The 288,358-nt window shown below is 39.9% G+C and overlaps 11 protein-coding genes and 3 long non-coding RNA genes across 28 annotated transcripts in view; 7 read left to right on the top strand and 7 right to left on the bottom strand.

Moving 5' to 3' along the window:
• The window catches only part of LOC147654788 (uncharacterized), a 7,195-nt gene extending 815 nt beyond the window's left edge, over nt 1-6,380 (top strand). The window contains exons 2-5 of the long non-coding RNA XR_015282537.1: nt 302-463; nt 4,361-4,471; nt 4,955-5,075; nt 6,216-6,380. This is a non-coding gene — a long non-coding RNA (uncharacterized LOC147654788). The remainder of the gene's footprint in view (nt 1-301; nt 464-4,360; nt 4,472-4,954; nt 5,076-6,215) is intronic.
• Nucleotides 6,381-24,368: 17,988 nt separating this feature from the next.
• On the top strand, nt 24,369-33,044 carry LOC111927292 (uncharacterized). The gene is made up of 3 exons (XR_002863497.1): nt 24,369-24,577; nt 32,540-32,678; nt 32,810-33,044. It is a non-coding gene; the product is annotated as an uncharacterized LOC111927292 (long non-coding RNA).
• A 61,314-nt stretch (nt 33,045-94,358) lies between these two features.
• RFX6 (regulatory factor X6) lies at nt 94,359-130,735 on the bottom strand. Its single transcript, XM_086875208.1, has 21 exons — nt 130,611-130,735; nt 130,090-130,226; nt 128,906-129,670; nt 128,533-128,692; nt 126,824-126,947; nt 125,448-125,509; nt 118,557-118,634; nt 115,958-115,985; nt 112,363-112,470; nt 109,990-110,067; nt 109,783-109,896; nt 107,744-107,793; nt 107,171-107,330; nt 105,586-105,730; nt 104,248-104,357; nt 102,692-102,809; nt 101,491-101,613; nt 99,936-100,145; nt 98,910-99,419; nt 97,743-97,961; nt 94,359-96,987 (listed from the first exon to the last, which is right to left on the bottom strand). The coding sequence occupies exons 1-21, from the start codon at nt 130,733-130,735 to the stop codon at nt 96,821-96,823; spliced, it is 3,591 nt and encodes a 1,196-aa protein (XP_086731334.1). The 3' UTR covers nt 94,359-96,820.
• A 14,096-nt stretch (nt 130,736-144,831) lies between these two features.
• On the top strand, nt 144,832-158,051 carry GPRC6A (G protein-coupled receptor class C group 6 member A). Of its 2 annotated transcripts, XM_023923987.2 has the most exons (7): nt 145,380-145,850; nt 146,777-147,080; nt 147,953-147,991; nt 148,887-149,714; nt 152,117-152,329; nt 153,741-153,864; nt 155,206-158,051. In XM_023923987.2, exons 1-7 carry the CDS (start codon nt 145,657-145,659, stop codon nt 156,324-156,326), a joined length of 2,823 nt encoding a protein of 940 aa, XP_023779755.2. In that variant the 5' UTR covers nt 145,380-145,656; the 3' UTR covers nt 156,327-158,051. The 2 variants fall into 2 exon arrangements, with proteins under 2 accessions (XP_023779756.2, XP_023779755.2); XM_023923988.2 differs by lacking the exon at nt 147,953-147,991 and having other exon boundaries at nt 144,832-145,850.
• A 2,724-nt stretch (nt 158,052-160,775) lies between these two features.
• On the top strand, nt 160,776-170,675 carry FAM162B (family with sequence similarity 162 member B). 3 transcript variants are annotated; one of them, XM_086876871.1, is made up of 5 exons: nt 160,786-160,895; nt 161,003-161,148; nt 161,591-161,702; nt 164,600-164,708; nt 164,927-170,675. In XM_086876871.1, exons 2-5 carry the CDS (start codon nt 161,031-161,033, stop codon nt 165,023-165,025), a joined length of 438 nt encoding a protein of 145 aa, XP_086732997.1. In that variant the 5' UTR covers nt 160,786-160,895; nt 161,003-161,030; the 3' UTR covers nt 165,026-170,675. The 3 variants fall into 3 exon arrangements, with proteins under 3 accessions (XP_086732999.1, XP_086732997.1, XP_086732998.1); XM_086876872.1 differs by having other exon boundaries at nt 160,875-160,937; XM_086876873.1 differs by having other exon boundaries at nt 160,776-161,148.
• Nucleotides 168,928-185,819, bottom strand: KPNA5 (karyopherin subunit alpha 5). Of its 2 annotated transcripts, none has more exons than XM_023923984.2 (14): nt 185,596-185,819; nt 183,403-183,536; nt 181,061-181,162; nt 180,878-180,977; nt 180,028-180,122; nt 179,085-179,216; nt 178,728-178,816; nt 177,506-177,605; nt 175,776-175,939; nt 174,647-174,725; nt 173,541-173,666; nt 172,562-172,689; nt 170,754-170,932; nt 168,928-169,148 (listed from the first exon to the last, which is right to left on the bottom strand). In XM_023923984.2, the coding sequence occupies exons 1-14, from the start codon at nt 185,597-185,599 to the stop codon at nt 168,961-168,963; spliced, it is 1,620 nt and encodes a 539-aa protein (XP_023779752.1). In that variant the 5' UTR covers nt 185,600-185,819; the 3' UTR covers nt 168,928-168,960. The 2 variants fall into 2 exon arrangements, with proteins under 2 accessions (XP_023779752.1, XP_023779753.1); XM_023923985.2 differs by lacking the exon at nt 185,596-185,819 and adding an exon at nt 183,968-184,240.
• An 83-nt stretch (nt 185,820-185,902) lies between these two features.
• On the top strand, nt 185,903-195,057 carry ZUP1 (zinc finger containing ubiquitin peptidase 1). The gene is made up of 9 exons (XM_086876870.1): nt 185,903-186,197; nt 187,707-187,823; nt 188,796-188,905; nt 189,605-189,773; nt 191,328-191,516; nt 191,822-191,990; nt 192,637-192,788; nt 193,126-193,343; nt 194,345-195,057. The coding sequence occupies exons 1-9, from the start codon at nt 185,903-185,905 to the stop codon at nt 194,390-194,392; spliced, it is 1,467 nt and encodes a 488-aa protein (XP_086732996.1). The 3' UTR covers nt 194,393-195,057.
• Nucleotides 195,058-196,955: 1,898 nt separating this feature from the next.
• RWDD1 (RWD domain containing 1) lies at nt 196,956-207,840 on the bottom strand. The gene is made up of 7 exons (XM_086876867.1): nt 207,680-207,840; nt 205,964-206,029; nt 204,620-204,750; nt 203,464-203,607; nt 202,352-202,484; nt 201,171-201,233; nt 196,956-199,381 (listed from the first exon to the last, which is right to left on the bottom strand). Exons 1-7 carry the CDS (start codon nt 207,750-207,752, stop codon nt 199,269-199,271), a joined length of 723 nt encoding a protein of 240 aa, XP_086732993.1. The 5' UTR covers nt 207,753-207,840; the 3' UTR covers nt 196,956-199,268.
• On the top strand, nt 207,801-210,300 carry LOC111927177 (uncharacterized). The gene is made up of 2 exons (XR_002863422.2): nt 207,801-208,146; nt 209,385-210,300. It is a non-coding gene; the product is annotated as an uncharacterized LOC111927177 (long non-coding RNA).
• A 414-nt stretch (nt 210,301-210,714) lies between these two features.
• Nucleotides 210,715-213,443, bottom strand: CALHM4 (calcium homeostasis modulator family member 4). The gene is made up of 2 exons (XM_023923976.2): nt 212,799-213,443; nt 210,715-212,025 (listed from the first exon to the last, which is right to left on the bottom strand). Exons 1-2 carry the CDS (start codon nt 213,354-213,356, stop codon nt 211,621-211,623), a joined length of 963 nt encoding a protein of 320 aa, XP_023779744.1. The 5' UTR covers nt 213,357-213,443; the 3' UTR covers nt 210,715-211,620.
• Nucleotides 213,444-215,622: 2,179 nt separating this feature from the next.
• On the bottom strand, nt 215,623-233,849 carry CALHM5 (calcium homeostasis modulator family member 5). 6 transcript variants are annotated; one of them, XR_015283125.1, is made up of 5 exons: nt 232,982-233,611; nt 230,528-230,922; nt 218,279-218,329; nt 216,475-216,623; nt 215,623-215,740 (listed from the first exon to the last, which is right to left on the bottom strand). XR_015283125.1 is itself a non-coding variant. In XM_023923979.2 (3 exons), exons 1-2 carry the CDS (start codon nt 233,519-233,521, stop codon nt 218,318-218,320), a joined length of 552 nt encoding a protein of 183 aa, XP_023779747.1. In that variant the 5' UTR covers nt 233,522-233,613; the 3' UTR covers nt 216,475-216,623; nt 218,279-218,317. The 6 variants fall into 6 exon arrangements, 3 of the variants coding, with proteins under 3 accessions (XP_023779747.1, XP_086732992.1, XP_023779745.2); XR_015283127.1 differs by lacking the exon at nt 215,623-215,740 and having other exon boundaries at nt 232,982-233,402; nt 233,535-233,633; XM_023923979.2 differs by lacking the exons at nt 215,623-215,740; nt 230,528-230,922 and having other exon boundaries at nt 232,982-233,613.
• TRAPPC3L (trafficking protein particle complex subunit 3L) lies at nt 219,379-236,403 on the top strand. Its single transcript, XM_086876868.1, has 5 exons — nt 219,379-219,623; nt 221,370-221,467; nt 224,276-224,375; nt 234,211-234,396; nt 235,464-236,403. The coding sequence occupies exons 1-5, from the start codon at nt 219,582-219,584 to the stop codon at nt 235,581-235,583; spliced, it is 546 nt and encodes a 181-aa protein (XP_086732994.1). The 5' UTR covers nt 219,379-219,581; the 3' UTR covers nt 235,584-236,403.
• Nucleotides 236,404-238,331: 1,928 nt separating this feature from the next.
• LOC111927172 (calcium homeostasis modulator protein 6) lies at nt 238,332-246,568 on the bottom strand. 3 transcript variants are annotated; one of them, XM_086876865.1, is made up of 5 exons: nt 246,248-246,568; nt 245,247-245,413; nt 242,151-242,275; nt 241,705-242,003; nt 238,332-239,504 (listed from the first exon to the last, which is right to left on the bottom strand). In XM_086876865.1, the coding sequence occupies exons 3-5, from the start codon at nt 242,236-242,238 to the stop codon at nt 239,118-239,120; spliced, it is 774 nt and encodes a 257-aa protein (XP_086732991.1). In that variant the 5' UTR covers nt 242,239-242,275; nt 245,247-245,413; nt 246,248-246,568; the 3' UTR covers nt 238,332-239,117. The 3 variants fall into 3 exon arrangements, with proteins under 3 accessions (XP_086732991.1, XP_086732990.1, XP_023779743.2); XM_086876864.1 differs by lacking the exons at nt 245,247-245,413; nt 246,248-246,568 and having other exon boundaries at nt 242,151-242,404; XM_023923975.2 differs by lacking the exons at nt 245,247-245,413; nt 246,248-246,568 and having other exon boundaries at nt 241,705-242,404.
• A 6,794-nt stretch (nt 246,569-253,362) lies between these two features.
• On the bottom strand, nt 253,363-288,035 carry DSE (dermatan sulfate epimerase). 4 transcript variants are annotated; one of them, XM_086876860.1, is made up of 7 exons: nt 287,868-288,035; nt 287,406-287,475; nt 275,283-275,751; nt 263,372-263,625; nt 259,273-259,512; nt 258,071-258,278; nt 253,363-256,399 (listed from the first exon to the last, which is right to left on the bottom strand). In XM_086876860.1, the coding sequence occupies exons 3-7, from the start codon at nt 275,696-275,698 to the stop codon at nt 254,644-254,646; spliced, it is 2,874 nt and encodes a 957-aa protein (XP_086732986.1). In that variant the 5' UTR covers nt 275,699-275,751; nt 287,406-287,475; nt 287,868-288,035; the 3' UTR covers nt 253,363-254,643. The 4 variants fall into 4 exon arrangements, with proteins under 4 accessions (XP_086732986.1, XP_086732988.1, XP_086732987.1 ...); XM_086876862.1 differs by having other exon boundaries at nt 258,101-258,278; XM_086876861.1 differs by having other exon boundaries at nt 287,693-287,880.
• Between the last annotated feature and the right edge of the window lie 323 nt (nt 288,036-288,358).

Below are 288,358 nucleotides of genomic sequence, written 5' to 3'. Positions count from 1 at the left end.
TTCACCAAAATCATATTTCAGTGCCTGATGAGCATATTTCAATGTTTTCTGCACCAGGTGCAAGGTTTAAAATTAATATTAAACAAATTTCTTTCTCCCTGTTCTAGTTTGGGAAATTAGTTTTCCATACTGCAGTGCAGTCTGAAACACTGTGGCTGTGGGTTCTGCCTCAGTGTTGCTCCTTCTCCCATCAGAGTCAATTTTGTGTAGGTGGACAAGAAAATGAGGGATGACCTCTGGGTATTAGGCTTTAAAATAAGAAATATAATTTGTATTCTATAATTTTATTTCTCCTGAACAGTAAGCAAATGGTCACAGTAGAGGGAAGGACTCACTCTGTGGCTGGTGTCCAAATTAAAGCAGTCAGCTAACGAATAGCCCTTCCCTCCTCACATCGAGAGACTGAGGAATCTCACTCGGGACATTGGGATCTCACTTCTCCTCTGTGTCCTGCTTGTGAGAGGTAGGGAGCTTCCCCAGCACACACAGACCCGTGCCTGTTTCACAGGTAAGAATGTGCTGGGCAAGGTACCAAAAAAAAGCCCATTTCTCAGAGGGTAAGTCCAATTAACACCTGCTCCAAAGACACAGCATGCCTTCCTGCTCTTTGGAGCAGCCCTTCACCAGGACTCTGTGCCATAGCAAAGGTAGGACCTGACACTGGCCAAGGCTCAGCATTCACTTGTGTGGAAAAACCCAAAGTGCAACAGCAGCGTGTGTGACTGGGTGCTGTGATGTGGCAGAGGGTCTAGCTTGTGTGTACCCTGCAGAACCTCTCCTTGAGGGCTGACTTCAGGGGTTTTACCTCACTCCCAGGTATATGCTAGGGGAATCAGGTCTGATGTGGCTTGCAATGAATTAGATCTCTTTTACAGACAGTTACTTGACTGTAAAACCGTGCAGTGTAAGACACAAGTAAACTTCAGTATCTTAATGCAGAGCAATACAAACATTCATGCAAAAATGCTGGAAGTATTTTGCCTCTTTGGTGCATCTGTGAAATTAGTCCTGGTATAGGAAATGATCCTGGAAACCAAGGGTCAGAAACTATACTCACTAATGATCTCACTGTGTATTTACAATTATAAAAAAACAGTCTTCCGTGGTCCTAACTAAAGAATTTTAGGTGGGTTGAATCACATAAGGAATTACAAAAACTTGGAAAGAAACAGCTGTGTTACCTCAGAGAGAAAATTATGACAGCAGTAAAGGAAGCACAGTTTTAGAAAGGACATGGGTTAAGAGCTGAATGTGTACCATTGCAGCACTGGCATGGGCCTGCTCCTAAACCACACACTGGTAAATATTTCACAGCAGTAATATGAAAAGAAAATCTTGTTAGGAATAAAGATTGGTTCTGATAAACAGCAAGATGCAGAAAGTTACAACTTGCCTCAGCAAACATTCCTATAAAACAAGTAAGTGTTATCTTCTAACTAAGCTGGAACTTTTCACAAAACAAGAATTGGGTACTACTTCAGAGGGTTTACCAGACAAGCAACCAGATCATGAAACAAAACACCAGCTTTCAAGAAGACTGTGACAAAAACATGGTAGCACTGACCACATTTGTTGCTCACCTTCCCTACATCCTGCATCCTGTGCTAGCCTGCCAGCCCCTGGTGTGTGAAGGTTTGAGCACTGAGTATTACGTTCAATTAAAGGATTAGGTATTTATCACCCAGACGGGGCATTTCTGGGTTTTCAACCCTACCACAATATAACTTTCTTGCTGTGCACAATATACTTCTCAGGCACACCTTCAGTTTCCAGTAAGGCTTGCTTTTCCAAACAAACAAAGGTGGGTGGAGAATACCGCCCTCTGCAGCCGTTTGCCACGCTGCTTAGCAGCCTTCATTGTTTTTCTCTTCCAGCTTGGGCTGGCTTGGCTTCAGCCTCCAGCTATTGGTTCCTGTAATGCCTTAGTTCACTTATCTAAACAGTCCTTTTGTATGTATTATTTCCTCTTATGAAATTGATTTTATTCCATATAATATTTTTTGCTACCAAAATAGATGGAGCTCCTTAACTTTCCTCTGCAATTCTTCTAATCGTTTTTGTACCATTTATTTGCAACCAATGCAATTTTTAAACTCTGTTTTAAAAATATTGAGGCAAGAATTTGTTATTTTTCCAACATTGCTCTTTCTGAAGGTATAAACGAAGTAAAATACCTTCTTTGCAACTGATGCTTAAAACTGTTGCCATAACACAATTTTAATGTTGTTATGTGATGTGATGACCACTGTATTTTCAGTTTTGGTACTACAAGTACATGAAAAACATGGACTATTTGGTGGTTAAGAGACAACAGTATTGGGAGCCTCCTGGAATTTCTTCTAAACTCTCAGATATCTGACTGAGATTGCATGTAACTTGGCTGAAAAATGTGATGATCCCATGTGAGCCTATGACACCTGCTCACAATGCCTTGTACAATTATCCTTTCTAAGACATTTTCCATCACTTATCTTCCTTGGTCATAGATGTGCAACTCTTCAAACAGGTCCATTCATGTGCTGTTCATGAGAATGACACAAGACTCAGCAATAGGCTCAGGTGCTGCCAAAAGTCACAAGTCTCACTTTACTCACCAGTCTTCTTGTTACTATGTTACCTGCTAAATTTATTGGTGTGATTTCATATCAACTTTCAAGCTACAGATGATCATCTTGCACAGTCCACAAATATTCCTATACAGTGTTCATATACTGTACTCCTATGTGGTAGTATTCGTTTTTCTAAATGCAGGAAGATTGTTTGTTGACTTGTTTCTTGTATTTTTTTGTCTATTTGCTGTGTGTGCCACTTATATTGTGCAGTGCCTCCTCCAAGAGATGATAAATTCAGTTTCACTGGTCTTCTATTCCTGCTCTCTACGTTACTCTCTAATGTCTCAATCTGCCTGTAGGACTCAGCACACACTCAACTTTTAGCTGAATGCACTACTTGTGAGTTTACATGGGTCAAATTTGGCTGGAATGAATTAAGATGGATAATGATGTTCCTCTTTCTTGTCAGTCTTTGTGATCCACATCCCTAAAAGCTTTTTTTTTTTTTTTAGGGCTTGGCAACAGTTACCATGGTGTTCTCAGGGATGTTTTTGAGGTCCAGCCTCTGGGTCTGTTTTAATGCAGAAGACTTCAGGCTCAAGAGCTTCTGGCTTGGTAGTTTTTGTGGATTCTGAATTAACTGACATTAAAGATAAAAATCAGTATTATAAATATAGTAAAACACAAAGTAAAAATCAAGGGACACATGACACAAATCACTGACTCCACTGTCTCCTTCACCGTCCTGAAAAACCTGTGTTTCAGCCTCAGAGAGCTTGTATAGTTAATTCTGATCTTCCTTTGAAGGTATGACTTTTCCTCCCCTTCTCCTTTCTTTCCCCTGCACCTCCAAGAGCTGGCTGTTAGCTGCTAATTAACCACACACAGGGACAGTGTTTGGTGCACATTTGTCCATGTGACATGCTGTGCAGCAGCTGGAATGTACGTGGTGATTTTTGCTCCATGATGTATTTCCAGGGGAGCCGCGGCCCAGCTCAGGGTGCAGCATCTGGCGCGTGTCACTCACCCGTCCTGCCCAGCCCTGCCGGGCCAGAGGCATCACCTGTCTCTCCTCTACTGATGGCGGCAGATGAAGAGATCATTATGCAGGGCTGGAAGGGAAACCCAGAGCTGTCATGAGGGAATACATTCACACGCCTGAGAACACACCGAATGCATTGAATTTAGGGCTTGATTTTGCAACAGGAAAGTTCATGGAAGTTTTTTCTCAAGTCAGGATAGGAGCAGACTCAGTTTTGCCCTCAGAGGCAGAGGCAGCAGGTTTTCTGATGCAGGTGTTTTGGCACATTCAGATCTGAGCTGAGTCAGTGTGCACCTCTTTCCCCCTCAGCACTGAGCCACCAGAAGATGAATCTGGCTTGTTCTGAGATTCATTCACCAAAATATGTATTTTTTGTATTTGTATATAACACCTACAATACATATTTCTTCTGTGCTTTGAGCAGGAAGGTAATTTCAGTGAAAATTTTCATAAAAATCACCTCCATGCACAAAATAGGGGGGATTTATGTTTTACTTTTTTTTAAGGTTGCTTTCATGTGAAAACAGAAAAAGGCTGTGTCTGCACTCTTTTGAAGTTTCTTAAGCACCAGCCCTATTAATACAAGCACTAAACTCTTGATGTAATTATGATATATAGATCCTCTGCAATGTCCAGTCTCAACGGTTTCGATTGTACTGTCGTATTTTTGCATGTTTTGTTTTGAAAAAGAAAGTGTCTTTATACAAAGGCTTTAATTCCTGCAAGTGTTTTCATTTTAGAAGCATCTTTCTTTTCTCTCTTCCAGATAATATTTCAGACAGAGGAGGTAGGTGGCAGAGGAAGACTGCAGCTTGAGAGAGTAAGTGTCTCGATGCAAGGAAACCAGAAAATCATATTTTCAGCAGAGCACAAACAGGTAAGGGATGTGGTTTTTAATGCCTGTACAGACTTCAGTGTACTAACAACAATATGAAGCTGGGATGAGGAAAAGAAAAGCTCTCATTTACTTCCATGACTAAGTCTTCCTCAAGTGGAAACTTTAATTGCTCAGAGTGGGCAATGTTATACCATACAGGAGGGTCTCACTGCTTCACTTCTGTTTTATTCAGTGTGTATTTGTCTAAGCTTTGAGAGAATGCCACTAGAAAATGGTAACAGAGTATATTTTAAGTGACAAAATGGCAAAATAAAATAAAAAGAAAATTCATAGCAAAATACTGGAGGTGGAGCCATGCTACAGGGAATTGTGTTCTGATTGCCTGGTATTGCCCCAAATAATGTAGCTCCTGGGTTAAGTGTAAATAGTGGTGATTTCAGGGCCTGGAAAATATCCTGACTTTATGAAACTGAACAGAGTCTACGTTTAATTTCTTTTTCTTTTAATGGTTATATTTAATAGAGAACTTAGTCCTCACAGCTGCAAAATCCAACTCCATCTTCAGAAATGAGGCTGGAAAAACAAACAAGAAGGAGAGAGGAAAACAATAAGAAAGGAATGAACAAACATACTAACACCACAGGTATGCACAGTGCGAGGAAGAGGGGGACAAAAGAATATATAATTTAATTTTCATAATATCTATATATTGCAGTCCAGCCCATGAAAAACAGTGTATACGTAGTCATATTGTAGCCCAGATGGGAATTCTGACTTCGTTTCATATTGGTATCTGTGTAAATTTACCTCTTTTAATATGGAAAGATAAGATATTAGTAGGCAGATGACTTATTTGTAATAAATAAGAATGCTCTAGACTCTACTGAGGACATGTAGCTTGTGCCCCATGCCCTTGCTTCTACAACAGTATGAGAATAAGGATGAATGAAATGAAATCCCATGCAAAAAGCACATCCTCAAAGACAAATCATAATGCTCATATCAGGGCTCATGTGCTGGGATCTTCATGCTGGATGGTTGTACTTTTTAAGAAGAATCTCTTCTCATGCTGAAGGTGGGCACATCCCTGCAGAGCAAAGTGTTTTTCCTGTACCTATGAATCAGTCCGTGAGCTGGCACAGGAAGTAAGAGTCATGAGCTTAGAGAAAGTCAGCCATTCTCATACCTCTGCTGAAGAAGGCTTGTGTGCAGTAAAGAACCTCTTGTCTACTAAGTTAAATTGATGGAGATACTATTCTAAAAAAACAAGTTTTTGAAATGCAGATCAAATTTTTATAGCAAGGTAGCAGAATGCAATTTTCATTTCAGAAAGACAATCCAATTGAAGAAAACATTAAAAATTACCTTTCCATGTTTTTATATATATTGCTGGTAAGAGCCAAACACATAGTTTGGCACATACTTGGAGCTGCTGCTTCACAAGAAATTAATAGACAGGACTCATTTAGCCTCAGAATTTGGGATAATTTCTGAATGACATTTTTCAGAAATTGATACAGACAGTTCTCTGGTGAGATGGGAGCATAGCTCATTGTAAAGGAGAGTATGAAAGCTGAAGAGCTGGCCCAATGCAGAGGGCAACAGGAAGGTAGCTCAAAGCCATTTCTGTGTCTGTCTGTCGAAATAATACAACAGCTGCATTAAATAAACTGGCTTGTTCACCATTAAGGCACCAATTTTTGTTATACTGCCTATTGCTGATCACAGGGACAATTTTACCGGTCTGTGTGTCTCTTGTCCTGATTTGCTCCTTTACTTCCAGCTGGGGAATTGGCTGGGACCTGGCTTTACTGGTTTTGCTGTGCAGAGATGCTGCTGCCTTCGGGAGCCCTTGTGCACGTTCCTGGGGTAAGCAGGTAGCTGCTTGCCAGGCAGCTGAAGCAGGGGCTGAGGGTGATTTCCAGGGAAATCAGAAACACTCAAGAAAAAGCTGTCAGGGAAAGCCTGCCATCGGCTCCATGCTCCAGATCTCCAGAGGAAGACCAGGATACTCAGGAACCCCTTACAGCTCTTTTCTCTCTATATATTATATATAATAATATATATTTATGCTGTGTGCCCTGTCCCAGCCCCCTGCCCTCCCAAGGACAGAAGTTTGTCTTTCAGCATGTCCCTCCAGCTGGCATGTGGCAAGCCATGTTTCAGTTTCTTGCCTTCCAGCACCAGGCAAACTCCACAGTCCTCACATTCCTGCCGCATGGAACACCCCACTCCTGCCTCTTCCCACATGGAGCACAGCCTGCTGCCATGCTCAGGGGGAAATACACACCAGGGGGAAAACACAATGCTGTGCTCTTTCCCAGGTGAGTGTGTTCTCACCGTGGAGGACAAATTTTATCATTCAGTAAAACACACCAGGTGTCAAGCTCCAATGACCTGCAAGTGCAGTTACAGTGTTTGAAGCCAGTGTCAGAAAAAATGTCATATAACCTATTTTCTCCTGTGTTCTCTCTTGCCTGTATTCTGCATGTGCAGAATTATGGTTACACGGCTTTTTTTCTGCTTGCAGCCAGGTTGGGGTGTGTGTCCTGCTCTTCACTGGAGCTTCAGAAGCTGGTTGCAAGTTCTCTCGTGTTACTTTTGTGCATTGCCCTAGCATAGTGTCAAAAGTCAGTTGCCCCAGAGAAACAGGGTCCATCAGTCTAGCATTCTCCAGTTTGCCCTGCTCAGAGATCCTTCCATCAGGATCCTAAAAGCAACTGCCTTGTGGCAGTCTTCTGTATGCTCCTCTTATTTGAGAAAAGCAAGATGACTCCTACTCCATGAATTGTATGTGTTAATCTCCTAAATCAGTAATGGTGCCTGACAGCTTTTGCATAGATGAGAGAAAGCTGGCACAAGGGTAAAATGAATTTTCCAAAGGGTATCCAGGGCATCCTGACACTGCATGTTTTTATCCAACTAGTTATATGTGCTCTAGCCAGAACTATGTTTTCTTCTGCATCTCAGAGAGCACATGCTAAAGCAGTGATTTCACACATACATGAAACACTAAGCAGAAAAAATTACCATCCTCACTGACTTAGAAAAAGGTAATTATCTCTCTTCCAACACAGTTGTTTCTTCAACTACACAGGGCAGTTTTTTCTTCAGCTGTGTTCTTCTGTACCCACAATTTGTCTAAAATGCAAATCAGTTATGAGTTCTTTATCAGCAGAGTCAATACTTTTAAGAAATAAAAAGTATTTAAAGTATGTGTGAGAATATGCCCAAAATATATACAGTGTTTTTCAACTGAAGAGCTCCAAATGCTATGAAAGGTGTAGTTTATGTGTCTGCTAGACTATTCCTACCAAGATTATTTATCCATTTAATATCTACCTATCCACCTACTAGCCTATCATACAAATTTCTCAAAATTATCAAATACCTAAGCAGAGACAATTTGAGAGTGATATCACGGAAAGAGAAGTCTGAGCAAATAATAACTATAAGCCAAACCTTCAGTTCTAAGGGATAAGATAGGGGAACTTCTAATCCAAGGACTGGAAAGAGCACTTTGTCTTTTGGGGGAGTTGGGTAGCCTGATAATTAATATGCAGCAGTTTCATGGACAAAATTCACCTCCAGTGTCCTTGAGGGACTCATGTTTCCAGGTTACTGTTGTCTTTTGTAGAAACACTTGATCCAAACCTAAAACACTGATTTCCCACAATCCTACTGAGTTAATATTTTCTCTCATATTTAAGAAATTCATTTTCAAGAAGGACTGGAGATCTACCTGTATTTGGAACTTTTGGAATACCTTTAAAAATCCCTATCACATGTTAAGTGCTATAAGTGCTATAACTGATCACTGTTTAGTTCTGTTGTATTTGATAGCTTTGACAGAGATCTCCCTGATGCAGTTGCTTTTTGGTGATGATTCTTCTGTCACAGGGGGAGCTTTAAGCTTATGCCTCCCTTCTCTGCCAGAGTCCTCCTTTCCACCCTTTTAACTGGAGCCAAGTGGCAATTCCAGTGTGGCTCCTTCAGTTTCTGTGGTGAGACTTCACTCTGCGTGTGCCTTCAGCAGATGTCCTCCACTTCTGCAAGGCCCAGTTTGGATTTGGACATTTTCCTAGGAAGCTGCACCCTCAACTCAGCCCTGCATAAGCAGCATTCCTGGTGTGGACAGCCAGCTGGCTGTTACAACCTTTTTTCACACCATGCTATGTAAAACTACACAGGGCAGGTCTTGTTGATGTGTGAAAAACGCTTCTAACAGTCTGCCCCCATGTGCACTGAGGTGTCCAGCTTCAGAGACTCGCTGACCCCCAGTGAGGAACAGTGCTGGAAACAAGGAAATGACTTTCTATTGGCAGGGAAGGGAGAAGAAAATGAGTTGAGGAATAGGCTTGGTTTTCAGAAGAGCAAAAGTTTCCAGAAGCATGCTGATTGAGGGTTGGCACTGTGGGCCAACAGCAAGTGCAGTAAGAATGAGCCTAAAGAAACACTTGTTACATGCACAGCTCTTTTAAAAGACTGGTTTACTGATTATTTTACATGTATTGACTACTTTCCACTGGTCAGTTTGCGTATAATACATGTACATTTGGCTTTTCTGGGTAAATGGGGCTTGTGACTGCTCAGAATGGCACACCACTGGTGTATCAGGCACACAGGACTTAAAGCCAGATAAACATATTCTGACATGTTGTCACAAATGGACAGCTCGTTATAAAGGAGGCAGTCAAAGTGGTTAAAAAGTGCATACATATTCATGTATTCAAATATTCATGCACACACATACATGTATATAAACATAATAGATAGACACCCAAACAAAACTTTAAAAAAAATATTTTTGTTTATAAAAACCAAAAATATTATTTTTCTTTCTTTGAAAAACATAACGAAAGTCTGACGATGAAGATTTTCAGAAACTATGTAATTATTATTTACAAAAAATTGGGAAAGAGGTGCTTTTCTTAAAAAGCTGTAAAACATAACATCCAGTTGAGGAACTGCCTCAACATGGAGAGTGTGGCCAGGCCAGCAGCTGACACTTCTCTGAAACCAGAAGATGCCAGAAGCAGGTCTTTCTTTCTCTCCTAGAGAGTAGGAAAGTAGGTGTTCTGTGGAAAGTAGGTGTTCCCAGAAAGCTCCTTCAAGGGAACACTTCCAATCCCCTCAGACTGCAGCTGCTCCTGCACCACATACTATGGGATGATTAGAAACTTTGGTCAAAACCTGTGTGTAAAAACCCAAAAGCACTGCTCATGTTCATGTGGCAATGTCTGGTAGAAGTGTAAGAGTGGCACACACTTTGGAGGAAACCTAGTCTCTGTCTAAATCAAATCAGATGTCTATGCTGTGAAAAATTCACTCATAAAATCTAATTTTTGTTATTACAAAATCCAAGACAACTGGAGCTAGAAATATTTGCATCTGTTCATGAATATTCTGGACTTTAAAATGTTATTAATCTGTTGTGATAATTTTTTGTTTCTTTTTCTTTAGTTTTTTCTTACCTCTAGAGCAGCTTTGAATTCTTCATTTTTTTTCCTGGGCCAGATTTTTGAACAAATAGGAAAATACTGAGCAAATATGGATATGTTGTGGAAAAAAAAAACATTCCACTCTCATTTCACCTCTGGAAAACTCTTCCACTGATCAGTCTCACCTGTGCTAGAAGATTATATCTGTTAGTGTGTGAAGTTTTTGGAAATAAACTCTCAGTGCATATGGCATAACATCGATCTAAAAATGAACTGTTAATTGAGACAGTCACAGGGTTGGGTTAGAAAAGAAATGGGATTCATTGGGAAAGGGATCATTTTTAATGTAGTATAAGGTCATCCAGCTATAAAAATAGTTTTTATTCACTTCTTTCTATATTTTTCTGAACCTGCCTGTTTGCCTCTGGTGTGGTGTGAGTGTGGTATGAACAGATCTCTGGATGCAAAATAGAGTAATTGGGCAATTGGTCATGGCACAGGACAGCCCCCAGGGAACTGTTCCTCTGGCTAAGCTTGTTGGAGATAATATATTTGGATGACAACCTCTCATGGTTTATGGTAGCACTCTTGATTTGATCTCAGCTGCTTCTCATGGTGGGAAAACCACCAGAGCCAAAGAAGAGCTATGTTTTTGCAAACCCCCAGGTCCAGAGGAGGCTGTGGTAGGGTAAAGGATCTACTCCAGGCATCTAGCATGGCATCCCCAAATACTCATGTGTCAGCTGGAAACTGTGGAACATGATCCTGTTACATTTGGATATGAAATGCAGACAGACCTATCAAGGACTGATAGGGAGTACACTCTATGGGCCATAACTGTACCTTACACCAGGCTTTTAAAAAAATTATGATGAGAGGAGTTTTTGTTTCATTACTAGTTTGGAGGTGTTGTGAATAAAATCGTTTTGTCTCTTTGCTCTGCTTTTTCCATTGGGGCAAAATCAGGAGCAAAGAGAAAAAAAATTAATCTAGATGTACTTTAATTCTAGATACCATCCCATGGTTTATGAAGTCCTGGTCCTAGAAGCCTGGGTGCAGACATGACTTGGAAAGCAATCCTGTAGGCCTGGATTTACCCCCAGTGAGCAGTCTCATCCACTGACTCCTCAAAGGCTATTTTAGAAAGAAATGCTTGAAGCAAGATATAGAGATGGGGATCTCTGTAAAATACACTCTTAAAGATGGTGTTGTATACATTGGTTTCATGTTATATAATGGCATGTCAGACATGGTCTGTCCCAGTCTGAGGTCTGAGCCCTGTTCACTCAGCACACACAGTCTTGGGCTGGTAACAACTCCATGCTTTGCATGGATGACATATTTTAGAAGACAGTGAGAGGCTGGACTCAGAACTAATATAGAGAAAATAAGAGAGACACAACATGTAAAAGAGTATTTCACGCACATCCAAATTATGCCTGTAAAAAAATATTCTTGTGAGAAAAATAGCACAGTGCAGGGAGAAAGGAGAGTGCAGTGTGGTGGTGTGGACAAAGAGACAGCTCAGGCAAGCCTGACTGAACAGCAGTTACTATGCTGTAGAAAATGGACATGGCAAATGTACTGCATTTGCTAAAGGCTCCATGAAACTCCAGGGAAAACAGAGCGTTCACAGGGTGGCTCTACCGACAGCAAGAAAGTTTCATTATTATTAGTCATATGCTGAGGATGTCAAGGAATTTTAAAGCCGCACTCTTTGCATTTTTAGAGGTTATTAATGAAATAGCATAGCAAGGTGAATTACATTAAAATATTTTTCTAACCATTCCAGAAATCTTGGTCCAAGTTGGCATAGGGGGCTGGCAAGTGGTGAACTTTTGACCTAAGCTCAGATTGCTGGGAGACACATCCTCCTTGTTAGTTTCGGGTGACAGTTCACTGTACTAGAGGGATCCACTTGTGTGTAAAGAGGCGAGTGGGGGAGGAAGATTTAGCACTGCATTTTCACAGTGGCAAGAAATTCCATCCAGCTCAAATGTGTTTTGGCCCACTGCCCGGCTCCTTGTCAGACATATGACCATCACTCGGCTTCCTATTTCTGGCCCAGGATAAGCAAGCCTCACTAGTGGTTAAGATTAGGCAACTGACCTGTGACAGCACATGTTGACTCTCCAATAGAGGGTAGACATATTTAAAAACCAGAAAAGAGCTAGACACACCAAGATTTAATGTCAGCGCCATGTGTAATTCATCAGTTTGGGCTACTATAATTCAGATAGCAGCTGATCTACTTCATGGAGAAGACTTAGCAGGATTTTCTGGCTTCCTTCTGACCAAAGACTTCCTATAATGTTCGCTAAAGAGAAGATTATGCCATTATTTTTTTCATGGTAGAAATCCATAACCCTGTCTCCTCACCCTGTCATGATGTATTTGTATGGTGGAAAATTTTTGAGAATAACAAACCAGGACATCTGGTTTACACAGAGCTATACTTTTGTTGGGAAAGTTTATTTCCAATTGAAACAGCAACAGACTAGGTGGTTAACAAGGAGGCATTTTCCATTTGTCAAAAACAGGTCAGTCAAAATGTTTGTGCACATTTGGATGACTTCCTTGAGTGCAGTACACTTATAGCCATTATACTTGTTTCTGCTGTTATCACACCTACCTTCATCTGCTTGGTCAATGACACTGGTCATGGCAGCCTGTCTGTCAAGATCTCTTACAGTTGTCTGGGCTTTATTGTACTTCCCTAGAGCCTGAGATATTCTCCATGAATCCATGGATCCATGAATCCATGAATCCATTGGCTGTCCTTGAAATCCTTTCCTAAGCCCGTTCTACACATTGAGGTATAACCAAGAAATCAGCCAGGGAATGGTAGGCTGGGTGAGCAGGCTATGGTAGTGGTTGATGTCTTAATGATTGTGGAGAGCTTAAGAAGTGAACATGCATTTTCACAAAGGCACTGTAGCCTTCCTTCATCAATCTGTGTTGCTCAATAAGAACACTGAACCAAGGAGTCTGATGGTGATATCCTGCAAACTGATCCCCTCTGTCGTGTAATGGGGCCTTGCATTGCACAACTAACCAATCAAGTCAGCCTTTTAAATCTTTTAATAGGTCAATTTAACACGTCTGTCTCTCCTCCTCTCCTCTCCTCTCCTCTCCTCTCCTCTCCTCTCCTCTCCTCTCCTCTCCTCTCCTCTCCTCTCCTCTCCTCTCCTCTCCTCTCCTCTCCTCTCCTCTCCTCTCCTCTCCTCTCCTCTCCTCTCCTCTCCTCTCCTCTCCTCTCCTCTCCTCTCCTCTCCTCTCCTCTCCTCTCCTCTCCTCTCCTCTCCTCTCCTCTCCTCTCCTCTCCTCTCCTCTCCTCTCCTCTCCTCTCCTCTCCTCTCCTCTCCTCTCCTCTCCTCCCCGAACCTCTCCTCTCCAAACCTCTATAAACTGCTCAAGCAGAAATTTCAAGTTCAGTTATTAACTTCAGTTATAGCACAAAGCAAGATACTTGAAATTTATAAGAAATACACTTAGTATACAACAGAGCAGTGACAAAATGTACTTTTGCAAATGTCTGTTGCTATTAAGAGTCTGGTATTTCAAATTATTCCAGTCTAACAAAAGCTTTGAAGCCACAGAAGTGCATCTGTCACTCATAAGCTGCTTATTCTTTTTGGACATAAGTGACGTTGCAGGGGCAGAGAGACTCCAGGTGCCAGCTCAGGTATGACAATGTGTACTGCCCTTTGGGAAGGAGGATGCTGAGGCTGATCTATGTCAGACATTTCAGCACAGTGTTCCCAGCCCTATCTTGGGCTCAGGGCATAGTGAGGTGCAAATGACTCCAGGTCTACACCCAATGTGTTTCTCATGCTAACTAAGCCCAGATAGAGCCAGATGGAAGGGTCTGGGGACTAAAGCACTAGCCACAACCCCGAGGAAGTAATTTAGACTTTTTGATTATCTGGGATATTCCTGCTTTCTACTTGGCACCATGGAGAAGTGGCTGTGACTTGACACCTGAATTTACTTATTGTTGAGTGTAAGCACAGGTGTGAGTGTTTTATCACCTTGCCACTGCAGTCAGGTGCATCAGTATGGTCCAGACAGAAAATGGCTCATGGGTTGGTTACTATTTGGACAGAAAATAAAGCAATAAACCTTCAAGGTCTGGTGGAAATCTTCCTCCCTTTTCTTTCTCCTTACAATGTTCTTCACTCTCAGTTAGCAGGATCTCACCTGGCTTTTCTGCTCTTCTCCATCATCTTCTCTTTCTGACCCACAATACGCCAGCAAATTCCCGTGCTTGCAGGGTGCCAACAGCTGTCACTCAGGAGAGAAGATCAAGAAAATGCCAGGCAAGGTAGAAGCAACTTGTCCGGTTGACAAAGGGACTAGGGACTGTGACCAAATGGAGCAGGGTTCAAGGACTGACAGACCTGGTTTGTGATTATAAGTATATCCGCACTGGTGAGATGTTAAATATTGTGATTTAAATATTTTTCTCTGTGTGTTTCAGTCAACTCATACAAAATGTTTTAATAGAATAGAATTTAATAGAATATAGAGTTTCAAAAAGTGTGTACAAATGGATATTGTTGGAAGGGACCACAATGATCACGTGGTCCAACCTTCCTGCTCAAGCAGGTTAATCCTAGAGCACACGCAACAGGATTCTGTCCGGGTGATGCTTGAATATATCCAATAAGAAAGACTCCATAACCTCTCTGGGCAACTTGTTCAGATGCACAATCACCTGCACAGTAGAGAAGTTCTTCATCACATTCACATGGAACTTCCTGTGCATCAGTTTCTGTCCATTGTCTCTTGTCCTGTTGCTGGGCACCACCCAGCAGAGCCCGGCTCCATGGTGCCTCTTGGAACCCCCTTCAGGTATTGACAGACATTGATGAGGTCTCCTCTAACTCATCTCTTCTAGAGAATCAACAGACCCAATTCTCTCAGCCTTCCCTCATAAAAGAGATGTTCTAGTCCCTTTTGTAGTTCTCTGTTGGACTAGGCCCTGGAGCTCCATGTCCCTCTCTCATACTAAGGAGGCAAGAACTGGACACAGCACTCCAGATGTGGTGTCACCAGGGGTAAACAGAGGGGCAGGTTCACCAACCTTGACCTGCTAGGAGTGCTCTTCATAATGCAGGATGCCATAGTCCTTCTTGGCCACAAGGACACACTGCTGGCTCATGAACAACTTGTTGTCCACTGGGATCCCCAGGTCCTTCTCCTCAGAGCTGCTTTCCAGCAGGTCACCCCCAGCCTGCACTGGTACATGGAGTTATTCCTCCCCAGGTCCAGGACCCTGCATTTGTCTTTGCTGAGTTTCAGACAGTTCCTGTTTTCCCATTTCTCCAAGCTGTTGAGGTCCTGCTGAAGGGCTGCACAGCACCCTGGAGTATCAGCCATTCCAGGTTTGTGTCTTCAGAGAACTTGCTGAGGACACATCTGCACCTCCATCCAAGTAATTGATGGATAAGTTGAACAATTCCAGGCCCAGTACCAACCCCTGGGGGACACCACCAGTGACAGGCTGCCAACCAGACCCTGTGTCACTGACTGTGACCCTCTGGGATCTGCTGCTCAGCCAGTTCTCACCTCACTGCCCACTCATCCAGGCCACACTTCCTGAGTTTGCCCACAAGAATGTTGTGAGAGTGTCGAAAGCCTTGCTAAACTCGAGGTACACAATACCCACTGCTCTGCCCTCATCCATCCAGGCAGCTGCCACATCACAGAAGGCAATCAGGTTGGTCAAGCAGGATTTACCTTTAGTGAGCCAATGCTGACTACTCTTGATCAAATTCTTGTCATCCATATGGATAGAGATGGCCTCTAGGATGAGGTTCTCCATCACCTTGCCAGGGATTGAGGTGAGGCTGATGAGTCAGTAGTTCTCTGGGTCATCCTCCTTGTCCTTTCTGAAGGCTAGGATTACATTTTCTTTCTTCCACTCCTCAGGCACCTCTCCTGAACTCTGTGACTCTTCAAAGATGATTGTGAATGGCCTGGCTATAGTCTGCCAGCTCTCAGCACTTGTGGATGCATCCCATCATGTCCCATGGACTTGTGGATATAAAGTTTGCCTAAATGTTCTCCAAACCAATCCTTCTTGACCAAGGGAAAATCTTCCTTCACACATTCCTTTACTCTGGTTTCCCGAGTCGGTGATGCCTGAGGGCTGGTCTTGCCAGTGAAGATCAATGCATAGAAGGAATCAGTAACTGCTACTCAGCATCCTTTTTACCAGACTCTCCCCTCCATTTATCTCACATTATCCTTTTTTTCCCAACTAAGATTAATTCTTCTTTAAATATATATAATATATATATAAAGCCTCTATGTTAAGTACTTGATTTGCGATGCTAGATAATTTCATACATATAGGGTTTAATTGAGTAGGAGAGCTTTGTAAATTTTTTTTTCATCCTTTCTTGTTGCTTTTGGGTGTCACTTTTCCCACTTTCTTTTACCAGTTGACCTGAGCAGTGTTGGCCCAGCTGCTATTTCCTGATGACTCTGAGTTGTTTCCTACTTTCTTTTGTCCTTCCTATTGCAAGAGTTTAATGTTGACTGAGTCTGCTCAGTGAATTAAGCAGCACACTGGTTGTGGCTTCCTGGAATATTTAAAAATGTCTACCAGTGTAGACAAAGGCCAAACTGTCACTAAGGTGCTCCTATGCAGACATGAAGATCCTGCTCACACACAGCTATTCATCTCAGTCTCCACAGTAGTAACAAATGTCATCTATATACAGAAGCTACTCACATATCTCTTTTGGCTGACATTATTGATGCTTGTCTTTCTGGATACATATATTGACTAATTGCAACTGCCAGTGTTTTAAGAGTCAGATCAAATAATAAAAGTTGATGGTGGCCAAGTGATACTCTGAACTCCCAGGGCCACTTTGAAATATGGGAAAATTATTTCCATTGGTACATTCTATCATGTTCTACCCATTGGAACAGTGTATTATACTTACCATAGAGTCAGTGTTTTAAAATTGTGCTAATTTTCTACATTTGTTCCTGCAAACATGCCATCAAGTGAACCCTTTCCTGAAAAAAGCCCTTCCCTGCATAATTCCTGCAAAAGGGAGCTGGTGAAATGGAGGAAAGTAAAGCAATTTTAATACAGCACCTGCAATCTGCTGTGAATCATTATCACAGTTCTATTCTTGCTTAAATCTTGTGCAGAGTGGAGATCCTTAATCAATTTTTCACCTTGCCAACTTCTCAAGGAACTGTTCCCAAGAGATGACAAGTTTAGGTTGACCAGAGGAACTTCTTCATGTTCAGATGCTGATGAACCTTTCTGGGACTTTCACTACTCTGTAGCCCTGAAATGTAAATGTGATTTTTCTGGTTCTTGAGCTCTTCCAAAAACAAATTAATGGATAGGTAGCTAAATAGTATTTTCAAATGGATTAATTAAATCTTAGAATCACAGAATCCTAAAGGTTGGAAAATACCTCTAAGATCATTAGTCAAACCAAATTGGGATCAGCTGCCTTCCCTTTTAGAACATTTCTTTCGGAAAACAAGAACCAATTGTATGGTGAGAGGTGTTGCTTATCCATGAGCTTACCATGGTAGTGAAGGCTTTTTGAAGGAATATTAGAGCATTAACTCTTTGGTGTTAGAGAACAGGTAAAGATGAATGAAGAAACAATACAATTCTAATGAACAGGAAGGTGAGCCCACGAGGATGAGGTGATCATGCCCTTGGCTGTATTTTGCCTTAGGGGAGACATGGTGTTTTACCACCCATCTTTCTTTAGACTGCACTCACACACTACATTTTACATCAGCTTTGCCTTTTGATAAGTTTTCTTCTATTACAGAAGTCATTCAAGTCGATAGTCTGGCTACATTGATTTCCTGTTCTGCAGCTGACCTTATTTTCAGCTCTTGCTGCAACAGAGTGTACCTGATGAGATCTTTGGGAAGGCACTAGGTTGAGCAACCCTTGTCTTTCTGTGTTCCCCAGACTACAACTACAACTGACAGCAAGGCAGTTGTTTGTCAGGCAGGCACAGAAATGGGTCCACTATCACTGTGACATGACTTTCCTTGCCTCTACATCAGTTTTGATCCACAGGATGGCATTCTGTGAAAGGCAAGGTCTTGGTCTCTGCTTATCAATACAGACTTTTTGTTGGCAGAAAAGAGAGATGGTGTGATCTCATTCTCCCTCCAATTAATCTGCAACAGTAGCTCATTAGTGTTACTTTTAAATTTCAGAGTAGTAAACATGGAGAGACTTAATTCATTTTTTAACCCCTTCTTTCTTTTCTCTGACCACAACACTGGCAGTACTTGCATTGCTCTTCCAGAATGAGTGGAGTAGGAAATAGAAGAAAACAGGAGACATGGATGAGGGGAAGAGGCATTGTCTCTACCCTCATCTGTTTCTGGAGCTCTTCCTGGTCCACTTTGGCTATACCTCCAGGCAGCACTCTCCTTTCTAGCCTGCAGTCCAGGGAGTTCATACTTTATTCCAAGTTGAACCTATTTAAGTAGGGGTCTCCATCTCCCTCTTCACAATGAATTTGTCTTTTCCTAAAGCAGACAGTCTTGATCCTGAGCTTATCTTCCACACATTGCCACTGAGGAATCACCACCAAAATTCAAATATCATCTTCAGATTTGAGGGTCTTTATGGAAAAGTATTCTTTCCTCATCTATCTGGTAAACTAAATTATTAAAATCACAAGTACTTTTTATTTTCCCTGCCCTTTCATTAGACATCATGTAGGCTCTTCACAGCACCAAGGATTCCACCAAGAGGTGAAACTGCAGTGTAGTTTTGTGCAAATAACTCTGGGCTTACTCTAACAAAACCTTTGTTTTTCAAAAGTGCTCTCTAAGTTGGCAGATGCTATTTGTTTACTTTCCATCAAGCACCTGACTCAGGCTTGCAGACTGGAAAATGAAACCTCATGTTAGCCTTTGTGGATTGCCTAAAAAGCTGATATTCCTAAACTCCTTCTGCAACCAAGTCATGAGATGTCATGGTGGTGACATGCATTTATTGTCATATAAAAAGGGAACACAAAATAAGAATTAAAAACTGCCAAGGAGGCTATACTTCTGAGACATGAAAGAGAAGCTAAGGAATGGCAGAGTGTCTGTCCTCCCATAAAGATTACAGAGGACTCTTCTCTCCCATTCATCATGACATAACTTTCCTGCGAGGATTATAGCATTTGTTGATGAGGAAATGTAATAGTAGGAAATTATCTGATGCATTTTGATATGTCTAAGTGATATCTAGCAGGTGGATACATGAACAAAAGCCTCCATGTACAAAAACAGAAGTCCCATGCTTGTCTTCTGTTGACAGCATTTTATTATTTATATTCTGCAAGGACAACATGTAGAAATGTCAATTCTAGACCAGGGCTGAGAAAGCCAATTCATGCAGCTGGACAAAGGAAGGACAGAATACATTAGCAATCAAAGATGGGGAATAGGAGTAATGTGTTGGGGAAAGTTTTCAAGCAAAATGAGAAGGAAGAGAAACAGATCATGAGATATATCAGGAAAGGAAGGTAAATATACTGTTCTGTCCTGGAAAAGACAAAGATGATGACCCTCAGTGAATTTAGGGAGCGTGTAAGCTGCCTGCTTCATCAAAGTGAAATTACACCTACATTCACAGTTCAAAGGTCTTTCATGAAGGACTGTGGCACAGCACCTCTCATACTTAGCACGTCCACTACCAAGACGCAATAGACAGCAGTTAGGTTCTAATGCCCTTCTCAGCATTCTTTTTTTGCTTTCAGATTCTGACTAAAGTTAGGACAGGATGTAGAACACACGAACAGGTGTTTCCAGGTCTGGAAGCAGATGACTATGGGACCTTGTTTTTGGTTACAACAGAATCAATGGTGACATCTACAGCACACTTTGCATCTGAGCAGCGTGTTTATTGCTCACAGCATCGAGCACTGACATATCAGTGAAGACCAGATGAGATAGGACCACCTTTTGTTAGACATGTTGGCACATAATGACTTGCATCTTTCCCTGTTTAACCTCATAAGTGGCATTGTCACTGTACATTGTCTTGCCTTGTAAAATGCAAATGACAAAATTCGTTTTCATTCTAAACCTGTCTGAACACAAGGGACATGTGAGGTCTGCTGAAATCTGCGTAACTCAGCTACATCTTTTTGCTCAAAATCCAGGAGGAATACTGGATGATTCAGGTGAATCTAGAAAAGTAATCAATGACATCTTTATTATAGGAGGAGTGCTTCATCTTTAACAGTCCTGAAATCCTGCTGTTACATACCTTGCTCAGCTTCTGTTTTCATAAAAACAGGGCTTACCCGTGCTGAAGACTATGACAAAGTGGTCTTTGATATGTGCATTAAAGTCATAAAGGTTGGTGCTGGCAGCTTCTGTACTACAACATAACAAGCTCAGTTATTTCAGGACCATTTTCAAAGAAGATCATGTAGGTTCTTCTAATACTTCATGTTCAGGCATAATTGTAACCTGTCGCTACAGAATGAGTAATTTTTTGCCCAGATTTGAGCTTTATTTCACATTAAAACTTCAACATTATAACTTTTTATTGAATCAGTCTTGAAGATGAATTTGATTAGGCAAAAAGAATTTGAGCATGTGAAATAGCAGGCTTCTCCACAAGGAATGACATCACTGACTATGCATGATATAGCGGTATGATGTCAATCCCCCACCCTCCAGACTCACAGTAATAGAGGAAAGCTCTTTCCACTGCAGTAGGTGGGTGTCAGCTGACTTCCTGAAAGCAATCTGTCACTTGGTTTCCAGCAAAGAACTTTCCAGTACTCAGTAACGTTGATGTGCAACACAAAACCACCCTGGGAAAAGCTGGCATCAAGCAGGGGCTATACCTGGTATTAGGGAAACTGCCTGTACCTTCAAAAATACAGGAAAGGCAAGAATCCCTTGTGAGAGATGGTTTGGTTTGCTTCTGCCTCAGGATTCCCATTAATGTTCCCACAGTAGTCAAGATCTCAGGTATTCCCCCACATCAAGTGGCCACTGTTCAATTCTGTCTGTAAATTTGGGACTGTTGCACGGTTTCACATTTAGACAGGTGGTTCCACCCTGAATCACACCATAGCATTTGCTCTTCTGGTCATCAGGCTAATTCTCCCTTTTTAAAAATTTTGACCAAACCTGTAAATGTTTTCCCCAAATTAAAAAAAAATTGTACAAACATCCCAGGCTTTGCAAACACATGAATTGTTCTTGTCTAACAGCAAACAGCATTGGGGTGTATCCAGCATAGAACTTCTCCTATAAATACAATCGTATAGGTTGAAACTACATAACTAGAGATTATAACCCCAGTTCTTCAGAGGGATTGGCTTTCTCTCTGCAGACTCTGACTGTATGTCCTGGCGTCGCATCACAATTTATTCACCCTGTTCATCGTGTTTAAAATGCATAAAATCCTAAGCATATCTTTCCTCAAGTATGTGCATAAACCAAACCACGATTCGTCTGGCACCGCTCACACAAGAAGAGGCATCTCTTTGTGCTTCCAGTGTGCACTCAATATACTATGGGTGTATGTTTCACTGTGAAAGTGAAACTAGACAGAATGCCATTTAAAGAATAAAGTGAGGTGACATCACTCCATTTGCTTACTTGAATTAGAAGATTACTCACTGCATCTTCAAATCTCAGCTGACTCGATTTGGATTTTAACCAACAAGTAAACAAGCCCTATTAACAACACTATTCAACACTACTTCTAGCAAGATGCCAATAGGTTTATAGTTAAACAGTATTTCAGACCATCAGCACCCGGTCACTAATTTAAAAACTGACCTTTTGAATTCACCACGTGGATGAGCCTGGGAAGTCAAAGGACAAGGAAAAATCTTATAAAAAAGAAGAAAGACAGCTGCCAAGGGTGCAATTGGATCAACTTCAGAGTAAGTCTGTAGAACAGAGTGGCATTTGCAGAGGCACTGAAGAGCTCTCATGGCATCAGGCTGGTGGTGGTGACAGAGCCATCTGTCCTGTCTTTTTTGCCCTTTCCTGTCTGCCATTAATTTTCCACAAAGGCTCCAAGCGACAGTCCCCTCATAGTGACCATACTTGGAAACAAGGTGTATGACAGGCAGGGGGAGAATGGCAATAATCTCCAAGAGCCCCCGTGTTACGGCTTGGGAAAAAATAGCTGAGAGTTTGCAAAGTAGCAAAGAAGAAGTGAAAACCGAGAAGATCTGCTGACAGGAGGATTGGGCAGGCACGCACCCCCTCGTTACACGCGGCGCAGGAGCGGAGGCGTGCGCTCTTTGTGCGCGCACTGCCGGCAGTAAACAAGGGAGTATTTCTGGAGCAGCTGCCTGTGTAAGAGGAGATGTGCCTGTTGCTGTCCTGCAAAGTAACACTTTTATAGTAGTATGTATCTCACGCTCCTGAAACTCTCTCATTTCTGGCACTAATCATGCCAGGCTTTCAATCAGCAAACTGTTTCTTGGGGTTGAAGCCCATGCTTAAAGATAAGACATTTTGCTGAGCTGGATCTGTAAAACATGAGATTACGTGCCACGCTTTGGCTTTTAAAATGAATAACTATCAATCTGGTCTCTACCACAATATGTGAAGAAATTAATATTGCTTGCTTTATGTTCATATTGGTGCTGGTTTTAGCAGCAGGCAAGTCTAGACATGTTTTACAGAGTTTAATTACACAAAGTCCAGTTTAGAGGTTTTATGCTAAAAATCATTCCTACTCCCAATATATTCAGATAATCTGTTCATCATTAGACTCTTACAGTATTGCTACATGCAATGCAGTCAACACAGCCCACATCCACTCTCTCATCTTTTTCTCCAGAAGGATATGTGCATTTGAAGGGTTTTGTTTTGATATCTTAGAAACAATATGCGTGCACACGTGCATGTACACACTGCACATAACTGAGTGTGTATGAAGTGAGCTGCGTACTCAGAGCAGAGACTATTCCATTTAGTGTTGGTGGGCAGCTACTGAGGGAGGTTGTGCACTCTGCCTTCTGTGGAAGATCTCACTCCTGCTATTGCTTAGGCTCTTCCCATATCCAAAGACTGACTCCTGCAGTTTCTGCCATTGGGCTTTCTCCAAACTGGTTTTAAGACAGGCATACCTTACTGACTCTTGAAGATTTTAACCCCATGACTTATTGTGTGTGACTTATCCATGGAGGGGGTGAGAACTGAGGGTTTAATAAGACTGTGACTGTACCAAATAATGGGTTCTTCCCCAGCCCTTACTCCTTTTCCAAGGTACTGTTCTCAGGACCCAGTAGGATAACTGAGCTCACGTGATGAGCTCACTTTTTTATTTTACATTATTTCTGTTACATGCAATTTGGCAGAACACAGTGACCTGCCTCCAAGTGATTTGTGTAGATATTCCTGAGAACAGATAAGCCCTAGTGTTTCTTGGAATCAGTGACTTAAGTCTTGTTTTCTTCCTTTCTATCAAGAAATGGAGGGAGATTTCTAAGTTCTATTATCCTGGCAATGGCTGTTTTTCTTACAGAACAGGAATCTTTGATTCCTCTTTCATTTCAACTTCTCAGATAGCTCCTACTTAATAAAATAGGACATTATCTCCCTCTTATATACATGGTTAAACCAAGAGGTCAAATCAGCTTATTTGTTCATCAGCTTATTAAATGTATTTTTTGATGTCCTGGGTAACTTCTACTGGCTTCTAGTTAGAGCTGGAGGCACAAAGTTTCTGTAAGTTTTGAAGCTCCAGGAAGTAGCATGCCTCCACGAAGTTTTTCAGGTTTTCTTGCAGCTACTTATTTTCTAATAACTGAAGGCTGAAATATCAATATGGGCTACTTACTAGTTACCAAAATAAATTTTTCTTAACTTTGAGAGTGTGAATTATACTGTTTAGACAGAAGAAAAAGTCTATGTTTCTATGGGAAGTAGTGGAAATACAAGTGCTTAATTCTGGCTGGTTTAAGAATACAAGAGATTAAAGTTTTGCAAGAATAGTAATCTCTTTTATGTGCTTGTCTAACTACATCACCCCTTCCTAAGAACTTTGTGTTTGTGTATGTGTTCTTTGGGTTTAAATAATGAAAATCGACCTAATACCCAATACTCAGCTTTACTCCATGAACATATATGTGGAAATGTTTTTGTATTGCTAACACTATACAATAATAGCCATTTGACCCATGGAATAGAGGAATTTTAATAACTCAAAGCTGCAAGATTTTCAGAGGAGTAATGTCACATGGAAGGCTTAATTTTTTAGACAGATTATTGATTGTTTGATGTTCAGCAGCTACATCCTTTAAGAAAAAGGCACTAGAGGTTCTTTTACTGTTTCTTCCAAGAGAAATTACCTTTCCTATGTGGAAAATGTTTCCTTTGAATTTTTTCAAAGCTTTCCATTATCTTTTCACAGACACAGAAAAAAAAAAAAAGGTAAACAAAATTATTTTTTTGCCCTGTAGTTTTCAGGTTTTCTCACAGACCTTCTAACCTATAAGCAGCCTACAGGGGCCCAGCAGTTGTGCCATACATCTGTGAAGTTATTGGCAGAGAGGATGTCACTGGATGGAACATGTGGCAGCTGTAAGAGAAGGAAAAAAACAATGGTGTGGCCTTGCCTCTTCTCATTCACTCATGGGAAAGCTGCTGTGGAATACTCCTGCACCCTGAAGAAATTGTGACTGTGCTTCTCTAATGTTCAGGATTCACTCAGGTGAGAGTTTTTTTGCATGATCTTTATGCTTGTGGACCTGCTCAAAGTTTAGATCTGAAATCAAGCTTTGGGAATGTTGAGATGTGCCATTTTCTTTACAGCTGATGTCTGGGGATGCCAGGGACTGGACAGCTTTGTAAGTAGCCTCCAATGGAAATAATTAAATTGCAGATGACTGCTCTGCCTGTGCTAAGGTAGACTGTGCTTTGAACCTTCTAACTTTTATACAGACATGTGAGAGAAGTTCAGGGTAGAATCAGATACAAGTAATGTAAGGATGATCTCTGGAGAGCATAGTACTTGGATTTACTCTTCACCAAAACAGCTCACTGAAATCAAAGACATGGAGAGTTCACAGAGTTCCTGCTGCAGAACTCCTCACATGACTTGTGCCAAACTGAGAATTTTGGACTGTTTTGATCCAAAGAGCATTTAAAAAATTAATTTCTTAAATATTTTGACTCGGATAGATATGTGTAAGGAAACCCTTGTTCTTGATTGTAATCTCTAGGGCTCTATTTCTTTTGGCAGAATTAGAGCAGCAGTTTAGCCTAAGGATGGTGGAAGTGCACGGTGAGAGGGTGAAGCTGTATTTGCATAAAATGAAAGCAAACTTCTGGTCAAGGCTATCCATGCTCATGCCATGTTCACTTCCTGAGCTGGCCATTCAGTCAGAGGCAGCTTGAAGCACCTGCATGGTTTGAGACACCCAGAAATTGTGTTGTGTGGTGGGTTTAACACATGCAGGATCATAGCCCGGTAACTCTCACGTACAAGTGAACTGAAAGGAGATTTAGATATCCCAGGTGGATACAGTGGCATCACAAATAGAAGCTCATGAACACATTGCTTCATGGCTATGTAATGGAATTGGTAGCTGTCTATAATTGTTCAGCTGGACTGCTTAAATGAGCTGAATAACTAATTGACCCTATCTTGTGTTATAAACTTTTTTCATCTGGATTTTTTTTTTCTATTACATCCCTGTAATATCATTGTGGCCAATTTTAGCTGCCATTTTCTCCTTGAAGATATTTACCAACACAGTGCTCTCAGCCTCTTGTAGTACAGGAAGTTGGCACTGCAGGATATCTCTCCAGCCTGAATGCTTCCCTGTCAATGATATCAAATTATAAGTAGCTGCACTAATATGTTTATCATCAGAAATAGCCAAAGAAAAATGCACAAATGTAAACATAAAAGGGAACTCTCATCATTTACATACTTGTCATAGTTCACCATAAATCAGTGTAAATGCCAGAGGGCTTGTTCTTTTTGACACAACCTGGAGGCTAGTTTTGCCTGTTGACATCTTATCTTCTCACAAGATACCATTTATTAGCAAAGTTAATTGACTAATCATTTTCCTCACTGGAAGTGTAAGTAAATAATTCCATCTATTTCTACCTAGGCTTCTGTTTACGGTCCGAGGGTGCCAAGCATTCAGACTAAATGAAAAGATACCCTCTCGTAACCATGCACGGCATCCCCCATAACAAGCTGCAGAAACTCTCTGAAGCATTGCTGTTATGTTGTGGGGAATCCTGAGAATCTTAGGCTTAACTCACCATGCTGGCCAGCCTCCTGCAGGGGCAGCCAGGCGGAGGCTGGGACAGCAGAGGGATGGATCTGGGCAGACCTGTGCTAGACCACCGTCATCTGTCATTTTTAGGGAAAGGAGGCAGGTCTGAAAGTAGTTAGTTATTGGTGGCAGAGAATGTGCATGAGATGATGTGGGAATACGTGCTTCAGCCAGAGGAGAGGAGCTGGAGGGTTATCCAATAGCTGGTGGTTTAACTTTTTTGACTATCCCTGCATAATCAGCCATAACTATTTTGTTTCTTTCTCATAAAAGAAACCAGTTTCCCTTCTCCCTGGGTGAGGAAACGAGAAGTGGAGTGGTGGGGAAAGGAAATTTTCTGCTGCTTCTTCTTTCTATATCTTTGTTATCTGGTGAATTAAAGAAAAATTGACTGTGAGTTATCTTTTGCAGTACTTGTGCATTTGGTGACAAGACTTCAGTGGGGATGCAAGTTAGCAGTCTTGAACTTTTGCTTTAATTTGTGATGAAGTTTCTTTAGGGACAAGTTATTAAGTCACTAGCTCCCCATCTGTCCCACAGGAACACAGGACCATTTTTTTTCTTCTTGCAACTTTACCTCAGAATTAGTTAGAGAATGCTTAATATTTCCAGAGTGCCCATGTAGTGTGCTGTGTTCTGTTTCTGCCCTTGTACAAAATTTAACTTTGTCTAGAGAAGTGTCTCACATTTTCTTTGGGCATTATGTATCTAAAAAATACAGACTGGACACTGTCACTGATTCCTATCCTGCTAACTCATTTATATGACTTGCTACAGAAACTTTTCCCTTTACTCCTCTCCCTCCTGTTTAGAGGAGAGTGGGATCCTGCACTGGCCTATGTGTTTTCCTACTTCTGCACAAAATGAGCATGTATTTTAAATTTAAAAAGCTGAATGGCAGTTTGGAAAAGGACCTAACCATATGCTTAATTGTCACTATATTCAAGTGCATTTAAGGAAGGGCTCTTGAATAGGTACTGACCTAAACAATTAAATGCTTCTGGTAGTGAAGATTGTAGTGCACAGAGCCAGGGAATGTGCAACCTTGTGCCTTTATTTAAATGGTGCAAAACATTTTAAATGTTTAAAATATATTTCACCAAATAAAAAAGCCACTTACACTTTTATTTAAAAAATAATTGCTTCCATATATGTTATTTCACATCTATAGCTGTCCCTATTTCCAAAAAGCTGTCATATTAATTCCCCAAATGAAGTTTTATTAACATTTTTTGTGTTTACCTTATGGATGGTACTCATTTGTGAGACCTTCACCACTGGTCTTCTCATTGAAACATGCAAACATCGTTTTATGTGGCCATGTCAAAACACAGTCTTGTATGCAAGTCATATTTGTTTCAGATCAAGTTGTCCTCTGAGGAGTAATGTGACATAAAAGGTACAAGGGAGGGAGTTAAATGGAACAGTTATAGGGAGTTAAATGTAACTCTTGATAGGAACTAATCTAGCAACTGGAACTAATGCGGACAGGGCTGTGAAATATGAGCCTACAAGATGTCCACTGAGAGGTATCCACTCTACTTCATCCTCCCAAGCCTTACTTCCCAGAGATGTATGCTTATTTTTTTTCTTTTTCCAATTAATTCACATGTTTATGAGAAGAAGCAGTACCACAGTGATTTCTTTTTAAAGGTATTTCTTGAAATCCCAGATATCTTTCCAAGTAGAGTTTCTGACAGCATTTTAGGCTGCTAACTTTCTGAGGAAACATGTTTTCTTTTTGCTACCCAATGCAGTGAATGGATCTCTAACCTTGATTTGATTCCCACAGAAAACAAAACAACTTTTGCTTATGTTTCCTCAATGAAAAGAATTTTAACAATAGAAGTTTGTTGCATTAGAATTGGTAATAGTTTACATAATCCTTACGAATATAGGAAGTAAGTGTTCAAGAGTAACAGCACCCCTGACAAAGCTTTCTGTAAAAGAACAGTGTGGATTACTGTAGTTAATGAAGGAGAGGATATTTTAATGAAGAAAATATCTGCAGATGAGCATGTACTGCAAGTTTCTAGTTCTGACCATCTGAACTAATTCTGTATTGGACACTGAACCCTGTACCATATTTGTGGTACCACTTCGAACATCTGAACTTTATATATTGGGGATATCAGGTAGAAACACTTCCGTATGTTCTTCCTGGTCAAAATTCAAATTTTGAGATTGGTGTAATCAGCCACCTCTAACAATTGAAAATAAGATTTTTTACTTTGTTAGTACAGTGTAATTTTTTGTCAAGCTTATTATGATCACCCACTGCAACACTGCCAGCCTAATTCAGGTTACTGAGCACTCTGCAGCTCCAGTCACAGAGAACCCTGAATCTACTGAAAGGGAAAAAGTAGCTTCAGAAAGCAGACAGGACAAAGAAATTCCCTGGGCTGGCAAAAAGAAAATAATTTTACTTCAGAGTGCTGGAGAAAAAGGGAAGAGTAGGAAAAATAAAAAGATAGTCCATTGATGCAGCCACGAAAAACTGCAAACATTTATGAGTGAAAACTATGGAGAAAAGCAGTTTCCTGGGATGTCATGAGGATTTTGTGAATCCCACACTCACTTGTGAGTAATGAGGCATTCCAGGCCATCTGCTTTGCATGGATAGATTTATTATTTTCTTGGCCACCTAGCTGTCTGGAAGATGTCTGTCATGGTATTGAGAAATCTTCTGGACCTGGTATGGTGAACAGCACCTTTGATATTTATGTTGTATCCTTCTCCTCATAATAATCTGAGCTGAAAATATCCCTGATTGCAATGGTAAGGGGAAAAAAAGGAAAGAGAATGGAAAAAAATATGATAGGCCAGCAAAGGAATTTTCACTATGAAAAGCACTTCCATAAAATTCTTCCTTAGTGACTAGGTTGCTTCAGTGACTACAGGAGCAACCAGGGAACCAGAATGGGAAGACTTAAATGCAAACTGGGAGCATTTCTAGGGAACCTGGAGTTGTGGTTCCAAGCAGAACACTTTCAGCCTGTACTGGGTTCAAACCCAATATTACTGTTTCATTGGCTGAATTCATAGCAAGGAAAGATGTTTAAGAACAAGCTGGGAAATTTCCTTTAAATCAATAGCACTGTTCTCATCTGTCCACTGATGTTGCCAGTCAATGAGACATGGAAGGGAAAAATAAGCATGGACTACTGTAAGTTTTCACTTTTGTACAGCAGGTTTTAATCAACATACCCACAGCATATAAACATTATGTCAGCATACAGTTAGAAAATGGAAGATGTGTAAAATAATTTGGATGCTCTTCTGCCTGACACAGCTTGGAAGTGTTTCCACCAAACAGCATCTTACTTCTATGATCATCTTTGCTTTGGAATACCATGCCCTTCCAAAATGAAATCTCATGCTCTTTGAGTAGCGAATGTATATTATCGATAAAAATAGAAAGAGATGGATTCCTTCCTTTCATGTAAATTTTGGTATAATCTTAACAAGTGTGTCAGGATCATGGCAACAGCTTTTCTGTGACTGCCACAATACATGTGCTGCATAGAATTAACTATCAAGAAGTGAGCTGTGTGGGTGATTTCAGCCTGGAAATAGCTAATCAAGATGTCTGCTGGTAGGTTGCCTTTGAACATGTAACCTACTTAACCTGTAACATAATGAGAATAACTATGAAGCATCAAGTGGCTACCCAGCAACTCTGGCTATTGTTTGGAGATTATTTATGTTTAGGTAGTCTGGTACAAATCTCCAACATGCAATGCTTCCACCTGCCTGGATGGTTTACTGTTGACTCACAGCTGTGATCAAGTTTAGCAAAAATCAGCTATTATTTGTATGCTTCTTCAGTGAATTTGCCCAGAAATAATTTCTGGACATTTAAGAAAGCAGTCCAAAAAAATTTCACAACCCTGCCATCCTTTTCCCTGGACATGAGATAAAGAAGGGCTCACTGAGTACTGGAAACACTGAATTCAGTCCTTCTCTACTTAAGAACTTAGGTAAATAGTGGAGTTGTGCCTGGAGAGACTCTGTGTCCCTACTCTCCTAGGGTTGCTTTCCTGGCTATGGATCAGTATTGTGAGAACTACTTAACTGACCCCTCCTTTGTGCATTTTTAATAAAATTATTTTGAAAACATTTCCCTACTCCCAAAATTCTAAATAGTTAATTTCACCTTTTGCTAAGCAATTTAGAAGCACAAGTCTAGAGAGGTTCAGGGATACTTGTTATTCTACTTTTACTAAGAATATAGAACCTGTTAGGTGCACATACATGGGAAAACTACGCAGCCAAATGTAAGCCAAAGATTGGAATTTAAAAAAACACATTGATACTGGTTTTTATCCAATATTTGGAAAGCTAATACCAAACCAAGTGGCATGTCAGATGGATATTATCTAGAGAAGTAATTTATTTACTCTCATGAAGCCTTGGACTAATGGTTATTAAGTACAAGATTTGATCTTCCTGTTCCTAGACTGTCATCACCACCAAATGTGTCAGTAACTTGAAGAGTCAAGACTTTAATGCACTATGTATGTCTTGTTTAATTGCTTCTTGCTGCAGGGTCAAAAACACTTACCGGGGTTATTTCAGTTGAGCTATCAAAGCCCAGTTTAATTTTATTTCTCTGAATGTAACATATGCAAGCCAAGCAACTAAAAGATCATTTGAAAAATATATCTTTCTGAGACAGATACTATGAGAAGTATCTACTGATATGGCTAAACTGGCAAATCACAGCTATCTCCGAGTTTACATTGCCTCCACCTTGTAGACTCTACTGTTACTCTGTGGCAGTCTACAACAGCTCTCTGACATGCCTAGGAATGCCATTTATATAGGGTCATTTTTTTCCCCAATTACTTGTCCAGAAATTACAATCACTTGGCTAGTCAGCATAATTCTCAGCTGTGCTGCAACAGGGAAAACACCAAAGAGGTTTGCCCCAACTTAGAACAACAGCACCATGGCTTTGTCAAATCTCATCCACAGTACACTGATAAAGAAAGGATCTGTTATATTGGAAAGGTGTTTACAGTCAAAATGAATGAAACAGGACATGGATAATTGGGAGGGCCACATTACTGGAAAAGAAACATGGAACAAGCTCCTAATTCCATTTGAAGCTAATTAGGTGGCCTGTCACTTTAATAAGATGTTTGGGCTCACAGAATCTGCTTTGTTGAGGGTATTTCTTCTTAATTTGGCCTGTCAATTACAATTTGTCATGAAATGCTGCAAACTCCTTAGGGCCTGTTTTCAGTCTGCCTTATAAAATGGGGGCCAGAGAAGATTAAAAAAAAAAAAATAGTTAAAATACATACTGGTTGTTATTCCCCAGATTAATTTTAAATATTTTTTGCTATTCACTTCAATGCTTTCAGGGCTCAGCTACAGAAGTCTTCCACAACTGAAAAGATAGGAGTTATGCTCGTTGTGCAAGTTGCAATGGAAATATTAGATTTAAATTGAACATGGCACAGGGGACACAGTGCTGCCCTTTGTGATGAGCTGACAATGCTAAAGCTGAATTAGCAAAGCAGCAGAATAGGTGTCTTACAGAAAAAAGATATTTTTGATATTTTTAAGCCTAAATTGCAAAACTGAAAATTAACAAGTTGCTTTTTAGAAGGAGCATGTAAATAATCAAGCATGAAATAGCAATCTATTGACCTCTGGTAACACGATGTCTTGATTTAGAAAACTGCCTTACAAGCTGGACAAACAACTTAATGCCGACGATACTGGACTTTTTATGGTAGTTAGCTAGTTACCCAGATGAGGAATGGTCACCATGTGACAAACCTTTAACAGCTGACTCAAAGGCATGCTTGGTCAAAGCAAAAGCAAGCATTTTCCATGTTGTAATTATTTGTTTCTCTTCTCCTGGCTGAGAAAAACAGTTTGGCTGAATACACGGGTGCTGTAAGCTCTTGCTGAGGAGCTGTTTTCCTTTAGGAAGCAAAGACTGAGAAGAGTTTGCTGTCAACTTATACTGTTGACAAAAGCAATATTGTTAACCAGTACATGAATTTAATTTTTGTGCTCCTGAGCATGTGGTGACTGTATTCTCACAGAGCTGCAGTAGGAAGTATCTAGTCTCTGTTCTTGTCTTCTCCCTCTGCACTGTTCAGGTGGTATGAAAGACTTACTGTAAAACATTTTCTACGAGAAAATTACACTTTCTCTCTAGTGACAGACAGAGCTGAAGAGGGCAGGAGCAGCAGTAAGCATTCTTCAACTGTGTGTGGAATTAAATGGGTGCCAGAAATCCAGGAATAGGCGATTGTGGATGGAGATGTCAAAAGCTAAGTCATTATTGGCCTCGTAACTCTCATAATTACTGGAACTATTTGAGGTTTCTGTCTAAGCCAAATCTTGTTCTTTCCTCTTAGGAATTGCAGCGAAATGCCCTGATCGTAGGAGGTGTGAAGTGTGTTTTGCAAACCAGCATTTGTCTGAAAGCACTCAGCCCCACCTCAAATCTGAATGGAGAACAGTCTGCTTTAAGATTTTTTCCAAAGCTTGGATTAGGTAAAGAAATAGTAATTTCCTCTCTGGATTTCCTCTCCTTTTTTCTAAGGCCAAGTTCTATTAACACATATTCACTGACTTTCCTCTGCAACAAAATGTTTATTTGTTTGTGACCTTTGCTTCATTTTTAGACTGGAATAGTTCAGCTGGAAGAGTCCTATGAGGATTATCTAGTCCAACTGTCCATTTCAGATTTTTGCTTTGACTTGGATCTGAAGTGGCTGCAGCCACAAGGCAGAGCAGTGACCACTCTACAACCACAGCTGCCCCGGTGTCTGTGCTGTCACCACTCATGGACCTTGAAAGCTTGCCTTATTCTGATGCTATGTCTAGTGGTGCCTCAGCACTCGATTTGGGTAGGAGAATTAAAACAGCTAAATAAAATAATGACTCAAAATGGTACTCATTTGTTCGACCCCTTGAATAGCTGTTTGCACTCCTACTTTTACTATAAATTGGTACCTCATGGCTTCTTTGTATAAGACGTGGAGCTAGTCTAGCGGGATGACCCAGTTATTTTTAAAGCCCGCTTATGTCAATACTCTCTGTCCTGTGACCATGTTGGCCACCATTATTTCAGGGTGAGGTCAGTCTTTTTCTTTGCTCGGGCCCCCTGCCAATTTCTCAACACCTGCCTTGAAAGTGACAGCTCTATGGGTGTCCTCATAAATTAAAAATCATGTGCCTCTGCCCTGATGCCTTGGGACAGGCACAAAGTTAGAAACTGTCCTGTAACCCAAGCCCTGGGGCTGCTGCACGGGACAGCTGAGCAGCAGGCAGCGAGCCCCAGCAGCGGGGGGCCGGCTGCACAGCAGACCTAGGGCAGCGCCCAGCCTGGTGCCAGCGGGCATGTGGCTGTGCCAGTGAGAGCCAGGGATGGCCCCCAGGTAGAGATCTTCCCCCATGGGAAAGGTGGAGAAACCAATGTGCTGACAAGGGGCTGCTCTGGGTTCTGTGCAGCACCTTTGCCTTTGCGTGCCCGGGATGGACTGAGCTGGCAGAGACAAGATGGGGAGTGAGGAGTGGGGAGCAGGATCTCTACAATGAATGGGCAATCCTGCGCACTGTTGCCACCTCCCACCTCCACCATTACAGCTCTGGCACATAACTGACCACAGCACTAATTCAGCATGTATTTTCCTCCTTCCAGTGTGCACTGTAGACATTCAGACAGCATACATGTTCTCCATAGGCTGACAGAGTCCTAAAGCTTCAATTCAGCAAAGCACTTAGGTGCCCTCCTTTCCCCCAAACCTGGCTTCTCAGTCTGCACCTCTCACCACTCCCATCATGAAGGGAAACCCTTAGACAAATCAGAGAAGCTGCAACACCCCACTGTGCTAATCTGTCTGCTCCTGCCCCAGGTGTGTGTTGTGTGTGTTTCAGAATCCATGCCTGGTAGTGCCCAGGGTCTGGGGAGCTGCACCTGCAGTATCACACCACCGCAGTCACCTCTCAGCTCCATAACTGTGGGTGCTGGACACGAGTGCTAATGTGACCCTGGCTATGGAGTGAGGTCTGGGCAGGACAGCTCTCAGCATAAAGCACAAAAATAGCAGTGAATGGAGTAGAAGCTGATCCAGCATCCTTTTCAAACCACCTGGATGCTGCCTTCAGAGGCACAAGCAAAATCTGTTACCTGTTGGCATAGGCTCCTTAGATGGATGACTAAATTACAGTGAAGTAGAACTCTCAATCCTTTTTTAAATGATCCATGACTTGTGTTTTAACAGAGACTGCTTTTTGTCTTTCTTCGAGTCTTCTGGTGGGTATCTTTTAAGTTCCTTCTCACAAATGGGTATTGTATGGTTGATGCTCTTTCCCATTCATCAGTAAAAGGCTGCAGATGGGTGCTGCTCCCTGTTTGTACAACACAAACCGAGCACTTTAATTATAAGATCACAGTCCCATTTAATGCTTCCCATCTATCTCAAAATAAATGCATAAGCATCCACTGGAGTGCTACTGGTGGTGATGTATCCTGTATTTTGGCAAGCCTCTTGGTATGTGTTTTCCTTGCCTTCCTTTCAGGTATTCTTCGAGTTCTTTTCCTCTCGCAGCCCTGTTGGCAACTGACGGTATTGAGGGCTCAATGTCCCTTTCTTCAGCTGGTAGCAGCAGAAGGAGTGGTAAGGCTATGGGCACACATGCTTTGAGGCCTTCTGCCTTAAATGCATCTATCATCCCATCCCCACATCTGATGGCATTTTATAGGTAGATAGGACACTCCAGACAAAATTGTCTCTGGGGGAGGCTGCCCTGCTGCTGGCACAGTGAGGCGCCAGCTCCTGCCTCTGTGACATCCCAGTTGCCCCACCTGGTGAAGAGCTGGGCAGTGTGCCGAGCAGGGAACATACCTCCTTTCCTGTGGGTCTGGTGGTGACAGCAGCTCCTGGCCCCTGGCCAGGGTGGCTGGGGCCTGGGAGGAGGCTTTCAGAGGTCTGAGAGGCATCTGCTGGCCCAACAGCTGCTGCCAGCAGGCAGGAGGGGACTGGGACAGAGCATTGGAGCATGGCCTCATGGAGGGGAGGGGAAATTGTAGGGCTGCAGGAGAGATCAGTGGGGGCTGGGATATGATGATACTAGGGAAAAAGAAATGGGAGCAAGCCCATTAGCAATGAGAATAAGTAAAGGTAACTCTTTATCACAGGACATAAGTTTATCTTGCCATGTCACAGCTTTGCTTTCTTCTTGTCTTTTCTCACAAACCAGTTCTGTCAATAAACTCTGGAAAAATATCACCTTACATCTTTTCAAATCTTGAAGCGATGAAGCCATTGCCAAGGTGATCATCTATTTGTCATCCATGAGTGATGCTAACAAATATTTTAAACCAAAGCAAGGCATCACCCCAGTGACAGAAGAGCAACAAGAACTCCCCATGCCTTTGTTGGACTAAAGTGTTGGATATGTCAGCAAAGGTTGGTCTCAGATTGTCTTGGGGAAAATAAGGCAGTCCTAGTTTATGGATCTATTAGCACATACAGCTGCCTTGTCAGATTAGCACTGACATGGAAACATGGAATATGGAAATAAAGAGCCATCCACTGGAGTAAATTTTTCAGGGAAAAAAAGTTATGACCGTTGTCAAAGAAGGTAGAGATTATGGTAGTTCTGCAGGTGAGATGACACAATTGATATAAAACATGGGGCTCAACGAGTTAATACTTGAGATTTTGCCTTTATGCATAACTTTTGGACTGAGTCAACATTGTTCTGAAATCAATAGGCAATAAACTATCAAAATAATGATGCTCTAAGATTGTACTTGCCTCCTAAAGTCAAAGCTTTGTCAAATTAGAGTGTGACATCAGGTGACAGCTAATTTTATTTTTGCTCTGTGACACGCCTATGCTTCCAGACACCTGCATATCCTTAAAAAAGTAATTTAAACTTCCAGAGTCTTTTATTCCTTTCTCTGTGTTCCCTTTTCTCATCAGCTTCAGCCTCCATTTACTGGGTATGAGGCCTCTGTCTCAGTGTGAGCTTCTCACTCCTCTGGTGTTATGGGGACATAAATAAAAGCAGTTCTGTGTGAAAACACAGAACAGTTCAGTATTGAGCAACTTGTGATGCTGAATTAATTAGACAGAAGAAAAATGCTAATTGTGGGAATCATGGTGACTGCACAAAACTGATTTGTCTGCTGAAACCTTTCCTAGCTGTTCTTCACTGGCTGCAGAGTGTGGTTATGTTTGAATTTCTGCTGTTGGTAATGCAGCTAGGGCTGAACACAAAATAAAAGGAAGCCTGTTTTTCTCCCAAAGGATTGAAGGTCCTGAGAGTGGCAACACACATGAGCAGGTTTTATTTCATGAACATAAGTCATAGAGACTTACTTGAGTGTATATATATATCTACTTTTCAACTACAGCTACTCTGTCAAGAAAGGTCTTGGCAAAAAGTTTCTACCTATTGGGATAATTTTTATTTTTTACTCATTTTACTATCCACCAATATTAGGTTACTTGATTTGATTTTTGTGGGACAGTTCTGTGAGACAACAAAATAGCTTGAGAATCAAAAAAAGTCTTGGTAGGATCTGGGATGTTGAACATTGTGGCTTTGCTTCATCTTGTGAGTAGCTTTCATCACTTCCATGTTTAGCCCACAATGTATTTAAGAATTCAACGCAGACTGTAACTCTAGGAGATAAACATTTTGTTTAATCAGGGTCTCACATATTTTCTTGGCTGTGTTCATCAGGGGAAAACTTCTGAACAAAAACTTGCAAAAAGTTAAAGAGTTACCTTCTAATTTCATTATATACTCAGGTTTTCATGAAGAAAAATTAAGTAGAAAGCACACCAGTGTTTCCAGGTCAATTTCATAATGTCAACACTTTTAAAAGCAACAATTACTAATTAGTTTTACACTGTGACAGAGAAGAGAAATAGTTTGTGTTGTAGGGATCCTTGCTCAGAAGAAAGGAAAAACTCAAGAGCTGATTTTTTTGCCCACCTATGTACAGATGGGAGACTATGTGAAAGAGAAATGTTCATGGCTGTGCCCACAACGTGCCAGTGGGTGGCTATTGATGATGAACCATGAATCTTCACAGCATTTGTTTTATATTTGTTTTATATATTAAACAAATATATTTGTTTAATATATTTGAAGAGATGCACAACTGTCACCGGCAACAAAACATCTCCTGATCATTGATCTCCCATCAAAACTCTAGGACTTTTCTATTACAATCCAACAAACAGGACTGGACAATAAAAAGGATTCCAGAATGTGTAAAAAATACTTCTGCTTGTTAAATCACTGCACACTCTTTGCAGCATTCAGAGAGTTTGGTATTCAGGTCTTGCCTGAAGCTAATGACAGAAACACCTCTCACCCTTATGAAAGCTGAAGGCCTGCTTTAAGTGCTGTGGAAACAAGTTCAGCACCTCTTGATGTCAATTTGATTATACATACATGGATCTGCTTACACTTAATACATACAATGCCTTAATACCCTCCAAGGCCGAGAGAATTCAAAAAACGGCACTTGCTGAAAGGTTGCTTTCCTACAGCTTACTCCTCTGAACTCAGCACCTCCTTGGGAAGCCTGACAGCAAGATTTCTGTGCTAGCCATATCAATAAGGCACAATATATCAAGATGAACTGGAGGCTATCCAGTACTCCCTGTTCTTGATGTCTTTATCCCAGGACAAATTTAATACCTATTTGATTTCACATGCTGCATTTTGCCTGATTTGTGCAATGAGATGGTTGGCATATTCATTCACTGTTCTCACATATGTGTTGCCTAAACACTGTGCTGAGAATAGCAAAACATTTGGGGGACTTCTCCTGCCCTCGTTCTGCCCTGGAAAATACTTGCTGTTGAAATGCACAACATCTTAGGGGTAAGAATAAATAAAAGGAAGGATATCTCGTTGATATGCAGATTTCTGTCGGCAAGCTATGCTAGAGCCACTTCATCTTTTTCAGTGGAATTAGTCTAGACTTCTCCAAAGGTTAGTATTCTCACATTTGGCTAAGGAAAAATAAGAATATGTTTTCTGTTTGCCTCTGAGAGCAGCTTCCAGACTGACATCTCCATGGAGGAGTGAGTATCCACAACAGAGGCAGGCTGCATGCTGTGTTTTGCATGCTCCAGCTGCACAGGAGCCATTAGGGCCCCATGTAACAGGGTGCACTGGTCTAGCTTCTTTCTCCCTTTGGAGAATCAGATTTTCTAAGTGCTTAATGGTAGTGAAGTTCTCCTGGTGACCAGGCTGGTATTGCCTTCCTTACACGGACTGTTAAAGCGCACTAGCTATTATTCGCCTACTCAATTAATTGCCAAGGAGACAGAGGAAATATGTACCCAGAGGAGAAAATGAAGCCATTTTTATTTGCTGGCTAATCAAAATCCAATGGCTTTTGAAGACAGTGTGGAAATGATCATTAATTAGGAGGGATACCTAAATCTGAAGTTGAAAGAACCTTGTACAAGCCAAGGAAACAAGGCCTAGAAGACAGAAATTGTTCATCCACTGGGAAATGGTGGCTACTCATGGAAGTGCATGAGTCTCATGACCTGTGGAGCAGGACCTGCCTAGCTGCATAAACTTTTCATGCTTTCTTGTTAAACTTTATCCCAGAAGGGAGATGGTCAATGATTTCTACCAGCACAAATCCTATTCCTCCATGTAATGTTAGTTGCTTGTCCGGCCAGTGTCTTGGGCACGGCATCTCTGAGTCTCTGTGGTGGCCTGAGCATAGCCACTGATAAACCAGGTGGGATGTACCTAGAAGGTACTTAAGAGTATATGGCAGTAAAATAAAATTCATTTCCAAACTAAGATAAATCTAGAAGTTTGAAAGTCTCCCAATAGTCAGTGCTCTTCTATTGCAATAGACCTTTGTTATGTTTCCACTCAAAAAAATTCCTGATACCAAAATTTACTGCCAATTGTGCGCAGAGGAGAAGATCTAGGATTCCTATATTGCTTTTGAAAAGGATGTATATTCAAAATATTTCACCTGAAGGTATTAGAGAAGATACTCTGCAAATACATAGGAAAAATAAAATATCTAATAATGCCAAGGCCACAGGTTTGATTCCCATATGGGCTGTTCACTTACTAGCTGTACTTAATGATCCTTGAGGGTCCCTTCCAACTCCAGAATATTCCATCATTCTTGTCTGTTTTTTTCAAAACAGTATCCCTGAAATTCTTTGTGAGTGAAAACCTGTCTTCAGACTCTAGTCAGAGTTGGACTGTGGTTTTGAGAAGAACTTTTGCCAGCATTGTGCCCATTTATTAAAATAATTATGAGGTAACCCCAGCCGGCTATATAGAATCCTGAGGATAATAGAACAGAGCAAAACTAGAGAAATTTAGAAAATAAAATACAATTTTCCCAAAGTCAAGAGGCTGGGCTATTTCTCTCTCCTGGGAAATAAATACTTTAATATGCGTAGATTGACCCTAACCACTATCTTACAGATTAGCCTGAAAGACTGTGCTCTGGAAGGGCATGCAAAGAACTCCATGTGATAATTTCCTGGAATTTCTGGATTGAAACAGATAAGAGCTGCATGTTGACATCTGTGAATTGATGTAACCTTTTGTTTGCAAGATGATCAGACTGTGATCAACAAAGAAACATGATCAAAAGCTTTAGATAAAGGATTCAATGAGTTAAATTTGGGAAAAAGAAGTTTAAAAAAATTCTGACTTAAGTTAGACTTAATAGTGACTTAGGTTCCACATACATTGAAGTGGTATTTACAGGCTCCTTTACAGAGGGGCTGCTTCCTGGTTAAATTTACTGTCTTATTTCTAAATGCTAAATCATATTAAAATATGTATACTGGTCAGAAATATTCAAGAAAGAAGTATATGTGGTCCCAAAAAGTGCAGACATGTGAAAAAAAATAGGATCATTTACAAATATGTCATATTGGCACTTTCTCCTTGCAAATGAGGAAAATGAGGCAATATGGACATGATAAAAAAAATTTAAATCCTATGATTTTGAATACTATACTAACCAAAGTTATATTATCAGTACTCTTCATAGAGAAAATTGGAACAGATCTTCAAGAATAAGTACTTCCTCTGAATTTATAAAATCTAGGTATTTTCATTGGGGTGATCCTTTGCAACAATAGTTATACATGGAAGTTTGTGAACAAGGTCAGAAATGATGTTTAGACAAAAAGTGGAATTTTGACATGGATTTTAATACAGTCAGATTCAGGCTTTACTGTGTCTTCTTTCCAGTACCATGCTACTTGCCTGTGACAGTCACAAGCCCTAACACCAACCTGCATCCGATGTAGTTCAGTGTGAATAAAGACAAAATATTTATGGGAGAAAAACTACCTAGACCTGTTATTTAACTATTTAGGTAAATAACTATTTAGACCTGGAAAATTATTTTCAGGCCTGTATGGAGAAACTTTTGTGAGCTAGTAGAGAAGCATTGAGCAAGCATGTGGCCAAAAGCTGAAGGCTTAAAGTTCATGCAAAGCACAGTGAATTCAAAACACATTGCTATGCAAAAAAAACAAAAAAACACTTCCTCTCAAATGACTCTCAAGATTTGTCACTAAACACGCATGTGGACAGCTTCCCCAAAATTTATCAAGCTAAATTTTTCAAGGATGGAGGTTAACCAGCTTTTCTGGACAAGGGTGTCAGTGCTTGTCATAAAAGATATTTTCCTCAAGTCCACCCACTAGTTCTGTTGCTACGACTTCTGACTGCTGCCTCTTGTCCTTTCATTTTTATCTCTGCCTCTATCATCTCCATAGCCCCCTGTAGATAAACTGCTAGGAGGCTGCTGTTAGATTCACCTTCTTGCTTTGTCTTCTCCAGGCCAGAAGAACACATCTCCCTCAGTTTTTCCTTTTCTCTTGGATGCTCCATACACCTAACTGTTCTGCTAATCCTTTGCTGGAGTATTTTTAGAATGGCTGCACCCAACCATTCCACACTCTGCTTCTGGCTGGGGCTGTGGAACAACTCTGGCTCCCAGGTCCTTCCCTGTCACCCTAGGAGAGCGCTTGCTGCTCCTGGTCCCAGAGGAGGTCCCTGACAATTCCATGTGTGCACTCACATGAGCAGAGGAGAAGGGAATAGTTCCTTCCCTCAGGCCACTACTTAAACTCCTACTATCCACCATGACCACTGGTGTCCAGTGGTTAATCCTCTGAGCCACTTCTCCGGCCTTCTTTTAGGAGACAGCTCTAACTACCTTTACAAAGCCTCCCTGGTGAAATGGTTGTCATACTGGGGCCCACTTTCCATCATTTCTGTACAATGACAATTGCAAGGTATATTTTGGGACACAACATACTTTATCTTCCTGTTTCTAATTACCAAGATGCTAAAAAGAATGTGTAAATTGCTCGATAATAACATGTGTGTTAAAAACTGGCTGGAGCATTTATTAGAAGAGCATTTCTTTGTTCTTTAGCATGTCAATGTATACAGGGAGGATGTTTTTCCTGTTCCTTTTAAAAAGAAAAATGTTAGGCTTTGATTCTCTGGTTTCTTTTCATCTTCATCTAGCATAAAAAGCTTCAGGGAAGGAATACAAAAAGACAGAATAGCAAAGAAATCACAAAAGGAAGATATCAATAAGAAGCACCACTGACTATTCTCTAAGCAGTTTCCAAGCAACTTTTAATGGAAGGTCAGGCACAAGCAAGATAGAGGGAGGAAAACCCAAGACATTATTTCATACAATAAAGTGACTGTGAATGCTGCCAGTTACAGAGGAAATAGATTGGCCAGCCTGAGCACTTATTTATGTTATTCTGTGAATACAAATGAAAATCCTCTACAAAGGGTACTATCAAATTTGAGCGGGAGTGTTAATTCCAGCAATAGGTTTGCAATACTCCTCGGAGAGGCTTTCATCACTGAATATGTGATGTTGACTTTGTGGTGATAATAATGATCCTGCTGGACTCCCTCAGCTCCTTCTGCCTGAAGATCTGTAATGCTTTTATTAATTAATTAATCACGCCTTACACTTGTAGCTCCCAGAATATTTGACATGAGTTATGTGGATGGGGCAATCGAGAGATAGAGACAAGGAGAGACTTTACCAAAATTGCTGTAGCTGTCTACAGACATCCTAACACAGACAGTGGAATGGCCAGAGATGTGCCTCCAGTCAAGGAGAGACAGACAATCCTATGTGCAGACAAACCTCTCCCCCAGCACTGTGGGCTGGCTACCACAGTTACTGGTGGGAAGAGACAGAGGTTGTTACCTGAATGTATAACTCATGTGAGACATTTATTTCTTTCTTCATCCAACATCTGGCAGCTTTAGACAGTTAACAGTGGAAATAGTCCTTTTGAACCTGAGTGCTATAACAGGCAGTCTGAATGTATCACTTTGGTCCCAAAATCATAGAGCACAAAGCATCCCTCTGTGTTCTGTGGCTTGTTATCATAGCCAAGAAGCAAAACTCAGTGTGTCCATGTCAAGAAAAGCCTTAGGAAGGGTCCCAGGGGTTGATTTGGAGGTCTGAAATTGAAGAAGTCAAATTATTAGTTACTTTGGGAATGCTGGCCCACTGAGTAGTAATAGCAAGTGCAAAACAAAACTTTTCTCTTTTAGGTTCAGCCTGGGAGTAAAATGTTTAGCTGACAAGCCAATAAAGTTTGGTTTCATAAAACTTTCCTTCTCATGGCTGGATGTTCTGATGTCAACACCAGGATGATAATACAGCCTGTCTCTTTACGTGGCACTTCTCCTTCCCCATCCAGCCTATCTTCAGGTTAAAGAAAAAGAAAAAAGAAAAAGGTAATGGAAACAAAAGTCTGAATTTGAATTTTTAACCACAGAAAAAACTTTTGCCAGGAGTTACTGAGGATAAGGTTCTGATTCAGTATCCTATATGCTCAGGAGCCTGAACAAGAGAATGAAGAATCCTTTACACTGGGAGATCCTCAGCCTCAATCCTGTGTTTAATCTGAGAGTCCCATGTAGCTACCTTGGATACCCCTGAGACATGCCAGATTCATGTACCACCTCCATCTAGACACTGTTAGATCAGAGATTTAATATTGTGGGGCTGCAAAGATTTTTTGCTGTATGGGAATAAGGGTCACACATACACAGACGAGAGAGGCTGTGAGGAATTGTTGCAGCTGAACATGAGGCTCTGGGGAGCACCTCTCTGCACACACACTTATGTGTGCTTCCTGCAGCAGAGGGGTGATGCTGAGGCCACTTGTCTTGCTCCAGGTCTTTGCTTGCCAGGCACAGCTGCTTCATAATCCAGTCCACTGGGACCCTAAAGTGGAAAGATGTGGCATTATGCCCTTGAAATACATGAGAGCTAGTGGCCAGATAGTCCAGTATTTAAAGACTGAGATTTGAGTGTGTGGTGGTTTAGGTTAAAACCAACACAGAATACAAGCTTACAACTGTGATGCCAGTACTATATTTTGTTTGGAGAAATTGATTACAGATTTTAAAGCGAACAGACTAGCTTCTTAACATGATTTCAGCTACTGAAATCTGCTCAGCTTTTACTTTCAATTTCAGGCATGTAGATAAGAAGACTTTCCAGAGGGCACAAGAAACAATCCCAGAATTTATTCTGCAGCATGAATGGGTTAGTTATAGTGCATTTTCCTTATCCTAAAAATAGACTGAGTGAAGGTTTGAAGGTCAGTTTTTGATAAACAGATCTGTTTCTGTGTTCTTAAAATGTGTTATGAATAAGACTGCTCTTTCGGATAATCAAGGGTAGCTCATGAACCAGGGTACAGATGTCTGACAAGATACACTTTTGGAAGAAACTGTTACAGTTCAGAAGAACCTTGTCTGTAAAATGCACTCAGATGTACCCAAAAAAATGCTGTGAAAATCTCATTATTCTTACTGTCCTCCTATTAGAAATTATTTTTTATTTATTATTTAAATCACAACCCTTTCCAAATTGCATGTAAACCACATGCATCCCAAGTTTCTTCCTGCAAAGAGAGACACCAGTAAGGGCTAATTACATCCTTACTGAATGTGCTGAATTTGACCTGAAGCAGAGGACAGATTTTTCACAAGACACGCTCAGCAGTGGGCATGGCAACTAATTATCAGGGGTGCAATAACATTTTAGGGCTGATGCAACTGGTCTACAGAAAGCTGAAATGAGACCTTGTACAGTGTGATTTATGCTACATATAGACTGATACAGGACCAACAGTTGAGCTTCCCTCTATTGTCTTCTTCAGCTTCTCTAGACCAGCTTTCTGCTCTAGACGCACTTGGCTGAGGTCACATCCTGGGCTGAAGTCAGTCATGCAGCTGCCAAGTCTAGGTCAGAAGAGGGTTGTGAGAGAAGATTTCTACCTCAAAATAGGTTGATACTGGCTTTTTCTGGGCTGCCCTGCTGTCCTCTCAGAAGTGTGGTCAGCTCTGAGTGTGTGGGTTATGCTGTGAGTAGCTGGCTGAGAAGCGCTTTGGCAGGGCAGCAGCACATGTCTCTGTCAGAGGTTTGTGGCTGGTGTCTCTTCTAAGACAAAAGGTTAATAGAATTCCAGTATTTTACTTAGAAAGCCATTGTTTTCTATGTTTGCTTTTAATTTAGCATTGTGAAAACTTCTTCAGACATGATGGGAAGATAACATCTTGAAGCCCATGCAATTGCAATAACGTTAATTTAAACTTGTTTATGTGTGTTATTTATCATGCTTCAGTTTTGGACTATATGAGACAGCATTCCTCATGTTTGCTCACTACACTTCTTCCGCCCCTTATTATCTAATTTCTTCTTTACTTACTTTTAGGTTTGGAGGGCTACTTTGAGAATCACTCAAGATTTTTTCAGAGTAACAATCTACACAGTAGCCAGCAGCTGGGCTTCTCAGTGGGACCACAGTGTATGTATGTTCCACAGAACTACTTGTTTCCTTGTTTCTGAGACAAATTTAAAGCTCTCAGTCTCCATGAGATATCTTATGAGTATTTTAGAAACTATCTCAGCTGGAGCAGTTTCTTTTAAGCCAACAAAGCTAATGGTACCTAATAAAACTCCTTGTAGCTAAGGGAAAAGCATGACTGGATGAAATCTCTGAGTGGAATTAACTACCAGAAGGAATGAGTTTAAACCCAATTTAAGCTGTTTTTGGAGCAGCTGAAAACATTTTAAAAAATGGCCTTCTTGCAAAAAACAAAGAGCGGAAATGATAGTAATAATAACAGGAAATTTGGGACTTTCAATTCATTCTCCATAATAGGCTTTAAAGAAAACGTTACTAATGGGATGTAGTAAGGTAATATTATGGTTATAAAGACAAGGGACTGCAAGTAGGAGCTAAGAAATCCATCTAACTGTTGCTTTCACAGCAGTGACATCTTAAACAATAACATATATCTCTACCTTTTAATTCCCAACCTGTCTCCTGCCCAGATCAAATCTTGTCTTCTCTCTCCTATAGTATCTAATGGATGTTTAGTCACTGCTTCAGGATTTATCTAGCTAAAAATGACCCTTTTGCTTTCTGTATATTTTTCTAACACCGTTCCAACATATTGTCCTGTGGTCAGTACCATTCTCAGCCTCCCATTCTCCCAGCTTTTGGCAGAGGAGTGAATGCAAGATGACACACCCAGAGTCTCCTGGTAGCTGCTGTGTCCATCCTGATGCCAGTCCCATGTCCTTCTTCCCTCTCTTACTCTGTTCATGCTTGGTGCAATGTGCCAGGCACTTCAATGAGTTATGCTGCTTACAAAAACTGATGTCTTTGTAAGATTTGGTTTTCAGCTGTGCTGGTTCCCTGAAAAACCGCAGTGTGAGGTTTCACAGACTGAAGTGTCAACCTGTGGGGAGAGAGCATCAGGACTTCAGCTGGGTTAGGATGCTACAGAGGGAAGCCTTAGCTGATGGCATTTTGCTGTGTGATTTATCAAAAATGTACCCTTTCCCTCTCACAATGCAACTTTCATTACTGCAAAATTTTCTCACCTGGTGTCGTGGTTTAGGAATGGTGCTCCCCAGTTTAGTGCTCCCACTGAACCGCTCCGAGCCATGCACTACTCGCTCATCCCCCTCTCCCACTGTGGCTGGGGAGGAATATTGGAGGCACAAAGGGTAAAGATCAGGGGTTGAGATAAGAACGATTTACTGGAAACAGCAAATGAAAAGGTAAATGAGCAGTAACAGTAACAATCCTAACAAGAGACTGTAGAAGGAAAAATCCAGTGAGGATTCACACGTGATTGCTCACATCCCAAGGAAAACACCCGACAATAGCTGACTACTTCCTCTGCCGTGCTGTGACTCTTCTCCAATCCCCTGGAAATGACTGCACTACAGAGTAACCTGTGTGTCCTGGCCATGCCCCTCCTGCCTACTGCAAAAAGTGAACCTGGTCCTGGCCAGAACCAGGACAGCTGGTCTTGAAGAACCATCCTGGTTCATCAGTGCTACTGTAATGACCTTTCCTTATCATGCCGAGTTCCCTGGACAACACTTCCCTACGAAGCCTCCAACAATTCCCCATGTTTTCTGCTGCATTAAGTGCCTTAGACTCAGAGCTCTTCCTGGACATTTTTATCCTGCCTCAACAGATCTTAATCACTCTCTAAGTTCTAGCTTCCTGCTCCATCTGCGCCCTGCTGCCATCACATGCTCAGTTTCAAGATATTCTTGACCACAGAGTTACCCACGTTAGGGAAACTTCTACATATCCCTCCTATTATCTTCCCCGAGACCCTCTCTTAACATTCCTTTATTCTGTGGTACCTACAAGAGGAAAAAAAAGAGAAAGGACAAATTGCTGGTGTGCTCAGTGAGTAGATTGCTGTGTCAGCTAGCATTGCTGTACATCCTCTCATGCTAATATCTTTTCAATGCTTGATTTATGTTGATGCAATATCTTAGAGCAGCACTTTGGTCCAGATTTCTTACTTGGAGGTAAGGAAGGAGGTTACTGCTCCATTTTTATGGACTGCTCCATCTTTACTAGGTGAGCGAGTTGCTAGTATGTCGATCCATCCAGCCCAAAATTCAAACCAGAAGGCAATATGCAGATAAAAATTATCTGAACAGCTTATTCATGTTGCTAGACTCGTGTGTAGAAGCACTATCTGGAGTAATATCAGCAAAGAATTGTCGTTTGAATTTGTTTGGGAGTTTCACAAACTAAGAAGAGCTTTAAAAAATTATGTAATCAGGATTAAACTAAGTAAAATAAAAGTTTTGGTAGGACTCTGCAGCTTGGCAGACTTCAATGCAGGCTGAAGAGACCCATTTCTCTGCACCAACGTTTGTTTTTATGAAGACATTTTGTATATAATGATGTGGTGATATGTTACCCTGGATGTAGCACTAAATATAGCGTGAGAATATGCGTGCTATTCGAGGAGATCATGCAAGGGTGTGTAGTGGGGGCTGCATTTGCTGTATGTGCAGTACCCTATTTATAACAGACATATAGGATGGATTTAGTGTACTAGAAGTGAGCACATGAACTGAAGACTTGTAAGGACATACTGGTAGAGCTCAACAAACCAGAGTACCTAATGTGTCAATAAGAACACTGAATTCTTGAAATGCACTAAAACTCAAAAGGCACACTGCTTTTTGCTATACTAACAAAAAACATCTCTGTCTTGGTTTCATTTTACACCTAAACTTAGAAGTCAATAATAAATATGACCTTGATCTTGCTATTTTTGGTGAGTGGGGGTTTTTTTGCATCCACACAAGTCAAGTGTAATCAAGTAGATCTCCAGTGCATAAGCTGTGTTTGTGTGGCAAATTACAAAATTATGTACAAGTGATGGTACATGCCACTAGGAGCCATGGCAACTAGGCCTGGTCTCTGTTTTCTGGAATGAAAAGATGTTTTTCTAGGGACTACTTCTTTCTTCCTTCTGAATGCTTGAACACACTTTGCTACAGTTTTGATAAATTTCCTTGACCTTGCAACTTCCATTAACCAGATCAGAGTAGCTGAGCATCCACATTCTCACCCATGACTGAAGAGTAATTTCTTTTTCCCCTGGCTTTTGCACAGGTTATACTGCTATACTGCACTTTTCTTTGACATTATCTCCAGTGCTAACATCCCTGAGGCATAGCCTTCCTTCACAGAGAATTTAAATTTGTCCATAGGCTGTTGGTTTTGAATACTTAACCTCTTTGAAGTAGGCATATGACTTGCAGATTGATCCTGGAGACCGACAAAGGATGTTTTGAGGAATTTTATTGCCCCACAGAAGTAAAAGGAAACTAATTGGTAGACTTGTCTCAAGTTAAAAATTCTTGACTTAGTTATAGGAAGCTGTAACATCTCAAAATCAGAAAATGAAAGGTATACACAATTCTGACTTATTCATCTGTGTTTCCCAAACAAATCATTATATTGTAATTGTGAACACAACTTGAGAAACTTGAAATTCTAATCATCAACTATATAGTTAAAATATTTTGAGAGATCAGCTGCATGTGTACAAATGCAGAATTTTTCTCTTACTTGAATCATTCCTTCAAAAATCATGAGGATTTTTTTTGGCATCCAGGAATAGCAAAGATAACACAGGGATGTACCCTCTGCCCTATGCAAAGAAATCTCAATCCAGCTTATTTTCTAAAGTCAGAAGCTTCTGATTCCAGCTTCTCTGATTCCTAAAGGAGCTGGTTGATATCTATCTACCATCTTCTCCTGTTGTTCTGGTGGGAGAGATGCCTGTTGCCATCCTGCCCTTTAGGATTTAAGCCAAACTCCCTCAGCTGCAGAATGCAGTAGCTGCCTCTGGGTCTGACACATCCACTGCAGCAAGGTGGGGATGATGCCTTTGGGAGCACATGGAGACCCTTGCAGAGCACCTCTCTCTCCCCAGTGAGCCTCACAGTGCAAGGTCTATCATGAAAGGCGAGCTCAGCATTTAGGAGCCCTGGTCTGAGCTAAAGTCTCCTGCTGTGATGCTTGAAGCCTGACCCTGACCTAGGGACACTGCTTGTAAAGGCTGGTACTCACTTAACTCTAAGTTTTTTTGTTTCTATCTCTCATTTACGTCACACAGGTGCCCATTAATACAGGTGAACAGTCATTATGCATGTGTTTAGAGATCCCTCTTGTCACAGCCTTATGCCCTTAAGGAAAATCTCTGCAAGAATTCAGGAGAACTAAGGAGTTTCCCTGAGTTCCTCATTGCCTGGCTCATGACTCCCTTTTACTGACTCCAGGATGAGAACACAGATCTGCTACAGCTGCCAGAGACTGTCAACATACAGTGACTGAGGGAAACATATATGCTCATCCTCATTACAGTGATGTAGGGTGTTTTTAGCTGAAGGCTCATGACCTTTGGGGAAAGTCATGCAATGAAATGCAGACCATGGCAAGGACTGTGAAACGCTTTCACCCTCTGGCCCTATGGCTGCACCTGCACAGCCAGCAACACTGCAGCATCTCTTCCTGCATAAATAAGGAGGAATAATTTCTTTGTTTTCATTACATTGGTCTTTTATACACCATTGCTTTATAGAAGACATCAGCACTGTAGGAAATCTAGAGCCTATACACTCTGTTTCTGTTACAATTCCAGCTTTCCTGAAAACAGAAGTCATGAGAGCCCAAAGACTATTTTCAAGAGAAGTATATTCACAAATAGGGTTTATAAGGCTAGATTGTGTGTAAGAAGAACTGAACATACCTTTGGAATCCTGGGCCCAAATGTGCCAAACAAATTGTACCAAGTCTCAGAGCTCTTCTGAAAGCATTCAGACCTCACAGGAAACTTGAGGCAAAGGTTGGAGTGGAACCCAGGACTGGCTTCCAAGTTTCTCTGGTCCAAGATGAACATTCCTGTTTACTCAGGAGAGAATGCCATGTTAAGCTCCAAGTGTAAAGGAAAATTTGGTCAGTGCAAAGTTACCAAGACTATATTTTGGCAATGATGCTGGATTAAAATACCAACTCTTCACAAGGGATTTAATGAGTGCCAGTAGTCAAAGTGAGGCCTGTTTGAAGCTATTTTCAAAAGAATTTTATTTTGTCAAGCCGAAGCATTTTCACCAAGAAGATAAAGAACTTTTTGAACAAGAAATGGAAATTTATTTTCTAATACAGGAAAAGGAACATACCTGTCCCTAATGCTTGGGTCACATACATGGTCTGCCAGAAAACAACATCCCCTTAGACATAACCATAAAAGTTTCTGACAACTTTTCTTTCCTGCAGAGGGTTTTGATTCTGGTCTATGGGGCACAGAGGCAGCCATGTACAAGCCAGGGGTAGCGGGGAACAATGCCTGGAAGAGACCATGATGAGTCTTCTCACCATGGGCTCAGCCTAACCAAACCCAGGCACAAGTGTATGGTGAGAGCTGCTCCAAAGCTGGACAATCTTGAACAGAAATACTCCTGTGGCATTTTCAGAGTTTGAAAGGTTTTGTCTAGCTCTGATAATAGTCTCTGTACTAGAAAGAGTGTGAGGACAACTGTCTGCCTGTGTCATCCAGATAATGGGGTGATTGTCTGCAGCTCTGTTCTCTAACCAGCCTTCACATGCTGGATATCACTCAGCTTCATGCAACTGGGCTTGCACGGGGATTTTTCCATCCTCTGGGACACAGGTTTTCCCAAACACTGTCACAGAATTAGTTTTTGGCTTATTGCATGGATGGGCCTCTTGACATGTCTGATTGTGAAGGAGGGGTGGCAGGTCTGGTTTGTTTGGGTTTTTAAAAAAATTATTAGTAGTAGATGTTTTGACCTCTTTGGCCTGGTGTCTCCTGCAGCAGAGAGGAGAGCAGTACCTAAGCAATGAATGGAACCCTGAATAGAAAACACTATTGTTTCAATTTTTAAAAAAGTATATTACAAAGGCTAATTGCATGATTTAACATTTGAAAACTTTGCATTCCTTCTCTGCTTTGGAAAGTAAAAGGGCCTATTATCATTTCCAGGCCAGATGTTTCAGTTTATTGAGCCTGTTTGATCCCTGCACCTGTCTAAGACCAGCAGTTGCTGGATTAGTGGAAGGAGCTGAATTAAAAAATCTGGACAACTGTTACTGAACAAGTGAATGGTGTGAAAAAGAACAGACTTTCGGTATAAAGGATTTACTGTTTGTTACACAAGGCAGCACACATCATTTATGGTGCAAAATGAGCATGTAGCCTTCATTCTGCATGTCCATGTGCTGGAATATACATTACAAAGTGACAATTACAGAAACTTCCAGTGAGGGAAAGAAAGGAAGGGAGAGAAGGAAGGGACATATTACACCATCCATCTGTGAGACAGCCGTTCAGTTACAAGGAATTATATATTATTTCTGGTGGATTATGCTGATTATAAAAAGAGGAATTTGGTTCCTGCCTCTACAGCAAACATTACTGTGCATCCTGAAGGAAGCAATGGCTTTTCACTTGCCCCTTTCCTGTCCTCTGTCTCTTTCCCTTCTTCCTTGCTCCCCATAATATAACCGCTGGATACATTTTCTCTGTTCCTGGGGTTTTTCTCTTTTGACTAAATGTACTGTGCCATGTGACTTACAGAAGTTGCTTCATTTCTCAAGTCTTTTCAGGTAAGTTGCAAGTGTGGCCAGCCCTAGTATGCCAGAGCCCAAGATCCCTCGTGCCTAGTAGCCCATCTCTGACAAGCAAGAATAAGTGGATGCTGGATGGCAGGTATTCATAGGTCTTACAGCTTACAACCCCTCAAAATAAATATGTGTCAAATGCACACTCTAGGGGATGAACTGCAAGAGGTGGCACCATAGAAAGCTGTTTCACAAACTGCCATTGACTTTTGCTAGAGAAGGTTAAATATTACTGGTTCAGATTACCCCCAATTTACTGCTTGTACATAGCAGAGCCTAAAGAAAGGGAGAGACAGGTGTGAAAGTGAGTTAAGTGAAGATAAATGGTTTCCCCTGCTGTGTGAGATGTGTCTTGATCATTTCCCAGCCCCACCTACTACATTTTCCACCTCTTCCACTTGGAAAAAGTCAAGTGTACTTGAAAAATGCTCAGCACAACAATTTTCCTGTGTCTGCAAAGATCATGCCTAAAGTTGATTGGGTTGAAGATCATGGATGTTGCTTCTGATTCACAGGTAGATGCATTGCAAAATAAAGTCACTCATCCAATATCAATCAGCTCAGTCTATGATAAGAAATGAAACCAAACAACCTCTGTCACAGTTCAGAGGTTTTACCACAAGCTCTTAAGCTCTCCAGCCTTTCCAATAACATCTTCAGTGTTTTGCTTACCTGTAAGCACTGACCCTGGTTTTGTGCAAATAAGCTGACCTAAGTACTATGACTTGAGCAAGGACAGTTTTATGTGTCCAAGTGCAAAGATAGACTTGGACCATGTTCATCAGGAATTGTTCTTATTCCCAGAGAGAAGGCAGCTTGTGAAGCTGATGTGGAGACTGGTATGACAGAGACAAGCCTTGCATCTTCCCAGAACTTTCCTGGATGTTATTGCAAAGGGACTGACCCAGTGCACAGGCAGGTTACTGAGCACAGACCCTGATGTTCTGGCTGTGCAGATGTTCTCTGCATTTGGAAGACGCTGTGTGGAGAAAACTTAGAAATCAATTAGTTCCAGATTTCAAAACATATGTTTGTGTGCACTCTCTGTCATTGCCATATTGTACTGATGTAGGTTCCTAAACTCCAGGACTTCCAGAGGACTAGTGCCTAACAACCTGTAAAACTCTGGCTTCTGGTCAATTATGAGAATTAGAAAGCAAGAACAGCACATACCAAAATGTCCTATGTTGATGCAGCTGGACAACTGCAGTTCAGTTCTACTTATTGTTGTAATACTTCGCACGCAGACAGGCAGTAAAATGACAAAAGCTTAACATCAGACACTGATTCATCATCTTCATATAAAGTGTTTGAGGAATAAGGAAAAAATACTGATTTTTCACTCACATTCCAGGCAGTGGACCATATTACTTACTTGTTAATGTGCTTATCAATGACTGCTTTTAGTAGGAACATAATGAAGAATTTTAGTTAAAAAATGGAGAAATTACAATTTTTGTGCAGTTTTTAATATGATTTTCTTTATAAATATCTGTTGTTTTTAAAGTCTCTAATTTATTCAAATATGCACACAAATACATGTATATAGCAGTACCTCTGGCATATTGATTTGTAATGACCAAGCTGGGAGCTTTTCTATCACCAGGAGGCTGTGTACAGCTGTCCCAGCACAAGAGATACAGCAAACACTTGGCTAATCTGGTACTTCCACAGTCATTTCTGAGCTCCTCAAAACAATTTGCCAGCAGTGTTCTCTGTTTCTGAACTCACCCAGAGTATATCACTGGCACAAAAAACGCTTTAGTGTTTTGGCACCAACTTGCAGACCTGACAGTGAGTTGGCATGTCTCTCAGACATGAGACAGTTTAATTACTCCATAACAGCTTTAATTGTTATCACTCTCATGCAGTGCAGCCACTCTGAGGCCTGGGAAATGACATATATCCCCCTTGCTTTATCAAGCCCTTGTCCTCTGTCCACTCTGTGAAGAAGCTGCTAAACACCTGCAATGAGGACACTTGCTAATAAAAATATTTGGGGGTATTGTAATGTCCCATTTTATTTATATGAGAACACAAGAGGTGGAAAGCTCCATACAATGCAGAGAAGACATGGGAACTCGTGGCTGACTCCTGTGGGTCATGGTGGCTGTCAAGTGGTGTTTGCTGCTGTATCAGCTGATGTTGTCCCAGGTAAGCACAAGATGCAGTAGGGGAAAATGGTTCCCAACTATGGTTATGAGCTTCTGAGATGAAAAATTACTAGAACTTGGACACAGCAAAGCTGCTGAGAGTTCAGTTTGAGTTGGACTCTTCCTTGAAAAGGGCTATGTAAGTCTGAAATTCTCACATACTCTGACAGAGGAGAGGGGGATTTGAGGTTGTTGTGAAATGTGTTCTTTGTCAATGTGACCTTATTTTAACTTAAAACTACTTACAGACCTTTAGAACATCCGAGTGAGGGATGGCTGAGTGACACTGTGCCTTTGAAGATACAGTGGCATCAATAGACAAAACATTAAACTCACCTAGCCTGTCTTGTATGTCACCCAACCCTGTTTTAGGCACCCAAGCTTGGAGAAAATCCACTGCTTTTGTTTGTCCGTGGCTAATCCAGGCAGAGAAGGATGGGGAGATGCAGAAAAACCATTTCTCTTGTCTGAGAAGGCTTAGAGGTGACAATTTTGACATTCTGCATATTCTTAAAATTCTTGTGCTGCCTGTGAGTAAAAAAAAAAAAAATAGGAAAAAGAAAACAAAAACAAACCCAAGGGACTGCATTGTGTGTGCTGAGCCTGAGTTACAGGCTGAAACTGTGAGCCAGAGACCCATTTTGTCACTTTGCACTTGCAGTTCATTTTCACACTAATCCTTCCAGTGTAGGGCTGAGTAAGAAAAAAGCAAACAGGCTAATGCCAAAATCCCCCTTGTGTATAAGATTACTCAGTGGTAAGAAAATGGCTTGGATACCTGGGCTGGGGAAGAAGGGGACCCCCACTCGAAGGAGAAATGGTGGAGAAAAAAAGTAAAAAATCACAACTCTACCACCTCCCAAGTCTATCTAAGCAATATTCATCAGGAATGCATACACACACACCTCCCTCAGTGGCATAGTTGATGCAGCCTGTTACTTTTTCCAAAAGTAATCTAAAGACTGTTTTGATGACTTGACCCACTATTGCTTCAGAAAAGGATCTGTAGCTCCTGTGCCTGCCAGCCTCAGACATTTTTCTCCAGCACCTTCAGGAATCTCAAAGCAGCACCAGGCAGTTATGGTTAGGCAAACTATGCCTCATCACAGATGCTCAGGTTTTGGGTCAGCATTGAGCTTTGGCTATCCATAGAGCTGACAATTCTTTCCTTCTTTTCTGAAGCAACTGAGTGTGAGGCAAGACACACTTCAAAGCCTTTACTATCAAATAATCATATCAAATTACAAACTCAGTGTGAAACAGTTCTTCACATGCTGATGGAAGCTTAATAATTAAAGAATCACAACAAAGTTCAAAGAGAGCTCAAACAGAAAGAGTTTCCACCATCAGAGTGCAAATTCTTGGACACTTCTGTTAATGAACTATATAACTGAATATGGAAATAATGGTCTCCCCTGGGCCACAGAAATAGACAGTAGATCTAGGGGGTAGATAGTGACACGGTGGATGTTTTTTATCTAATTTATGTAGTGTTACCCATCAGGGAACTTACATTGGCAAGTGGTTTTTTCACAGTTTATTAAACAACTTGTGTGTTTAATAAAATGAGACTGAAATTCACTTTACCACTATTTTATTAAGCTCTTGGAATGCACTTTTGCTTTTAGATGAGTGAATTACAGATTTGCTGAGCTCTCTGAAGCAATCTGACTAATCTGAAACTGAAATCACCTTTGAAATTTCTTGCTGATGCTGACTTAAGCCTGACAAGAATCAGAATCATCGCTTGTGGTGACAGATGTAAAATCAAAGCATGAAAATTCTATTTCATATTGGGTTTTGTGTAGTCATCAGCGTTTAGTTCATGCAAAATGCATCTTAAACCTGCAATTGTCAAAGGTACTGACACATAGAAGGCCTAAAGTAAGGTCTCCTACAGTCAAAAGATAGTTCTCCAGTCCTGCTATGCCTTTGCATCTGAGGAGAGAAAACACATGAAAAAAAAAAGTGGTTTTTCTTCACAAAAATTACTGCAAGGTAATGAGTAATTTACAACGATGTTGATTAAAATTTCTGTGGAGTATAACTAGGGTTTAGTAGTCACTGGCAGATTAATTAACAGTGGGAAATAACTTCCCTTCTACCTGCCTGTAACTGATCCTAGCCTTTGTTACTCTGCATCTAATAAAACTTCAAATAAATTATTCTATATAATTTTCATAATTCAGAATAATTATTAATCATGTATAGAAATTAACTGAAACAGGTGGACATAGATATTCACTGTAGGATGCTCCTACTCAGAAAACCTAGCAGAATCAGTCTGGTGACCAAAACATATATTTTAGAGTAGAAGGAACAACAAACAGTCATGGTCTTAACAGAGCAGGTGCCATTAACTAAAAAAGCAACATTGAAAGCACTTTTGACTTTCACTTGCTAAATGTAATCTAAGATTTACCCACCACAAGCCAGAGGTCAATGTCTCTTCCCTTCTAGCAAATGCTGGCTGTGGAGGAAAACTGAGCAGTGTTCTTCCTTTGAACAGTGCTTCCATTAGCAAGAGTACTGCTGTTTCTAAGTGGCTTTGCTGTTGAAGCAGATGCCACTGTACTTGAGAGTTTTAGATCTTTCAAAGCAACAATGACAACAATAACTCCTTTTAAGTAAAAAATCTTCTTAAACATTTTAAACAGAAACTTTCCAAAAAAGTTTGTGGCATCACTAAATGATGGGATTTTGCCTTTTAAACTTTAGGTTGGGGAAGAAAAACACTTTTTTTCCCTTCCTCTGGGCTTATATTCACTTTACAATAGAGTATCCATTCTTCACTTACATATCAGACTAAAGTAGGGAACCTACTCACTGATATGGGCTCTATCTGTTGTTAGTAAGTGGATGGTTTCATTTTTTTTTGAAAATCCAGCAGAATACCCACCTTCTGTTTTCTTGCCAGCCCTTTAGTCTGCTTTCTGGTTTTTCACAGAATGAGTAAAGTTGAAAGGCACCACAGTGGGTCATCTGGTCCAACCTCACTGCTCAAGCAGGGTCATCTCAGAGCCACAGGAGGTGCAAGGTACACACCACAGGATGGTGCCTCACAAGTTCTCGAGTATCTCCAATGAGGGAGACTCCACAGCCTCTCTGGGCAACCTGTTCCTGTGCATGGCCACCTGCACAGTAAAGAAGTTCTGACTCATGTTCAGGTGGAACTTCCTGTGCATCAGTTTCTGCCCATTGCCTCTTGTCCTATTGTTGGGCACCACTGAGCACAGCCTGGATCCATTGTCTTGACACTCCCCTTCAGATACTGGTAGACATTGATGAGGTCCCCTCTCAGCTGTCTCTTCTCAAGGCTGAACAGGCCCAGCTCCCTCAGCCTTTCCTCTTAAAAGAGATGCTCCAGTCCCTTAATCACCTTTGTAGCCGTGTGCTGAACTTGCTCCAGAAGTTCCACATCTCTCTTGTACTGAAGAGGAAAAAAAATGAACACTGTACTCCAGATGCACCCTCACTTGGCTCCAGCAGGATCCAGAGTAACAGGATCACATCTTTTTTGGGAAATAAGGAGACTCTTGTGCATCACAGAGCTGAATTAGCAATGCCTGTGCTCCACCTTCTTCATCCTCAGCAAAGGTTTGCTACAACCACTGAGCCAGGCTTTCCATTAGTCTACTGGATTGAAGTAGACTTCAAACTAAACACAAGAAATATTAAGTGCTAACAAATCAATGGTAATATTTTGCATAACCCTTGCAGCAAATGATGAAATTCTCCTTGAGTAAAACGACAAGTATATGTGTTACTTGGAGCATGTGTTTGCATCCCTGACAAATTTCCACCCTTGAAAATTTCTCCTAAGGCTGTATTTTGTTACTTGATGTACAATTTGATAAGGTTGCATGTGGCTTCTATAAAAAGTGCAATATTATCTCCCCCTTATTTTCCATTGTTTTGGTTAAGATTGGACACTCAAGACTGTTTTTGTCACTGAACTGTGGAATTAAGTCTTCTTTTCCTGAATAATTCTTGAAAAATTATTATCAAGGATTAATTATATTTACTTTTGTTCATGCACATATTTTTTGAAAGTATTAGCTGACAAAAGTATGAACACACAGTTAAGATACTCTAAGTCTGAAAAATGGCACGTATTATATTTCATGGAAAACACCATATTCTATTCAGAAGAATTAGTGTGTAAATGTGCCCTTCACACAGTTCACAGAAGCCCTTCCTCAGTATAATAAGGTGCATATTTATGACAAACACACTGTAGCAGAAATCAGAGTGATTCTAAGCCAAGGTAAAGGTACTTCTTAGTCTGTAAATAGCTGTATTAGAAGATATATCACTATAGTTGTACTTTGATTCAGTCTTTCCTTTGAGAAGAAATCCTATTCATGTTTTAGTGTTTTGATATAGTCAGCCTCATTTGGAGGTATTCAGTGGTTTTTGTTTGGGAAACCATCTAACAGGCGCTACTCAGCTCTTTATGAATAGAAACTCAATTTCTTAAGTATAATAGAGCTGTTCATTGGCTCTGTCCTTGTGTTGAAATTCAAAATATATGTTCATAAATAAAAAGTGACATTATTCAGTCCCATCCAAAAGGATAGAAACCTAAACATTTCTTTATGAAGGTAAAATGAGGTGACGTGCAACAAAAAGGAGAGGCTTTTTTGTAGCATAGTGTAGCTGGATACAACAAACAATGTGGTGTCTATAATATAACAGCTCTAAGAGATACATTACAGACTGTGATGACAGTCTTCTCTGGAATATTCTCCATATGGTTCTGAATATCTGAGCAAGGCTGTCAACCTCAGACCAGCTAAACAGTATTTTTTGTTCTGAAAAGAGTGAGTGAGACTAAAGAATGGTTTGTAAATCTGGTCGGTGTTTATTTATGTTTTTAAGTCAGGGTAATTCTTAATTGGCTGCTTGCAAAGGTGGTCTTGGTCAGCCTAAGGAGTTTTTTCACTCTCTTCAGAGAAAGATTATTTGCTAGGACAACAAATGTTTACCAGTGTAAAATAAAAGTAATCTTTTACTCTAAGTCCCTTGTTTTCAGTGAAGGTGAACGTAATTGCAAAACTGGGTTAATTATAAAATTCCTGTGGAGGGTAAGATCCCACCAATTTTTTCCTGAGGAGAAGGTTCAGTGTTTGGCTTTAGAAACAGAATTACAATCACAGAAAAATGGGGGAAATGTCAGTCTGCTGCTTGTTGTCCCTTTTCCCCTGGTGTCTGAGTCTCCCTGTGTCTGTTTTTCTCACAGTAGACTCAAGTGCCACCAGGGAGCTTCTCCTGGGCTCCATAGAGATTTCAGGGTGTACTGCACCCCAAGGCTCCCTGCACCAGTAACCTGCATCCATGGCACCATCCATCCCTCCCTCACACAGCCTCTGTGTGGTTGGATGGACGTATCACCAGGGTGGAAAAGTGGGGAAACATTTCCTAAGGCAAGATGAGCTGGGGGAAGGACTGGTCTGCTGGGACATGCAGGAACAGCAGCTGATCATTACCAGGCCCCATTCAAAGTCTCTTTTTGCCTCTCTGAATGGGGTACACTGAGGAGGTACAAGGTGCATAGAATCATCATAGAATGGTTTGGATTGGAAGTGACCTTAAAGATCATTTAATTCCAGCCCCCTGTCATGGGCAAGGACATCTTGCACTAGATCAGGCTGCTCAAAGTCTTGTCCAACCTGGCCTTGAATACTGCCAGGGATCAGGAAGCCACAGCCTTTCTGGGCAATCTGTTCTGGTCCCTCACCACCCTCAAAATGAAGAATTTCTTTCTAATACCTAATTTAAATCTACCTCTTTCAGGCTGAAGCCATTTGCCCTTGTCCTGTTACTACACACCCTTGTAAAAAGATAATGATATGTGGTTTTCTGAGAAGCATGCTTGTAAGAATTTTGCTCAAACCTCAGCAACCAATAATGCCATAAACCTGAGGATGGAGCTTCAAGAAGCTTTTTCCATATTAAAATACACTGCAGAATCTTGAGGACAGCAAGGTTTAAGCATTTAATTGCCCAGTGGGGCCTACACCCTGAACTCCTACTCACTGGGTGTGTTGGGCTCTTGGCAAACTGGCAGCTCTGTTTGAAGAACCCTGTCTGAAATTATGAATAGAAGTGTTCCTGAGAGCTGACAGAAGTTGAATTCACAAAAACTTTTAGAAAAAAAAAAACTTTGACACTTAATAATTAAATTTTTCTCACTAAATTCAATATGATAATTGTTTAATTTGCTATTTTAATTAAAGCATAACATTTTTTAAAGTTATATCCTTTCTTTTAAAGTTCTTTCTTCTTGTATTCTTTCTTCTTGTATTTCAAAAGATTAGTTCAGTAAGAAAAAGGGGGAGATTTTGTTACTCTTTTCCTTTACCTTCTTTTTAATGATCTTTTTCTTTTTTTTTTTTTCTCAGCTGTCTTGTGACAGAGACCTGGTTTGCTCATTCGTTCTGTTCTCACAGTGCAACTTGAGCTGTGTTCAGTGTTATGTTACTTCCTTCCTGCATCGAGAAACCTCTATCATGCCCAATTTACCCTCTTTGCTTTCACTGCAGATCGTGTCAGCATTCCAGACTGCAGTTAGTGGTGATTAAATAAGATAGAAATGCCTGAAATCTACTGGTGATCCTGCCTGAAGCACAGGAGCCAAAAATTCTGCTACTTGTTCTGTGCAAGTTCAACTTGCTTGTACTTTTTGCTCAAATGCAAAGGTTGGATTTTTTAAATACAAGAAAAATCTGAAACAATTAATAACCTGGAAAAATGCTCTTAATTTGGTTTAATAATTTTTAAAATTTCTTTGACATATGACCACAGTGTTTTCCCTTCCACTGGCATAATATCACTGAGGTGTTCAATTGAGTTCCATTGCCTCAAATCACCTAAAACTTGCTTAAAAAAAAAAAAAAAGGCTGAATCAATATGAAAATAAGTAGTTAAGTAGTCAAAATTTAAGGTTGAGTGAGACCTTTCCCCAAAGCTATATTCCAGCTTTTCATGAAACTTACTAGATTTCAAGTGCGACCTGTTTTGCTAAAAAGTAGGATTTCTGTAAGCAAGCTCTGCCTGAGTCAGTGTATGTGGCTCTTTGCATGCTACTGTCCATTTCAAAAACATCTGAATGAAGAACAGAGGCTGCCATGATATTGGACTCCTGTCTTAAGAAATCCACATGAAACTGTACTCCTAAATCTTGAGAAAGCTACCAGATAAACCACCGTGGGAGTCACACCAACATGAGTACTTTCCCTGAATTGCAAATGCTGCAATTTGAGCATAAAATCAACCAGATTACGAGGGAGCAGAAAATCCATGCAGGGCAGCACAGAAAACCTCTCTGCATGGCTTCTGCTGCCCATGGGATTATTCACTCACACTCCTGTTCCTCCTCTGCTCCTGATGGTGAGGTTGGGTTGGCCATCTCCTCCAGCCTCCACTGGAGGTGTTGGTTTCTAACTCCTTCCTTTCCTCTCCCCCACCCCCTGGGACGCTCACAGAAGGGTTCCTCTGGCTGCAGTTATGAATGCACAGCTGATTGAAGAGGAAGAGAGGGCTCAAACCTATGGATTGGTGCTCCCAAACATGTCTGTCAGGACTGCCTAGCCTGTGGTATCCTTCTAATTAATTTATTTCATCATTATGAAAACCCGCCTCAACTTCTACCCCCCTGCCTTACTGAAGTCTGTCATCCATCAGCCAGTGCAGGTGTAAGGTTCCTCCCCTTAAGAGTATGGCTTCAAACCCAGAAATTGTCCTGGGCTGGGCTGGGATATTGTTTGGATTGAGGCTCTGCTGCAGCAAATCTGGATTTTAGCTTGCTTGCTGTAAACTGACCACTCCCCAAGTGAGCAAACACGGAGATGAGGCAGATAGATAATGGGTGCTTGCTTTGGAAGGGTCTTTGGATGCCACAGGGGTGTGGAGAGGAGGATGGGTGTTCTCCTGCAGAGCGTGATGCCGGTGGAAGTTTTCAAGGCAGGATCGCTGTGACAGGACTTCCCCCTCTGATCGGAAACGAGATAAGAGTGAAACTCTAACTAGAGGGCCTCTTCTCAAAAGTAAGATTTAATGGCTTCTAAATGATTGTGTATCTATCTAATGGATTTAGCCTGTGGCAGGAAAAAAGGAAAAAGAAAGGGTTAGGAAATCCAGGACTGATGTTAAAGTTACTATGAAGCAAATCTCAGCAAAATAAATGAATATTGGTTCATTCTCTCAAAAAACATTCAGGGACAACAATAGAATTGGAAAGCAGTTTATGATTAACACATTTACAAAATAACTAGAAAACCCACCTGATCTGGGAAGAACTGAATAAAGACCAGGACTAGGGTTTCTATTTTTGCTTACCCTTTAAGTATTTTCTCAAGACAGTAGTAAATCACAGATAAGCACTGAGCATGTAGTGACTGATAACAGCACATAGTTCAGGCAAGTGAAACGTGTGCCTTGTCACAATATTGATGTGCTTTATTAAGGAATGTTCAGACACTGCCTTTGCAACAGTGTAAACATGACCATTAACCAGATTGAAGAGGACAGGACACATGGCAGGCACAAATAGACAGATCATCTGCATCACCTGACAAAAAAATACACCTTTCCAGCACTGAAAAACATCAGTGGTGTAAACAGAAAACTTGAGATAAGTGGACAGAAGACAAAGCAAATATGACCAGTGACATTTGCTGGCTGTAAGTTCAGATATGTGCACTTTGGGGTAGTTGGCAACATTGGCATGTGTCTTGTGAGGTGCTTCATTGTCATCTGCCTGCAGTCTTCATGAAATGTATTTATTTTCATTGATTCTTAAATGTGCATACTATCAGGTACCCAGGCTCTAAGAAAGGAGGATGTGAGGCAGGGGATAAAGTGGGCTCATGTATATTTGCACTGACTCCAACACAATCCCACTTCAGTGGTTTTTCCCCTTCAGTGGCAGGACAACCAGTCCCAGACGGAACAGATCAAATGCAAACCCTTTTCCTCACTTCAAGCTTTTGACCAGCCCCCACTGAAGATGCTGTGAATGATGGGCTCCTGTTCTGTCTTGTATAGATTGGAGCAAGGTGTTTGTTTACGTGCCTCGCAAAATTGGGAGCAGGAAAGAGGGAAATGTAAATAAATACATATGAACCTTTAAGACATGTGAGCAGTTCTTTCCTCTCTCCTCTCCAAGGCTTGCTCAGCCCACAGCACAGGACAGTTTCACGTGAGCATGCTTTCAGAGACTGGACTTCTAGATCCATTCTGGGCAAATGGAGAACAACTGGCACAATTTAGAACAATATTATTAGCTCAAGAGCTCGTACCACAAGACTGTAGCCCACACACTGCAGAAAACCAAAGGCCAAACCTGCCAGGAGGTGCTGATCTCACACTGTCCCCTCAGTTCATCCCTTCCCCCCTTTCAGTTTCTTAGACGCTTCAAATAATGATTCTGTCATTGCTGCAGGTTAGTGAGCACAGCTCCACTTCTCCTCTCATCATTAGGTCTTTCATGTCTTATTATCGAGGTGTCTAATCTTCCTGCCCTTTGTTGAGCATTGCAAGCCTCGTTGCAGCTGTTCTGTATGAATTTAATGTAACTCACTAGATAGATGTGTGGATGAGACTCTCCAAATGCTTGTGTTCTGCTTAGATGTTATCATGAAAACATAGCAGCCTTGACCTTTCACATAACTTCGCCAGCCATGAATGGTGGCAAGCCCTGTCCCCCAGCCACTAAATTTCATGCCTGTTCATCAGCTGCTGTTATGCAGAAGAGCATTTTGTCTCCCTTACTTTTGACATCTTAATTTGGTTGCAGGGCTTTCCTAGAAGCTATTCTTTGTATATTTTCATCCACAGCTTTTGCCTGCTGGAAGGTATTAGACAACAAAGTGCTGCCTGGACACTTTCATTTGTAGAACATGAGCTAATTAGCACTTTTAATGGGTTTAATGGATTTCACCAGAGTCTTACAGAAACAATGCTTCTTATCTAGCTAGCAATAATTGGGAACACAAATGAGTAGATCCCATTCTTCCTTGTAATTGCATTAAATCAGCTGATGTCTGAGCTGGAGCAGTACCAATGTGAATCCATCTATGAAAGCTGCTGCATCTTCCACTTTATTTTGTCTCTGTGTTCATATATATGCTTGTACTTGTTTCAGTGAGACTACCCACATGTTCTCTTTCTACTAGTGTGCAGTTCCCATTACATTTTGGTACCATTTACTGTTCGTAATGAGATCCTACGAGATGACACAGCTTTATGATGAAGAGCTACCTTCTATTTCTTAATCCCTTGTTATGCAGTGTTACATGTATTAGATGGTTTACATATTAGATGTTAATTAAAGGGGAGCAGATGGAATCTGTCAGCATCAGAAAGGCTATGTGTTTGAGTTTGTGAGCCAGCAGAAGCAATCCACTGGTTTGTCAGGAAGCAGCCCACTGAATAAAACTGTCATGTGTGAATGGACAATCAGAACTGCAATTTCTTTGACATTTATCTGCAATGTGATGGATTAATAATAAAGCAATTATAAAGCAGTTAAGGGAAACAGACTTGCTCAGCAGCAGCTGCTGCTTATGTAAGTATATCCTTGATGGAAAAATAGCTTTGATGCCGAACATGAAGCGCTGTGCAAAAATGCAGCACTTTTGCTTTTATTCACTACTCTCTTCCCACCTTCCTGCAAACAGATTTATTTCTGTGTAGTAAAAAAATACCTGCGTAATATTTTTTCTACTGTTGGCACTTCAAAATTTCTCTATATCTCTCACAGACAAATGAACGTCTCAGTTTTTCAGTGTGGCGAATAAATTGAAGGATGGGCTCTGAAACTGCTAATATACACAACAGCTTTTGGTGGCTAGTGATGGCAAGTGGTGGCAAGTGGCTATGCCTCCAGGCTCAGCCTTTCCCTCACCAAGTCCCATCTTTACTCAGAAACATCCTTAAGCATGGAAGCAGAGAATTTGGTTCCTATGGTGGTGATTGTCACTGACCAGTGAACTGAAAAATTATTTATTTTCTCTCTGTGTCTTCTGGTGGTACACTTGGTGATACTGCTGCAAAAAGGATGCTCAATGACAACTGTGGTGGTACATGTAATGAAACAAACATTTGGCCCCTTAAAAATTAGGTCATGGATCAACTTTTTTTTACAGAAGGCCCTAAGTAGTCTTCAGATAATTCTGTGTGGGGATGAGCTGTGGAAAGATCAGAAGCAAATGAAAATAACGACTGGATATGGGAAAGAAGGAAAGGAGAAGTAGAGGAAACTAATGGATAAATATCAACACTTATGGGTATTTATCAAACTCACAGTTTTGACTTTCAACATGTCCTAGTGCTGTTTCCTCCCCAGGTCTGGAGCCTTGGTTAACCTAAACCATATTTTTATATCAGCTTAGGACCTGACAGGGAGACATGAAGTTAATCTGCAGTGTGAGAGAATGAAAGGAAGGAAAGGGGAAAGGAGGCTGTCAAGTGGGCAATATGTCAAGCTTGTCCACAGAGCCCTTTGGTGGTTTCCGGCTTTTCATGCAAAGCAGCAGTCTTCTGAAGGCAGGAAGCAGCCGTGGGAGTGAGTGTGGCTGTGTGTTTGGTAAACGCTGAGGTGAACTCTGAGAAGACCAGAAATTCTAGTGCATGACTGAGCTTCACTTCTCCAAAACAAAGAGATGCAGAAGCAGCACCACAGCTTAGAGAATGACAGTCATGCCCAGTAAATGTGTTCATGTTGGTGGGACTCATATCTGGAATGAAATTTTCTCAGCTGGAGATAATTGGTTATGAAATAAATGAAAATATATTTTCTGTGATCTGATGACATTGCAGAATTGAGGTATTCCACACTGTGAGGAATGCCTTTTTGTGTTAAAAGGAAGGACCAGATCTTGATTCTTCTGGAAAATCTTTTTTAAAAAAGACTGTACCTTCTCAGGGGTGAATGAGCAAGACTGAGAAAGATGTAAGCAGCTTTCAAGACACTATATATGTTAACTCCTGTTTTGCATTATGGTAGTGGCCAGGCTTCCCAACCCGTTAAACAGGAGCTGGCAAACAGAACAGGTCCCTGGTCCAGAGTGAACTGGGGGTTTAAAATCAGCGTGGCATTTAGTGCTGCATCAGATGCCTGGGGTAAATCTAAGTTATATTAACAGAATAAGAACACTAACAGAACTAAGTTGTACTATCAGAAAATAGTTGCATTTATTGACCTAATTAGTGTGACATTAGTCCTTTTTTATGTTTAAGAAGACTAATGTTCCAGAAAACATGCTGATTACCTTTAACCTTATTTTTGTAGCTTATAGTGTCTTAGTCTTGGTCATCTTGAACATAATTTTGTCTTGGTAGTCTTGACTAGACTTTCATTGTTTTGCTTTCATTGTTTGCATTTATAACTACTATAAAATCAATTGTTTTAAAGGTGGCACAGCAGCCTCTCCTAAACCTCTCAATTTTTGCTGAATCTCATTTGTAATTATAACATCTGTTTCTATATTAACCTGATAACCTGATGCCTAACATGGATTTATCTATTGCATAATTTTTTTAATGCCTTATATTTAGTTTTAATTAAGTGGCTACTGATTTTTTATATTACTTTAATTTCTCTGAATGAAAACTGTATATTGCTTTTTATTGCCAAAGTGTTTCTTTTTCTTCCCTTCTTATAATGGTTGCAGTTAAAAAATACCAATCAAATGTTCATATCCATATTCTTTCAACTAGGAAAACATTGTCTAAGCAATTATTTCTTTTATATCTGAGGAATTGTATCTATTGCTTATCCATTCCTCAAGCAACTCATACTTAAAACTGATTTCCAATTTTTGTTAGGAACCACTAAAAGTGTTTTGAAGTTTCAAGTTTCTGGTATGCCAGTCTGCTGCGGTCTGTCCACACCACACAGAAGAGCATTAGATCACGATATTCTCAACCTGCCAAATGTGTTTTCTTTATTTTTGAGTCAGTGATTTTTTGCCATCAGACAGAGGCCATATGCTGAATTAAGATGCAAGGAATGATATGGTAAGAAAACCACTTCCATCTTACATGTAATCACTTAAAACATTAAATCATAAAGTGCCCTGCATTTATGATGTCATTGTAAGAGGCTGAAATGTCCTCTTGCAGTACACCTTTCCTCAGTTCTAACAGACAAAATTAGTTTTTTCTCATAATTTCAACATTCAGGGTGCAATCTGTGCTACCAGTAAGTACCACTTTTCTTCTGTGAGTTTATCCAGTTCACAGAGGGATTTTATGTCAAGTGCCCTTTAAGCTTCAATGCATGAGTGACACAGTAAATCTGGATCTGATATTGGGCAGACAAAGAACAGCAGAAGCTTACTGAGCACAAGAGGGCTCACTGAGGAGGGTCTGTCCATTTATTGACTGCATGGCTGTGGTTCTGAACCACAGGGGCTGAAGCTGGAGGAAGTTGTTCCATTGACTTGATCTCAGGACATGGGCCCAGAGCGGTTGCTGAGGATGTGACACCGGCTAGAAGTTCCTTGCTGAAATATTTTACTTTAATTTCTTAGCAAGAGTTCCACATTAATTTTTATGTGCTGCACAGCTACATTAGAAAAATGTGTTTTCCTCCTGAGATTAATGTATAATGACATCTATCCAAAGAATGCTTAAGTATTCACACTTCAGAGAAACTGACCTTTAAGCCACACTTAGTGAAAGTAAGCTAAAATCAGTATTGCATTCTTGTTACCAAGGACACTTATAATAATCTTCTTAATTGTCCTTGACAATCTTATCATTAAAGATCTTGGCATTAATTAACTATATAATGTCTCTTGGTTGATAAAATCAGCCTTGCTGTCACAATAGGCATTGTATTTCCAGGCATTCTTCCCAGGACTGTATCTATAGCAGGGGTCATTCATGCTACCAGTGTTGCCTGGATGACACACAAACATTTGGAGCACTTAATTGTCTGAGAAGTGAGTTGAATGAAGGCAGTGGTGTCACTGTAAAATATGTTCTTACTCAGTGTTCCTTAAGGGAGCTTTTATGCCAAGATTAGTATCAGTGTTTAATTGACAGCCTCTTCACTTAGTTAATTACTTGGGCTATTGTAGCAGAAAGAGAGAAATGGACAAAGGCATTTGTGATATGAATCACTACCAATACAGAAACAAATATGTGAGTCCTGTGAAGACCTACAGGAAAAATACTGAGTCTCATCTTTCTCCTGCTGGAGCATGATCTTCTTTCAGCATTTTCAAAGGAAAACCTGAATCACCACAATAGTATTGGTGGTCCAAAGGTGTCTGGGTTCAATACTTTTATAATTTTCAGATGAGTGTTAGGAAAGATTGAAAGCTGAAGGCTGAAAGTTCAACCTGTGAGCTCTACCTCAAAGCACAATCAGACAGAAATTGCATGTAATTCCATATCTGCTCACACATCACAAAAACTTTTACTTTTTTTTTTTTTCCCCCCAGTATGTTTTTTTACAAAATGCAGCCTAGAATTTCAAGTGTGGTTTGTAAATCTCTCATATATTAATGCACTGACTGTGGTTATACTTAAAATGTGAGTGTGCACAAGGTCTTTCAAATGCAAACGTGGGAATACAGCAGTCTTGTTGAGAATGCTTTCCAGAAGGCACAGTCAGTCAGCTCAGTGTCTCTGCCTGACCTCGGGTGTGCACACAGTACCCACCTCCAGCTGTGCCACCAGCAAGCACCAGCCAAAAGCACACAGCTGCTGAAGGAAAACAGTTTCTACCGCGGTCCTGTGCTAATTCCGCTGGGAACAGCAAATTTATCCTTCTGTCCAAATTTATCCTCCTGCCCATAAACAGAGGGAGACAACAAACTTTTCAGTTTTGGCAGCTGGAACTTGGAGGGCTGTGTGGCTTCCTACCAATGATCATGAAATCTTTGGAACTGCCAGTGAAGAAATCCCTGTCCTCCCCTCTAAGCAGAGCTATTGGAACCAAGAGGCAAGACTAGAAACACTCCTTACATAGCAGGATGACAGAGTCATCTTTTTGGGCTTTTGTTTCTGTGGTGTTACATAACACTTTTACTGCCCAGTTGTGCATCAGCACAAACACCCATAGGACTTAAACAATGAAGTGGGAAGGACTATGAAACCTCTTCCTGTTGCTAGTGCCACTGTCCCTCCACAGTGAACAATCAGGGCATGAGGAAGCTGAGCTTGAACTCTAAGATCCCTATGGACTATCCTCAAAAGACTGGGGATCCAGGCAGGCCCACCAAAGTAAAAAATATTTTTAACTAAGTACTTAGCACCAGCAATCATCTAATTCAGACCAAAAACAATGATCACTTGCAATTTTAGAAGACTTTGCCATGAACATCACTGCTGTGAGCAACAGCTCAGCCTCATTAAGAGTCTTCTATTTCCAAGTGCAGACTCATCAGCTCCCCATATCACTTTATAACAGGTTATTTCTGGGGTGCAGTTTCACTGCCAATTAACACTGTGAGGCACTGATGGAGAAAGAGACCAGCTCTCCTCCTCTCTTGTCCAGGCTATGTGTCCTCTCTCAGGTTCCCGCTACCCAGCTGCTGAATGGCCAGGCTGAGCCACCCCTGCTGGCTGCTCTGGCTGAAAGCTGGCAGTGAAGAGCAAAGCAATTGATGGATGAAGTGTCCTTCTAGGGGAGAGCCAGCATGTAGATTTGGCTCAGCATATCATGGAGCCATCTATTTGTGATGTACATGACCTGTCTGAAGGCACCCAGTAGTTCACATAGTGGCTCAATTAGAAGAATTGTTAATTTTAGTGGAGATCTTCTGGCTCGATCTGCCAGGCAGACTGTATTTGTCTTTTAGCACTTTTGCCATCAAGCTTCCTTAGACACAGCTTTTGATATGGAGATCATATTGCTTATGAAAAGGAGCAGACCTGTATTGCACACTGTCTCCCTTGGTGATCCTTCCAGAAAGAATTCTCCACTAAGCAAATAGGTAGCAGGTACTGGGCAAAGGGAGACTGATCCACATAACTGCAGCCATTGGGTCTGAGCTGGATGAAGACATCTGTGAATCTCTGAAATGCTTGTGCCAAGTAAAGCATCAGGGCATGCAATTTTTCCATATAGAGCACTCATTTTCTTTTTGCTTCCCTGATGAAATAAATCAGATTCCCAGGTTCAAGTAAATGCTTTCTTACATGATTCCGATTTTATTTCACATGTTTCTTTGCTTTTCCTTGTGATTGTATTTCATATTTTGCTATCCATTTTGCAGAACAGGTTTCACAAAGCCTCGCATATTCTAAGGCAAAGAAAAAAGAATTGCCAAAGTTTGGGTTCCTGAGCACTCTCCTACAGGAGAGGGCTAAAGTTAATGCAAGACTTTACTCTCTCATTTCCATTTTCCACAAGAGAAATATGAATGCTAGTGACTGTGTTGGGGAAAGCCCACAGCTGAACAGAAGGGAAGATATAGGTGCCAGTGAAATTTAAGAGTAGAGTAAAAAGATCACTCCAAAGCTTCTGTGTTTGGATCTGAAGAAGGTCTGAACAGAGGTTTTGAAGGCCACTGATGCTTGAACTGTGACTTGCTGTAGACTGAAATATGTCTTCCAGTTTATTCAGGGGCAGGGCTATATTTCATGGCTTTGGATACAGCTCACAAGCTTCCATCACCATCACCCTCAGCTCCTGCCAGATTTACAACTGAGGCCAGCTTCCTGTTATTTCAGGTCACTGTCATTTCATCTGCCTTTAGACACTATTTTTTCATAACTTTGAGGAATGAATGCTACATTCACTATCTCAACAGCTAAGTTTTCACCCTGACTGCTCACTTTGAAAGTCATCATATGTATCATAAAAGTGTATCAAACAAAAAGTGTATCAAAGACTGGTCTTTAAATGATCTGTAGGAGTTAAGAACACCTTGTTCTGCGTGAAGTTCACCCAGGTGGTTTGTGATATTGCAGTATATAAACCAACCTTTTCTGTGCCTGTCCTCATACTACTGTATTAGAACTGCAAAAGTTCAATGGCTCAAAAATGAACAAAGTACTTTGAAGCTACATGTGCCTAGGGAAGATATAAACTTTGAAAGAATGAGTTTGAGATAATAATAAACAAATTTCTGGGACTTGTGTTCAGGGAAACAAGTCACAATGAGATCAATGAGATCCAATTCTTGGCTACTTGTCCCTGTAGAGATAGCCCCTGGTAGGGCAGAGTGGTGATTTTTGTCAAAAAATTTGACTTGGTAGATAACTGCAGCTGTGTGTTGGTTTCCTTGATGCCCACTGGCACAGGGAAACCCTTGTATGAAATCATCTCATTGCTCTGTGAGTCAAACTATCCTAGGCCTTCTGCTTGTTCTCACTGTTGAGGTAAACAAAGTGAAGCTGTAGGAAGAAAACAACTTGTTTTCAAACAGAAAAAAGGTGACAGAACAATAAGTGGGGCACACTTGGCTGCTGTTTTCACCAAAAAGTCTTTCCTTTACCTTCTGCTACAAGCTTTCTCTCTGTTTTTTTGCTAGTTCTCCATTCTCCATCTTGCAGAACTTCTGATGTTATTTTCTCTGGCAGGTTGCTAGAGCCTTGAAGTAACAAAAAAGAAATTACTACAGGGGAAAGACTAGACTGGAAAAAATAATCTGTATGGAAAAGAGCATCTGTTAGTCTCTGGAACAGTCTTCACAAGCAGACTCCGCAAAGAGTGTATTTCAAACAGAACCAGTCACTGGTCAAGAACAGAAATGGTTGGAAGGAGATAAATAATTTTAAGACATTTTGTTTTCATCTTGTCTAGCCCTGCTTACAGGTAATGCCACCTGAGACAGTTGCAATGTCAGTCACCATTACACTGCTGCCACTTGGATCTCAGAGTTAGTTTCCTGTAAGACTAGTCACTTGGAACTTGTATTTTTGGCTTGCTGGCTGTATTTTAAACAAATCAACACTGATATGTGCTTAGAAAAATGTTTTCTGAAGCCATAAATCTAGATTTTTTTATGTATAAATGGCTTAATATGACAAAATCTCCAAGAGTATTTGGATTATCTTCTCTATATTATTTAAATGCCCTTCCATAAAATGCTGAAGGCATTAGTTTAAATTATCAATCATTACTAGGTAAAACATGCATAACATCCTTATTTTAGTTTTAGATTTTGTGTGTTGCAATATTATTGAACAGTTTGATCAATGACAGATCTTTGGGTAGCAACTGCTGCAAGATGAGACTTGGTTACAATAACAAATGTTAAAAACATATTTGGGATTAAAAAGTTAAACCATAATTTATCATTGGTACATTTAAAGTCACAGCAGGTACGATACTGCTTTTCCAATGAGACAAGCCACGCTTGCATGCTTGTTTGACTTTGCAAAGAGCTAAGCTGTTGCAGGCCAGAAGAAGTTGGGATACCATCTAACTATGTCAACATGCTGTTGGGCATGGTCTAATAAGCTCTGTTGAGAGGTAGCATCTGTTGACTCAGTCTCAGCTTGGCACTAACAGGAATTTTTCTGCTGTCTTTTATCTGGCTGGCTTGGTCCCTGAGATGTATTATTCTCAATGTCTGACTGTTTACACCTTGAAGGAGAATTTTTTTTCTAGTGCAAAATAACATTATTAATTCTCTTCTAAGGTATGAGGTTGTCTCTCTCATTTTTAGGAAAATAAAAAGTAATTTAGAAAACACTTATAATGGGAAAAAGATTTCCATTCCATCTGATGCTCTGCAGAACCTGTAGACCTCTTCATTTATCCCATGATACTTTCTATAAGGATGGAAAGTGCTCAGGCCTCAAACCTAGCAGCTTCACACTGGACCCATATACATTAACAGGGACCACTCACTACCTTCTGAAGGCTAAACATTTACAAAGGATTGCTGTAAGTGGATGTCATCTACTCCAAGGCAAGATGAAAGCTTGAACAATTGCCAAAGATGAGCCAAGCCAAGGGACATGACTTGGCTCTCCCTGCCAGAGTCTTGACAGGGCCAAAGGAACTTGCTGCACACATATGGCAAAGCGTATAAATTAAATGGTTTTTGACAGTGGCCACCAGAAAACAGTGTCAGCATCCTGTCACTGGGCTCTGCCCTAGCCTGGCTGCAGCGAGCAGCTCAGGGTCAAGGACACAGAGAGCCAGATTACACCTGAATCCACCCATGCATGCTGCTGGTCATGAGTCCCCTTTGGCATGGCAAGGAGTAGGAATGGAAAAAGCCTCCAGTTCTCAGTCCAGGCTTTTATTTTGCCAACTACTGGCATCCAACCATGGAAGAAAACACCGTGGCTTTTTTCACTTGTTTTGTTTCCAGTGCAATTTTTTTGCAGTTTCCAGTGCAATGGACAGTGTGTGAGGGCAAGAAAAATGAGGTACCAGCATTGGCCTTTGTGAAAAAGTAGTCACCAACAGCACTGTTTAGCATTTCACATCACAAATCTGTTTGAATCGGATACAAACATAAATCCCATGGAACAGGAGGCATGATCTTCCTGGGATTAGTGAGCACACTCTGTTAATATATATCCTAACTTTTGGAATCTGTAGCTTTAATGATATTTATATGTAAAAAAAAATAAAAAGAGAAAAGAAAAATATAAATGGCACTGCTAATTCAGAATTGATGGCAACTGAATGTACCATAATTTATCTCTAAGTTATGGCTAAGCATAAGATTTACAGTGCCAAAAATGCAGAGAGATTTTCCAGATATTTCCCACCAATGAAAGAAATGCCTGTAATGCCTGATGGTGGAATTGGCTTACACCACTCCAGCACCCACAGCACTGCTCAGGTTGGGAGGCATGTGCTGGAGTCCAGGGTTTATGATACAGCACCTGACATATAGATCACAGCACACTTTCTCTACTGAATCACCTGGCTTTAGCTCATATTGCTTGGTGAATAGATTAGGTAAAGGATGAGTACGTGAAATAAAGCAATGCTATTTGCTTCTGTGTGTAAAAGATAATTTAGTGAAATGGCAAAACATTGCATAAACATTTTAATGCCATTGCTAACAGACAATGTTGATAACCCTGTGTAATGCAAAGCCAACACGTACTGTAACACAGAAATATGAAGAACAGGCCTGTTATACATGCAAAGAATGAAACTGACAGTAAAAGAAAGTCTGCAACTGTGAACTTCCAGGCTAACTGAAAGGATAGGATCCATGCTTGTATTGACACATGGGCAGCTGAGTCATGCACAGCTTGAGAGGGGTATCCTAAAAAGGACAGTCAGTCTGCTGCAGGCTGAGCTAAACCTTGGGGACAAGTCTGTTGGCTGAAAGGACAGAACATTTTTTACTGAAGAAGAAAGCTATGGCAAGTGATCCAGGTTTGAAAAATGATGGCAAGAACTAGTATTCAGAAGACATCTCTGCATAATTTCATCAGCTCTCTTGTTAAAGCCTGATATCTACTTTACACCCACTTACATTTTAAATTAACCTAATAACTTTTTAGGTTGCCTTAAACTCTCACTAATTTTCAGAAGACTTTGTTTCTTTAGACAAGGAATTTGGAATTTTTTTTTAAAAAAAATTGATCATCCTAGATCATGTTAGTGTTTGATCTGAAGCTGAGGGTTCAACCATTTCACATGAAACACAACTGTCTAAATCAAGAGACACATCTCATGCTGAGTGGTTGTCTAAAATAAGTTGGATGAATCACCCTCTGGAGAAAGGAATACAGAATGCCTACAGAGGTTACATAATGAGGGCTTATCACTTTTGAAGTTAATGAGATGAATCCTGTGCTGGAGAAGTGTAATTTTGCAGTGTACAATGAAAAAGGCCATGCATTGAAGGCTATGTACAAGACTGAGTATTTTAAATGCCCCTTCATCATCCCATCAGAATCACACCCTGGGCTGGGGTTGAAGCAGCACGTGGGGATGTACTCCAAGGCTATGCCACAGTGTGTATGCCCAATAAAGCACAGTTAAGATTGTTCAGGCAATTTTGTTTTAATTGATAACACAAAGTAATTGGCTTACTTTGGATTTCCCCCAGTATTGCTTAGACTGCAGAAGAACTTAAATTATCTTTTAATGAACTCCATCTTAGCTGGTAACCTGGTAAGATGGTTTGCAGGGTACAAACTGGTGTTATTAACATGCTCAACACAGCTGCTATTTTCACCAATATTTCATGAAGTCACTGTAAAAGAAAAGGTCACCTCAGAGGAACAATTCACTTACAAAAACATTTTCTCAATTAATCTACAAAATACTTTTTTCTTCAAGATTTTGTGCACTGAATATATAGTTAAAAGAAAACTCTTTCTGGTTTCTCTTCTTCCACCCTTCAGTTCCAGGTAGAAACCTTTCCCTAAATTTTCCCTAAATTGCTGGTGAAGTTGTTCCCAGATGCCCCATTTCCTTCACAGGTGATAATGTTCTTCTGGAAGTGACAGCTAGCCCCAGTTGTTGAAACACTGTGAGAACTGAATGTACAGATGAAGAGTTGCTTCAAGTGATGAAACTCCAACCAGTAGTCCAACTACAGGATTACTTCTTGTCCCTTTGTTTTGAGAACAGCTTCACTTATTACCTCATCACTTTATGCATTAGTGGGATTTTCTCCTGGGGGTGTCAGTTTGGTAGATCATTTGCAGGAGGGATAGTTTTGTAAGCTGAAAGCAGTGGTGAAGCCTGAAGGGATCAGCGGTAGCTGTTGCTGCATGATGAAGATCCACAAACATTAAGGCATTGCACAGAAAAACCAGTCTGTAATAAAGCCTTCATTGCCAAATAAAAGGGAAAGGAGACCCCAGAATCTGATATTTCCCTCTTGGTTTCCTTGTGTGAGCCTCTGATTTCTCTGCCTTTTCTGACTTACAGCACAGAGAGAAAATTACTTTTGGGGAACCTGAAAATCCTTTATACAAGTAAAATGTTTAGAAACGTTTACAAATACTGTATATGTCTACTCATCCTGGGTTTTTTTTGTTGGTTTTTTTTTGTATGAAACACTGTGGTTATTCACCACATTTGGAATAAAATAATATTGGAGGATAGTGTGTCTAGAAAACTAGTGTAAAGGTGGACTGTGTAGCACATAAAGCAGATACTATATTTTTTCCTATATCATCCCAATCCTTAACAAGACCTTAAGGCTCTATGGATAAGGAAAATAGTGACCCAAGAGCATATAAAGATTTATTTTAACTCTTTTTTTCATGGACAAAAATAAAAGGAAATGCATCCACTGAGGTCTCAGTCCTGGGAGCTTGTTGCTTCCCAGAACTGAGACTTTTGTAATTGCAAATATATTTTCAATAAATTACAATTATATAGCACCAAAGTTTTGACACAAGGAAATATTTTTTTTAGGGAAAACAGCGCTTTGATAAGAATTTATGTGTGAAAGAAGAGTGTGCAAATATCACAGTTGCACAGAATAAAAAGCTTAATTATCAGGCCTTAGCCAGCATGCCCTGAGAGCAGCTACCTGCTGCTATCCCTGGGTTGTCCTCACAGGGTGCAGCGAATCCTTTGCAATCCAGAAGGTCTTGAGGGCAAATGGGAATCTGGGCGGGCTGAAGGACACAAGGATGGAAAGGGAGGCCCTGCTGCTGCACGGGGATGCTCAGTGCCAAGGGCCATGTGGGATGTTTGTTGGAGGACAAGAGGAGTGTCCTTCTGCAGGGAGGGATGGAGCGAGCAGGGCAGCTGGGAGGAGGAAGGGCTCCGAGTGGGGGGAGATGAAAGGAGGAGAAACTGAACACAAGTATGCACGCCTCCAGGTCTCCAAAGGCTAAAGCTGTTAAACTTTGGAACCACACTAGCTCCAGGAAATAGCTGAAGTTCACATCCTATCCTCACAGTCTGCATTTAGCTGCACATTTACTCTTAAGTTTATTTTTAATTTTATGGCCCATCCACATGCCACTCGTTGGCCTATGCTCCTGGCCCCACCATATTACTTGAGAGTTTCAAAGAATACTTTTCTTTTTATTTCTGGTAGTACAATGCTAAATGACATTCGTAAACTTGTACATTCTCCAACTTTCCTTAACTGTTTGTGGCAATTTTTTTCACATTTCTATAGTAAATTTTATTTCAGGCATACACAAGAAGACAATGCATAGAAGGTGGTTAAGAAGTTAATTAAGTTATTGAATTATAATAACCCAGAAATTTGTTACTTTATTAACAAAATTAAGAGCTTTAAATCATAATGACTCTAGGAACAGAGGAAATAAACCCTTGACTAAGTCCCAGCACTTCCTAAAACTGGAACCTCAGCTGGCACATCTGAATCCTGCACAGAGTGGAATCTGGTCTGAGGAAGCCAGCACTGAGTCTTTACCATCTCCCTCTGTAGGGGCAGATGGAGGAAATGGATGGGCAAGAATGTGTCCAAGATCTCCAGCCTCTTGGAATTGCACTTCAGCAGGAGGATGAGGAGCAAAGGGAATCCCATCAGGGGATGTTCCCTTAGGTTTTCCTGACCCATTACGGGACTAGAGGAGAAAATCCATCATCCAAAGGAACAGCTTTAGCAGATGGATTTTCCCCACAAACACCGGAAGAATCTGAAAACCCACAGTAGCTGCAATGATGGCAGCTTTGACAATAATATTCATCTTGGCTGAGGTCAGGAACACACTTCTCTGAATGTGGAACATTCACAGGGAGTTAGTCATATAAACCCAGACAGCAAAGCCAGCCACAGCACGGAAGATTTTACTGTGTATCAGGGTTGGAGCTACAGTGAACTCATAGCACATTGAAAAGATAATGTGCTTAGAGCATCTCAGTACTCACATACTGCTCAAAGCCTTCTCACAGTTGTCAGATGCTTTTTTTTAAAAAAAAACAATGCTTTGTTTGCAGGAACACGTTTAAATTGATGTCACATTTCCATTGGGCAGAAAATTTTATGATAGTTGGATGGGATTTCAGAGGCAATTTTCAAATAAATGTCCTAGTTCAACTCCTTAAATAAGCCCATATTAAAGCATAGGAAATGCACCTCTGCTGTTAGGGCTAACAGCTCTCACCAAATTCCTGCAAACAGTGCCCTTGTTCATGCGAAATCAGCAGTGACAATTTCTGCTGGGTTTTGTTAAGTTCACAAGTACGTGGTAGAAACCTGGCAGACACTGGGAAAAAATGAAGGTTTAACTGGCACCACAATGGTGTTAAAATGGGGATTAGTATTAGCATGTGCTTTGAATTCAGAGTAATAGAAATAAAACCAGACGCGTTTTGCTTGGCATGTATTTCATGTCCCAGTGAAACTGGCATACCACCATTTGATCAGGCACAAAGCCATCCCAACAGATGGTCCCCAGCAGCAGCAGCCAAAAGACCATGTATGAACATCAAATGTGTTTGAGAAGGGCAGGACTCCAGGCTGCCAATGTCAAAATTGTTTTCCATTCCCAGCTTCCGTGCCGATGGCTAGTGGTGCTACGCGGCCCCTCCGCTGCACTGGGGGCAAATCCAGCATTGTGGGAAGGATTTGTGGTCAGGAGAATTGTCAGACCTTTTGTGCCCACCTTCATCTGGCCTCTTGCAGCAGGCCTTCATCATATCAGTTTAAATATGCTCCTGGACCCATAATTTGTGTTTAAATAAAAAGAAGGAGAAAGAGCAGGCTTCTGCTGCAAGATATTCTCATGGTCTTGGTGCATCACCAAGTGATGGGTGCACCAGAGAGGCAGACACATTTCTTTAAGGGCCAAATGAAATGAGCACAGACAAACACTTTCTATGCCAGTGCCAGTCACTACACATTGTAAGGAGAGATATTTTTCAGCCTGCAATTAGACGGCTGCTGAGCAAATGTGCCTATCATGTTCCTGGGCTGTAGCCTGCAGGAGTTGTGAGCTTGGTTTGCACAGGTTTAGTTAATCCACTGTGGATCTGAATAAGCCCCAGCTCTTCCCTGTCCCAGTCTTCACATCTTTATGTACAGCAGTGCCATTCAGGCCCTATTGAGCCCTCTGCTTTCCTGTGTTACACTTGTGCAGGGATGTGCCTTCATTCCCAAGGAGCACTGAGATTACAGCCAAAATCTCTGCTCTTCCCTCCCGTTTCCAGTCTTACTCCAAAACAGAAGATGTTTATACTGCCAGGCCAAACACTCCCCCCTTATCATATGGCAAGAGAAAGGAGGAGGCAAGTGAGTCTAAAACCTCAGAACGCCTATGAACAGCAGATGGGCATGGTGCCACCTGTGCCCAGCAGGGACACGGAGCAAGAGTGGTGACAGGAGCTGCCTGCAGCCAGCTCCTCATGGTCACATCTCTTGCTGGTGCTCTGTGCAAAGACAGGAGCACCCTGAGGCCACTAAGGCTTGATCCCCACACCACACGGCACACAGGGATCACTGGCTATGAAGAGGGGTTTTCACCTTTTCTGCTTCATCTTCTGCATGGTTTTCCAGTCTACAGGACGTTGTAGCCTTCTGAATTACAAAAGTATCCTACAGTTTCTTTTGGAGCTCAGAAAGCTGAGGATCAGCCTTTTTACTCAGGTTCATGGCTTGATTGCCTTCCACTGTATATCATGGTGTTGTCCATCAGTGAGCTTCCTGGAGCTTAACGAGCCAGACATGTAAGCTTCACAAGCATGCAAACATAGACATATGTATTCCAAATAACTTCTCTCATTGCTGAAGCGCAGCCATCCCGCCATGAATTGTGGCAATTTTTCAACAATGTGCAGCTGCATTACCAAACTGTGCAGGATAGGAAGCAAAGGATACCTTATTTCAAGGAAACTCAGGAGGAACACGAGGTTGACGCTGTAGAATTAATCCCACGTGAATTTGTCTCCTGATCAGGTTAAATAGCTGGCAAGTGGGAGGGAAAGGAGAATATTTTTCATTAATACTGGGGCTTTAATTTGCTTATATTTCAACCCTTTTTTGTGTATGAAGCTTGAAAATAGCTTGTGATTCAACATCAAATGCTTTTGTGCAATTGTCCTGCCAAGTGAAACTTGTTTGAGCTTCACTGATGTTCCAATACCAACAGTTGATACAATCTGGCTAAACTTTAAATTTCCATTTGTTACGTTCCTTGAATGTTTCCAATACTTAATAAAGTGTCAAAAATTGTATGGATCCATGACTATGTTGGATTGCAGAAAGAGGGGTTACATGCACTGATTTGTGTATTCAGTGAATACCAGAAGGTCTTGAATCTGGAAAGGGTGAAAGAGATGTTGCCAAACTAACTCAAATCCTCTTTTTCAATAGCATCTCCCCTCGTAAGGCCTCAGGTAGAGCAGCTCTAGAAAATGCTGACACAGTCAACATGATGGCACTTCCAGCAAAGACTTTCAGCACCACCTAATGAATTACAAATCTTTTTCCTGGCAACACCTGCAGGTCTGTGGGAATTCCTCAATCACAGATTGAGCAAGCCTAGAGTCTGGGGCAAGAGAGAGGCAGAATAATGGTTTGATATTATTACCTTTGCCTGCACCTTCTGAATGAAAGCTCATCTAGGAATAAGTCAGAAACAGTTCACTTGCAGCGATTTCAGTTTTTCTCAGGTTTATTTGACTTTACAGCTACTCCATGTTTTCTACAGGTTTGGTTCTGAGTTTGCATCAAGTAGCAGATTCCTTGTGGGTCTGACATAAAGCCCTGCTTATCACGCTAACAAATTTTTAAACCATCTTTTTTACCCATTTAAGGCTTTATGCTGGAAAACAGGACAGAGGCATTTCAGAAGTGTGGTGTTGGTGACACGTGGACACTTCCATATAAACTCTTAAAAGAACTGAAACAATTAAGTCTCCAGTGGTACCTTTGCCACTTCATCTCCAGGGATGGTTTGTTGCTTTTTTTTTCTCTTGTGAAAGTTTGCAACATTTTGGAGTGAGATGTGTGCCTCATCATGCTTAAGTACTCTGATGCACACCATCAGCCTTGGTTTAGATCTTTAGCTGGGTTCTCAGCATCTCAGTTCAAATATTTAATGAACATATACATGGGCTTCTCTTTTAAATTCTTCTTCCAGGGAGCAGAAGGGTTCTTTGCTTCCCTGAGTCCTGAGGTTTTGCTAACAGAAATAGTTGACGGGGAAGCTTTCGAGCTTTCAAGAGCTGTGCTGCCATCTCCCGATCAAACGTGAGACTTCCCCTAATGAAAACCTACTGGGACAAAGGCTAGCAACATTTTCCCTTCTCTTTCCGGAAAGGACAGTAGAATAAGAGAATCATTTAGGCTGAAAAAACTTCTGATATCATTGAGTCCAACTCTGAACTCAGCACCACCGGATTCACCTCTAAACCACTAAACTTGTGCTATTTCTTGTTACTTGGGAGAAGACACCCACACCTACCTCGTTGCAACCTCATTTTAGGAAGTTGTGGAGAGACATAAGGTCACCTCAAGCCTTCTTTTCTCCAGGATAAATAACTCCAGCTCCCTCGGCCACTCTGTGCAGGGCTTGTGCTCTGCAAGGACCCTCATCCCCTTCCTCACAGCTGCTCTGTTTGCCGTGAGCGCTTGTGCAGAGGACACCCTGGGGCAGTGGCACTGAGGCTGGGTTCAGAGGAGGACCAGAGGTGCCGGGAGCTGCTCTTGAGAAGGGTTCTCCCCAGTCTGCCGAGCAGAGGCTGCACCGGCCTCCTTCCTTCCTGCCACTCGTGCCCCTCTTTTCCTCCTGTGGGGTGGCTGCCTTGCTGTGTCCCCTCTAACCGTGAGACCAAGGGCACTTTTGGGGTTTCCCCTGCCGCACAAACGCTGGGTGGTCCCCCCGGGCAGACGATAGCTGGCATCTGGGGGCAGCTGACGCTCCCCGGCAAGCGGGGCACGCTTCTCACCTGCATTTAGAAACAGTGCCCCCGGCCTTGAGCCGCACTCCAAACCTCCTCAAGAACTACGGCCTTGCGAGCTCCGCGCTCCTCCCGCATCCCGCCCACTCTCACTGCACACCGCATCCCGCCCATCTCTCACTGCACACCTCATCCTGCATCCCGCCCATCTCTCACTGCACACCGCATCCCACCCATCTCTCACTGCACACCGCATCCCGCCCATCTCTCACTGTACACCGCATCCCGCATCCTGCATCCCACCCATCTCTCACTGCACACCTCATCCTGCATCCCACCCATCTCTCACTGCACACCTCATCCCGCATCCCACCCATCTCTCACTGCACACCTCATCCTGCATCCCACCCATCTCTCACTGCACACCGCATCCCGCATCCTGCATCCCGCCCATCTCTCACTGCACACCGCATCCTGCATCCCACCCATCTCTCACTGCACACCTCATCCTGCATCCCACCCATCTCTCACTGCACACCTCATCCCGCATCCCACCCATCTCTCACTGCACACCTCATCCCGCATCCTGCATCCCACCCATCTCTCACTGCACACCGCATCCCGCATCCTGCATCCCGCCCATTTCTCACTGCACACTGCATCCCGCACCGCGCCCTTCTCTCACTCCTCACGACGTCCAGCACCGCACCCCATACTCTGCTCCGCACCGCATCCCGCCCCACGCTCCGCACATCCCCCTGCCCATCCCACACCCCGCACATCCCCCTGCCCACCCCACACTCCACACATCCCCCTGCCCATCCCACACCCCGCACATCCCCCCCCATCCCACACCCCGCACATCCCCCTGCCCGCCCCACACTCCGCACATCCCCCTGCCCATCCCACACCCCGCACATCCCCCTGCCCATCCCACACCCCGCACATCCCCCTGCCCACCCCACACTCCACACATCCCCCTGCCCATCTCACACTCCGCACATCCCCCTGCCCATCCCACACCCCGCACATCCCCCTGCCCATCCCACACCCCGCACATCCCCCTGCCCACCCCACACCCCGCACATCCCCCTGCCCATCCCACACCCCGCACATCCCCCTGCCCATCCCACACTCCGCACATCCCCCTGCCCACCCCACACTCCGCACATCCCCCTGCCCACCCCACACTCCGCACATCCCTCTGTCCATCCCACACCCCGCACATCCCCCTGCCCACCCCACACTCCGCACATCCCCCTGCCCACCCCACACTCCGCACATTCCCCTGCCCACCCCACACTCCGCACATCCCTCTGTCCATCCCACACCCCGCACATCCCCCTGCCCACCCCACACTCCGCACCCTGCGGGGGCCGGCAGCGCCGCCTGTGCCCGCCAGGGGGCACCCCAAGGCTGAGGCGGGGTCGTCTGCGATGTCAGCGCTCATTTACCTTCTCTTTATTTCATTCATTTCACTTTATCGTAATTTTATTTTATTATTAGGGCTTTTTATTTTCTTTCTATTTTTTTTTTGTTTTGCTTTTGAGTGGGTTTGATTGGGTTTTTAAAATAGTGTCCTTTTTTTGTTCTACCCGAAGGCAAGAAGCCGTGCATGTGGTGGGTCCAAGAGCACCCTTAGCAGTGATGCTCTAAGGGTCACGCTTGCTGGCTTGAAAGGAACAAGTAAATTAGTTGCCCCGCTGAACATTTGTAATGGTAAAGGGTTTCCTTCTCAGATATTCAGAGACTCTTTTGCATCCAAACTCAAAGTGGTATTTATTCTTTAGCCTCTGCTCTACTCATTATTTGAGTTTATTTATAAATAAAAGTATATGGCTCAATAAGTGAACTGTTATTGAAAATGCTTTTTAGCAATAAGGTATGAATTTGCTGCTATGTTCCTTCCGACACAAGAGTAAAGATTTAATGGTAGCACACCTCCTCTCTTACAGTATGATTTCTGTAACTAAAGTAATGGCAAGTGGAATAAGAGACAGGTGGTGGTATCTATAAACTCTGCTAATGGCCCCATCAACATATGTTTAATGTATTTTAAACTATACTTCACATCCTACTGTTGCCAGTACATTTCCTCTGGCACCTCTTCTCAACAAAGAAATTTGGAGAGGAAAGGAAACATTAATAAATCCAAAGTGTTTAATTTGAAAGCAGATATAAAGCTTAACACTCCCATAAGAAGGCTTATTTGACAAGTGATCAGCTCATTACAGACCTCAATAATTTTGTTGCTAGCATTAGTGAAAGGCTTTGACAAAGCAAAGGCTTTTTAGATATAGTTATGGCCTTTCTGCTGTGTTTGGTGTTTGATCATGTCACGCAACAGCATCACCTTCTAATGGATTACAAAAGTTGACCAGTCATGAGACAACCCTGGGTAAATGTTTGTTGGGAGGAAAAAAGGTCAGTCTACAACAACAGGATTCCTCCTGCTCAGTTTTTTAAAGTGTGTCTTCCTCTATGTACTGCACAGATGATTTCAGGCTTCAGGCACTGCCATTTCACCTCCAGACTTTCAGAGGGCAAGCTTTGGGTGGTGACAACTTGTCTTTCTCCTCCTCCTCCTCCTCCTGGTCCCTGTGCCCCAGGTGCTGCCAGAACAGCAGGGCTGTAACCCGCAGCAGCATCGCCAAGCGCTTTGAGAGCATCGATAGCAGTGATGACAGCACTGATAGCTCCTGTGCCAGCACTTTGTATCCAAAGTCTTGCCAACAAATCTGGAGTAAAATCAGCTGTCTTGGGAGTGCAGAGATCCCATAAACAATGGAAATCTACAGGTTTAGTCTCATGTGAGTGTGTGGAGTCAAGTCTCTGGTCATTAGGACTGAATTCTGCTGGATTTACTCATGAAATTCCTACTGAAACCAACATTTAATGTGACATATCCTGCATGTGCATTGTGTGAAACAGCTACCATTGGACAGCCTGGTTTAGTTGCACTGTTATAATCCATCACCAGACACACTTTCTCCCAAAGAGTTGTGTTTCTTGAAACACATCATAACTGTGATGTTGGCATGCTTTTCCTGGGGCTGTGCTTGTCTAGCAATGATGACAGCCAAAATTCCCAGCAGAACTGCAGAATTCACAGCATGCCTCTGATTAACAGTACCTATGCTGAAATCACTCAAAATGACCTATTTTCTTGTGCCCTCCTCAGGATACAAAGCCCTTTCCAAAAAGTGGATATTTGGTGTGATACTGGGCCAAAGAAACAGTGCCAGTTGTAAAATGTCACTGCAGGAGAGATGAGGAGCCCGTAGGTACCAAACCCCAGCTGGACTTTTGGTATCCCAACTCCTATGTATTTTTATCTGTGGTGTCTACATAATGTACACCTGTAGGAATCAGCTCCTCACTGAAGACAGCCTCCATCCCTTGCTCCTGTTGGGGTTCAGGACGAGACAGAGGAGATGATTTCACTTCACAGCTTTTCCCTCAAGTAATCTTGAGGGAATCTTGTTCAGGAAAGAGTGCCCAAGATGTACTTTATCTCCTTACAGAGAAGAGTCCTGCTCCCAGAAATGGGCACTGAGCATCAGTCCCTGTGGTTCTGGGTGAGAGCAATCATGAAAGAGCTACTGGCTTAAACACAGAATTATCTTCAGAGCAGTCATGGCAACTGCATCAAGACTCACTATGGGGAGAGGCTGAGATCAGATACAAACTCATGGGTTCTGCTCCAAGCTAAGATTTTTTAAAAAATCTCTAAAATAAGGCTGTGACCATGCCTCATTTATTTGGATTGATTTCCTCATTACAAGTACCTGCTTAGGGTAAAAAAAGGAGGCAAGCCTGAGAATTAAAGAAATTACTAGATTTTCTCAAGTCCTCTACAATATACTTTAAAGTACTATTTGCTTTTTATAGCAAATTACAAAACCATTTGTTATCCTATTCTAGCAAAAAATACAAGTATTTTCTATTCACATATAAAAATAATTCAAGCTGTTTTTGTGTTGACAGTGCTATGCCATTCATGCTGTGATTTCCTCCAGAACATTAGTTTATGGGGCTTTTTTCTGTTATTAAAGAGGATTGTTTCCACTCTAATGAAATGAAGCACTTCAACATGCACTTAGTCTTAATTGAAAGTCAATGAATCTACTCATATATGTAAAGTTAACTTACTAAAAGCTGGACTGGAATATACAGCAACCTGAAGGATCAGGTCCTAGGAATGTTTCCTCTTTCCTCTTAATCATTAAAGAGGATCTTCCATTGGATGCAGCAGTGTGTCCTTTCCCCTCACTGTAGCCAGTGCAGCTCTCTGACCCAAATGCTGTTACTTATGAAGAACCCCAGAGAAACAAATCAGCCACTAGAAGCTCATACTTGGCTTTGCAGTTATGATCCCAAACACCCAAAGTTAGACTTTATCTCTCAAACCCTGCAATAAAAATTATAAAGGGGGATCACAGTTATGAAATCTTGTGTTGTAGCATCACTTTTGGAGCCCATTTTCCTTCTTGCTTTACTTTTTGATTTTGCTCAGGGGTCAGTGGTAAGAAAAAGTGTTGAAGATGATTTCCCACTTGTCTGTTTTGGCTTTTTCTTTCACGGCTGTGTATCTCTTGTCACCAGCTTGCCCAGTCCCTGATTTACCCACCCCAACACGGGGGTGAGCAGTGCCTCACAGCGCTTCATGCCCAGCGGGGGTGGTGGACACCTCGTGCTGTGTCATGATGGAGGCAGATGGGACTGGATTTAAGCATATTGATGGCAAAGTGGAGCCAGACTTCCTCTGACTCTCTCAGCTCTGTGTTTGACTGGGTGTTTATAAGGGACACAGGCCAGTGGAGGGAGGGTTTGTCGCTGTTAAAAATTATGTAGCATATGCACACACTGGGCTAGGACCAGCACCAGGGCTCTCAGCTGCAGGAGCACAGCTTAGTGAGATTTCCCTACAGCTTGCTCTATAGAACTGCTGCTTTCCCTCCATGTGAAAGATAAAGTCTGCGCTATTTGAGATCATCCCCGGCTTTTTCTTTCCCTGTGCCTTCCCATGCCTTGTTATTTTTTTTCTATAAAGTCCAGCAGATAAAATACTTATTTCACTGAATTTTATTCTCATTTTATGTATAAACATCTCTACCTGCTCATCTTTTTTACCTCTGTATTCATTCCTGCCAAGGTGCTAATAATTCTCTCAGGTACCCTTGAAACACTGGGCTTTACATACGACCCTGCTGAGCCTGTGTGTGCAGTATAGTATTGCAGTTTATTTCCTTCGGGTTGTTTGTGGCTCTCTCAGAGCTGCCCATTGATACTGAGGCAGAGATGGTTAACAAATACAGGCTGGGAAAATCAGTTGATCTTCCGTTTGCTGAAGGCCTGATGGAGAGCTGTACTGCAGTAGCTAATGCAAAGTTCTGGTTAAATATTGTCCTACCGTTTGCACTATACCGTCTGTTGTTTTTACACTAGGGGCTTAGCAGAGGTTGGAGGCAGTATTGACTTTGTAATTAAACTATTTTAACTTCAGGATTTTGTAATCACCGCACTTAAACCATCTGTTATGGTACATGGGTAATTTCCCCACCCCCCACTCCACCCCTCCTCTCTGGGTACAAAACGCCATCATGCTTTTAATTGCAAAGCCCCCCTTAGGATGGGGATAGAAATGAGCATGATTCCCTTTTTCTAAGACAACTTGCAAAAGGTTATGGAATTTGCTGTCCTTTAAAGAGGAGGTGCATGTAGGACTGCCACTCCTGGCTCCCCCTGTCCCAGGAGCAAAGCAGAGGACTTTGGAGTGGGCACCTCCCTTTTCTGACTGCTCAGCCCTCACCAGGAGCTTCCACTGGGAGAAGTAAGAGAAGAGGATGGAGCCCCAGGTCAACCAGGGCAGAGCCTGGCAAGAGAGGTTGCTCCTGTGAAGAACAACTAAGGTCTTTGTGCTTAAGGAAAGAAAAAAAGAAGAAAAGGTTAAGGCAAAAGAGGGAGAAGCAGATTTAGAGAAGCCATTTGTGTCTGTTGGCCTACCTGAGCATGTCCCTTGCTGACGAGGAAATCCAACTTGTAGCTGAAGTTGTCAATGCTGCTCAAACAGTAACACAGTATAATTTTTCACAAATCCCCCAGGATTACCACTCCTGCAAGTAGCATTAATCAGCATGGAGTAAGCCATAGGAAATTACTCCAGGAGTAAAATGATCTGGTAGTCCCATCAAAATGGGCATCAGCTCTTGGCAAACTTGAATTCTGGGCCTTCACCAGTGTAATGAAGTCGTTGCAAAGAAGATGATCTTAGTTGAAATAGTTATAACAGTAATAATGACAGATATTAAAACCTGGGCTATCTTTCTCTGCCTTGATAAAACAACTTCCTTTCCCCCAGCTGTGTGGGATTCTTTTGTTTCCATGAGTTGTTTTGGTCTGCAGTTTCAGCAGATCCAAATGCATGCTGAGTATGTACTGAGATTCTGCTGGATTCCTGCTTCCTGCTTTGCTGCTCTCAATTTAAATCACTAGGTCAGTCATTTCTGTGCACCCCTTGGTTAAATACGTCTTTTAGTTTTGTTTAATCTTGCCCTAGTTTTGTGTATTCAATCACATTCTGTTACTGGCAGTCAGTGTAGCAGAGATCTTTCGACCAACATGTGAGAGAGACAAACTCACTCTCACATCTTGTTACATAAACCTGAGTTATTGAAAAGAGGAAAAGAGAGGGAATTGGAAGGGAATCTTCCCAGCTGCATTCATCAAAATTCACTGCTTTTTTCCTATTGTTCTAGTTTGCCAAAGAACCATTTTCTTTCAGGACAGATCAAAGTGCTAAATCAGACATCAAAAGTTCAATATACCTAGTATACCAAATCTCTGATCCAAATGTTCTCCCATGTATCATGTCCATCACACAGGTTGCATAGACCTTTGTGCTTTGATCTCAGCCTAATTTTATTTGGCACTACAGCTTTTGAAGCTCTTCCTGAGGGACAGTAGATAAAACAGAGCTTGAGAGAGGTAGATTGTTGCTGTTTAAGGAGTGTCAGCACTCCAGGACTCCTGAAGCTGACAGAGGGCTGGCCACCCTTTGGTGTGTCTCAAACTGCCTGTCCCACTGACTCACTTCACGAACCTCTCACAGAGAAATAACTAATTCACCAAAATTCCTGAAGGCTGATAGAAAACTGGTCAATGCAGTGTGATTGTAAGTAGCTGATGAATCCCATATAATTCAACCCCATCTGACAGCAGTAACAATTGTTATCAATTACGCTGGATTTCACTATTTGCAACTCCACTCTGACAATTTCTTTTCCTAAGCCAGTACCCATGTGCCATGCTGTAGCTGAGGAAAAGTGTAGCTTCTGGCCCACTGCTGTCATAGGCCAGTGACACGAAGTGAGAGCAGTGCCCACCCCCACCCACCCCCACTCAGTGAGTTATGTTTTTACCTCTGTGGCTCTCCAGCATGCACTTTCCTGGTAAAGCCATGTCATTAAAGCCAGGAACTGCTGAGTGTGCAATGCTTTAGAAGAACTGTTTGCTTACTTGAGAAACTGAATGCAGACATGGAAGCCTTGTCTTACCTTTAGAACTGTCGAGAAGATGAAAGAACAGAGGATAGCATTTTCAAATGTGAGACCAGCAGTCTCAGGGGGGCTTTACATATTTTCAAATTTTACATATTTTCATGTGTTTTTCTGCTTAGTACTGTAAGATCAGTTTCTTTAAAGATAGATAAGTTTTGCTACAGAAGCAAATCTATAAATTAAATAAATTTATAGAAATATATAAAATTATATATATATAATATACATTATATATAAATTAGATATAAAATATATTAAAATTATATAAAAATATATATAAAATTATATTTATATATTAAATGTCTGGATATTTTTAAAAGCTATTTTCTGTTACATACAGGATTAAGGACTGGATTCCTCATATGTATCAAAAGCTATCTGCACCCATCGGTGTTAACAAAGCTGAACTCCAAATGCTACTCAAAAATGCCCAAACACTTGTCAGCTTTTCTCTCTGCTCACCTCTCAGCTTACCCACAAGGACATACAACACGTAGCCAGATATTGATTAAACACATCTTTTCCACTGCACACTCTCTGAAACATCTAGTTTCATCCTGCAGGCTGTGTGATGTCCAGTTCAGTCTGCTCTGCCATGTGACCAGCATTTCTTGGAGGTCAGAGTTAGCTCTTACATTTGCAGGGCTGCAGCCAGCCTGGGCTGGGGCTCACCAAGCAGACGGACAAACATCTCAGTCTGACATCGCAGACTCCAAGCAAGACTTTCCAGGGTCACAGAAAGCCAGCCAAGAAGGGGCTTAAAGCTTGCTGTGTACTGACTGCATGACAATTACATGACCTGTTGCCAACCAGACATCTCAGCACCAGCTGAAATGCCCAAGGTTCCCACAGGATACAAATAGAAGCTCATGGAAATCACCTGAGCCACATTTCTAAGAATCTCTAGGTGCTTCAAGAGCTGAAGAAAGAGATTTGCTGAGCTAAAGCATTCCTTAGGGACAGCGACTTGCTAAACACTATTTTGCCTGGAGATAGATGAGAAAGGGACGAAGTTCTAGGCCTAAATAGTACTGTTTTGCTTGCATCTCAGGGGCATATCAGATCATGTCTTGACTGCTGGCAGTAGAAATAGTCAAGTAGTGTGAACCTCATTCCCAGCATTTTGGATGGAGCAGGAGGGCTGAGAGGCTCCTCCTGAAAGACTGCGAAGGGATGGAGGTCACACTGATGATCTAAGGTAGATGTAGACCCTGCAGTGGACAAAATATTGCTTTTTTCACTATTTTTTGCAAAGGGAACAGCTTGGCTAAAGGCTGGAGCCTGAACATACTGTAGAGGATTGACTGTACAGTCAGGAGATAAAGACTACTCTGCAAATGGAGGAGAAAACCAAGCTGACTATATAGATATGTTTTTAGTTTCTTCCAATAGCACCATTCCACTACATGCAAACTTTGGAGCAGGATCAGAGATCTGATTTTCTTCCAAATGACCAAACACCATGATCAGCTGTAATAGCTTAATATTAAACTTAATCTATGGCTTAATTAGTATTTATTTATATAGATGAAGTCTTATCTCCCCGGTACAATGGGGTGAATCCATTTCAATTTCAACCTCAATATTTCACTCTCTTAAAAATTAATTTCTCAGGAATTATGCACATACCTTTTACTTATTTTTCAATTCTAGAAGGAACTTAGTAGTAGGAAAATTTTTATATTCTCTTCAAGAATTCCTTAGACATTGCCCATACTATCAATCATACAATGACAAGGATTTTGGTAGTTTCAGAAGTGGAACTGAAAGAGAACTGTTGCATCCAGGTCACTGAAAGTGTTTCATCAGATCTTTCTCAGGAGCCAGAAGTTGGGTAACTGCTATCTGAAGCATGCCTGGAGGTTGGCCATGTGAGCTCTAAAATGCAAGTGCTCACCAAGAACGGAAGGTTGGGGACTGTCAGAAAATCACATCTGCTGTGGATTGGGTGTGGAGGAGCACAGATCCAGCAGGTCAGTCATTGGATGGCACACCTACATGGGAAAAAAACACTTAGAGACAAGGGACTGATGCTTTTAGAAGATTACATACACCTGGCCAAGTGTTTGAAGGTGATCATACTTTGAAGATGAAGCTTGGTAAAAACCATAATAGAAAGAGAGGAAGGCCCATTACTGTATTACACACAGTTGGTATTTTTACTGTAATGGAGATTTTCAAAAACATGTGATTTTTGTTAAACTTAGAGGGATCTTTATGTATTTTGATGCAAAATGGGTGAATAATAAATAAAATCTGAACAAACCTGAATTTTATGGGAAAATTAAACTTGACATAAATCAAAAAAGCATATAGTACTCTAAATGTACAATTTCACTGTATGTCTTTTTTTTTACTGTAGCAACCAGGGCACAAGGGCAGTACGAACATGTGGTCCTTTATTTGATGAGGGATAATAATCAACTAAGCCAAAAGGAAGGGAAGTAGATTTTCCTAGTTCAGCTGCTAATATAATCTTTTATGTGTTCCCAGTTGTGTAACCATTGCTCCGTGCAGCATTGTAACATGCAACCATTGTTAAATGGTAAAAAACTAAGCAAATATCAGAGAATCCAAATGTAGAGAAATGGCATTTGATGTCACTCTCATTATGCAACAGGTACGATATTTCAGATCCCAGCCCTGCTTTCCTCCTTTGCTGCCTGCTTATGCCTTCATTGGCCTAAGAAGCCCTCATGTCCTTGTAAGAAGGGATTCTGCTGAGACTTGTAGTTGCTGCAAATATCTGGTGACCATGGAAGCAACATAGCTTGTGGTGGGATATCCTGCTTTGCTGGTCTTTCACCATCCCAGTAGTGTTGGATACTTGAGGTCTAACCATTAGGAGTGTTGCAGTATCTCTCTTGAGACTACAGGTGCTCCAGTCCTTCCATTGAGGAGACCATTCTCATTTTAGGCTGTGAAAGGTACATCTCCTTTCCTTCAAAGAAGTTTCAGCTAATGACTACTTAGACATGAACTGATCCTGCATTACACAATTACTGACCTACTTCAACTCTTATCTAGGATTCTTATTCTTATCTAGAATTAATGACTCTTATTATTGTCAATAATAACCATAAATCCATGAAGGTCTTAAATCCATAATTAGTTCAGATTCATTGCTTCATGTTGGCCTGAGTCCCAACCATAACTTCAGATTTCACAAAGCCAGACTCAGAAATATGACTGATAATGTGCTCTCCATCACCTAAAACTCCAAATTAGTCTCACTTATTTCTTCTAGATCTGGCTTTATCCTAAACGTCTTATCTTTTTTCATTTCCAAAAGTAAATCTCAAATCAATTCTAAGTCTAGTCTTAAGGCTAGACCTTGAAGGAATTATAACTAGATCATCTGGTCTGACAGAAAGCTTTGTGTAAGATCAACAGCCCTCTCTAAATATGCATAAACATGCATAAACACCTCACTTTTAACTGTTCTAAATAAATCATAATTATAGTTCTGAGTACAGTAGCAACCTATATTGTTCTCTCTACATTCTGTTTTTTTCTAGAACTAAGCATAATTTGTGGGTCCCTCTAAGCAGCAGGATTAAGTCAAGCTTGATGGCCACTTCTAAATCCAATATTACCTTGTGGTCTCAGCTTCATGTTGACCCAATCTCTGAAGTTAACCTTCATGCTAAAGATAAGTCAGTACATCACTAGGAAGAAAACGTCAGATGTTCATTAATTAACTATAGTTAAGTAAGTTAAACACATCATGCAAACCTTTATGGCAAAAGCCACAAGCCAAGTTCAGGCGTTATGCAGGCTCATGCAACATCATAGCCTGAATCCAAGCCCATAAACCCAGCCAGAGCTATTCCCAAATCCTGCAGAGTTCATCATAAAAACTAAACCTGCAATCTGTTTCAGACCGGCAATTTAGCATAGCTTTACCAGACCTTATTTGCAACAGTCCTAAGGCCCATACCAATGAGCCCATCCTTGCCCAGACTACATCTCTTGGCTAATACCAAATTTAATCCAAACTTTAAAGTTAAGTTAGTGATTCCAGTTAAACCATAGCCCAAAACTATTCATACAAAAGCCTGTTACTTACAACCTGGAGCATATCAAACCTAAAACTAATTCTAATCTGTCCTCAGGTTTTGGAAGCATGTTCGGCCTCCTGAATTACACTGATCTAATCACTAGCAGGCAGCCTCAACCCTTTTAAGTTTAGCTTGATGACCAGTTTTACTTTTAGCACAGTCATGTTGGTTGCTGTGGGATGCCCAGCCTGTAGCAGTACACCTCTGTCCAGAGGTATGACATTAATGACCTGTATTGCTTCTTTAGTGTCAAATATCTGCTTTTCTAAGACTGGTAACATCTCTACAGGTTTTCTCCAAGTTCTCTAAGAGTGGGGATTTTTTTTTTGTACCACTGTTTCTTGCTCCATAAGTCTAAAGTCCACTCAGTCCTGACCCCACACTGGGAAAAAGTTCTGTGCTGCATCATACAAAACATCTGTTCCTACTCCTGTGTATCTGTGACCTTCTAATAGTCTGTACCAGGCATGAGATTCTGTTAAATGGCTCTGCACTGAAGACTCCCTTCCTCTCAGTGACCAACAATCACTTATGTACAAGATGGAGTCAGGATGATGATCTGACCGGTGATTTGGCATGTAGTATGACAGAACAATATGCGGGTTTATTTTTGACAAGTTATTTCACTGTGATTTCACTACACAGTTACACTTCCTCACTAATTTTGAGTTTTGAGCAATATTCCCATGGTCCTAAATTACCTTCAGGGTCAAAGAACTGCACCCCTCTTCCAGCACAAATTCTGCACAGCTAGGCATGGGCTCATGGCACACAAGACAAATGGTTCTTCTCCAATATTGCTTCATTTTGGTTAATATAATTTGTATTAGAATCACTTTTACTTTTTGAAGAGGGAGCAAATTTGATTCATTCACCTACCCACCTCTTTTGCCTTTCCTAGCCCTAGTTCAGAGTTATTGATACTGACAAATCCAAAGGATGAAAAGGATTTATTTTTTCATGTTTCTTTCTCAGGAAAAAAAAGCCTTTTTTTTTCCTTTAGGCAAGGAAAAAAACTTGACACTGATTGTACTCAATAAGTACAATTTTTAGCACAGATTTCCAGGCATGTATATATTAAAATGTATTAATGCATCCACAGAAATGCAACTGAACTGACTAATAGAAAACCACCAAAGAGCAACTCCATTAATTCTTCATATAATTTACTGTAATGTTGTTACAACACAAAAGATAAAAATCTTCCCACAGGCAATTCACAAAAGCTATGAGTTATTTCATTTTATACAGACAAAATGTACTGAATTCATCAAACCATTTATCTGGTTGAACTAATGGGTCATAAAGTGGAAATTTCTCATTTGGTTTTGCTAGTCACAGTTATGATGGGTTTGTTTTGTTCTGCAACACTATAACAGAATTCTCTCAACTGGCTATTTGAATATTAGAATATTTTTATTGCTCTTTGCTCTTGACAATGAACTGCAATTTCCAAGTGTGATACTTCATGACACTTTGTGTTCTGCAGCCTTCTGGAGAATCTGCACATTTAATGATATACGATCATATCTTAGCTCAGATAATGTGCAGTGTAATTTATGGGGGGGGGGGGAAACCCAAGAAAACCCCAACAAACCCTGGTGCAAAATGGTTCACATAACAACAACAAAACTACTGGAAATGGTGCATATGGGTCCCATATCCCTTAAGAGAAATTATGTACACAGTTCTTTTTATGTAGAGCCTAATAGATTAAGACCCTGTCTGCTATAGATTGCCACCTTTCTCTAAATTCTACATATTTCCCTCACATACATTCAACAATATGGAAGTTTTGACCTAAATTAACTATTTGTACCATGTCATGTGTTAGCTGATGGAGCCAAGGATTTCAGGATAGTGGCACATCCCCTGCTATAGTGGCATATCCCTTACCTTTGTACTCCCCATCTTTACTCCTTGGAACAGGAGGTATCTCCTGTCACTGACTATAGAAGTGACCTGCATACATAGGGAGGGAATCTGACTTTTATAGGACTAATTTAAGGATAAAATATATCCTAAACTGTCATGAAGAAAGAACTCATTTTCAGTACTTCATTTACTACAAAGCTTTGTCCAATAACCACTGAACAATCTGTGTTACATCTCATTGTGAATTTGTATAGAAATCAAAGCTTTCTTGCACCATTATGGTACTTCTGGTCACAGCTCAAGTCTTCATCCTGAATTACAGGGCAATTGAACTGAAGTCTTCCACTTCTCAATTACTGAACTATGGTCTCTTTTTTCCTACATCAATTGTGTCATATCCAGAATTCTTGATGACCTAGTCCTAGTCAATGTTTTTGATTGCATTTCTGCAGCCAGACATCTCATGATAGAGAGACACTAAAGGAAGTTATACAGCATCAGAAAGAAAAGTTTCATTCAGGTAGCATCCATTTCCTCCACCAAAAAATGTACTTTTCTTCAATTCCACAATATTCAGCATATATTTAATGGGTTGAATTGGAGTGGATTTAAATCCAAACCTGAATCTGGTGTTGGGACAGTCTGATTATAAAATAACACCTGCTATTTCATGAATGCTTAGCAAGAAGCTTGTTTTGTGTGTTCTCTTCACCTCTGTAACACCACTAGTGAATATTCTTGGCTTTTCCAGAAGCACAAATAAAAGTGTATTTGTGAAAAGATTATCATGGCACTTGTAAAACACTTTTTAAAATTAAAATAGCTATCTGAAGGCTTGCAATATTTTTAAATAATCTTTATTACTTTTGGTCTCAGGTTACACAATGAGATGTGCACTAAACAAATGAAAGTTGATTAATGTATTTTAATGGATTTCCATTAAAGAAACTTTGAGCTCATACCACAGGTAATTCTGAAATCCCACGAGATTTAGTGGCATAGCTTCATTTCCTTCAGTTATCCAGCTACAGCAGCAGGCTACTGCAGTCAGTTAGCTTATGATAATTTGCATGTTTTGTTGGTTTTATTTTAAGAGGAAGAGAAATAAAATTCCATAATATGTTTTATTTATTTCCTGAGGAATTTCACTTACACAAGTAGGCACTAAACATTTGAAATTTACTTTCCAGAGCACAACAGTAAAAAACTTAAGAGTTTGGCTTAGTTTCATTTAAAACAGTAAAAACTGACCCTGTAAACATTTCCATAGGAGGTAGGATACATACATTTGACAATTTGTCAAATATGAGAAAGTAAACAGTTACTCTGTGGTCCTAATAAATAATGAGCAACACAGGCATTAAATAAACATTTTTTTATATATATATAAAAAAAGATATAAGTGAAAGATTAAAATAGCATTTTTAATAAATTAGGAATAGATGTAATAATTTCTTTACAACTTATTCTTGCATGCAAGAATCACTGGTTCTTTCTGCTTACCCTGAATTTCTGACTAAAAAGCTGTAATGGTAAGAACAATCCTGAGAGATTCACAAGCAAGACCCAACCTAAATATAGCTATTTTTTGTGTGTGAAGGGCTGATAACATTGCTAAAATGGGTCCTTTAATATATAATACTTTTATCTTCCACCAGCTTGGAAGGGGATTATCATCATAGCCTTAATGTCAGGGGCTGGAAAGTAAGCTTAGGGCACAGACAGGCCTCTCCCAGTTAGGTTCCTCCAGCAGCTGCTCCCATGAAGACAGTGTTGATTGGTGGTAAAGATGGCACCATATCTCTGCTTGCTGAGGCATGGACCTCCAGATTTTCCTGGGAAGGGAACTGACCAGATGTTCCGTACATACACTGTGAAGAAGATGTGGTTTGCAAGCTTGAAGCTGTGGGAAAAAAAGTTACCATCATCACAAGTTTTCAATTTACTGAATTTAAAAGAAATCACAATCCAGTTTAATTTGATGGAAACTCCTGTCTACCAGGCACATCATCTGAAGAACAGAAATGTCTGATCTTCTGTGCAAGATTAGTGTGCAAGCAGTAGGAAGATGTAATCTTGTGTAGAAATAAAGTGTCCTAGTTTATATCTTCCATGTAACCCTTCTTGAAATGTGAGACCAAACTGAGATGCTATTTGTTTAAAGCATATAGCAAAACAAGCCCTTTGGGATTGGGTATTTCTGCCTGAAATTCACTGTCAGTGGGAGCTTTGCCTAATACACACAGTTGTTGAAGCATAGGATGGGAGACCAGAGCACAGGAAGTATATACTGAGACACCCCTGACCCAGGACTCATTTGATCTGTTTGACAGTGAGGATGCCCAAGAGACCCTAGAAAAACCCAGTCTTCTATTAGTTTACTTAATAATTAGAAAGTGTTTCCTAATACATATTTTTATGCAACTCAGGACAATCATTCCAGTCCTTTTGGACAATGGCTCATAGACCTCCTTATGGAAGAAAATTTATTAAACTCAGTTTTAAGGAAAACATATCTTATGATACATCCTAAGTACCAAGCTGTTTCATCTCTATGTTGCATTTCATATATTGTGTGTGTGAGCTACAATTTAATACTCAGCATTTGTTAGGATGCAAAAAATTCATAGCTGCTCCTCAGTTATTGGCTATACTTACCCATGGGAGTCCGGCAGACAATTGAAGGTGAGGACTCTGTGTAGTATGAGCCTGTTTGTTTTCTTCTGCTGTCATCCAAGATATTCAGTGGATCATGTATATCACTGTAGGATGGCAGTGGCCGAATGCTGCTGACACTGCTGATTACAGAAACATGTTGGTCCACCATTGTTCCAAGTCTGTGAGATTCTGAATAATTTATGCTGTTTCCATAATATCCTAATTGAAGATTGAAAAAAAGAAAAGATGAATGAAACTACTGGCTAGCGTATGAGCCAGTGATAACCTTGGAAAAGCAGTACTTTTTACTGGATGAAGATTACTTATGCACACCCACAGCCTAGGAAAATAAACAGCATATGTAAGGACTGACCCAAAAGAGAGGAGGTAACAAGGAAACCAAAAGATGGTAAGGGTTCAGTCATGCCTTCATTACAGAAAATTGCTCTTTCCTTCCAAGTTCAGAATCAAACATAGCCTGCAATCAGTGGCCTTAAGAGACACCTTTGGGGAGTCCTATCCACAAAGTTCAGTGCTTCCTTCTGAAGCTTACAACCAAGGAAAGCATACATGGGAAGAAAATCTGCAGGGTAGTATGTATTCGCTGCATAGAAAAATCCAGATAAAAGAAACATTTCCACTGTGTCTTTCCTCCAGAAGAGGGAGGTGTTTTGCTGACTGTACCTCTGAAGCAGTGATTTTACATTTGAATTATGAGAAATGAAAGGGACAAAGTCCCAAACTATTGCTAATGCATGTTTTTATAGTTCTTTTCACCCCATCACTAGAATGGTCCATTATGCTGGTTGCAGGGGTAAGCTATCTTGTGTCTGCTCTGTTTCACAGCAAATGTTTTGGGGGCTTTTCAAGAGACTGTTAAACCACAAGGTCATTCTGGTTTTGCCTCCTTTGTGCAAGATACGGTGATGATACCAAAGGAAGATTAGCATAGGGCAGCAGATACATTTGAGGTCACCAGAGGAAAATAAGCCTTTAAGTAGCTTACTAAGTTGCTTTACAATCTCTATGTGTTATCAGATAAGTGGAAAACAGGAATGTATAAATAAAAGCTGAAATACATCTTCCAGAGAAAAAATGGCAGAGAAAAAGTGTTTTCCTCCAGCAATGAAAGAGAAACAAATGGAAAAAGAAAATATATAATAATACCATTGGAAGCATTAGCAGGATAAGCTGTTCCTGGACATGTAGACACTGAGTTGTTCAAGAAATTGAAACTCCCGGTATTCAGAAACTGCATATTGTGTGTGTCCTGAGACATGCCAGACGGACCATAGCTGGAAGGGGATCTGGCATTGTAGGGAGACACAGCACAACTGTTGCTGAAGTAGTCTCTGGAGAACTGCTGTTCACTCAAGGCATTGAATCGGCTGGGCTCTGCTCTGTGGTCGTAGACTCCTGAAGTGGAATGGGCCTGTGTCCTGAACATAGTCTGGTAATTGGAATTGTTTCCATAATAATTCTGATTAGTCTGTGACAAAGTCTGGTAAAGGGGTTCTGAGTAGGAAGAGCACTGTGAATGTGTTGATAACATGGGACCTATGCTGGGAGGTCTCACAGCCATTGGCCCCTGGTTGATAACACTTCCTCGGCTGACCATGGCTGGTGAAATGGGTGGAGTCATGAGGTGACCAGTGCTTTGAGACAGCTCCATTTGATCTGGAATAAATAAACATTAGCCATGATTAGTGTCCATACCTCAGTACTGCTGTTAAGACACAAGCCCTCCAATGAAGTGCAGATTAACATTTGAAACTTTTACAAAAGATATGCACTGGCCTCCACCTATATAATTCACAGCTCCTATTTCATGGCTTCAGGCTATAAATCTTCCTCCTTTCATTCTCCAGCTTCGAGGTGCCACATTCAGTGGGAATTTCCAACAGTTACAATCCTTATGTGCTCCAGGTTTACTGTTCATTTTCTTCTCACGAGAACCTCACCAAGCCCAGAGTTCTAAGATTTTACTGTTTTACTGTTTTTCCAAGGGGAACTATTACTGGCAGGGTAATTACAACTGCTGACTTCTGTAAATCACCACAGAAGATGAGCTCATGAAATGTTTACTAGAGGTCTTCATAAATGCGTGTGGTCATTGCTCCTCCTACAGCAACATGTTACCTCAAACTCAAAGACCAACAGGCAGATTAGGGAAGGAGAAGAGTTGATACACACCTGTCAGCTGCATACTCTCCCCATCTCCTGTGGTGAAGGGGTTCAGCCCAGAAGATGCACTGCTGGGCTGGCCAGCTGACAAGGACACATAGGTTTGCTCTCCAAGGCACTCATTTTTGACTGAAGTGTCACTGGGCAGAGGAGCGGCTTTGTTGCGATTTGCTAGGAAGCAAGAGCTTGGTGATGCAGTGAAGGTGGCTTTGCTTGCATCTGGAAGGGCAAATGAAAACCCTTGTTGGCTGTTATGTATCCTCACCACACATAAATTCTGTATGTATCATTTTTCCTGACCACAGATCCACATCACGCAGTATCAGCTCCTTACTGAAGCTATCATAGTGAAGGTATGAATCAGATTTATTCCCTTGAAGTAAATGTCAGCAATGAAGTCAAGTAAAGAGAATTAAGAGTGAATCAGGATCGACATTTCATCCTAAAGAATTAACAACGCTAACTTTAGAATGCTTGAACTCTCTTTTCATATTGATTACTAAAGAAAAGCATTTGCAATGCTCCAGAGCTCTTCAGCTTTTTGCAGACTATTGATAAAGTCAGTTTTGCTGTTCTTCAGAGGAAACCATGATTTTACAATTTTCAAGTTTCAAGTACTTCACATCAACACATAAGGATAAGGCAATTGTCACACAGGCCAAGTTTTTCTCCTTTTTCAGCCTCTCTCCCCTGGAGGCTGAATTGAAAGTGCAGCATCTACTGTCAGAGAAATTCTATGCACATTTCTTGCAGCAAAGTGCAGATTTACAGTAACAACAACCAAAAAGTTAAGGATTGACTGCCAGTGTTAATGCTAATGCAAAACAGTTCTGCAAGTTTCTGAAGTTTCAATGGATTTTTAAGGATTTGCTGGGACCATAACTTGATCCGAATCAAACTTCATTCTTTTTATAGCGAAGGACCTGGAACATATAATTTCAATCCGTCTAACTTTGAAGAAGCCTGGTAGATGCAAAATGTTAAGGATATTGTTTTCAAATAATTTTATTTCTCTTCCATAATACTAATATTCATTATATAATTATATATATCACACTATATATTATATATCACATTATCATAATACTAATATTTAATAATACTTCAGACACATGGTAAACAGGGTTCCAAACTTGTGTTCCAACACTGAAGGGATATTTGCACTTTGGTAACATTTAATAGATTCCTACTTCAAGCTGTTATTACATATTTAAGATGTAGGGAGAAACTGAATTAGGAATTCCTGCCCTTTCTGCTGCTTATACCTCTTTTCACACCTCAGTTCATAGCACTTCAGATCTACCTACAAGTCTTTGCTGCATCCAAGATAATTTCAGTGATCCTTAGTATTGACATTCCAACAAAATGTTATGAAGTGAACTGTGGTAGGAAGGTGGGAATGAATTGATGAGTGACTGGTCACAAACTTTACAGATTAATTTGTTTCAGACAATGTTGCACATAACCACACCTTCAGGAGAACGCAGTAAACTTGCTTCAGCTTAAACAAATACATAAATTTTGAAACATACCAGTACCTGCAAAAGAACCAAGCTCTAGTTACCTAAATTCTTCATGTATTTGTCCAGTAGATTCTGGAGTTCTTGTTCTTTGTCATTGTTGAACTGTGTCTCCATTGCAAGCAGGATGTACTCATCTAGTAACATGCGGATCAAATGAAAAGAACCTTTTGGAGGAGAAAGAGAGAGAGAGAGAGTAGCTGAGTTATCTCTGTGACCATCTCTCACCACTCCATAAGAAGCCAGTGAAACAAACAAATAATTGTGGACTTTAAATGACCTGGTAAGACCAACAAGGAATAGTGCCTAACTTCTAGCTCTAATCTCTCTTTGCACTGGCCCACCTAGCTCAATTGTTTACTGTCCTGTAGGCTATTTGACCACTAATTACATCAAAGAAAAATACTGATGAAAGTGAGACATGCTTTATACTTGAAGAGGGCACACAGTGGAACTAGATAAGGCTGAAATTTGCTAGAATGCCTCTGCTCTATTTCTGTTTGCCTTGTGCTAAATAACCAGACAATAACTGGTAAAGTCTTTGACCTTATTTCAAGGATATATCACATTAAAAAATGTGTCCCTATAGCCATTTCAAATATCTTTTGAATTTCAGATAACAAAGTACCTATCACTAAACATATGAAATTACATACTAGAGTTTCTTTCACTCATTCTGCTATCTTCTCTCTTATATAAGGTTCTGAGTGTTCCCAAAAATGTAAACATTCCCAAAGATGCATGTGTGAGCTTTAATTTTTAAAAGCCACAAACACTTTTAAATTGATCATCTTCTGATTCCAGAATTGTGTGGTGACTGCCAAATTCCTTTTGTTTTTATTAAAATATACCATGAACAAGAACTTATATACAACAGTATTTTTTTTACCAAACTGATCCACAGGTAAAACCAGTAATTTTAACATTTTGTCTCTTATACTGAGATGTGCAGTCATTGCCATATTAGAACAAAGTTTCTAGCACTTAAATGTCAAAGCAGTATCAAAATAGCAATTCAAAAGAAAAATACCTTTTAAAAATAAACCTGGGACACAGATGACCAGCAAAATATTACTAGCATTTACTGTGAAATATTAGTTTGAAAAATACATCACACAGTATTTGTGGCTTTCACCAAAGAATTTTTAGATTAGGATGGGTTCCTCAGCACAGGAAATGGTGGAAAACTGGTAAATGCTTAACTTATATGTAGAAAATATGAATGGTTTTATAAAGCTCAGGTACCAAAACTTGATGCGTTGTTTAGAGTTAGGTTATGCATCACTCGAGCACCGAAAAAGCTCCATTTCAGAAGGAAGTCTTGAGCTCTCTTCTTTAAAGACCTCCCATTTTGCTTGCTTGCCTGAAAGAGAACAGTAAAGTACTGTTAAGTATGTTCACTTGCTTTCTGCCAACAGGCGAGATGAACTGAATATCCTTGAGAGTTCAAGGAGTCTTTGACTCAGGCTGATGTGACAGAGTGAACCAAGCTGCCTGATTCAAACTTTCTTCTTTGCTGTGTGACCTAACTTGGTAAATGAGAGCAGCCTTCACTCTTTTCAGTGCAATCATAGAATGTTATCTGTCAATGCTGGGTGAAGCAAACTGCTTACTGCTTGGGCCCTGATGATAAATGACTCCATATTCTAGTATTAAATGTGCCAAGGAAGGAAGGAAGGAAGGAAAGAAGGAAGATCCCACCCTCTTGCACTGCTATTCCATAAAAACAGGGAATATAAATTAGTCTTTGTACTTAAATTTAATCTGTATAATAGTCGTCAGAATTTCCCTTATTGGTATGTTACTATCATGATGATCAAAGTGATGCTTTTAATACTGCATATTTCATACAGTCACTTTGCTCTGGCAGTGATTTGTTTGTGTGGTAACATATGCCCTGTTAGTTTCTCAAACAGCAAGCAGAAAGAAGCTGTTGTGTGGGTTTGACAGTAGCCACACTTTAGCATGACCTGAATGCAGACAGCAGTGGAAGGATTACATGTTCTGTAAATGATTAGCTTCTGCTCAAGTTGACCTAGCTTCATATCAAAACTTGTTGGTACTTCTTCCATTAAGTATAGGAAAACAATGCTAGGAACATCTTGTTCTAATAGTTTACAGTAAATAGAGTCACAAATTGGGTAAATATCTTTTACTTACCTATAAGTAAAAATCCTTTCTTTTGTTCTGAGCTGTAGTTTATTAATCCCTACACAACTACATGCTTATAAAATACTTGTGATGAAAATGCATCTTGGTAATTGGAGGTGAGCAATTTGATGGTGGAATCCCATCAAAACCATCAATTACTTTGTTAAGCACCTTACAAAGCTACAAAACTGTATCTTCCACCCTGAAATGTAGAAATCCTTCAGGAGGCTAGCTACTTATGAATCCACCTGCTGCAGGAACTTGTACCACACACAGTATCACCCAAATGCCACGGAAGAGAGAATTGCTTCTCTAAGAAACAGCTTTTGCTCACCTTACTCAGAGCAATCCCCTGCAATTCTGCAGGCACACATAAGATGGGAGGGTTTCTGACACATACAATTTGTGAAAGTGCTGACTTCAGTGTTTTAGCTACAATACCTCTTAGTTTGTCACACACATAAGACTGCTCAGCATGATTAATCTGATCTAATATCACCGGAATCTTTGGCACCAAATGATAAACTTCTCTGTCACAGTAAGGCAATAGGAGCAGAGGTGAAAGTTCCTTGGGGAAAATCAGTGTGACTGCATAAGGAGTAAGGGGAGTAGGATTTGGTCTGGAGTCAGGCAGAACATTTGAAAGGTACCTTGATAACCCTTTGCTCAACCACAGTATCCAACCATTCAATAAATGATTCCACAGTGGCATTCTTCTTTAGAAGGTCCTTCAGTTCTTGGAACACTGTAATAGAGTCATCTACCATGTAAAAAGGAGAACATATCATGGCACTCTACTCTGAACACGAGAAAAAGCCACTCACCAGCCATATGACAATATTGTAGCATGGAAAGGAAAATAAAGAATTAGAGCAGTGAAGAAATAAGTAATTTCCCAGCAAAGCAAGCACACACATCCATCACACACATGTATTTTAATTACTTAAGCATTACAATGATACAGGTTGCAAGACAATGAAGTTTTATAAGAAAATAAAAGCAAAAGAAGATTATTGTATTTTCCATTCCTTTGTAGAGTCAATCATGAAAACCTTTCTAATACTACATTTACTAGTAAAGCTTCCTCTGTAATATGGCAGATTTGCAGTGTCTTATGTTTCCTTTATACCTTACAAGTTTCTCACAACAGGATATAATTTCCTCAATTCTCATTTTCAAAAAACTGCATGAAAAACCAGTTATTTCTCTTGTTCTTTTCTTTTTTAAGCAGTGTGAAAGAAGACAAAGAATAAAATAAAAAATGACTACACAAAAAAAGTAGGAAAGGGGCAACTCAAATGAAAATGTGAATGAAATTGTGAATCATTAAAGAGAACAAACTTTCATAATCAAAGTAATAATATTTACAGGACAACACATTCCTATTCCTTTCAAGAATCTCTGAACAACATGACTCCTATGACAAAGTTCTCTTTTTAATAGAGAAAATGGCTATATCTATTTTTCAACAATGTATATGAAAATTAACTACCTCAAAATTTATAGTTCACTCTATTCTGTGTATGAAAATAGCTGCTACACTAAATAGAAAATTACATCTATTTTTAAAGCTCAACTTTCAGAAGAAAATACGATTAATTAAAAAAAGTAAACTAGTTCAAGTATTCATTTTATTAAGCCATAATGAAATGATATTTTGGATAAATCTTTCAAGAACTGATCTGTGCAATATCCCCATATAATTAGGACCAAGTTCCAAAAGAGGTTTTCAAGTGATATAAATGAATTTTTCAACAACCATTTAAAGTTATCTAGCTGGGATGACTTTCCAGCACAAGCTTCTGTTCTTGTAGGACATGCTAGGGCAACCAATTTGTTTTCCTAACCGCCTGAAGTTTATGGTGAACTAGATTAGAGAATGCAGAGTCTTCGAGTGCCCTGTCTCAGTCAGTCCAAGTAGACTGGTGTGGCACAGAATGAAAGAATTAATTACTTTTAATGGTCCAAATATGTTACCATGGACTTACATTCACTATAGGCTTCCCCATCAGAGTCTGTGCTGCCTGAAACTGCAAGAAGGGCCTGAGAACCAATACTATTCAAATCAACTTTTTCAATATCCGACACCATGGAATTCACCACATGCTGATCAAAAAGAGCTGGTCGAGCAATCTGCAAGAGAAATCAAGGTAAAATACTGAGATCCTGTTGTGGTTTTGCCCCAGCTGGCAGCTAGGCACCACACAGCCACTCAACCGCTCTCTACCCTGCCAAGGGATGCGGGAGAGAATTAAAGGAGTACAAGTAAGAAAACTTGTTGGTTAGGTTAAAAACAGCTTAATAACGTTTTAAAAGAAAGAATAAAAATAATAACAACAACAACAATAATAATTTAAAAGTTTAAAAGAAACACCAAAAACAACTGAGAAAACTACAGTCCAACAAAGAGCAGTGATGCAAATGAAAACACTTGCTCACCACCAACTGACCAATGCCGAGCCAGGTCCCTGAGAAGTGGTCCCCTGCCAACATTTCCACAGTTTTACTGTTGACCTGTGGTATGGAATATCCCTGTGAACAGCTGGGGCCAGCTGACCCAGCTATGTCCCCTGCCAAACTTCTGTGCCCCTCCAACTTACTTGCTGGCATTGTGGTGTAAGAAGCAGAAAAGACCTTGGGTGTGTGTAAACACTGCTCAGTAGTAACTAAAGTAGCCCTGAATTGTCAATAGTTCCCAGTACAAATCCAAAATTTAGACCCATACTATGATGAATAACATTAACTCCATCACAGACAAAACCAGTACAGGCCCACACCTAGGGATCACCCAAAAAACTGCTCAGAGAAGAATCTTATGTTTAATTTTATTGTCATGGCTGGGTTTATCACAGCTCCGATGAGATAACGTTTCCCTTTCATTAGACTCCTGATGCTCTTCTAATGTGCCTTTCTATCAGATTATCTTCACAAGATCACCCATATGCTGCTTTTGTATTTATGAAAGAGAAAATCAAGTTAAGATGAATCTGTGGAGTGCCTACAGTTACTCATGAGGACTACCACCTCAAAGCCTGAGATGCTAGCATAGAAGGAAGTTCCTCAAAAGGCATGCAATCCTTTTGGGTAATCTATAAAACCATCACACAGAGGTGACTCCTAACTGCAGACACCTGTATCCTGACGACATAGCCTTGGAGTCTTCAACTACCTGTCATTCCTTCATTCTTTCTTCTCACTCAAAACTCAAACAGAAATAGAACAACACGGACAAGACAGTGAATCTTTGCTAGGCAAGAGGAATCATCTGGTATTTTCCAGTTTGGTACTAAAACAACCACACATATATTCCACTTGATCATTTCATTGGAAAAAGTTCCTGTGATGACAGTTCATTATAACCATGGTCTTTGCTCTCTTTTCTGGTACATAAGATCGAAGTTCTGGTCAAATCTATTTATGGTCACTTTCTAATTTCATGGTTAGAACTACAAGATTTAGGGCTTTCAAGGCTGAAGGTCAACCCTGAAAAAATAATGCATTGTATCTCATAGCCAGAAGAGTAGACTGAATACAACTGACACATTTTTGAATGTATAATCTTATTCAGTTTACCTGTGCCAGGTGTAGGAATGACGTCTGTCGTTTCAGGGAGGAAACAAATCTTCGTGCAATAGGCAATTTCTTATCTATCAGGCTTTCTGGTAGATTTTCCAAAGAGGAAGCAACCCACTGTTCCCAGTTTTTTGCAAAACTTCTTATATCTGCCAGTAAACTATAAAGGAAACAAAAAGTGATTTAGAGAATCACCAATAAAGATTTGCATAAGTTAATTTGGTTTCAGTCTATGGCTAACAGACTTCTGAACATATCTAGAAATTCCTCCTCAGGTGTTACCAAAAGAAATAGGAAATGACCAATCATTGATCTATATATTGACTACATATTGATACCTACCTTCTCTGGAAAAAACCTGTGGGCCAATTGGGACACTAAAATGCTATCTAAAATTTTAAGGCTGTTCTATAGTTGTCCTCAGAGCTGGTGCTATTTTGCCATACATAGTCTACTGTTCTAAAAATGAGCATAAATACTGTGAGGAAATTTCTCTAGAATACAGAATTACTGGTATTTATCTGGAATATACCTACAAATCAGAATGTATCATGATTATTTTCAAATACCTACCTTTCTGGCATTTCTTGCATTGTTGCAGGGATGAGTACATCTGTAAGAACCTTCAAAAAGTTAACAGAAAATGACATCATGCTTCCACTGGTCATTTATTCATTCATCATGTCTGTCTTGTCTGCTTAGATTGCAAAGTGATAAGTACAGAAAATTTACACAGAATATAGCCATTCAACCTATTGTCCAGAAAATTATATGCCTGGATTTTTCCAATCACTATTAGACAGGAACATATGAGATATTTATATACTTACACTGCACCAGTTGTATATTTTCTTGTATATCTTCACAGCAGTAAAATGAGAAAAAACAAACAAGATATGCTATTCCCCATGTCTTAGAGCAGGGAAATCCATAGAAGTGAGATGCATAAACACTTTGTCTTTTCTAGCATCACCAAGTCTCTGTAAAGCAGATACTCAAGCATCTCCCAAATCCTGGAAAGCTGTTGACTCTTTCTACCACACTGGACATGACACTATAGGCATTCAGAGTTTAGCCACAGAGTTCCCTGTTCCCTGTTGCTAAGTGTGGTGTGGAACAGTTTTGGCAAAAACCTGTGCCATCTGGCATGACATCTAAGGAATGTTACTGTGGAGGACAAAGTTGTTAGACAATATTCCAGAAATCTCCTTTCTCTGTTAATGTAAAAAGTTTGATAACAATCCAATGTAATTCCTTCTTTCTTCTGTCAGTTGTGATGTAAAGAATATCTAACATGATTATAGATAAGAAATAGTGAGAGACAAAGAAGAGGCACAATAGCAAATTTATGAACTTTTGAGAAATTGCTCAATCTATAATTTAATGCCTCTCTAGTATTTCTTCTTCTGTCACAATAAATCTATCATAAATAAAGTTAATATTTAATCTATTGAGATAACACATTTAGAGCAGGAAAAACCTCATAAACTCAGGGTACATTATAACCTCTACAAGTAAATGAGGCTTAATGACCCATCTCCCGGGTAGTAATTATGATTCTTGATGCTAATTACCTTTGCTTTACTATTCTACCTAAAACATTTCTTACTTTACAACTTTATATGCTTCTAAATAATACATATTTTCTTTTCTGGATTTCTCCCCATATTTTTATACAGTAAAGAAAGATTACAATCAGGCATCAGAGCTAAAAACTTTCAAGTCTTTTGCTTTGACTGGTTGGTGTTTACTATTAAGCCAATAGTTATTTCTTCTCACCATCAATGTGATGTGAAATCTATTACACATTTATATGAGAATCCTTTTCTATTTCTATGGCACATCCTAGCAGAGCAACTTAAAGTACTTTGCATCTACTAAATAATCATCTAAACTGACTTTTCAGATGAAAAACTCAGGAAACTTTAGTGGCATTATTTTGTTGTTTCCCCAGTGCTCTATAAGTTATTCCTGACCACGCAACACTCCTAAGGGTCACTTGGTTTCAACTATTCATGTGGTCATGCCGTGAGTTAGATCAAAGATCTCATATGGTATAAAATCTCTGTAGAACAAGTATTCCTTTTTTTTAAACCCTGACCAATTTAGAGTGTATCAGTTTTGCTGGTACATCTAGCAGCACGGGAACAGAAATGAAAGCCAACAGGAGGGGCAACTTAACCCAGTACTGTTCCAGTTTGGTAACATGAAACCATGGCCATGAAACCATCAGCAAACTGGCATGTGGAATCAGCGATGTGCCACAGACTCTCTTTCTGGGTAGAAATCTTTTCAATGAAAACAAGGCTTCAGTTTTCATCCAGAATTACTTTAGCCTTGTCAGTGAGCACATGAGCATTTCTTTTTGCTACATTCAAGCAAGTAGGTCAGGGTTTCACTGTTACTGTGCTGCCCGGTCACACATCAGGTTTTCAGCTGAGCTGAGACTGAAGTTCAGCTCTTGTAGGTGCCCATTTTATTTCTTTATTTCAATGATCTCCTTCCTGATTTACAGCAGAAAGCAGTCATGGCACCCTGTTGTTCTATCTTCTTTCAGATGCAGAAGATCTATAGTGGATGAGATTATTCATGTAGCTTAATGCTTAACTTACCTTATATAGTATTGAGTCACAGACACAGAAAATGTCAATGATGATGGGATTTTCAAGCAGAGGAAGAAGATGGTCAGGCATTCCTTGCCAAAAGTGTAATAGGAAATGCTGAATCTAAAGAAATAGGAATCAGATTCATAGACATAAATTAAGCTTTCTTGGCTTCCCATGCGTATGTACCAAGTGTGTGTGTTCAAACAACCTTACCTCTTCAAAGTTCCCATTAATTGCATTGTCAAGGACACACTGACAGTGTGTTTTGTACATCATGATAAGAGTATCTACCTGTTTTGGAAGAAAGAAATATTAAACAGAGTTTCTTAACTCTTTCCTTTATTGCTACAGTGGTCTAAATTTCTGCCTTGTGTAGCTAGTATTTAATCACATAATATAAACTGTATTGCAATGGATATTTACAAACAGGCAGCCTGTATATCTAGAAATGATGAGGACATCACTCATCACTAGTTTTATCAACAGCTTTATGTCATTATTATTCAAGCATTATTTAAGCCATTGTTTAAGTCAAGCACTGATGCTGTGGTCAGACAGTAGCATCTGAACCCGTATACACTGTGAAAATGTGGACAGTAAAGTAAGGCAATATCTAGATCAGTCAGTCAGATGGTAAAAATTCACCTTTCTGAAGCTAAGATTAATCCCAAAGAGCAGTGCAAGTTAATCATTAGGCTACTATAGGCGTCTATGAGTGTTCTGAAACATCATCTAGTTGGACAAATGAGAAAATAGCTGCCAGTCATTTGGTCAAAGTTTAATCACTGCCTCACATGAACTGAACTTTTAAAAGCAGAACTCCCTTTCATCTCATCAGGTTACTTTATCTGAATGGAGTGTTCTCTTATTTAAAAAAAACAAACCAACAAACAAAAAAGAAAGTAGTAATTTGTAAAAATTGTAGCAAATTATAAGACAATAAATATACAAACTATTTTAAGGAAGGAAAAGTGCTAGCAAAACCATTCTTATGGTCCTGAATCACAGAAGGTTTGTCACAGCTTATGAATTTCTATCAGATTTTGAATGAACCTGGTGCCATCTTATTACAGTAGGTTCAGGATGCAGACTTATTTGAAAATAAACCTTTCTGACTTTCAGAGCTGCTTCTCTAACTAAGTACCTTTGAAAAGCAATAGCTGGGTGTGAAACTGAAGAACATTTTAAAGAATTGTTTTTGAAAGGAGTTGATGAAATATAAAGGTCAGGTAAGTTCTCTCCAGAAACATTAAATCCAGGAATTACCCATCTATTCTAGTAATTATGGACTCTCCAGATATCTGAGTTGCAAACAACTCCTTAAGAGTTTAATGCAGGAGTCAAACTTCATGTACAGGCTGTCTTCAACAGTACCTAAATATCTTAGTTTCAATAACCTTTGGTCAGATAAACTGAAGGAGGGAAAAGGGAGTATGAAAAGAAAATAGGAATTAAGAGAACAAGCAACAAGGAAAGAACAGCAAAGAAAGGGAATGCAGGAGACACAGAAATTCATTTTTCCCACAGTCTCCTCGTAACTTGGTAAGCCTGTCCCCAGACAGTCATGCGCAATGCTGCTGAGCCAAAAATTAAGAGAGAATGAATTGCAAGTTTTTCTCCATCGTTGGAGCAGTAAAAATCAGTTTGTTTATACTGCTGTGTTGGGTCTTCAAGAAACCTCAAACATTTGTCAGATTTTAATTTAACAAGAATGCTTTCTATATGAGAGATATCACTTCACGGATGGAGACTATAGCAGCAGGTGGTACACTGCTGAGTATACCAGTTCTGGGGCTTTCTTTTGGAAAGGCAAGATTTCCAGCTAAGATGGCTCCTTTCCTTTAGTTTCTCCCTACAGGAAACCTAGGCTTCACTACTTTCTCAGAACAAGCTTAGGAGGAGGGGCTTGCAAAAAAAAAAGAGTTTTAAAGCACTGTGTCTCAAACCAGTCACCATTATCACCTGCACTGAAGACTAAATTGAAAAGTTCAAAGGATTTCTAGCACAGTGTAGCAGCTTGTAAGGTGACAATCAACAACACAGAAGTAACACACTGGCAAAGAGTCAAAGACATAAAACACAAGAGATATTTCCAACTGAAGAGCTACCCTTAGGATAAGTAACACCAAGTATTTATTTGAAGAATGATTTAAGTAATTTAAAAAAAACCACGAACACATTCAGATTTTCAGTCGCTTTTCAAACAATTAATGAGAGTAAAATTCATCTATTTGTTGTGAATTATTTGTTCTGTTCTAATCAGAACAAAATTTACCTTAAATCCAAAGGTATTTGTAAAGAATACAACTCTCAGTTATTTGTTTATTTTGCTCTCCCCGTCTTACATACCATCAGTTTGTAAAATACTGGGTCAGTTAATAGGTAAATAATTCAACCACCTTTCCATTGGAAAGCCGGTTAATCGGTGTTAGTAAAGGTTTGCCCCCTCTATAAATCAGTCACCTCTGTTTGATTATGGACATTTCTGTCTCTTTCATGTCAATACCTCAAAGGCTAAGATATGAAGAAACATTCTGTGGCAAATTTTTGATCTCTAAGACAGAAGAGAAGGAGCTCACTTTTTACCTTGTCTTTAGAAAGGCACCCTTGAAGCAAAAGGTGTTGAGCACTTGGAAACTCTGGGAGGAGCGTTCCAGTTTTGGAACTCAGAGAATATTTACGAGTAAAACCACCCTGAAATGGAAGGGAAAAAACAGGAACATTGAAATAGCTAATACTGTTACATATGAAATCAAAAATACAATACTTGCATTCAGATAATCCTTTAAAATATTTATGCTTATCCAGATCTGGACCCCAGCTGAGGAAGGTTATTAAATATGTGTCTATAGCTAAACTCCACTGAATACTCTTAAAGTCTCAAATGCTATGATTAAGGTGAAACCCTCATCCTCAAGGAAAGAAATGCAATCTGTGTTATGGTTCTGCCCTTAATGGCTGAACTGTAGGATTCTCATAGGATTGCATTCAAATCTAAAGACCATTTTGATGAAACCCTTCATATTATTTTAGCCTGACCAGTCCTTATGTCAAGTCAGTGTGCAGAGCCACAAGCTGGCCTTCTGCATGTTCCTGGAGAAAATCTTATTACTTCTGTGCAGATACCCTCTGAACTAATGACTGAAATTTATGATCTTGCATAAGGCATTTGAATGGAACTTGAAATGACTTTTTCGTACCCTTTTGCCTACAGGTGGATTTCACTGAAGTGGGAATGGTAGATATATAGTGCAGCATATAGTGTAAAAGTGTGCAAATTAAACTATTTTTCTGTAAATGTTGACGCATTAATTGGAGGGCAGTTTCAAGTGACATTTTCTCAAATATGAATGAATATGAATATGAATTTTCTCAAATATGAATATTTCTCAAATGAATTCATAAAACCACAGCTGTAACTGACTTATTCAACATAAATATAGCCCTATTTTTATAGGGTGATATGTCTGAAAAAACAGGCAGCAAAAATCCAAAAGTATATATCATGTAAAGTAATTTTGCCTGTACTATCTCCTGTTCAAACACATATAAAGCTCTTAGTAAAAGAAATTGTAGACATTTAAAAACATTACTACTTCTTCATGTCAATACTTTTGTAGTGTTATAATTGCCTATCAGTATAAGGAGAGAAATTTTTTTAACAGGAGTAATCTTAATGATTTTATTATGCAATTACCCACGAAATATATTAAAAGCTCTGATTAAAAGGGATTTGTTCATTTTAAAAAGGCAGTGATGGTGGTGGGAGGTTTAAGAGAAGATAATCTGCAATTTTTTTTACCTTGCTAATGGACTTATATGACTGTGCCTGAGTTCTAGGTTTAATATTTTAACCTGCTGCCACTTGCCCTTTCAATTTAATGCCATCTGTTTCTAATGGCCATTTAACATTAAGATAATGACAGTAATATTATCTGCCTAATTAACCATGCAGACTCTAATGGTGCACTAACTGGTTTAGATAAAAGAATTTGCTGATATCTCCCCCTACAGAGAGAATACTAGAAAATGTGATAAAACATACCAGAAGTAAACAGTGTCCCTGGCACTCAATAAGTGTTCATTCAAATGCCATTTACTCAGTATATTTAGACAATCAGTGCTTTAACCTCTTTTCAATGTCTTTATGTTCCTACTGAGAATTACACCTTATGCAATTGTTGTAAATCTTTTTGGAATACCTAATTGCATGTACTTTCAAGCAAATGAAAAAGGACGTATCTATCACCTGTTCCCACTAATGAAAATATAATGCTTAAGTTTCAGTACACTGAGATTATTATAATTCAGGTTGAAAGACTTTTTTTTCTCTTACTACCTGCTTGAATAATTTCAGACAATACTGAGCTACACAATTAAGGACTCACAATGATGTGCCCTTTCTCATTTATTTCCACTGACTTATCTGTGAACATTTTTTCTGAGAGGGTAAAGGAGCTTTGGGTCAGAAATAAGACAGATTTGTGGGATTGTTTCCAAGACAGACTGGGAATGCCACATCTGAGATGGAAGAAAATATACACCCATTTATGCCAAAGGAACCAGGTATATTTCATCCCAAAACTCTGAACAAATGAATGCTTCAGTAGTGCTCATGAATATGTTTGGGATATCCCATGGCATAGCACTATCTTATTTTGATAAGATAGCAAATTATCTGAACAGGGAAAATGCAACAGATCTAATCTATCTGAACCTCACTAAAATACGTGACATGGTGTCACTATGGGAAATGATCAGTTATGCTGGTGAGAGTGGGGATTAGTAAAAGAATGTAAAAATATTTAAGAAACTGACTAGGTGAAATGCTAACAAGTTGTGTTGACAAGGAAACTACTGGATTGCAAAGGGATTGAAGTGCAAATTCCCATAGATCAGATTTGGGGCTGATTTGACTGAACATTTCATAGATTAAATTGGTTGACATGAGCTAATGAAATCATCAACAGAGGAAGACCAAGAGGTCATGTAGAAAGACATGGATGGCTTTGAGATAATGGTAATAAGGGGGATGAAAATCAATAGAGCAAAACTACAATTTCAGGGGCCAATAAAAATGTCTGCTATCAGCTAGGAGTTGCTTATCTGGAAATGAAAAAGGTGAAAGGCTTGCTGTGTATCAGTTGATCACAGAAGGTATATTTAGTCTAGTAAATTAAATGGTGTCAGGGAACATTCCCAGGCAATACTGGAACAGTATTACTCAAAACGGCCTCTGGCATTATTTTGGTCCATGCCAATTAACAGTATCCCAAACAGCTCCAGTCACATTTAAACATGTACTGCACATTAAAGACATTTCTTCATGGCAGTGTGGCAGAGATGTCCCTATGTCCTTTTGCAGGTTTAGGAGTTTAATAAATGGATGCAGGATATTCCATGCCAGTTGAACTCAGTACCAAATAAAAATACTGCAAGCAACCCTTAACCTTTAATGAACAATAATCCATAATTTTCTACTACAAATATGACAAGAATGACAGTGACTATACCATAGTAGACAGTAGTAAAAATATAGACTACTTATGGGGGGCAGGAGAACAAAAACCATATCCAGTTCTAAGGTTCATCAGAAGGGATATTTCCAATAGGAACTGGAAACATACCATTTACAAGACTTTATGATTTATTTTACTCTAAAGATATTCAAGAACAAGTATGGTGGAAGGTTATAAGGCCAATAAGAAGTTACTCAAAGCTGCTGTTTGTCCCATCCAGCAAGCAAAAGCAGCAAAAAGACATAACAAAATGTCATGAAGAGCAAAAAATAAAGGCAATACTGACTAGGAGGTACCAATTTCAGTTTATTTAAAAAAAAAAATCAAATCTTTTCAGCTTCCAGTCAGACATACAAGATTCTGAAAAAGCCCTCTTGCAAAAGCAACATGTTAAAAAATTAAAGCTAGAGTTTGATCCTTTGCTTAAATATGGTTATGGGTAACTGGATTGCAATGGGAAGCCTAAAAGATGTTTTCCAATCTTATTTTTACTTTTAGATTTAGAGGAGCAAATACTCAGCTTTGTTAAAAAAGGTTATGCAGTCAAATATTTAATGAAAAATAACGTTGCAATTTTCAAAGAAATAAATGTGAAGGAAGCCACAGGTAACATAATATTTGTATTATAACAGAAGTAAAAGGAAACAGGTTACAACACTTACCTCATTCTTTAGCTTGCTTCCAGAGAACCTTTGAAAGTAAACACTTTTGATTATTTTTTCTTAGGCAGAATTTGTAGAGATTATATATATGTATGATCTATTAGGAAAATTATCACATTTTTCCAAATGCTATTACAGGTTTTAAAGGTTTTTTTAATTTTTTTTCCCCCTTAACTTCTTCAGCTAATTTTCAAATACCTGGGGATAACAGGAAACCTACTGATGTCTTATAAAACATGAAGATTAAGACCACTGACTAAACACTAAAGTATAAAATCCAGTTTCACATTTTTGTTTGGATTTTTGCCACTTCACAAACAGCAAAAGGGTAGAATATGTGCAAGTCCATATTGTATTTCCTTTATAAGGAAATACAAGCGGTTTTTGACAGAGCTGAGTAAATTGAGAGTAGAAAAAGTATATATATATATATATATATATATATATATATATTACATTTCTTGGAAAAATTAGGATATCATAGTGATTTCCCATTCTTTTTTACTACAGTACTATTTTGATGCAGTGAAATACATTTCTGAGACAAAATATTCCTTAACTGGCCAAAATGTGTTGCAGTATAATGAATGTCCTGTTAAGAGTCCAATTGAGAGATTCCAAATGAAGTCACTGGACTATCGGACAACCCCTTGGTGCAGAAACCAGAAAGAGCATTTTAAATTATAACTACTAAAGTAGAGAATGCCTAATAATAGCAATTCTAATGGGTCAGTATAATGATAAATGTTGTTTGATTATTGTTATTTCCTGTACCACTAGCTGCCAGCTGATAAGATACTGTGGGCAATATGAAGTCTCATAATTATTAGTGGCAATATCATTGTTTCCTGCTGTTGAGATGCTCTCTGGCTGTTTCCTGCTCTCTAAGATGCTCTCAGAAATCCAGAGGCTGAGCAGTTGTGGAATTCCACCTGCCCAGGCCTGGCACAGGTGTCTGACAGTTCCCACCACATGGTAATCCAGCATATGTTACCTAGACAGTTCCCTTGTGTGCTGATAGTTAAGTATAAATGAAGGGATCACTCAGCTGATTACAATGTGGATCTAATTAACTTCAAAGCTAGATGTATTTGTTTTGGACTATGGGTTTCCACATGTTCAGCAAAATGTGCACTGCATGTACAGCAAAAATGTGAGGCAGCATCTGCTAGCACTGCTCTTCCAGAGCCTCAACAACTAGAAGAGACATAAAGGACAGATTTATGGATCACTATCTGCTGCAGCCAGGAACTGGGAGTTTTGAATCCCTACACTGCCTGATTCTTTCATTATCCAGAAGCTTTTCCTTAACCCTAGGCTACTGCATCATCCTCTTCACACATAAAAATCCAGCTACTGTGATTGGCCAGACTGTGCAAAATGAGCATCTGAACTTCTGCTTTATTTCAGTTAAACTGCTGGACCCTGAAAATTCAATATCTCATACAGGACAGCACAGGTTTTAACACAAAGAAAAGGTTCCTAATTAGTAAATCAAGTGAGTAGTCCTGAAAATCTTAGAGATATCTATGCCATCTTTATGTGAATGTATACTTTCAGAAATCCAGCCCTGGGGAATTTTGAAGAACCTCCACTTTCTTTGCACTCATTGCTACTAGATTGTTCCTGCCTTACATAAAGCCAAGGAGTAAGAATTATTATATTCCTTTAAATTAAAATAATTGTCTTTTAGTCAACAAAATGAACAATTTGTTCAAGATAATTCTGTATTATGAAAGAGAAATACACTGTGTACCATCAACACTTCTACAGTTCTGGATACACACCAGACAAAGAAATAGAATATTCTAATCTATTACACCCTAAGTACTGCTGTGGAGAGAACCCTTCCTTTTTAAGCATCATTGGCAGTGTTACATTTTACACTTGTCTTATTGTTTGCAAAAGGTCTCTTTGGATATAACCTAAATCTGCCACCAGTAGAACTTTCTATATGTGATTATAAACTCATTTATTCCTTTCCTTTCTCAGAGTCCCACTTATCCAGGTATACTGCCACAGACAATGAAAGCCATCATTCAAGCCATATGTGAACAGAGACATTTGTTTTACGAACTATTAATCTTTGGCAAACCAACAGGCAGCTATCGTAACGTATTGATCCTGCTAGCTGTCCCTTAAATAAATATAATTAGAGCTTCCTGGGTTAGGTTTAAACTGATATTAGCTAGTCAAAGGACCTGTAAATATTAATCTACACTGACCCCTCCCTCCTACCCCACAGGTGCCAGCTTCACACCATTCTCCAGACGTTTCATAATGGAAAGCTGTCCTGGGGAAAGAACTCACAGAGTGACACACAGGCAAACAAAATTAGACAAGTGTTCTGGAAATGGGATTTTGCTTCCTCATACAAACTTGAACAAATGTTCTGCTGCTAAAAGCTGACGGCTCTACACTGACTGTGGTGGGGTCAAACTGGAAGACATTAGCAAAATATAAAACATCAGCCTTTTAAACACTGAGATAACCAGCAACTCTAGTTCCGGTAGAAACAAAAATTAGAGTCCTATATATACCTTTTTAAGGGAAGGTTATAGTTAAGCCTTTAGTGATTAAGTCTCAGAAGTTATTTTACCTGGTTAAGCCCTTTCCAGAATACACAGAATGGTAATATGCGCTGCTTTCTTTAATGCCAATTCCATAATAGTGATACCTGCAGAAAAAGAAAAAAAAGAAAAAAAAAGAAGCATTTATGAGTGACATTATAATCATACAGTATACCAAGCTGTCAAATTAAAAGTAAAGAAAGATGTCAGACTGATTTTAAATGCTTTCAGAAAACTTTTCTAAACAGGCTCTAAGAATTCCTTTCACTGACACGGAACAAAATCTAGTCTCATAGAAAAGAGTATTGTCATGATTTGATCCAAAATTCAAGGGTTAAAATTAATATACTTTCTCTCTTACTAGAAGAATGTAGCTAGAACAGAAAATCCTGAAACATGTAACATCTCTTTTCCCTAATATACCTTCTGTTTCAGTTCATTTGTTTGAAGGGGTGCTGGGTTTGATCTATCAGGTTCATTTTATCTCACTTGCCACCATTACATTTAGACAGTCCCTCAGAGCCTTTCTCAGTTGCAAATAGCTTGCCAGTGCACTTTATAACTCAGTGTTCAGTCTCCTATGATTAAAAATGGTATGTCATTCATTCATTCTTCTGTCAGGTCATAGGTTGACTAACTCTAAATTACTAAGTCATTTAGGCACTTCTAATCCACATTTGTCTTCCCTGTTGCTCTCCTGGAGATTACTGCTCCCAAATAGAGACTGAAAAAGGAAACATGCCTATTGCTCAGGCTTTGCAGTGCTCACACCCAGCACCTTAACCAAAGACACCAAAGATGCAAAAAATATTAGGCTGGTGCTAAGAAAACTGGCTGTGCAGTAGCTACTTACCACTTTCCACTGATTTTGCTACAAAATAAGTGACCTCTGAGAGAAGGGCAGGAGAGCAAGCTGGGGGCAGCTCTTTCCTTACCAGTCTTAGCAAAGTTTGCTTGACTTCATCTATCAAAGTTGATAGACCCTGTCTTATAAATTCCACTCAACAGATTTAAAAACTGATTGTGTTAAACCAAATTTGTCTAAGAATGTTATTGATAGAATAGAAAGGCTAATTTGCTTTTTACTAAAATTAGCTTGAAAGTACCATGGCAGCTGGTTTAACTGAGCTGCTTCGAAGCAGCACTTTCCCACACACTGCACTGATTTCACTGAAACTCCCCAAAAGCTTCAAGAAATGCATTCTTAAGACACAAAGCCCCAGCAAAGAGTTCATAGAACAAATTAACAAAAGTGTTAGTCTCATCTCATCTCATCTCATCTCATCTCATCTCATCTCATCTCATCTCATCTCATCTCATCTCATCTCATCTCTGCTGTTCCTGGTGATGACCGTTAAAAGAAAAAAAAAATCACAGTATTTTGTTTGTTCTTGTATGGAACTGTCACAGGTAAGAACAAAACTCTCACGTGCCTTATATTTACAAAGCTGGTTGAAGTCATTAGATACAAATTATGACTAAGAAAATGTTCATTAGGATGATCTATTTGCCTAGCCTAGGTAGCTTTGACAATCTCAGCTGAAATTGTTTTTTCTTTTTCTGTTACTGGACAGTCTGTTGTGTGCATTCAGGATGTTACAGCCAAGAAACATGACAGAAAGTGGCACCATCACTTTTACTGCTTTCCTGAAACTGGTGAGTCTACACTACACTTCTAGATCACTGTAGCATCTGTCAACCCCTAAGAAAGCCAAAAGCATCTCCCCCTCTTTCCTTACTGTGACATGAGATAATGAAAATATACATTATGGATTCTTTGAAATAACAGCATTTACTTAGTCTTTACATTGCAAAGGGTGTCCATTGAACAGGATGAGAAACAGAATAAAGTTGTGACTGCTTCTTTAACAATGCTATCTGCCCATTTGTCATTGGCCACGCAAGCAAGCAGCTGCCCACATCTCATCCCAGCAGTTTAAATCTCCCAGCTTCAATCACATGCCATTTTTTAGATTCTAAAATAAAAATTTTTACACTTTCACCATAAATTTGGCATTTCCTACAGTTAAGGTTGGTGTGGGCCAGAGGCAAGGGAGAGCATTACTTGTTTACAAAGTTATGATTCAATGTCTAGATTATTCCGCATCTAATTCAATATCAATACATTTGGGCTAGGAACAGGAATTTCTATGTGATTTAGATTCTCAAGTACCCAGTGGTAGGCAATATACTTGTTGCTGCTGGAATGTCCCAGGATATCAGAATTTATCACTGAGACATCTTGTTATGTAGAGAATAGATATTTTCAGCACATATTCTGTGTGTATTGAAGGCACAGCAGGTATCATTCTGTTTTTCTTCACAAATGTGTAGTTGAATTTTTACTACTAAGTAATACAGCTATCTATTCGCAACACAGAAACTATTGAAAATAATCTAATTTTCCTTTTCAATCTCTGGCTGGCGCACTCCATAGAGTAATAAGATATGAAGATTATTATTCTCTTACAAGCCATTATTTGAATAGCTTATTTTGGGCTCCCTGTAGAGAGTAGTAGACACACTGACAACATCTTTAACCTACATCTTCAAATGTCTTCCTTCTCTCTCTCTATGTGCATATTTATATGTGTATGTACAGTATATTTGCATTTTATTATTTATTATTTCTTATGTGTAATTAACAAAATGTAATTGGTTACTATGAGGAATTTACTCTCAATTTTTGAAACAAACATTTTATAAAACTAGCTGAACTACTTTTCTCTTTTAATTTCAGTGGTTTGTTGCAACATATGTTCCTACACTACTTGTAGCTCTGATTTTAGCATACACTGACACAAATGATAACTGATAAGGAAATGATAGGCTTAAGCTGTTCAGGGACTTGCAATAACTTCTTATCACAAGGCCAGCTGCCATATCAGTTTTATTAACCCACTAAATCACTCCTAATAAATAAGATAATAGTTTTCAGACATGATGGATAAAAGCTAAGATTCATCATTGATCAAAGTCTACAAAGAAATTAAATTGTAACTTGACCTCAAACAGTCTTCCATGTGTATGGGCTGAGCAGTCTGTACCTTTTCCCAAATAGCTGCTTCAGGTGATTCATGTACTGTGAAAGTAACAGCTGACTTCTAGTATTGACCATGGTATGTTCAAAATTACCAATGCAAAAAAGGTGGATTCAGAACAGAGAACTGCTGCTCATGAAATACTAATCTAAGAGAGCAGTTTGCAGGACTTATGGTGATGCATCTTCTTTCACTCAGCAGAGCAAAAATAGAAAATTTTCCTTACTTTCAGCTATGTAGAATGATTAGCATGAGCATGAGAGATTAATGTATATTATTAACAAAATTGTGACCAATGTGTTGGACCTTCTTGGCCAAATGTTTAAATGAGTTTTAGTATTGACACTTTTGCACAAATGGGTTGTTGGATGTAAACACAGAGAAAGAGGGATTCTGACTTGAATTCTAGGAATCAAATCAGACTCAGCTTTAAGTTTGTCCTTTGCCCTGAACTAGGGATGACAAATGTTGTTTGGGAACATAGGAGGAACTAGCATTTGTGTATCTCACACCCTACAACAGCAACTGTACTCCATATGTTAGTGCAGGAGCTTTTCCTCAAATCCAATTCATGCTCATGAGGATGTCAGAAAGAGCTTGTTTCAGAGTGGGAGAAAAACAATTTCCAGCACCTTGAAGATGATGGAAAAAGGAAATTCTTTTCTTTCTTCTGATCACAGCCAGACTCTACCAATAGACTACCGTGCATTCTTGTAGCATCCACGAAGGCACTTTTTTCCCAGGACATTAACTTTTCTCTAAATTTAAGAACAATTGTTCCACTGGAGAAGAATTGTCTTCTTCCTTTTTATGCTTTTGCAACATCTGACTCTAAGAGTCCTGGACAATGATCAGAGCTCTGGGGCAATACTGCTATATAAAACATCACTGCCAGGAATAGCAAGTACTAATACTGCTCCTGCTAGCATTATATGGTAATAAAGATAGCAGTGGTAGAAATAACACAATGTCACTACATTAGTGCACTTTAAAATATATGACTTAATTGCTAGTAAGAAATCTCCTACTAGTCCCAGTAACTCAGACACAGCTTATAACATTTAGAGTCCATACTAATATTAAAAGAGAGTAACTAGTAATTTATTGAAACTGATGAACAGTCCTTTATTATTAACTTAATGGAAATACTTTTGTAAATATCATTTGTGTGACTAACTGCTACCTGGTGAAATCAGAAATTCATTTACTCCTCAGTGAGTCTGTAGTTCTGAGTGGGACACAGCCCACACCAGAGACAGAAAAATTGATTATCAGAGATCATTAAAATGAAAAAGGGTAGATTTGGATTAGATATTAGGAAAGAATTTTTGAAGTGGGGGTGTTGAGGCACTGGCACAGGTTTCTCAGAGCAGCTGTGTATCTCTCATCTCTGGAAGTGTTCAAGGCTGGATTGGATGGGGCTTTGAGCAACCTGGCCTAGTTGAAATGTGGCATGGGGGTTGAAACTAGATGATCATTAAAGTCCCTTCCAACCCCAACCATTCTTTCATTCTATGCCTCTATGAGTCTATGATTTATACTGACACTTCTCTATGACTGCTTGTCATAGACATGTATATGTCTATGACATATTTGACAAATATGACCATATTTGGTCTCTAAACTGGAAATATTATCATTTTTGCCTTTTGCAGGGTTGCTTTTAGCATGGCAAGATCGAGGTAAATGCATCTTAGCAGAAAAAAGAATTGCAGTGGAAAAGCTTCTGAGGAAAACTGATGGAAAAAATACAGAGAAACAAGTGCCAGATGTTCAAACAAAACCTGATGATGCCTCATTCCTTTGAGGAAATTGTTCAGGAACAGTTAATCCATATGAAAATATGGCACATAACACCAACAAGGTCAATAGGGATATGGAATCTGCCAAAGAAATGTTGTGCATGTGTTATTTCTATATTAATATTGTTTAATGACTTTGAGAAAAGGGGAATATAGTGACACTTGTTCCAACACAATTAATTTTGTAGCTGTATGCATATTTGAAATACATTCATTTACTTAATAAAGGTTGACTTACTGTACTTAAATCATGCAGACACAGGATGTGTTTTGGAAGTTTGGATCCTCTTTGGATCCTGTTTATCAATCTGTTAGTTACGTCAGAACAAATACATAATGAGCATGTGGGACACTTCTCCCTTGCATTACCTTGTTCATTGTAACTAAGTGGTTCACCAAATATGTTGGATTATGCACCTGACTAAGAATTCACCATGACATTGATGAATTAGTATGTTGTCAAATATTCCTGCACAGATTGTGAATGTCAGATCTCTTAAAATCTCAAACACAACACCAGCAGCAAAGCTATGTCTACATCATCTTATGCCTCCAATCACAGGTTAAGTTCACCACAGCAGACAGTGTACAAAATCTCTCTTTTCCCTAATAAATAACCTTTCTAAAAGTTGCTCTCCTCAAAACACCTCTACTCAGCATCTATAAGACACCTACAAAAAGATAAATGAATTTCAGTTCGTTTTCCTCTATACATTGCAGACTGTGTACTATATTCTAGAAGAGATGAATGGATTATAAATTTGTAAGACTGAAAGAATCTATGCAAGAACTATCCTCTCTTAAAACGAACAATAATAAAACAAAAAAGGAATAACATTCTATGAAGACTTTGGATTTTATTTATATTAATGGTAATTCAAAATAAATGCTTGAGACATGCTCAAGAAATAGAATATCTTTGCAAAAATTTGGAATTTAAATTCTTCCGCACCTTCATTTTTTTCTGCAACAAAACCTAAAATTCACAAATGACATCTCATTCATTCTTCAAGAAAACTAAGGTGGAATTAACTAGCTATTTATTGTACTTGTAAGGCAGGAAGAAAACCAAGTATAACAATATTTAATAACCCCCCAAAACCATGAAAATAAAAAATTATCTTTCAGACATTTCTACTATATTGCAAAACACTTAGGAAAACGAGTCTTGTAGGGTTTTTTTTTTCTTTTTCAGTCTCCTTTTGTTTTGACTTATGCTTATAAACTACTGAAAAACAAGAGTAACTTTGTCTTTCAAGGCTAAGTAGCTCAAAATAAAGAGCTTTTTCAAACAAACAGAGTGTTTTGAGTTTCTTCTATTTCTATCATTCTTCTGTTTTTCTATCTTATTCATTAGCAAAATGGCTATGAGGGAATACATGTATTACCACTCTTCGCAACAGTTTTGCACTAAATTATTTATGGCCAAAAGCATAATGCCAGAACCAGAACTAATAAAAATTTTACCACTAGGTGATATAGAATTGTCTATGATCTGTTCCTACAACCTAGTATTTCACAGATCAAACATATAAATTAATAGGATACAATATTTATGAAATGACTGCACTATAGATTGTGTACTTTTCAGTTTCATAAGATACCTACAACAAAGAGCAGAAGTATACCTTCAATTTGAAACAATGCTTTTTCTGGTGGTGTATTTAAGAGAACCCATATTGGTACATAGAGAACATAATGAAAGTTGTTAGGCTTGCAAAAGGGAAATAAAAACAGTATTTATAAAAAGATAAACAGCTATATGTTATTATATGACATAGGTATTATAAATGCTTTTTAGAGATAATATTTTGACATATTTACAATATATGCATGGGTCTATAAATGCAATGACAAGATTTAGAAGCTTAATCAGTTTAATTTTAAAAATTATGCAGCAAGGTTTTCAAACTCAAATGCTTGAATATCAGTTTCACCATGTACACGAAAGTTATCACTTGCAGTGTACCATCTGAACAAAATCCCCTGCCAATCAGTACATACTAAGGAAACACGGAAATACATATGATCCCTAAAATGTGTTCTGTAAGCAGATACACACGTAATTGTGCCTTACTTTGAATGGCCCCTTGTTCCAAGCCGCCTTGTGGTGAGGAGAGGGAATTTCTGGCGAATGGTCTAAAGAGAAAATAACTGCATTAATTTCTAACACCGGTGAACTTTCTTAGCAATCTGTTCATAGAAAAATAATAGTGTAAATATATGGTCTAAGGTAGTTCATGAATAAACATTTTTGATAGTTATGGCACGAGATAAACGATTAGACCATGTTTCACACTGTAGGCTTTCTTCCATCCTTGTCCACATCCTTGCTGTGTATCTCAGTCGTCCCACCTGTTCTCTCCGTTTTCACTTTTACATTTTAAAATCTAGTCTTCTTCACCAGAATCCTATCATGTTCAAGTTCCTAAAGTACAACTGTATCTTTTGCTTCAGAGATCTAAACAAAATCAGGGGAAACTCTGCCCTCTAGTTATTCTGTTTTCAAAGACAAACAATTAGAAAAAAATTGATTTTTTTTCTTTGAAACGTGATATGAAAAATTAATTCAGTAATAGAGGTAGATGTAATAGATATCTGTATAATAGACAGATCACTGTCAAAACAGTGTTTAAATGGAACCTATTGTCTTTCTCATTTATAGTGAAATTGTGTATGAAAATTAGATATCCACATTTTTATGATGAGGAATAAAATAGGAAATTAACATTTTATGAACCAGATTTTAAACCTATTATTATTATTATTATTATTATTATTATTATTATTATTATTATTATTATTATTATTATTATTTTATTTTTTTTTTTTTTTAATTAATGCATTTTGCGATGTATAAATCATTACTAGATCAGTAGTGTTTACAAAAAAGATGATCCTTGAAGCATTTTTGGTTTCCTGTTTCACTGAATACTCAGGATTTAATTAGAGAGTTCACATCTCTCTTTCATCAAATTACTTCAGGATTAATTGTAGGGAAGGATAGAAAAGAGAATGAATCAACAATTTTTCATTTGGGAGCTCTTAGTGTTATTTCTTTTTCCCTTCTATTATTGCTTGTATCACATCTCACTTTACACTGCCTTTAGAGTAAGCGTCCTCCATGTCAGATTTGGTTTTGTGGAAAGAACCTATTAATGTCATGAACAGAAAGGAAACAAGCACTCAGAGAGAAAGTAGGTTTTTTAAAAAAAAACAAAAACAAAACCACAAAAAAACACCAATAAACCAAAGGGAGTTTCAGCTTCATTCTCTCAAAGGTGATGTTAAGAAATGCCTTCATAGGAGAGACAGTGTAGTTAGTTAGTCTGACTCCATGTACATTAGAAGTGGAAAACATGTGAATTTCAGAAGAATTTTTACACAGGTGTACTAAACTTTGATTCTTCCAAACAACATACCTAACAAATTATGAAGGCATTTACTCATTACCTTGCCAAAAGTTGCAGCACAGGCAGGTTCCAGTTTCTCTTTTCTGCAGAAGTCTAAATAATGGGCATAAAGGATGCATCTTGGTAAACAAACTCCTTCACATACAATGTAGTTTTCTTCCAGCCTGTGTAGAGAAAGAAACTGCCAGAGTAAGAGGCAACATGGCATTTCTCCTGATTGTACTTTCCAGTTTTTGGTACTGCTCTCTTTTTTTTTTTGGTTGTTCTTCTTTTTTCAATTTTACTGAAGAATTCCATCAGAGCACACAGCTGAGTTTCTCCTGAACATGACAAGTACTACAGAGAGACTCCATACACAGTTGCAGAATATGGAAATCCTGGAACCAGATCCCTGTTCTTAATGAGACTTTTCCAATGTCTGGACTTTTTGTCTTTATTTAAATAACTAAATTATCATCACCTAAGAGCCAGCCTTAGTCTGAAAATAAAAGCCCTAACTAGACTATGAAAGACCTGGGTTTAAGCCAGTCCTTTGAAAGTTTTTAAGAGCAGGGACCTGGACTTGCATCTTCTGTCCCATTGTATCCACAACACCTGAGCTAATGGTTCTTTTCTTCCTCTTTTTCCTTTTTAATTTCCACTCTGGACCTGGAAATGCTTCAAACCACAGTGAAAAAAACAACAAACAGTGTGTTTTGAAGAAGGTGAATTTCTGTGTATCTTCCCAATCAGTTTACAGAACACAAGTGCTGAGTGATGGTCATTAAAGTAAAATTTTTAAAACTGAAGCAAAAACCTGTTTTCACTTGAAGAGAATCCTTGGTAATAGCTGGGCATTTCTCTGTCCTGTTGTTTTTTTCTTTATAATTTTACATTGTTAACTACTGCTGGGATGATGTGCAGTAAATTTGTTTCTCAAATTGCACAAATTTGTAAGAAAATACTGTGTAGTAAGTACTGCCAATTGAATAATTTTGCACGGACTCACCAAACTTAAATCCTTAACTATTTACACTCCAAAGTCAGATGTATACTAGAATAAGAAATTGAATAATTTTAATTACTCTGATTTTTCAGTTAGAAGGGAAAAAAAAATCTCTGTTGATAGTCTGCACTTCATAATTAAGTTCCTATTTAATTCAACAGCATCCCTCCCTAATTTCAAGTGTACTTTAATATAAACATTTGCCAATTAATGTCTGCAGAATCTGACCTCTAAGTTGGATAACTTCTTTTTCCAGATAAAATAAGCTGAAGTTAGGGCCTCAGTGGGTGGGAGAACCATAATGTAAAAGAAATGCATTATAAGACAGTGAAAAATCTAACTGCCACAGCCTTAAAGGACAATTAAAGCAGCCATTCACAAATGCAATTCTTAAATAATGTTTCTTTTCTACATTTTGATGAAATGAAATGGCAATCATTTAATTGATAGCCACGTAGTGTGAGAGTCTGACTGAGACTTCTGGCAAGTAACAAACCTTTGAAAATTTCAAAGCTCAGAAGTTTGGGGATGGGTGTCCTTATTTGTAGATGATGCTCATCCAAAAGAAACCCTCAAAACAAAAACAGAAAACAAAAACCAACTAACGAAACACCCCAAAATGCCAAATTCTTTCTAAAAGAACTGTGAGATGTCGCCCTCCTTGCCGGCTCAGCTGTTAGAGAAAAGTCCCTTTGAGCGTGACGGGAACGCCGGCTCGGTCCTGGAGCCCCAGGACGGGCAGCGGGGGCTCTCTGGAGCCCTACCATTGCAGGGTGAGCTGCGTCTGCTTCTTCTTGTCCTTCATGATCTGCGTGATGCTCTTCTTCGAAGACGGGCTTTGGTCGGCGGCTGTCAGCGCGCCGTAGCGAGAATCCGCATCCTCTTCTTCCGAGGAGAGGGCTTCGCTGCCGAAGCGTGTTTCTTCTGCCGCGGGGGACAAGAAGAGAGACCCAAGGGCATGGTTACGGTCCCGCAACACGCCGCCCCCTCCCGCCCTGCCCGCCGCGGGCTGAGGGACGGGCCCGGCAGCCGCGTCCCCGCCGGGGCCCGAGCGGCGGCTGCCGCTGCCCGTCCCGGCTGCGCGGCCCGGCCCCGCCGCGGGCTGAGCAGGGCCCGCTGCCGGCTCCCCGCCTTTACCTGCCTTGATGCCGGCGGACAGCGGCGGCTCGGGCAGCGCTTCCCGGGAGCAGGGCAGCAAGCCTCGCCCCAGCAGCCCCGCGTAGCGCTCCTCCTGCGCCTCGGCGGGCACCGCCTGCGCGGCCGGGAGGTGCAGGAAGGCGTCCCCCTGCTCGGGTCCCTTGGCCATGCTCCTCAGCGGCGCCGGCTCTGCCCCGGCGCGGCGCGGGCGGCGCCCATGGGCGGCGGGAGGGGACGGGAGCGGGCGGACGGGGCGGGCGCGGCGGCGGCCTGAGGGCTCGGGGCACCGGTCGAGGCGTGGGCCGGGGTCTGCACCGCGGCCGGAGGCGGTGTCGGCCGAGAGCCGCCGTGCAGGGCAGGAGAGGCGATGCGGCAGCGGGGACAGGTGTGCCCTAGGGAGCCGTCCAGGGAGGCTGCATGGCTCCCCTGCGGGCAGGGCCGGCCCGCCCGCCGGGGGACTCCGCCTCGCACGGCGGCCCTCAGGCGGCTGTCGGGCTGCGGCGGGGAGGCGTCTCTGTCCCTGCCTCCGCTTCCCCTCCCGCCGCCCTGCGCCGTCGGGACAGAAGGGGACAGGGCACGGCTGAAGCCGAGGAGGTTCGGGGGAGCCGGCCAGGAGCGGATCTGCTGGGGATTTAATGATTAACTCCCGCCGGCCGTGTCTCCGGCTGGTGTCAGGGAGCAGCTCCTGGCCCGCCGCGGCAAGGGGAGGCCGCAGGGTCCCCTCGTCCCTACGGGCAGAAGGCGGCCGCGGGGGCTCTCCTCCTTCTCACCAAGAGATTGGTGATGGGTGACCGACTGAGCTTCGCAGCTGCCTCCTGACAGCCGCAGGGCCAGTCATGGGACCCTCCTGGACACTATCTGTCACTGTCCGTATTTCCTTAATTCCCAGTGTAACTTTGTGGGTGATGGAACAAAACATCTTCATTTTGTACGTTCATCTGGCAGACGTGTCTTTGCTTTGCTCTGTTTCACCATGCTGACTGTGACATGGCAGGAGAGAATTGCAAGAAGTGGGCCTTGCTTTTTCCAGAGGACAAAATTGTCAGTAGGATGGAAATTCAGTCTGATCACTACAACATCTACTGTTTTAATAAATTCTCATTAAATCAAAATGTTAGGTGTTCCAGATAAGGACTGGGAAATTGTAGTATGACTTGTGGTAGCAAACAGCCCTGAAATGTTACGCTGGATGAATTGTGAAGCTTTCTTCAAGCCATCAAATTGTGCTGGGCTGTCACAAACAAAAAGCTCACGAACAGCTGTTTTCTTTCTACTCTCTTCCAGTCTTCTCTTGCACTTCAAGTCATTGATTGTGCCAGTGCTACAAAGCAGCAAAATATGACCACTTCCACTCCTGCACAGATGCATTGTCAGACCAGCTATCATCTATCAACTCCATATTTAACAAAATTCCAGGTGTGCCCATATCTTCTGAAAGGCCCCAAACCTCATAAGAATAAATGATGGACTTCAGACCTCAGGCAGACCTGTGAGAGGGTCTCAGAGTCAAAAATGGCATTTAGCCCAAACTTTCTGCTGTTCTGCTTACACCCCTTCCCTCCACTGTGTAAAATATATTTCTTTCCTGACTGGTTACTCCATTCAACATTTCTTCACTGTTTCCATGTTCCCTTCTTACTTCATTAAGTGATGCTATACATGGCTTTGACCACACGTGCCTGTGTCAGTTCTTACTGTAACTCACCGGGACAGTTCAGCATCTGGTTCCAATGGCTTTGTTCGAGGTTGTAGTAAAATCTTATTTGACCCTCTGACTTTTGGCTGGCCTGAGAACTTCACAATTTGGTCCAACATAACTGGTATTTCCATGGTAGAATTAAACCTCTCAGCTGCTTATTGCTGTGTTGAATCTTTTGTGATCAAAATCCAGTGTGACTTTGAACACGGATATTTTGGTATTATGGAGCTAAATGTAGCTATTTGTTCTTAAAGGGAAAGATTCTTATGGTGCCAGAATATCCTCAGTGACGCTAATGAACTCTATCCATCTTCATCAACATAGGGATTAACTGAGTGAGTGGTCCAGCCTAGGGACCAGGTAGTTTCCACCCTGTAGCAACCATTTGTAATCCTGCAGAAGCAAAGGAGAGATACCAAAAGCTATGGCAGGTGGACAATCCTTCCCCACATTTAAGCTCCCTCTTGCTGGGGTCAACAGTCCACTCAAATGTATCATTTCAGCTTTTGGGAGACAGAAGGGATGGGGCAGGTATTGAAATGGGCTAGCTGAAACCACAAGGACATTACAGCATTGCTTGTGCCTAGAAATCTTTAATATCATTCTGGGGTGTGTCTGTTGAGAATCATGGTCCTAACCATATTGCTTATCACTGAATAAAATCTAATTATGAAGTAGAACTGCAAAAACATATATCCATGTATATTTGGTTTTTTTAGAATTTCCCCATTCAAAAATTGTGCGCACTCACAGACCTATACACATATATGCACAAAGATGAATGTCAAGGTGGGTGCATTCATCCTCCTTGGAAACACTCAAAGTAAGGCTGGATGTGATGGGGTTCTGAGCAACCTGATGTAGTTGGAGATGTCCCTGCACTTTGCAGGAGGATTGAACTACATAAGCTTCAAAAGTCCCTTCCAACCCAAACTGATCTATGATTCTATAATTTGCACATGAAGCATGCAACACCTCTTGACTAACTTTGTCTCAGTTAGTTTTCTTAGTTGGATCTGTTGACTCAGTTTCCCTTTAGAATCAGTGGAGAAGAAAAGGTGTCTTCAAGAGGTAATTCATACCAGGCACATTACCCAGTGAAACAGAGGTAGTTCTCATAAATCTGTTTCCCTTCTAGGCCTGTACTGAGAGCCTAGGAAGCTTTGCTTGGTTTTAGGTGAATTTTGTAATGATGTAATCCCACCAAAATTCAACAGTCTGTTGTATAGCCTGAAGTAAATGATCATGTGGTCAGCAGGACAATATAATTATTTGTTTCTATAAGTTACATATGAAACGTCTTTTATATCAACATTCAATTATTGCACCATTTTCAACTTTCTGCAGTGTTCCTTTTCTTTGTTCAACACAGCACATTAAAACAAAACATTTTTCAACTTTATTCATATCAGCGTGACTTGCCATTAACAACAATCTGCCTGAGGGGTTCTCTGTTTTGAACTGCAAAATGTTTGGAAGATAAATGCAGCAATAGAAATACAATTTGTTATTGATCTGTTCCTGTGTAATCCTGCATGATGTTTACTTAAGTGTTGGAAACTGTTTCACCTTGTATCCTCCTTAGACAAATGAACTACACAGAACTACACTGATACGGTTGATGCCAGGACTATTTGGTAGACTCTAACACCTATTTCTTTCCAAATATGCTGATAGTACAATAAAAGTAAAATGGTACATACCAGTATTCTACAGGATATAATAAGTTAATTTATCATTACTGTCAGTGTTTGTCATTCTCTCTGCTTTGACATAGCATCAATCTATTTAGCTGTTTCTGAAACTCCATTTCTGGTTTTCTATAACTCATTGCAAGGAAGAGTTTTAATCACCACCAGTTCAAACAAGATAGCTTTTCCATTTATTCTGGTCCTTTCCACATCTTGGTGTTTACTTCTTGAGAGTATTTTGATCTTTAAAATTTTAAAAAAAAATAAAAAATAAAAAAAAAATTAAAAAAAAATCGGTGCACTAAGCTAAGAGCTCCTGCATTGGACATTGTCACTGGCAACACCTTTTAAAAACATATATTCAAGAGTAGATTTTTTATCACAAAAATTTCTTTAGATAAGCATCTCTATTAATTAAATGGTCAAAGCATTGAAACATCCTCCAAAATCTTTGCTTTATTGTTTCCAAGAATTTTTGAATCATTCCTTTTGATAAATTAACTGTAATGATGGCTTGAGAACATCACTCACTGATAAGGGAAAATTATTGGTCTTTGCAGTTTTTTCCTGAGCCCTTCTCAAGGTTCTTATATGTCAGCAATTTTTCTGAATTCTAATTTCTCTAAAGAATTTGTTTCTTTCTGGTGTCTTGAGTCACCAGTTTTGTGCATGTAACTGTGTGAAACCTTAGAGAAAGCAAAGGGAAAGAAAGAGGAAGGCCCTCATATTTTAGCACTTTTCCATTGGATCTCTCTTCTGCTACGGAGGAGGATACTTTTATCACCCACTGCTGCTGCTTTGTGCTGCAGCTTCTCTGTTGCTTGTACAAGAAGAAGGTGGAGAAAGATATGAAAGTGAAGGGAGGACACCAGGCAAGGGAAGTGGCATCCTCCAGTGTGGGGCTGGGGGCTTCTGCTCTCAGTGGGGAAGGGAAGGAGGATCTTGCATTGCCTAGCTAGTCCAAGTCAGCAACTATAGCAGGGGAGTACAACCTACATTGGTGCCTTTTGACCTCAGCAAGCTCTATGAACTGCCAGTCCTGATGCTGTAAAATCACACAAATATGGTTGAACTATATCTGTGCAGCCAACTGGGTGAAAAGCTAATATTTAAAACTATGGAACTGCAATCAGCACAAACTACCCAGGGGGAGAACCATTCAACTCCATCAGGTACGTGTGTGTATGTTATTATATCACCCTGAACTTCCTGAGTTTTCATAATGCTAAAAATCTTTTCCCAGCTTGGTATGGAAAAGATCCACAAACTTTGCCCTGCCAATAACTTTACAAGCAGGGTCAGATCTGTGAAAGCATGGGTTTATGTGACAAGTTAATTCAGCATAGAAGTTTATGGTTTCCTTTTTAAGGAACAATTGCTGGCATCCAGTAGATGGTGATGTTTAATAATGTATTTCCTGCTCTGTCTCCAGCTGCTAAAGCCAGACCTGTCTCTCTGTCTCTTTATGTTTGGGTATTTTACTTACTGCCTGTTCCTATATTCTTTAAATGAAAACCCATTCTGTTTTGTATAGAAAAATATTCTATTTTTCTTCCCAAAAAACAAACTTGAAAATAAATAAACCATATATTACACTAACCCCTTCACAGTTCACATGTCTCAATCCTCTACAAACCCAGGGAGACTCTACGCTCTGTAGGTAGTCAAGGTAAACTGTATAGTTCTGACCTTATGTAGCTGCATGTAAGCAAAAAATCTCAGTGCTTACCTCTCCATGTCTCTTCAGTAAATGTTAAGCAGCTGTCTCAAGTTATTTATCTTGATTTTGAAATACCATTTTTCAGTATGTATTCTTTTTTCCCGTGCCAAATTGGGAGAAAATGTTTGTATTCATATAAGTACATGCTCCTACAAGCTTACAGAGTGAACAGCCACTTCACCATTCATGTATTTGCACTGTGCTTTGGTGGGCACATTCAGGAAAAAAAAATATTAAGGAGGCCAGCAGAGTTTTTCATTCAGCAGCTATTCAAACATCTTGTGTTCCTCTATGAATGATCCAGCTCTATCAGCTGATAGAGCTGAGCTTAGAGGATATGTTCACCCTTAAAGAAGTGATTTTGAGAGTTTCTTCAGATACTCCGAACAACTCTATTAGCAGCACTTCTTGTATAACTAACCTATCTGCAAACAACTTCTAAATAGGTGTTAACAGAAGCAAGCCACTAAAGTCAAGGGACTATTCTCTCTATGCAAAGCTGAGTCCCCAAGGTTCTACCACCAGCTGGGTGCAGCTCGGTAAACTGTTACATTCACATTCAGCTCACCACTTCTCAAAACAAGTTTCTTCCCCTCTGTGTCTCTGTCCACCCTGTTCCTAGCAGCACACTCCCTCTGCTAGCATTCAGCACTTGTAGACACTTCTGTGTCAGTTTAATTTACTAAAGTAAGAGAAAACAAGGCCAAGAGGAAGTAATGAAGGGCTTTCTGATATTTCAAATAATTTAATCAGCCCAGAAGTGTGATCATAGCCGGAATGTAGGTGGATGGTACCACTGGGATTGAGAGAAAGGTAGGGAGGATGGTGAGGATAGAGGAAAGAGAGGATATATAAGAATGGAGGGGAGAAAGATTTCTTCACTTTTTGTAGCAATAAAATCTGCTGAACTACAAGTGGAATGACAGACATGTTCATGGATGATGGGAAAAATGCGCTTTTTAGATTAATGCAACTACCTTTGAACAAATAATCTCACACATTTACTGCACAAGTTTACAGTTCTGTCATATAGAACAAACCTCCTCTCCTCTCCTCTCCTCTCCTCTCCTCTCCTCTCCTCTCCTCTCCTCTCCTCTCCTCTCCTCTCCTCTCCTCTCCTCTCCTCTCCTCTCCTCTCCTCTCCTCTCCTCTCCTCTCCTCTCCTCTCCTCTCCTCTCCTCTCCTCTCCTCTCCTCTCCTCTCCTCTCCTCTCCTCTCCTCTCCTCTCCTCTCCTCTCCTCACCTCCCCGAACCTCTCCGAACCTCTCCTCTCCTTTCCATTTTTTTAGGGAATATTACCAATGTTCTTACAGCTAGATATGAACAGAAGCATGCTGCACTAGCAATCTGGTAAGTGCTCTGTATCTGAATCTAGTGTTCTGTTACTCTGGATAATTTGGTTTTCACTACAGAATTCTTTTTTTTTCTTGAGATCAATTAGCCACACTACACAAAGCCACAGGGACAAACAGTGCCTTCACCTGGAAGTTGCTCAGGCCCTCAATTAATCTGGAAACAAGACCACTGCTTGCCCCTTTGCATATTCCCATTTCTAGCAAATGCTCTGTTTTGAGATGCAAAAGCAAGGCTTTAGATGATGAGGGAGTGAGGCAATTTCCTGGATGGAGAGACATTAATGCAGTGCTAGCCTCTGACTTACTTCAGGCAAGTGCTTTCTAAGGTCAGGAACCAGGTGTTTGCTGTTACTGTGTCCTGTTTTTCACTGATGAAATGGTGTTTTCCAATAATGAATGTTATAGCAAATTATTTTTATTGAATGTGTTATAGCCAATTATTTTAAAACTGTGGGACAGAAGAAAAAATATATTTTTTTCCTTCATTATGTATTTGGACAGTATTTTTAAAAGCATTTAATATATGCATTATATTTAATGACAGTGTGAGAGCAATTCAATGCCTGATTCAGAGGCAATAGTATCCTTCCTACTGACTTCAATGGGCTCTTGATTAGGGCCTTATTTGTTAAGCAAACATTCGATAAAAGTTCACTTTGTCACATGTACACAGTCACAGAGGTACTGTGCTCTAAGAAAAATCATGACTTCTTGCTGGTAACAGAGTCTGGAATCTGCTCTGGAGGAAAACTAACTCAAATATCTGCATAAGAGAAGTTATGTTGCTTATTGCCAAAGATCCAACTTCAACCACAAAGTGGTCATACTGTTTTCAGCACCTCTGAGCATAAATCCTAGCGAAGAGCAAAGTCCTTGGAGTAGCTGGAATAGTGGACAGAAAGCCAGGCATGACCTGGGGAGAGGGCACAGTATGAAACCTTGCATGATGAAGAGGATTTAAGTTGATACAGGTTCCTTAGTAAAGGGATACTGATGTGCTCAGTAACAGCCAGGTTCCAAGTGGTCAGGGTGCTTCCCAAATCACTGACATTAAGTGAGCCATCTTGCCTGTTTCCTGCTCTGTTTAACACACCAAGCCAAAGGAGGCTATCTCCTCAGCTCCAGCCAGCCTGAGCTAGTCCTTTCCTTCACCCAGAACACCTTCAACACCACCTGTTCTACCTGCTACATGTTTTGAAAACACCACAAAGGTCTTTGCTGTGTCCCTTATCAACAGATGGATTCTGTGATTAAGGGCAGAGCACATTTGTGCAGGATTTAGCAGTACATCCCACTGCAATCTGAACTAACTCAAGTTAAGGGCATCCCGAAGTGATGCCTGGGTTACTATGAAGGTAGTAAAGGGTGCTCCAAGAGACAGGTTTATTACATGCTTTTAGCGTGTTGGATTTACCCTTCACCAGTTCTGTTGCCCTTGTTTGGAATATTTTTATAGAATTATAGAATGTTTAAGGTTGAAAAAGACCTCCAAGATTATCAAGTCCAACCTTTGCCTGAATACCACTGTAGCCACTAAACTACATCACATTATTTCAACAGCCAGGGGAATTCCACAGAGAAACCTTGTAAACCTCATAATACATTCTGTTTTGGGGTCGAGAATGATAATACATGGCAACAGAGACCAGCCCTTGGTCTTTATCTAGCTACATTTTTAATTTTTCATATATTTGCATATAAACTTGCAGAAGATATACATTGATGTATCTGCAAACTTTTCTAAATGTCAATCAAATACTACTGTAACACTTCATTAAAAACAAGGCACTTGGGAATGCTCAGTTTACAAATCAGAAATGACAGAAATAAACCAGACTGCATAAGGGTTAGTTAGACCTTTGGAGAAAGAGAAAGCTCTCATGGGAATTAAATTCCTGATGAGAAACTCTGGCAACTATGGTTTTTTTTCAAAATATTTGTGTTGGATCTATGAAATTAAACAATTCTGACCCTAAAATTCACTTTCCTTTCCTTTTCTTTCATGTTTCCTTTAACGTTTATTTCCTAATAATGCAATGCATATCCTACATTGCCATGTATTAAAACTTCTGTCTTCAAAGACCTTGGTACTTAATAGATCACATTGTGCTTTGAATTGGGGCATTTCTAAACATGATTGTCTCACACTTTATCTAGAGATCTGTCACGTTTCAGTCCTGGGGGGGTACAGATGAGTGTAGCCTAAACATCTCTGCAGAATTAGGCTGTAAATTACTCTGGCGTAATGAAGAAAATAAATTTGTTTTCTGTTTCGTAATTTCTCATTAATGAGAATGGACTAGATGTGGCACCTGTGCAGAGACCTTTTTTACTGCCTCACTTCTTGTAATCATAATATTATGAATAACCTTTCATTAACTTGCAGATATGTTCACAGACTCTAATGGGAACTACCATCACCATCATTATTATTATTATTATTATTATTATTATTATTATTATTATTATTATCATCATCATCATCATCATCATCATCATCATCATCATCAGGCTTTGATTGTGCCTTGGTGATGATTTGTGAATGCATTCATGTGGAAATAATGACATTACCTTTTTAAACCAAGATATGGTCTCAGGAACAAGAAGAAAATATTTGCAGTCTTTCAGTACATAAAAGTGGTTTACAAGAAAGATGTAGAAAGACTTTTAAGCAAGTCCTGTAGTGACAGCACAAGAGGCAATGACTTAAAAGTGAACCAGGGTGGATTTACATCGTATATAAGGAAAACATTTTGTACAATGAGGGTGCTGAGGCACTGGAACAGGTTGCCCAGGAAAGTTGTGGATGCCTAATATCTGAAAGTGTTCAAGGCCAGGGTGGATGGGGCTTTCAGCAACCTGGTCTAGTGCAAAGTCTCCCTGTCCATGGCAGGATATTTAGAACTAGATGATCTTTAATGGTCCTTTTCAGCTCAAACTATTCTATATGTCCTAAAAATCTGTTGCCTTTATTCAACTGCTTAGACAAATAAATGTCAAAGAATTCTGCATCCACAGAAGTGCATTTATTCTACAGATTTAGAAGAAGCACTTCAATGTATTAGTGGTAGAGGAAAGATTTTAACAATTTGGATGTTAGATGTCACATAAATGTGCTATTTCATAAATATGATTTTTTCTTATCACTACAAGTGACATTAAAACAGAGCTCCCCCAGTGGGTGATGAAGATTTACATAAAGGAATTGATGTGTGAAAAGAAGGAAACCATTCTAATTTAAAAGCAAACAAAGGAAAAAAAAACCAAAACAACAGAAGGAAAAACACTATATGGATTGGACTCAAACTCCTTAAGTTCTTTTTACTTGTTGCCCCTCTGGATTACTTATAAATGATAGAAACCCCTTTTTCTGTTAAAAGAAGGGGAATCCTTAGAACAACCTGTAGTACAAGGTCATACTTATCCTTTCAGACTTTAGAGTGGCTCCATCTAACAGAAAAGACTGGTAAATATTTCTGTATTTTAAACACAGAAATATTTAAGTATACCTCTAGGAAACTACTAACTTTTTTTTTTTTTCTTTTTTCAGGTAGAACTTCCTTTCTTTTCTGTGAATTCATGAAATTTCTGTCTGGCACTGTGGCAATAACCATTTCACTTATGTAGATCATGATGGAAGTACTGAAAATTGCAGAAAATTGAATGCCTGAAAATCTACTGGAGAAAATATTGACAAATCTCTGTCAACATATAAGGAAAAACTCACATAGCTAATGTATTTTTTTGCTCTGTCCTTGGTTGATTCTTAGTAAATTTTTGCTGTCTTTTGGATAGCTGCTGGCATAACCTGCTTCTTCTTCCAATTCATGGAGATCATGATAGTTGTTCTATCACCTTCAGCTTCAAAGGCTGGGTGATTGCAAAGAGATTAAATACCAAACTTAAGATCAAATTTGTTTATGTGCTGGTAGCCATTTCATATTATATTTCTAAAAAATGTGTATAAGCAGAATTCTTGTGGGAGTAACTGCAGATTAATGAGTTTATTCATCCATGAGGTATTTCTTCAAAGGCAACTTCTTGTCAGGGAACAGAAATGACTTACAGCAAACTTTTCTTTCCTAATTTCTTGTTAGTCAAAAGTCACTAATGCAGTATCTCTATTAAGCGATAGTGCACAATATTCTGTAGGAAATGCATGGAATGTTATAATACTCTAAAATATTATAGCAGTGAACTTTTTTGTGGTAAACATTCCCAATGGTTTTAATGTGTGAAACTTTTTTTCTTTTTTCCTCAGTCATTCTATCTGAAGGTTGAAGTCAGCCTCCAGGGTGACTCACAGATTTGCTATTTTGGGCTCTTTTCCTTATCTGAAAGGAATTTTTATGAGTGTCACCTGTTCTGCCTGTACTTTCTTTGCAGATGTATGTTTACTTTTATAACACAATCAGTTAAATCTTGTAAGGTGAACTGAAATCTTTTAAGATCTCAAAATATCTTAACCAAAGTAAATTAAAAAGTCCAGAATAAGGGTGACAATGACAACCTTGAATCAATAAGCATCAAACCTGGCCTGAGCTAGCTAAGGCATAAAACCAATCTACCTTCAGGAATCGTGTTCCTTACCTGCAGAGCTCCTCACAGCTGGGTAAGGAGCTCCTAACAGCTTATCTCCTGTACAAACACAAGGAGATTTAGGTTCCCAGAGTTCCCCAAGACATACTGGCTGAGCTCAGGACTACCTACAGTAGTTTGTCCTGAGAGGAGCCTCAAATCCCACTTGCATCTTCTGCAGTTTGGCATCTATGGACACCTATTTCCAGACATTATTGAGTGTGGTATTATCACAGAACTACACAAGAGATGATGCTGGAAGGGACATCTGGAAATTCTCCAGTCCTATCCCAAAGTATCTTTCTCTGTCTCAGATAACTAAGTATTCATGCTCAGATACATGGTTTCAAGACAGTGACAAGATAAAGGTTTATTAAATCAGAAAGTGAAGGCTCTTTTCTTCTTTTTTTTTTCTCTTTTCCTGTTGTGCCATTCTAGGTCCTGCCATCCAGCACATTTGGGAGACATGGACTTGATTTTCTTCTTTATCTGAAGAGTTTTAAATCCATGTTTTCCAAATGCGTTCTTGTTAAAATATGCTGAGGGAGGAAAGCAAAAGAATTCTCTCTTCTTCTTATGCTGATATTTGAATAGACTTGAACATTTGGGTGAGTATTTTCATTTTATGTTTCAGTAATTAAGGATTCCCTTAAAATTAGGGTCTATCTGACCTTCAATCCCTGCTTCCAAAACCTATTTTCATTTCTCTAATTCACATTACTGTTTAATATTAGCAGTTCTGTTTTATCTGCAAAATGACTGAAGAAAAATGCCACTATTTTTAAAGGAACTTTTGTGGGACACGTGGTGCAAGAGCTGAAAAATCACAAAGTGTTATTTGCAAAAGTGATTTAATGAGAATAAGCACAAGGTCACCAAGACGGCTATCTCTATTTACGTGGTTATCTGTCCCTTTAACAGCCTGTATTCAAAACCAACACTCTTAGATCCTCCACAATCAATACCCTGGGAGATGCCTAAAAAGTGTAACCACTTACATTTTAAAATTCCTATAAACCTAATTTTATTTTGAACTGTGTTACTTATTAATAATACTGAGAGTTGCTTGGCATGAACTTCATACTCGCTTGGCATTGGCATTTTTGTGTGAGATGATCTCCAACCCAACTTTCTTACTGATAGGCATTTCCAAAACATGCCAGATACACTAGGCAATACAACCCTAGGAATTTCTGAGTTTCTCTTAGGAGGGTTCTTACTGCTCAGGCAAAAGGGCTTTCTCAAACAAATTGTCAATGACATTCCAGTAAGTATGGGACATTGGAAGAAGAAAAATTTGAGTCCCCTCCTTTTCTGTAGCAAAGATATCAGTCTAGGATTGAGAGCAATCACTGGCAGAAGGACCCCTCACCTCCAGCCTCTCAGGAGAAAGCCCAAATACCTAAGTTAGAGGTTTTCTTTCCCTCTGGGTGACCCTTTCACTACAGGCTGGGACCAAATATTTGCATTGTCAACAGATGAACAGCATTTTTGCTGTCTTGCTTTTCAATTAAAAGAGGAGGAGATGGAACAAAGGAGAGAAATGAAACCTGGTGAAAAATTCTGAAAATGTTATCTCAATAAGCTGGGTCATGCCTATCATGCTGGCTTTTATGAAAAATTGTCCTGCATCCAACCTATGTAGCTGACTCTCTTAGCTAGGTGGGATAGGATTAGGCTTGCTGCATTATTTAAAAAAAACCAACCAGGTACTTTACAAGTAAATTCAGTTTTAGAATGGCTAAAAAATATTCCCTGTCAGCATCAGAAAATCCAAATCCCCTGATTTTTTCATGTTAAAATTGTGTTTGACACATTAAATTGTAATTTAATCTAAGTATATTAAAATGTCAGAGAAAAGCTAAGTGAAACAAACATATCTGTCCTGAAAAAATAAAAAAATAAAAAAAATTGTAGGCATTAGTTCAAATGTAGGCCTTTGGTAAATCTGTTTTAAATTATTTTATCTTTTTTCTAGCATAAACAGCAGAGGTGAACTGAATATGTGCAACATGGATTATTGACTAAAACACTTTCTGTAAAAGAAGTTGCTATGAGACTGCCCAGGGTGTCCCTGACAGTCCAGGAAGGAAGTTGAAGGCACTGCCATGTCCCAGCATCTCAGTTTTCCACCAGAAGTACTCCCATGAGTGCAAGGTTATTCGCATCAGGGGAAATTTTACTTTCAAGGAACATCAGGAGACACATTATAACATTGTGACCTGATAAAGAAAAACAGGGTTTGTCCTTCCCATCATGCAGCTCAGCTGACACCCTCTAGAGGACAAACTCAATGAACTTGAAAATTGAGTTAGTTTGTTTCTCAGGAATTAATGTGAGCTGTTGGCTTCCATCCAAATTCCATTTCACTGTTGATGTATTTTTAATTTTTATCTTTGTTTGTTTTTTATAGCAAACCACAAATCAAAATAATGGATATTTGTCTTCCCATTCTTTTAATATTGATCTATATAGGCCCAAATAAAGAGAAGAATTTTTAAAAGGTATTTGAAATTATATAATGAAATACCTCCTTCTTCTTCCCCCCTCCATTGTTTAAACTTCCATAAAAGAAATAAGAAATAAAAGAAATAAGGAAGAAATCATTGTGTTAAACACTATGGTCTATTGATCAAGACACCTGGCAATCCTAACCAATATTTAATCTTCTTAATGCAAATGATGGGATTTTATTTGAATGTTGCTGGCTTCTTCAAACAGGACAATTGCCATTGTGTCAGTGTAAGTCCTGTCTGAGTGAGGGGGGCTGCCCTACTCCTTCAAATAACAGCGAGAATATAAAATTTTTTTCTTTCTTCCCTTAGCTTTTGTGCATGTCTGGCAGAGGATTTTGCTATAGGTTGTATATTTGGAAACAGCACAGTTAAAATCAGTTTAAAATAGAAAGTCTTGAAAAGTGTCCTTCTCCTTTAACAGTACCTGAATGGATGGGCTTCACAGAAAAGATATTCCTGTTGGAATCTAAGCCTTTATCATCTTTGTGAGAAACAACAGCTAGGACAAAGAAGTTCAGCCAAAATTATGTTTATTTGTTTCATGGACAGTGTGGTCTCTTTTTGCTGGACAAAGCAACTTAGAGTTACAAAGCTTTTTTTTCTACACAAGAGCAGAAAGAGCTGTCCAGGTTTAGAGGTTGCAAAGACAGGCGGAGCAGGTGGTCCATTTCCAGGTGTCCACTGCTGTGAGGATTCCCTCTGTTGGTCTCACATTCAAGTCATATCCAGCTTCTCTTGTACATTTTTAACTGTGGGTCCTCTCAGCACTTTGCCAAAAATTTACTAGGTGTAAATTTACAGAAGGTCACCTGAAAGATAAATGGTGAGGGCTTGACAGGGCTGGCCTCCGCACCCCACCAACTCTGGTCTTTCTCAAAGCCCAAGTGGAAGAAGTAACTTTTTGTCATGGCAACAAGTAACTTTGGGGCACACAGAGATACTGTCAGGACCTCTTTGTATCCCACAAGATCCTCTAAAGCCTCTTAGAATTCATCTATGGCTCTCTCAGTGGCTTTGGGATTGTTAGGTCTTGTTCATCATGAAATTCCCCTGACACTTATGGTTGAATCTACCTGCCAGGAAATACTCCTATGCTGGCAACTGTGTAAGTCTAGTATTATATCCATGATATATCACCACATTCGAAACAAGGAACTCTTTGTACTATACAATTATTTCTGTTGCATCGAAGTGCCAAAGAAAAAGGATATTTGCAAATGGTTCAAGTCAATACTGCAGTACCAGATTAGGCTGAGGTATCTTAGTAAGACTGTTACATACTTCTCATCTCTAATAGTAATTATGAGATAGAGGTCTTGAAAACAAACAAAAACAGTAAAACCTCTTTCTTTTAAGAATAACACTGTGGAATAAAATCCATGTAGTTGACTTGGAAGCACACCTCTTTTTATGTTGTTTTTATAAATAACATGAAATTATGCACCAATTATATGTGATGTTTATTTTGTCAACTTCCACTTTCCAAAGTGATAAAGTAAGGATTTTTTTATTTGTAGGTAAAATCCTTTTCTATAGAAATTAGTAGGTTTTTAAAGACTGGCCAGAGTATAGTTCCTTTTCTGCTTCTAATCATAAACCATAACAAATTTGAAGTTTAAAATTATCAGTACTGTATTTCCACTGAGTCCTTATTACAATACTTATTGTTAAGCCCTTAAATGCTACATTTTATACTAGTATTTCCTTCACATGGAAGGAAAGAAGTCATATGAAAGAAACACAGACTTTTATATTAAAATTAAGAGCCCAAATGTTATCTTAACCAGGGATTAACATTTGCACTTGCAAGTATTTTGTCAGCTTAATACTTGCAAGTATTTTGTGTTGTAAATTTGCATTTACAAGAAATATCTTGGTTCTAAACAGATATTTTACTACAAAAAGACTATTGTGAAAACAAGTAAAATATAGTAATTTGAATAATTTATACAGTATGCGTTATGTTTATTGAAAGGAATGCATAACAAACATTACATTTCTAATTTTCTTTGCCAGTAAATAAACCTTGGTTGAAATTTTCAAGGTAAACCTAGATTTTATATAATCATAGACGATAAATGCTATGACTGAACCCATTCTTTTGGGAGTGTTTCGGCATGTTGCCAAAACAAGCAAAATCTGAATAAGCCATTAAAAGAAAACAGGAAATAAACCAATGTCAGAAACAGAGGATTGTGGTCAGATCTGTGTCCCTCACACAGATTGGTATTTATTAGCATAAGTCATGTTTCTGTCCTAAGGAAGTTCACTTTGATGTCTAAGTTGGGGTTTATGAAAGCTGAGAGTCCAGCTTCTGCTTCTCTTTTCCCCGAGTTCCCTTCTGGCACAGCATCTGATTCCTGTAAATCTGAGGGGAACAGTGGTGGTGAGAACAGTCTCTTCCCATTCCTCCCACAGCACAGGAGTTTCTGTTCGTGAGCTGGTGCCTTCAGTCAGAAGGAGAAGAAAGGAAAAACTTGGAATAATTCATTATTGTTTCCCACTCTTCTGTGTTTGTCACAGCGGACTTGGCCTGGTTTGCAAATACGGAACCTGATCCAAAGCCCACTGAAATCCCTAGGACATGTGCCTCAGAACTTATCCAAATAATTTTTATAAAAGGATTTAAAAGCATAAAAGGGTTTGAGAGAAAAGCAGTCTTTTGGTAATTTGGGGTTGGGACTTTTGAACCAGAGTCTGATATAAAGCACACTGTGACAGAGGGGTCTTTTGTATTTTAGCATTCTTTGGACCAGATTCTTAAAACATTGTTACAGCAGTATCGCTACTACCATATTACATGATTACTTCTTTGCACACTGCACTCAGTTGGAAGGAATTCAAAACAAGCCCAAATTTATACCAAAATATTTGCCACGTGTTTCAGATAAGGTATCAGAAACTTTGAACACAACATAAGAGATTTGCATTTCCTTTTAAACTCATTTATGTTTCTCCCTCCCTCTCCACTCTCACACCCCTGCACCCTCACAATTTATGTGATAGCACTGCTTTAGTACCTTCAATAAAATAGCCTTGTCCAGTGAGGCAAATAAAAGCACCTTATGAGGTGTGACCAGCTTTTGAGTGCAGCCTTTGTCCTTTTCTGCTCTTTACAGATGACACAGGAGCCCTTGTTGGTGCTGCAGCTTGATTGACTCAGAGCTGGGAGTGAGCGAGCAAAACAGACTCATGGCATATGTTATCTTTTTGATCCCCTGCCTTGTGCTCAGCATCGACTTTGCTTTCTCCTGCCAGAATGCTGATGACTTTGTGGGTGCCAGTTCTCCAGGGGACATCATTATTGGAGGATTGTTTGCAGTTCACAGTGAAATGCTGCATCCAGAAGAAGATCCCATCAAGCCAGTAATTCAGAATTGTGCTGGGTGAGTAATACTGGAAATTACACATATTGCAAAGAAGAGAGCACGGACACTGTACATGTAACTCTTATATTAAGGTCAACAAATTCTGGTTCTCTTGCTTTGCTTAGTCTAAAAATTCCTTGGACATCACATAAATTTTCTGTAAATTAAAACAAGATGACAGAACATGGCCAAGTTAAAATAAAAAATACTGCAGCTTACTGAGGAAGGGAATGAGCATTTTGTCTGTTGTATTTGTATTTACAATAAATATCTTGGTTGTACATAGATATTTTGATATTTTTAGATATTTTTATATATTTTATAATAATATTTTATATTATTTCAATTTTCATAGATAATCAAATAGCCTGCTTAATCCTGTTATAACATCTACTGGAGATGAGGGGAAATATCTGGGCTAACTTCATCAGGTCTGAAGAGTATTTTAGAATACCAATGTAACCACTAGAAACCCTGATGTTTGAAATATTTTCTTCTATTCTGAAATATTTAATGCTTCCTTTCCTTTGCTTCATGCTTTTGATGAAAATAAATATGTTTTTAAAAAACTTACTGGGCAGGTGTAGTAAGCTGGAATATCTTCACTGACTCTGACAGAAGCTTCCTGAAGATACCACTTGCAAATTTTCATGTATCACGAAAATTAAACTTTTAGTAGCTTTTTCTTTTCCAGAGAAAAAAAAATTTATTCAGGTATATTTTAAGTTTTGTGTTTTTTTTACTTAGTCTCCCATTAAATGAGAAAAAAAAGTATGTTTTTTAATCTTTTGTACACTAAACCCAAGCAAATAACAAAAAACTTACTACCCATCAGTTCTTCCCAGCAGTAGTAAAATTCTAAGGGATATGCTTGTAACAGAACTGCTTCACCCTTGCTTCCAGCAGTTTTTTTCTAAAAAATGCCACCTATGTTTCTCTGCCAGCTTTGAAATCCAAGTTTTTCTTCAGACACTTGCAATGATACACGCTATTGAAACCATCAACAACTCAACGCTGTTATCTGGAGTTACTCTGGGCTATGAAATCTACGACACGTGTGCAGAAGTTACAAAAGCCATGGCATCTGCTCTGAGATTTCTGTCTAAATTCAATTCTTCTGAGGATGCTGTGGAGTTCAAGTGTAACTACTCAGACTACATCCCGAGAGTCAAGGCAGTCACTGGAGCCAGCTACTCGGAGGTGTCGATGGCAGTGTCAAGGCTGCTGGCTTTGCAATTAATCCCACAGGTAGGTTTGAGGCAATTATTTTATTTTGGACAGAGGTTCAGATTTACCATGCTAAGAATACAGGCTCTGATCCCAGGAATTGCAAAATCCATGTATTTACTACAGGGCAGGATTTAGTTTATCCTAAGGACCTCAGAATGGGTGGGCTTCAAGTGGAAGCCTTGATTCACTTGCCCAAAAAAAAGCAGTAGAGGATATTTTATATACCCAAGGCACATTTATCCAAGTGTTTTTTCAGGGTTGTGTTGGGCTCTTGTCAGCCTGGCCATGCCTTTAGTCAGTCCTGGTTACTCTAATGCACCTTGGATTACACTCAAGGACTTCCCTCAGGCAGCGAAGTTACAGCTGCCATCAAATTTGCCTGGTGGTGAATATAACAACACTCAGTCTCAAGCTAGAAAAGAAAAAAAAAAAAAGGAGACCAGATGAAATCTGGCCAGAAATTCAGGAATTCTCTGCAGCCCAAGAGAAATTAGGTGCTGGAGTCAGTTAAAACTATGGACAGGGAAGTGAGGAGATTGCTCTAATACAAAGATTTACTCCTGGTACTCTTCAAGCAATTGTAGAAGTGAAGGAATACAACAGTTCAGATCCACACTAGTCCTTCCCAAAATACCCTTTTCTATTTCTGACTTCTCTAGGACTAGCATAGTCCCACATTTGTGCTTAGGCCCGTGCTGCCTTCCTACTGTCACCCTTGTAAATTAATTGGGGTCAAGGCCAGGACTAACGAGGAAGAAGCAGAGCCACACCATCCTATCTTGCAGATTTTTGGTTTTGGCAATAGATGTAAATTTACCAAATAAGTGGAAAAGACATAAAATCTGAACTAAAGATAACTTCTAACTGAATCTTCTCCTCTGCAATGGTAGGAAGTAATTCTGACCTCCAACGCCACCACAGGAACTGTAGTAAGTATGAAAACTAAAATGCCACACTTGAACATAATCAAAAGGCAAGTGACTACAAAAATCTGCAGTAGGGCATAGATGAAAAATGGGAGCCAACAGATTTTTCTTATCAATAGCACCTGCAGTGTTCTGACACAGTAAGATTTTGGTATCCCCTCCACTGAGGTGACTCTCATTTTGGAAAGCTTAAATTTATTTTTTAAAAACTGTCAAGCAATACAGTAGAAAAAAAGTTCCAGCTAAAAAGTCAGAAAGGGTTAAAATGGGAGAGATTTAAATAGCAATGTTCTTTTTATGTTTTCTAGCTACATTCACAAGGAAAAATATAATAAATCTTTTGTATGAAAGAATTATAGCATTTTGTATTATCAGTTACTGTTTGTCTGTTGAAAGTCTCCCAACATATTTAGTGATCCTTTTGAAATATTATAATTAAATACTGGGGAGAAAATATACATATATATATGTGAACCATACTAACACACTCCATGATAGGAAAATACTGCAAGAATTGTAGCAATTAGAATAGAGACTCAAAAATAGCCAATATTTTAAATATTGTTTTGAAGAACATGTTGATCGTATCTGAAAGGAGTAAACCAAAATTTTTATACCATCAATTCTGCCATGTCCATTTTGAAAGATTTTGCTCTGGGCCTTTACTGAATTGTGTGGAAGAGAGTGGAAAAAAAAGTGTAACTGGTACTGGGCACAAGTCTGCATCTAAGAGCAGAGGGAGAGAACCTGCCCCCTTTGGCTGCAACTGGTTGATGCTCACTCTCAGGAAGAGGGAGCCCAGGTCAGGTGGGAAGGAAGAGCAATTGTGGCAGCTTTGGATCTCTTGGCATACTTTGGAGGAGACCGCATCCATAACTGAATTGTTCGCTCTTCCTAGGTCAGTCCTGCATCATCAGCTGAAATCCTCAGTGACAAAATCAGGTTTCCTTCTTTCTTCAGGACTATCCCCAGTGATTTTCACCAGACAAGAGCAATGACTCGTTTGATCTGTGAATCTGGGTGGAACTGGATCGGAGTAATAGCCACGGATGATGACAATGGGCGGTTCGCTCTGGAGAGCTTTGGGGTCCAGGCCATGGCGAACAATGTTTGCATAGCCTTTAAAGAGATGCTGCCAGCCTATCTCTCTGACAGCACCTTTCACACCAAAGTTGATAATGCAATTGAGAAGATTGTCAAGGAAACAAGAGTAAATGTTATTGTCGTCTTTATGAGACAGTTCCACGTACTCAAACTATTCAAGAAGGCAATTGAGAGGAATGTTAATAAAATCTGGATTGCCAGTGATAACTGGTCAGCTGCAGTCAAGATCAGTACAATTCCCAATATCAGACAGCTAGGAACAGTTGTGGGATTTGGATTTAAAAGTGGAGATGTCTCCTCATTCCAAGAGTTTCTGAGAAAACTTCATGAAAAGCCCACTGAAAACAACAAGTTTTTACGTGAATATATTATGCTTTTGTCAATCTGTGCACACCTGGAATATCATGATTTTCAAACATGCATTGCAAACCAATCCCAGGATGATCTATTGGAAAATGATGGGAGTAAACCCCAGATCTGGAGAGACAATTTTTTGAATGCTAATGTTGAACCAGGATTTATCCATAGTACTATACTTGCAGTCTATGCTATAGCTCATGCCATTAAAGGGCAATGCAAAGACAGAGACTGCAAGGATCCATCTGCCTTTACTCCCTGGGAGGTATGATGCTAATTCTTTCAGGTCTCCTTCTCTCTGCCTAACTTTCATCACATTTTTGCTCCCATGTTCCTGGAGAGAAAACCTTGGCCCTTTTACTAAACAACTAAATGACTTATCAGCTATTTGACCAATAGTGGTTGTTCCCATTGCTGCAAACCATTGCTGCAAACCATCTCTTGAGAGATGGGGATACTGCAGGATAGGAGCAATCACCAAAGAGTCTCAATTTTCCTTTCTCTCTTTCTCTCACCATTGTATCTGTTTTGTCTTAATTCAAGCATTTTCCTCTACAATGAGTCTCTACTTGAAACTGAAAATGTAATACATTATACTTCTGTCTGATCTTGGCATATATAAAGACATAATCTCTAAGATGGGTGAGGTACTTGTTATCACACTGTTGGGTGGGTAAAGAAGAGGAAAAATCAGACAAGTAAACCTGACCTGACCTTTTACCCAACAACCTGCTCAGGACTATTCACTTTTACACACTTTTACTCAGAGGATTAAACAAATGTTCATTTAAAAGTCAAACAACCTCGAAGCACTCTGATTTGTTACTATGATTTGCTCTGACCTCTTATCCTAGGTCAGGGCAGGTCAAACCCAGATACAGGATTTAAAAAAAAACAAACAACTAACCAATAACCCAGTAACAATCAGACTTTTACATGAATTAATAAACTCTAATGTGACAAATTCAGGACTACTTTGTGGGAATGCAGATTTATGGAGCTACATTTACATAATAACTGAACTAAATTCCAAACCATCCAAATTAAAAGTCCTTTTAAGTTGTTAAGTGCTTGTGAAGAGAACTGAAAGAGATAGTTATTTCCCCCGTGATGTTTTCATAGCATGTTTCTTCTACATGAAAATTCAGTCCTCTAGGAAGGGAGGTATATATCTACAGAAAAACCTTGGGATCCAAATAATCCATATCATACATCTCCATATACAAGGAAACAATAGAGTTATTGTTGTTATAGACTGCAAAAATAATAACCAGTTGCACCAAAATGTTGCTAAATATTAGCCCCTTCTCTCTGAAACTCAAGATGTATTCAAAAAGCTCTGGTGTTCTCATAATGTTAGACAAATTGAAAAAGTGGAGAAGAATTAAATGACTAGTCTGAGTATATATAATTAAAAAAACCCTATTCAGTTCCACGCAACTATGCATCGTCCAAATAAAATGCACCAATCAAATTGGTTAGAAACATACCAGTTCTTCATAAATGATATAAGCACTCAAATAAATTACATTAAAAAAAAAATTTAAATGGCATATTATACACACCAGATGTGTTACATATATTTGACAAAGCCTATTGAGGTAGTATACCTGTCAGCACATTTAATTGTGTTAAATGCTATGAATATCACAAATAGACCCATGTAAGAGCATGCTTTTCAAATGCAGTTGAACCCAGCCTTTCACCAAACACTGAATCTTTTTTCTTGTCAGTTAATTACTGTTGCCAAAAATCACGAGGCCTGCAAAATAATAAAGCTTCTGCTTCGATTAAGAACCATGGCAGCAAATGGGAGTACTCCTATGATCTCCCCATGAACTGGGAGTAGGGATATATATATATATATATATATATATATATATATATATATATATATATATAATGTGCCTTAACCTGTCCTTTTCTAGATTCACACAGACCTTGTTTGATCTGTGTGTGATGAGGGAGACAGAAGTTTTCCCCTGTTGAACAGAATGGATTGCAATATGGAGCTGGACAGTTGCCTTAAGAAAGCATCTTTGGTTTGGTATTTCCTGTGACCTATCAAATACGGCCTTGCTGTTTTTTGTTGCCATTGTGCCATTGATCTCGTCATCTGAGCAAATTGGCATATATTGTTCTTTGATTATTTACAGTTTTGAATCTCACCTTGCCATACACACTTTCAGCCAGAGTCACAGCTGGGAACAGTGCTAGAAACTTCCAGACATGTTAAGGGAATTTACTCTGGAAGCAAACGTTGCCCGGATTGACTCTGCTGACTGTAAAGTAACAACGGGCACACTGTCCACCACTGTTCTTTACAAGAAGGGGAGTGACTAAAGATTCTTAGTTTTTGCATGCAAAAATATTTTCTCACTGAATATCACACCAAAATTTTCAAGGCTGGAAAAAAACCCCTATTATTATGATTTTATGAAATTATTATTCTTTTTATTAATAGATTTTTGAGGCCAACAAGGTTGTACATAGAACGTAATTCTGTAAACAAAATTAATTTTCATTTTAATTTTTCTCTTACTTCTAAAAGCATTTCTTTTTAACTTGATGTTATCAAATCAAATTTATCATATGTTAAACTACTCAGTTTGTCACATTGACATGATACTGGTACCATATGTTATCACTCCTTATGCTTATGTGCAGCTCCTTGAAGAACTTAAAAAAGTTATCGTCATTGATGATGATAAGGAAGTCAAGTTTGACTCCAATGGAGATATGAGCACCAGCTATGATGTCCTTCTTTGGAAAGAAATTGATGGCCACATGGAAATCATCACTATGGCAGAATATGATGCAGAGAAAGGTGGCTTTATCTTTGAGGATGAAGAGAAAAAAAAAGATTTTTTGGCTTTGAAGGTAACTTTTGATTTGCTGACATAACGTGTGAAATTTGTTTCAGATATTTTTTTTCTCCCTGCAGCACTTGCAACTGAAGCATGCATCAGCTAGAAATCTCTTGTGTGGTTTAATGTTTTCCTCTTAGAGCAAAGAATCCTTTCTGAGTTTATTCAACCCTTTTCATACACCCTGAGATGCATGTTAGCCTGTGAGTAGGCTCAATGATACAAAATTTATTTATTTCTCCAGAATGCCCCTTGAAGGTTATGTCTATCCTAAGGATGCTATTCCAGAAGCTTACAAAGGGATTTTAAAATAAAAAAAATGATAGTGTGTAAAAAAGCCCTCACTTATGTACTACCTTTTTTTTTTAAAAATGAAGGTTCAGATGTGTTGACTTTATTGTTTAAAAGAACCAAAAAAACCACAAAAAAACAAACAAAAAAAAAACAAACAAAAAATGTTTTGGTGTTTATTTGCTCGTGTTAGTGCAGGGGGTCAGCAACATGAGTAGGTGGTGCCACCTGGAGCCCCAGCACTGGTGTAGACAGGACTAGTGGGTGGCCCTGGCCAGTTCCAGCTGGACAATCTGTGCTCTGTGCATGGGTAGAGGTCTGAGTTGCAAGGCATTCCCCACTAATGGGACAGGGAGAGGCTGCTTACTAGGTGGGCTGAATTCTCCACATGTGAACTTAGCTGAGGAGAAAAGGAAACCTCAAACTTTGTGCCTCTTTGTGGTGCAAGGAAATGTCTCCACCTCGTTGTAAAGACCATCTTGAAAGGAGAGGAGATTGCAATGTGCCTCAGGACAGATCATTTGATAAAAAATAGTCTTTGGAAGGAAGACCTGAAGTGCGACCTCAAGAGAAGGCCCGATCACACACTCAGGAGTGGAGCCTCATGAGTCAGGGATAAACTGGCAAGGGTCAGGAGTGCCAGAGCTGCAGTACAGAGCACCCTCCGAATTGTCTTCTTCAGGCCAAGGTGTCCCTCCTGGGCTCTGAGCAGCTGAAAGTATGATAGTATCAGGATCTCATTTGTGAAGCAGCTCACTCAAATTCCCCATCAGATGCTTCTGTGCGTTCTTTGAAGATGATCCCCGGTAAACACAGGTTCAAAGCTGAATGAAAGACTTTGATCTAGATTTTAAAGGTACACACAAATCCAGGGATTAACATTCAGGGCCCAAAAATAAAATTATCAGGTAAATAATGCCCCATTCTATTACTCATTGACTGTGTTGAGGAAATACAAGAAATTTGACTCTACAACGTCTCTTTTTCAACATAAGTTTCAGATTTCCTTAAAATATGTATGATATGAAAAGAAATACAAATTTCAAAAATCCTGGAGGTTTATATTAATGCTCTCTTGTAATTAGCTGTACCTGAGATGATGATCTCTTTTTTTTTCCCTCTGCACACTGCAGAAGGTTCAGTCAACATGTTCCCAGCACTGCAGGCCAGGCCAGGTAAAAAAGGTTACAGAAAGTCCACACACATGCTGCTATGAGTGTATTTACTGCCCAGAAAACCATTACAGCAACCAAACAGGTAAAAAATTTGTATCCAAATAAAGGTTTACTTATACATCAATGCAATTGTTTTGCTTGGATATAATGTGCCTTGAGAACCTTAGGTTAAATTTTGGAATGGGATTTAAATATTTTTCTATGATCAGTTTCCTGTAAAACTTGGTATAAATGCTTCTTAAAAGGCCAAGTTTAAAAAAATTAGATTTTCCAGATGACTAGCATTACCCTTTGCTAGGATGGAAATTCTGGCTGATTTATCAGTGAGGTTTACTCTCATTAAATAGAGCCTTTCCTCCCTATCTTTCTGTAGTACATTCAGTCCAGTCAGGAGAAATTTCTTGACTTTCTGTGTGGTGAGGCACTGGAATGTGTTGTTCAGAGAAGTTGCTGTGGTTGCCTCATTCTCAGAAGTGTTCAAGACCAGGCAGGTCGGAGCTCTGGGCAACCTGGTGTAGTGAAAGGTGTCCACACCCCAGCTCAGGAAATGGGACTAGATGGTCTTTGAAAGTCCCTTCCAACCCAAACCATTCTACAAGCCTATGAATCTATGAAATTCAAGGTTATTTATTTTGCTTAACAGCACATTTTGTGTCTTACCTCAGAGTACTGTGCAATTTGATATGGCTGTACAGCAATATTTTCTAGTATCAAATCTGATGTGTACTTTACCACTGTTTTAAGCAAAATCTTTTAAAGGGGAAAATTAAATATGGAGGAGATGGAATTAAGAAAATTAAGGTAGCATGCACTTTTAATATACTGAGAGCAGAAGAAAAGTTAATTTCATCTTCTTATTCAATTAATTGTGAAATTTCTGCATACCAGAGAATAGGAATTGCAAAACAAAAGTACCTTTCAAATCATAACCTAAAGCAATGTTTGTTCTTGCTGTTGTATTTTAAAAGCCATCTGTAACAAGAATATTTAGGGTGTTTTCTTGTTAAAACAGACAAATTAAAGAAAAATAGTTCAAATTTTTGTAAGAGAATTGATTACTCTAGATTAATTGTTCAGGTTGCAATTAAAGTTTGCCTGTCCAGAGCTCCGGCCAGGCCCCATTTCACTGGTCAGTGATGAGCAGGACCGCTTTAGCACCCTGGTCGTTTTCCCTCCTTGCCCCTGGCTGCAGGCAAGGCTTGCTCCAGTCACTTGTCCTTAGCTCCTTGTGCCACTGCCACCGCAGCCCTGCAGCTCCTCCCCCTGGACAGCGACGGCCGCAATCAGGAGCAGTCAGACCCACCTTTTCCCTTTAGCATCCCCTTCCCACATTGCTCCTTTATCTCAAGTCCCTACAATCCGCTTTGCAGTTTATTAACTTCGGGGTTCTAAGACATCTTCCTTTTTTTTTTTCTGCTTCCAGACATGGACTACTGCTACCGATGCAACAACAAAACCTACTGGGCTCCCATCAACAGCTCCACGTGCTACAGAAAGACCATCTATTTCCTTGCCTGGACTGACTGGTTTGCTATCTTCCTCCTCCTCCTCTCTGCTTTTGGGGTTGTGTTGGTTTTGTCCGTTTGTGTAATATTTACCAAAAACTTGGACACACCAGTCGTAAAGGCATCTGGTGGTCTGACTGTCTGCTATATTATTCTCTTCAGCCACTTCTTAATTTTTTTAAGCACTGTCTTCTTCATAGATGTACCCACAGAATTCAAATGTAAAACTAGGCAAGCACTCTTTGGCATAAGTTTTACACTCTGCATTTCATGTATTTTAATAAAGTCGCTAAAAATTTTATTAGCTTTCAGCTTTGATCCCAAGCTTCAAAATTTCCTGAAATGCATGTATAAACCTATTCCCACTGTGGTCACCTGCACTGGAATTCAAGTTATCATTTGCACCTTCTGGCTAATATTTAACACACCTTTTGTAAATCAAAATTTCTCAATCCCAAGAGCAATAATACTGGAATGCAATGAGGGGTCCATTGTAGCTTTTGGGATTATGTTGGGCTACATCGCTGCCCTAGCATTTATTTGCTTCATATTTGCCTTTAAAGGTAGGAAGTTGCCAGAGAATTACAATGAAGCTAAATTCATCACTTTTGGCATGCTAATTTACTTTATAGCATGGATCGTATTTATCCCTGTCTACGCAACTACATTTGGTAAATACTTGCCAGCAGTGGAAATCATCGTTGTTTTAATATCTAACTATGGAATCTTCTGCTGCACTTTTCTTCCAAAATGCTATATCATCATTTACAAGCAAGAGACAAACACAAAATCTGCCTTTCTCAAAATGGTTTACACTTACTCCTCTAAGAGTGCAGGCAGCGTTGCTGTTAGCCAGGTTTCTTTAGATTCAAAATCTTCCAGCCTGCAAGCTACTATCACAGAGCCATGTAAAATTGAGAATGACTCTGTGAATGGAAACTGCCATTTCCCAGTGCCTAGGCAGCCACTAATAAAAGGCAAAGTTCTTCCTAAAAATGCTACAAGGAGTATGGTCAGGAAAAGAGTCTCCAGCATATGACTGGCCAGTGTTAAGCACTGGAAGTTAAAAAGCCATTTTAGGGAGCCATTTCTCTTTCAGATCTCTTTCCTTTTGATATCCCCAAGAAGGGCAGGCCACGTGAAACACCTTTTCCTGTACTTAGGTGGTTATCCATTACCAGATCTGAAAGGCATTCCTGACTCACAGAGCCCATCCCTTGCTCCTGCAAACTCCCTGATGTGCAGTCCCCTTCAGCAGCTCCCCTCCTTCCCCATCCAGCCCACATAGACCTGTGGGAACCTATTCTGCAACCTCCCTTCCTCAAGTTAGGCAGAAGCATCACAAAATTTTTATTTCTCACAGTCATATAAGTGGGACCACATGAGCTTTCCCACTTATTTTGCCTCTTTGATACTCATTTGTTTAAGGAGCTCTTCTTCTCATCTGGCCCCATTTTACAGATCAAAGAGAACCTTGTCCCAGGCTTTGTTTGCCAAGATAAACACGTCCAGTCCTTTAGTCTCCACTTTTAAGATAGGCTTTCCATTCTTCTGAACTTCCAAAAGTAACTCTTTTCATCTGGTATCAGTGAATCTTTTTGTTTTCCTCACAAAATTGCACATCTTATTCCAGATGAGTGTTGTAGTAACATTTAAGGTCCCTTGTGTTTACCAGCATGGTAATGAACCAGAGACAGATCTATAAAGAAATTAGAGAATTCTTCTGGAGCCCTGTAGTTATACATATGTTCATTTGCCTTTTTTCCCCATACTCAGAAGAAACACAGTGATTCACCTCATTCATCTCCTCTGATACATGAGGAGAACAATCCCCAGGTGTCCTTTTATTTGAGAGTGTAAAGTCAATGTGTAATGGCAAAACTTAAAACCACTAACTGATTCCTCTCATTAGCATAAATAAATGTAATGACCATCATGAGTCAGTACCAGCATCAGTGCATCCTGGAAAATTTAAGGGGTTGGTATATATTTTTTAAAAATGTGATTTTCGATGAGAACATGACAATGCATTATTATGATACACAGAGAGCACGAGGATGGCATGATCTGCACTGGATGAGTCTCTGCTCTGTAGTTCCATGAGCACAGCTGTGCTGTGCCTTCTGTGTGAGAGGCAAAGGGCACATTCAGAGAAGGAGGAATTTTTCTGTCAGGGTAATGGTACCACAGAGCTTTTTCAGACAGAGCTTAAACACCAAAGCTATGCTGTCAATACCAGAACAGGAACAGGAAAATACTTTTCCATATTCATAAAGCCCAGAACATAGAAACTGCACTATTTTAAGTTCTGTGCCGTGTTACTGTGAGGTAATACTAAAATCCTTGATATTGTGTATCTATGAAGGTATTTTAAAGTAATTTGAAAGGCAAGAGTGCAATTCACATGTAGATTTGTGTAAATACATATGTTATGTTGCTGATTGTAGGAATGAAGGGTTATATGTATATATTTATATGTTGAATGCTGTTTATACTTCAGTTGTGGCAAATACCTTTCTGCATATGAAATTATGCATGATAAGTTAAAATGCCTGAAATTTGACTGCCAATGCAGCAAGAAGTCTTCCCCTAAAAGAGAGAAGCCAAGCTTTACATTACATGCACAACTGTCAGCAATCAGCTGGTTAGAAAAGTGAATTTGGCTGGAATGTTGTACCTGTGTTTATTGTTTTCAAAAGTGCTGAGTGTAGCATGCCTTGAAGCTATATGAAAGGGAATGATTAAAGCCATATTGATATTTAAATTTGAGTTGGTTCACTTAATTTCCTTACCTGTCCCCATGAGCATATGTTTGGCCTTGGACAACATACACCTGTAAGGTGTTTCCACTGTAGACCTCAGCCTGCTTAGAAACATCCTTTAGATTAAAAGCTGTTTATGATTAAAAGGATTCATCCTGCAGGACAATGAGGAGAATGTCTTGATGAACAGGGCCTGGTGACAGCAGTATGAAGGTCTCTGCCAAGGTATCTCTGAGGAAAGACATCACATATGGCAGAATTCCAAAGGATCCCTACAAGCTCCTTCTAATTCTCCAGCTACTCAGGTCTTCTGTGCAAAGCACAGTCCATGGTGGAGCAGAGAGGATGTAACAGGTTTGCAAGCTTGACTTGGCAGCAAAAAAGACACATAATAGCAAGATGTACTACATGTTTTTAAATCCCTTGCCTGAAGAAGCAAGTGATCACATACAGGAAGAACATAAAGGGTTTGTGCTACCCTACACAGAGGATACAAGAAAGCTCAAAATAGGAGTTTATTATGCTAAAAGATCATTTGTGCACATTCTCTGGCCCAGGGCAGTAAGTATTCCAGCAATCTAACTGTTCCTCTTGCCAGTCATGGGAACATTATATGAGCCTGAAACAGATTTTCATCCCCAGAGCACAGAACAGGAATCACCTTCCAGAGTCATTGCAAAGTCTTATCCTGCTGCTCCCAGAGCCATGGCCCATAGGTCAGGCCATGTGAGGCCAAAGGGATCAGCACTTTTTTCTGGCCCTCTGCTTGCTTACTTTGGAAAGATCCTGAAACCACGTCTCAAAACACTGATATCTCACAGGCACGTTTTCCATCTCCAAGGGCAACAGAGAGAATAAATGTCTCCAAATACAGTACTGTTCACAGAGAAATCAAATGGGAAAATGCTGCTTGTCAAGGTCAGTAGGAGGCTGCTCTGGATGTAAACATTATTTAACCGTTTCAGGGCTTATGTCATCCATTGTTAATAATCCTGAAGGATGCATTCTGAAGCCACTATCATACAGTGTATCTTCAGGCAGAATGAAGACCATGAAGGCCACCAAATGTTTGATGTCTTCTTCTGCAGAGCATAATTCCCTCTGAGATTTCAGTAACTCTGGCTATGTAGATGCCTTTCAGCTGCCCAGACTTGGAAGCAGTTCTTTGGTGAGTGCTGTGAACTACATGAGCTCCAGGCTTCCTCCCAGCAGCTCTGCTGACAGCCATTGGAACTACAGTCACTCTAAATGTGTGAGTGACCATCAGGAGGGGCAACTAATAGCAGTGTCTGGGATGCTGCTCATAATGAAGGATACTGAGCCCAGCCCAGATGTGCTGACTCTTCCTACCCTTCTCAGCTGTGTCTTCAGGGACAAGGAGCCTTGCTTGACACTATGCCACTCTCTCTGAGCAAAGGTAAAGTATTGTCCTCATTTCTGTTGATGTGTCTTCATCTCCTTGACAACACTCTGAAAGAGGGCATAGCTGCTCAAGGAGTGTGTGTGCATGCGAGGAGGTACATCTCTTCCTTTTTATTATATGCTCTGCTCCTGAAGAAAAAATAGCTGGAGGTTACAAATCACTCAAAACTCTTTTTTTGTGCTGTCACACTGAGCACAGGACTTAAGCTGTTGCCAGACAGTGATCCATCCCTGGGGAGAGGGACTTCCTCTGTTCATCTGCAGCCATCCTGGCTTTGTTTGGCTGATGCACGTAAAATCTTCCACTGCTTGATGCATCAGATGGAGTTCTGTTGAGGCAGTCTTACACTGTTGTGAATATCATGCTGACACAGGCTGTTATTTAGTAAATGTCTACTCTGTGCTGATTTCTCTGAATATTTTTTTCAGGATTTTTTTTCTTTGTTTGTTTTTTGGTGTTTTTTGTTTGTTTGTTTGTTTGTTTTAAATAAAACTCTGTCCAGGATATGAAAGGAAAAACAAAAAAAAAAATAAGTTTTTCAGTTGAAGTAGATGGAAAAGCCTGTGATGAGAATCAATATATTTGAGCATTCTGAAAGCAGTAAAATGACAGCAACACAGATGTGGGAAGGTTTTTGTCTCAAAATTTATGCTCTACATAGAATTGTAAAATGGTTTGGAAGGGACCTCAAAGATCACCCTAGTTGCCACGGGCAGAAACTCCTTCCACTAGACCAGGTTGCTCAAAGTCCCATCCAACCCTCCAGGGATGTGGCATCCACAACTACTCTGAGCAACTTGTGGCAGTGCCTCACCAAGCTCACAGGAAAGAACGGCGTCCTAATGTAAACCCATCCTCATTCAGTTTAGAGACATTACTCCTTGTAACGGGAGTATAGGAATCACTACATGCCCCTGCAAAAAGCCCTTCTCCATCTTTCTCGTGGTCTCCCTTTAAGCACTGGAAGGTGCTGTAAGGTCTCCAGGCTGAACAAGCCCAGCTCTCCCAGCCTGTCTTCACGGGAGAGGTGCTCTGGTCGTTTTTGCGACCCCTCCTCAGGACTCGCTCCAGCAGGTGCACGTCCTAACATGAAGCTGAACTACCGCGTCTGTTTCTTTAGCCGAGTTTTTTCTTGGACGCTGACCTTTCCTCACTCGGGCTGCAATCCGTGAGTGCGGTAGGGGAACAGGATGCCATCTCCAGAGGACCGATCCCGGCCGGGTGTCGGCGGCCGTCCCGGTTCTCCTCGCTTCTCCTCTGGGTGCGGCTGGAAGGGTTCGCGGGGCGGGATGGGGCGGGGCAGGGCCGGGCGGGGCCGGGGTCGCTCCGGCTGCGGCAGAGCGTCCGGCCGAGGCAGAGGCTCCGGCCACGCAGAGGCTCCGGCTCCGGCCAAGGCAGAGGCTCCGGCCACGCAGAGGCAGAGGCTCCGGCTCCGGCCAAGGCAGAGGCTCCGGCCAAGGCAGAGGCTCCGGCCAGGCAGAGGCTCCGGCTCCGGCTCCGGCCAAGGCAGAAGCTCCGGCCAAGGCAGAGGGTCCCACCGCTCCCCGCCATCCTCGGCATGCTGCGGGCGCGCCTCCGCCCGGGGCGGCTGCTGTCCGCCGCTCCGCTCCGCCCGCCCGCGCCGCGGGGAGCCGCTGCCGCCGGGGATCCCGCCCGGAGCCCGGGCACCACCCGCGGTAAGGGGCTGCCCGCCACGCCGGGGGAGAGCGGAGGCGCCGGGATCGGCCCCGCGGCGGCGTCCCGGGGCTGGCGGGGAGGTGCGCGGGCGGGCGGCTCGGGGCCGGGGCGGAGCGGGGCCGGGCTGCCCGGTGGGGGCGGCCCGCCGGTGGCACCGCAGCTCGGGTGGTCCCGAGAGTTCTCCTGCTCGCTTGGGTACCCACACCCGCGGGCGGCGGGGAGGTCGGATCAGACGCACAAAAACACTCGCTGCGTGCGGGGACAATCCAGAGACGGCGCGGAGGTGACTCTGCGTGGCCGAGACTTGGAGGTCTAATCCCTAAATTACTCTTCCTACCAAAATGGGTAGGGTTTTTCCCTTGCACACTTTACTATCGGTAACGCATAATTCTCTCTTAGTCCATAGTTTACAATGCGTGTTTTTTCTCCCTGCTCTTTAAGCCGAGCAGGCTCACAGGGTGGTCGCAAGTTACAAACCTTCGAAGTTTGACAAAAAAATCCTTCTCTGGACTGGACGTTTCAAGACAGAAGAAGAGATTCCTCTGAGGATCCCGTAAGTGCACTGGCCTTGTCCAAGGGTAACATGGAACTGAAGGGAAAGCAGTGGTGTGATCCTGATCCAGTGGAAAATTTAAAGCTTTTCCACAGATCGGTTTTACAACCCTGAGACTTGGAAACAAACTAGAGGGCAAGAGAATTTCCTGTCCTGGTTAGAGGTTAAGATGAGAAAATGTTCCTTGCTGGAGTCCCTAGAGCCTGGGATTAAGAACTGGATCCATCTGAGTGGACAGCCTTGGTTACATTTATGTACTGGCTTGTTTGTTTTGCTTATTCCTAACGTGCAGAGAAGGATGTTACTGGTAAACAATATTTTCTGTTTATAGCTTGCATAGACTGTTCTAAGGGAGCTGTCACTGAATAATTACATACAACAAATTATTTTTTATTATAGAATTGGAGGAAAAATAGAGAAGGAGGTAATGAGAGGAGAATCACTCATCAAGGAAAACTGAGTACTTGACATAGCCTTAGTCTCTCCTATTCTTGCTGACCCACTGGACTACATGATTTTTGAAGGTCCCTCCCCACTCAAACCACACACACTACAGTTCTCTGACTTGCTGAAAATTAGCAACCCATAAGGGAGTCAGGCACTAAACACCTGAAACCCCCCTCATGTTTAAGGCTCCCTTTTTTTACATGCTATATAGCACCTTAGACATCTCTCTAGGACACTTTTTATCATCACAGTATGTCTCTACCTTGGATGACATGTTGAGAATAAACAGTATCAGAGCTGTGTAAAGCAACAGGTACAGCCTCTGCCTATTCTTGCTGATTCCTGACAGTTTCACTGGAGTTTGCTGAGCGGGACAATGGCTTTCTGGACAGTCTAACCTCTCTTGTGCTGTTAGTTTCACCATCTTCCTCTAGAGGCAGGCTCAGACATGTCTCAGGAGCTGTAAATGCTATTCAAGTAATTGGGAGATGTTTATAAAGATGTGGTGTTTGGCAGTCATACAGACACATGCACAAAAATCACTCCTTTCTGGCCTGGCCTGTGAATGTCACCACTGTGCTTTCTGGGTGAGCAGTGTTTTTAGAACTGTAAGACTATGCTATACTATAAATAGTAATGTACTAGAAGTGAACTGTATACTGAAGTGTTGCACTGTTTTAACTCTTGCCAAGAAAATAATTGCAAGGTGTTGCTACCTGTGAACACAACCAACTGCTGAAGATAGTTTGTACTATGAAACAAATCTGCAGGCTTTATTCAAGATTGTGTTGTTTTTTTTTTAAAAAAAAAAGCCCCAGCTTTTTTTTGTTGCTGACTTCAGCAGAGGTATACCTGGAGTCTTGATTAAGGATTGAACAGCAAAGGCCCCAATATGCAATTAGGGAAGAACATTGTCTGTTTTCCTTAAAGCAGATGCAGAAAGCAGGGAGAAAGTGAAAATCTGCCTCAGAGGAGTTTCAATTAGTGTACTGTGAAATATAATTAGGCTAATACATCAGACTAATAACATTTACGGTTTTGCTTTTGTTGCCACAAATGGATTATTGGATTAACGATCCTACGTGCCTGTCTGATGTGCCATTTGTTTTGAAGATGATTTTTGTCATTGTACAAACCAGAAGCAGTTCCTTAGAACTGCAGGCATTGTTAGTCACCTACAAGAAACAGAGTGTGGACGATGTGCTCCTCCTCTGTGCACCAGCAAGGAAGGGATGGAACAGCACTGCCACTCATGGGACCTGTCCTCTTCCACCACACTGAACCTTAGAGCAAAGCACTGCAGTCCTCAGCTTTGGTGCAGGCTTTCATGGGCACTGTCCAATCCCCAGCTCTGCCCCGTCCAACCACGGTACTCTTTAAAGTAAATCTAAAGGTTTTTGAAGGAAAGAGAGCATTGCACCATGTTTACTTAGAACACAAAATAAATTCTTTATGCAGCTATTCTTTTTACACATATAGTTGTGCGTTTATACATATGTATAAAACATGTACTTATAACATACACGTATCTATATAAAATATTCCCATGATGAACTATGAAAGGAAAATAGTGCACAGCCAGTATTATGAACACCTTAAAAACTGTACTCCCCAGTATAAAGCTTGACTTTGAAAAACTTAGCTGAATGTTTAAACAATGAAATGTTAATGAAAACAATTTTCATTATTTCCTGTACTACTGGTTCCCAGGGCCACACTGCTGGCTCAGAAGAGGAGGGTGGAAAAAGGAGCTATACCAAAGCAGATTGCTGGGTTGTGAAATGCCTCCTCTGCACTGACTACTGCCAGAGGACAACAGTGTTCACTACACTTTTGCCTTTGATGACCAGCAAAAACAGTCCCATAGATTGATCTTGTTTAGGTGTGTGTTCCTGAAATAGTTCCCACTTTGGCACGCTGCTGCTTTAATAAAGAACTAAAACCTTTAACTTGTAGTAGTGCAAACTCTGCTTTAATCAAAAATCCAAGGATGTAAAGTCCTTAGCCTACAGAACACCATCTGAACATGTTAGATAGAGCAGTAATTGATTTCTAAAGTTAACTTTGAATAAAGAGAACTCCATCTGACACCACATATACGTGCCTCCACCTGTTTTAAACAGATAACCCCACTTAATTTTCACTTTGTTTAAAGTATGATTTCTGGTGTATTTACCCCAAGCATTGAAATGCAAACATTTATTGCCTGAGCAATTTTCCCCCCAGTTTAAAAAACTCCAAAACAGTCTAAATCCACTAAATCTTGCTTTGCCACGGGAAATGGATTAGGATCAGAAGACGGCTGACACATAACTAACCGCAGCAAGCTGAAGATGTTTGTTTCAGAAGCTAATTCTATATTTATTTTTAAATTGTGATGTTATGTCTGCAATGCTTTGAAGAGCTACTTTGCCTTTTTTAATGACTCAATTGAACTACTTTAATTGCAGGCCAGAGATGCTAGACAAGGCAAGAAACAAAGCTCGAGTGAAAGCCTGTTACATCATGATAGGGCTCTCAATTATTGCCTGTTTTGCGGTGATTGCTTCAGCTAAGAAGGTGAGTATACTCACCTGTATGCTGTGTAGCATACTTTAAAACAATGGAATTCTGTGAAAAGCACACAAATCTAAACCAAGAGCGGCAGCTTACGGCTGTCCAAGTTTTAGCTGATTGAGTCTCTGTCAACCCCGCCACCCCAAGTGGCTGTTGCCCATTCCTGAGGTTGGGTAGCTTTCCCTGGCTGCATCCTTACTCCTACATTGTTACCTCCGCAGGCTGCTGCACGTCACGAGTCCTTAACGAGCTTAAATTTGGCAAAGAAGGCCAAGTGGCGGGAGGAGGCTGCACTGGCTGCAGAGGCAAAGACAAAGTAACTTCGCCTGAAATGCTGAAGGTCCCCGGAAGAGCAAAATTAACTGCTGCTCAGAGCAACTAGTGAGTTTCACCCCTACATGAACAACTGTAGTATCCACACCCTGGAGCCAGTAAGGGCAGCTACAGCACTACAAAAAGAAAGGGAAGGTCTCTTTCATTAGGAAGATATTCAGGATACTTGTTGCATATAATTAAACCTATTTAGAATGTTTTGCATATGATTAAAAGCAGTAATTCATCTTATAGGAGATGAGGTAGTTTCCTAAGAATGCCAGTTACCTTTGGTTAGATAACCACAAAGTATTTAAACCCAAGAAGTTTTCTGTCTGGTGACAGTGCAGTTATTCAGTGCACAAACTGCCACTTAGAATTCATTGGCATCAATGCTGTATTCAAAATGGTATTTACATTTTTTAGTTTTAAGCAGCAACACTTTTTAGATCACTAAATAAATACAGCAAACATCTGTAAAATAGGTTTTATTGGTTTCTGTATGGTATTTGGAGATTTAACATTCCATAATATTGCATACTACTTATATGTGTTCTGTTACAGTAATGGACCTTTGGCCTGGATTTAAAGATGCACTATTACTATCTGAAGTTAATATGGGTAATTTAGTTTCCAAGCATTATATGAAGACATTGTGCCATAAGTAACTAGAATTTTTCATTCCAGATTTCAGTGAAATCTTGAGGTCACAGCTTAAGTCAACGTATCAATTTGCAGACCTACTACAAAAATCCTCAGTTGTACAATTATAAATATAAACCTACTGAGAATTAACCATGGAGGAAAGACAATAGTGCATCTTTACTACTTTTTTAAAGACAGGCCCAACACTAAATAGTTTCCAGTTGCAAACTTGTTCTACAGCAAACATTTCTGTGCCAACATTATTACTGTTTTCTGATTGCTGCTAGCAACAGTGTGTAAAGCAAATACTAGAAAATTAAAAAGCTGTATGAACCAGTCCTAAGACAAAAGTGCAATGACGAAAAAATTAGATATGATTCAGTGTAACAAAAGAAGGGAACTAATAAAAAAAATCTTATGCTCTGCATAGTTGCATAGATTAGCTAGTTAGTATTCACATTTAAGCAGAACAAATGGTACCCTTTTAATTAAACCCAAACCCCTGTATTTTTAAACAGACTTTGTAACTAATGGGGCACTTCAAATTGCATATAAAACACCAAACTTACAGAGATTTTCATATCACAGTTTTGTTTCTCCCACCATACTGGCTTCATCTATTTAGGTAATATCATCATAATCATAGCCCTACCTGCGAATGAGTACACTGGAACTGACCTTAAGTCATAATCTCTGGTTTTATTTTGTTCGTTTACGTGCTTTTACCAAAGCATGACATAAACTCAGTGATAAAATAGGAGAGACCATCCTGTATGTATATCCTTTAAAGAATGTTCATTGTTATTTTTTAACAATATCAGGGTAAACCAAATGTTGAATTTAAAGAAGGATTTTCATTATCCTAACTCCATCAATTTTAGTTCCCTTTCAAACTGTTCCATTTAAACATATCAGAGGCATGAAATAGTTTGTCTAAATGCATAAAGTGCAGTCACTAACCATCTACAAGATAGAATAATATATCCACACAACTGAAGACATTCTTTCAAAACAAATGTAATACTTTAGATGTTCCCTCTTTTCTTCATTTTCAAGTCTTTCAATTAAGATTTTCATAGTTCAGATTTGGTTTAAATAAGAGAGGCATATAAATGTAGTTTTACAGGGTTCTCCAAATAAAAAGCAGGCACGGCTGGTTATTATCAAAACAAGGTTGTTAGAAACAAAGGAATACCCTGTTACCTGAATAATTTTCTTACACTAGAACACAGAAATTCAGCATTTGCTTGTAATCTTGGTAGATTTCCATGATTGTTACCCTGTTCTTTGATGGGGAGTGGAGAGACCATGGGAGAGAATGAAGGTTGGTATATGAAAACCTAAAACTAATAGAGTAAAAAGGGCATAAGTACAATCACCTAACATTTTATGAAAATTTGGCAGCTGTACTCAGTATTATTACACTATTCAAAACTGTTGTATGCTGTACAAATCTAGGTTTAAAGTGTCATTTGCTAAAATATCTCATTATTCAGAGTTCATAAAGTAACAGCACTCCTATATACACTTCTTACACCTCTATCTTCCCTAAAAAGACTTCAAAGGGAGTTTGCTTCCCTCCCAGTTATATCTTAGTCAAAACTGACCGTTAATTTAGAAAATCCACTTCAAGTCCCACATTCAATTACAATATAGAATATATTGCTGTAACATCCAAGTGAAACATCTTAGAATCTTAACTTGCATGTAAAAAAAATTCTAAATATAAAATGGTACTGTAAATGATACCACCTTTAACCTGTATGTTTCAGTGCATTAAAATATTATTTAGTGACAAGCACAGTGCCATGGGTAAGTGATTTGAAGTTTGAATTGCAGCTTTTCATGAAGCATGAAATGCTCTCATATGTCACAGATTTCACTTAACCCAGGAGTTTGATGTTAATACATTAATTACAGGTAATAAAAAATAGCAATACTTCAGAGTTAACCCAAAGTATTAATTTCTCCAAATGAGATATACTACTGTTACACCAGAAACACTACTTATATGCAAGTCAAAGCAGAGCATACATTTTTCTGTACTCAACTGTTAACGTAAATATTAGAATTCTATTTCTTTTAGTGTTTAACAGCAAACACTGTATATTATAGAGCCTAAATATTTAGATGACAATAACTTCTAGTTAGTTTTGGTGTCCACATACTTAATGCTATTTACAGTACAACAAACTTTTCCTTCAACTGGAGCGATTCACTATTCATTTTTCACTGCAGTATTTCTATTGTCTTACCAAAAGCAACCCAAATTTATTAACCTAAGGAACAATTCAAGTGGCAGTAGCATACTTGGGTCGAAAAACAACACCTATTGTCTAAACTTTTAAGAAGCTATTGTACTAAAAGGCAAACATTGCAATGTTTCTCAAACTAAAGTGGTGTTACCACATCTTGACAGAAGACAGCTGAAAAATCAGCTTGGTGATTAATGCACATCACCCTTCTGTCATTCCTAATTGCAGCTTTCTTGTGGTAACTGCAGCGGCTGCTTCCACTGCAAAGTACTGCAGTTGTGGCTGACTTGTAATGCCATTTAGCAGCTGTCATTACAGAGCCAACATCAAATGACCAGCAAGGTCTCTGCTGATTCCAATTTGAAAACCTCTGAAATAGTCCTCTTCCCACATAATTGAGAAAAAACTTTTTCATATATTCAATATTATATTAGATAATTAGCATTATATCTGTATATCTATTATGCCTTTAAATACATTTTATAAATAAATTCCAACAGTGTGTTGTAAAGTAAGTAATGCATAAAAGTTTCACAATTTAAATAAATATTTTTCACATTCCAATTCAGCTTCTTACAAGCTCATCTTTATTTCATGCCTTAGTTCTGAAGCAATGTTTCTGCTTCAATACAAGAGGTAGATTTGATAGAGACTGGGCAAGTCAAGCCTACTGCCAAAAATTCAACTGTCAGTAACTGTATTGCTGATATGAAGTTTGAGACTACATGAAAAATTCAGAACTACTACCTAAAATCCTACCAAGTCTTAGCTAAACAGTTCTTGTTAAATCACATTTAATGCTTTTAGACATGATTACTCACAGTTGTTTTCTGTACATAAGAGATAATGAAGAACACAAATACAAAACAGAGAACAGTTGTCTCTAACACAATATATAAAAGTGCATGAGATGTTTCTTCATATATTTCTGCAAAACATATTCAGCTTTTCCTCTAACTTTGGCCATAAAGAAAAGACCTCTGAGAAAAAAAACCCAAACCGTACAAGTGTTTAAATTTTATGCTTATATTCACTTCAGTAGTTTAGAGCTGGAACCCCTCCATTGGAGCCTCCTGCTGTTGAAACACAAACTGCTGCTGACTTTCATCCACCTGAGGTGCAATACTAGAGTCCTCTTCTTCAACACCAAAATAATGTTCTATGAGTTCAAAAGCCTTTTGGTAGATCTCTTGGTTTTCATGCCTCTGAAGAAATTCAATTTTATCAAGTCCTAAATTCAAAATAGAACATTTTCAAAAATATAGTTGCTTAAATGAATGATGCATTCAAATGGAAACAGCTTATAGTATAGCAGTACTTCTTAAGACAGAAAGATGCAATCTCAAGTCACCTCAATTAACTTCATACCACTGGTTCTTAATTTCTTCATCCATGTATTTCTAGTCTTAATTTTCTGCTGTCCAAACTCACTGTAAAACTACACTAGAAGCATTTAAATTAAACTAATATCCCAATTTCTGTTCTTCTACTCTTAAGTCTTTCCCCAGCTCTAAATTCTATCTCCACTCATGGAGTCATCCATGATGACTGATGGGCACAGTCTGGTATCTTTTTTTGATTTTCATTTTAACATTTAAAGATATTACCCTTTGGAAAGCTTACCATTTTACAAGTAGAGGACATAACTTCTGCTCTTTTGGCTGAATTAAGTGCTAGGCAGTCAGTTAGGTTGACATAAAATTCCTTTTTAGCTTTTTAAGGTAATGTAGATTCCACTTAGGTTGGATTATACAGAGCTCAAATGAACCCTCTGGTGACTGCAGAAGCCAAAGAAACGAGGGTGATATAATCAGCTGTTTTCCTTAACCTATACTCGACAGCTTCAGCAGCCTATGCTTAACTGCTAAAGGAAATAAGAGAACCTAGAGAATCAACACTTAAAATTATGAATGGACAGAAAATCTGCAACACAATAAATTCCACTGAAGTGTTCAGTACTTATTCCTCTTATGCATTTCATTGCTTTAGTTCTTCAAGCATGCACTTGATTTAAAAAGTTAAACTCTCTAACAGAGAATTTAGATGTAAAGACTGCTTTACAGAAATGTTAGTACCATCTATTCAGAAATAATGTAGTCAATTAGAACCACAGTTCTATTAGTTACTAGCAGTTTCTGAAATACAAATGTCAGCCAATTTTGTTTTGTCAGAGCTACAAAAAAGGCAACTCTCCATAAAGAATGCCAGTTTCATTATAAGCCAATTGTAAAATAATCCAGTCATGAAATTCCACAAATTAGTTTTTCTAGAATGCCTGTATACAGTGGTTCAGTTAAAGAACTTTTCTAAGAAACTAAACAAAATATTTGCAAAAGTAAAAACATTTTAGTTTTTAGTCAGTTTTATGTTCTGAAGTTGATTTTCCTGTTACTGATGTTTACTATATTAAAAAGTGATCCAACTTTGGGATTAACTTAAAACTGCCTGATTTTAAATCCCAGTTGGTAATGAACCTGTAGCAGACAGGACTATGTAGTAGTCAAAACTGTACCTAGGAATGGCTGATAAATTTATGCAAAGCATGGTTCCATGGGACATGGAATTGGGACACCTGTGTTAAGCCCTTCTGCGAATGCTTCTCTAGAAGGACATTTAAACTGACCGCAAACAAACAACCAAACGTTTTCTGCATTTAAGCACTTTCCCCTAAATGTTAACATTACTTAATTTGTGATACCTTATGTCTACTTATGCTTGAAGTAATTCTTGTATTAAAACTTACCTGCAAATTTCAAAATGACTCACAGTGCTTTTGTTTTTACAGATTAGAATAAGGAGGTTCAAGTATACATTTTTACAAGAAATGTGCTCTTACCATAGGCTTCCTCTATGAGGGCACAATAAGGATTAGTGCCAATTCCATTTTGCTTTGATTCTTGTTCTCCAAGACGCAGAATATTTTCAAGTCCATTTAAAGCCACCTGTACTATTTTTGAATCCATCACAGTCAGGAGGTCACAAAGAGGCTTGGTACAACCTAGTGCTACCAAATACCTTTATAGCAGAAAAGAAACAGAGGAAGGGGAGAAGAACTCATAATCCAGCACATTTATTTTGACATACAGTCTACTGCTGTCGATACTTTTGCTAAAAAAAAATGTCTGAAACAACAAAATTTCTAAAACATGCAACAATACAAAGAGAAACTTAGCCCAAAATGAAATAAACATTACGAATTATCCTAATTAAAAAAAAAAAATTAATGTATGTATTCCTAATTGGAGTGTGAAATCTGTAGTCTTTTTAACTTCTTTTTACCTACAGTATTCAGATGGGTTTAACTGAATATAAAAGAAAAAAACTTATCAGGAAGTTCTTTTCTCCAGCAGCTGAAATTTTCAAGTAGTAAAGATATCAAGTAAACACATTAGGTACATGTAAGAACACTGGGCACCGTTCTGTGCTAACACAGTCCACACCATTGCCTACTATAAAGAGAAGGATGTAACTATAAATACAAAGACAAAAAATACTGGGATTCTGGGTATCCCTTCCTTTTCCCAGTTTTGAAAAAAATTTTGTATGAACTTACAGATGTCATAACTTGTGTCCTTGCTTCTAGTATGCAAGAAAAATGAAAACAGCAAGGTTTCCCTAAATATAGTTTAATTCAGTAGTTTAAAACTATTGTGCAGTTAGGCAGTAGTAACCTGAGGACATTAGGAGGACTAAAACTTCATTACACCAATAATATAAATGTATTTTACCATATATACATTGTTATGGTATTATATGCACATATATACATTGTTATGGTATTATATGCACATCTACTCTTTGAAGATCCTGAATTAAAATTTATTTTTAAAATGCTAGATTTTGAAATGTTACATAAGCAATTAAAATAAAATTTAAAAGAAACCAAGATGCTTTCCTTTGTTATCCCTATTATCTCTCTGATAACACTTAGTGGTTATAAGAAATTCAGCATTAGTTACATTATAAATAAATAAGAACATACTTCTCGCAACAGAACTCCTAAACATGCTGGAAAAGCTACCACTTTCAGATCTGGCTTCCAATAATACAGTAACTTTTAAATCAAATTATCAGCTACTGATTCAAAGCGATCATTATTCTACAGTATTCAGAGAAACCAGAGAATATTTAATTCTAGTAATTCTATCTTTGCAGCATATAAATAGCTACTGACAGTAGAAGTTTAATCAAACTCAGTTCTGAGCAAGGAGTTTAGATATCTGTTTTAAAATAATACTGATAGTGCGTTTAAAATACATGAAGAAACCACTAAAATCCCTGAAGTCTGTCCCCAAATATACCATCCTACTGCACAAGTTTGTTAAAGAACCCCCCACAGTTTTCCATTTTCAAACACTGAAACAATACATCAACTGGTGCAATTGTGCTTGACAATGTAGTGTCAGCTGTGGAAGATAAGCCTGTGAAAGCTTTAGGTGCAAACAAAGTACTAATTATTTATTAAGTTTGTTGCATGCACTTCTATTTTTCTGAATTTCTACATTTAGCCTCTGTACAGAGTTTCATGGCAATGAGGCCATGTTTAGGATTTTGTTGCTATGACTGTCAAGATTCAAATGCAGAAATCTGAATGCCCTATAAAAGATCCTTAGGCAGAGAAAATAGTAACATACACAAACTTACCTGATCTGTTCAGGGGTTCCTCCTGATGTTGCATTAGTTATGGCCCATGCTGCCTCTTTTCTGGTGCGAAATTCAGCTTTTTGAAGAATTTCAATCAATATTGGAAAAATATTTGCATCTATAACAGCCTAAGAGATGAAATTGTAACATTTTACAACCATTAATAAAGACTTCAGAACACTTATAGTCTTAACTACAAGAATTAGTGATGCCTGCTGATATCAAAACGAAGAATATTGCTTAGATGGTGCCATACAAACTAGAAATGCTAAACTGAAATTCAGAACTATTGCAACATTGCACTGCAGCAACCATCAGAATACCTTGGGTTTTTTATTTCTCTGTTTCCGGTGGGCAGAGCACCGCTTACTGGATTGGCCCATTTAAAAATCATACGGCACATCCTGAATTTTTGAACTGAAGATCAAGCTTTGAACAAAATTTTCAATTTTATTGAGGTCTGTGGTCTCCATCGAGAGACTATGTCTGTAATTAGAGACTTTATTACATGTTTTAAGTTATATAAAGAAGTAACATCTTCATCTCTGACTGAAGTAGAAGGGGAAAAAAGTAATTTTGGAATATGCGTTCTGATTCAGAATTTTCATTTTTATTGGTCAGAACCTTTTTTCAGATAGCTCCAGATACACGGAACAATAAGCAGGATGCAGTAACTTCCACAAGAACACAACTCAGTGTTGATGGCATCATGTCAGTCTTAGCCAAGCAAAATAGTCACCATTTCCAAACTGGTTCACTTTTAACTGGACAAATTTGTAGTACAAATTGTAACAGCTATTTCTATTTAAAATAATATCTCAAAGTTGAGAAGAAAGCATTTAGGTTAGGTAAAACTATAGATAGGATTAAAACAAATAATACAATCAGTGCAGTATCCATTTACATCTTGTGAAGGAAAATCAAGTGAAGTAGTAAAATGAAAACAAAACCAACCAATTAACAAATTCCCAGGCTTTACCTGAATCTGAGCTCTGTTTCCTGCAGTTATATTAGAAACAGTCCAGCATGCTTCTTTTCTGATAGATTCCTTGGGACTACTAAGCAAGTGCAAGAGACACGGTAATGCGGAGCAGTTTAGAATCACCTAAAATAATTTAAAAATTGAGAACTGGGTTGTACTATATATATATATACATATATACCCTTGAGCAATATACATATATATGTATATATATATATGAATATAAAAGCATTTTACAAAGGACTTCAAAAGATTTTGCAACATTTATATTATACAAAGTGTCATATCCTACAAAATTAGAGTTCAATGTTGAGTGTGTGACCAGACAAACCAGCAATTTGAAAGAATCTGCCTTCAATTCATTTCAGACCAAAAGACTGACAATTGCAAACCTAAGACTGCTTAATGCTAAAATATGAGTAAGTCAAAATGATTGGCAAGTGCACATCTAATTTGTACAGTTATTTGTTAATTTTTTAAGAGGTAAGGTTTCCTGTTTAATTCCTTAGCAAAATCCTTTCCTCTAGAGCTCACTAATTATGCAATTAACTTTTTTCCTTATATTCTTTTTTACACTAGTACTGTAAGCCTTTTAGAAAGAATTATTTTTAAAGTAGGACCTGTCTTCCTATTTCCTGCATTGCTTCAAAATCAATCCCATTGCCTAAAATTAATAAAACAGATTTTTAGAAAAAATTACATCAGTAATACTTTCACATACAAATTCATGGACAAATCAAGTATAAGCATAGCTTAGAAGTGAAAACCTTGGCTGCCTTTAAGACTGAAAAAAAGGGAACCATAATGAATAACTGAACCCTCTGTAAGGAAGGGGAAAAAAAACCCAAAAAGCAAAAAAGCAACAGTCAAAGTACCATACAGAACTGAAGCAATCCACTACACACAATGCTGCAAAAAAAAGTTCATTCTTGCATTAACTTAATGCTTAAAATAGGAGCCTAAACTATCAAATCAACGACAAAGCTTTCTAGAAAGACTCTTTCAGTGATGCATGCAGATACCTATACTGGACATGTATTTAGTCCAAGTTTTTACAAAATTCTGTCTTGCCAAGTAAGTTTTCTTAAATCAAGTAGTCTTACCTGTGTTTGAATATCATCCCCAGTAACAATATTTCCAACTGCTCTTAATGCAGGGGATACCACCTTGTAATCATTATGCCTGGAGACAAATATTATATTGCTTGATATTACCAAGTGTTAAAAGAATATTTTTGCATTTTCAGCAAACAATGATTTACTTCAGGTGCTAAGTATTTAGTTATCGAAAACACTGTATTACGTATTGCACTTTCCCTGTTTAGCCAAATTTGACTACTGCAACCCCACAACCAAACTGCTGATTCAAAGACCGAGCACTTCTATGGAACAACACAACTTAGAGCAACCTGCTCAGCAAATCCATTTTCCCCAGCTCAAGTATTATTAAATATGATATTTGAACATGCATCATTCAATATCCACAGAAACAGAGGGGGTGTTATGAGGTGTATACTACAGCTTAGTATGTTTTGTAAGCAAAATTACCCCTTTTGTGAGTCAATAATCCCAAAAGCCAACACATGAAGTCCATATTCAGCTGCATGATGTGTGGGGGAAGGAAATTACACAGTTGCCCTAAAGCTTCTATGGAAGAGAAAGCAATCTTCCCTCTCCTAACAGCTATAAAAATGAGCTTTTTAAGGGGAAGTGTGCTGAGCTCTCTGTGTGGGAACTACTTTCTACTACTGCTAGTAGATAGTACTAATACTAATGTATTCACATTTCCAGGAAAATAATGAACAATAACCCAAATATATTGTAACAGTTTAAAAGTAGCTCTAGCCAGCCTCTGGACTTTGCTAAGTCCAAGAACTGTCTGTGAAGCAATTATATGTCCTAGAAAGTATAACAGTGAAATAAAAAATACATAAATAAATTTTTTTAAAAAAATAAATTTACAATTCAACATTGGTCTTCAGTCTTTGCCCTTCTATTCCTTCATGTATATGGAATCCTACATTATATTTTAAGGAATGTAGAGGAATAGTTTGGATTCACTGTCAGTGTCAGGAATAATTGCAGGAGCTGAACATCCTAGCAAGAAGCTTAAAAGATTTCAGACTGAATTCATGTTCAACACTTTTCACAAAAATAAATTAAGACTTTAGGTGAGAAAACATAGCTCAATATTAACAGTACTATATGACATTTACTTGGTGAGAAGACTTACATAAGCAGCTCTACCAATCTTCGACACACTCCAGAATCAATAACCGCTTGAATTTTATCATTGGGACCATCTGAAAGGTAAGAGAGGGCCCAGCAAGCATCTGCTAATACATCCGGGTCACTGCTAAACAACAGTCTTGATAAAACATTTAAGCAAGGAGCAACCTAGGTTAAAGAAAAATATTGCATAAAATTAGTTGTTCCCCGCTTTTCAAGTTTCAGAGAATACTCTGCAAAGGCATTAATGTGCAAAACTCTACTGCTCAAGTACGTGGTCGTTAATGAACGAGGGCCCAGGTGGAACACTTTCTGATTAAACCAGATATCAAATTGAAACCAGCAAAGTGGATAAATTCTAATTCCCAGCCTATTTATTGAGAAATACTGTATTAAGTATATAATTGTTCTGCTTAAACAAAACCATCTACTTTTACAGGAATTATTGATGCTTTTTTTAATCATCCAGGGAGCAGAATCTAAAAGTAATAAAGATTTTTGGTTTTTTTTGTTGCTGGCTTTGTATGAGTTATTTGTAATAACCAACCTAGAGTAATGGACACAGCATCCAGAATTCACTGAATGGGTGAAACAAGCAGGGTCTCATGTCAGTTCTCACTGCTGCTGTACCCTCTGGCCTTAATCTCTGTAACTTCCACGCAGAACCAAATGAACTAGACCATCTTAACACCATTTGAACCTGATGGGTATCTGCTGTGTAGCCTGGGAATTTCATATTCTTTGCAGAACTTAGTTCTTTACCTTACATGGGTTATGCAAATTCAGTCTCCATTATGTGTCCAACTGCTGCTGTTGCAAAGGGCAAAAAGCAGAGGACCTATTCTTATTAGCAGCTGCCTACAGGGCATCCTTTTCCTGTGAGGTTTTGTATTCAAACCACAAAAAAATCTTGTTTTTTGACTACCAGAACAAACACTAGTAAAAGGATATAGGTTAGGCACTCATTGAAGGTGATCAATTAACTGACATCAGAAATCCTCCCTTTTCTTAATATTTCAAGAATTAATAAGTAACAATAACTACTAGTTAGTAATTACTAACTCAGGAGGTAAACTCTCTCCAGATTAACTTTAATGATTGTTTAACCTCAGTCTCTTCCAGCAGAATACGCAATGTTCAGCTTTTTTAAAGTCATTAACCTTACCAGAAATTAATTTCATACTGAAAATAAGAAGCTAAAACTCCTACTAGTGTTTACAATCTTTATAGCTACATACTAGAGACAAGAATAAAAAAAAACAACAGTGAGAGCATATAGGCTCTCTTTGTCATCATAGTCCGATTTAACTGCATCTGACAGAGCAGGGAACTCAAAATTTTATTCAGGCAGTGTGCACTCACAAACAAAAAACAAACAAACAAAAAAATAAAATTAACAAACCCTCAACTATAACTCACATTCTCTACAACAGTTCTGGAGAAAATACAGCCCCACATGCTTTAGTGCTGAATGTATAATTTCTCCATCACTTCACACCAGTGTACGACTGACTATTTGTATCAGACTATAGACTCAAGTCTGTAAGTGAAATGATTTTATTGCTGAGAGGTGCCAAAGTAGATGATTTTTCAGACAGGCAAGATTTTGTGATGACATTAAAAATATAAAATGTATATCCATATCCAGATTCAAAGATTCTGTTTGTTATAAAATGTTACAAACGTAAGTATTCTTTAGCTTTCTGATTTCTCAGAATTACTACTTTATTATACCTTACTGAAGTCTGGAGGTGGGTTTTTTCCTCTACAAAGATTTGAGAGTGCCCAGACTGCATTTCTTGTTGTTGTAAGACGATTTGAATTTGTTAACAATCTGTGAGAGACAACAACAAAAAAAGCAATTTCTTATTAAAATTTAGGCAATTTTATGTCTACTGTTACCAACAGAACATCAAATAAGGAAGAGAAATTCTATGACTAGTCACTAGTTTAAATTTATTTATCTTCATATCTTACATGCTGCAACTATTTTCTTAAAATCAATTGAATCTGAACAGATTATTCATTCAACTAAACCTGTCTGAGGGTCTTTAGAAGTGGCTAGAAGATGCAACCCTGCATGGAATGAACTCTGATGTTTTCATTCAGAGAATGCAATTAATAATAATAAAAATAGTTCCATAAAAAGCTGTAACTTGGAAGTTCTTATAAAAAAATTAACACATTACTTCTGTTTTTGCCAAATAGAAAGTGAAAGATTCAACACCTGAAAAATCAGGTTCACTTTCAGATACATACCAAAATGTCTAAAATGTTTATTCTTTAAGTCCTTGGTGAAAGTAATCATGTTCTCCTCTGCTATTCTAAGCTATTTTACAAATGTTTTAAGTTTTTTTATTACTTTTAGAGGTAATAAACTGAAAAACATTTGTGCTGTGTAAATTTTTCCCTGTGATGAAAATACTACAATAGTAGATGTATGTACAATATGTACAATACTAGATAGTAAATGCTGGAATGATATTCTCAGTGAAATCTTCTGGTGGAACATAGGTCATGTAACAACTACTCTGTCAGCTCATCTCAGCAAGCAAACAGACAAATAAGAATGCTAGAGCTTGGAGCTACTGAACAAAGGTGGAAAAACAGCCTATTGGCTAGGTAGATGGAACCATACAAATACAAATAGGAATTAAATCATATCTCCCACCACATATGCTCAGAAATCTGACAACATAGAGTTGGCACAGTACAGAAATTTCATACCTGTGAAATAACACTTCTCTCCTTTTGCAAACACTGAAAAGCTTCCAGTCATGGACTAATTAATTAAAGATATGCATGAAACTCATGTAATCCAAAACATTAAATTGCTTATCATATTGTTATGATTCTCAATTTAGGAAAAAAAAAAAATTTCAAATAAATTCTAAGTTGAAGCTTTCATTTATCTATATGTGAACAATATATTATAGTATTAATTTGCAATACTTACTCCAAGAGAGGTGGCAATATTCCACAGTTCAAAACAAAGTCTCTGCATTCTGCATTATCACCAGCAATGTTCCCAAGAGCCCACACTGCCTTAAAAAGCAAAGCATCCAAGTGAATTTATACATGCCTGCAAATCAACTTTTACAGATATTCTGTAATTTTTACAGCAAATATTATAGAATAGAAAAAAAAAATCGATGAGGGAAAAAATAGTGACAGTAAATTTTTATCTTCCTGGAAGCAGACCAACTAGCTAGTAGGCAAATGGGGCTCAAAGCCTCTCTAACCCCACACACCCCAAAACTGGCCTTCATAACTGAATTTCAAATAGTTACAAATCCCTCAAGAAGACAGTTACCTGCTCCTGTACATCTTCATGTTCTGAGCTAAGCAACTTAATAAAAATGGGAACAGCTCCAGTTTCAATTACAACTTTGGTGTGTAAGAAAGTTCCGGATGCTATGTTTGTCAAAGCCCAAGCTGCTTCAAACTGTTGAGGAACACAAACATAATTCTGTTAAACCACTCAGCAGTAAAACTTAAAATCATGACATAAAGTTTGACATAAGAGTTTCAGATGTTAATTTTCCAACTTTTTTCCTTTCCACTGATATGCAATTACTATTATGGTACTCTCTATACAATAAAATACCTGGCATTGACAAACTCTCTATTTAGTAAGACCCTTCAGTAACTACATAATTTTTAGGTTTTGGCTTACAGAACTAAGAAAGATTTCGAATCACTATTAACTAGTACAAATACCTTTTGTTTAGTCAATATTAAGTTAATTCTTCTAGAACAAATGTCCATGAAGCCTAAGTGCTATTCCCATGGGGGAGTAGGCAGAACTGGTTACTCCTATCATTAATTCGATATTTCTCAAAGATTTTCTAAAAACATTTCAAATAAGTCTTTCAGTCTCCTGTAATTTTTCTTTGCTAAGATTTCAGTTGAAAAATACTACAGTATATTCAACACTTAATGAGACAGATTCTGCTCACACATCATTGCTGATGATCTTAATATATCACTGTGTAAATCTTCTTGAACACCTTCTGCTTTCAACACTCAAATTATTGTTCAACTGAATACATGACCCTAAAGACTACTATGAAATTCACAAAGTCAAGTCAAATTTTTAGCAGCAATAATGAAAACATATGGCTTCAGTGGTAAACAATAATTATATTCGGTTATTAAAAAACCCCGCCAAACAAAACAAAATGTGCCTTCCAAAGCTCTTTTTAGAAGATTTCTTTTCCCATTCCAAACCCACAATCAGTATGAGCCAAACTCACTTGCAGAGTGTAATTTTCACTCCTCTCTAGAAATTTCACAAATCTCTGTACTACTCCTGGTTTTTGAATGACTTCATCTATAGGTGGATTAGGCTCTAGGGAATAAAAACAAACACATCTGTGTAGAAAGACCAAATAAATTACTTTTTCAGTATGCCAAAACCAATGAATACAATTTGAAGATCATAATTTCAATCGCTTTCTTTCCAAAAGGAGTTACAAACTTTTCTCTTGAAAAGACTGCAGGATCTTCTCTATGAAGTGCTACAATGTAGTAAACATCCTGTGACATATAGCAGTAACACATCCTATTATCCTTTTGGATATTAGTAACACTTCACAAAACACTGTTCCTTCCACCACTAGCTCAGGTTGGTGGAAGAGCCATTATGGTTACTGGATACTATTTTAAAAGACCAAGCTCACCTTTACCTATCATGCTACACATACCAGTGTCACCTTAAGACTGCATGTTCTACAGCCCCAACAAAAACAAGCTACAACTCTTCTTTGCCAGCCATGTAGTTTTTTCCCCCTTGAGTAGAGAATGGGAATGAGAAGCTAAATCACTGCAACAGCTAAGTATGTTAATGTGCAGCTAGTTACTGCCCTGGACACCTCAATCAAAAACATCCTTGTTTTTTACTTTGTGTGAAAAACTTAACATCAAAATAATGACAATTGCTGTATTTAGCCTTTAGGTCAGAAGAGATTTGGCAGACTTTCTTTATAAACAGAACTACAAGTTTCTGCAAGATCTATTTTAAACTGAAACATAACTAATGGTTAACTGACTATAATTCATAACACAGAAGGAAGCAAATAATAAAAACAAGCAGTGTTTACCTACCTTTAGAGAGCAATTTTCTGAATTTCTGAGTTGCTGTGAGTTGTTGATCAGGATCATCTGAAAAAATCATCTGTACCATATCTACTGTAATAACTTCTTCCTAAAAATGCAAAGAAGATTTACTGTAGTGTAGTACTATGCACACTAATAGATAACATTCTAAACACCCTCTGAAGTATTTACCTCTGGAATAGGAACAGTAGAGCTGACGTCAGGATCCTGAATTGGGCTTTCTACCATGGACTCTTCATTTCCCGGGAGAGACACATTTCGGCGTTTAAACAGCTGAACAAAGGTGAAATTTTTAGGAGACATTAGAAGTTACCAAAGTGTGGGTACTGATGACATACACTTGAAGAAATACTTTCACCAATACCAGTTAAAGAATTTTACCTACTCATACTTCCTATTCACCCATGCAAAGGGAATTCTATACGAAAGTTTAGATAACATAAAGGAGAAAAACTATCATATCTGTCTTGAGAAACTGCACAGCAATATTCCAGATAGACATTTAGAACTAAATTCTTATTAGTTATAAAGATCCATAATTTTTTCCACAAGAAAAATAAGATAAAGATATTTCTTGCTTTTAGTCTTTTATCCCTTATAATTAGCATGCATTTTAAACAAAAATTAGTATTCTACAAGCTATTTTCCCCTTTCTTAGTTTATAGGCTAAAAACATCAATACATAGGCAATGTTTGTGTTTCAGCACACTGCATTCCTCCCTTCTACACAAGACTACTACTAAGCAGCGCCTGTGTTTTATACCCAGCTGAGGAAAGGTTAAACCAGAAACGTAATTTTCATTTAGAAGAGAAAAAAAATAGTGTAGCTTCAAGATGAACTTCCAAACCACGTAATGTTAAAACATTCTCTGTCCAAAAATCATTTTACAACTGGCTGCATGCACTGTCTATGCTCAGAATACACACCAGCACTACAGTACTTAATAAATTAAATTCAACTAGTGCCTCTGCATTTTCTGGCATACAAGCAAAACATTCACATTGACCTATTCTCTTCTAGAATGCAAATCTAAATTTTTATCTTTATTCCAGTACTATGTTTACAACCAGTGTAACCAACAATTCTAAGAACATTATATTTGTACCTTTAGAAAGAAATTATAGACTCTCAGTCCACTGACTAAGATTTCAACTGTAAGCGTAATAATGAAACCACCTATAAATCCTGAGAGTTTTGCCTTTTAGGTGTCTACAGACCTAGGTTTCTGCAGTTCTACATGTCCTAAACTGCAGAAAAACTCCACATTTATATCCAGCTATATTTCAATTGGAACCTAAACCACAACATTCTCCCCCCTGTTTAATGCATTTATGGGTTGGGTGTAATTCTGGACACAAAGTAACTACAGAATCCTGAATGCAAATGAGGCTTAATTCCATTTAAAACCACAAAGGAAGAAGAAACAACATTCCACTTATGGAAGACCAGCCATTCTTTCTAGCACTCAACAAGGACACAGAAGTTCTTGGTTGAAAAGTGTAAACTTGTTTGGTCTTTCTACTAGTGACAATTTCTTCTAGAGCACAAGTGGTCTCATGTCCCTGCATAAACTCATTCTCAGGTCAGGAAGAATTGAAAAACACTGGTCCAACAGAGCATAACAGTAGTCTCATTGTTACAACAGTCAGCAAGGGAGAAGAAACACACATTATTTTCATCATTTATCTAGGGAGCACTTACTACAAAATATGTAAACAAAACTTTCAGAAGAACTGCAATGGAATTACTCAGTCACAGGTAAGTGCTCCAGAACCACACCACTTGTGACTCTTACTCTACCCTGGCCCAAATAATTGAAATTCTTTTTCCATGCACCACTTTCTCAGTAGAAGCGTATGCATTCTCACCTCAGAGCAGACTGTAGATTAGAGCCTGGGACACTCTCTAGGTTGTGGGAGACAAACTCATACACTTTAGACAAAACAGAAAAACAAACTACATTCCTTACTTTTCTGGCAAGAAACTGCTAAACATTTTGTGAAGAGGAACTATGACAAACTATTAAACAATACAATGTTCCACATACTCTGATCACTAAAAATTCAATGAAAACAACAGTAAATGTTTGTATAATAGTTCAGGGATGCTTAGGCGATTTGAAGCAAGGTATCAAAGATGAAAATAATCCTTTCCCATCACACAGCAAAACTTTGACCCCAGCTGTAGCAGAGAATGCAAGGTTTCAAATTCTTACTGGAAATATGAGTGTTCTTTTGGTCTAGTCTCACATGTTTAAACCTAGACTACGGATTAAAATTAGAAATCATAACTCTCTCCTCTGTGAGCCCTAGTAACTTAAAATGGCTTCTGTTCTTTTTTTTTTATGATTCTATTGAGAGGTGCCTGGTGCTTCCCACAATTGCAAAGAAAACAGACATTCAATCTGGCACTCCTGGATTCCACTCCAGAGGACGAGTAGGCTCAAGTCCTTTAGGCCCCTGAATATAACTCCACAGGCACTGAACAGTGAACAGCTCACCAAGATGCTTACCTGCTCTTCTCTTTTTTGTTTCCGAAGCTGGATTCCTTCCTCCTCTCTTCTCCTGCGCATTTCTTGGGGATTAAGTGCATTATTCTTGTAGCTCTTCATTCGGAAGTTATCTTTACCGGGGCTTGCCATGTTGTCTATTGAAAAAATACAAAATTATTCCAAAAGGCCAAACCTGCCATCTCTTGTACTAGGAAAATATCTACAGCAGGCACTATATACTCCTGCATCAGTTTGCAACACCCAGTTCATCAAAAAAAATTTTAATGCAGAAATCATGGAAAACCTATGCCTAGATAAGGACTTCCAAACTGCAGATTAAACTACAGCTCATCTCAAGGATCAGATACAGCATTAAAGTGCATAAGCTACTGTAAAAAGAAACTATGCATCTTATAAGAAAACTGAAAAACAAAACCCCAAAGATAATATGCCACAAAATTTTGATTCTGTCAGTGAAGAAGCAAAGAAATTTCCTTCCTTCTCTCATAAAGATGATGTTCAATATATTACAAATAAGGACAAACCCAAGAAGAAAACCTGTAGTAATTACTGCTTCATTTAATACCTTATGGCATTGTTTCTTTCACTGTCTCACAAACACAACAGAATCTAAGCTTTTTCTTCTAATCTGTGTGCAGAAAAATAATGTAAGGGTCAGTAGCATCCAGGCAGGCATACTCTTTTTCATTTTAAACTAACAAAATCATTGTTTCATTCTAATTACTGGTTCTTTTAATGGATTTAGAAGATTAGAATCTGACTGTCATTTCAGGTACATCAGCTGTGGAAAGATAAAAGTGACAGTTCATGATTCTGTCACCAGAATGATCAGAGTGGAAAAGGTAGCATGGTGACTTTCTTTAAAGAACCGAAGCCTTTATCTGAGAAACAACTGTCAAAAACACGACTCTACAGAAACTATCACTCGTCTGGAATTCTTCTACAAGAAGAAAACATGTAAACTACAGCTCCTGAGCTGTGCACAGTTCTCTGGCAACTTCCATGCTGAGACAATTTGTTTTGGGGTTTTTGTTTGTTTTGTTTGGTTCTGTTTTGTTTTTTTTAATCAGCAGTACCAAGGACCACTAAGCAATAAACACAAGCTATGAGAGGAAAACAGACTTAGACTGACATTGAGACAAAGCACTACAAGGACTCAGCAGCCTGTTTCACTCCAGTATTTGCTTCACAAGAACCTAAGTAAACTACTAACATGTCTGCACAACAAGGCTAAGTGTGCCACTTTCTAAGGCAAATTTCTTGCAATAGTCATGTAACTTCATTTCCCATCAATGCTACTGATTATCTAGTCCTAGAACACCATCTCTTTCTTAATCGTTCATGCCTTACTAATTTAATTGTGCCAATAAAACTGTCAGACTAAGAAATCGACTGAACAGGAGAAATGCACATTCAAAGTAACCCAGACACCTACTCTCTGAAGAGTTAGAGAGGGTCAATTGGAAGGAAGGTCTCAGCAAAACTGTTTTTAAAGAGAAAAGCTGAGAAATGTATAGCTTCAGTCCCCCCAGAAGGCTTTTAATATAGACATCGTAAGAGCAAGAAGTCTGTCAGTCCCTGATTTCACACTTTCTGCATCTAGATCCAAGCAAGTCTGCACTTCTCTGCTAAAAAAGCTACACTCGTTTTAACATCAAATCCCTCCACCCACCACATCCTGCATTGCACCCACTTGTTGTGCATAGTCTAAGACCTATCACACTACATCTTTTCTCCTTCTTGTCTACATAAGGCTCACTAAACACGGCGCCTCGCTGTCCCTCCGCCCCCTCCGCGGCCGGACGCTGCCCACAGGCTTCGCACCGACCTAGCCCGGAAGGACTGACCGGTCCGAGACCGCCAGGACTGACTGACCTGCCAGCCCGAGAGGCCGGACACTCACACACCCACCAGCCCGACTACACACAGCGAGCAGCGACGCTCTTCACTCACGTCCCCAGCAGAAGGGGTGGAAAGCCCCCTCCATCGGCAGCAAGGCAGGGAAGGGGGAGGGCGGCAGAGCCCTCTTGGCTGAGGAAGCGGACACCCCGTCCCAGCCCCGACCGAGCTGCCATGTGGGCAACTGCCCGCCGCAGCCAGCGGCAGACCGGCCTACAGCGGGCACCCCGCCCCACAAGCGGTGCAGCCTCTGCCGCCCCTACCCTCCAGCTCTCAGCGCTTTTCCCTCCTTACCCATCGCGGCGGGCACGCCCGGCGCCGGGCGCCGTCCAAAGGTGAGATCGCCGCTCCGAAGCGCTCCGCACCGGCGGCAGACACCGATGCAAGATGGCGGACGCCGCCCCGCCGCGCGCGCCGCACTGGCCGGGGGGCGGGGCCCACCCTTCCCAGCAGCCTCTGCGCGGCACGCGCCCGCCCCGGGCCGGGGAACGGCGCTTCCCAGCGGGAAGCGCGCGCAGGGGGGCGAGTCGTGAAGCGTTGGGGGGGGGCGGGACGTGAGGCGCGCGGGGCGGGAAGGCGGGGAGCGGGACCCGGCTCCACGATGGTGCTGTGCGATGTGTGCGGGCAGGCGCTGCCCTCTGAGGCGGCGGGCAGGCGGCACCTGCGGCGCCCCTCCCTGTGCCGCCGCCAGCTCCGCTGCCCGGTCTGCAACGCCGCCGAGGGCTGCGATGAGCTCCGGCGGCAGACGGAGACGGCCCGCCCGGAGCCGGGCCCGCCGGGCTCCCGCAGCCCCGGGGCACCGCCCGAGTGCCCGTTCTGCGGGGAGGCGGCGGGGCGGGAGCTGGAGGAGCACGTCAGGGCGCGGCACGGGCACCTGCTGGGCGCCCCGGGCACGGGTGAGCGGCGGCGGGGAGGAGGGAGGCAGGGAGTTCTCCGCGGGGATCGGGGGTGGCAGCGGAGAACCGGCCGGGGGATAAAGTTGGAGCGAAGGAAGTGGTTGTATGTTTAGATACTGTAGTTTACTTCAGGCGTGGTCAGAATTTTATTTCACCTAACTGGCCGAATGCTGATAGTTGTTTCAGAAGCTTAACGGTGGTGTCTCTGCTAGTGGGTAACAGTCTTAGAGGACCGCGTTTGTGATGTAATAAGTTACATATACGGACTAGATAAACGATGGTTAGGATACAAAATGTGCCAGTGCAGTCAACCACACTGCATAATCTGTGATTAAAATGTTTTCCTTAACCACCCCCCACCCCCAACGAGAACACACCCACCCCCAGGTCGTAGCATTGAGCAGCATTTTATTTCCATGTGTGCAGATAATGCAGAGCTTGAATAATTTACTTGCCTGTATGCCAGTTTCTGCTTTAAAAATAGTTGTATTAAGGTGTTTTGGTTTTTTTATGTATTTAACACGTTTCTGAAAACTATATTTTCAGAAAACTGTATTTTGCAGTTTTACGTTAAATGGTTCTGGTGAATTTAGATGATTATACCAGCAAGTTTTCCTCCAACCAGTCGTAAACATTTAGCTGGGACAAATGCCTTCGAGAAACTGCTAACACAGGATATCAGCTCTTGTGTTTTGTGAACTGGGGAAGGTGCAGATAAAATCTGGAGACTCGAGGAGAGCATGAAAGATGGAGTCAGGCACTTGTATGTGGTTCCCAGTGGCAGAACAACTGGCAGTGGGCACAAGTCAAAATATGAAGAATGCCATTTAAATGCAAGAACACTTCTTTTTACTGTGAGAGTGGTTAAACACTAGAACACATTCCTCTGGGGAGTTTGAGAAGAGTCTGTACTTGGAATTATTGAAAAAAAATACTGGGAAAAGCTGTGTGTCACTTAATCTATTTAATGTGAGCATTCTACAGGGGACTAGATGATTTCCAGAAATCTTTTTGAGCTTCACCTATATTACATGGTACCCTCAATAATAATCATAAAACTGAAGAAAGAACATTTATTTGAAGAAATGCGGGATGACCAACAAAATAAGAAAGACAGCACTTTTATTCTTCCAGCCCAATAACTGCTGTGTTATTACAGGAATACTGAATTTTTCTGTTTGCAGAACACATCTTCTTAATGGTTTGATATTTCAGACTAAGCATTTCTTGATACAGATATTATCATAGCAAATTGTAATCTGTAAGTTAAATGGCGCAAAACTTAATCGAAAGAATGAAAATGTCTTAAATTTTTTGTGTAATTAGATACTCTCTTCACCACTTAAGAATTTGTAACAGCTGTTTAGAAATTGCTGCCTTTCACTGGGGAATTTCAGTGGCAACACAAACTTCGTTACTGTGTATTTGTCTTAGATGGTATATCAGGGCATGGTTCTAGCAAAAAATCTCAGGAATTGCATTCATCAGAAAACTGTGTTTCTTTTTCAGACACAGGAAATGGTGAACAGCTATATGAATGTCCTATGTGCAGTCTTACCTGTACAAACATTCAGATTCTTGAAGAACATGTGGATTTACACTTAGAGGAACATAACTTTTCAGAAGGTATATGCAAGGGTATGGGCTTGATAATACTTGGAAGCATTTGCAAATATTTGCGTGTTGTAGTGTAGAATCTCAGATAAAATTTAAAATAAATATTTCTGTATTTAAAAGAAACTTGGACACATGTATAATGAAATTAACATGGCTAAGATCCTATCACTTGTCCAAGTGCTCTACTTAATTACCACACTAATAAAGTGTCGTAACCATGTCGCTACCCCATGACATAAAGAAATCTTTGTCTATGCATGATTGCTAAGTAAGTGAACTACATGTTAGCCAAAAAAAAACCTGGAGCAAAAAATGCTTAAAAGGCATCAGTATTATATATTTGGTTTTCTAGCTCTATAGAAGGGTTACATAAGTGGAGTCTACAGTGTCATGTTCCACTATGATGAGTTGAGAATTTATAGCTTATGAAAACTCCATTGTTTTTCTCAATTCATTTCTGCAAATACTTTGCTCATTCATTAATTGTATTGTTAAAGTAAAAAGATCTAAATTAATTTTATTTTACAACATGGCTAACAGAATCTTAGAGATTCCTTATTCAGTTCCCTATATATTTTTGTCACTTCCTTATGAGACTGCTATCAATGGTCTTAGATGCTAGTAAGTCGTATTAAAGCAACTGTGACATTTTGCTGACAGTGAAGTGAAACACGGTAAACAAAAGCTGTTTTCTCAGTGGTACAGGTATATGCATTATTTGCCAAGTAGTTGCTCCAGTAACTGCATAAACTTTTTCCAAGTCAAGAGTCTGAGTCTTGGTAGACTGAATGCAGTCAGTCCTGTTCAGCATTCGTTGCTAATAGCTCAAAATAATGTGGTATGCGTCTCCTAAAATTAATGCCCAATTTTGTTTACACATGTTGGCTTAAAAGGAGTCTTTAAAAATTAAACAAATGATCCCTCAAAGCATTACTAACCTCCTAAAAGGTCCCCTCACTTTAGAATGTTGTTCTGGAATAGGTGGAAACATTGGAGATCTAGAACTGGCTCAGCAACTCCAAACTGAAGAAGATGAACGGCAGAGATCAGAAGAAGAGAAGCGAGAGAATGAAGAATTTAAAAAGCTGCAGGTACGCTCTGGTTTGTAAATGGTAAACATAAAACCTGTTGTGCCTTTAGAAGCTGAGTATCTTGGAATTGTAATGTCCTGGAATGGCAGGGATGGGTTGGAAGCAAATTCAGTCTCTCGGCAATGCTGATCCTGGCAGAGTGTTGGACATGGCAGCGTTGAGCTACTTGGCTTTACACCTTTGACTGGTGCTGGCTCAGGATAGGGCTGGCTTCTCCCCGTGCTTGCTTTTCTACTCTCCCAGCACACCTGCTGCCTGTGTTCCAGCCAGCTCTAGTGCTCTGCCTTGAAGTGCAGCTTGGAGCATATTCCCTGCCAAAGTGCCGAAGGCTCTGAGCATCCTGGCTGTCCTTTACTGGAATACCATCACCTGTTCCAGGTCCTGCTTCCCTCTGTCTCCCATCTCACAGCCCTGATGACTCACTTCCCACTCTCACTACCTCCTTGCCAGACTGCCTCTGTGCCAATGGCTCTGCCAAGAGGGAACAGAGGGATATGTCTGCTCTTCCAGGTGTGGCTTTCCTAGTCCCACGTTCATGTTCAGGAATGGAGTTGGTCTTCAGCTCTAAAATAATTGTAATTCTGAAATTTTTATGTCTCACAATTTTTCAAAGTTACTGATAGTGATATTGAGAAACTGCATGGACGAAAGGTGAATTTTAGAATGTGATTTAAGTAATGCACATTCCATACCTAACAGAGACAGTATGGCTTGGATAATTCTGGTGGCTTCAAGCAGCAATTTCTAAAGAATATGGAAAGAGAAGTTGATAGAGGAAGGATGCAGCCCTTTGAATATCATAAGAGAAAAGCTGACATGCTGGAAAGTTTGGCTTCTGGTATAGATGATGGCAAAACAAAGACATCAGGTAAAGTTGCTGAAATTATACAACCAAAACTATACTTTCTAGACCTTAGATTGTAGTGATCAAAGCAGTCTTTAACAAAACATGTAATTCATTGTTTAGTATTGGTCGTGTCCTCATTCTAAACATTATTTTCTAGATCTATCCAAATTGTTATAGTCCTAAAGTAATAAGGAAATTTAATCTTGGTATAATTTTAATCTATGTTCTAACTCGCAGGATGCTTTTATGTTTTTTTGTTGTTTTGGGGTTTTTTTTTTGTTTGTTTGTTTTTGTTTGTTTTTATTGGGGGGTTGTTTGTTTGGTTTTTTGTTTTGGTTTTTTTTTTGCTGTGGAACTTGGAACCAAGTTGTCAGGTTATGGGCACAAATACGTGTATTATATATATTGAAGATGCAAGTGTCTTATTACAAGCTGGTTGCCCTTGACTCTGTGCTTGTTTAATACTTAGTACTCATTGGCTCCTAATCCAGTGTAGCTGTTCAAATTTATAGCAGCTTTTTGTCTTGTGTTTCTGTTAATGGCTATATTGTGTAAGGTGGTGGCAGGTAAGCACAGTGTTCACCTGAATACAAAGCCCAAGAGAGGACTGTGAGGAGTAGACATCTACTTGATACATTGTCTTTTAAATGCTTTATAGTTGATGCAGAAACACAGGGTAGGTGGGTCTTTGTGTCCCTTTCAAAAGGCTCCCTTGTCTTTACTTTCCAAGACCACAATTCAAAGGTCTTAGAGCCTATTGCTAGTGATTCTGGCTTACAAAATATCCACTTAGTTCTTGAAAACCAAGAAAATAAAATTTCTTCTGTCAAATGGATTGCATGGAAATAACACATTTAAAGTTTTCATTCTTGGTAATGGTTTAGATTTCAGAGAAGTTGTTAGAAAATAATTTATGGTGACTATGGAATGATTCTCTTCACAACAGCATGACGATAAAAGGGCTTTGAGGATTTACATATATGAATTGAAGAGAGCATTACAAAGCATTTTCTTTCCTGTAACAAAGGAGAACTTGGAATATCCTGCAGGAGGATTATTTAAAAATATTTGCAATAATTCTCAAGTTCTGTGCCATTGCTGCCATTCCTTTTTTTTTTTTTTCCTTCCCCTCTTAGTTTCTCCAGGGAAAATAATTTGGTGGGAATAAAAGGTTTACATAGTAAGCATAAGTATTGTCGTGTTTTTATAAAGCTGTAATGGAGGTAGCAGAGGCATAGGAATGCTTTATTTGTGACTTACTTTTTCTGTATCACTGTAATAGTTCCTTTAGCTATCACAGTTTATAATTTAGTCCAGGCTGTTTAATTTTCAATAGTAATTGTGTAGCAAAAGTGAAAAAATAATTTTGTTTTGAAAACTTCATAGTACATGAATTCATCAAAATAGGGACCACTGAAATTAAATTGGGGCAATATCCACTGCTTTTGTGATTTGGGCTCTAAATGTAATGAAATCTTAAAATAAATTGTCTTCATCTGTATCTGTTCCAAGTTGAGGAAGGAATCTTTTGGTAAATTTAGTAGCTCATAAACTTTATGGTTTGTCTTCCTTTAGGAGTCATTGAAGCATTGTGCAAGTACTATCAGAATGAGAACAAAGATGTGAGGCATGTGTGGCTTTCAGCAGGAGTAGATCACTTCCACTCATCTTTGGGCGACAGAGGCTGGGGTTGTGGATACAGGAATTTCCAAATGCTCCTTTCCTCACTGTTGCAAAACAGCTTCTACAATGACTGCCTGAGAGGTATTAAACAAAATGCTGTTTGTTCCACATGCCTTGGATGACGGCCTGCTGACTGATGTTTTGCCTTTTCATTTACACAGCAAGTCTTACAAGGTCAATGATACCTATTAAATGGTTGTTATACCACTTCCACTTGCTGTGAAAGAGTCAGAGGTGAATACTGTCAAGAAATGATGTGGTTGAAGTTTTACCCTTTGTTTCTTTGATGCATCTTTGTAACATCAACTGCTTGTTATAAAAGAAGCTGAATATTTTTAATTGACTATTTCAGTCACTGTAACAATTCAAAAGCTTTTCTGTTCCAGATACTACACTAATTCCTAGTATCCCAAAGATTCAGTCCATGATTGAAGATGCCTGGAGAGAAGGTTTTGATCCTCAGGGGGCATCTCACTTCAACAACAGATTACATGGTTCCAAAGCATGGATAGGAGCATGTGAAATTTATTCACTGTTAACCAGTCTCAGGATAAAGTAAATATTGCTTTTTGTTGTGATTGTTATTTTTAATTGCCGATTTAAGCACTGTACCTTCAAAGGTTAGCATCCCCAACTGTGTGATGACAAAGCCACCCTAGTGACTAAATTTAACCATATATAAACAGATATGATTTAGTGCAGCATGAAGCTGTGTAACCACTTACAATTATAACTACTTATAGGAAGTACATAAATTGAGTAACTGCTTAGATCATGGAGACTTGATGAAGAATTACGCCACATATGCATAAATTAAAGCACTGATTGAAAACTTTGTTTCTCTGGAAGTTTCTTCTCAAGAAGAATCTGAATTTAATCTATTTTCTGTGGCTTTCAATTGGATTCTCTAGTGTACATGTATCACATACAAAAAAATGTAACATTAATTTTTGCAAGTTTCACAAGTTCTTGTTAGACTGAACAGAGTAGAGCACTTCTTTCTTATGTAATAAATTTTCTAGTTTGTGACAGTATATGTTTCATTGCTTTGTAATTATGTGGCCTGTACTCCTGCATTAGAAAATAAAAAAGTAGTAAAGACCACAGGGTGCAGGAAGCAGGGACCCAGAGATGAAAAAATTGTTTTAACAAGCAACCTGCTTGAAACTTTAGTGTTGTTTTGATTCTCAATGTTTTGTAGGTGCCAAATCATTGACTTTCACAAGCCCACTGGCCCTGTGGGTACACACCCTCGCTTGTTTGAGTGGATTTTGCACTACTATTCTACAGATAGTGAAGGTGGTGCAAAGGTGGTGTGTACTTCCAAACCACCTATTTACTTGCAACATCAAGGTGAGTGTCACAATATGCTGGGTTCTTACCATTATCTATCTTTCTTTATATGTACTGCAGTTCAGAGCAGCATTTTTTAGTCATTTCATTGAATTGAAGGTGTGGTTTTATTTCCCATAATTTTCCTATTTAGTAAGAGCAACATTAAGATTTGTATTTCTATTGGATAGAAGAGCTGAATGTGATTGGGATCTCAACTTTTTGACATATACTCTTATAACTATCTCCTTAAATTTCAAGTAATGCCTTCCTTGATCTGCAAATCAGTCATACATTACAAGGTAGTAAATGGGATTTATGTGTTTCTAAACTACTGAAAATCTTATTTTGATATTAGGTCATAGTCGTACTGTTGTTGGAATAGAGGAGAAGAAGAACAAAAGCTTATGTTTACTACTGTTTGACCCAGGATGTTCTTCCCAACAAATGCAGAAACTGCTGAAACAAAATGATGGAACTGGTCTCAGACTACTTCGGAAATTTGTGGGTAGCCTAAAAGAAAAGCAATACCAGATAGTGGCTGTAGATGGGGTGCTCTCTTTGGAAGAGAAAGCTGTAAGTATCTCAGAAAACAGTTTCTGTTTGTGAAAATTTAAGACCATCTGCATCTCTTCTTTAAATGCATATGCATATATGGTTGCATGGTGGATTTTTTGCATCTTTTCACTTTCCTTGATCTTGTTTTTCTTCCACCTTCTGCTCATATAATCACAGGATATCAAAACCAAAAACATTTTGCATATAAATGGATGCCACCTTGATGCAACTGACAACTTCTAGGTCCTATATGAAGCTTTCAGCCATTTGCAGATATAAATTAGGCTTTTTTAAACTTTCCATTTCCATAAAGTGTTTTCTCATGAATAACTGACTGTGTGAGCATGTAAGATACTTACACTCATAATGCAAAATTACATTCAGAGATTTGAGCTGTTGAAATTTTTATAAATCCTATCCATGTGTTTGACTTTGGGGCATTTTACCTTTTTTATGACCTTACAAATTTTCAGCAGGTTGTCAAATGTGGTTTTTATTTCTTAAGCTTTTTCTTTCTTCAATTGATTTGGAGGACCAATGTTCCAATTCTGTGGTGTCTTACCAGCGCTGTTCAGCATGTACAGGCTTCAGGGCACACTTTTATTCAAACTATGAAATAACTGGTGACTGAATCACTTGCTTTGCTGTATTTATTGTGTATGTTGAAATGAGGTATTGTCTTAAGTGTTCTTTGGCCCTGAACATGTCAGAAATATCAGTGAAACATGGCCATATTCTCCTCCTACTGAGAAAAGCCTTAAAATTTAGGACACAGTGTAAAAAAAGTATTGTTTAGGTTTGATTTTGATTTGCCACTTTTTTCTTTTCAAAAATTTGATTTGTATTTAAAAATTTCAGTTGTTCAGAATGTTGTCTTGGAAGCTCTCATTTCATTAAGATGAAATGTAATGCCTAATGCTCATTAAGATTACTAAACTACTAATTTAGAAGAAGCTCTTTGAAGTGCTGGTTTTGTTCATGAAAGTATTTTCTTTTCCTCTCTTCCCACCTATTTTTAGGCTCGCTGCTGTGCTTCTCAGGTCTTAACATCAGAGAAGATTCCTTAAAGGATACCTTTGTAACCTGCTTCTGGAACTTGCTGGGTGCAAAACAGTAAACTGCTGGACTGTGGAGCCTAAATCAACAATTTTTAGACTTAAACTATGTCTCCATAAATACTTGGGAGCTCTGGAGAAGCACAACACTGGAGTAAACCTGTAGGTTTTGTGTTCCTTTCAAAACTTCTGCTTCCTGATACAAACGTACCTCTGAAGTATTGCGGTCCTTGTCTTACTAGAAACTTTGTTATTTTCTTAGTTGCTTAGAATTAGCAACATATACTGTCTTGTAGCAAATGTCATCACTGTTGTTAATGAGCAGTGGATAAAGATACTATGGAGCTACTTCATTGGAGTTCCTGGTCCACATCTGTAAATGTGTTTATGCTGCCACTGTGACTGATTATGTGCCTCTATTTCTTCATGATTCAGTTTCTTCCACCAGGGATTTCTTTACTAGTAAACTTGTTTCCAATTAGTTGGCTTCCCTAGATGTATCACTTAAACAGATGTGCTTAGGACCAGTGTTGGCATTGGCTAAGAGGTCTAAGAAAGCGTTTCCAAAATAGAGTGTGTGTGCTTTAGGTGTTGTGCAAGAGAATCTTTTGGGGTAGAGGAAGAAAATATTCCTTTTGTACCATGAATAAATAAAATCAATATATTTTTTAAAAGTGTTTATTCCATCTTCACTTCATCATTTCTTTAAAAATTTCTCTTTTTCGTGTGTTTTATCATGTATATCCCAAAAAAGACACTGCCTTTTGACTAGTGCCTCTGTTGTGCAGGGTTAAGGCCATTTAAGAGATTGGAGCTGTCTGCTGAAACAAGTATCATGGGTGTTTGAGGCACCCATACCTAGGACATGCTACTCTGTTGAATGTAAGAGCCCTGCCCCTCCAGGAGGGGAGCTGAAGGCTGGGAGGGATGGTGAAGTGTGTTGCAGGTAGCAAAGGCTGTTTTTGCTTTACCAGCTGTATCGTGCATCCACCTGTTTTAACTGGAATTTAGATACATCCCTTTCCTTTAGACTCTTTATGTTGACACCTAAATACAGGTGTAAGAGCCTTACCAGTCACCTCTTGTGTTTCATGTGTTCTGGCAATAAGAGCTTGTCATTTTTGGAAGCAGTGAAACATGTGGACGTGCACAGATATTAAAATCCATAAGTCACTGATTTTCCTGAAATATGCATTAAATTAAAAAAAAAAAGTTATGAAAATGCATTCATTTCAGTGGCCTGTAAGCTTTGGAAGTTTTAGATATTTAGGACACTAGAGGGGCTCAGACTAGGAAAGAGTTCCTGGGCATTGGAGGACTGTCAGCTCCCTTATTAACCCTGTTCTATGCGGCAGGTGTCAAACAGATGGAAGGAAGGAAAGAAAAGCAGAGCTGCTGTCTTGCTTTGGAAGACAGGTGTCTGCTAGGGAGGGCAGGAACCTCTCTTGGAATGAAAACCCCTTCCCTCCAAATTACTGTAATTTTGAAATCAAGGGGCTCTCTGGCAGAGATCTGGGGATAGGAATAACAGTTCTTTACTTGTATGTGTAACAAGGCAAACAAACAACAATAACTACAGCAAGAACACAGAAGCAGGGACCCCGTGACAGCTTTCTCGGCTGAGATGGGAAGGGATGGAGGAGAGGCTTTGTTTTCACAAACCCCCTCGGGCAGTCAGTCCCGGTGCTCCTGCAGGGCTCTGAGGAACACTCAGCTGGAACAGCAGGGATGAGCTGAGATCCTGGGCTGGTGGCTGAGGTGGAACAGCAGGGATGAGCTGAGATCCTGGGCCGGTGGATGAGGTGGATCAGCAGCTCCGTGGCGGTGCCTGGCACTGCCACACATCCCGGCAGGACAGGGGGTGCGAGGCCACCAACAAAGAGGGGAGAAGGAGAAGCAGCAGCTCCATGTGGGTGGTGGCAAAATTCCCTTCTCCAAGCCGCAACAGCTCCGAGAGAGTCTCGCTATCCAGCCCAAGAAACCAGTCAGCCCCAGCTGCCCCACTCTCCCTCCCCCCTGGGCCCAGCTAAAGTCCCTGTTTTTCTCAAGCACCCACCAAGTACCATCAAAGGTTTCCCCACAGCTAGCGGGTGGATGAGATGGAACAAAAGGAAGGACACCCAACTCCCAACAGATGCCAATCCCAACTGCAATCATAATTTGGATACAAAATCCTAGGCTTTGCAGTATGCTTGAGATTTTACAGCATTTTGATGTGGTAAGCACCATGCTCTGATTTTTAAGAGAGCTCTATTCAAAACACTCAGCCTGTTCAAAACTAAATTTATTCTGGTCAAGGCGCAGTGTTGCAACTCACTATTGCCTCCATGCATTACAGTGCATGCTTTGGACTGAGGAGTTAAAAGCAATATACAAAAAAGGTTGTCAGCACCAGGATTTTAAATTACTGTAATTTTGTCGAAGTTTATAAATGGGATTTTATTCAATTAATAATTAGTTTTCAATCTAATCCAAAGTGCATAAGCAAATTTAAATATCCCAGCTAAACTTTTTCCAGAAAAACACCCCTTCTCTCCATTCACTTCAGTAAACTAACACACACAGCCAGGCTTACTCTCAGTCAAATTCCCTTTTATTTCACAGATGTTAATTGCTAACAAAGCTAAACAAATCTGCAGTTCAGACTGAGTCACTAAAACTTCTTCCAAAGACCTGGAGGAACAGACTTTATGAAATTTTTTTGTCACTTCAAGCCTTATTATTTCCTCTGCTTTGAAATATAACAGCAAAAACACATTTTCACATTTTAACTTGTTTTACATAATTTCAACATTTTTAAGCTATACATTCTCTGCATGAAAACCAATAAATATGCTAGTGTGAAAACAGACTAGAAAATTTCAAAATTCTAGAAATATAATTCATGAGAAACTTCTTTTCATATGCAGATGACTTATCAGTGATCCACTTGGAAAATTTTCTAATTACCACCTTTGCACAGACTACACGATTCTTTGATTTGGTCCAAATTTAGAGAGATCCAATTCACTCATTTTATGAAAAACCCACCAGTTTTAAACATACATAGCTGGAAATGGAAAGCAGCCTTAGGAATTAAATGGGGCTTTATGCAGCTGAGTTGAGACATGCCAGAAATAAGTTCAGTGCTGAAGAGCATTTTAAAGCATCCTAGCAATTACACAGGAAGCTGGATGTAGTAACTATGAAGCTTTCAATCCAACTGTATCTTTGGAAAAGACAAGATTTAATATCACATTAGCTCACAATCCTTTTAATGTATCTGGTAACTCTGTTGGAGTACAGATTCTGCTTATTGCTTTGAAACATAACGCATTGTCATTGAGACACAGCTGCTTATCTAGAGTTCTTAGTAGCCAAAATTGAAAAGAACATAGGGACAACAGTAGGAACAAAGGCACATGGTTAATTTATAAAAGTATTTACAGGGTACTTGAACACTTATTTCTATCTACTAGAAATTTGTTCACCTTGAATGAAAAAAAAAGGAAAAAAAAAACAGGTTAAAGGAAGTCATCTAAAACAGATGTTCTTGAGCGATATGAGCAGAGAATACTATAACCATTAAATTATTTTCATAATTAAACTTCTCATCTTGAATATGGAATTTTCAAATAATAAAATCCATAAATTTATTATTCCTCTAAGCAATGTGATATTTTAGTGCAACCCTCTTCAAAGATTGAAGCTGGCACAGTTAAGGCAGTCTACTAACAGTGTTTAAAATTCAGCACACAGTGTTTAATCGTTGAAGTGCCTGTCTCTCTATTTGGAAAGCTGTCTTTTGACACCATCATCCTTCTAGCGCTGCAGTTTCAAACACAGCATGTTTAAACACTGCAGTTCTTGCAGTGTTTGGGCTGTTTGGAGGTGGTAAGAGTCTAACAGCTGTTAGCTCCAGAAACAACTCTGAAGGATGGGCAACATCCCCAAGTTGATGTGTAGCTTTACTGCATTCTGTGCTAACCTTCACAGGCTGCCAACACAATGCCTCTGAAACTACACCAGTTACATTCAAATCTATAGAGCACTCTATAAATCCTGCTGCTGTAATGTGCACTCCACTCATAGTGTTTTGACACAGTTCGCTGCCAAAAGCAAACTCATCTTCCTAATGTGGATTTTGATTTTTCATAGAAGTTCATTGAGGCACACATTCAAAAAAACCCAAGCCCTCTCTGAACAAATCAACCAAACTTCAAGAGGACTTCACATTCTGATTTTTTTTTCCCCCTACTGATCTGAATTCACCATTTTGAAAATATTATTCATGACTATGGAAAAACAATTGAATTGTATGGAAATGGTTTCCACTAGGCTTTAATAAGGCTATACAACAAAGGTGCCTAGTGCTGTCTATCTACAGCTGATAAACTGGGGCACCAGAACTGACTTGAATTATTAAAAAATTCCACAGGAGGAAGAAACAAAAAAAAAAAAACCCTGCATAGTATGTGATCCCTTTTATTCACCAAAGCTGCCCATGTTTATCCCAGGTGGAAGACAGCAGAACAGCTGCTCAGCATTCAGATGCAGGTGTGTTTAGTGCTTGCTGTAACATCTTCCCATCTTGCATGTTGCCACATCCCTTCAAAGGACAATTACAGAAGTACGGAGGAAAAAAATAAGAGAAAATAGAAAAGCGTTTTCAGACAGATCAGTATTTCTCAAATTTTTCATTTGAAATATTGAAGTAAATTTATTTATACTGAAAGTCATCAGAAGACCATTCTCCTGGATTTAAAATATGTTGTTTTTTTCTTTGGAAAAAAATTAAGAAAAAAGAAAAACGATACACATTACTAAAACCACAGATGCTGTGGCTTTCCTGCTTGCCCCTCTCTCCTTACATATGTCCATACTGATGACAGAATCAGTTCAAATAAGTCTAATCACTATCTAAATTAACAGGGTTGTAGTCAGGGTCATCCTCTTCATCCTCCAACTCTAAATCATCCATTTCTTGGAATAAAGATTCATCAACCTCCACATTGTTTCCAGCTGTAAGGAATAGAAACATACTTTATTTTCATGAAACAAGGAAAACATTAACAACAAGAAAACATACAAGACCTTTTCATATTAATGAATTCAATGTACCTTCAATGTAGGTAGCTGCTAACTTACTTGGCTTTTGATACACCAAATAGATATGGAAAAATAAATGCCACATTTTATCTCTTTACAGCTGAAGTTTTTTTCTTTGTATCAAAACCCAGTCAAGAGAAATGTCATACAGCACCTCAGAGCTCATTGGGAGCACGAAATTAGAGTTTACATTTGCCAGAAGCAGAGATTCTTTCTCCCCTGGACAGCCAAAGCCGGAGCTCAGGACCTCTGAGCTGGAATAATTACTACTATCCTAATGAGATAAATTCACAGGGCTCATAAAAAATTCCTTACACACCATATGCTGACATACATATATTTGCTTCCAGATTTAAATTTTACAAGCAAGATAAAGCTTTGACTACTTTCACATTTTCTTCTGAAAGAGATGCTGCTGACCTAAGGAGAAAACTTGAGGGCTGCTGTTTTGTTTTCATGTATCAACAGTGACATCTTCTGGTCACCAGATGAAGTTCCTATCACTTCACCGGACTTGAAGGTACCGATATGAGATAATGCCATTATCCTCTGAAAATTAGTACTACATGCTACTGTAATACTAAAACAAACTTGGTAACTTGTTGCTTCTATGATAGAATGCAAGCAGCAATAAAGAGTTTTTAATCACCAGTAGCAACAGGATTACAAATTAATGCAGTAGTAGCAACAGGATTACAAATTAATGCATTAATCCCAAATCATCTGGGCACAGAGCCCAGGTAGAGGTCTGATCCTCCCTTGAGGCAGCCAAATGTGCCATCAATAAACCATCTCCACTTTAGGTATTTTCTAGGAAGACAAGATTAAATAATTCCCTATAAAAAACCCTAAACTTCCCCATTACTACCATTTCAAGTTTATACCCACTGACATTCATAAACTTTTTTTTTCTAATTGTTACTTGCAGAGAAGAATTTTGACTCTTCTGCCTGTGTTTTGTGATACCAGTAGATAATGCAGCTATATTAAAGAACCGTCTTACCTCAAAACTCAGGTATTTTAAACTAGGGTATGTTACTGTGAGTATATATGCTTTTATATGCTTTATCTCCAAATGATTTTCCAAGTTTAATATTTTTCTGGCACAGGCTTACAGAATTTTCATCTGGAACCAGGTCAGTATTTTAGGTAAGGTAACAGGCATATCTGCAGAAACCATGAAAAAGAACTGGGCTGCACAGAAGCAAATAATATTTATTTTGGCCTGCAAGATGTCTACTATCAGTGTTCAGGCTCAGAGAAAAAGTGACAGAAGTCCAAGACCTGTGCTTGAAATCACGGGTTGAAATCAGGGGTTAGAAAGCTGGCTATTAGGAAAAAAAAAAATCAGGGCTGAGTTGGGGTTTTTTTAATTTTGTTTTTGCTTTTCTTTTTTTTTTTGGTTTTTTTTTTTTTTTTGTTTTGCTCCCAGTCCAATCATTTAAACAGAAGCAATGTAAATACGGATCAACTCAAGCACAAGGCTGCAAATAAATACACTTTATCATCTTGAAAAGGTTTTGGTTTTGAGAAAAGTTAAAATTACTTCTGTTCACTCTGCAAAGCAGGACTTCTTGGAAAGTTCTTCCAAAGTGATTCTGATGTAAGGTGTTAAGTCAGAAATATAATGCAGATTTTGCTTAGGAAATTTGACCTATTTTAAGCCACTGCCTTTCAGCTGTGGAATCTAATAGAAATTTACCTTCCTCCAAGAACTGGATGTCAGAGGTGTCAAGGTTATGATCCATTTCAAACAGCTGTTTACCTAGAAATAAAAAACAATATATAAGCAAGTACAGTTCTGAAGCAACTATAAACCTAAGGCAACAACAGTCAGCATGTGTATTTTAGTCTTTTCAAATCAACCAATTCTAGCAGTCTTTTATGTTTTTAACTGCTAATTTCTGTAAGGTCCCCATTCTGATTTTTTTTTTCATTCATCCATGACTCATCCATGCCAACAAGCTTCCTCCTCTTACATGTGAAATGGGTCACTGTAATGTTATTAAGACTTTAATATGGGGGGCATTTACAACCCCCAATACAAGAAATTTACAACCCACAGCCTGTGTTCAGTCCTTACTGCTTTACTCTTCATTTTGCATTCCACAAGAGATCCTCTGTGGTAACTGGGAAGGAAATCAGCTGGCTCCTCCACCTTTTTTTATATATTCTCCCATTCAAAAAGACTTGGATCTACACAAATCACCAGCTCCTACACACACACACACACACAGAGCTGTGAAGGCAACATCGCAGAAGAGTGACTTTCTGAGAGGAACAGGAAGAAAAGCTCAGGACTCATTCCACATAAATCACGTGTCTTTCATCTACACTGCTTATGAAAGCTTCCACAAACAAGACTGGTTGGTGTCCATGGTAATACCAGAATTACAATAATGACATCCAAGAATACGTCTGGTTTTGGTTTGGTAAAGGGAAGCTTCTAAAGACTACATTTGTATAGAGGAAAACAGCACATAATAACAGCACTTGAAAGAACAGAAAAACTAGAAGCCTGATTTCTGTTATCTCATTTTTGCAGATTCCCAAATGCATACCTTTCAGAGAGGAATCAAGTGTGTCCCTGGTCCTGTACAGCTTTTTATGAAACTTAATTTCCATCTCTGTCAAATTTCATCAAAACTGGCCAGAAGTGAGGAGAAAACAGAATGGTGATACAGCATGGCCACACTGGTTACGTTTTTTCAGGTAATCACGTCAAAAGTAGATCCAGCATCACAGGAGGACTACTTCAAAGCTAAGCCATGCAGACTACGGAGCAGAATGCCAAGACCTATCATCTGTGTAAAAATTACTTTTAAACTGGTCATTATAGGCTGGTACCACTGCAGAAATTTCATGACCAGTACTAAAACATACCGCTTAGCTTATTTTTGCCCGCTTGCTCTTCTTCTTTCATCTTTTTCCTTTTTATTTCTAGAAGCTCTGCATCAAACTTGGCTTTCCAGTTAAGGAAATTCTCAATGGTAACAGGAGTGCCATGAAAACGTTGCTGGAAGAATAGAAAACAAGGCTGCAAACACAACTTGCAAAGCTATAGGTGAAGATAAGCATTCTCTTAATTATTTAAATTACAACACTCAGAAGCACTGTGAAGTATTCTGAGAAATTAATCCTAATCCTGAGAATATATAAAGAATGCATTCTTGTGGTTTTTGTCATGGGACTCTTCCCCTCAGAGAACTATACTGAGGTGGAAACTCTCATGGAAGAACCTTGCATACTCCTTTTGGACCTAGCATGCAATAGTTCACAACTCTCCACTGATATCGGTTATTTATAAGTAGGCAGTTCTTCTTACCAACCCTTAAGTACAATCTACCCTGAAATACTGTCCATTAAAATACATTAATCCTTTCATATTGCTGAAACAGATAAAAAAAAAATATTATTTTTTCTCAGATATTTCTTTGCCAATTTTCAGAAATACAGAACCTTTCAGGTCCCATCACCCTCCAGCTATTTCTCAGGAAGTGAATGAAAACTCATTAGTTGGACTTAGCCTAATCCATGAATGGTAGCACTATTCTACAAGAGGGCAAACCAGTCTTGAAGATTGGTCCCTGCTTCCACCCTATCTGCTCAGCCCACCCAGGAAGACAGCCTTCCTCAAACCATGGAGCCCATGTGCAGCATGACTAACCTTTTTTGCTCCCCATTCCCTCTTGCTCCCCCTTCTTCCAGCAAAAAAATTGTCTACAGCAAATCTGATTTCATTTGGGAAAAATCCCTGCCTTAGGAAGTAATGCTAGAAGGGACTGTGAACATGCAGTTAAGACTCTAAAAAGACTGCTTAAGACAAAAGGGGAAAAAAAGATCACTTAAGTTCATTAAACAATCTTAAGTTTCAATTAAATTATCTTTAGGATAGCTGTTCCTTTCCCACTACAACTGAGAACTGCTCCTGCATCAAACCAATGCATTTTAAAGAAGCTGAAAGTCTTTTTCATTTAAAACGTTATTTTACATACTTTCTCTTCTTCTTCTGCTTCTCTCTCTTTCTGTTTCTTCTCTTCTTCTCTTCTTGTTTTTATTTGATCCACTATTTCATTTAATTTCTCCTGTACTGCTGAGACCAGAGTGAAGATCATTACCATTCCTAAATTTTCTTCTGCCTACAACACAAAGAAGGCAACTTCAAACAGAAGAACCTGAATGCATAAACATGTTTTTAGAAAGCAGGATGTGCAAATGCAGAGGGCACAGCTGACATATTCTGCACCAGTCTCAAAAGCTCGCTGTAAAATTCAAATTCAACTGGCCAGTTAATCCAGTTAGTTATCCCCAAATGGGTATGCAGCACAACACAAAGATGAATGACTGTGTTCAGGTTATTAACAAATTATAGACATCTTCTGAAAGGCTTTTTCATGAATAAAACAAAGCCGACAGTAGAAACACAACTCTAAAATTTGCATATCATAAATCATAAGAGACAAGTCACTCAGAACCTTTCTTCTCCTGGAACAGTTTATTCCTTAATTCTATTACATGCTCCTTTGAAGTGAGACAGTTTCCCAGGAAAATAAAAAAAAAAAACATCAGCTGATAGAAGGAACATTATATGAAGTAAATTCAAAATTAAAAAAAATGCCCACTAAACATATTATGGCAATTTTAAGGCAGTGAAGACTTGTCAGAAATTCCTGAAACCAAAGAAGTGCCTCCTTCCTTCCTTCCTTCATGAAGGTTTGATGATTTCCTGATCCCAAAGGTTGAGGAGATCCACCCCCAAACAGTTATGTTATCCAAGAGAATCAAGAATCAATGTGGCATCTTTTAGTATCTCCAAATGAAACTGAGGCAGCTTATTTTCACAAATACTACATATATATATACATACACACACAGAGTTAGACAAATTCACCTTAAGCTAGAAGTGGAAAAGAGGGGGAGCCGTCATGCACTTCCATTTCATTACTCTCTATTATTGCACACACTGAATTAGCCCTGTATCTAACTCAGTGGTGTCATTCACCAAATCCAAACTTCAAAGTAAGTCCCAATATTAGGGAACAGGTTTCAGATCAGTAGCACATACCTCCAAAAACAACTGATTTGAGAGAGAAATTCCAGCCAAAGTGTGCAGTTGCATCAAGCTGTACCAAGATATTCCATTTTCCTTACCTGCTGCTCTAGCAGTTTTATTATGTCCATGACATCATTATCATCAAGATTCTCCTGTGAGACAATTTCATACAGCGGAGTTTCATCAGGGTATTTTTCTCTATAGGTAAATTTAAGGGTTGTCTGGACAGCTACAAGGTAAAGAAACACGTGTTCTTATGGTGATAATTCTGTTTAGCTTTAATTGTATGTTTTCCTACTGCATTAACATACTAACGATTATAGAATACAAAATATTCCTGGCTTTAAGGAACAGTCTTCTTACACAGATGTTAAAACAATATGAACAGATTTAAACATAACCCAAGAGTTCAAAGAAATTAAGATGATAAAGTTTACACTTGCACAAACTATTAAAACCTACTCATGTCTGAAAGGTCTTTAGGAAGACTGAAAAACCTTCTGTGGTATGACAGGTACTAGAGCAGTAATTTCCCTCATATTCTACTTAAAGCTGGAAAATAGCCAGTGTTGTAGTAACTAGACAAAATCTCAGCATACTAACACTTCAGATTCTGTGTGCCTAGTTGAAGTATCAACCTCTGTGTTGGGTTCCAGGGCTCCACACTGTGGATAAACATCATATGTCCAGTAGAAGTTATTAATCAGAGGACTGCCCAAGAAAAATGCATTCAATCTGAAGCTGCCCAGAACCAGGGTAACATGGAAATAAGGCAAAAGAGAATCAAGTTCCTTTTAGACATCCTCCCAGAATACCAGGGAGAAGTTTTCCTTTAGTTCCAGACTCACAGTTCTTGGCAGCACAGCAGTCTGTTCAACATGGACACCTGCTCTAAGCAGGACTTACTCCTTTAAAACTAAGTAACACAGAACCAGTTTATTCCTTCTGTTATAGTATCCAGAATAGCAGCTTTCTGATTTCTTGGAGTAAGGCTTGCTTACAACATGCCCACGCAATTGTTGGTAGTTAACAAATACACTGGGACTTGGGACCCACAGCCTTCTGCTCTGGAACTGTTCCTTAATGGCTGCACATTCAAAGCATACAGACTCAACTCTCCCACATAGCTGGCACACACACAGTTGCCAGAAAAAAAATCCCCTCATAACACGTCTGTAAGTCACTGCAAAGATAGTGGAGCCCATACCTTTTGAAACTACGCTACAAAGCCTTTGAGATTCAGCAGAAAGTAGCCCTGCAGTGAGAGCATAACATTTCTGCAAACTAAACAAGGATCACCTAAATCCTTGAACTAAAGAATTGTTAAGGAATGTCTGCTGTATCAGGCCTCTATAAGGATCTAAGAGGAGGTATACATAGCTATTGGTGATAGAATTAAACATATATAGGAGAAGTTTCTGAGTAAGACATGATCAACTTACTTTCATCATTTTCTCCAGCTTCAGATGTCACAGTGATTGTGAAAGTTGTTGGCTTTTCTGACAATACTGTTCAAAGGAAAAAAACAAGAGTCAGGGAGAGTCATTAAATCAATTACTGCTTCACAGCACTAAAACTGAACTTCTCAATGACTTATGAAGAAAGCAAGCTCTTGATACAGTGTTAAGGGCCTTTTTAACTTATTAATGTAATGCTTTTCAATTAACAGCTATATTTCATATGATGTGATGCCTCAAGTGCTCTTTGAATGAGACCATATACAACATCAAATGATACCAAAGGGTTTCACTTTTGGAAAACTTTCTCTTCTGGAAGTTTCACTGTTCCAGAAAGTGCAAATCAAATAAAACAACTTCTGGTAGTGCACTGACTGCATGCAGAAAGCTACCAAAGCTAATTTGCTTTACTGCACTAAATGAATCTGATGAGCATCCAGTGCACTCTTGACCCCAGACTATTTTTACAGTATGCCCGCACCTATATTTAAAACAGCCTAATGCAAGAAATGCCACTAACCAAGCAGCGTACTAGAACGGAAGTGTGTGAATCAGCAGCTAGAAGACAGACAACACAACACAGCAAGAGCTGCGACCTGTGTTTCACAGGCTAAAAGCCTCCTTGTACAATTGTGGGTAGCAGATCACATCCTCATGTAAGGACTGCTCTGCACCATTGTAATAACCTATGCCCAAATTAGTGTACATGCTCTCGAAGTATCAACTGAATTTTGCCTAATTGCTGATGCACAACTACAGTCTTTATTCTTCTCTTGGGCATAAAAGCATTATATGAGTGAACATTAACTGAGTACACAACAGAGTAGAGGCTGTATGAAAGAATATGACTATCAATATCAGATATCCAGCATCCCCAGTTACCAGAGACCAATTCATATACCTTTAAGTAATCTTTAACATAACACCGAAGACCTGAAAATATTTTCAGATTGCAGCAACAGGCAACTGTACTGGGCAAATGTTTGTGTGGTGAAGTTACTGCCAAGTAAAATGCTGTGGAACTCTAGCCAGAGTAGACACTTTGCAGGAATGAATCAGAAAATGCCCTCGATTTTTCCATTGTAAATATTCTTTGGATATGGAATGCCAAAAATCACGTTGGATTAGCCGGCATGGTAGATACTTTTGATTGTTTGAAAGTAAATTGATAATCCTGAAAAACTGATGAACCAATGTACCCACAACATGAAAGTTTCAGCAATATAACATGCTGCACCAGGGAATTAAAGTCTGCCTTTTTTTCACCTGCAATGGAGTAAGGCACTTAGTAGTGGCTATACATTTACGGAGGAAACAGCATCTTTAGGCACCTCAAAACACCCCGTGCCGGGTGTTTTTCCGGAAAGGCAAACCGGTCGGCACACAAACCAACACCGCGATTCCCACCTAGGGCCGCATCTTTCGAAAGGCTTTTCCGAAGAGCATCCTTCCAGCACAGGGGACCGGGCTGGCTGCTGTGCCACAGCGCTAAACGCGGCAGGGGCAGCGCCCACCGACCGGGCCACAGGGGCCATCAAGCGCTTCGCTTTTCCGGGCCGGGGAAAGCGAACCAACATCCCGAGCACCCTCCCAAGCCGCCCGGCTCGGAACCCCCGCGGGACCCGCGGCAGCCCCGCCGCGGCCTCCCGCTCCTCGCCCCCGCACGCCGGCTGCGAGCGCGGCCCCGCCGCGGCCCCGCACCCGTGAACGAGTCCGGGTAGATGGACTCCAGCGCCTCCAGCTCGTTGCGCTGCTCCTCGCTGTAGTCGGTCATCGTGGCCCGCCGCCCACGGCCATGGGCCGCCCGCACCGCGACGAGGCCGCCACCCCCGCCCGCCGCCCGCGCCTGCGTTGTCCCGGCCCGTCCCGGCCCTTCCTAGCATGCCTCGCGCTCGCGATAGGCGGGGATGCCGCCGCTGGCTGGGCAGGGCCGGGCCGGGCCGGGCCGGGCCGCAGCAGGGAGCCACGGAGGAGCGAGCGAGCGAGGCCGAGCTGATCCGCGGCCGCCTTCGCAATTGCGGTGCTCGCTGCTCAGTCAGTGCCAGCTCTCGCTGCCTGGCGCTCAGCTCCGGGGCCTGCAGGAGGGATCCTGCTGGCATGGCCGCGCCGCCTCCCCGCCCCTGGCGGAGCTGGGGTCCTCACGCCCTGTGTCACACAGACTCGTGATGGTACGGTTCGCTCGTGGGTGTTTTCCTGTGAAAATTTACAGGGATCAGCAAACTGAAGGGGATTCAAACCCGATGCTCTAGGTATTGCGTAAAGCAGCTGAATGCCATTTCTGCCAGAAATTGGAAGTTTAGTTGATGCAGCTGGTGGTTTGCAGCTTGAAGTTAAACAGCAGCCGCAAACGTCCCGGTAAATGTTCACCGTGATTCCAGGAGCCCCATCACAGCGGTGGCATCACCGTGATGTGTGTGCAGAATAGGAGTCGCCAGGGCTGACGGTATTGGGAACTGCTGTGCTTCGAGGTTTCCTGCCAGGATGAATTTAAGGCTGTCGAGGGTTAAACAGTAGCAGACCCTGATGGGTACGTGGGACACAGAGCAGTTCTAAGGTGTATCACCTTCCTGGCCCCAGGGCTGGCAGTTTTCCCACATACACGTTTTATAAGCCCAGGGTTTCCAGAAAATCTTTACTATGGACATAAAGAGAATAATTTTCAAATTTTCAGTTTCAATTCAGACTGGCATTCAAAGTGGATTCTTGGGTAAGATGGCTCGTTGTAGCAGGCACAGTTTATTCAACCTTACCAACTCAGATTTGTCTGTAATCATGAATTAATTTGAAAGCTGTGCCTTTACTACCAATCCGTGGCATATTTCAAAGACCCGAAGAGTAAAGGGAAATACACCAAATCACTTAAAATACTACAGCTGTAGTACTCTGGATTAATATGTGCTAACAAAATGATGGTCTGTTAGTATTTTGGCAGGCTAACTTCACAGTGACAGATAGTATTTCCATTCAGTATTTTAAATTACATACTGAAAAATAATGGGAAAATAGTATTATTTCATATATAAATAATGAAAAAAGACAGGGCAAATAGTAATCAGGACAAAATCAGAAATCATGAAGCCTTATTTAAAAATTATCTGAGAAAGAAAAAAATAATTTTACAGCTTACTCTTAACTTTATAGTAGTACTGTAAAACAATACAAGTGGAAAGAATTCACATGGACTAAAGACAGCAGGTTTTTATCATTAGGATCCAGACACCAGCACAGGGGTTTTCTATCAAAACCTTCAGATACACAAATCAGTTGCATGGGTTCCAGATTACAGTGTTCCATCTTAAACAAAAGAAATATTTTAAAAATTAAATCAGAAGTTGTGTTTACTACCAGACATACTTTGTTTCCTAAGGAGTTCACATAAACAGTGCAGTTCCATTACCTTTTTTAGGTTTGCATGGCCAGATTTTGGTAGCAGGAGCACTACAGGGGTGCTCCTGCCTGTGAGAAGCTGCTAGAAGCTTTCTCTGTGTCCAACAGAGCTGATGCCAGCCAGCTCCAAGATGGACCCACCCATGGCCCAGGCTGAGCACCATCAGCAGCGGTGGCAGCACCTCTGGGATAACATTTAAAAAGGGAAAAAAAAGACCCTGAGCAACAGAAACTGCAGCCAGAGAGAGGAGTGAGAGGAACAGCTCTGCAGACACCAAGCTCAGTCAGGAAGGAGGGGAAGCAGGCACTAGAGGCCCTGGAACAGAGATTTTCCTGCAACCTGTGGTACAAACCATGGTGAGGCAGCTGTGCCCTGCAGCCCCTGGAGTAACTCACACCAGAGCAGGTGGGTGCCTGTGGGAGTCTGTGACCCCACTGGGGGCCTATGCTGGAGAAGACTCTTGGCAAGACCTGTGGAGAGAGGAGCCCACACTGCAAAAGGCTTGCTGGCAGCATCTGTGACCCTGGAGGGGACCTCCCCTGGAACAGGTCATTCTTGAAGGGCTGCACCCTGTGGAAAGGACCCACACTGGAGCAGTTCATGAACAACTGCAGCTCCTGTAAAGGACCAGCACTGGAGAAATCGGTGGAGGACTGTCCCCTGGGAGGAAGTACCCATGATGGAGCAGGGGCAGAGCATGAGGAGCCCTCCCTCCAGTGGGGAAGGAGCAGCAGAGACATTATGTGATGAACTGACTGCAACCCCCATTCATTCACACCCCCTGCACCCCTGGAGGGGAGGAGGTATAAAATTTGTGAGTGGAATTGAGCTTAGGAAGAAGGAAGGTGGTGAGGGAAGGTACTTTAAGATTTAGGTTTAGTTCTCATTATCCCACTCTGATTTCATTGCTAATAAAATAAACTAATTTCTCCAAGCGGAGTCTGTTTTGCCCTTGACAGTAATTGCTGAGTAATCTCTCCTTGTCCTTATCTTAACCCATGAGCCTTTCCTTACAATCTTTCTCCCCTATCCAGCTGAGGAGAGAAGTGACAAAGCAGTTCTGGCTCCTGCATTTTCTAGTAATATGTACCAAATAATTAGATTTTTCCACTTCAAGGCCCTGAGATCATTTCTGAGTAGTAGATAGTATCCTATAGCATAGTAGATGGCTTTGGAGCCCAGATGTATATGTGTACATGGCAAGGCAGTACATCAAGCATTAAAAAAATTATGGCACACATTTCCCTCCCCCTTAGAGTTAGAAACATCTACACAGGGGGTTAGAGAGGAGATGAGTAATATCACATCATACCAAACTGACTTAACACAAAAACATCATTAAGCCTTCTTTCACAAAATTCAGTAGTTTTTAATGATAGTAATATTCATGGGTCCAGTGTATGTATAAATTACAAGTTTACAGAGGCAAAGCAAACCCTATTGCTCAGGGTGAGATTTCTTTTCCCATCCTCATTTGCTATTTGTACAGTAGGCAAGCGCACACACACCCCTTGGAGATTCTGAAGTATTTCCAAATAGGAGACTGCCCTTGCTATTGCTTTCATCCAGAATACATTTCAACACAGTTTGCCATATATCAAGTGTTTGTTCATACAGCTGCTATGTGTTACACACCTCCACCATGTTCCTCAGTGGGGATTTTATCAGAATTGAAAGTTCTCACATCATATCTAAACTCAGACTTTGATGGTAAAATTCCCCATATAGTTCCTACATGCTATTGCAGCCCCAGACTTAACTAGTAGTTAGCTCAGTGGAGATTGCTTGTATTATGCCAAAAAATAGTGGAAGAGGAGAAATAAGTCACTTCTGCTAGGTGTCACTAAGGAAAAGCTGGGTAGATGCTCTTGGTCTATACAGAATGGACCAATTCATAGGATCCAATCAAGGTCTACCTTTTAAAGATCCTTTTTATGAAAAGAAAATAAAACAGCACTTGTAAATAACTTTCTCAGTATGTACTTGTCCTTTCAGCAAAACTATTAGAAAGCAGAGCGCTGAAGCTCGAAATAGCCTAAACCCTAATCTAGACATTGATCACCACATCTCACAGGAGTCAAAATGCCATCAGTAAAGGCAGTCAGGAGTTTCTAAAGCACTACGTTACCAAGATGCACTTGCTCACATAATTTATACATCAATGTAATACTGTATTGGGAAGTTCCAGCACAGTTCAAGTCTGATATAGAGCTAGACAGGTTTTTTCTGCAAAGTACTGTGCAGGCTTAGATCTTCAAAGCTGTGTTATGATCCCAGGGTCTTCATCAATCCTCAAATACTTTCCACTTGCACGCTCCTTGAGTGCCCAGTCATGGAGGAGGCTGTAATCGTAGTGCTCCTCATCCACTCGCCTCAGAAAGGCCAGTCCAGAAATGGCCTGCCACTCCTTGAGAGATGGGATACGAATTTCCTTCACATTCTCACTTCCTGGGACAAAGCCAAAGAACTTCCTTACATTCTGCATGGCATAGAGCCTCGAGTGCTGCTCTGTTGCCTCATCAAAGAGCTCCTGCTCGTTGTGGACATAGCTGCTCCAGTATCTGAAATGCAGAAAGCTGAGCGGGGAGAAACAGCTTGCCAGGCAGTAAGAAAGGAACACAGTGATAACTACCACAGCAATCAGAAGCCAGCCAGCCACCTTACCGCAAAAAAGAACAAAACAAAACAGGACTGTTAGAGCTGAAAATACAATAACTTTTGAGCACCAGAAAATTTGTAAGATTATCTTTACTTGCTTTTCCTAAATAACAGCATTAACAAGATATATTCCTGGAAAGCATCTGTTACCACCAAACCCAGTCCATGCCTACTGGAGGCAGCCATGTAGCAAAATCACTTGTTCATTTCGAGTTCAAGAAATTTCTGTTGTGCAGTTTTAAGAACATTGCTTTCTCAGCTATTATTGTTATAAGATAGGCCACCCAGGTCCTAGACTATACTAGCTTATAGCCTGTTTAAAAACAGTTTTCTCTGAAGTGACAACTTAATGCTTCCCCTGTTATTTACCCAGCATGGAAACTTCTAGAATTGAATCTGATCTAAAACCCAAGATTTTACATGGGTTCATGTGAAGCTCTCACAGCCAGGGCCTCTTAGTCATGTTTCTTCTGCTTTAATGGAGAAACTTCATACCCTCCCTAGCTCTTGAACTTCCATTTGTCTTACTTGATATTACTTTTCAGCATACTACAAAAAGAAGAATATATCCTTAGGTAGCAGGTGACAAATGGGACAAGCAGGCATAGTAATTTATATACCTAAAGTTCAGTTCCACTTAAAAGAATAGGCTTCAAAACACACAGATTTAGCACTCAAGACAGGGGACACTGATCTTGTTTTATCCTAAAGCTTTGCCTGCTGAATTAGCTTCACCTCTCATCATCAGCTTTACAGGCGACAGGAGTTACTCACTTGTGACTGGTATCGGAGGAGCAGAATCACTTCATCTCTTGCCCGGGTCAGCTCTGGAGGAACCAGATGACTGCAGGGAAATGCAGCCAGTATCCTGCTGCGCTCACTAGCGGTGACATTGGGAGCAGCTTCATAGTAATACACAGGGACGTACTCGCTCACAGCACAGATATAATATGAGCCGTTTATCAGGGTGACTGCAAGCCACGTCACTGGAGCAACCAGCGCCCTCCCAGTGATGCTGCACAAGACAAAGCAGACCAACTTGCATTTCAGCAACCGGTTTGATGAGGTCACCTTCTCAAAATGAGGCCTTTTGCCCATAACCAGCCTCCAAGTCTGGTTGTTCAGGGCATAGCCAACAATCAGAAGGATCAGTGCAGGCACTCCTAAGAAAGCCAGCCCATAGATAAGGTTCTGTCCAACATGACAGGGACAGTTGAATGTGAAAAAAGAGAAAAGTTGTTGCCCACCAATTGTCAATATTGCAATTATTGCATTGGCAATAACAACCTCTTTGCCTTTTAGAAAAGTTAGCCACTTTGGAAGGAAAGTCATTTTAGATCCTACTCTTTACCAGATTTTTTTGATTTAAGTCAGCACTAGCTTTTAGTTATATTTAACTAGTGTTAATAGCAGACCAGAATAAACACCAACAGCTTGAGAACACCACCAAACAACAACAAAAAATCCCTGCTAGTCTTTCTCCTCCCACTGATTTTTAGTGGCTTGTTTGCTAGCTTTAAGTATGCGTGCAGACATCCACTAATGTGTTTTAATTGATTCAGTAATTTATCTCAGCTGTTCTAAATTGAGCTTTTAGGCTGTTGTGAGCTCTGCCAGCCCCTTGCTAATTGTCTGAAATTAACAATAAATTCCCCCTACGTTTTGGATGACGTGCAGTTCTATCAAACTGATGGCTAACCTGTCAGGGTTAGTTGCCAAGCTGTTTGCTAATCAACAGTAATTAACAGAAACATGGCATGAAACTAGGAAAAAAAGAAAAAGGAGCCTTCCAGCTATTCTTCATAAAAGATTATCCAAGCAAATCCTTGGCAAATGGACTGGTTTAAAAAAAATGAATGCCTCCACTTTAAAATAAACTTATAAAATATTCCATAAGTTGCACAATGTGGAATTGGAATCCCAGTGCTGTTTGCATTTGATGTCAGTTATGCAGCAATTCATTGTCTGAACACTGGAGTCTGAGAAGTAGTTAGCTGCTGGATCATGAGGATTTTAGTATTTCACCTGTAGGTGGCAAGAAGCTGCCACGTCTCTTTTCCTGACAGTGCTGAAAGTTTCCTTTGGAAAGTCGGTTAGGGTTTTCTGTTTGTGGTTTTTCTTCGGTGGGGGGGCTTGTTTGTGGGTTTTTTTTGGTTTGGTTTTTGTAATATATATATGTAATCTGGTAGTCACTTCACAGAATGTCAAGCCAGCTGGTACTTACATAGAGTGCTTGTGATTACATGTTTTAGGATTTTCTGCAAGTATAGTCAGTCCTATTCCATAGACAGACATAAAAATTTTTCAATTAAGCATTTCCATAGCTGTCTTCTGGATATTAGGATATATGACCTGGGCTCTGAGCATCTCTTACAAATCAAGCCTTAAGCAGGGGTCTGAAAAAATGGAAAACATTTCACTCATTATGATTTTGTCTGGATCACACTTTTCCTATGGTCATGCTATGCAGTGGTTCTATGGATTGCATTACCTAGGCTGATCTGAATATGCAAATACTTATGTTTAAGTACTGTAAAGTCTGACAGTTTGTCATATAAACATCCTTACCAATAAAAAAAAAAAGAAAAAGTTAGTCAGAAAGTTTATGGGCAAATTTGCCTTCCCATTACAGATGTCTATCTCCAGCATGTGTGGACTTGGTTGTGTGATATAAGAGTGTCTGCGTAGCCTCTTCTCTCCCCTTGCAGAGAGGGTTGCTAGTAACAAATTTGATCTCAAGCAGTGGTTTTAGTACCCATGGTGTCTGCTTGGATGGCAGAGACACTCTCTTAGCTGTTGTACACAGGGATGGCAAGTCATACATGCCTTGACTGTTCGCTGGGCAGGACCCTGTTCCTCCAGTGCACTGTTAGGATGGATGCCTGCTTGTCTCATCCCCAGTCACTGTCTGAGAAAGAGATCCTTGCTGGTAACTGGCTCTCAAACAATGACATGCTGTTACACAAAATTAAAAACAGTACAGAAGCATGCTAAAGCATCCAGCAGCATTTTGTCACAGGTTTTTTGGAACTTCTTCTTAGTTGTTTGGACAGAGTAATAGCACAATGATATCCCCAAGCTGTCTGAATATTGCCATTTTAAACCTTCATTTTCTTTCAGTGTCACATGATCTCCAGTAACTTTTTTTCGTACAAGTGACATTATATTTGAAAAAAAATCAGTGAAATAAACCTATCAGGCTATTACAAAATTATTTAATAAAAGTCTTCCATTATGCCTCAGTTCATTTTAAAATCACTGATTGATTCCTTCTGAGATTTCTTTTGGAACCTGTGTCTTATTTTGTTTATAAGGGAGGAAGGCTCTCCCAAGCATCCCTTGTTTACTCAAGAAACACATTAGATGTGAAACTGAAGTGGTACCCAACACTGAAATATTAATAGTCAGCCTAAGGCTGTTGAATGAGGCAATTTATACAATCAATACAGCAACTTTGTACTTTTGCATTTTCATTCTTTGGCATTTGCTTTCATGCTCTGCTGTAAATGATCCTGCTGGGTCATCCTATTATGGAACAAATTACAGGGTTGGATCCAATTAAGATCTTGGGTGGCACATCAAACCTTTAAGTACTTGCCTTTGCAGAGAAACCCAGGGTCCTGAGATAGACATTTAGGCTCTTCATCCAATTCCCAGGAAGGGCTAGAACTGGATACAATCCAAAATACCACTATCTGAAGTGACAGCTGGCTGGCCTGTGAGGCAAAAAGATGCTTATAGCCGACATCTGAGGCAAATAGGATCCATGAACAAACCTTAGTCATGGTTTTGCTTTTCATATTGCAGGGCTCTGTCAGCCTGAAGTCACTGCCAATAACCTCACTTATGAGAAAGAGAGATTTTTATATTGTTTTTAAGAAGTCAGAATCATTTGTCATTTCTTTTTAAACATGGTTACTGGAATACAGATTTCACCTTCCCATACACAGCAAACAGTTTTTATTCTCCTTTTTATTGAAACAAAACTATCATGGCAGAATAGAGAGATTGGTTTCAGCTCCCTTCTCCACCTGATCTAGTAAAAACTCATTCACTCATCTCTTTCTTCCTAAGCTATTATTATTAGTAATGAGATGTGACTGTGTTGCCAAGAAGCTGTGTTCTCCAGCTTTCCTGCCATAGTTCCACCAGCTGAGTTTAGTTTTGCCACAGAGAGGATTTTTATATTCATTGAAACAAAAAAAGACCAGGATTTTGTTGTCTAATGGCCAGGGATGGGTAGGGAGTAAGAGGGAAGTGATCTTCTATTTTCCATCTGAAGTTTGGAGGAGGTGACTGAATCCTGGTCTCTCTGGTCCTGCACACGTGTTTTCATCAGTTAGCAGTTGAAAGGCCAGTGTTCTGTGGCTTCTCTACCTGCATCTTGAGTTCTATTTTGCATGGATGTTGAGCCCACCTGTGCATTTTAGAAAGCATGGTATGAAAGTACCTGCATGACAGATTTCCTGTGGGAGTGGAGGGGACCACTGCCCATGTCCTGTGATCTGCCAGGTCACAGTCTGGATTCAGGCTGCCAAGTCATTTTCATGGTCTCTTTGGCCTTTGGAGAAGTTCCTGTCCCCATGACCAGTACAAACACTGAAAAAAAAATTATAAGCTTTATGTTAAGGGAAGACTAGAAGTCTGTTAATGATTTTTTAAAAACTTACATAATTTCACTTCAGAATTCAGCTGTGCTTTATAGGCAAATTTATGAGATTTTAGGTTTCCGCAGAGAGCAGAAAGGAGGCACTCAAATCTCAAAACACCCTCTTGAGAAACATAACCTAACCAAGGAAGTTTCAGCAGGTCAAACTGAGAATGCTTCCTGGACAGGGCACTACAGCAAAGTGACAGCAATAGCATTGCTTTATTTGGAAACATGGTCAGAGCAGCAGCCACACTGGACTTTTAGTAAAAGCACTCATGTGTGATATGAGAAACCTGTGTTCAACTTCTTTTCTTCACATAGCTTCAAATCCTTAACACCTACCTTCTTCATTTGAAAGAATTCTATTTTCTATTAGAGAACATTTAATACAAGATCTATCCATCTAGAAATTGCAAAGCAAATAAAAGCTTGACCCTGTATTTTACTAATTTGGACATTCACCTTTTGTGGTTAATGCATTCTTGTTTTGGCTCAAATAATTTGTTCACAGTTTGTTTTTTTTTAAGCTTTCTACGTAGACAATATCTAATTTATTATTTACTTCTCTGTTGCACTTATCATGTACTTATCTCTACAGTGTCAGCTTTCCCATAATAGCCAGTCCATGGCAAGAGACAGGGTGCTGGTGCACACTTTTATTTGTGCTTTTGATCTTTGGGATATATTTTGTATGTATATTTTGTATATATAAAATATATCTTGGGATGTATTTTGTGATTGTTTTTTTGCTTTTTAGTTTGATGGGAGTGAAGAGGGCTGATGTAGTCTAATGCTCAAGCACTGTGAAGACTGACCTTGTGGCAGAATGCTAAATTTCTCTCCTGAATAACAGGACAGAAAGGGAGGTGGAGAGTGATTCTAACTTTCTCACTATTCCAGTTGCCTTGGATTACTTCTAAGAAGCATATGCTCAGGATTAAAACTGGTGCCAGATGTGTGCCTCCCTCTACTCTTTTCACAGGGCTACAAGACAGTGCACTAAGGACTTGTTTCCCTCACTGGAGCCATTGTTTATTTGGACTCACCATTTCAGCTTCATTTTCACAAAAATGTGCAAACCTTTTGAAATGTAGTACATTTTACTCAATACATAGCAATAGATGTGTGAATTTACTTGTGTACACATGGGCATGTACCTATTTTCCAAAGGATGTTGACATGTCCCTGCCATACATTGCACTGTCTGGTGCACAGAGTTCCCTCGTGATTATGGTATTAATAATGCAGGCTGAAGTAATTAATCCATGTATATTTTGAACCAGATAAATAAAATTGAGCTCATTTATAAGTAGTCTTAAGTGCTTTGTGGTGGGTTCATTGAAGTTAAATTATGCTAGTTATAATCTTTTACAGGTTGCTGAGGGTTTGTTTTTGTTTTTTCTTAACGTAATGCAGTACACTTTCTTGTGGAATATGGGATTACTCTTGCAATGTGAATCATATTTGGTGCTTGTCACCAGTTGGAGACAGTCAGAGAAACAAACCCATCTCAGACTCAATTTAGAAATGAAAGTAACTATCTAGAGAATTGTAATGCCTGACTTTTAAAATTAGTTTAAATTTAAATATGAGAAATACCTACAATAGTTTCACTTTTAAAATGGAATCAGGTTTTCCAGGGTCAGAAGAGCACCTGAAAAAAAAAAAAAAATGGAAGAGGCTATTACACTGTAAAATTCTTAATGCAAGTTCATTCTGTGAAAAATAAAAGCAGTTAGAATGACTGAGCTTTACACAGAAAAAGCTGTAAATCTTTTTATCTATCTTATTTTTCCTTGTTGAATTGTGTCATAACTTTAAACTACCATTTTTTAAAGTAAACTAATCTTTCTTATCCCAAATTAATTGCATCTGAATGCTTTCTGTGTGTCTGTAGTAGTAAATACCTGTAATTTTAATCTAGTACTGGATCTATTGGTTAACAAATTTAATAACAGCATGGCATTCAGAGGAGGCCGTATGTTTTAACTTCCTTTCCTGAGAGGACTTAGTTGGAATGTATGTGCAGGTAAGTCCTATAAGAAATGACAACTACCTGATTAATTTCTAAATTCACCAGTGACCATAGTCGAAGTTCATTGCAAATCAAAGACACCATGTAGGCCAAATTTACCATGGGGGAAAACAGATGAACTGAGCCTGGATGTTCATTGCCAGGATATTAAGAGATAGGGGCTATAACAGGTTAACAATGATAGAATTCCCCCTAGAAACATTGTTAGTCAAAGGGCCATTTGCACAAGCTGGCAGCTGTACAGGTACAGAATTTATTCCCCTGGGAAGCTGAGTTTTCTCAATCTACCCTGGCAACTTTACATAAACATGGTGGTAGCAGTGCCTTAAAAGCCACACTTCCCCAGCTTAGGCAGACATTAACTCACCAGACTACAGCAGTCAGAGTAGGCAGAAGACTGTAGCTTCTTTAGATTGAAAATAATCAATTTTTATTTCCCTCGTACAGCGGTATCTTGCAATTGTGTTTTTATTCTTCAGAGCGTAAGTTTTTGTTAGCTCTCCAAACACCAAAGTCTGATACAAACAAAGGAATAAATTTACTGTCCCTAAAAATGTAAGACCTGTCCTGTTTGACATGTCTATTAGCTGTGTTTGTGATTACAAACCGTTCCTATGGACAGAGCGATTATTTATGTAGTGGACAGTGGCAGATCTGTTGCCAGTCAAATTCCTCCCAAAGGGCTCAGTGCACGCAGGGAATAGGAGGAGCATCAGCAGCATTACAGACTGCAACAAACACATCTCATGCAAAAGACAGAAGAGCACAGAGGAGAAAAGAGAAGAGAAAGAGGATTGAGAGAAAACTATGCTGCTTGAGGAAGAAAAGATATAAACTGACAATCAAATACATCAGGAGTTACACAAGCAACATGTCTCGGTCACCAGGAAGAAAGCAGGAGAACCACAAAATAGTAAGACATTTTTTAGATGTGTTATTAAAATTGTGCATGGAGTAAGAATAACATATTATTTTATTGATGCATTTTATACACTCCTGTTTCTGAACAATCTGAAAGTATTGAAAGGATAGGGATAAGAATGGTGGTACAAGAGCAGAGCTACTAGCAGCATTTATGGCTATTATTCCTAATGCTGGGATTCTGTACAGGCGTGGGAAAGAGGGGCACAAAGTAAGTGCTTCAGGTGTTTATAGTCTAAGATATAAATGCCAGGTAAATTTATCTGCCTCTGTGGTTACATACTCATTCAATGAAACACAGAGAGAAGGAGATCTCTTCTCTATGTTTGGGTGGTTTGATTCCACACAAACCTTTCTTCAGTTTAGAGTTTAGAGTCTTAGGGATTTCTGTATGGTGAATGGTGATTTTTGACAGGAACTGGGCAGTGAAAAAATTCCAGAAGGCTTTAAGACAATGTTGTTTCAATTTCTGAAAAGAGGACAGTGGTCTCCACTGGAAAATAAATAATAAAATGATAAATTGTATTGCACTGATATATTATGCTTAAGTTTCTCTGAGATAATTTTCTTGTTTCAACAGACTTTTTGCTGAACAATAATAATACAGGACCTGTATGACATCCATTTACTCCATTGAAAACTAGTTACTGAGAATTTGACCAAGGGTACAATATAATTTTAAACAGGAGTTATCACTAAAATAAGTTTGGAAAATGGTTCTGCTTAAGATTTTGGACACTAACTTGCTAAAACAGCAACACTGATTAAACTCCAAACTTATGATGCAGAGGAAGTAGGAAGAAATCTTTCCACCAAGCTGTTCTTAGTTTGCTAGTGTGATTTGTTCTATTGTTTTTATTGGTATTCACTATTATTTTTCCACAGGCTAGAGACAAAAAACCAGCTCTGGCCTGACCACATCCCACAGGGCTGTAGAACTTCCTTTAATTAATTCCTGTCCAAGAAATTAAGTAAGAGCCAACCTAATCTCACACTTAAAGGCCAGCTTCTACTTCTGCTAAACACAGACAGTTCTGCAGTGCATGGACATGATCTGACAGGGCAGGCAGAGAAGGAAACTTTCCTCCAAACTGTTGCACAGCTGAAGAACCCACAGTAGTGCTTGTGACAGGATCAGTGCAGAGATACACCTTTAGCATCTTCAGCTGCTCTCCATGTTCCCTGGGCAAGGTGCTGCAATCCTCACCATCCCCTTCATCTAGTTGTTATTCTTTACAGTTGTGCTGAATTATAATTTTTTTTTTTTCATTATTCTGAGCTAAATTTTTGTCTACTTTTTACTTTTTTGGAGAAAGGAGGTAATGATTTGAATCAGATCAACCCTACTTTTGTGAACTGTTGTGCCTACTGCCATAGGATTAATAGCTCATTGCCTCTTTTTCTGTGGCAGTTTTTTATTATTCTTGGATGGAACTCGACAGCATTTGTCAATCCAGCATACATACACTCAAGATGCAAGAATTACTGATGATAGTAACTCTGAGTATATCAAAAAATGGTACTTCTAACAAGCAAAATCCCTTACAAACTCAAGTGAGGGTCAATATAGATTCTGTCACACTTGAAATGTTGATTTCAGTGATTATGCATCCATGGACAAAAGTTTCTTTATTAATTTAAGTGTTGTTTTTGCTTGCTTTTAATGAGCAGCAGCTCAAAAACATAGAAAAGTTGGATTATAGTTAGCTTAATTTTCGATTTCCATGTTTTCTGACAGAGCAGAGAACTTTTTGTACTCACATATGGGGCTTTGGTAGCCCAGTTGTGCAAGGACTATGAAAAAGATGAAGATGTCAATGCCTGTTTAGATAGAATGTAAGTACTGATTTAAATGTTCAGTTTTATGTAGAATGCTATTTGTTTACAATGCTTTTTGTTTGTTTTCTCAATTTGCAGCGTTCTGTCTATGGTTACAGAGAAGACAGGGAAAAGGTCCAGTATTCTGTCAACAGAAACGACGCTAATTTGTGAATTAAGATCAACAATTAGCTTTTTAATTCTCTGAGGAAAAGTGTCAGGATTGTTTTCATAGCTTACACTTGTTCCTTGCTGATCCTTTAGTTATGCTAATAATTAATATAATCTCCTAAATTTCATATCATTATAGCCCTCATTGGGTTAGGGTCAAATGAGCCTCTCACTTTTAAAAGACCATACAGCAATGAGTGAGATAGCACAAAAGGTCAGTGAAGGTGGATTTTCACATGGATAACCTCCTTGGAAAATAAATATCCAGTGTTCACAAACCCTCTCATTACCATAAGGATAACAACATAATGGAAAATCAGCAAGAAACAACTGTTTAGCTGGTTAACAAAAACGTACAGTAAGGCCTTTAGCAGAACAGTAAGGCTTATACTTCTGGGCAAAGTGGACATACAAAATGGATTTACAACAATCACAGTGGACAGAATACCCTGACCATTTTACTATTTGCAAGGAGAAAAACTGAAGGAGCTGTTCTGTGTCAGAGGGCCAGGAAACTTCTGTCTTCTAAGAGCTATTTTGAAGTTTCTGTTGAACAACAGGAGGAGAAAAGTAATGTTTGCTTCTGGGCAAAGTGGACATGCAAAATGGATTTACAACAATCACAGTGGACAGAATACCCTGACCATTTTACTGTTAACCTGAGAGTTTGCAAACTAGCTGTAGTCTAATAATGATCCATGAGAATAAATGAAAAAAAAATATAAATCATTGTTTGGGAAAAAGAAAAGTAATTTAGTAATTTATTCACAAACTTATAAGGGATAACATCCCTCAGATATTTTTTTATATTCATGTCTCATTCAGCTCTGATGAAAATCATACATTTACAAAATGCACAGGCTTCTTAAATGACTCCATGGTAGAAATTACTTGAGAGGAGTTTTGGAAGATGTGGAGACAGATTTTTGTTCCTTATTGTTTTCATTATGGAAGTTGTTTTTATAAAATCTTTTTGTTTTGAGGAAGACTTAATAATATCATGACAGGTTTCATTAAAACAATGTGTTCTTTACTTCCTGTGATTATGAAACAGCCCAGCTTCACAAAGAAACCTCACATCTCAGCAGACCTGGGACAGATGGGGACAGCGTACTTATTTCTCTCTCTCCGTATATATATAGTCTGTAGTGAGAAGGGTGTTTTTCACTGTGCAGTTGCCAAGTAGCTGCTTACAGGTCTGTTATTAATTTGACTTTGCAAATCTAAGGCATAAAAGTTGAAAGGTATCCAAGTAGTCTCGTAAATCACTAATACACACCTTGCTAAATGCTGATTTGCCTGTGTTATTGACGTTGATACTTAGGCAACAAGTAGATATTTTATTGTTTCTAGACACATGGCATACTGCAAACTTAATTTTCACGCTGCCAAACCCACTGTTTGGTCTTGTAATCAGCTTACTGTTTGTCTTCTATGATGTTGTACACAAACCAGTGAGAAACCACTGAGTTCAGGCTACTTCACTGAGGGTGTAGGGCCTCCAACAAACAAGCAGGCACTGCCAACATCCACATAACTGGGAATGAAAAATTTCCTGAAAACATTTCTGAACTGAGCACCCATTCTTATATAACATTTGTGTCAATCTCTCAATTTTTCAGAAAATGGTTGGAGTCACAGCTGTTTTGCATGCTAAGAAGTTATTGACCTTTGTTAATGTGTCAGAGCTAGGAATGAATATTTGTTTTATAAAATTCTATTATCGTGCATCCCTTTTTTGTTTGTTTTTTTAAAAAATGGTGGTATTTTAAATACAAAATGGAGGTGGTGGTGTACCAAAGCCCTGTGTTGCAGTAATGAGCAACGTAGGGACCCCAGGCAGGCACAAAGGAGTGCTTCTTATTGCCAAAAAAACCCAGCCTTTTTATCAGTTAGCTGGTTATCAGTTTTTATAGTTTTAAGGCACAATGAGCCAAATCATCCAACTACCATACACCAGGATGTGGACATGATGTGGACATCTGGCAGTCACACAGCGTGTGACTCTCGCATCTCTCTCACATCTCTCATGTATCTTGTGTCTCTCTACCCCTCTTCCAGCTGAGTCACTCTCCCATAGCTCCCTTCTGTTTAGCCTAAATAACAGTCTGGAGTTGTGTTACAAGGACTTCCCTTTATAAAGCCTTACCTATTGGTAACGTGTTAACTAACAACTTCTGGATTTATTTATTTGTCAGCTAGTTAGATGGAGGGAGATAACACGTTAGGAAAAAAAAAAAGACAAACAGGTAATTGCAAAGGAAGAGTGAAAAATGAGGTGAAGAGGTAAGGGGAGAAAGTGAAAGAGATCAGGTGCATTCTCTATGGGTTCCCCTGGCACCTGAACGCTGCAATGAGGGTACCCAGGATTTGGTTTCTATATGTATAGACAATGTACAGACCAAAATTAATATCATCCTTGCCAGGAGTATCATGCTTGTGTATGATTCCTTAAATGACTACATGAACAGCAAGCCCAGTGTGCTGCAATATGTGGTAGGAATAAGAATGTAGACCAGCAAAATGTACTGTCATTAAAATCACTCAGGATCATGCAGTTGTTTTGCTGAGAAAGCTCAAGAGACACATTAGGGAGATGGCAGGTGGAAGGATGTTCCCCATTTTAAATGTTGTCTTTCCTTGCTTCTTCCTTAGGGGATACAGCATTGGCATTAGGCTGATTGATGACTTTCTGGCTCGTTCAGCTGTGAAAAAGTGCCGTAGTTACTCTGAAACTGCAGACGTGATTGCACAGGTAAATAAGATTTGCATTTTTTAAAGCATCATCAGATTCAGTGATTCTTAGCTTAGAATCATATATTCCCTTCCTTTTTTCTCTTCCTAGGAGCATGAGTCTTAACTGTCTGATACAGACATTAAACTTTGATATTTTTACTTCTGCCATTTGACTCTTCTCATCATCGCCGTAATTATCTTACATATCTTTTTACTTTAAAATGGTAATATTAAGAATAAGCTGCAAGATTTTCTGCAAAAAGAAAAATCTCACTGGTAACAAGGAAGAGCTGTAAGAAAGGAAAATGAGAGGAACATTTTCCTGACTACCCACAAATCTAATAATAAAGTCAAAAAGATAAAATCAGAGCATGTACTTTTACCTACTTTGATGGAAATTTCCCTTTGATTAAGTAGCTGTTCAGACTTCTGTCAGACAAGAAAGAGACAGGTTTCTAAAGATGTACCTTTGCCCCCATTGGCAAGTTAGAATTCCAGGGAATTTCAAAGAGAAATTTAAGTAAGAACGACATGTAACAAAATTCCTCCGGCAAGCAGATGAGCTGGGATAGAGGATCCATTGAAAATGGTGAAGACAGCCAAATGAAACAGATGGAACAAGAAGCATTTCAATCACTGTTTTAAAATATATTTCCTAATTTAAAAAAAACTATACCAGGCTGCAAAATCACATTTTTGTTCACTTTGCATTCTTCTTCGGGTGGTGTTGGTACTTTATTTTCACATATATATCAGATACCTGGTTTTCTGGGTCTTATTCCTCATAGTTCCCTTCTTTATAAATGCATTATTACAGTCAAACCATCATTCTTAATACAGGGTATTCAACAGTAAAGTACAGAAATTAACAGTTGAAAAAGACACTTTTTCTCGGCAGCTTGAACTTAGAAAGAGACTTATTAAGAGAAGTAAAAAAATTACTTGAAAAGATTGGAACAAGCATTAAAGCACACACTGTCCCTTTGAAAGACTATTTTTAGCAAACTAAAAGGAGTTCTGTAGTAGGAGTGTAACATTTCTGAGGCAAAATGTGTTATGGACAGCATTTTCACACTTCTCTGGCAAAACAATTTTTAAGTAATCTTCAAGCACATTTGTCTGAAACACATACCAACAAAAATGTGTAAAGTGACCCCGTAAGTAACTGCAAATACTCTAGTAAAAGTTTTTAGTTCAGGATCATGAAGCTGCTTACATGATCTCCTTAACTCTTCAGCAGGAGTGCTCCCAGTCAGGAGAAAGTGATTAAATACTTAACTGCACCAGTTCTTCAGAGGTATAAGTCTGTTTGGTGATGAGTAAAACCAGTTCAAAGTTAAAGTAATTATGACAGTTAAGCAATTAAAGTAGTTAGAGACAAACCTCTTGTTAACATAGCTGTTATCCTACAGTTCTTTGGAAAACAAAGAAGTCTGCAAAATCAGGCTGTGGGTGTTCCCTGTGGAAATGGAGAGGGATGAAGCAAAAAAAAAAAAAAAAACCCATAAAATGAGGACTACAAAGCCAGTTTCCCAGATTAAGAAATAAATACCAGAGGAAAGGTGCACCTAAGACAGTGACTGGGAGCTTAAAACTTCCACCACTAGTTTAGATTGCAAAGCCTGGGCTTTACTGCTACCTTATACTGGCCTGGAGAAGGGCCAACAAGTTTTGACGAGGAGCCAAAGTGAGCCCTTCTACACTGAGTTCCCATGGTGTTCACTGATTTCTCGTGTTGGTCTTGTGACTTGGCATGGTTACGGTTGGGATTGAATTCAAAAAAGAGATGAAACAGTAAAAGTAGGCTTTCTGGCAGTTGGGGTAAAAAATGAAAACCAATTGAGGAATGATATTAAGTACAAAGCCCAGCTGAAGAAATAATGTCCAAGATGGGATTCAGAATTTAGATCTGAGTATAACTGAGGATTACTTTTGAAATGAGGTTGATAATTTTTCTCTGTAATCGCAGAAAATCAAATTTTTAATTCAATTTCTCCCCAAAGGACCTTGATGTAATTGATCTGATCAAATGAGTTGCAAAGAACAGCTTCAGGTTTTAGATCTAATGTTTATGCTACCTTCTCTAGCACCAGGAGATGTCTGTGTGTGTGCCATAGGTGGAAGCAGCCCGACCACAGCCTCTGGTGCACAGAGAGCTGTTGCTGGCTCCCAGGCTCCTCTGCTGGATTAAAGGGAGCTGTGCCTAAGGATAGATCTGTTCCTGAAAAGCAGTGGCTGCAGAGGTGAGCTTTATTGTGCCCTGTGGAGGCAGGAAATGAACATCTCTGGAGCTCTTTGAAGAGAGCTCCCTAGGGGGAGATAACAAAGGATGGGCTAATCCAACCATGTCACCCCCCTGTCCAGAACTGCAGGACAAGTCCTTCCCCTTGTCATGGAAGGTGCTGCCACACAAGGTCCCTGTATATTGACATTTGGCCAGTTTGAAGGTCTGACAGAAGCTGGCAGAGTTTCTGTAGCTGGTAAGTGTTGTTTTTCAGACCTCAGCAGAGAAAGGGAGATGCATAAGCAGGTTGCTGTGCTAAGTAGAACAGCCTGCTGTGGTAGACAGTAAACAGAACGTTGAAGTGTTGCACTGTGGAGAGTACAGAAAAGTTCAGAAGAGAAGTTAGGAATCAGCAACAGATGGAAAGACCTTTAATATATCTTCCTCTATCCAACCACTGACTGAAAAAAATACTAAGAATGAGAAGTATGCTAGCAGAAGTATTATTTTGGCTGCCTTTTCCCTTTTAAGGAGATTAATTCTGGTCCTTCATTAATCTTGCTATTATGCTGTCTGAAACAATGATTTTATTTTTTTTAACAGTCTGTACTTACTTACTTGGCATCATGACTTATGCATGAAAAGTTTGGTAGTGAAAAGTCCCCAGTAGTACGTAGAGGGACTGATAGTGACTTCCTAAATATTTCAGTAGTTCTAAACCGTATTTGAGCATCATCAAAATGTTAATGGTTTTTATTCTTGCTGCTTCAGAGAGATGGAATGCTGGCTGAGACTTTGAAAAAGGGCAGTGATACATTTTTAATTCAGACTGCATAGACCTCATTTTCTCATTAAGCAATATATAGTGTCACAGAGTTGCAAATAACATTTCCAAAAGTGAGATTTTTCTTTATATGGGCATAATTTTGGTGGCAAGCCTATGTACATGTCTAAACAGATATTCTTTTTTCTTCCATTTCATAGATAAAAATGAGACAGATTTATGGGATGCAAGTTTTAAAACACCTCTTTCATTTTACTTTCTAGCATTTTGGAGTCACAAAGACTGAAAAGGCCTTTGTCTTAACCTCTGAGAAGCTATAAATGGTAGTTTTAAAGAGGTTGCTATCCAGTTATAGCCTGTTTTTAAGAAAAAATTGTTTATATTCATTGAATTGCATATTTGTGCAGTTAAATTATTGTTCCTGCAAGGCATTTTCACAATTTTCACTTTATAGCTTTGCAATTTGGCCTTAATTTGATGCTCCATTGCAAACCAGCTACTTCTTTTGCATAGTTTCCATGCTAGTTCTCTTTTACACAGGAATTTTTAACAATAGAATTTGGACAGATTCATCATACCATAATGCAAAGTACAGCTGAAACTAAACTGAGAGCATATGAGGGCTTAGCATGGTTAAAAATTCTTTATTTTTATAACAAAAACTTCAAGTTTGATGGAGCAGCAGATGTATAGTGGAAGAAGAGCTGAGAGAATTTTAATGGCTAAACTGAGAGACAGAGCACAGAGAATTAAACAGAAGTTTCCTGTTTTCTTGTGCAGTCATATTTTGATGAGTATCAGAATTAATGCAAAATCAAAATTTTCCAGCAGAAAATATTGATCTTGCTGTTTGGTTTTATTTGTTGGGGTTTTTTCCTCTCTCCAGTTTGTTTTGGACAGTGTTGACCATAGTCTGTCCGTTTTTTAGCTGCCATGGTAGCTGATGAATTTGGGGACAATGCTTATAGAAAGCAGCTTTTGCAATAGCCCTTTGAAGGCCTTAGTTAAATTTGCCAAACCCACATTCCAGTTGAAAACATAGAGTCAAACTGGCTGTTATTTCAGTCTGTTTTTACAGAAGTATTCTAGGATCCACGTGGAAGTTGCAAGAAGTCACAGGAGTTTTGGTAAGATAAAAGAGTCCCACAGGCCTCAGGGAATGAGGATCAGTGAGAGATGGGCTCCTTCCAGGCACACATTGTGTTCAGCAGCTGCTCTTGGGGGTGGAGACACTCTCAACATGAGTTAAAAATATGCAAATGTGAAGCAGGCAAGGAGGAGGAGGGGGAAATTCACCTTAGATTTGCCCCTCCACAATAAAGCAGAAGATAGGGCTGGGAAGTGCTGCAGTTTCAGATGGCCCAGGCTACTCAGGTGCAGAGCCCTAAGCTTTCTTCTGAGGGAAAAGAGGATACCAAACCCTTCTACCCTTCCCTCTACCAGCTATGATTTTGCCTCTGTGTCCCAGCTATTATATTACACTGGAGACCTTATCTCTACATCAACCCACTTGTTTCCCATATTTCTTTGATCAGCTCATTAACCTACTTGCTGTCCTCCCCATTGCATCCCTATTTGCTTTGATTTTCTGAGGAATGAGGTGGAGAGACAGTTTTGGAAAAGGAAGTTTGACCCAGGCAGCGTGGCTGTCCTGTTAGGGAGTGTTGCCTCCCCTTGTATGCAGGGAGGTGGTGAAATGGGGCTGGACAGAAGATGTTGGAGCAGCTCTCTTAAAGAAAGATAAAATCAGACAAATAGGAAGGGTCACATAGCCTGGAAGTAGGTAGATGCTATACCAGGAGAGGATCCTGGGGAGAAAATACTTGGTGTCTGTGCCAGTCACAGTGTCAGACACCTTCATTTTGGCTGTGTTGCATCTGTGCTTTCAGCTGCAGCAGGCTTATTTAAGCATATAACATGTGGTAAGTGTGCTGCTAAGTGGGACATCTGGGATAAAAGAACTTTAAAACATCGTCTCAAAGGTCATAAGTTCTTGGAAACATAAGGAGAAAATTCTAAGCAGGTAGTTGAATTAGCTCTTGTGTTTTATTTCATAAAGGGTATTGGTCTGTAAATAGATGCTTTTACCTGCTGAAGAAGCCCACTGAGTATGAGAACAGCTGGGCAGAATACCCTGGTTTGTTGAGAAGTGCATGATTCAAGCACAGTAAAACTGTGCATGATTCTTTGCAGACTCAGAGAGACTGGCAATAAAATGCTGCACAAAAGCCTGCCCAGCCACCCCAGGGAAAGTAAGTTTGTTCTCCTTTTATACAACATTTGCAAATACTCTGAACACTCTGAGAGCCATGTTATGAATTCCAAGTGGGTGAGGTAAAGCACAGGGCTCTGGGGTGAAATGCATTTATCAGAGGCACTGACAAATGTGTCAACTGACACAGTTGCCTCGCCTGCTGGTTCTTCTTGCTCCAGACACTAAGTTTTCCTAGGATATTCAAAAAAATGAAAGTCAGTCTTCTGCGAAAATATTTTCTTGTCTTTAAAAGTGGAATTTCCTTACAAGCCCTCATTGTACACTGGCTGCAGGCCCAGAAACAACAACATTGCATAGCACTATAGGCTGCACCCAGTACTTGAAATTCACTCAAAAGTAAAACTTTATATCCATACAAAGAGAAAGTCTAGACTGGGAGCAGATAATAGGGATATGTTCTACAGAGGCAAAATATCCAAAGACAGAGAAACCTTGCGGGATCACTGGTGCCTCAAAAAAAGGCTGTGCATGCAACTGGCCTGAAAATGACCTGGACAGAAAACCTGTACTTTCTGTGGGCTGTCAGAAAGCCACATGTATCTTGTTATTATATTCACACACTTTAAATGACTTTACTTGTTGACAGTCTCTTGATTTACACAGGACAAGCACATTTTACATAGCATATTGTTAAAACTCTCTTGTAGAAGCCATTATTCATTTCTTTGTGCTGTCAGCTCTTGATGCTGAGCCAGTGACATGAACCCTGGGTGCTGTGGTGCAGCCTTTTCACTTGTGTAGGGAAATATTCAGTCCATCCTTTTGGAGCAAGTATCTAACTGGGAGGAAACATGATGAAGAAGAAATAGGCCATTGTGAAAAAATATAGAGACCAAACCAACTAGAAGTATGCCATATTAACAAGATATAAAAAAGCTGAAAATATACTTGGTCTATGGTTCTTCCCTTCTGTCCGCAAGGTCCAGCATTGTCTCTCTTTCCTCACTGATTCCTTTCTGGCCTTCTTCAACTAGCCTGTGAATTGTGCTATAATGCTGTTTGCTGCTGCTGAAAGAGTAGAGCTGGGAAGCATCTTCCCATGCCTGGAAAGCTGGCAGGGAAATGGGTTCGGGTTCCTTGTTTTCAAAAAAGCACTTCAGGTTTCGCTCGCTCAGCTTGGTGGCATACAGCTGGAAAATCTGCTCCAGTTGCTCCTTCTCTGTCCCCTCGTACACTCTCCAGAACATCAGCTGGAGGTGGCTGACTTTTGACTGGCAGCTGGCACAGCAAGTGGTTAGCAGGGAGAGGAGAGCTGTGGTAACTATCACACACCAGCCTAAAATCTGGGAAGGCAAAAGAAATCAGTTTCAGGTTAAAAAGACCCAAGTGAAAATGCTACTTGAGTCACGAATGTCTGACAAAGTGACCACACCTTGTTTGCATTCGGTGCTGGCATTGATTAATGGGACATCCACATGGGGACTGAAAAGTCCATCAGCACAGAGGCTTCTCAATAATGCTCCTTTTGGTGTCTTCTTTGGTAAGAGGTAAAGTGTCTTCTAACTCCTGAAAGCATTACACAAAACTACCCAGCGAGAATTACTTATTTTGATTTGTGAAGAACTACAAATCAAAAAAGGCAAGTAACTTCTGTCCCAGATCAACCAACCTTTTAAACTGTGGCCACTGTTAGATGTTTTGTTTTCTGATTTCTTTTTATTAGAAAATAGCCTCCAACACAACAACTACACTAAGTAACCAACATCACTCGACTTCTTTTTTCTGTAGCAGCTTCAGATTTTGACAAAATTCTGCCAAGAACATTTTAAAAGAAAGAGCTACTTCCAGAATTACTTCCTCAGGAGGGGAGAGAGTGGAAAAATGTTCTTGAAATTATTATTGTGGGATGTTCTCCTCTAAGGAGAGCAGTGGTGTGAACACAATTTTTCCTGCCTTGTGCCACTGGCCTAGCCAATAGTTTTACTCCTCTACTCCACTGCAATGTGTAAAAAAACCCCATACAAAAAAAAACCAAAACAAAAAGTAAAAAAGTAATACTTGTTTTCAATCACTGGAAAAAGTTCCAGTGTGGGACAAATATTCTAGAGTTCAGAGGACTGTATGAACTGGAACTGAGCTCCCATGCTCTAATGGTTATGATATGGAGAGCTGCATCCTTTCCCATGTGAACTCTTGTGCACTGATGTTAAAAAAAATTACCACCGGTAAAAATCTGTATTTAGCTGATGGAATATAGAAGTTTCCTCAGGGAAGTCTGTGAAACAGAGAAGCTTGACAAACATATATTCTTAGGAACTGGTATGGAAGAATAGTTACAGTTTTCCTTTATTTTTCCCAATCACTTTGTACTGACTAACAACTTTAATGGGTATTTGAGAAATTGCTCTTTTTAGCAATTCTTCACTTTTTTGCAGCTTAGAAAATGAACTCTTATATTCTCATGCTAAAACTGGATCCCTGGTCTTTCACTATTTCCTATACATACAACTTAAAGTCTTAAGCACTATCTGTTGTTACCTTCTAAAACTATCAAATAAATGGCTTTGTCTGCAGAGCAGCCTTTGTCCTATTTGCATGAGGACTTGGAAAAAAAAAACCAAAACAACTCTTGGAAAGGAAATTGTTCCAGATGGAAACAATCCCTGACAAAAACTTGCTGGCTCCACAGTGTTTTCCCATTTCTGTAGCTTTTTGTTTTTATTATTCTTTCCACCGTTTTGATTTTTTGCTTCTGAGTTTATTTGCATTACAATAGAGAGAGCAAAAATGCTGCACAAATATTGTAAAATGTAGTAAGATCTCAGGTTGGCATGATCTGCTTGCTTTATTGTTTCTCACTTCCTCCAAGCAGGACAAAAATATGCTCCCATTTGGCATCATGAAAATGAGGAACACAAATAGAAATGTATTACGTAAACAGTAAAAAGATATTTCACAAATCTTATTTTCCAGTATTTTTCTGCTGTTAGTCACCTAAAATTTCCCTACAGTTATCACAATTATTTAAAATAGGAGAATGTGGCATAAATTTTTGAATAGGACAGACCCCTATAGAGGGGTGACATCTGTTAATTTAGCCTCCTAAACAATCCAGTTGGGTTGTTTGGGTTTTTTTTTTGTATCTTTAGAGCAATCTCCATTCAGGAAGAAAGCTTTAGGTTTTCTGGTCTTATTGACTCGCCACCGGTGGGGACCCCTAAGAAATATGGAACAGCTCAAACTGAACCAAAAGATGGATTGATTGTATTTTGCAAGGCTGCCAAAACATTATTTACAGGAAGCCAACAGTTTTAACATAATATCTGACATCAGCATCTTCTACAGATAAATCACAGCAGGAGTACAACCTGGATAATGTTCTTTGTTTATAATTTTTCTTACCTGGGACTGTGCTTGAAGCGTTCTTTTCAGTTCGTCACTCTCTGAAAAGGGCAGGGAGCTTTTGTCACAGGCTACCTTGTGAAGCTCTTCAAAGCACTTCTCGGATTTCCTGTGGCAAACTGCTTGTAAGTAGGCGGGATTTTCCACGCCACTCATGGCACATTCGTAAAAAGTCCCGTTGAGCAAGGCCACTGAAAGCCACATCACTGGGGCTACCAGAGCGTTTAAAGTGATTTGGCCAAAGACGTAAAAGAAATGGCAGACATTCCCTCGGGGGAATATTTTCCTGGGATTCACCCAGCAGCCTGTAAAGAGTTTCCAGGTCTTGCTGTTCAAGAAGTATCCAATAACTAGCAAAACAAGAGCTGGCGAGAAGAGAAATACCAAACCGTACCTGAAGTTCTCATTGCTGCAAGGGCATCTGAAAGCAACAAGAGAAAACACACGTTCACCTCCCATTGTCAGCAGCGCCATAAAACTGTAGCCTATAGCGGTTTTCCGGTTCATAAAGAACTTCAGGATCGTCTGGAAAGCATCCATGTCTGATACTCACTAAGGAGGTGAAAATCCAGGCGGTTTCAGAGCCGTGCCGAGGAGGAGCAGCGCGCCGCTCGCTGCCCACGCCCTGCCGAGATAACGCCGTGATGTCACCGGCAGATGCTGCACATCTGCACTAGCGGCATCCCCCGGCAGTGGAGAGAAAGCCAGCTCTGTGGAGCCAAATAAGCTTGCAGTCTTGGAAGTCTCGTTCTTGGTGGGCTGTTTGTTTTGTGTCTTTTTTTTTTTTTTTTTTTTTTTTAAGCGAGTGCAGATGGAGATCAGAGTGAAAAAAAACGCGCTCGGCCAGTTGAAGGAGATCTTGAGCTGTGATTATAAGAGTTGGTGAGGTAGTGAATGACCTAATATAGATGCTAATGGTCCCAAGGGAGTATGACATGACTGAAAGCAGATTCAAAGCAGAAGAATGATAACAGTTAAACCACTTTGTATGGGGTTGTAAACGTAGGAACATCAAAGAACAGCTCCCTGCTGTTTTCCTCAAAGCTCTAAATTTGCATTGCTGGCTCAAGCTGATCACAGAAGAGACAAATGTACCTTGATTTCTAGCCTGTCTGGCTCTCCCCCTTGTTTTCACAGGGTAAAACTGGTCTACAGGATGCTGCTTTCTAAAGTTTTGCCTCTGGTTTGCACGCAACACATTTAAGCAGCAGAATTTCTTTCTTTTGCAGGTTGCTTTCAAGATGTACCTTGGGGTCACCCCTAGTGTGAGCTGCAGTAATGCCACAGGGAATGAATTCTCCTTAATCCTGGACAAAAACCCACTAGTGGATTTTGTGGAGGAGCTGCCAGCAGAACGAGCATCACTTTGCTACTGTAACCTCCTCTGTGGGGTGATTCGAGGTGCCTTGGAAATGGTAAGGAAGTGCAGATCTGTTTTCTCCATTCTTTGTTAATTCACAGTAGCAGAGGAAAACAAGATCACTTGTTCAGATGAAAGTAGGAATTATCATATTGTTTAACCTCTCGGGTTAAATGTCCATATCTAGATAAAAGAAACAAAGTCTGAGCCTGGGTCCTGAGGTAGAGAAGCACATGAATTAACTCACCCCCACACTATCCCCACCTGGCTGTTCAGTGGTGGACTTGGGTGCAAAAGCCAGGTGGGATCAGGAAGCCAGGTAACACTTTAAGTGGACAGACAGGACATGTTGGGTTCCTCCACTGCTCCTGGAGCCCATCACACTTACCTGCACAGCTGTAGCCAGTAATAGTCATCCAAATACGTCAAGTTAAATTGATAAAAATTGAAAAAGTTGAAAAAGATAAATACATCAATAGTCTCAGGTTACCGTGGTACCTGCTGAAAGAGAGAACAAGGTGTGGATGAGTATAATGTTAAAACCAAAGCATTAGAAGTGTATCAGATTGCAATCCAAAATTTGGTCTTAAATTTAAGGTTTTTGCAAATAAATAAATAAATGGCATAATTTGAAAATTTCTAACCTCTAGATCTTCTTCAGGGAGATTACTTTCGGGCTGCTTTATGTTTCTGTGAATATCAAATTTGGCATATATCTTATATTTCAAGAGACAAAAAAATCAACCCTGCAGTGTTATGTATATACATCAGTCTCAGAATTATAGTATCTGATACAAGACTAATTAACAAAAGTACAAATCTTAGTACATGACTAGGAAATTCTGTGATCAGAAAATCATCAAGTACGCAGTTTAGGGTCACAGAAGAAAGCAAAGCACTGGGAAGAAGAGTAATGTGCTATACAAATTCCAGTGTTTATAAACTTCCTATGTGTTAGTTTAGCTGGGAAAGCTATTGTAAAGCGATCTAGAGATCTGTTTCCTATGAAACCTGAGAAAGGGGGTCCTCTTGTGGTAAGAGGGGGAAAAAGCTCATTATACCGGAGGAGGGTGGAAAACCGGGCATTTCTTTGCTTAACTGATCAGACCTGATTCTTTCTAGGTTCACTTAGCAGCAGAAGTTTCCTTCCTCCAGGACAGGCTGAAGGGTGATGCTGTGACAGAAATAGGAATTACATTTTTAAGGAAGCCTGAAGACAGAAGGCACAGAAGGAACAAATGAAAGAAATATTGGAAGAAAACGCTTGCTGAGGGATATTTTGTGCCTTTTGTTTCAGAAGAAGACAGGATAAAAGTGGCTTTGCTGAATCAGCTGCACCAGCCACTTGGTTGAAAGGTGAAGAGAGGTGGGCAGCAAAGAGGAGGGACAGGGCAGGGGAGAGCAATGTTAATTGTCATGACACAGATATCTATAAAAAAAATTGAAATTATCTGACCTACCTTCTCATATACACTTGAGCTTAATGGAAGTTTTATCTCAGTATTTAGTGCATTCATCTGTATACCAATTGTTTTCAGGTAAAGGTGATGGCCTTTTCCCCTTTTGTTTGTCAGTAATGTTTCAAAGCATGGCTGCTAGAGGCACTTTATTTCCCTGGCTGTGTGTGGTTATCCATAAAGGATTCATCTGCTGTGATTGCTGTATGTCCCACTCACTCACTCACTCATGCATGTTTTAATGTGTAATGCTTTGCCATTCATTGTCCTCCACACTACACATCCTGCTATCTTTGAAACCAGAGAGGGATGGGCCTTCACTGACAGCAGGAGCTGGTTGTGTTCCTTCCAACTCTGGAGGCCCCACATGCAGTTTTGCTGGCACTCCTGTTCAGTCCTGTGCACACACCAGGCTGCAGCACTCTGACAACTGCAGCAGTGCTTGTGTCTCTCCAAGCTATGGGCCTTTTCATGTCAGCCTTCTCTCCAAGAGCACCAATCTTGTGACTAAACTGTGCAAAGCATGATGCATTTAATGTGTAGCCATTGTGGATCTGTACCTGCCTAAGGAAACTTGAATAAAAATTCTGAGATTGCCACACAAATGGTTTGGTGGTCATGTTTTCTGCGTTTACCTGGGCTTCACCACCAGCTGTTGAACATCTTCCTTGTGGCAGTGGACTTGTTACCACAACATGACTGGGAAGTAGAGAAGGAGCAGCCTCAGAGAAACCCAAGCTATAGGAAAGGTTTAAAGTTGTTTGGTGTAATGCAAGATGTCTGGATAAGGGTTGGACAGAACCCCAGGTCCTAGCACAGCACCCTACCCACAAAGCCACCTTACCCACTTCTCACCAAAACACTTATTTGAAACTGAAATACCAACAACTAAGTTCAGTGTAGCCCTGAATTAACTCTGATTTTTTAACTGTGTTTTGAACCTTCTCCTGTATTTCCCCCAGTCTGTTTACATCTTTATCATGCTGAGTGGGGGCATCTCTTACCTTGGGTTCATTCTCATACCAGACCTGTACAGTTCTCATGACACTCTCTCTCCCATTGTTTGTCTTAATAGTGTGGTACAGTGGTGGCATAGCATAATGGAGCTTTAAGTGCATAATTTTATGAGGAAACCAAAACCAAAACTATTTGTTAACCACCCTTGGTCTCAGCCCAGCTGCTGTTACCTGCTACCAGTAAGAAGTGGCAACATGTATGTGTAACAATATGTTATGACCAGTAACAAGTTTCCCTGCCCTTTTATTATTTTTTTTTTTTTAAATTAGATCTGAAAGGTGTTGTGGAATTTGTCTGATTTCAGTGCCTGTGAAAGAGCCCTCAGTGGGGTTTTTGCTGGTAATGGCCAGCTGGTTGAGATGGCCATGTGGCTGACCACATTAAAGGCTGTTTATTGGAAATGGTCATTTTCACTTTTTCCAGCAACACTAGCCAAATATTATCATTATTATTATTATTATCATGATCATGATTATGATTATTGATAATAACAATATTAATATTCTTAATATTCTTAAAATTGCTACTATTATCTTGAAAGTGAACAAACTATACTGTCCTTGTTTTCTTACAGAATTACAGAACTTCTAGGTTTGGAAGGGACCTCGGAAGGTGATCTAATTCAACCCCCCTGACAAGGCAGGGTCACCTACAGCAGGTGACACGGGAACACATTCAGGTGGGTCTGGATTGTCTCCAGAGAGGGAGACTCCATGACCTCCCTGGGCAGCCTGTGACAGTGCTCTGCCACCCTCCATGTAAAGAAGTTCTCATGCTGAGGTGAAACTTCTTGTACTTTAGATTGAGGCCATTGCTTATCCTCCTGTTGCTGGGCATCACTGGAAAGAGTCTGGCACCCTCCTCTTGCCACCCACCTTTGAGAGATATTAATGAGATCTTCTCTCAGTCCTCTCTTCTCTGGACTAAACAGACCCAGCTCCTGCAGTCTCTCCTCATAGGAGGGATGCTCCAGACTAAAATCACCTTTGTGACTCTTCTGCTGGACCCTCTCCAGTAGCTCCTTGTCTTTCTCGCACTGAGGAGCCCAGAACTGAACACAACACTTCAAATGTGGCCTCAGTGGGGCTGAGTAGATGGGCAGGATCACCTCCCTTGACCTGCTGGCCATGTCTCCCCAGTGCACCACAGGACACCACTGGCCCTCCTGGCTACAAGGGCACTGCTGGCTCATAGCTTGTCATCCACTGAGACACCCAGGTCCTTCTGTACAGAGATGCTGTCTGAGATGTCAGGCCCCAGCCTGCACTGTTACTCTATATCATTGAGTTTCTCAAAAGGAAAACAGCACTGAGCAAGTCAGTGGCTGTGATTAATATTTTTTAAATTTTTTTTTACATGTAAAATTAAATCTTGATTAAATCTTTCAGTTCTACCTTTATGTGTTATATTTTTAGTTTATAGTGAGAAAGAAGCTTTCAAGCTCGTTATATTCAGCTAGTTAAAACAGGCTCTTCCCTTTTTCCTTCATTGTAAAATGAAAGTAACAAAAAACTTCTTTATTTATGTATGTCTGAAAAATTTCTGAGTTTATTGTGTAGAAAGAGAATTTCTAGCAGAAGCACACAGACAGCCTGGACCAAACAATCTGACTTACATATATAAAATGCTCTCTTAAGCAACAGCTTTTCAGAAGAAAAGTGAATTTTATTATTCTTCACTCAAACCTTGTATCTTTATTTCTTATAATAAGATGTTCTTTGATAAGAATATTACTACTTGCTAATATGAATTGCAGATTTTTAATGTCCTTAAATGTATGAATGTGCTTTTAACATTTGTTAATATGCTCCACCTACACCGCCATGTTATGCATGAGCCTAACTCCTTAAGACAAGCAAAATTTTTTAATTTACAGCTTGCTATAAGCATCACTGAAAGCTTCATTATAAAGAAAGAGCTAATAAACTGAGCTGAATTTCTGATCAAATCTTCCATTCCTTTTTTTGTCTCTTTGATAAGGTTTGGTATCGTCACTCCACCTGCCAAGTGCTTTTAAGGTTTCAGTAATAATTTGACATAATAAGTGCTGACATTTTTGTGCATGCTGCTTATTTTCCATATGGACAACAACATAAGAAAATTCCTATTTAAATGTACTTAAGCAAAATGATTGAAATGTATTTAAAAGCACATCTACTGAGGGTTACAACTGTCAGCTTTCAGTTTGCATAGGTTTCAGTAAGAGCAGAGAGCAAGACTCTTCTTATATCAGTAGGGTTGAAGGACTGCCAGCATTGCAAAGGATTTATTTCATTACAACCATGAAAAGCCTGCCTGGGTTTCATCCAGAAATGCTAAATTGGTGAGATTCGTCTTCCCTTGATTCGGTGCTGTTGACTCTGTCAGTGTCCACATACTTGTGTATCCTGCTGTAATACTGCTCATCTGAATTAAAGGTATACAACAATGAAATCTTCTGCCAGTCTTCATTGCTGGGGGTATGGAATGGTGCTGGGTCAGTGCTGGCTTCAAAAAAGCAATTTGTATTTCTTTCTGCTAGCTCAGTTGCATGCTCTTTGGCTTTCATCTCAAAGAGTTCATCTTCTTTTTCTGTGTAACTTTTCCAGAACATGAACTGAAGATAGCTGACCGGGGAGAAACAGCGGCTGGCACATGTCGAAATCAGTGCCACAGTCATGATGATGGCTATCAGGAACCACCCTATCACCTTGGAAAAAGAATATATATGTTAATGGTGTTTTTGCATGGTCATATGTGGGAGTATAGAACATAACATTGAAGAAATATGAAAAGTGTAAGCAAAGACACCCTGGAGGGCATGTAACTGTCTGTTTGCTGCCAAAAGAGGGGATCCCATGCATGCATTTCAGCCAGACATACAGAGCTTCTGCACCCCTCAGCTGATCTTGTCAGATTAAAGATGAATACCAAAAAAAGAGAAGATGGACAGAAGTTATTTGCTCAGTTATATTCAGCTTTCTTAACTTTTAAGTCAAGATATAGTTTCTGCAATTGTGGTCACGTTTATGGCACAGAGGGTGCAGAATCACTCTGTCTGCTTCGTGCTGCAAATCAGAGCTTCTGCTGGCTATGTTCTCATGGGCTGGAGCTACTCTCCCTGATGTCTGAGCCTGCAAAAACAGCTAGCTTTTGCTTGACACAGAGGAAAGGCTGTGTCCTCTGTGTTTTGTAGGCAGGACACAGATTTGGCTATTGAATATGTGAATTCGTTCTTGTTTTTTATACCTGATTTTAACATCCTTAGACAAGTCTCAGAGGTCCCATCAAAACCAAGTGTCCTAGTAGATGCTGGTCCCTCCTCTACCCAGAGGTACTTAGCTGGAAGCTCCAGGCAGAGATCCTGCAACATGCTCTTTTACCTCAGGAGGACTTTTTCTTCAAATGAAGAAGTATTGAGTGCTAAATGAAAAGGAGCTGGAGTTTTTTTGGCTCTTAATTTTGTTGGAAGTAGACTGGATATTAAAAATAGTGGTCAGTAATAAAAATACACTCACACTTTTCCTATTTTTGTTTGACTGGATGTTTCTTTTAGATTCCATTGCAATGTCAGTAACAGTCAGTCTTCCTTGGTTTTGCTCATTTCTTACTGTGATACATTGCAGAATAAATCCATGCTAAAGTTATAATCTTGCCTGATAGGAATCCTAGCATATTTCCAGGAAACCTCCTCTGATGAGATTATAGTGATATGCACCGAGGTTAGCATGAATATTCGTCTGCTAGGGCCATATTTCCAGGGGACCCCCTGAAAACTTAAAAAGCACCCTGTGACAGTTGCAGTTTGTGAAGCACGGTGAAGCAGTGCTAGAGAGCCCCTCCCTGCCTCACCCAACGCTGTTTGCCCGGTTCAGCGCCGATCTGACTTTTGCTTGTGGCCTTTTACAATTGTATTTTGATTATAGAATCAGTTCTTTTTTATTAATCAAATTTACTACTCATTTATAACATTCCCCTATCTAAAATCAATGGTATAGTTTTTCCCTTTCCAGCCTTTTTCTTGGAGAAGCAGCATGCTAAGTATTTAACAAAAACACTTTTTTGTTTTAATAGGCATTTGTTCCAAACAGGAACTTACAAAAATCCAAGTAACTATATCTGACAAAAATTAACTTATAAACTTAACTCCCTTAACTGACTCTTAATGCTTTCCTGAGAAAAGCTTACAAAACCTGATTTTCCTACTGGAGTTAAGACAAAATCCACACAATGTAGAAACAAAACTGGAGTGCTGCCAAAGAACCAAAAAAAAACCCCAATTCACAAGTGTTACTGTTTTGATCATGCAGCTTGCCTTCAGAACAAGAAACTTTAACAGGACAGATACATATTTAACTATTCTTCTAGAATACAAGTGTGAAATCATTAAGAGGTTCAAGCGCTGAGATTTATAGTCAAACAAGCTGCTCTTATTTGTTTATCTTTCCAGATGTCTCCTTGTAACCACTCTGTTGCAAGGAGGCATCAGCTTCCCCTCTCTTAGTGATCTCAGCTTCCCCTCAGCTAATGCACTTTTGCAGAAGTTTGAGGTATTCAGAGACATAAAACTGAAGAAGGAGAAGAACTCACACCATGTCTAAGTTAACTGAGAAGAAAACTTCCTGAGGAAAGTCCCATTCTCTAGGCAGGTTCCCTGCTCATGAGGTTTTGTAAATGACAGTGCCAAACCACTACCATGCAAACATGCAAAACCAGAAAGGATCATAAAAGTACACCTATTGCTTTTCTGTTACTGCTTTTTTGCCAATGAATATTTGCTGCCTGTGTGCTTTTGGTACATGGTATTATATAACATAAGAGAGGACTGTTTACAGTGCCCAGCAGGCACCACTACACATTGAGCAGCCAGGGTTGAAGCCCATAGTGTGAGGAGAAGAGCAAGGCTTTACCTGGGACTGTGCCTGGAGGCTGAGCCATTCACTTGATAGCTTTGCTGATAATTCTTCATCACAGGGTATTTTGTACAGAGTTTTTTGGCAGCTGAAGTTGGTCGCATTATCTTTACAGAAGAAGCGTTGTATCCATCTGCTTCCACTAGCCGCACACTCGTAGAAGTTGGCTCCGAACAGGGCCACCACTATCCAGGTGAGTGGGGCCACGAAGGTTTTGGCTGCCATTGGCACCAACAGCTGGCAGTAGCGGGCACAGGTTCCACAGGAAATGCACTGCTTCTCTGGAGAACACTTGCCTGTCAACAGACGCCATATCCTGGCATTCACCATGCAGCCGAGCAGCCAGAGCACGAAGGCAGGAGCAAAGAGGAAGGAGGAACCATATACCATGTTCCAAGAATTGCAGGGACACTTGAACACCACAGATGAGAAGATGTACTCACTGGCAGCCGTCAGGAGGGACACGGTGCTGTAACCAAGAATGGTTTGGTGTTGGATGCAGAAATTCACCACTTTATGTAACATATCCATTTTTCTGCCTCTCCTTACTTTGGGAAGAGCAAAACCTCTGTCAGAAAAGAACAAAAGAGAAAGTGTCCTGCAGCTCCCACAGCTTAAATAAGCTTGCAGTGCTTTCAGTTTCAGTTGGTGGTGGAGATATAGTGAGGCACAGAAACAACCCTTCATAGAGGGAATAACTGTCACTGCACAGTCGAGTAGAGACACACAGGAAAACTACTCCAGTTGCCAACAGAATACAATGAAGAAACTTCCTTTTATAAGAATAGTTTGTGTTTGTCCACACGTGCATTGTAACTAGCAATGGTTTAAACCTCATCATCTTTTCAGTGAGGCACCAAAGTGTGAATGAAATGTGAGAAAATCACCCAGAACCATATACAGATTTTTATTGTGCCATGTTTTTAGCTATACAATATGGCTTGTTCTCTTACGGAAGAATATTCAACTATAATCATGTCAATTTTTCAAGATAATCAATCTTTTTTTTTTAAGAAGTTATGTTGGAAATTTTGTAACTCATATTTTTTTACTTTTAAGTACATTAAGTCATGGATTTTTTTTTGTCTTTTCCAAATGGAAGCACAGCTGAACCTTGTTCTTTGTCTAATCTTTAAACTACTGAGGCTCTGGGTCTTGCTAGGCAAGGCCTAATAAGCTCCAGTAAAGAAAAAGGGATATTTTAGAGGTCAGGGATTTGAAAATCCACAGATCCCATTTCAGTTCTTTGGGCAGCTGGACCTTGTTCTTTGTTTAATCTTTAAACCACTGAGGCTTTGGGACTTGCTGGGAAAGGTGTAATGAGCTCCAGTAAAGAAAAAAGGGTATTTAGGAGGTCAGGGATTTGAAAATTCACAGCTCCCATTCAGCACTTTGGGCAGCTGAGAGCATGGCACAGAGGCTCCAGAGCAGGCAGCGCTGGATCAGGTGGCTGCTGGGCTCACAGCAGACGTGCCGTGCTCCGTGCTGAGCTGCTGCTGCTCCTGCTGCAGAGGAAAACATGCTGCTAAATTAAATACTTGCCTTGGCCTGGAGGAGCCAAGGGAGGAGCCCTTGTTCTTATGCAGCAGTATAATACAAGGACACAGCAACCAAAACCGGATGTAAAACCAGGAAGAATTAATCAGACTGAAGGGGTTGGTCTGGCCACATCTCAACTACAGTCAGCAGCTGAATGGGGAGCACAGGGACAGAGAAAGGAAATTTGGCAATGCCTTCACACCCTGTGCGATTTCAGGGATTTCCTTTGTAACTAATACCTTTTGTTTTAACCCATGCAGACTTACTGACATCCAAAATATTGTATAGAACGTGTGCTTAACTTTCATTCTGTTATGGATACATAGTATAATACTGGCTTTTCTCAAGTATTCAGATGAATGCTTGTATAACATTAAAATGTCTTTGCTGTAATAGTTGATATAGTATGTTTGAACTGTCTGCTTGGTTGGGATAACATTCAATGAACAATGATGGGGACCCTGCTGATTATCAGCACAGACCCACTGTCTGTGGAAAGAAGGAGCCAAGGCCCAAATTAAAATATGATAAGAAGAGAATTAAAACCACAATACAAGAAACATGCATGTTCTAAAAATATGGATCCAAGGAGTGGTTATGCTAAACACTCCCTGGAAAATGTAAACTAGTTAATAGAAAAGTTTGAATATGCATAAAACTTATGAATATATATCAAGGTGATGCAATAGAAATGGTATATAAAGAGTGTTTCCAAAGCACCAGGTGTGCTCTTAGCAGAATGCCAAACACCCGGCCATTTTAACCCTTTGCTTTATTGTCTTTGTCTCCTATTTCCTTTTTTATTAAACCTTTTAAAATTTACTAGGAAACCTGAACATTGTTTTTCACAATTCAAACCTGACAGTATGCCATTTGAAGTCCCCAGGATCTGGAAGGGAAAGAGAAAAAAGAGTGGATCCTTGGTGTCTCCGTCAACTCATGGTCTTGTACACCTTCACCATAACCCTTTCTTTCTCAGGATGGGGAAACCCTAATATAGTCATTCCTCATTTGATGTATACCTTTGCAGACTTTCTTTATCCATGTTGCCACCTGAATTGTTCTCTAGGATTCAGGTATCATTTTTCCCATGAGAGTAAATAGGAAGTATACCAGATTTCCAGTGCATTTAAGATGCAACTGAATCAGTTTGCTAAAAGAAATTCTGACATTTGTTTTCTACTTCCTTGAAATAATTTCTCAGATTTTTTTTAATCATCCATGAATCGGTATTTTAACACGATATGCATTGTAATAAAAAGCCCTTCAGTTCTTGAAACATAACTTCAGCAAGTTCAGAGTCTATCAGTGTATGAAGGCAGGTTTTAGTTTCACTTTGAACACCATTTCTTCTGTGCTGCATTCCGCAACTGCAGGATCAAGTCCAGGGAGATTATGGATTCTGGTGACCGGCATGGGACTCCAACAAGAAGGGCTTCTGCTCAGGAAACCGTTTATTCAACACAGGAACAAACTCAGTTTAGATCCAGAGACAGAGAGCCCCGAAGAGCGCTAGGGTGGCGGGTTTTATGGGACAGAACCAGGGTGGAGTTTAAGGTCTGGTTCTAATAGGAACACAGCAAGGGAGAAACCCCAGGGACTCAAAACAAATCAGAACACCCTGGGCTGCCACCCCGCTAGAGTCTGGGGTAGGACAAGTCTTCCCAGGCTCACAGGGCCCCTGCCCTGAGGCAGAGGGATGGAGTTTACACTTCCCAGGCTTTAAAGCCCCACCTCTCACTTTAACAATGCTTATTTGAAACAAAATCTTTGCCTCCCTGGGCAGGGACACCTCACACTTAAGTACTGAGTTAGACATGCCATTTTGCTTCCTGGTCAGGCAGCCTCAAGAAAGTATCTCTCCAGTTCATTAAACCAGTGGTTAATTTTAAAATATTGAGAATAACTTTGCATTATTGGCGAGTATTGTTACCTTGGTTTTTACTTAGAAGCAGCTAAAGACAGAGGTTAGCAAACCATGAAACCAGAACTCACCATACCTGAAAAAGTCTTAGCAGAAGCCCCATCCGTGGAAGTGTTCTAGGACAGGCTGGATGAGGCTTTAAGCAGCCTTGTCTCATGGGAATTGTCCCAGCCTAGGGAGGGGGGTTGGAACTGGATGATCTTTAAGGACCCTTCCAGACTTTTTTGATGATTCTGTGATTCTCTGTCAGCATGGCAGAAAAAGCAGATGTGAAATTGCCGCAAGAACACATCCTGACAAAACAGGGACATGGGCTGCCTCCAAGAACCACTGGTTTAACAAGAGAGGCAAAAGACCAGAGGCAGCTCTCTGGAACAGATTATGACCACACAGGGGAAAGCGTAGAGCCAAGAAACCCAGCTACTTCTCTTTCTGAGCCTAATTTTAGCAGTGTTTTATTTATCTGTAATAAAATACAATTTCAGGAAAAGCTTCTTTGGAATGAAACAGAGAAATTAAGAATTAGGAATCAAACATCAAGAAATGCTTTGACTGAAAGAATGAGGGGCTGACAAAACCCTGTGAAATGCTTACTGTTTCCACAAGAACAGGAAGGGTTCAAGGGAACAAGGTAAGATAAAGAGCTAGAGTGCACAAACAGGATACAAGGGCAAAGGCACAACAGGATATGGGGGTTCTCTGGGCCCCTGAGCCAGAAAAAATGGTATCAAAGTCCAGAAGATGGCCAAAGGACTAAAAAGGAGCATGTGCAAGGAGACAAGGCGAGAAGTTCATCTGAGGGGAAGATTGCTTACTTCAGCCTCAAAGACCCCCAGACAACCCCAGGATGACCAACAAAGAGCAGTGCACAGTCGCAAAGAGGTGTGGAGCTAATTTTAATATGAAGTGGGGACAGGCAGGGTTAGGAAATGAATATGCATTAGGTGTACTGTGTAACCCTAGTTTGTAGAGAATAAAAAGAGAGGGGCAGGTCTCTGAGGGGGTGCATGTTTTTGGAGGAGATATTCCCCATGCACCTCAGCGCTGAATAAATACATACCAGCTCCTATAACTTACTCTGTGGGTTATAGAGTTTTCTTTCCGCATATCAGGAAAAGGGAGGGGAGCTCTGCATGAAAAAGGATTAACCCTCCTCCAAGAAAACACGTTTCCAGTAAATATTCACAGAGTGGTGGGCAAGGGAAGAGAGACCACCCTAGTTGGGAAGTGGGGGGAGCAGCTGTGCTGGCAGCCAAGCGGAGCGCAGGAGTGGCCAGGAAAAGCCCAGCTGGTGGCAGCTCTGGGACCTGGGGGCAGCCCAAAGGGGCTCCTGAGTGTGAGGAGCCATGGGATCAGGGAGTTACAGAGCCCCCGTTCACCCAGGGCTCTCTTCTCCCAGGGTAGCTCTTTCTTGCCCTCTAAATTAACACTTGTCTGGCCACAACAGCTGCAAAGCATTATATGGAAAGTATTCAGAAAAACAGCTTTCTGTTAAAGGACCCAGAATTCCAATTTAATGGTTGTTTTTACATTGATTTGCATTACATTTCATGTCTTCCAAGGGGGATGGGAACAATGTGAGAATTTAAACGATGGACATTTTTAGAACAAAATGCTATTTTTTTTTTAATTTGAAACAAATTTCTGCTTTGAAATATTCTTTATTGAAAAGGTCAGATGAAAACAAGTGGACTTGCTCAATACTATATTTTCTCCTTGACATTTTAGCTTCTTTTTTTTCCATTTGCAGATGAATGATTATCAAACATTTTCTAGGTGGAAAAAGCTGTAGTCTGAACTAATCCTGTGGTTCAATAAAATGCATAATACTGGTCATAAATGCAGCATGTATAAGTGTGTTTGAACACATTGAAGGGCTTTACCAGTACATATTGTGCAGATCTTGCTTTAGTTATGTTAGTAAGTCCTTAAAATACGTTATTTTTAACTTTTTTTTTCTGGAACTTTTTTCTACTTGTTCAGGATAGCCAAAGACTGATTTTGTTTTCCTACAAGTCATGCTCCTTCCAGCTGTTACATCCAAGGCCCATCCTGTCCTAAATTCCTTCCATTAGTCTTATAAAGTTAAACTCCCTCTTCATATTAATACTGTAGTATTTTGTGCATTCATGGTTGCAATGGAAAAGAGCACCTCTGCAATGTTTTTCTGTTTACAAGAATTGGACTTGCTTCTTCAGCTGAAAGAGATGTAAGTTGCATTTCTCCAGTTCAGAAAGACACACGGATAATAAGTCCTTTTATTCCAGGAAAATTCTTGTAATGCCTTTTGTCTCATTTCTTGGTGAAATTAGTGCTTAACATGTTGGAGGTCCTGTCCACAAGCAGATCTGTGCCTACCCTCCAGGTGGACTGACCTCCCCCAGAGGCCCATTGCCTCACTTTGTGAAACTGAGGAAGTTATTCTGACTTTACGGTTCAACCAGCCTTCTTACAAGTTTAGGAAGCGTCACACAGCTCAGTGGCACCACATAAATCATTACTAGTACTAATACTTAGTAGAACAGCAGCCTGAGAAGTAGCACTGTGCCCAGGCCTGCACAGCTTACAAGCATTTGTGTACATTATATTGCTATTTTAAGGCTTTACATTTATTAGCAGGTTTTGGCTGAAAATGAATTTTAGTGGGCAGGAAGGAAACAGGTCTGGAAAACCAAGCGTGGCTCTGAAGGAGGCTCTGACGAGTGAGCTCTGGTACAGAGTCATATAAGCCATGCACTAATTGTCCCTTGCCATTATTATTACTGCTCTTTTACACTATGGGTCCACTGCAGGTCTCATTTCTGTATGGGGAAGGTCCTGTGACCCAGTCCAAATGTCCCACAGCAACCAGCTGCATGAGGGTTTTACTGTCCAATCTACAGTCTATATGAGCCATAAATAAACCTGTGTGATTCTTTAACACTGTCTGTGGATTAAGTGACAAATATTTGCTGAACTTATTAGAAAATACCTGATAGAAGCGTAGAATTAGAAAGGCAGAATTTGTCATGTTTTATGATGAAATTAAGTAGCCTTTGTGAGGCAGATTATGGCTAAAACTAATCAGGCAAATCACCCTGGACAGTTAACTACTCAGTTCTAAGAAACAAAAGCTCAGTCTTTTTCATTTACTATGAAAAATGAAGTGACATAAAATCACTTTGCAAATTTAAGCGTGTTAAACCCAAAGTATTTCTACACTATTACATTACAGATGTTTTGTATTCCATGTGTCCTTGCTTTCTTCAGGTTATACCATCACACCTTGCTGCCTTGGAATTGCTGAATAGCTGAGGGTTCACAGAGTCATAGTATCATAGAATAATCTAGGCTGGAAGAGACTTGAAAGATCACCTAATTCCAACCCTCCTGCCATGTGCTGGGAACCTTCCACTAGATCAGGGCACTCAGGGCCCCTTCCAGTCTGGTTTTGAACAACACTTCCAGGGATGGGGCAGAACCTCTCTGGGTGACCTGTTCAGAGCCTTATCACCCCCACAGTAAAGAATTTCTTCCTGATGTCTAATCTAAATCTGCCTTCTTTCATTTTAAGGGCATTCACCCTTGTCCTAAGATTTGATCTGTTCCACTCCTTGTGGGCATATGTGTGTGTCCTAATGGTGGCTGATCATGTGCTACAAAACATGCTCTGTACTTTTCCATTCAAGTAATCCTTCTCTCTTTTTAAACTTGAACAAATTAGCCAGTTCTTTAGTTCATGGTAGTACACCACTGTCCCCAGTTTCCCATCCCAGGTTCCTTTGCTGCCAAAATTTTGTTGCTTACAGAAATTTTTATAGCAGTAATGCAGTCTAAGAATTGAGACCCAATCCTTTTCAAGGTTGTCAAAGAATTGAAAAGTTTCTGGCTTCTGATCCTCAACCTCCCTTGCTCATATATTTTTTTCTGTTCAAATACTTAGCTACAGAATACCCAAGCTGTTTCAGCTCACCACAACTGTATAAGCTGTGTCAGGCTCTCTGGTAACCATGTCTGCCTTATATTAAAGGCTGAACTCTATTACACTCAACAGCACTTGTGTATGCACTTCCATTTTTTTAAATGGGAAGATATGATTCAAAAGGAAAGAATGATATATGGGACATAAGGAGAAAATATTCCCAGTTGCCCATATTTTATGTTAGCAGTAACTTTCCAAGTCTCTAGGTCTGCCCTAATTTATTCTGTAATGTTCAAATACTCCATCATCCTTGTCATTTTATTTGCCTGGCATTTGCAGCTGTATTTTATAGCATTATTGAATATCTTCTATTCCTCTAGCTTCCATAAGGGCAGAGTTCTCCAAGTGCCCTTCCAGGGACTCTGGTCCTCTGCCCATTTTCCTATTGCTACCAACCTGCAGTTGCATCCACCAGAGGAAATTCCACAACAAACTTAATAAGTGAAAGAATACAATTATTTTACTTGATCCAAATAAGGGTTATGCCATACAAAAAAGGCCAAGCATGAGAGAAGTGAATACAGCTCTAAGCTACAATTAATAGTAAAGGTCTACCACAACTGCTGCAGCATCTTTACTAGGTCATGGAGAAACTTGGCCTCCCTTAGCATGTCCCGAAGAGTTCAGCTCATCATCCCAATGACAATCCTGTTCCCTAGGGATAAAAAAGGAATGCATATGCCAATCACCTATTCCCTCTTGCCACAGGGCAAATTAATCTAGCTTACTCTCACAGCAGTGTGGCAGTGTAGGGAAGTTTCCTTGCCTCAATCCTCCTTGAGTTTTCTTCACTAGCATTTCCTGTAGGTATATCCAATGGGCCCAGCTTTCCTGGTATTCCTCACTTCCTATGTCACAGTTTTAGTGAAGTGGGAAACCAGGGGTTTTATACTTATGATTTCTCAGAATGCCTTCCAACTGGAGGTAGGTACAAAGCTAGACTGATTATGGAGTGTTTGGTGAAAAAATGTATGTCAATGTTTTGGGGACAGTCATAAACTCATATATACTTGTTATGGATTATTGTTCATGGTAACAGAGCCCTGGGGGTTGGAGTGGGACAGATTTCCTCTTGATTGTCCCAGGGTCAGTCAGGTAACCAGTAAAATCATTGATAGTTCTGGACACAAGTCAGAGGAAAAGGGTCACAACATCATTCTAAATGTCTTACACAATAATGCATTTCAGCTAGCAATTCTTCTCTGCGTCCTTAATTTCTGGAAAATCACCACAAATGTTATGAATGCTCTATCAGCCTGAAGAACCTGGCAGAAAATGCTGGGGAAATGCTGGGGAAACCTGGGGAAAATGCTATGCATGAATTTCACTGAAGGAATGCACTCACATATTTTGTAGCTGGGTCCAGTCTCCTGCCTTCCTGAAGCAAAGAATAGTTTTGTTCCTTAATTCAGAGGGTCCAGGGCTTTTATTTGAAGTGCTTTGACATTATATGTTTCAAGGTTGAACTTGTTTGAAAAACAGTCTCTATACTGATGACAGTACAGACACACCCAGCACTGGAGTCAGTGGCCAAGAAAGGACAGAAAATGACATCTTGGCCTCATTAGCTCAGTCTGACCTACCAGCATGAAGTTACCCTACTGATTTTAACAGACTAGCTAGAGCAAAGGGATTAAAGTTAGACAAAAGTATTTATGATCCCAACTGAGCCTTTTGCAGACCAAATAAATGTGAATGTAATGTCCCGGTGCAGAAATACAGCTTTTTCCAAACTCTATATGCTTTCAAACACCAAGAAAATGTTTTTCATCAGCGGAAAATACATAGACCAACAGAAGAATGTGATGTATTTCAGACACATAATTCTTCAGAATAAGCTTTCATCTTACAAGTTTTAAGAAATGAAGTAATGAGCCACTTTCCCTTTGCTTCCTTGACTCACTATGATGTATATAACATGGACATTTTTTGGCTGGACTCAAAACTATCATTGAAGGAATCTAAGAACCAGATTCCACTTCCACCCTCAAACATACACACCACTACCTATGGGCTGACTTGCTATTCACTTTGTTCAGAATACAGTGAATTAACTTTAGACTAAATTAGACTGCAGTCCTGAAATGAAGCATGCATGACTGAACAGCAGCTATTGAAGAGAAATTGAGTGAAGTCAGCAGGGTCTCAGATGAACACAGGAACCCATCCACATACACCCAGTTCTTAGCCACTTTTTCCTGTGGCCAGAGTTGCAGAAAATGCACATTTTCAAAAATGAAAAAGAAGCAGAATAAGAATGGGAACAGAGGCATGTGCCAGAAACACCTCAGTTTTTTTACTCCATTTATAACAGGAAGCGAAAAATTGCTTTGCTGCTGGGTGCCATACAGTGACATTTCAAAAGTTATTCCATATACCCAGGCTAAATGAACCCAATGCTAAATGCTTCTACCATGCACACAGAGCTCACCAAGTCTGCTTCTCTCCTGCACTTCAGACAAAGGATGCAAAGGGGAGGAGAACATCCTCTCCTGCATAAGCAAGTGTGGAGGGACAGCATCTTTCTCCAGCCTTCCCACAAGCCAGTAGAGCTGTCAGGCTGACCCCATTTACCTGTTTTTCCTCTCTGCACTTCCAAGTGAAGCAGGAAGCAAGGGCAGCTTGGATTTTTCAGGGTCCTGCCACCTGAGGCCTCAAACTCTTTCTTTTCTGTGATACAGACACTTCTAGCCAATACCCGATTGCCCGTGCCACATTACTGATGGCATGGAACAACTTGTTCTTCCATTTGTTTCAAAATCAAAATCAGTTACAGTCCTTGGTAAGGAATGAGAGAGACAAGAATGAAAAAAAAGAGTGGAAACAGAACCACTGGAGAGAGCCTTTTTAAAGGCTCTGGCCTGGAAAAGAATAATAAGGGTTCTCTTCATATCTAAAAGACAGCCAGCACAATTAAGGCTTAATTTGCTTCTTTAGTTGCCAAATCTGAATCAAAGTCACATCTGTGGAAGTGGAGTTCAGAGCAGCAAGTAATGACAGTCATATACATATAAATCCTTTGCAGATGCAAACCAAGCACAGGCTGTAAAACCCCTGGATACACACTTTATGCTGACATGGGTCTGATCTCTTACTGAGGAGGGCCGGGCTGCTGCATTTCATTTCCCTTTACAGTATCAGTGCACACACCCCATTCATTTGAATGCTGGTCTGCTTTGAAAGCTGCTTTAAGAGCTGTCTGTGAGCATGGACAGCTCTTGCAACCACCTCTTTCCCCAGCACTGCTGGAACAGCGCAGAGAAGTGTAGTGTAAATGAGAGCTAATGTGCAAAACTATACCTTAACTGATAATCTCTGCAGTTTCAATTGACAGCTACAAAAATCCCATGCTAGATGCCACACTACAAAGCAGACAAAGAACTGCAGGTGCTTAAGTCTTCTAGACTATAGGGTGGCTTTCTGGTTGTTCAAAACAACAGCAAATTGACACAGGGGAAACGTGCACAGACATGAAATGAACTCTTGATTTTTTGGTGTTTCATGGCAAATAATAGTAGCACCTGATACTGAAAAACTAACAGTGTCTTTAAAATTGAACATAAGCCAACAGCTATTTTTGCATGTGTTTATGTCATCACAGTGCAAAGGCAGAAATAAAGAGATTTCCAGTTATCCACAGCCTGTCACAGTTTAGTGACTTTCAGCAGGCACCACTACCAACATGGAGCTGTAGGGGTGATACTCTCCAGGCTCAGCTCCCTTTGCCTTAAGAAACAAAGTGAGTGAGTTGAAACAGACAGCTAACCACCTCACATGGCTTTTGCAATTAGGGAAAAAGTGTCTTGAAGATGTTCTAAGATCCTAGGTGAGCTAAGTTACTGTCTGAAAGCTCTCATAATTCAATGACTATGCACAGATCAGAAATAAACTGGGTATCTAAATCTTTGCTTAGATAAAATGTAGCAAATTTCATTGAATAAATCCAGGCATTGGGGACTGCAGTAGGGCTTATTTATATGAATAGTGCTCTGAACTGACTCAGTAGCAGTAACCTAGTGAAAATATTCTGACCTATTCACTGAAGATGTTTAGACAAGGAAAGCTCATCACATTTCAACACACAGACTTGCAGAAGGCTTAACAGGAGTATGTAGATAACATATATCTAAATGGTGTAAAGAGGAAGCAAAGGTTTGTGGTTTGAACCAAGTGCTGATGAATGTAATTACTGTATTTATCAGGAAAAATATTTAAATAAAAGAAAAACAGCTTTTCCATAGAGATAATGATAATGCTTTTATTTAGCAAATGTTCTGAAGAACTGATTTTCTGTAAAGACATACAGGTATGTCCCAATTCCACAGAGCTTCCATGCTCTCAAATAGCTATGAATTTTTGAAATTAGTTTAATGAACAGAGGGGAATATATGTGGAGATGTCAAACTTATTTTTGTCATAAACCACATGATTCCATTTACCACTAATCCCCAAATAATTGACCTGGGGCCACCAAGAGCTTGCAGAACCCTTGCTGGTGCTTTATAGAGAACAGGCTGTCCACAAAATTTTAACTGTCCTCTTTCTAGCCATGTGAAAAGAAAAAAAGACATTAAATATTTCCTTAATACATACTTTTCCATACTGGCAGTTGCTGAGGTTACCACAGGATTGCTTTGGTTCCTTGTATTTTTAATATTACATATGGAAGGGCAGTAGGAGCTAGGACATTCTTTCCCTACTAAGAGGTGCTTCAAACTATAGAAAAGTTGCTTGAAACCCTGTAAAATAGAGAACAGACCCTATAGAATTAAGCATTCTACACATGGCTAAAATATAAACATTGTTTTTTGGGTTTTTTTTCCTGAGAATTGTGTCCTGTTCTACTTTGAGTTAACCCCATATTTGCCTTCTACTACTACCTACTAGTGGTGTGCCTCTCACTTGGCAAGCACTTACACGATTGTCATTTCCCACTGTGCCAGATTGTAAAGCATGGAGGAGATGACACAATATAAGGGTCTGCAATAATGATACAGGGGTGTCCCATACTAAGCCATTCTTTGGTTTGGTAGAGTCTACTGCTAAGATCTGCCTCACATACATTTGAATGTCCTCATCTTAGGAGAATGTCCAGAGATATCCCTAGCAGCCTGAAATGAAAACTCACTACATGCAAATCAAATTCTGTACAGAAAAAGACCTTAGAAACAAACCTATCAAAAGGGCTTGTTCTCACCAAAAAACTAAATACAACTTTATATTACTCTGATGAACAAGGCATAACATTCCCTCAGACGCAAGGCCCAACTCAAAACACAAAGGAGGAGTACTTATTAAGTACTGATTTTTCTGAGATATTCATTGCTTGCCCTATTCTTTAACCCCTTCTGGTCTGAAAGTAATCTTTCCCCAGATGTTTTTGGAATGTTTCAGAAAAAAAAATAAACAGAAAAAAAAAAAAAGAGAAGATATAAACTTTGGCCCTATTAGGGTTAATGCTTTTGCATAGACATATATGACCATAAACTGGTCAACTAGTAGAGGTTTTCTGCTAACATTGTGACTGAGAACAGGAAGAATACAGCCACAATAATATACAGCTGTCTACTAAAAGTATTGCATACAGACATCTTTGGCCATGCAGTCTCTTGGCCTTCTGGAAATACGTGATCTGCATTGCTAACATGACAAAAAAAATAGCAATGTTGAGAATTAGAAAGAGGCGAGTGTAAGAAGCTGATATTGACGGTGCGCTTCGAGCAGTTGCCATCATCTGTGCCAGCCCTGATCGGCCTTTGATTGACATCCCAGTTTTGTGCTTCACATAAGTGATATCTGCAAAATCCAGAAGATCTTTCATTTCCTCGTCTTCGTCTACAGGCAGCTCTTTCTGTGCTTGAGTCTGTGCCTTTTGTCGCACTTTTCTTTCATTTACCTCAATTTGTGCAAAAATGTCAGGAACGGCATCAACGAATTTGTAGCCTTTGGCTACCTTTCTGTTTTTCTTTGCTCTGCCACGCTGCTGCTGCCTCTGTGAGATTGCAAATATCCTGTCAATGGCCTCCTCTGTCTGTCTCTTATCTGAGAACCTCAGCAGGCGCTCAGCAGTCTTCCTAAAGCTGGCCGTGTTGCGTACACGAGACAGGATCTGCTTCTCAAGCTGCTGGAAAACAGGCTTAAAATGCTGCAGGTTCCTCTCCACGATCCCTATGTAGTCCTTCACTTCTGGCACTGTGGAGCTCCTAATGGCAGAGGCTTGGTCGAAGACAATTTTCTGGCGGTCTGCAATCACCTGTGCAAAGGCAGAGCGGGAGCCATCCTCGATGGGCCACAGGTACACGGCGTAGGCGTGCTCACCAGTGGTCACAAAAACATCCAGCTGCGGGGAATCACCACGCACGGTGAAGCTCTGCACATCCACAGAAGGCCCAATGAAAAGGTAAATGGCCCTCGTGACGGGGTGCCGCAGCAGGGTCGTTACATTCACGTAGTTTGTTCCATTGTAGGGGTAGCCCCGGGGATACATCCTCGAGGCAATGATGGCTTTCTCACTGTGGCCAGTGTCGTCCATCCAGTACATCTTATATATCCCATCACGGTGCCTAATAAAGGCCCCATGGACATCATCAACAACCGTTTCTTCAAAAGGCACATCCACATTGTGGAAGAAACTGGTCGCTGCCTCCAGAGGGCTGTCATCTTCTAGGTGGATTTGGTCCACTAGCAAGAGAAGCTGGGGATGGAGAAGTATAAGGTTCCGTTGCAATTTTCTCAGTTTCAATTTAGGATTGTATGCACCAACTCCTTCTCCCCTGATAAAAACCACCCCGCTTCTCTCCATGGCGGCAACCACTCGTCCCTGACAGTCACCAGCCAAGTCGTGTTTATATTTAAGCCACTTTGAGGAACAGTCTTCTGTAATCTGCCCTTCCCATGGGGAGAAGCAGCTCTTAGACACAGCAGGGGAAAACATCAACACATTATTAAAAAAAGTATATTTTGGCCCATACAGAGCTTCTGTTATAAATGGTACGCCATTGGGAGCAAAAGTAAAGGAGTTCTGGTCTGGGTGTTCATGGCCAGCGTTAAAGTTCCTCCACCCCTTGATCCACTCTTTGTACTTGTTCTTATGAACAATATCATATATTGCACGTCCTCCTAGCTTTCCTGACTTGAAGGAAAGGAAAGGCCTGTTGATTTCAGCTGGCAAAGCACTTCCATAAGTTACCACTCCCCAGTCCTCAAAATAATGCAGCTTAGGAACCCCATAGTCTGGTGGAGGTACAGAGCGCAAACTTGCATCATACCTGAAAAAAAGGATGAGAAAAGTGGGGTTAAAAATCACTTGACAGATTCCACTACCAGCACTTGTACAAAACCCAAAAAGCCATTCACTATTTACATCAAGGAGCAAGCCAACAATATAAAGCCCACAGTTATCCTTCATAACCATATAGCTTTAATTATTATTCATATACTAATCCCTGTACAAATTTGTTGTGTGCTTTTTACAGAACAAGAGCTGAAAGCATCTGCTCTGCATTTAAAGCAAGCAGTCTTTCTGCAGTTCAAAAATAAGAGTACCACTAATTTCAAACTAGTCATGTGTTGTCCTATATAGTCATAAAATTATTGACTATAGCATAGATTAGACCAGGCTGTAGACACTGCTTAGACATCAGCATTTGTGCCTATTTACTGACTACTTAACAAAGAGAAGCAGAGTTTCTGTTTCCCCAAAATGATGATTACAGAAGTCTGTCTTCAAGCAGGATAGGCAATAAATTAAAAATTAATGAAAAGGCACCCTAAAGGATAAATGTTTATTATTTGTATCAGTTAATGTATGTTAGTTTCTTTCTCCAAACTAGCCTGAAGAAAAATTTTCATGTCTTTTCTTGTATAAATTGTAAGATAGAAGAAGACATTTTGTTTAAAAAGAAGCCTTAATTCCAGAAAAGGTTAAAATTACTATGATTTTATCTGTGGGGGTTAAAACAACAAAAATCCAACCCAAAACTTAACCTTCTGGCATTGTTTTTAAGCAACCAAAATAAACAAAACCGCACTAAGCCTATGAACATTTCTGTTAGAAGATTCCAGAATCAGATTTATTCTTACAACTAACCAGGAGCTTCTGGCAGGCTCTAGACAGTCCCAAAATTTCCATGAAGACACAGGAGAAAACAGGATAGGATGAGGCTGTAGAGGAGCGATTCTGTATTTTGCAAGTAACAAGATGAAGGCTGCTTGGAGCATAACTAACATTCACTCTAATGTGCACATCATAAGTGCAAACCAACAGATATTCAAAAGGATTTTTCTTGCAAGAGAGAGCTCTACTGACTGTTCAAAAGAGATTCTTGTTATTGCCAGAAACTAAGGGAATTCATATGTGGATCTAAAGCTTCTTGAGTCTTTTACTTTCTTACTTTTAGAAGATTGACATAGAAGTTAGCACAGCTGTAAATTACATGGAGAAATATCCATCTAGCCATGTAGCATGGCATTTTTTCCAAGCATAACTTGCAAATTAGTGTGCAAATCCTGTCAACACTAGCCCTACTGCTTGGATTATTTGGCTTTTAAAAGAGAGTTTATACTATTTTACAGAACTTTTGAATGAAAACTATGCTTTAAATATTCACCTAATTCATAATAAAAGAACACAACAAGATTAAACCCCATTAGAATAGACCAAATTAAATACACAAGAAAATTTTCAGTTCCTTTGCAATGGCCTGTATGCTATGAAAGGAATAGAGAGTGGAAAGAAACCATAAAAGCAGATGTAGGACAAGACCAGGGTGTTCCCTGTGTCTGTGATAAGTGAAGAAGTTCTTCTGTGCCTCATGCCCTTGGGTGGCACACGGACAGCCTGAGCCCGGCCTCTACGGTGCACATCTAAAGATAATGCATTATCACTGACGGCAAACAGCTGCCAGGTTCCTTTTGAGCCCACTCATTCCCTTTCATACCAGAGAAATTCAGTGTGGAGAGTGCACCACCTCTGCCCTTTGGATGGCGTGCCCGGGCCCTCCACCACTCGGTTCCTTCTGATCTGCTCTGCCAGCCAGTTCCCACTGCCATTGCGCATAACAAATTTGTCGAGAAACACCAGCTGACTCTCCGGCCCGTAGAACCAGTTATAGTTGGAATCCGCGATGGCCACAGTTCTCTGGAACCCTTGGGGAAAAGTGAAAAGGAATGTCAGAAAGAACAAATAAGCACACAAAGATGCTTTTGAAGAGTGTGACGCTGAAGCCAAATGGTGCAAACAGAAGCAGCCTTTTCAGATGTTTTTAGACCTGCTTGTAAATGAGCCGTAAATAGGTTACATAGGAGTGGTTTCCTTCTGCTGCAGCTAACTTGAACCTTTCTTCTTTGGCTTTGGGCTACAGACAGCCAAAGCACTACACAAAATGTAAGATGCAATCCACTCCTCTCCTCACTCAAGTCTGGAAAAGGTAACTTTCCCTTTCCAGTTTTTATGTGAATCTATACTCTCTGAAGGAATAAACCTGAGGTGCCCCCGAAGAACAAAATAATCAGCTTCACCTTGAAACCATCAGTGTGAGCTCATTTTGCTCTTAGGAAAGGATGAGAGGAAAGGATGCTCTCCCCAAAGGATGCCTGAGGTTTCACTTGGAGTCAGCACAATTCCTTATGTGCCTGCGCTGGCATACCAAAGCTGCATTCAGCCCCCCTGACATACATGGATATATCTGGGGTTCCAAGAGAGTTATCTATGTTTTTTTAACCTGGAATCTGAGCAATATAAGTTTCTAATGAAGTGTCCTGCAAATAAACAACACAAGGAGTAACAGCTTTAAACTGAAAGTGGGTATACCTAGTTTAGATATATGGAAGAGATTCATCCCTGTAGAGACAGTGAGACACTTGAACAAGTTGTGGATGCTCCACTCCTGGCAGTGTTCAAGGCTAGGTTGGATGAGGCTTTGAGCAATCTGGGCTAGTGGAAGGTGTCTCTCATTAATAAGCAGTGATAAACAAGGATGTTACTGTTTTGATGACTGTTGAAGGTAAAATCCAAGGAAATGGTTATTTTTAAAAAAACCCAAGTAGAGTGCTGTTTTTAAATGGCCTATTTCAAGTATGAAGCTTATTGCTGCCTCAAAATAAAGAGATTCACCTTCATTCATTCACCCAAAGGACCTACCTGGCAGGACAGTCCTGTACATAAATGCAAAGTGCTGCTTGAGCCAGGGGTGGCTGAAGTGATTGATGTCAAAATGCCTTTGGACAAGAAACATGTACTGAAATAGCGATCTGGTTGTGTAGCTGCCATAAGCTACCCCTTCGTAGAGGGAGCCATCTGTGACCTCCTGCAGCAGGACTACTGACTTCTCCATGATTGCCAACACTTGCTTGGTCCACAAGTAAGCTTCCTGAAGGTAGCCTGAAAGAAAAGACAATGGCAAATGCAATTAAACACAACAGTTCATAGATGGTGCCCTCTGCAGTCCCACAGCGGGATCCTTCACAGCAAGGAATCTGCAGCGCAGGGGGTCTATAACACAACCTACTGCTGCAGTATCCCTGTACTTCTAGGGTGAAAAATAAAATATTGTATTTAAACACAGCAAAACACAGTCACACGAGCATGGGAAAAATCTATCAAGCACTATTTTTTTTTTATTTTGCTAATTTTTATTTATTTTTTATATATATAAATATATAATATTTATTTATTTATTTATTTATTTATTATTTATTTATTAATTTTGCTAATAGTATGGGGCTATGCCTTAAAACTCAAAAAGAAAATTTCCTTAATGCATTCAGGACATGCAAAAGAGGGAAGAGCCAAAGCAAGACTACTGCATTTCAAATTAAAGGTGTATGAAGACAAAGAAATGTCTCCACCAGAGGGCTCCAATAATGCAACAATTCTGATCGGTCGCTTTTCACTGGCAGGATCACCAGCATGGTAAGGAGATCCACAGAGACTAAACAAGTAAAAAAGTTCACATTTGAGCTGCAGTTAACTGATACTCTACTAACTCATGCTCTATTTTAAGATCTGCTCTGTCCTATGTACATTTTCAACTTGTTGTACAACCTAAAGAGTTATACAAATCAAAACTATTTTGGAAGATCTTTGCATGGGTAATTCCAAAAGTAGATTCCTCAATTCTAAAATAAAATTAATCTTCCAAGTAGATAAATTCTCAGCCTCCACATCTACAAGCCCTAAGCAGTTTTAGTTTTTCTAAAGAAAAGAGATTTTACTATTTTTCTATTTACTATTTACAATATTTCAGAGATTTTACTATTTTGGTCTGCTCTACACAAATCAAGACCTGGGAAGAGGCCATGAGAAACTTTCTCAGTGCCAGTCTGCTTTCACTAAGCACAAGCATGAGGACTTCAGCATGGCATTTATGTATTGCAGAAGTCAGCACATGGAACCCAGCAGAGTAAAGGCTACGTGCCTTCTCTAATTTTCCTTTGGATTGAGTAGCAAGAGAGCTAGGACTAAACAGAGGTCAACTGCCTTGTGCTTCTACATGGCAACTTAGTGTTCTCCCAGCTCAGAGTGTCTGGACATAGATTTAATCAGACTTAATTCCACTCCATAGCAAAGCCCAGCTGGCACATGTTGCACCCCACTACATGGAGAAGCAGTGCCTGCTGAATGAAGCACGTGTGCCAGGCAAAGGGGGTAGAAACTACATTCAATCCTGTTACTCAGAGTGTTTCATCTCATTGCCACCAACACTCTATTTATGCTCAGCAGAGTGATGAGTAATTCAGGCATCCTACTAGTCAAGGCTGCCAAATCCTGCTCAGTTAATAGAGACAAAAAAAAAAAAAAAAGTGTCTAAGCAAAACAGACAACCTGAGTCTAACACAGTACTTTGAACGCCTGGCTGAAGAAAACTGTGATGGGGATGGCCTGAACAACAGTGACAGTAGTACTACTCACTTCCACTTCACTCACAGCTATTAAGACACTCTTTCACTACTCTTCATGGAGTTGGCAGCACAGTGGTCTGTCAGAATAAAATCCTGAACGTTTCCACTCCTGTTTTCCTTTGTGACATAAAAGGGAAGCTAGTTTTTGACTGCTGCAAGAATGTTATTTGCCATGGTTCAGCACAGGGTCTTCACCATTGTAATGCATTAATGTTCTGTTTACTTAGGGTATATCTAAGCTCTAACGCTGCACTAAAAGAATAATAATACATTAAAATGAAAATATTACAAGACTCAACACTCTGTCAGGCTACATGACAAACCAGAACAAATCTCACCTAAATTTAGCAGTATATAAACCATGTGTCTATACTAATATCAAGGCCTTACTCAAGTTTTCATTTTGAACATCTGGGTGTCTAAGAGCAAAGACTTTGCCATATGCACATGCCTAGACTTAACTTCAATTAGTTTCATTTTCATTCCTATGGCAAAATTTACATTCCTTTAAATTGGCTATTTAGTCTCTACAAGCTTCAATAGATGAATTATGTTTAAACTTACTAGTTGGAATTTAAACCTTCTTTGAGAAAGGTCTACACTGGGATATATTATTTGCAATTGCTATGTATCTGATACAGAAGCATAATATGTTAATTCCTTTTCTCCCCCCTTTTTTTTTTCCTCCTTCAGATTAATTTCTTTCATATTGGAGTTAGTTTGTGTTTTAATTTTCGACAAACAAAAAAACCTTATTTAAGTTGATATTTTAAAAAAAATAGTTGCTCGGTATCAAAACAACAATTTTAATTTAGAAATACGTTGTTAATTTAGAAATAGTATGTTTTGACCTATTTTCATTTGAAATATTACTCCTATTTTCAAATTCCTCAAGAATTCATTCGTTTCCTGCTTCTTTCCTTCCTCCTCGCCCCAAACACCATCACTTTAGTGAAAAAAATATTGCCCAGCTTTGTGATATTTTCATTGTTTTTCACAAGGCAAGCTTGTGGTCTATATCTTAATAAAAAGCAGAATCATCTTGCAAACTGCCAGCTTTCTGCACCAACAAAGGCTTAGGGAAGGATGGAATTATATGAAGTTTAGCAAGCCCACTGAATAAACATGGCTTGAGTCTTCAATTTGTGGAAGGCAAGGCAGGAGGATAGGGAATAACTTCCACACACACTCTTGGTGCTTTTCAACATATTCACATCAGTCAGTGTGTTTGTTTTGACAGGCACTTAGCAAAAAAACATGACCCTCCAAACACAGTAGGTGCCATAGTTTTTTGTCACACTTCTTTGGGCACTTGAAAGCTCCAGTGATGTGCAGATGTGCCTGTGCTTGGCAGGGTTGAGCAGCTTGGCAACACCACCAGCATCCAGAAACTAGATTTTCATTGACTTGCAGTACATAAGTAATTCCATTGGGAATCATGTCTTCAAAATACTTCCAGCACATATAAAATAATCACCTGATGAAATACTGATTCATTCCTATGAAAAGCAGGAGCTGGCTCCACGACTTCCATCTCTCAGCTCTGAAGTAGCTCTGGGGTTTAAAGTCAGGATTCCTTACCTGCTTTCTCTCTCTCAGTCTGTGACTTGCATTCTCCAGGAGGACAGAGATAGCCCCTTGACAGAGCAGGGAAAAGCTACTTGCCAGGACATAACAAGGATGGTTCTATGTTCCCAAAGCAAAGAAGAAGAGGAAACCTGGCAGAAATATTGGTTGTGGAGTGCAATGGCAGAGTTCAGAGGGAAAAAAAGTACAGCCTTGGGTATCTCCATAGAAAAGGCTTTTGGGAAGAAAGGTCCTAAGCTGTGGCACTTGGGTGGATAAAGTTACACTTTCGCTGCTCAACCAGGTGACAGGACAGAAGTCTTGGATTAAATTCCAGGTTATCCTGTTGCCTGGCTCCCAGGTCAGAGCACTGGGTGTTTCTGACTGACTTTCATAATGCTTTGTGTAAGGAGCCCAAGTGCATCATTCTACATTGATAATCTACTTTGAAAGACACTGTCCATGAATCAGGACTGGACACAGTACACAATGGGATTTTTAACTCTTACAGACCATCAGGTAAGAATTTCAGAGTCACTTAGAAAACTGAACATATATATATATATATATATATATATATAAAATGCCTTGTATATCTGCCCACAGACTTTTGTTCTATTCAGTAAATTAAATTTTACCAAGCAGCAAAAGAGCAAATCCAATACTGCAGTACACTAAGAAACATTTTTATCAAATCCTGAACTTTGCTGCATAAGTGGCCGATTTGAGTTGATATACTTCAGAAAAAAACATTCCTATGGCTTAGCACATACCTTGATTCATCAGAACCAGGCTTCCAGCCAGCAGGGCCACACAGTTGGTAGGCTGGTGGTTGTGAAGGTACTGGAAACCCCATCCACGTCTGTATGATGTTTCGTACATATATCCTGAGGCATTGGCAATCACTTCAAGAAATCTCTCCTGTTGAATCTTGCTAAGGTAGCTGTACAAGAAGTCATAAGCAGTGGCAAAACCAACCAAGGAGTGAGCAAGAGGGACTTCATCCCAGGGGGCATCCTTCACTAGCCTGTCAATAAATGAAGATGGCAATTAATTGAGTTTCACCTACTTCGTTTTCCCCCTTACTGTACTGTGATAAGCATTTGACTTAAGGTCTCCAAAGTTAGATGATTCATGTTGAATTTTAACACAGTAGTAAGATACTTACCAAGTCTCTAAAATATTTTTTCCTACCCTAAGCATGGACAACATTAATCTTCAAAGCTCATAAACTCTATTAGAAAGATTAAGTTGCTAAATATTAGAAAAAATGTTTGAAATATTCTGGGTTTTGCTAGGAGAAAGACAGGCAGAATAGTGATTGTACAGAAATCTAATCTATTTATCTGAAGAAAGATTCATGTCATTTTTGTGATAAAGTAATATGCCGTGGTTTATACTCCTCCAACCTCCTGCAACAAATCTTTTTTCTTTTCCAAAGGAGTCAGTTGATGATAAATGGTGCCTATGAGACCAAAATTGTCTTCAAAGTAAGTATAAAAAAACAAATCACTCTACTGTTTTCTCATGTCCCAAATGCATTCAAGGACAGAAGTAGAGAAAAGGAAACTTAGTTTTACTACAGCTTGAATTAACATTCTTAATAAACACTGGGGTTTTTTAATGCTAAGACAGTAAAGAGGTAAAATGTTGTCAATACTCAAAAATTATTTTCTAGGAACTACAGGCTTGTGTCCAATGATTACACTGAACTTAGCAAAATAGTAAATTTTTATCAAGACTTTAGTTTTGCAGTACTTACAGTACTTCCAGGCCATGGTTGTACAGAAATGAAAATGTGAAGGAATACATAGTGAAAATAAACTTTTATAAACTGAAAAATCATCAGTTGCTTTCATGCTTGTTCTTCTCCTTCACTTTTTTTTTGCAATCTATTTTTTATTACAGAAATGAATTTAAATTGTTGAGATGAGTGTCCTACTGCAATCGGCAGAATGGTGAATGCTCCTGAAGGCACACGCATTCCAGTTTCAACTACTCAATGACTCTATAAATATGATTTCATCTTCATTTGTGTAAGCATCAGCATGAGGAAAAAAAATCCCCAAAGAGTAAATTAAAACCAAAAAAATTCTGCTACAGAAGCATTTATTGGCATTCCAAATGCATTAAAAATACATGTAGAAATTACAACCATCAGCCTAAGCACTGCAATGATGGTAAAAGACAAGCAAGCGAAAAAAAAAAAGACCTTTAATTTTTATTTGAGCATATTTAAATCATAAGAAGGACTCAAGTTTGGCACATTCATACTCCCATGTAAGGAAACTCTCTGTACGCCTTTTGATCAGCTGAATTTCCAACAGTTTTAACTGTTCACTGTTTCTCAGCTTTGATCCCATCTTCTGCTTGCAGTGAAGTTAAACATTCTTTTTTCCTTTTTTTAAATGAAATACTTAAGTGAAATATTTGTCTCACAGATTTAAATGAAATACATCAATCTGAGTTATCTAGTTATTTGTCAATTTCAATTAATTCTCCATTTCTGCTTTTCTTATAATTGAAAAAGCTCTTAAAATGCTGTTGATCCTATACATAAAACTAAAGTTCCATTCTCTGCCAATTATATGCAAGAGTCTGGCACCATGATTCCTGTCAGGAATCCTTTGACACAGGAAAAATTCCTTTGATCAGCTGTATAATGAATTCTAATTTCCAAAGTATTTTTAGTTTCACTAAACCTCTGCATATTCAGAAATCAGAGTTCAAATAGGTACAGGAAATTTTACTCTAAAGGCATCTGCTTGGAACAATTACAAAGAGTTTGAGGCCAAGCTATACATTAGGGTAGAAGAAATGTACAATGAAAGAATTTGAACTAAATTAAAAATATTTAATTCAAAGTTTAGAAACATTTTAACAACACACAAGCTACTAATTAGATTCTGTTTAAACCTGATCTTTACCTGACTTAATTTAAAATGGGATTTGCCAGTGGAACTGATTTCTTGTAAGTTTCACTCTTAAGGTATATGCTAAGTTTATGTTTAGTTTCTAACAGAATACTACATCAAATTCTACAGTGTAAGAGCATATAATAGTCTCCATGGCACTGCTTCTGACAAAATAGAAACTAGTCTTCTACATGGGAGGAGATAAACTGAGAGGTTATAACTGCATTTAGGCTCGAGATCTCCTCAGGAAAGAAAACCAAACAAAAACAAAACAAACCCTACAGCCTTTCAGTGTAAAACCCCTTATGTTGGGCACCCTTATCATACATACTGACAATTACCCAGCTTGGGTTAGACAAGCAATTTTGTCATAACTCCCCTCAAATTGCACTTCTGTACAGTTGAATCTTGTATAAAATTTCACAAAGGAGATACATACAAGGAATAATAGAGAAAATTAAAGATGATGATTTAAAGATCTTAATTTCTAAGCACACAAACCCACAGTCAACATCAGTTCTTAAGGTGAAACTCCAGAAGAAACAACTCTTTTGTTGCTATAAGTCAACTTAACTTAGTTGACTTAGTTTCAAGGGAACCAAGCAATGTACACCAAACATGTGGAAAATGATTCAAAAGAAGAATGGTCAAGTAGCAAGCATTACATGGTTTTTATATCTAAATTATGTTCTCACTTTTCAAATGCATCTCCCAGCGTCAGGCTAGGTAAACAGTCTGGCTGATAAACCGGGGGAAAGCACAGAGCCACAGGCATGCACTGAACATATGTGAAAAAAAATGTTTTCAGGGCTATTAACTACAAAGAAAAGTGGTATGTATTTATACAAAGATAGGTAAAAACACGCCAACACTTTGCCCTGTAAAAGCTGTTTTCTAAGCCACTCAAGACTGAAATGCAACATCAGAGTATGAGCCTCAGTTTCACGATTAACTGTGTCTGACGACAGCAAGTAACCTCTGCCTCAAGGCTGCACTAGCCTTGTCAGCCTCTAAAGGCATCTGATTTTACAAAAGCAAACAAACAAACGAATCCAAAGTAAATAAAAATATCTATAATGGGTTCTTTAACATAGAACAACTGCTGAGTTGCAGACATATCTTTGAGCAAAGGCAACTGTTCCAAAAATTCTAAAATACATTTTAAATTCTAAAACATAAAGGCACCCCTACAGTACTTTTTTACACATATATACCTGTACCTGTCAGAATAGGTATATTTGGAAGAGGTGCCTATCTGGAAACTTGAGGAGGCTATGAAAGAGCAAAAAGTGCTGAACAGGTTTGCTAACTCATTATCACACTCCATAAATATCCAAAGCCATACTCATTGTTCTGCATAAAAAACTGCTGTCTGGACAAATCCTGTGAATGGCACAGGATAAAGACATGCCTGGGGTGTTCTTTAAAGTTTTGTTCATCTGTGTCCTATAAAATATTTTTGCTACTTTATTTTAAACATTTAGAGTTTAATATAAATCCTCCATGAAGGAACTGGAGAAATAAAGAGATCATGGATAAGGCTGGGATTATGGATAAGCAGTATGGTTTTCCTACATGTGTTGAGAATTTTAGCATGGTGCAATGTGGTTTATCTGTTTTAGATTTGCCACCTTCTACAGTGAACAATGAATATGAAGAGGGGGATTAAGACCCTGTTTTCCAGTGATCAATTGACAACACCAAGAACCATCATGCATGCACCGCATTTGTTCTAGGTATACACAGCACCTTCATTAAATGCAATTCCAACTTCTAAATAAGTATACCCTTTGCATAAAATTTTGGATGGAAAATAAATTCACCAGCACCAACAAAGCCAAGATCACTTCAACCTCTCAGTTTTCTTGAACCCACTCCTGATGCTACTTCCTCTTCTCTCAGCAGAAACATGCGCTGCTAGAGGACACGAGGTATAGCGAGGGTTCTGAATATTACGCACCGCAACTACAGGTTTTCATGAGGCAAAAAGCCTTTATTTCAGGGTCTTCTCAACCCTTTTATAACCTGACCCAGGTTATCTTGACTGGTAGAAGGAACAACACCTCCCTCATCCCATTGGTGGGACAAGAGACAAAACACTCTCAGAACATCTGTGTCTTGTTTTGGGAAACCAAGCCTTGTTTTTACACAACAGGCCTTGAGAGCTAACAGTTCTCAAAAAACCTTCCCTTGGGAACAATCAGCCCCTGAGAGCTTGAAATTCTCTCAGGTTCAGAAATCATGTCTACAAACATGTTTCTGTAATTTCTCACTATTCACTACCAAATAACTTCTTCCTTACTGAAAGCAGGGTCACCTGGGTTGGGGCAGTCCCAAACATGAATACAGACTGGGAGAAGAATTCACTGAGAACAGCCCTGCAGAGGTGGATTTTGGGGTTCAGGTGGATGAAAAGCTGGCCATGACCCAGTGATGTGCACCTGCAGCCCAGGATGCCAGTTTTTCTGGGCTCATCCAAAGCTGAGTGGCCACCACGGTGAGGGAGGGGATTCTGCTCCTCCACTCCACCCTGCTGAGACTCCACCTGGAGTGCTGCAAACTGCTCTGGGCTCCTCAGCATAAGAAGGATATCGATCTGTTGGAGCGAGCCCAGAGGAAGCCAGAATGATGCTCAGATGGCTGGAGCACCTCTCCTATGCAGATAGGTTGAGAGAGATGGGGTTTTTCAGCCTGGAAAAGTATCCAGGGAGACCTTGCAGAAACCTTCTGGTACCTAAAGGGGGACATATAAAAAAGAGGTTTTTTGCATGGGCAGGTAATGGTAAGTCATGGGGGAATAAACTAAAGGAGATGAAGGATTATGAAGAAACTCTTGACTGTGAGGGTGGTTAGCCACTGGTACAGGTTGCCCAGAGAAGTTGTGGATGCCCCACACCTGGAAGTGTTCAAGGCCTGGCTGGACAGGGCTTTCAGCAACCTTGTCTAGTCCAAGTTGTCCCTGCCCAGTGAAGGGGTTTTGGAACTGGAGGGTCTTCAATGTCCCTTCAAACCCAAACACTTCTAAGATTCTATTAGCATTTCTCTCAGAAATACAAGCCAAGAGGGAAAAAACACTATCTGGCAGTTCAGTGCAGGATTTAAATCAAACTCTGCTGCTCAAGTGAGTCCTTTGATCATGACCTGTGAGATATTTAGAGTCATCTTTCCTTCACTGTGTATTCAGGTCTTAAAATCAAATTGAAGCATATAGGAAAATAACACTCTTTAATATGAGATATAGAATACCCTTCCAAGCAGTGTGAGAACTGATTTTTGGCCTCTAGCTCAACAACTAACATGGTAATAGTGCATGCAAAATGAACAATTAAGCACACCCTGACACATGCATTACACAAGTAATCCACATCCTGAATTTTAATGCTCCAAACTTTCCCATGACAAATTACTGCAGAATAACTCCTGGAGGAAGAGATTAAAGGAAAGATGTCAGTACTTGCTCCTCAGTACTGAAATTCTCAATCTTACCAGGTGCATGCAAAGGAAATGAGTGAGAACTCTTTTCTAATGGCTTAGAGGTGAAAATCAGTTCTAAGAGAGCCCTGCAGTGCATTTTGATGCCATCTACCTCAGATATGGTAGCCAGCTGGCTACCCAACTCACAGTTGAATTTAATGCACACTGAATATCAAGTGTGGATGCAAATGAGACATGCAACGGGGCCAACTGACCTCTTGATTGCTTGTGCAATTGTACAATCTTCCCAATGCCAAGGGCAATACCTTGGCACTCTTGCTATTGTCCTGACCCACTGCTGAGGGAAGGAGATACAGCTTTAAACCTCCCACCAGGCAAGAAAGAGAAATATTCTTCCATAGCTAGACAAAGCATACATATGAAGAGGGAGAACATCTTCCAAGGGGAATGAGACCACCAACATTCATTTTATAAACCAGACCAAATCTTAAACATTTTTCTTATGAAGTCTCCAAAACAAGGTATTTTTTTGTGCTCAAGTAGAATATTTTCTTAATAAATGGAGCAATATTCTACAATTGTCATTTTGGGAAGAAAAAAGAAGATGAAAAAAACCAAAATTCTCATCTTTTACCTTTCTCAGATTTTTCTGGTTGGCCGCCAATGCAAAATCCCCATTATCTGCCCAACCTTAGTGCTTGGTCCTTAGCAACAACAAAAAAAATTAAAAATAAAAAACATACTTGAAAAATTATTTGAATATGAAAAACTGATTATTTGTTTCTGTTCTCTAAGGTAAAACAGATTTACCCCTCTCTCTTTACCAGTCATGTTTCAGCAGCAGCCAATCTCACATGCTTGTGTTCACTGTGGCTCAGTTGGCAGGAAGAAAGGCAAAGGAGTGGCTAAATGTAACTACAGTCACATTAGTATGGGAAAAAAAAGGCAACATACAGACAGACATTTTAAGAGCTTACTATAAAAATAGAGTCGTACTGCTTAGGTGCTATGGGGAGGAAAGTAAAACTTCAGTTTCTTAGAATTCTTAATCTACTTCTTAACCTCTTTCCCTCTGTTTCCTCATAGGTCTATGATCATCATTCTGATCCTTCTAAAGCTTTTTTCAGATCTCTCATTTTTGGCTTTGATCACAAGAGAGTGCTTCTCACACAGGGATTGCTTTTATGATGCTTCTGTGTTGACACATTAATAAACTAGAATTGACTCTGTTTTAGTTGCTCTCTCAGTGTCATATTAAGCAGACACAGAAATTTAACTATGTTATTATTTTAGGAGATTGCCTCTAGCTCTTGTTTTAGGAAATTTTTATACCAGTCATGCCACAAAAGGAGCTCCCTGTAGCTACCACAGAATGTCAGCACCAATTTATCTTCTATATCAATTTAGGTATTAAAGAAGCTCTCCGAAATCCAGCCAGCCATTTAATTTCATAGACATGCACGATTTCTATTTTTAAACACTACATATGTAGAAGATAAAAACAGCATAAGGGTTTGATATTTCACTTACTAACATAACATATATTCCAGATATCAAATTCATCTTCCTACCCTTCCTTTTCTTTTTCTTCTTCTCTGTAGGAGACAGTGTATCAGCACCCTTCAAACTTCTTTTATACTAACTTTTATTCCACAGTCTTATAAAGACCCCCTAAATTTTATTTGAATGTGATTGCTGGTTGATTAGAGTCAAACAGATGTTATAAATTTCTGGTGTCAGCACAGAGACTTGCTTTATTTTAAACTTTGCATATATTAATTTATTTTAGTTAAATGATTATCCACATAGTTAATTATTTGCACATATCTATTTTTACCTTGTAATCTGTATTGTTCAACATCTGACACTATCTGTATACTAACAGCAAGGGTCCTATAGGATGCTCCAATACTTTTTAATAAACAGTGACTAACAGGAGGCTGCATGTTTGCTAGTTTATGAGAAAGCAGCAGAAAGGTCACAGATTTGTTATGCCAAAGCCTCCTGTTAGCTTCTCCTTAGTTGCTGCTATTTCTCTGGAATGTCTGCATGTGCTTGACAGTAATTATCTGCCCCATGAAACCTACAGAGCCACTGTTAAATCCCACACCTTACTGCACATTGGTAACATACTTGTCTTTAAAAATGGGACATCAACTATGTGCAAAAAACCCCAAAACAAACCCACAAACATCTCTTTCTGGCCATTGCAAATCAGAACACCTCTCTTGCTACAAGAAGGGTGCAGAATTTGTGAACTCCCAAGGCATTTGTTTGTAAGGTGGGCTTAGTAAAGAAGAGAGTTTTTTACTGCTTGGTCCAAAACAGAGAATCTGATTGAACTGTTACTCCTGTACAATGTGTGACTCTGATTACATCATTCTGCTCAGCACAGAACAGGACGAGCCAGAGGCATATGGAAAGAATCACGAGCACAGATCTCCTCGGCCAAAACGCCCTTCTGGTGGGGAGTGCTCTAGGGGCCAGTCAGATAAAATGCCAGAAAACACATCAATATCCTCTGTTCCCTCTTAAAAAAGGTAATACGACTCAAATATAAGGACAAACTTCCCATAAGATTTTAGACAGTACCTAGATATCCAAGCTGTGGAAAACCAAGGGGTTTATTTAATACCAGCTTTTAATTTTTTAACAGGCAAAACCATTAATGCACATTTGTTTGCTGTTGCTAGTCTCCACAACAGTGTTGTTCCCATATCATTTTGGGTGATTGTTATAGTTAGCTGTTACCCAGTGCCCCTGTGTTTATTTTAAAATGTAAACCTACTCCAGGATGTAGCCATTAGGGATGCTCTGCTAATGAGCAGCATGCCTATCAGCATGGGTTGTTATGACAAACGGCTCAGCTTCTGTTAGTTGACACAAATGGGAACTCAGTTATGGAAGTACTTTATTATGTGACATAAAATGACTATTTTAATAGATGAGAAAGGACCAGAGTTCTTAATTACATGCCCCTTCCATGTATATATCAATTACCAGTAGACTTTCTCATAATTGTATCCTGGGATATTGAATGATATTTGGACTACTGAGGATTCCACTAATGTAAAGAAGAAATTTAAAATGTCAGTCTCCTTAATCTCCTAGCATTCTGAAACAAATAACCAGCGACATTTTAAACCATATTTCTTTTATTCAACTACTGCACATGCTAAAAACATACACTTTTGTTTTCTGGTGAGGCTTAAATTTCACTTAACATTGTCACAAAAAACTAGAGGAAACTCATTAAGATGATTTAATTTTTTTTATAAATTCTAAAGCTATTTTAGAGTCAATGCCATGACAGCAGAAGTCAAAAGAAATCCATATAATACCGCTGAAAGAACTAAGCTGTCAATGCCAGATTTAACTTTCCAACATGTTGATGAATCTGTCAGTGATAAAAAATATATTTTTCCAGAAAATTTATATGTCAGTCTTGGCACCTACGTTACTGAGGAGGTCTAAGGAGAGGCCTGTTTTACTTGCCTTACTGATACCTCTTTGGAAAAACACTCTTTCCTGATGAAATAAATAGTTGTGGCAGATCACTCTTCTAACATGCAAGGTGCCAAGGGCAGGCAACATTAAGACTGCTCCTTCTTTCCACCCTCCTGATCAGAGCACGCGTGCCCTCAAATTATTTAATAAGGACAATAATCATTTTGTATCATCCAGAATGATGTTTTCCCAAAGGAAAATACTGAGGAAAATCAAACATGCCTAGATAGACTGGACAAAAAATTCCACCACTGTGACACTGCCAGAACAGCTCACATAACAGCCACAACTCGTATTTATCATGTTTATTCTCCTAGTCTTATCCTAAGTGGAGAAGTGCATGCAGTAACATATTCTGGTACTTTAAAGTTGACTTTCTTAGGAAAAGCAGATTTACATAATCTATCTGCCCAGTCCTTCAGCCTCTGAACTCAGCCTATTTGAGCAAAGCCAGACAGTGCAGTACATGCCTCAGAGATGTCACATTCCTACTTTTCTGAAAACCGCTGTTGGATGAGGGAGACAGATCTATATTATTGCCACCACTGATGGGGCTATAGCATAAACTCCATGCTGACAGCATTCAGACATAAGTTCTCAGGGGGGAAAGAAAAATGGAAACCAGATCCATGTTTCTGCCACAGCATTTGAAGGGCTGGCCAGCTGGAGGTTATACAAAGGGCAGCTTAGCCCAGCTCTACTGCCTATGTTTACAATTTCCTCCTGCACTTCCACTACTGCTAAGCACATTGCAGCCACTTCTTTTGCAAAGCAGAGAACCCTGATTAAACCTTGACTGATTTCTGAATGGGATGTCTACATCAGAGGGGAAAAATGGCAAAAGTATGGGTTCTCTTTCACCAAGGTAATGCAAGATACTTGCTTGAGAAAAAAACAGTAGCTGGAGGCAGTAAACAACGTCAAAGCCAAGTGGAAATGGGATATCTGCTTGGTTCTGATTGGTATCTGGTCAGCTGGGACAAAGGAGAGCATTATAACAAGGGACAGAACAACCACAATTAATCCAGGTCAGAAATCACAGGACATAAGGAAATTAAATAACTTTGAGACAGAGAGTGACATGTAGGAAACTGAAAAAAACCCAGATGCAAACAAGTTATCCTACTCAAAGTAATGCTTTCCCCTCTTTCTTATTTCATTAAAACAGATGGCCATGTAACTATACCCTACCCAAAACAAGTTAAGAAAGAGTGTGAACAATGAAACTAAGGAGGAAGGTGTTGACTTTGGAGCAGTCTGTCTCCTGTTGGAGATGGTCACACATCCTCGGATTCACCTCTGTAAGCTATAGCCCTCTGTCAGTGTGCCAGGAGAAACACACAGTGTCTCCAGAGCTGAGACTGAAGCTTTGTATTGCTATGCTTCAGTGGAAGATTTTGGAAATTCCCACTGCTGTTGAGACAATATGTTCTTCCTAAATCTCACATGTCCTCTCTTCTGTGACATGCAGGCAATATACGGGCAGCGCGTCCCTTCTGTCTCCCATCACTTCTTTTGCTCTAGCTCATGTATTCCTGTGGCATTCACCACTTTAACACTTAGTGCAAGGGAACCCAAACACTATCATGCCTTTTCACTCATGTCCATCAGGAGGATATAGATCCCAAGCTATGCTAGCTCAAATCCAACATAATTCCAGTGAGGGCCCATGGAAGGATAACATTTATAGATGGTTACTAGAAGGTAAGGATTAGTAGTTTGAGCAATGAATACTGCTTGAATACTTAATACTTCTCTTCCTATGCTGACTTGAATCATGACTCACACTTCTGCAGAGCTGCTGTCACCACATAGCTGTAGAAGAGCAGCTACCACAGCAGGGAGCAGTACCCCATCCTGCTCCATCTCGCTGCTCTGGGCAGATGCCTCTGTCCTGGAAAAGCCCACGTTCCTGTCCTCTGACCTATTCACAGTGATAGCAATCCTGGAACCTAGTCTGCAAGGTGTACCATGTGGCAGCTGCTGCAGGGAGGTGCAGGAAATGCATCTGCCTGAGCAAAAAGAGGACATAAACTGCAGGCAAGTATGAAAAGGAGACCTTGGGGTCTCAACTCTAGAATCTCTCCTACAGTGAGAACAATAACTTCTGTCCCCCAGAAAGAGTGTGGTACAGAGAAGACAGAGTAATCTGTACGGATGAGAACTCACATCCAGAGGAAGTTAATCCAGGAGGTGGTCATCAAAACACCAGTTACTCGGGCAGTTCCAGTAATCAGATGGACAACTGTCATGTCCTAGTATGTCTTAAGGAGCAGCCCAAGAACCATGCAGCCAAATGAAGCTACCAGTCTGAACTACAGCTCAGACACATGCTCAAACAGACTGTAGAAGCCCAAGAGTATAATTTTTACCTACACCTAATTACACCTTTTTCATAGGCCCTCCCCTTCCTAAATTCTTCCCAAGGAAGAATTAATTACCTAAAAGATATGTAAGAATCTGGGGGGGGGGGGAAAAAGTAAGTATTTAGCACTTCTGGCCACAAACCAGATGTGAAACTCTTCCTTCTGATTGAAAGTGGGTCTGGATTACTTTTTTTTTTTTTTACAGCAAACAGGGTGGTACACAAAGGATCATACTCATCTCAACATCAACTTTCAAGAAGATAAGTCCAATGAAGGTGAAAAGCTGTGTGTCACTGCTGGTCCAGATGAGGGTAAATGCATTCAGCAAGTTAGTCACTGTTAAAATGAGTATTAGTACAACTGACATAATTTAAGCAATTCACTCATCCACTCACTCCTCCAACTGTAAGCAGCTTATACAGTAAGAACAACTTAAAAAAAAAAAAAAGACAAAAATCTACCAACTAGGCTGAGCCGCCATCCTCTCCATGTAATCCTTGGCCATATTGATGGCCTCCATGTTTTCAGGGAAGAGCACACAGAACATTGCCAGGGCCCCAAGGTTGTTGCCGTAAATTTCATTCCAGCGAGCGCTGAACTCCTTTGGGTCCCAGGGAGGAAGGTACTCCAGGGGGTTGGACAGCATGGTTTGCACTGCTTCAATCAGACGAGCCGCAATGTGCTGGTGCGTGGTGCTGGCCTGCAGCCGCAGAGCCTCCACGTCCCCCTTGGAGAAGTAGAGCATGGGGTAGCTGTCATAGTTGGCATTGACAAAAGGAACCATCGTGTCTCGCTCCTCCCTGGCGCCGCAGGCAAAGGCGAAGCAAACCGCGTGTATGAAAAACACACTTGGGGCTCCCCGTGTGTGAGTCCTCATTGTGGCATCAGATCTCCAGGTCTCAGTGGCAGCCAAACCATCTTTGAAATGTCCTGTGGTAGATGGACATGAAAGAACGAGTTAGAAAATGAATCTGTGAGACACCATCACTGGGGTGCCTCTCTAGGATATATGATTCCATCTAAAATTCTTCAGGTGACTTTCAAATCATTTCTATATGAATACTTCAGACAAAACGTCTGCAGAGCAATTCACCCGAGAGAAAAAGCTGTACACTTTGAAGAATGCCCCTTCCTTCCTTCCCACACCTTGCCCTCTAGTAGCTGATACCAGCTGAAGGGACACAACAACAGCTCTTGTACTCGAAATCTCAAATAATTGCACCAGTGCCTAGTATGAAGCAGTGCTGACTGTACTGGCAAGTGGGGAAGGCTGGGAAGGGAGGAGGGAGGGGGAGAGCCAGGGAGCTGGCGGCAGCCAAGCCTGCGTGCTGCCTTGGCTGATGTTAGCAGCTGGAGAGAGGGAAAGATGAGGAATGCTGGAGGTTTGTGCTGGGGTCACTTTATACCGGGCTTGAGGCCTTCGGTTCTGACACGTCCTCATTTTTAAAAAAAAGAAAAAAAAAAAAAGAGCAAGTCAGGAGTCAAAAAGGGAAACTAGTAAGTGGCAAAGTCTTAGAAAACCAGCTGAAATACTTGGCTTCTGGGCATTTAGGGGTTTGCATTATTCGTATTATTATTAGTATTTTTTTCCAACGTGCTTTTCATTTTACATGTGGAGATTTACTGCCAGTTACCAAGAAGACTGAACATTGAATTAAAATGCATATTCTTCTACGTACATTACCTCTTGAAATGTGCTCAAATGGGAAATCTAGGCAGAGGCAAATGCAATTTAAACATAGTACGTTACTTTGTAGAAATTACCAACTATCTGGCCTAAAGTCACAGATAAAACATAGCCAAGATCCCCTTGAGGAAAGCCAGCAAATTCCTAGAATTCTTACGAGGGAAAAGGTTATGGAAAGCAGGCTCAAGTGAGACAGTTTTATGTAAATAATGAACAGTAGTTTTCAATTATTAAAAGGAGAAATAGAAGGAAAGAAAACTTAAAAACAGATACATTTTTTTGCTCCCATGGAAAACCTGTTTCATAGGATTCAGTCATAAAATTTGTAGGAAGTTAAAGTACAAAGAAACCTTTTACTTCTCCCCATAGGTCCTTATTCCATAGCTGAAATTTTCTAATAGAAACTGAGGCTGCAAAAACCTTACTTAGAGGCCCACATCCTGCTTCAACAAAGTCATTGATATGAGAAGACAAGGACCCTTCATTCCTACTGGGTGCCCAGAACCTCTAGATTTTTGTGCTCAGATCCTAAAATTAATTTGTGAGTAAACGTCTTTGGCCTAGAAATACATCATTTCTTGCGAATTCCTACCTAGGGCACAAATAATATTGTACCCTGTAACTGCTTAAAATGATCAATTACAGTGAGCAGCATAATTGCTTAAACAGAGCATAATGGAAGATGACATTTTCTAAGTATTTTAATGCATTTTACAAGTGCATTTTGCCCTGTTTTTGATGTAAACCAATTGTTACAGGACACATTATCACAGGCTGGTTTATTTGGTAACACTTTTACTGTATCTACATAGACTCTCAACACATACACACATACATAAAGACAAATGCACCATAATTTATCCAGACATACTCAAATCTACTGTATTCTTCTCTATGCTGAAGCAAACTATATATTTTGACACGAAGGAGGTAAAACCAGCCAAAGCAATACATAATGGTAGAAACGATGTAATTTTTGTAATTGATGAGAAAACTGCTTTGTCACAATAATAAAAAACACCTCTGCAGTTTTCTTTTAAAGCCTTTATGATCCTTTAGAACTGTGAGCAGAGGAAGGAACCTAAAAAACACTCAAAAAAACCCCAACAAAAGACTAAAAATGCTTGTAGCTTTTTCTGTGTTAAGCATTTATTGAAAAAATTTCTTGGCTCACACAAGCAAAAAAAAAACCCAGCTAGCAGTAAGGACTTCATGCATTCTTTCCTTTGGTTTGATTTTTGTAAGTACTTCTGAAAATCAGTGAGAATTAAGAACATGCATAAATTTAGGGATGGTTTTCAGAGTTCCCTAAATTAAGTTATTTCTGACCAACGATTAGGGAATATACAGCAAGGTTTTCCAGAACTCCTTTGCAAATCTGAACACACATTTCCCATCATTACACCATCATCAAACACATCCAGTGTTGCCAAAAAGTCATAGTACTCTTAAGCATTCAATAGGTTCCCACATTTTCACTCTTCATTAATGTGCACATTTCACTCTGAAAGTAAACCCTTTTTGTTACCTTTACAGTGAGCCCTCTCCCAGTAACTTTGCAGGGCTCAGCCTGGTGTGACTGAGGGATGGGAGGAGGCAGCTGGAGAGGAGTACACCTTCCTTTCCACGCCAACCCCTGAACCTTGATTATCAGTGAAGCTGGATCTGTGCAAATCACTGTCCACATCAGCTCCAGCTAACCAGTTGTGCATGAACCTGTTACGAGTCTGCCTGATACACAGGGCTTGAAAGAGTTGGAGTCTGGGCCTTCTGATCATTTAATGTGCACTCACAATACCACTTTTTAAAGCTAAAGGAATTTCTTACTCTCATATTACACTGCATCATTACCATCCACATCTTCCAAGAAAAACTTTACCAAGCAACTCAACCTTTTCTGAAAATGAGGGAGTTTTATTCAGTTAGGAAACCATGATCTGATTAAGTATTAAAAATTAAAAGGAGAAGCAAGGATGCTTGCCCATAGAAGAAAATGCTATTATACAGTGTGCTTTGAAAATGTTGTCATTTAGTTCTAGATTGAAAGAGCACTTTGCATGATTTCCACTCCACTGCCAGCAGAAACAAACAGTAAAAAACATCAATTATTCCAGAAAAAAACCACCCAAATCAGATTAAATCTTAACAATTTTAGTTCTCCCCCTCCGCATTACTGGTAGATGTTCAGCTGTAGAAAAAAAAAAAAAAGTATTGTAAAACTGAAACCACTAACTGAACTAAACACTGGTTTATACAGATAACTTTACCAAATAAACTATTTAAAAGAAAGGAAAGGCCCATTTACTCCTGCCACATGTGCACAGAAACGTTGCTTCATCAGTGAGAGCAGTGGAGTGAGAGGGGCAGAGGAGGAGGGAGAGGAAATGATGGCACTGTTACGATCACCAACTTGCACAGCTGTCCTTGAAGAAGTCTGACCTTCTTGTGGGTGATTAAAAATTAAAAACAGGTAAAGAACTGTGGCTTTCTGTAGTATCAGTTCTGAAGAGCCACTCTGCTTTGAAGCTGCTTTTTCCTGGGACCAAACTTAAAAAACAGAAGAAGTTGCAGATGTCTCTGCTGGCATCTCCCACATTAGCCACGACCCATCTCTGACACGGACACCTTGTCAACATTTACAGTCAGGAACAAAAAAGCTTGGATTTCAGGTGACTAAAACTTCCACAGACTGGAGACATTACAACACCACAGATTATTCAGGTTTCTGAATAAAAGATCTTCCCAAAGCCCAGGGCTGGGACGTGAACACGTCAGACTCTTTGTCTTCTTTTGGGAAGCTACTATTTTCCACAAAGGCTAAGTTCTCATTATCGCTACCTGAGATACCTGAGAAACAAATGTTTGCCTAAAAAATGTATTCAAATATTTAAAGAAAATCTGTTCCACCATACTGATGAAAATCAAATCTTCAGGTTCAGTGTGCAAACTTTTACCTTAGAAAATGACCTCTGAGTCAGCATGGACTTATATTTCATAGTTTCTTTGCACTTCATAAATGATTGACGGTGAAAATGAACTTTTTTAACTCAATTTTTTTAATGCTTGTAATATTATAACATGCAGTTTCATTCTGAACAACAGTGTCACTGCAGTTTTGTCACAAATTACAAGAACTAGTATTAAAACTGAAATAAGCAATTTTAGAACCCAGTGCTAAAGCAGGTAATAAAATCATAGATTTTTCAACAAGAAATGGTCAGCCACCAGAAGCAGCTGCTGTCCCACCAAAAATGTAAAATGAATAGGTAGCATTGCAATGAGAGGTGAGTGGAATATTGTTCCATTAAATGGAGAGGGATGTGCTACTTTTTGTCCCAGTGGTGACAACTGCCAAAAAGTAACACAAGAAGAGGTAGGCTAGATCACAGCAGAGAAAAGCAAACTTGTGTAGGATCTCTTTTTTTTGCACTTTGTCCAAATATCTGAAATATCTTTTCACACACATTGCAATTGACTTTGTTGCTAATGAGAGGAGCAGAATCTATAACATGGAATATATCAGCTGGAAATTTTGGTAACTTTATATAATGGTAGCATTTTAAAATAATGACAGTGACATCAACTGAAGAGCTGTTTTGTTCAACAAAGTCAGTTTCACCACCAATTAAATATTTTGCAGACATATTTAAAAATGGGACAGCAATTTAGTCTTCTAACTGATTCCAATGACATTCTGGTACTAAAAAATGCAGGGTAAGTCCATGAAAGCAGAGAGGTGAAAGGGTCAATGGAAACTAATTCCCATATATATATATTGCCATTTGGTTCCAGAAAACCATATCCAATACAGCATAATTAGGGGCATGATGGAGCAGAACCAATAAAGCTATGAGCTTATTTTTGTGCTGTAATAATCACAATAAATCTGTTGACCGAAGTCCCAAGCTGTATAGCTTCTACATCAGCAAGCAGTACTACTGAGACCCTTTCAAAGCTGTGGGGCAGGACACCAGGGTGGGAAACTTCATGTCCCAAGAGTCAGGAGCAGTCAGGAGTCATTCACTGACCTTTTGGTTGGTGAGCCAAAATCAGTGACTATCTGGCTTTCCAATAAAAATACTAGGAAGGTGTAAAAATCACTGCTTAAAACTTGAAAAACACCTATTACGACCTTAACCACCAGGGGACATTACTTCATTTCTTCCTCTGATTTTTTCACAATGAAAAACATACTACAATTATATAATTTCAAAGGTATTTCAAAACTTAAATACTGAAATCTCAAATACAGTTCAGAATTACATCTGCCATAAACAAAGTACAGCTGAGGTACCCAGGTGTTAGTATTGCACTTGTTCTGAAATGATCTGAAATACCTTGAAAGAAACTTTGTATCAACTTTTATGTCAGACTAACAGCTGTGCTATGAAAATCCCAATGGCAACCAGAAACAGCCAGTTCCTATAGGGATTATCAGTATATGCCATCATGTCAGTAGTCAAGATTTAAACTCATGTCTGTCCTTTGATCTAATACAAATTAAATGGACCTGTATAGAGCAGTGCACAGCTGTGTCAGACCGTAATTCCAGGAGAATTGAGGGTTGCATTAGTTCTCCACCATGCCAGGTAAGACAGCAACTGCAAAATATTTTTATAAGTTCACAGTAGGATGCATAGGACATCTGTGATGGAAGTTTCATTTGCTAATCCCTTTCAGTTAAAAGCTTATTTGTCTGTTTTATCACTATATATATATAAATTAACAGGGTATAGACACACACACACAGAGAATGCAAAACCTTCTCTCTGCCTCAAGATGAAACATGATTTAAATCATCTGCATGTCCAAACCATAATCTGGGAATTTAGAATTTCCTTTTATTTTGCAGTTTATCCTCCTGTAAAAATGCTTTCTCGGTAATTTTTTGGTTGCACTAACACTAGCATTCCTAATACCTCACTCTGTAGAATGAGTAAGGAAGTAATTCTGATATCTAGAATCCTGCAGATAATCACACCCAACCAGTACAGACATGCCTGTTAAGGCATCCACATTCAGCGAATGAAAGCCCAATCACTTTTACCACTGAAGGCTTAAAACTATAAACTACCAGAGAAAGACTTCTTCTAGAGCACCAGCACTGTATTCTGTGCTGACATAATTTCAAAAGGCCATTTCAGTAATTAAAATTAGGTTTAATTAGACATTTTGTCACAGATGTTAACACTGGAGGAAGGCAGTTTGAGAATTTTCATCTGGGCCATGAGGATGTACTCCCTACCTTTGTCTGCTCCATTAATGTCCCAGAAATCAAGCAAACCACTCATCCACTATTACAGCATGTAGGGCACCTCTGGGGTTTAGGACTATGATGGTAACAGGCACTTCAGAAACACAGAACAAGGGCTCCTGCACAATCTGTGTGGTGAAACGATATTCCTTTGGCAACTACTGAGAAGCAGCTCATCTTCCTGGCCCTCACAAAGAGGCCCACTTGGGGTCAGTAAGGCTGTGTACCCTCTGGTGTCAGGTATTAGGAACGATGTTTAGGGCTTCCTCTGAGAGCAGCCCACAGCCCTAAGGCACAACCACCCATCACAAGAAGGGAGCAAGGGAACAGGATGCCTGGGGCGGTCTGGAGCCTCTGTGTGGATCCAGTGGTACAGTCATGGAGCGAAGAAGGAACTGGGAAAACTTCACTTAGCGATGACAATGCCCAGGAGGCGCAAATAAAGGGCAGGAAAAAATAATCATACATGCAAAAGGGGAAAGCCAATTTACTTGCCAGAATTCCTCCTTGTGCCTAACCCACCCCAGGGAATTGCATGCCATCCATCTTCCCTCACTTCTGAGGAGGCTGATTACAACACCAGAAACTTCTGATACCAAAACAAGTGTTTTCATTTCAGACTTTAACTTTTATCTTCTTTCCAACTAAGTCTACTTTGCTGGCCTTGACCTTTACTCATCCAAATACTTGTAAATGTTTTAAGACACTTCATTTGTTGTTCTTGACTATGTATAATTAACAGTTTTAATATTCCCTGCTTATTGTTCTAATTGTCCTTAATTCAATTGTCTTCAAGATGTTGTAAACAAATTATGTGATTCTGCTGGAGTTTTACAAAACCAGCTCTCACTCTGTATCTATAACTACAAACTTGAGTAGCTGAAGATATCAAATATTTATATTTCTAAAGCATTTCCACAGCACTTCATATTAATAGACAGGAATTCTAAAATGCAACATATCCTTCAGTTGCTATGGGATCAAAACTCATTTTAGCTATGCCTCCGTATCCTGTCTATGACTCAGTGTTGTACAAAACTATAGGGGTATTTTATTGTTATTTTCACTGTGATGGTTTTGGCTAGGGTAGAGTTAATTTACTTCATAGTAGCTGGTATGGGGCTATGTTTTGGATTTGTGCTGGAAAGAGTGTCGGTAATTTAGGGATGTTTTAGTTACTGCTGAGCGACATTCATACAGTCAAGAACTTTTCTGCCTCTCCCCCACCCCACCAGCAAGGGGGCTGAGGATGCACAAGGAGTTGGAAGGGGACAGTCAGGACAGCTGATCCCAACTGACCACAGGATATTCTATAACATATGATACAATACTGGGAAAGAGGAAGATACAGAGATGTGTTTGGAGTTCCAGCATTTGTCTCCCAAAGCAACCATTACATGTGATGGAGCTGTGCTTTCCTGGGGATGTCTGAACACTTGTCTGCCCATGGGAAGTGGTGAAAGAATTCTCTGTTTTGTGTGGCTTTTATCTTTTAAACTGACTGTATCGCAACCCATGAGCATTCTTACTTTTATTCTTCCAATTCATTTCCTCATCCCACTGAAGGGAATGAACAAATGGCTCAGTGGGGCCGGCCGAGTTGCCAGCTGAGATAAAACCATGGCAATCATATATGTTAAATTACTGTGACAGCATACAGGACTAACAGCAAAGTCCAAAGATGCTTATGCTAGTCCATTTATGAACCTAAGGAGCTTGTAATCTAAGCAATTTAAACCAACACTTGCTCTTATATTATCTACAGATAATCTTGGAGTGTGAGTGTGCAGACCCCAAATGTGTACTCACACAGAAGAACCATTGGCTCATTTGTTACAGGATAAACTCACTATGTTCGTAGACCTAAACTGTACCACCCTACCTGCTAGCTGCATCTCTCTGCAGATGAGTGTGCTGTTCATTATTATTGATATAATTCTGCTGTTAACTCTGCTGATATCTCACTAGCTAGGGTTTCTCCCTACAGAGAGAGAGGGCATATAGCTCCTCTCCATAGATGTAACACACATGTACCTAGGATGCAACTGCCTTTTTCAGGGCAACAAACTTGGACAGACAATAAAATGTATTGTCCTGTAGTTCCTCCAGGGCTACTGTTGTCCTCAGTGCTCCCCAGAATACCCTTAGCAAAAGCCTTGAAAAAAGTGGTCATTACATTTTCAGGGACAGAAGCCTCAACTGCAGATGGAGTTAAATGGCTATGTTGTTCCTGCAGAACATAGTGTGCATGAGCCATGTGAGCAGGTGTCAACACAATCATTAAATTATGGGTTAATTTTGAAATTTAGAATCTTATGATCTCATTTCTGACTAAAAGTTGTGCAGGCATGGCTCTCATAGTAGAACTGAAGCTGGACGGATAATTTTGGTAAAAAGTGTGATGAACCACGATTGCAAGGATATGATTAAAAGGAACATGGTATCCACAGAAACGCTCATGAACAACTTTTCAAAATACTTAAACTCTAGGCAGCCACTAGATTAGAAGGCTGAAGAAGGTTTACCAGGTTTATATAAAATGTTCAGCATGATTAAAATTTCTGATAAAAACACCCCACAAAATAAAAACTTAAACCAGGCCAACCATGGTAGAAGAATTTGTATGTTAAAATTACATTTCTCTTGTACTGAGATACAACACCTACCAAAGCCAAGTCACCAGAGTCCCTACAATCCTTTGCCTACTCTAAACAATGTTATTTCCTCCTGTATACTCTGAGACGAAACAAGGGGAAAACCAGAAAGACCAAACAAAGGTAATTTCAGACTGTGTACATAATAGTCACATTGTGCCTGTGCTTCCACACCTGACCATGTCCCAAAAGTGGATGAAAGTGTCATGCCAGCCCTGATGTGAGAAAACAGTTCCACTGCTCTTTCATCTGATTCTCAGAATGACCAGACCCCTTTGGTCAGCTCTCCATTAGCAACACTTCACTTCTACTAAACTTTTACTGACAAAGCATTCATGAGAGAGATCTCTGGAGGCATTTACAGATTTCCCTTTCCCTAGCAGGCTTCTCTGCCTAGTTCTCATCCTTAGCACATAGCCAAATCTGCTCAAAGTGCAGTGCACAAGGGTTTGGGGGTTTACTAATGCAGCACTGTTGCACCTCATCTTATCCCAGATGGATTTAGCTGGGCTAAGAGAGATCAGTACAAAGTTTACCCATATAAACAGAAAACTGGCTCAAAGAGAGTCAGATGCAGACTCTATTAAACTATTTATATCAAGTATGTGGTTATAGTCTTGAACGCAAAGTGGCACCATGGTTTAGCAGCATTAGGAGAATACAAAGTTGTAATTATGCTCTTTGATCTACTTCAGCTGGATGGAGACAGCAAAGAAGGTGAGAACAGCCAGGACAAACTTGATGCTGAGATGGCCTATTTACCAATTAAATACAATTTGCTAAGAAAAAGTCATAACCTCTTTCACTCACCACATACTTGGATTACCATGTCTAAGCAAGAAAACAACGGTTACAGAAAGATGGGTTTTTTCTTAATTTTTTAATTTCTTCAGCACCCCTTCCCCCCCCCCCCCCCCAAAAAAAAAGGACTTTATTTCTTGCAAAATATCCAAGAACAATAGCAAATAGTAACTAGATTTATTTCTGCTCATTACTGCAGAATGCTGTGGGTGCCAGATGTGCAAGTTTCCAGACACAAGCCTAAGAATATGACTGAATTTTAAATGCAATCACTTCTGAGAGAAGGGACACTTCAGTTTTATGGACATTTACCTCCTCATTTAACCCTAGTTTTCACTGGTCAGACTGCTGGGTACTGATGGATGTGATCATTTCTCTACTAAAATATAAACTTCCTATGTTCATTCACAACCCAACAACTGCCTGGTGGTGATATGAATGACTTTTTACCACCACTGATCTAGGTTTTATTTGAATTCAGGTTTAAAAAAGCTTATGTACTTTGTGTCATTGTCCTTGAAGAAAATAAATGGTACATACAGACCTCATGAGCCTTCAAAAAGTACCAAACCCAAGATGTCACTCTAAGACTTGCTTTCACCTACCCATTTTTACTTATAACTGTACGCAACCTATAAAAATCACATGTAACATTTGGCCAGGTAATAAAATACATTTTCTTCTCCATTGTAGTGCAGATATTTACTCAATATCTAGTTACAATACTAATATACGCTGCAATAAAAACTGAGTTTGCCTTGGCAACCAAAATCTATCAGCTTTTACCATAGGCAATCAATGGTTCAGTTTCATGTGTTTCTTTCTTGCAACATTCTTACAACCAAAGAACAGGTCGTAAAGAAGACTGTACATCAATGTGTAGTGGAAAATCAGCACCAAGTGTCTTCTGTGGTCAGTGTTCACAGCAGAGAATACATATGTGTTTATAAACTATTCTCATATCTTTCTCATCTATTATCTTAAGAGCATCCGGGTCATTCTCATGGCAATTCAAAATAATGCAAAACATCATACTACTTCAAACAAACCAACAGAGGCAAGCTCTTACTTTGAATAACCAGAAAATGACATTTTTTTAAAGGCCCCGTAGCTCTGCCCCATTACAATACACTGTAGTAAGTATATTTTGGTTTCACATCTCAGTCAAGACAATCCCAATCCAAAACTGCTACTTTGTTGACTTCCCCTAAAAAACTTAACTAATTCAGGTCACTTAAGAAAACACATGTAGGCGATGAGACACAGTAAGGAAACTCTTAGCTAATACTTAGCACTTCTGTAGAACGATGTACCCAAGGATCTACAAGCAGTTATGAAACTAATTAATTAATTAAACTTCTCAACACCTCTGTGAAGCAAGCAAGCACATTTATCTGTTTTATGTGGAAGAAAACAGAGCCATGGGGAGGTGGAGTGACTTGCCCAAGGGCACCCAGCTAGAGTCTTTCAGAGTAATAAACAGCATCTGAATTATTGACTCCCACTGCTGCCCTTCAGCCGAATTGCTCCTTTTTTGAAACGCTGCAGTGAGTCATAATAATAGTTGGCATGATAAATACAATGTGGCAATATTTAGGCTGAGATTTTCTTTGTCTTTGTTTAGACTATATTAAAATTTTAGTGTTATTTAAATTGCAGTTGATCTTCTTAGTGTGACTGAAAAATCTCAGGGGTTGAGCAATATTTCTTGTATTTTATTCACAGTTGTGACTACTCTTTATGTTGCCATTGCTTATGGTTATAATCCAAGCCACTCCAACTTGAAAACACAGAAAAACGTCACAGTTTTATATTGCTTCAAGAGGGAGAGACAGAAGAACAGAGAGGGTGGTTACTTTCATTCATAGCAAATTGACTTTTAAGAGTTGGCATGAGACACACCAAGTGATGATGTACTGCTTTCATGCAATACTAGCTGTAGGAACTGCAGCTCGCTGCCTGGGGCTGAGAAGACTGAGCTTCCCGAGTTGACAGCTCTGGTCCCAGGTCACTTAAAACTTTCCCAATTTAAAAAAATAAAAATTATATATATATATATATATGTGTGTGTGTGTACAAGCTCACACACACACACATATATATAAAGAAAAAAAGAAGTGGCAGGAAGTTGCATCGGGCAAGTCGCTCTGTTCCTGCCTAGGTGCAAGACAAGGATGCTGCCGCTTACCTTTCACGCACGCATGTTTGGGAGGCTGAACTCGGTAGCCCAAGGCTCGGAGGCTGCCGCGGTCCCGGTGCTGCGGAGGGGCAGAGCTGTTATCCCGGCGCCCACAGGTGAAGCCTCGCACCGAAAGCGCCACGTCCCCCGCACGCCCCCACCCCCCTGGGACCGGCGGGCCCGTCCTGCCGTGCCCCGACAGCAGCTCCGTCCCGTCGGGCCGGCCGGGAAAAGCCCGTGCCCGTCTGGGGGCTGCTCCCCGCGGCCCCGCTCCCGCTGCCCGGCCCCGCCGGCACCTGGAGCCGCTCCGCCGGGCTCCGCACGGCCTGGGCACCGTGTGCCGGAGGCAGCGCTCGGACCGACCGCCCCTTCCCAAATCCGCCGGCCAGCGGCGCCCCCGCCCCGCCCCGGGAGCCGCGGCGGAGCGCAGGGGCGGGATGGAGGCGCCGCCCGCTCCGCACGGGCACTCACCGCCCGCGGCCCCTGCCCGGCGCCGACCGCCTGCCAAAAAGTTTCTCCTCCGCAGCCCCGGGGGACGGAGCGGGGAGGGGGCTGAGGGGCGCGTTTTTCAACGCAGGAAGAAAGTGACTCCCCCCGCTCCCGCTCCACCTCCCGCTTCCCCGCCCTCCTTCCGTACCTCTCCCAGTCCTCCTCCTCCTCCTCCTCCTCCCCTCCCCGCGGCTCCGCCGGCCCCTCACGCCATGGCGGCACGGAACCCGCCCCGCAGCATCCCGGCCCGGCCCGGCCGCTCCTCTCGCTCCGTGGGTGCCCTTGTGTTTGTTTATCCCTGGCGCGCACTCGGCTTTTCCTCCCCCGCCCGTTCCTCCCCGGCTCGAACTTCACGGAAATGCCCTCATTCTCCCTTTCAGCGGGAGGACTCGGTCCTGCGCAGGGAGCGCTTTGGTTCCAGCACCGGAGTGCGGGCACGGGATTCCCTGGAGCGGGAGGGTACGGCAGGGTAC

Source organism: Cyanistes caeruleus, chromosome 2 (genome assembly GCF_971803275.1).
Source record: "Cyanistes caeruleus chromosome 2, bCyaCae1.hap1.1, whole genome shotgun sequence".
In the NCBI taxonomy this organism is placed as follows: Eukaryota; Metazoa; Chordata; class Aves; order Passeriformes; family Paridae; genus Cyanistes; species Cyanistes caeruleus.
This window is presented reverse-complemented; position numbering and strand designations above follow the sequence as displayed.

Coding starts and splice junctions, on each gene's coding strand:
- RFX6 (XM_086875208.1), bottom strand. CDS start 130,735: ATGGAAATACCAGTTATGTTGGACCAAATTGTGAAGTTCTCAGGCCAG. Junction 107,331..107,743: donor ATGCAAGAAATGCCAGAAAG/GTAGGTATTTGA, acceptor TTTCCTTTATAG/TTTACTGGCAGATATAAGAA. Junction 102,810..104,247: donor TTGAGCAAAGGGTTATCAAG/GTACCTTTCAAA, acceptor GTTCTCTTTCAG/GCAAGCAAGCAAAATGGGAG.
- GPRC6A (XM_023923987.2), top strand. CDS start 145,657: ATGGCATATGTTATCTTTTTGATCCCCTGCCTTGTGCTCAGCATCGAC. Junction 147,992..148,886: donor ACGCCACCACAGGAACTGTA/GTAAGTATGAAA, acceptor CGCTCTTCCTAG/GTCAGTCCTGCATCATCAGC. Junction 149,715..152,116: donor CTGCCTTTACTCCCTGGGAG/GTATGATGCTAA, acceptor GCTTATGTGCAG/CTCCTTGAAGAACTTAAAAA.
- FAM162B (XM_086876873.1), top strand. CDS start 161,031: ATGCTGCGGGCGCGCCTCCGCCCGGGGCGGCTGCTGTCCGCCGCTCCG. Junction 161,703..164,599: donor GAGATTCCTCTGAGGATCCC/GTAAGTGCACTG, acceptor CTTTAATTGCAG/GCCAGAGATGCTAGACAAGG. Junction 164,709..164,926: donor TGATTGCTTCAGCTAAGAAG/GTGAGTATACTC, acceptor TTACCTCCGCAG/GCTGCTGCACGTCACGAGTC.
- KPNA5 (XM_023923984.2), bottom strand. Junction 174,726..175,775: donor AGATTGGTAGAGCTGCTTAT/GTAAGTCTTCTC, acceptor ATTTGTCTCCAG/GCATAATGATTACAAGGTGG. Junction 172,690..173,540: donor GAAACAGAGCTCAGATTCAG/GTAAAGCCTGGG, acceptor TTCATCTCTTAG/GCTGTTATAGATGCAAATAT.
- ZUP1 (XM_086876870.1), top strand. CDS start 185,903: ATGGTGCTGTGCGATGTGTGCGGGCAGGCGCTGCCCTCTGAGGCGGCG. Junction 191,517..191,821: donor CTACAATGACTGCCTGAGAG/GTATTAAACAAA, acceptor TTTCTGTTCCAG/ATACTACACTAATTCCTAGT. Junction 191,991..192,636: donor TTAACCAGTCTCAGGATAAA/GTAAATATTGCT, acceptor AATGTTTTGTAG/GTGCCAAATCATTGACTTTC.
- RWDD1 (XM_086876867.1), bottom strand. CDS start 207,752: ATGACCGACTACAGCGAGGAGCAGCGCAACGAGCTGGAGGCGCTGGAG. Junction 204,751..205,963: donor AGCTGGAGAAAATGATGAAA/GTAAGTTGATCA, acceptor TTTACCTTGTAG/CTGTCCAGACAACCCTTAAA. Junction 203,608..204,619: donor TAAAACTGCTAGAGCAGCAG/GTAAGGAAAATG, acceptor TTTGTGTTGTAG/GCAGAAGAAAATTTAGGAAT.
- CALHM4 (XM_023923976.2), bottom strand. CDS start 213,356: ATGACTTTCCTTCCAAAGTGGCTAACTTTTCTAAAAGGCAAAGAGGTT. Junction 212,026..212,798: donor TCCTCCGATACCAGTCACAA/GTGAGTAACTCC, acceptor TTTTGCGGTAAG/GTGGCTGGCTGGCTTCTGAT.
- TRAPPC3L (XM_086876868.1), top strand. CDS start 219,582: ATGTCTCGGTCACCAGGAAGAAAGCAGGAGAACCACAAAATA. Junction 221,468..224,275: donor AATGCCTGTTTAGATAGAAT/GTAAGTACTGAT, acceptor CTTCTTCCTTAG/GGGATACAGCATTGGCATTA. Junction 224,376..234,210: donor CTGCAGACGTGATTGCACAG/GTAAATAAGATT, acceptor TTTCTTTTGCAG/GTTGCTTTCAAGATGTACCT.
- CALHM5 (XM_023923977.2), bottom strand. CDS start 233,521: ATGGATGCTTTCCAGACGATCCTGAAGTTCTTTATGAACCGGAAAACC. Junction 230,923..232,981: donor CGCTTCAAGCACAGTCCCAG/GTAAGAAAAATT, acceptor TTGCCTTCCCAG/ATTTTAGGCTGGTGTGTGAT.
- LOC111927172 (XM_023923975.2), bottom strand. CDS start 242,394: ATGAAGGGTTGTTTCTGTGCCTCACTATATCTCCACCACCAACTGAAA. Junction 239,505..241,704: donor GCCTCCAGGCACAGTCCCAG/GTAAAGCCTTGC, acceptor TCTTTTTCCAAG/GTGATAGGGTGGTTCCTGAT.
- DSE (XM_086876860.1), bottom strand. CDS start 275,698: ATGAGGACTCACACACGGGGAGCCCCAAGTGTGTTTTTCATACACGCG. Junction 258,279..259,272: donor GTACAGGACTGTCCTGCCAG/GTAGGTCCTTTG, acceptor CTTTTCCCCAAG/GGTTCCAGAGAACTGTGGCC. Junction 256,400..258,070: donor CTCCACACTGAATTTCTCTG/GTATGAAAGGGA, acceptor CCTTTTTTTCAG/GTATGATGCAAGTTTGCGCT.